This window comes from Melopsittacus undulatus, chromosome 5, assembly GCF_012275295.1.
Source record: "Melopsittacus undulatus isolate bMelUnd1 chromosome 5, bMelUnd1.mat.Z, whole genome shotgun sequence".
In the NCBI taxonomy this organism is placed as follows: domain Eukaryota; kingdom Metazoa; phylum Chordata; class Aves; order Psittaciformes; family Psittaculidae; genus Melopsittacus; species Melopsittacus undulatus.
In genome coordinates this window covers 42276027-42519819 of record NC_047531.1, presented here as the reverse complement: position 1 = coordinate 42519819, position 243793 = coordinate 42276027, and the positions used below count along the sequence as shown (strand labels likewise).

At 45.4% G+C, this 243793-nt stretch overlaps 6 protein-coding genes and 1 non-coding gene across 13 annotated transcripts; 3 read left to right on the top strand and 4 right to left on the bottom strand.

Annotated features, from left to right (window-relative positions):
• The first annotated feature begins 1469 nt into the window (after positions 1–1469).
• LOC101869548 (gamma-aminobutyric acid receptor-associated protein-like 1) lies at positions 1470–10697 on the top strand. The gene is made up of 4 exons (XM_005150252.4): positions 1470–1732; positions 5434–5512; positions 6489–6607; positions 8018–10697. Exons 1-4 carry the CDS (start codon positions 1643–1645, stop codon positions 8081–8083), a joined length of 354 nt encoding a protein of 117 aa, XP_005150309.1. The 5' UTR covers positions 1470–1642; the 3' UTR covers positions 8084–10697.
• An 11403-nt stretch (positions 10698–22100) lies between these two features.
• Positions 22101–132143, top strand: LOC101880493 (HYDIN axonemal central pair apparatus protein). The gene is made up of 83 exons (XM_034063205.1): positions 22101–22214; positions 23172–23291; positions 26835–26969; positions 28303–28502; positions 29664–29788; positions 34382–34606; positions 35491–35645; positions 39285–39384; positions 43625–43743; positions 45705–45928; positions 47107–47174; positions 49146–49381; positions 50497–50597; positions 51824–51959; positions 52411–52575; positions 57507–57659; positions 61130–61368; positions 64384–64639; positions 67095–67238; positions 68833–68976; positions 69815–70128; positions 74926–75115; positions 77054–77170; positions 77854–78063; positions 78937–79074; positions 80255–80432; positions 80916–81046; positions 81768–81901; positions 82903–83039; positions 83837–83964; positions 84052–84243; positions 84624–84773; positions 85849–86088; positions 86355–86550; positions 87517–87678; positions 88317–88484; positions 89144–89317; positions 90422–90630; positions 91073–91225; positions 91512–91695; positions 92171–92312; positions 93054–93210; positions 93952–94587; positions 95075–95284; positions 95697–95902; positions 96064–96246; positions 96492–96611; positions 97866–98025; positions 98131–98303; positions 98760–98958; positions 99591–99690; positions 99993–100092; positions 100576–100744; positions 101035–101273; positions 101606–101720; positions 102308–102512; positions 102846–103081; positions 103686–103837; positions 104769–104961; positions 105547–105655; positions 106254–106514; positions 107095–107237; positions 107574–107789; positions 108987–109147; positions 110010–110122; positions 111798–112035; positions 112566–112778; positions 113448–113586; positions 113910–114075; positions 120320–120467; positions 121728–121935; positions 122211–122432; positions 123079–123248; positions 123433–123634; positions 123804–123962; positions 124534–124814; positions 125167–125386; positions 126137–126349; positions 127729–127892; positions 128177–128327; positions 129989–130219; positions 130835–131059; positions 131536–132143. The coding sequence occupies exons 1-83, from the start codon at positions 22116–22118 to the stop codon at positions 132037–132039; spliced, it is 15201 nt and encodes a 5066-aa protein (XP_033919096.1). The 5' UTR covers positions 22101–22115; the 3' UTR covers positions 132040–132143.
• Positions 132144–133138: 995 nt separating this feature from the next.
• Positions 133139–133209, bottom strand: TRNAG-GCC (transfer RNA glycine (anticodon GCC)). Its single transcript has one exon. It is a non-coding gene; the product is annotated as a tRNA-Gly (tRNA).
• Positions 133210–136827: 3618 nt separating this feature from the next.
• LOC101880327 (killer cell lectin-like receptor subfamily G member 1) lies at positions 136828–147994 on the bottom strand. Its single transcript, XM_034063314.1, has 4 exons — positions 147949–147994; positions 138849–139000; positions 138362–138465; positions 136828–137077 (listed from the first exon to the last, which is right to left on the bottom strand). The coding sequence occupies exons 1-4, from the start codon at positions 147992–147994 to the stop codon at positions 136966–136968; spliced, it is 414 nt and encodes a 137-aa protein (XP_033919205.1). The 3' UTR covers positions 136828–136965.
• An 11947-nt stretch (positions 147995–159941) lies between these two features.
• On the bottom strand, positions 159942–181632 carry STYK1 (serine/threonine/tyrosine kinase 1). Of its 7 annotated transcripts, XM_031050157.2 has the most exons (13): positions 181438–181632; positions 175885–176460; positions 169793–169821; positions 168270–168383; positions 167648–167752; positions 166643–166786; positions 164737–164985; positions 163814–163995; positions 162147–162230; positions 161687–161895; positions 161432–161472; positions 161049–161145; positions 159942–160374 (listed from the first exon to the last, which is right to left on the bottom strand). In XM_031050157.2, the coding sequence occupies exons 5-13, from the start codon at positions 167712–167714 to the stop codon at positions 160170–160172; spliced, it is 1278 nt and encodes a 425-aa protein (XP_030906017.1). In that variant the 5' UTR covers positions 167715–167752; positions 168270–168383; positions 169793–169821; positions 175885–176460; positions 181438–181632; the 3' UTR covers positions 159942–160169. The 7 variants fall into 7 exon arrangements, with proteins under 7 accessions (XP_030906017.1, XP_030906019.1, XP_030906018.1 ...); XM_031050159.2 differs by lacking the exon at positions 168270–168383; XM_031050158.2 differs by lacking the exon at positions 181438–181632 and having other exon boundaries at positions 175885–176479.
• A 1450-nt stretch (positions 181633–183082) lies between these two features.
• SYCE3 (synaptonemal complex central element protein 3) lies at positions 183083–185124 on the top strand. The gene is made up of 3 exons (XM_005150250.3): positions 183083–183191; positions 184313–184456; positions 185102–185124. The coding sequence occupies exons 1-3, from the start codon at positions 183083–183085 to the stop codon at positions 185122–185124; spliced, it is 276 nt and encodes a 91-aa protein (XP_005150307.3).
• Positions 185125–193036: 7912 nt separating this feature from the next.
• YBX3 (Y-box binding protein 3) lies at positions 193037–214985 on the bottom strand. The gene is made up of 9 exons (XM_034063073.1): positions 214621–214985; positions 210924–210987; positions 209149–209182; positions 203734–203823; positions 202917–203039; positions 198423–198514; positions 194670–194841; positions 193980–194080; positions 193037–193571 (listed from the first exon to the last, which is right to left on the bottom strand). Exons 1-8 carry the CDS (start codon positions 214880–214882, stop codon positions 194015–194017), a joined length of 903 nt encoding a protein of 300 aa, XP_033918964.1. The 5' UTR covers positions 214883–214985; the 3' UTR covers positions 193037–193571; positions 193980–194014.
• Between the last annotated feature and the right edge of the window lie 28808 nt (positions 214986–243793).

Here is a 243793-nt window from a genome sequence, read left to right as displayed (position 1 = left end):
GGCTAGAAAAATCCCTCTCTTTTATCCTTGAGAATGGGGCTTCATTAGGGACTATAGTGACAGGACAAGGGATAACAAATTAAAACTTAAACAGGGGAAGTTTAGATTGGATATAAGGAAAAAGTTCTTTACTGTAAGGGTGGTGAGGCACTGGAATGGGTTGCCCAGGAAAGTTGTGAATGCTCCATCCCCAGTGGTGTTCAAGGCCAGGTTGGACATAGCCTTGGGTGACACGGTTTAGTGTGAGGTGTCCCTGCCCATGGCAGGGGGGGTGGAACTGCATGATCTTAGGGTCCTTTCCAACCCTAACTATTCTATGATTCTGTGATTCTATGACCCAATCACTAAAGACAAACACACTTCAGCAACTGCTATGCTGCAGGCAGTTAGGAAGCAAGGAGTTATTACAGAAAGTCACAATGCCATGAAATCAGAATTTTCCCCAGGCCTAAACGCTGGTATTCCTTCATTCTAGGCTGTTTGCTATGGTACTGCACAAAATAATTCTTTCCTTCTGACTCATCCTTCTGAGATCCTCTGACACGACCTGCAACCATGGGGAAATGTTCACATGTCCCAGGACAGACAGACACAAGCTGATGATGCTTCCTGTACAAACCTGATGCACATGAACTAGCAACAGCTATCTGCTTCTCTGGATGAGGCATTCAAAGAAAAAAATATTTGATACACTCCATTTAGCTGTCCCCCAGCAATTTATTGTTGTACTGATTTAAGCCGATTCATTTGCTAATACCTTCTCTTTTGCTGGTCAGTAAATAATTGTGAGCCCACTTATTCCTAGGGAAAAAAAAACAAAGATGTTCCAAGTACGTATCAGCTGAGTAACTGGGCTAAAATTGGCCAGCTATTTTGGCTTGTTTGCAGACAGTTCCCTTGAACTGCCTGCTGTTTGTAATGTGCATCTGGTCTGGCACATTATGTGCCAGACTTTCTGCCCCTTGTTGTTTACCTGAGCTGTCATGAACAGGGCAGTAATCCAGATCCAAACAGCAAGAGGGATGGGCATGAAAATCAGCCTTTTCTTGGTCTCACATCTCATAGCCACATTAAGAACAGGTCAGGACAAGCAGAGGCACTAAGCCTCACACGGGGGACAACAAACCCCACTCCCACGAGTCCATCCCCACAGTCACGGCTGGATTATGTGCCTACTCATGCTGTATTTATAACCGCTGACTCACGCGTGGGTGCAGCGTTGCTCAACGTATGTTTAGTTTGCGTTTATATATCTAAAATAAACGTTTATTATATATATATAAATACATATTTTTATATGCATAACTATTTATTGCCGCAAACAAAACCAGGGGACACCTCCTTTCTTGACCCCCCTTCTCGGTACGTGAATGGTCCGCACCTTCCTCCCACCCCCTTCACGGGCGGTGCGGACACGAGCCCTGCCCCGACCGCACGGTGACTGCGCGGGAGCGGTGAGTACCTCCCCGTGACGCAACAGCGCGCAGCTTGGCGTCGGCGGGTGGTGCGCTGCAGCGGCAGGGCCCGAGTTGCGCTGTTGTGCTGCGCTGCGCTTGCGGCGGGGTGGGTCGCAGAGCACCCGGCCGTAAGGGGAGGGAGCGGCTGCGGCGACCCTCGGGAGGAGCGGTGAGAGCCCGGCAGCATGAAGTTCCAGTATAAGGAAGACCACCCGTTCGAGTACAGGAAAAAAGAAGGGGAGAAAATCAGGAAGAAATATCCCGACAGAGTCCCTGTGAGTGCGGATGGCGAGGGCGGCTTTCCTGGCAGACAAATCAGCCTTTGTTGGCCTTACTGCCGGCTGCTGCTTGCTTCATATTTATTCTTTTCTGAGGCAGGGCAGATGAGCTCGGTAAAGATGGTTGCGGTCGTGACGATCCGATTTAAAATCCCAGGCTGCTTTTGTGTTCAGCGCAAAGCTAGGGATGTTTATTGTGTAAGGAAGGCCTGTGTCGGTGGGTGGCTGGATCCCGGCTTTCTTGGGATCCGCAGTAACTCGGCAGTGGGAATGCTGCTAATCTCTTTTTCTGGGAGCCTGTGTGCGTGGAGTTGGGGGATGGGGAGGGAGTTTACCATCCTTTGTGGAAATGGAGGAGAACAATGAGGTGGGTGAGCCGGGTACGTTTCATGGAAAACAAGTTCGAGATCCTTGTCATCTGATCCTTTCCCTTTATTTTTATTTTGCTTTCTTTTGGCCTTTTGTTCCGGCATGGTCTTGCTCTGTTATTTTCTTTTGCATGAGAGAAAAACATAAGGTATTTCTCAGGCTTATTGCCCTCCTGTTTAATCATCCTGTGGAAAAAAACGTGACTTGGAAAACAAGGTCATCTCCTACCTAAACTTTGCTTCCTCATCCTTTGGTCCCTTTGGAGTACCTGTGGAAAACTTCTAGCTTTATAATTACTAATAATAGTTGGGAAAAGAGATGATGGATTAATTGTGATGGGGGTTTTGGGTGGGTTTTTTGTTTGATTTTATGGTTTGGGTTTTTTTGTTGGGTTTGTGTGTGTGTGTGTTCCTTTTTAATAAACATTTTGCAAATGTTCCTTCTTTCCATCCCCACTGGAGAGGTCTGTCCTAGATTTACTGCCCAGGGGTACTGCATGCAAAATAATTTGGACTCCCTCATAAATCTAAGCACAAGGGTAACAGTTACACCACACGTTTTCCCTGCAGGCTAAGACCATTTTTTTATCTCAGGAGTGGCCCTCAACTGGACTTGCAAAAGTTCTTGGAAGTCAGCATTCAGGTGCATTTGTCCTAGGTGTTTTTGAGAACCACTCAAGCCTAGCAGGTTGAGCAAAAGTCTTGTGTGGTTTTGTGGTATATGATGAAGACCACAGAGGTCAGGAGTGAGGCAAGCAGTAAACTGGGGATTAACATGGCAGATTGCACAGCAGATCATGATAGATGGGTGCAACAGAGCTGTGTGAGGAGCACAAGACCACATCTGGCAAAGGTAAAAGAGGTCAAGGCAGATCTTTATGGAGAAAGACAGGACCGAAGTAACATGATGTGTTATAGTTCAGGATAAGTGAGAACGACACATGCTGAGGCCCAGATGTTAATTGTTGGGGGTAGCCTGCGGTCAGAGCTGTGTAAGGAGCAAATGAATGCAGCAGAGACATCACTTCTGTCTCTGCCCTTCCTAACAGCAGGATCCTTGAAGATGACGTCTGTTTGGCTGCTTACACTGCAGTGCCCTAATACATCTCAGCATTTTGCTGAGATTATACTGCTGGCATGGTCCCACCTCACCACAGTCGCCACCCAGCAACAACAGGCATACAGATAATCTGTATCTGCCCTTTGGATTTTGTTTGTAGGTTTATTTGTGTGTGTGAAGAGTTTAGTGCTTCAGAAGATCTACCTGTGTTATCAGGCAAACTGACTACAGTTGATAATCAGATTAGTAGAGCACTTCCTTCCCCTGCCTCTTTGCAAGATCTCTCTAAAGCTTAGTGGTGATCTGATTTAAATATTTCCTAGGGTTTAGAAGCCCTGAAACTCTCGCCTCTTCCTTATAGTCAGTGACTTCTTTTCCTTTATTATCTAACGACAAGCCACCATTTTGGAGTCAGGGTGGTCATATCAGTGCTGCTGATATAGCAGTTTTGTGTGTCAGTAGTTTTTAAAATTGGAGGCAAGAATTAAAGATTTCTCTCCACTGCAGTTTCGTGTGTTAGGTATTGCCTTGTTGGATGTGCAGGTGAAAAAACATGCAAAGTGCTGTTGCTGTTCAGCCTGCATCTGTTCAGTGCGATTGTGAAACTCTCCTTCCTTCATAGCATTTACCAGCAGCATCTTGTATGCAAATATGTCCTACCACAAAGCCTGAAAGAGCTTTAATGTCTTGTACTAATTGAGGTGCTTCACGTTCTTGCAGTGACAGAGACAACCCTTTTTCTATTTTAAAAACAAACTTAGAATTTTCAGGGGGTTTGGCTGTGTTGGCAGTAGCCAGATGGAGCACAGGGAAGAGACGTCCAAGATAGCATCTCTGTGGTGTGACATGCTTAGCAGATATTCACTTGGATCTAGAAAGAGTCAGGTTAGCAAGCCATTTTGGCCAGGCTAATTACACCAAGCTCATCATCATAACATTTTCTCTAGCATATTGTCTCACTGATGTGACACCACCATTTTGCTTCCAAAAGAAGGCTTAGTCCACAGCCTTTTTGGTTAGACAACAGATAGAGTTGCTGATTTGAATTGCCAAAGAGCTGTGGGAGCATGGAGCCCTTAGATATTAGTCCCACAGTGTCTCAGATGGAGTATTTACAGTTACAGGGTCTAACAGAATTACCAAGCTGAGGAGATCCAGAAAATCCAGCTTCTTGTTAGATGGTCAAAATGGCTTCTGCAGAACAGCAAGCCACACAGATGGAGTCGTGTCATATTATCTCTTACCAGTTCAAAACTGTGTATCCTTAAAAGAAAAGAAAAAAATAAACCTGCCTGCAGTTGTTTTCTGCACAAACACAGTAGTTCCAAAGGTTTCAAAGGCTTTTCATGGAAGAAGATCAGGTCATTTTGGAATATTTCCTGCTTCTGAGGTAATAAGCATTTTGCCTAGCTCTGGTAGCAAAAATGTTTCTATAGCAGAAGATCTCTTGGTCAGTTTGACTTTAAAGGTGTTGGGCTTCATATTTTTCTATGTTGTAATAACATTAAAATATAATGAGGATTAGGATTTTGTGCCAGAGGTCTCTCCAGTGACTCCAATTGCCTGGATGTTAGCCTGTATTTTAAGTATTAAATATTTATATGGATAAGAAAATACCCATAACTAGATAAAGTAGGGAGAATAGCCTTAAAGGATGCAGATTTCAGAGTAGGAAATAACTACCAACAAACTGGGGATTAAAAAATAACCCCAAATATTCCCCAGTGAGCTGTAATTTCTCTTTAATTCTTTGCTTCTTTCTAGAGCACTTTGTATTGGTGAACGTAAAAAATAGGATGTGGGACTCCTGAGAGTAGGGCTGATTTTGTGCCAATCAGTTTGGAACTGTTACCTGGAAACAGTTCAACTTGTGATGATGCTTCTTGTGTTCATGTATTAGCCTCCTGGCAGCTCCTACATAAAAAATTAACCTGCATTGGGACCATCAAGGTGACCTGATTTTTTTAATCTTTTTTTTTTTCCCTTGGCTATTATGGCTTATTTTATGCCTATTCCAGACTGGTTTTTTTTTCTCAGTGTGCTTACTGTTGCAGTCCTGGGCTCCCAGCACAGCTATTGCCAGCAATTTTAAGTCATCTTCTCACCTATCTGTGCTTTAATGTTGTGTATTTGTTATAGATAAAATACATTTCTAATGCCTAGTAGCACCATCTTTCTCAAAGGGTCATATCCTTTTTCACGGATGCTTTTTTGCTACGTTTTGTCTTACGATGCTCATGGGTTATTTCTTGCTTTCTCTCACTTTCTAGGTAATTGTGGAAAAAGCACCAAAAGCCAGAGTACCCGATCTAGACAAAAGGAAGTATCTTGTGCCTTCTGACCTCACAGGTAACAAAGTCCATTCTTCCTGATTTTTCAGTGAGAAGGTCTCAGAAGTGTTTTTTACTCCATGGTCAGCACCAAGAAAATATCCAGGCAGGCTCCACATTTTATCATCACCCCAGTTTACATGGCTGTCCTTATATTTATGTACTTTACAGCCTGGATTACAACATGGAGAATTCTTTTGAGATCTTCTAAGGTATCCCACTGACTTAGCATGCATGTGTCATGGCTGACTTCTAACCGTGATGAAAATGGCTGAATTGTGTATCATAGACAGTAGCATAATCATTAGTTAATGATGACCTAGCTGCAGATAGTTGCCAGAGGCTATATCCCTTGTTGCAGGAAGAGACAAATTCTTGAAATAGTCCCATAATTTTCCAAGATGGAGTGGTTGGAGTCATAGCTACAGAGTTTCTTTTTTGAATGGTCATAGGCATTTTGTGTGTGAATACATTTGTTTGAGAACATGAACAAGTTAAGGGAACAGTGTTTCTTTTTCTTGCAGTATATAGTGGATTGCAAAATACTTTCTTGTGCAACATGGCTCAAGCAAATAGTAAGGAATTTGTTTTAAGGAATGGTATGACCACTTATACTAAGGCTAAATTCTCTGAGGTGTGTTTGAGCTATAGGATTTAAAGGTTAAACTAGTTAGAGGTCTTCCCACCAATCCCTGCAGTAGAGCATTTCATACCATAGTAGGTGGAGTGTGGACTTAAAGGGTACATACCTGAGGCATGTACCTGAGAAAATGCCAGCTCCAAGTAGACTGGCTGCTAATGTGGTTACAATCAGTTCCTGATTTCTTTCCTACATTGTTCATTTTCCTGTACTTTTCACATACAGCCTGTGACTTCCACCACCAAAAGAAAACAACCATGGTTAGTGTAAAAAAAAAAACACAAAACAAGAAACCAAAAAACCCAAACCAAATGTTATTTCTGCACCTAAGGCATTCTTCTCTATTCCTCTTCAGTTGGCCAATTCTACTTCTTAATCCGAAAGCGGATCCACCTGAGGCCAGAAGATGCCCTATTCTTCTTTGTCAATAATACCATCCCTCCCACCAGTGCTACCATGGGCCAGCTGTATGAGGTAAGCCTGGCCCATCTCTTTTTTCCTTTGTTGGAGTACCTGGAAGAATGTGCATCTTCACTGAAGGACAACTGACCACTAGTCTACTGGCAATGGGTGCAGTTTGGTTGTAGATGCTTGAACAGGAGCCCTTTTGGCCTGGGCTGTATTCCACCATCTCTTTAGGGAAGTTCCATCCTGCAGTTATAAAGTGTAGCCTGGGGAGCCTCATCATTTTAACTGATTGTTTGCTAGGTAAAAGGATTGTTGTATCAGATGGTAGATGATTGCCTCAGCAGTGATATGTTGGTCCTGTCACTTTAACAAAGTAATGAAATAAACCTCTTTATATTTCAGTGGAAAGACTGGGGGGGGTGTAGAACACACACTATAGCTTTCCAGTTTATACAAAAGAGATTTCCTTTTAGCTAGTAAAAGAACACAGTATCACTGGGCAACCAACTGTCTATAAATACATTGTCAAGGAACACTTATTCTTTGTTTAGAATTTTTCATCACTTGCACTCTATATGTGAGGACCTTGTAGGACACTGTGAACATTGCTGCCCAGCATTTCTACTGAGTAATGTTATTTGATTGACCTTAAAGGCATTATTCTGTACCCATCAGAGGAATGTCCTCAATTAGCTGGTTTGCATCCTGGATTGATTTCTTCTTTTGCTGTGTTAGTGTGCTTTAATAGAAGAGCTCCAGTATGGTGATGGAAACCTTGGGTTAGGATTTTCTTTTTACTGTCACTTTTTGACAGTAATTGGACAATTTGCATGTGAATTGATGAAAATCATGTAAGATTAACACACACAGGGAGCTTTCCACATCTGGACATGTAGCAGGAAGGTATGCCTGACTGTCCAGAGCTGAGGTGAGGACTCTCTTTCTGGCACTCTGCAGACTTTTTGTGTCAATGTAATCATTTAACATCTCAGCTTTACTGCCCATATGTAAACCAAGACTAGAAATACAGCCACTTGCAAAAGTGTTCTGAAAAATGATGAATACAGTCACATTTACCAAATCCTGAAGTATCTAGAGATGATTTTTGACTTGTTAAAGCCTTCCAAGTCTCTCCTCTTGATCTCAAGGCTATACCAGTGCTGAGATTCTACTGCTTAGCCTGAAACAGTCAGAGCTGCTTCTGTAGCATGTTTGCAGCACACTCTGTCTGTGGATCTTCAAGTAAATTCACTGTGTCCAGAAATGTGACATGCATGAATTAAGAAGCAGAGCTGTGGCCAGAGAGGGAGTTGCTATACGCTTGCTCTGGTATGAAGAAGTGAAGCATTTGATAGGAAGGGGGAGAAACAGTGAAAAAGAGGTTATGCCCTCTTGTTACAGTGATTCCTGGGCTTTTTCACATGTAGTGCGTTACAGGGCTTTGGTGTGTTACTTTCTTCCTTTCTCCCCTTGCAGGATAACCATGAAGAGGACTATTTTCTCTATGTGGCCTACAGTGATGAGAGCGTCTATGGCAAGTGAGCACCAGCACCTCAGGCATGCAGGCGAGATGGACTGATGGAATGGATTTGGAGGGGGAGTGTTGGGAAAGGCAGAAGGAGGATGCCTGAGAAGAGGGGAAGAGAACTGGAAGTGAAACACATGCACAATGCCATCACCTACCATGCATTAATGATAACCTTTTATTTTTTAAATTGAGGGGAGGGAGGGGTGGGGGGACAGTGTATGAAAGGGTGAACTGAAAGGCTAACAACAGGTTCTGCACTGAGGAATGGGGGGACTCCACTGTTCGTAGTTACCCTCTTGCCACAGCTGGAAGTAGTTAGCCAGTATTGGAGGCTGATAGACAAGCCAGTGTGGTGGAGCTCCAGGAGAGTGACTGGGCAGAAAGGCCATTTTTGTGTAACCCTTTCATTGGATAAAGGCATGCCATATATTGTACACTGACCTTGTCACGCCTTGCTCATGGCACAGGCTTCACTCCTGTGAGCATTCAGTGAGCTGTTAAAATAATTCACTCTGCCCACACAAGGCTGTCCTGTGCTGACAGTCTGCACTCCTACAGCTACCTGTGAAGTGTTCCAAGAGTATTGTATTTCCCATCATTTCTATCAGTATTGGAAGGACTGACTCTGAAGGCTGGGAGCTCCTCAGTTGCAAGATGTGAAGGCTGGGGAAAAGAAGGATTTCCCAAACCCCAGCCCCCCCGCCCCCCCACTTTGTTGCTTTAATTGAAAGTGCTGAAGAGAAAAACTAGAGAAGACTGATAGATTTGTAAGAACAGGGCTAGAAAGGACCCCAAGAGAATGACTAGCCTACTCCAGCTCTAGACTGAGTATACCAAACATGTCCACCATAGCTGCTTGTGAAACTTGTTCTTAGTGAGCTTCACTGAGGTGGATCCTGGGAGCTGCTGAATTTGGCTGTTCAGTTCCTAGCTAGCTTACAAGTGAGAGAGCTTTTCTTGCTACTTAATTTTAGTTTCCCTTGCTCTGTATTAAGGTAACTAACTACTAATGGTCTTGTTATTGGTAAACACAGGAAATTACTACCAGTGTTGTTCTTGCACCAGTCTTGTGCAGATTTGAAGATGGCAGAAGTCTTGTGGGTTTAGCCTTCCATGTCTCATCCTTGTACAGTCCTTGCACCACATGCACAAGCAGAAGAAATCAGTCGCTTCCACAAGTGTTTTGCTGGATTTTTGTGATTGGATGACAGTGCCACTCTTTGCGACAGGAGAGGTGCTTTTAGACTTGGAAGGCGAATAGATTCTCTGTGGATTTATTTTTTTTTTAATTTTTTTATTTTAAGCCAGCGTGGTTCTTAGAAGGGTGACAGATAGATCCTGTCCTGTGCAAGCCTTATGCTGCCATGCCAAAGCATTTTCTTCCCAATGGCACAAACAGCAGATTTTCCCATAACTGCCATAACTCTGATGAAGGTGAGCTGACTTTCAGGAAAAATTGTGGGGGTTTATCTAAAAATCAGAGAACTGGATCTGAATTACTGTAATCATTCCTACAATTGAGAGGGACCAAGAGGGAGGAAAAGACAAGGATGAAGAAGACAGGCAGATTCCGAAATAAATCAAAGGTGTTTGTTCTCCTTACATGAAGTTAGATCCCAGTTCTCTGTGTTCCTCAGGAATGAGAAATCACAAAGAGTGCTCTTTGATTGTGGAAGACAGGAAATCAGGTTTCAGCCTTCTCTGTTGTTCCACAGAGGTACATGAGACAGGAGAGGAGGCTGGGAACATAAAGTAGGAGTGAACTGGCAGAACTGTGTGAAGGTCAGGAAAGGCAGCATGGTGGAGAAGGAGGGTCACTACCTGTGTGGTGTGGGAAATAGTAGAAGAATGGGAGAGAAGGGGGGACTGCAAAGGAGGAAGACAGAGTAGTCATAGTGAACAGACAGAAAGTGGGGAAATAAAGGATGAAATGGGTGGGTTAGCATTCCCAGTTTTTCCTCCTGAACTTCAGGTTTGCTGTTCCATCATCTGGAATAAATGCATTTGGATGCATTGTACCTTCTGCCAACTTGGATAACTTCGGTTTCTGCCTGCAGTACTCAGTCCTCTCTTTTTAGACCACTCTCCTCCAATTACCAGGCTCTTTTCACATCCTTTGAGTGCAAATCCAAATCAGTCTCTTGTTTTTGGAAGCTCTCACTGTTCTGAAGCAAAAAACAGACCCAGGAGGCTTTCTAGAGTAGAAAACAAGATGCAGGCAGATGGTGTGCATGTCTCTGCCGCTGTCACACTTGCTCACATGCGTGCTGCCAAGCACGTAGTTGTGTGTTGTCTCAAAGCTTAAGGGAGAAGTGTTGGCATTTGGGGTGCTTGATTTTGAGTTCATATGTCCCCTCCTGTCCTACTGCTGGGTTTATACATGACATGTGGGACTAATCTCAGCCATTTGTTACATGTAGAGTTTACAGTTTGATTTAGTTATATTACAGTTCTTCTAACTGGATTGTGGCATTTACTTCTGGTTTTGTGCTAGTCTGATATTGTACAAGGTAATGATGGTAATTCTTTTTTGTGTTGGTTAGCTGCAGGTTCTTGTAAACTAAAGTTCATACTACTTGAGCTAAGTCAACCAATCAATAAAGATGCATTTGAAAATCACGTGCTTGATCCAAAATGGGTGACTAGCCTGTCTTCCTGATGTGGGCTTGTAAAAAGGAACAGCTTTACCAGAACTTCTTGCTGCTACTTTTTCCCAGAACCCCGGATTTACTCTGTCCTGTCTACCGGCACAAGTCACGTCTTTCCTTTCTTGATTATGTTGTTACACATAGCCTGGGTTTGTCTTGCTGTGCCACCAACGTGGACTTCAGTTACACCTGGACAAATGAGAAGCTCTTAAGAAGCGTAATGGAGGCAGAGGCATTCTTTGCCATTTTAAGGCCCTGATGGGGCCCTGACTATCCTTGCCAGGCGCCTAGGATCACCAGTCAACCTGCCCATGGCCTGGGGCCCCATCTTACCCCCTCCAGTGCTGTCCGCCCTGTCTCGGTCCACAGCTCTTAACAGGCCTGCTCTGCCAAGCCATGAGCTGTGCAGAGCCAGATCCACAGTGCCCAGCTTCAGCCCATAACCATCCCAACAGCCTTGCCATCACTGAGCCTGAGCCTGATCCTGATCCTGACCCTGGCCTGCAGATGAAATTCCCATCTCAACCTGCCTCATCAGCATCATGGTTGGGGCTTGTGCCTGGACCTGGCAATCATAGAACGGTTTGGGTTTGAAAGGACATTAAGATCATCTAGTTTCAACCTCCATGCCATGGGCAGGGACACCTCACACTAGACCATGTTGCCCAAGGGTCTGTTCAGCTTCAGAACACCCTCAAGCCCTCCAAAGGGCTGCTCTGAATCACTTCTCCAGAGTGTCCTGCTCCAGGCGGGGCTTGTCTCTCCCATGCTGGTGCAGAAACTGCTGCTGTGGCTGGATTCCAGTTCAGTTAAAATGCAGGTGGCAGCTGCAGCTTTTTTTTTATGAGGTAAGGCTAACGGCTGTGGAAGGAAGGGATCACGGGGCTTTTATTGAGATACTGCTGCTTGGGAGGCCTGGTTTCATGCAAAGATCGGTGGAAAATGGGCCCCTTGAGCGGGGCAGCCATGGGAGCACCTGGCTGGGACAAGGTCCCCATGACTCTGCCTGTGTTCCAGATCCCTCAAAATAGGGGGCCCTCTGAGTGAGGGAGGAAGTAGAGAAGACCTGCGATACCTGGCTCCAGCCAACACCCAGGAGTTTATTAAAGGTCATCACTTTAATGACACCTAAGAGGGACTAGATCTTATTTTTCCCCAATGGCACCCTCATGATTGGTGAGACCACATGTGGGTGACAGCAAGGTTGGGGTCTGCCAGCTGTGGGGACACTGGAGTCATGCCAGGAGAGACCCCAGAGCAGGGATCTCCTCATGGGATCCTGGGGCTTTGTCGTGGCCTCCCACTGCCCAGGGGAATTCCCTTGCCACCCCTCCCATCACTGCATGACCACCTCTAGCTCCATCCAGGGCTAGTACAGAAAACAGCCCAGGGCAGCCCTGACCATATCACCACAGCAAGCTGTGCCCTCCCTTTGCCCATCCTGTCACACTGGGACCCTCCCTGGTACTGCCCTGTGATACAGTGGGGGTGTAACAGGAGAAAAGGGGAACATGGGCAGCTGGTAAGAACTGCCACCATCAGCCCCAGCACAGTTTGGAGTCTTCTCTTGTCACAGGCACAGTGCTGGTGTGCCTCATGCATGCCATGCTTCCTGAAGAACAGGTGTAAGAGCAGATTTAAAAGCATGTTTGGCTGTCCTGGGTTCAGTTGTAGCAGTCGTTTTTCACCTTAGTAGCTGACGCTGTGCTGTGTTTTTGACTTTAGTCTGAGAACAGTGCTGATAACTCACCAATATTTTTAGCTCTTGCTAAGCAATATTTACTCTGGTCAGGGATTTTTCAGTCTCATGCTCTGCTGGTGCGGAGGGGCACAGGAAGCTGGGACGAAGCAGAGACAGGACACCTGGCCCAAACTAACCAAAGGGGAATTCCATACCACAGCATATCATGCCCAGTGCATAAACTGGGGGCAGTGACGTTGAAGGCCCAGATCACTGCTGGGTAGGTCAGGCTGGGTATAGGTCAGCAGGTGGTGAGTAACTGTATTGTGCATCACTTTTGTTTATTGTTTTCCCTTTTTAGTTTTATATTCTCTCCTCTTGTTATTCCCCTTACCATCATTATTATTGGTGGTAGCAGTACTAGTTTTGTATTATACCTTAGTTACTGGACTGTTCTTATCTTAACCTATGGGGTTTACATTCTTTCAATTCTCCTCCACGTTCCTCCAGGAGCAGGGGGAGGAAAATGGTGGTGAGTGAGCAACCGGCTGCATGGTTTTGAGTTACCAGCTGGGCTTAAACCTCGACAGCTCTTTGTGGTGCCCAACACAGGGCTTGAAGGGTTGAGATAACAACAGGTCTGACCAGAGTGTGTCTGATCATATTTGTGATAAGCATCTATTATTTCAGATTAATAGTCACTCGTCACAATGCTGATTTATTGGCTCCCAAAGTTGTTGCTCTTGATCTCAGAGTTTCAGCATGTCGTACCTTACTTACAGCCAGTATTTGCTGGTTTAGTGTTTATCAGCTGGGGGCCCTGGGCTAAGGTTCTTGTTTCTCTGTACTTCATGGTGATGACTTGTGATACAATAGAATCATTGGTCATGAAACTGATCTGGCTTGTGTTCCCAGTGTGGTCATCACCTCTATACTTTGGGAGGCATGTAATGGAATTTTTTAGCAGTTACATTTTTATTTTTCCTGCTCGGGTGGTCAACCTATGAAGGGGATATTCCCTCACACTCCCTGCTCCCCCACCAGGCTATTTACAGCAGCATTTGAGAAGTTTTGGATGAGGTTTTGGATGGCCTTTGCATACCCTTGAAACCTGCCTGCTGCTTTTGCTTGCTATCAGCATGTTGGCACACATGCAGAGTGTGTTTTACCAACAGCCATACCACCCTGAAAATGCCCTATTTCGTCTAATCTCAAAAGTTAAGCAGGGTTGGGCTCAGGTCTTATCTAGGGTTAAACAACGATATAGGAGGACCACCATGAGATTTTCACCAAGGCTGGACAGTCATGAGTGACAGGGTGTGGGACAGTATGGGCAAGCACCTGGGCCAGGGGACCCCTCCAGTGCTTTGGAACTTCACCTCTGAACAAGTGTGAAATCTGGAAAAATTAGCAGTACACTTGAATGAGGTGTGCTGTCATCCTGGCAGTACCAGAGAGGGACAAATCACTGCAATCTGCTAGGGCTTGGCCTACGCCTACAGAGCGCCTCTGGAAAAAGATGTCTCTGGATCTGATGGCAAAGCAACAGACAACACAACTACTCAACCCCTAAGGCAGCTATGTCAACCCGAACAACAGACACTGCAACCACAGTGAAAGACACTGCAGCCATTCCAGCCACAGTGATAGACACTGCAGCTAAGCCTAAGGACCAATCCATGTCAATATCGGTTGCTCTTGTAAGCAAGGGGAAAAGCAAACAAGAGCCACAAAGGACAACTTGTGCAGTGAAGAAGATGAAGACCCAATGAACTTACTGCAGGGGACGGCATCTGAACAAGAGTTATTAATATATGAATCAGAGGAAGAGGAAGAAGGAGTGGCAGAAAACTCCAAGGGAGATCTGAGGTCAACACCCTGGCTTTTGTAGTCAGGTATACAGAGGATCCAAGGCCAGCTATACTCCAACTGAAAAAGAAATACTGGCAGCCTATGAAGGGGTTTGAGCTGCTTCAGAAGTGATTGGCACTGAAACACAGCTCCTCCTGGCACTCCAATTGCCCATGCTGGGCTAGATGTTCAAAGGCAGGGTCTCCTCTACATATCATGCAACCGATGCTACATGGAGTAAGTGGGCTGTGCTAATTACACAAGCAGCTCAACCAGGAAATCCCAGTCATCCAGGAATTCTAGAAGATATCATTAACTGGCCAGAGAGCGAAGATTTTGGAATGTCAGCAGAGGAGGAGGTGATGTGTGCTGAAGATGCCCCACTGCATAATAATCTGTCAGAAAGTGAAAAGCAATATGCCTTGTTTACTGATGGGTCCTGCCTTATTGTGGGAAAGCGTCGGAAATGGAAGGCAGCTGTATGGAGTCCTTGACAAGCTGCAGAAACTGCTGAAGGAGAGGGTGAATTGAGTCAGTTTGCAGAGGTGAAAGCCATCAAGCTGGCCTTGGACATTGCTGAATGAGAAAAATGGCCAATACTTTATACTGATTCATGGATGGTGGCAAATGCCCTGTGGGTGTGATTGAAGCAATGGAAGCAGAGTAACTGGCAACACAGGCAAATCCATCTGGGCTGCTGCACTGTGGCAAGATATCGCTGCCCGGGTGCAGAACCTGGTGGTGAAGGTACACCACGTAGATGCTCATGTACCCAAGAGTAGGGCCACTGGGGAACATCAGAACAACCAACAGGTGGATAAAGCTGCTAAGATTTAAGTGGCTCAGATGAACTTAGATTGGCAACATAAGGGTGAATTATTTTTAGCCCTGTGGGCCCATAACACCTCAGGCCATCAAGGCAGAGATGCAACATACAGATGGGCTCGTGATCAAGGGGTGGACTTAACAATAGATACTATTGCCTGGGTTATTCACAAATGTGAAACATGTGCTGCAATTAAGCAAGCCAAGCAGTTAAAGGCTCTTTGGGATGGAGGATGATGGCTGAAGTACAAATACGGGGAAGCCTGGCAGATTCACTATATCACACTCCCACCAACCCACAAAGGCAAGTGCTGTGTGCTTACCATAGTGGAAGCAACTACTGTATGGCTGGAAACATACACTGTGCCCCACGCCACTGCCCAGAACACTGTCCTGGGCCTTGAGGAACAAGTCATGCGGCGACACGGCACCCCAGAGAGAACTGAGTCAAACAATGGGACTCATTTCCAGAACAGCCTTATAGATACTTGGGCCAAAGAGCATGGCATTGAGTGGTTATATCATATCCCCTACCATGCACCAGCCTCTGGGAAAATCAAACAGTACAATGGGTTGTTAAAAGCTACACTGAGAGCAATGGGTGGTGGGACTTTCAAACATTGGGATACACATTTAGCAAAAGCCACCTGGTTGGTCAACACTAAGTGATCTGCCAACAGGGCTGGCCCAGCCCAATCAGGACTTTTATGTACTGTAGAAGGGGATAAAGCTCCTGTGGTGCACATGAAGAATTTGCTGGGGAAGACAGTCTGGATTCTTCCTGCTTCAGGTAAAGGCAAACACACTCGTGGGATTGCTTTTGCTCAGGGACCTGGCTATACTTATTGGGTAATAAGGTAATGGGTAATGCAGGAAGATGGGGAAGTCCAATATGTATCTCAAGGGGATTCGATTTTAGGGGAAAACAGCCAATGAACTCAATTGTATGCCGTTGCCTGCTACATAACACTTTTCTAGCCTATCAGCTAAATGCCCATCTTCATCATTCTGGGCTTTGAAAAGAAGATATGTGCTGCCATGATCATCAGCGGAGAATAAAGTAATGGGAAAAGCCAGCAGCAGCAGAACTGTCCTCAGGTCACCATGAACTGACCCTGACTTCCCTCCAGTCATCACCCCAACAAAGAATGAACTTTGATGAAACCAGACGAGTTCAGCGGTGTTGTCAGCAGGCAACAATCCAACACCACACACCGTTTCTCAGACCCTGAAAGACTGTTACATGAGATGGAGCCTGACACCATGGACTGAAAGAATTCAGCAAATTTTATAATGATGGGCCATAGACTAAGGAATTACATCTCTCTCTTTGTGTGTATATATGAGACAAAAGCGACGGTATCTTGAAAAATGTGCAATCTGAGCATGATGTGAATGATTTGGAAAAAGGGGTGGATATTATCCTGGGTTCAGCTGTAGCAGTCATTTTTCTTCTCCTTAGTAGCTGGTGCTGTGCTGTGTTTTTGACTTTAATCTGAGAACAGTGCTGATAATACAACAATGTTTTTAGCTGTTGCTAAGTAATGTTTACTTAGCTGGATGGAAGCAGAGACAGGATACCTGACCCAAAGTAGCCAAAGGTGTATTCCATACTGCAGCACGTAATACCCAGTATAGAAACTAGGGGGAGTTACCCAGAAGGCCCAGATTGCTGCTCGCGTCAGGTTGGGTATCTATTGGTGATTGGTGAACAACTGTGCTGCGCATCACTTGTGTTTATCGGGTTTTTTTCCCTTTTTAGTTTTATATTCTTTCCCCTTGTTATTTCTCATATCATTATTATTATTGGTGGTAGCAGTAGCAGTTTTGTGTTATACCTTAGTTACTGGACTGTTATTATCTCAACCCATGGGATTTACATTCTTTCAATTCTCCTCTCCATCCCTCCAGGAGCTGGGGAGGGGGGGGGAGGCAAAGAAAGGAGGCAGATTGAGTGAGTGGCTGCATGGCTCTGAGTTACTGGATGGGCTTAAATCACGACATTGGCCAAAAAACCTGGGTCTGTGCCAGAGTGGCCACATCTGGCTCCTTCCAGCACCATTTTTAAAACCCAGCTGTAAGCTCCACAGCCCTTCCAAAGCATTATTCATTGATGTGACCAACAGCACTGTTGATAAGGGAGAACCATCACTAACCATACACACCCCCAGTAGTATTTTTGCTGCACAGCCTCTTTGAGCACGTCTACATAGATATCGCTACCTGACAGCAGGTGATCGGCTCCTAAAAAGTATCTCAGCTTGTCTTAGCTCCTTATGCTTGTGCTGGCTGACTACCATCACCAGTCGAGACATGGACATCTTCTCTGTCACCTCTCCCACGTGAGGGCCTTCTTCCCCTTCCATGGGGAGCATGAGGTGACACGTCTTCTCTAAACATTCACATCTTGGCATTCCCACCCAGACTGACTGATCTGAAAAGCACCTAACCTGCTCCTTTGGGCCTTTTGAGATTTCTAAAGGTTCCCAAGGTGGGCAGTGGAGAGCACAGACCTTAGTTTTGATGGTGTCTGTCATCTCCTTGCTCACAGAAGCTCTCGTTCACTGTCTTCCCCAGCCCTGGCTTGAGGTTAAACTAACCATGTGACAAAGTGAGAAACTCTTGGCAGCCCATGACAGGGGAAAACTAGTTGGCCTTGTATTAAGCTAGTGAGACAATAAAGGGAAAACTACCAGGCAAAAGACAGGAAAGCAGAGCATCAGGATGAAGCAGTGAAGGAGGAAACAGAAGGTACAGCTGTAACTGAGCTGGGGATGCCTGGTGCTGCCAGTCAGAAGCCCTGTTCCTGTGCTGTGCAGCCTGCAGCAAGACAAGAAATCCACTTGTGTAACCTGAGAATTGCATTCCTTTTGGATCTGGTGACTGGTTAACTGCTCACCCTCTTGATCAAGGTCAGTCTATGCCCCAGACCGTACAGGGGCCAAACACCACCTCAGAAATGGTGATGGCATCTTTTCATTCAGGCACCAGTTGGTGATGCTATAAGAAGCGTGTAACGTATTGCAGTGCAGAGTGTGCCAATACTTCCCTAGCCTTTAAGTTTGGAGGGAAACCAGTTGGTTTCAGCACAGCTCAGAGGCTGTGCTGCTGCTTCTGCACAAGTGACATGGGGTCTCTTCTAGTAAGAGCAAGGGCACTAGCACAGCAAGAGCCACAGGATCTGTACAAACATGAAGCTTGCCTTTACATGAAACTTCCTTTTTTTTTTTCTTAATTTCCAGTAGGAAATACTGCTGTTTATTCTCCATTTTCTTTCTTCTCCAGCACAGTATCATCTGAGAGCTGTTTAGTTTTATTTTACAGGGAGAAGCTACTAGACTTAAGCACAAACAGGTTTGGATTCCTCAGGGCCATATCTAGTGCTTGCATCAACTTCTGCCTCAGCACAGCTTCTGCCAAGTTCATGGGGCCTGCAGCGCCTGTGTTTGTGCCACTCAGCCTTCCGAATTCTTCAGGATAAAGGAATGGCTTTGCCCCCCTTGGTCTGCCTGGGAAGGCAGGAGGGTTTGGGCTGGAAAAATCTTTTCTTTACTCTTTAAGCAAAGACGTTCTGATCTTGTCTTCAGTGTGTAAGTTTCTTTATCGGAAACTCATGGGACACTAACAAATGCTGCTCTAAGATGTGCTTTCTGATCCTGCTGCAGTCATCCACTGCAGATTTAGATATTTAAGAAAGAGATGGGCTGCAGCAAGGCTGTCACTTTAGCAATTTCAGTGGCACTATAACCCACCAGATTAGGGCAAGTCGGCCAGTTACAGATCCTGACAGAGCTCAAGGCACCGTGCACTCCAGCCTGGAGCTGAAGAAATCCGAGGGCCACAAATGCTTGAACACTCATCCGTGGCCTTGGTGTGGAAGTGGTTTAGGTGGTAACCCCTGCTGTGCACCGGCCTGGTGACCTTTCCTGTCGTGCCACCTACACCCGAGTTTCTGCTGCTTGGAGACGCTCCGCGCAGCCCCGAGCAGGGCCGTGTCTGCCCTCGCTAGAGCAGGAGGAGCTCCGCAGCCTTCAGCTAAGAGCAGGCCTGGGTCTCTCCCCGTCCTTGAGGCGCTAGTGAACAGCTCCTGCCCTGCCTGGGGAGGGCGGGGGTGCGGGGTGTTGGGAGGGGTGGGGGTTCTAAGCGGGGGTGAGGGTCAGCCCTCTCCCGAGGCCGTCCTCGTGCTGCCCTGGCCGTTGCAGCCCAGCGGCAGTTGTTGGGGAGCGGCCGCACCAACGGTTTCCTGGGCAACTCCTGCCTGCCCAGGCTGCCCGCAGCCACCGAGCAGCCCGTGCGGAGCCGGGGAGCGACACTGGACCCTGCACAGAGAAGATCCTGCAGGAAAAGCGTGAGTTGCCCGTGTGCGGCCACTGCCGGGCCCCTGAGGAGGGAGGAGGCGGTTCCCCTGGCAGCAGGGCCCAGGGCAGGGCTGTGGCAGTGCTCGGCAGGGTTTGAATGCTCCTGCTCTAAGAGGGAGGTTGGGGAGGTTACGAGGGGCTTTAGCGGGTTCTAAACTTGCCGTGCAACTTACAGGGATGATGGAGACTTGTAGCTTTAGCTGCAGAGCCTGGATAAAGGGATCCGGGGTGGGGGCAGAGGCTGAAGCTTGGGTGTCCTTGGTGGTGTTCAGCTTGGCACCCAGCCCTGATACGTCGGGGTTTACTGAGACGTGTCAGGAATTTTAGTCCAGCCCTGGGCATATTTCTTCATTGCTTTCCCTGGTGGTCTTTGCTGTTGTGGCCTGGCACAGCAGGTCCTTCTGCGCAGGCTAAGAGCATTCATGCTCCCAACCCAAACGGAGCTGCCTATGCCCTGAGAGGGAACAGAGGGGAAATTGCAGCCCCTCCTTCCTTTCTGCGGCAGGTAAAGGGCCGTCTGGGGTGGGGAAGGTAGCGGCAGGGGTGGTGTGCTTGGACGTGTGCTGTGTCCTGGTTGCCATCGTGTCCTACCTCTACAGAACAGTGTGGCTGCTTTCTTGGTGCTGCTCCTTTCCTCTTCCTCTGGGGTCTAGCGATGTGGAGTCGTGGAGCTGTGAAAGAGCCGTGCTCCGTGCCTAGGAGGGAGGGGAAACTGCTAGGCTGGGATGGGAGTGTGCAGAGTGGAAGCCCATTGGAGCAAGCACTGTGCACATGAGGAACAGGACTCCAAGTAAAGTGAAATTACAGTTTAGACAGCTGGGACAAATAATCCAGTTATTCTCAAGACCCAGTAATAAATCACTGAAATCCAGATGAATGTTGCATCAAAATGAGGCAGCAAAGTACCATTTCCTTCTGTTCCCACCAAAAAACTCAAAAGAGTACTAAGGGGCATTTTGGAGAAGAACAGAGATCTGTTTGTTATTTCCACTAAATAGGGTTCTGTAAGGGAAGGTGAGAAGTGCCAGCAGGGCCTGGTGTCTCTTTGTGGCTTGTGGGACTGCGCTAATAGCAAAAGGCTGGTTTTGCTCTGGGACTGTTTGTTCTGAGGTTTTACTTCTATTGATCTTAACTCAGGTACTTAAATATGACATTGTCATGAAACAGGGTGGGGAGGCCCTATGTTCTCTGCTTATGAAGGATGCCACAGCCGGAGACACAGGTGTATCCTTGGGTCTGCCGTGACTGAGATTCTGGATTGTGAAAGTCCCATTTTCACTCCTTCCAGGTGATCTCTGAGATACAGCTACTGTCAAGATGCTCCGGTCCATGAGGTCCTCCACAAAGGCTGGTAGAGTCCAGAGCAAAGTGGTAGAACCCCATGATCTTGAGCTAGTGGGAGAATCAGAGGAGTCTGAAAAGGTAAGTACATGCTACAGGCCAGGAAGGAGCTGTGCTGAGGCTGGAAACTCCCCATGTCCCTCATGTACCTGCCCCTGTGAAGCTAGACATTACCTCCCCATCTCTTTGCTGCAGTGCTTGTGGTGGAGGTGTCAATCGTGGTGCAGTAGGTGATGGACTGTGTCCTGCTTCAGGGATAGTCCAAGAGACTTGCCTGGATGTGCCACTGAAGCAAAGTTAAATGAACTTATTGGGCATTGCACTGGAGTAGCTGAAACATGAGTGAATCCTTCTGTCCATCCTCTTCCTGTGGGCATTCATACCTTCTGTCATGTAGGCATAGTTGCCAGTGCTTCTCTGGCCAAACCTGCCCTCCAGGCAGCTGGGCATGTAGTGGGCTGCCCAAGCTCTGCCTCAAAGCTTGAGACACATGGCTGGTCCCAGATGGAACAACTGTTTTGGAACCTCTTCTGTCTCCTATCCTGTGTGGAGGACAGATCCAGCCCTGCAAGCAGCAGTGGAGTCAGGGCAATTCCTCCGTCCCATTCATAAGCGTCCCTTTTGCTGACTGGAGCCCACTAGACTGTCAGTGACCTAGTGCTGAGATTCTGTCAAGGAGATACCTCTGTATAGGTCAGGGAAGAGGTCTGTGAGGCAAGAACAGAGAGAAAAGAAGTGCTAATTAAAAAGAGATCACTACGACCCATTCCTCTTCACCTCAGCCACAGAATCACAGAATCATAGAACAGTTTGAGTTGGAAAGGACCTTCAGATCACCTAGTTCCAACCCCCTGCCATTGACAGGGACACCTCACACTAGACTATGTTACCTTGTCCAGCCTAGACTTGAACACTGCCAGGGAGGGAGCAGGCCTGCCACAACACTGCTTTCTCCATGCATGTGTTGGTTGTGAGCATTGTGCAAGGATGGAGTTAGGGGATTTTTGGGAACTCCTCCCAGATCCCTGCAAAGGTCACTGGCTCAATCCATCAAAACTGAAGAGGAAACAAATGCCTGAAGAGCAACGACACATCAGGTCACGAAGAAGAGAAGCTAATGGTACAGAGCCACTTGGTGAGAGCATTTGTATTCCACTCAGAATTGTAGATTTACTGATGTTAGATGTTTCAGGAGGTAACTTCCAGGACTATCCTTTGGCTGTGATCACAAATTATTCATCAATGGCACTTTAACAAGAAAAGTCTTTCTGAGCAAAGGTGTTTCTGTAGCTTTTGCTGGTGTTTTCTGTTTCAGCTGACTCCTTCTGCCTTCCTAAAGAAGATGTCTCTCAGCACTAAGCAGAGGCTGGACAGCACTCAGAAGATGAGGCAGCCCCACATTATCCAGCTTCAGGACATGAGCGAAACCTCCCATGGAAAGGTAGCCTTTTCCTGCCCTTTTTCTTGCTGTTTGATGACATTTGAAGAAGGTGCATGCTTGTGACAGGCTTGTCCCCAGCTTATCTAAAGAGCTCAGTGACTAGGTCCTGTTGTAATTTCAAACTGGTGGTGGTGTAAGTCCTTCTGCTGGAGGAAACGTAAAACATTTTTCTCCAGTGAGAGTCTGGGACCAGTGCAGCTGGAAGAAGAGAAAAACAGCTCAAAGTAATGCATCTGCTCTGGAAGCATTTGCTGTTTGTGTATTCAGACATGCTTCTGCAGTAGTATTGAATAAAACAGCAATAAAAGAATACACTAAATCTTTCATTTAATGCTCATGAAAAAAGAAGAAACCAAGTCCAGTCTTAGTTCAGTTGTCCAATAATGCTGATAAAAGAGGTGAACTTTGTCACCATCCAGCATTTACCTCATTGGTCTTTTTCCTAACTACTGTGTTACTTTCTTTTTGGTCTTACGTCCTTTGGTACTGCTGTCTTCTTACCCGTTTCTAGGCTCTATAGAAATAAAGACATTTGGGCATGTCTGGGACTTGTTCTCACTCTCTGGGAGAAAAGTTCATCCCCAGTTGTTTCCCTGTGGCATCTCATTTAAACTCTTGGGTTTTGCTTCCTCTGTGAGGGTTCGCTCTTTCAGTAAGTCTCTGGAGCTGAATGACCCCATTAGCAGAGGGCTCTGCTGGAGGTAAGCACTGCCTTGCATTTCGCAGAAGAAAACCTAAATAAACACCTACCAAAATAGCTTCTTAGTTTAAACCTTTTCAGCATGGCCCTGAAACATCTGATCAGCTCAGAAGATGGGTGGGTGCTCTGCTATCTCCTTCATGTAAGCTGGGCACATATACTCCCCAAGAGACAGTACTTCACTGGAGATCAGTGTAGGATTCATTAACATATTTCCCAGCAGCTGAACCTCTCACTGTTGTCTCTTGCATCTCCAGTTCTCAGCAGTTGACCTGGACAAGAGCTTGTTTCAGCCTTTCCCATCAGAGGTGGTGTTTCAGAACTACCTTCCCTGCGAGGTCTGTGAAGTGCCACTGATTCTGAGGAACAGAGACAAGGTAAGTGCTGGGACATGGAGGTTTAACACTGTGGTGGAAGAGGAGAGCAGTGCAATCCACACACTGTACAGCATGGCAGGTTATCTGCTCCAGCACAGCACATCCAGAATAAAATGTCTCACCACTTTTATTTTTCAAGATGGTAGAAATCTTCCTGTGCTGCAGATTCTCCCTCTAATTTTGGCCATGCATTGGTGGTATCTAACCCAAAGGAACTTTCTAGGCAGCATGCTTTCCTGTTGAAGCCCTGGATTGATGGGAATGTTGAGGGCTGTATAGTTCTTACCTGCTTGGATGCTTTACCTATGCACCATGTCCTGCTGGCTCCTTTGTTAATCTTGGTTTTCTGGCAGAGCAGTTTTCCTCTCTCAGCCTGTCTATCTGCCTCTGTGCATCTTACTGTCCACCTTATGGTGGAATAATTTATAATCTGTGGCATTAGCACCCCAGGAAAGATGTTTTCAAACAGCATTGGAAACAGAACTATTTAGTGGATGCAGTGGGGAGGACTTCACATGTCACTTTAGGCTACTGCTAAGCTTAATTCAGTTGTGCTCAGGTTTTTCTAAGACAATGTGTCTCTCAGCTTTGCCTTTGGAGAACCACAGCACAGCCAGGGTAGTATGCATTTTGGGCAATCTTTGCTGTAGGTGTCCACTTTTCATACTAAAATGGGCCTCAGGTTCTCTTTTTCTACTGCTCTGCTTCACTCCTTCTAAGTCTTTTGGCTTCAGCTGTTCCATTATCCATGCAAAATGTTTGTCTTTGGCAAGTACCAGCTAGCAGGTGAACAGTTAATTTGCTTCCCTAAGTGGAAAAGAGCATCTTCATTAATATTCCTGCTATTCCCCATAAAAAAGTTATATATGTGTACAGCCGCACCTTGGGATTTCTGTACCCTGTAAAAGGAAGGCAATGTGTGAACTGTTGATTTTATTCGAAATTCTGAAAAAAAGAAAACAAAACCCAATCTTCTGAAGCCAGTAAGACCTCCACCATTGGACAGCACTGGTGTAAAAGTAAGATTGGCTCTAAGGAAAATTCTTGGCGTATTTAAGTACACAAAGACAGAGATGATAATCCCAAGAGAGGTTATGTTGTTCTCCCTTTGCTGGCTTTTGGTAATGTCCTGGAGAAAAACAACACTCTGCTTTGTCTCAAAGTTTTCTCTCCAGTTTCCCAGTTTCCTCTGAATCTTACTGCATGGTAACCTGAGGTTGTCTGCACCATAATAATCCAGCTAACTGCAAAGTATATTCCAAATAGAGGCTGGCTCTGCAAGCACTCCATCCCAGAAGTGCTTCATTATGTACTTGCTGCTCTTACCTATGTGCTGTAAAATTCTTTCCTGTGAAGAAAGTCCTGCAAAAGTCTTCAGGCTGCTTCTCAACACCCTCAGAGATGTTTTGTGTGGCTTTTGATAAAGATCATTGCAACCTGTGCTCATCTCTCAAGTGACTTGGTGACTAAAATGCTTGTCTGCAGTGTGAAATTGGCTCCTGGAGCTCACTGAAGAAGGGCACTGCTGGGAGCAAAGGGCCTCTGGAGAGCTCAGGACTGCCTTGGCCATGTGTTATCAGGCTCAAGTGGGTGGTGCAGAATGAGCCTCCATGTCTTCCAAGCCTCATGTGGGTTTGTTGGTTATCATAGAATCATGGAATGGTTTGAGTTGGAAGGGATCTCTAAAGGTCATCTAGTCCAAGCCCCCCTGCAATGAGCAGGGATATCTTCAGCTAGAGCAAGTTGCCTTATCAGTGAAGCTGCCTGTCAGTCAAACCTGTTTCAGACTTTCTGAGATGAGACTTGAACTCAGGGGAGCTCAGATATCTGTGTGCTAGGAAGTGCTTCTTACTGTTTCCATGAATTTGTGTCCTGGGTTCAGCTATAACAGTCATTTTTCTCCTTCTTGGTATGGTGCAGTGCTGTGTTTTTTACTTTCAGCCTGGGAACAACGCTGGTAACACCGATGTTTTAATTGTTGCTAAGTAATGTTTAGTCTGACCAAGGACTTTCTCAGTCTCATGCTTTGCCAGGGAGGAGGGGAAGCCAAAAGAAAGCAGAGACAGGACACCTGACCCAAAGTAGCCAAAGGGGTATTCCATTCTGTAGCACATAATGCCCAGTATGTAAACTGGGGGGAGTTACCTGGAAGGGCCAGATCACTGCTCAGGTCGGGCTGGGTATTGGTTGGCAGGTGGTGAGCAATTATATTCTCTTCCCTTGTTATTTCCCTTATTATTATTATTACTGGTGGTAGCAGTAGTGGTTCTTTGTTATACCTTAGTTACTGGACTGTTCTTATCTTAACCCATGGGTTTCACATTCTTTCAATTTTCTTCCCCATCCCTCCAGGAGCAGGGTTTTTTTTCTTTTTTTTTCAGAATTTTGAATAAAATCAACAGTTCACACATTGCCTCCCTTTTACAGGGTACAGAAATCCCAAGGTGCGGCTGTACACATATATAACTTTTTTATGGGGAATAGCAGGAATATTAATGAAGATGTTCTTTTCCACTTAGGGAAGCAAATTGAGGTGGTGAGTGAGCGAGAGGCTACGTGGTTCTGAGTTACCAGCTGGGCTTAAACCACGATAATGTGGTATTCCAGAGGGCAGAAACTTGCAGCAGGGTACCTGCAGAGATGCGTGGCTGTCTGGAGAAATTCCCAAGTCTGGCTTCACTGCCTGACTGCAAGCACCAGGCCACAAGAGCCTCTGGGGAGTTGAGATTGGCTCTTCGTAATGAAACCACACTGTGAGTCAGTGCTGTCACCTATCTCTAGGCAGAAAATTCCTCTGAAGCCCACAGCTGATAGGTATAGCCTGGCCAGTTGTCTGGCTTTCCATCATTTAGGCATGTTGACTGCTCTCATATTCTGCTTCAGCCTTTTCTTTTAGTGTATTGTGTTTTTCCTTTGCTTTGTTACACCCCACTTTAAATTCTCTTAGCTGTCCCCTTCTTTCTGGGGTTCTCTTTTTATCTTGCTGTGCTCCTCCTTTTGCTCTTCAGGTTTACTTTTATTCCCAGTAAGGCCACAAAGTCTGTGGTCTCCTTCTCATGCTGGTCTACTGGCATGACTAGCACAACAGCTTGACTTCCCCATTCAAATCTGGTATGTTAGAAGTGAGTTTCTTCCTTCCTTCGGTACAACACATACTGTTTTGCCTTCAGGTAAGATATTCCCCCTCTAGAGGCATGGGTGTGTACAAGCAGAAGCAAGCAGGTTCTTTGGGCTCGTTAAATATACAGATGACTTGACTCAGGTATTTCACGTCTATGTTGCTGGTGTGTTACCTGGTGTGGTTTATGTGCTGGTATGAAAGAAGCTGCTTGGTGCTTCTTTCACAGCAGTGCATTGCCCTGCTGCCTCTGGCCTAGAGTGTTTTGGCCAGGCAGAAGGGGTTCAAGTCCACCCTTGTATATTATGTGACCTAAAAGTATTTTGGAAAGGTGGTTAAGGAGGGATGTCACCAGGGCATGGCAAAGTCTCCTCTCCCCATGTTTCCACAAGTGGAAAAGTGATAGTTTCATATCTGCCCTGCAGGTTCCTCGGTTGGTGAAGCTTGTCTTGGAAAACTCCCCTTATTTCAAGTTGATCAGCCCCGATGGTGAGAGCCATAAGGTAGCACCTGGCCTGTCTTCAACCTTCCGCATTCTTTTCACCCCTGAGGAGAACAAGGTGAGCCTGGAAGTCCCAAGAGATGGTGCCTTCAGTGGAAGGTGAACTTGCAATGCTGGTTTCAGAATAGGGCATCTGGTGTGGGTTTTGAGGAACTGTCCTGATTCAGTGGAGTTGCACTGGATTGAGAACTGAGTGAAACTCTTTCCTCATGGTGAAGGTTATGCTCTCATAGGCTGGAGGCTGTTACATGTTTCAGATTATTTTTATCCTTCAGTGCTAGAGTATGTAATGTAATGTCTGTTGTCTTCACTCTCTGTGGTAAGGTGGCCTCTCAGTGTTGGTTTCTCATATCTGTCCATTGCTGCATAATGATGGGTTTGCTCCAATAATTATAAACACAGAAGTCTGTTTAAAACTGACCAGGTATTTGGAAAACCCAGAGTTGAGCCTGATCAGAGTGAGGACATGTTGGACATGTTGAACACATCAGTGAGACAGCGGCGTGTTATTTCTAAAGCCATAATTTTTCTTGTACTTTCTGGCATTTTCTGTGTGTTACAGTCCATAGTGTGCCATCAGACCTTCTCTAGGTTGTGGGCAGGCAGTCTGCAGCTAGCTTTCTCTCCCTGTGCTTTCTTGAGCCTTCGTGAGGGAGGATGCACATGTATCAGTAGGAAAATAGCAGGGAGAGGTATTGAGATGATGTTTAGCTCTCTCTCTCCTCAATGGTAGAGGTGTAATTATTATGGAAGTACTAGAGGAACAAATTGATCCAGAGATCTTTACTCTTTCCCATCTGGCAACCACTTTCCTACCTCACCCTAGGCTGGAGCAAAGCTGATGCTTTTTTATACCCTGGGGTTTCAAGCTTTGCAGGTGTGCAATCCCAGAAGATACTTATCTGCCTGCATCCAGCTGTGAGTCCAGGGGAGAGGTTGTGCCGTGCATGTGGCAAAGGCCATTTGCAAAATAGATTGGAGCATCCCCTGCCAAGCTTCAGGGTGTTGCTGCATTGCTGGGATTGGAGTTAGTGCTGTGGCACAACTGAGTTCTTAGCAGTGCCTTTAATAATCCGCAGTGGTGATCAAAGCAGTCTCTGTTACTGCTTTGATCCCTTACATGGAATTATTTTGGTAAAGAATCAAAATCAAGTACAAGCTAATTTTGTCTGCTGCCAGCTCACTGTGAAAGCAGGTGAATCAATGGGGTTGTTTCTTTGCAAGTTAACAGCCCTGTCCAAGTTATGCTACTGTAAAGAAAGGTCATTAAGGCAAAGAGTACTCCTACTTTGTTGAATGCTACTGTTAAAGTCACAGAAAACAGCATTTTTTCCTCCTGCTATGGGGGTGGTACTAAATGCACTGTGCTAAGATTGTTTCTTTCCCTGCAGGATTATTTCCACCAGCTTATCTGCATCACAGAAAGGGAGAAGTTTATTGTGCCTATTCGAGCAATAGGTGCCCGAGCCATCCTGGACTTCCCTGACCAGGTGAACTTCTCAGAGTGTCCAGTCAAGTTCAGCACTCAGAAAACTCTGCTGGTGCGCAACATTGGTAATCGGAAGGCTCACTACAGCATCAGCACTCAGAGGTAAAGGAGCTTATCTTTCTTGTACAAAACACTGTTTTGTGATAATGTAATTGGTAAACAGCAACAGAAGGGAATTGGTGCATCTGACCTGCTGTACTGCAGCTGTAGCTGGAGATGGGCAGAACACCTGGGGTTTGCTGTTGCTTATAGTGTTTTAAGCATGATGCAGCCTTTGAGAAAACTCTGCAAGATGCAGTGAAGTTTTATACTGCAGTGGTATCTCCAAGCAGCATCTTGCACAACTGATTCTGTTAGATTGAAAGAGCCAACATAGGAAGGCAGCTTGCCTGCTGATAGCAGATGACAGCTCTAGGAACACAGTTTATGTAGCCCAAACACAGTGCTGAGAAATGAGCGCACTATGAGGTGGTGAGAGAGACGTTGAAGAATTCAGTAGCAGCTGTGTCTGTATTAGCAAGTGCAAACAGAGATCATAGACCTAAGCAATTGGTATTGAGGCCCTGGCAGTAACAGTGTGTGGTCCAAGAACGTTGTTTTCCACTGGGTTTGGTCTGGTTCCTGGGATCAAATATCCTTAAGTAGAATGAGCTCTTAAATGGAGAGGAGCAGGCACTGGCTTCAAATCTGCATTACAGCCCCAAACCAGAATGGGCTGAGGGCACAGGTGAAAGATATAGTCAATATCTGGTGCATGGTTTGAGGGCCTTCTCGGGCTTTCTCCCTCCAAGGTTTCCTGGAGAGGGCTAGAATACGTTAGTAGCCATCTTGCAACCTCCTGATAATAAATAACCTTCTGAAATGGTTACATACCACTGTCAGCCAAGTACACCTATTCTCTAGGAGGCCACAAGCACACAGCATTGTGATGTGAAGTCAGTGTCAAGTTGTGTATCCAAATAGCTCTTTCCCCACCTCTGTCTTCTTCAAAACCCATTCCCTGATCGTACAGCTGGCAGTTGGACTCTGGAACCTCACTGCAGAGAACTGGATGCAGAGTATGGGGAACATGAGGTCATGTTATACCATGAGATCTTCTGAGGCCTGAGCCTCTTCAGAAGATCCTGTATGTTCTGTTTTTCTTCTACTGACTATGGTTTGCTTGCTCCTTGCTTGCACAAGTGAGCTGAAGTGAACTAGATTGCAGAAGGAATATAGTAATCAAATTTCCCACTATAGTCCTGATGTCTCTTTGTATTGCAGCCCTTTCTCTGTGGATCCCTCCATCGGGACTCTTGGAATTGGTGAAGTCATGCAAGTAACAGTGGTGTTTCACCCACTGAAGACTGGTGATTATTCCCGATCCCTGACAGTTCACTATGACACAGGTAAGAGCTGGGCACTGCATGGTGCACCCTCTCTATGTCCTTCCAAACAGAGCCCTTCCTAAACAGAATAATGTTAAACTTGTTTTGCAAGACTTTGCAGGCTACTTCTAAAACCTTTTCTTTCAAAACCTGTGCATGCTTCAGTTCTTAGAAGTGAGCAGATAAGGGGCAAAGGTTGAGTCTGTCCTTGTTCTCTGTGTCCTGTGTTGCTGTGTGCCAGCCCATCCTTGGGGAGACCCTGGTGTCCCGCACAGCATCTGCCCATGGCAGTCATCTACCCTCATTCCTGTTGTCCCAGCCATCTGAATTCCTTCTCTAGGTGCATCTTCCCTGCCCCCTTTACCTCAAAGAAAAGTGAAGCGTAGTTGGTGTTTAGGGGGTTGTTAAAGCGGATCCCCTCAAACAGGAATGAGGTTTTTGGAATCCTGTTTTGCTCAGAATTGCAGAGTGGAGGAAAGCAGAACCTCGATTCTTCATTAGTGTGCATATGCACTGTCTTAGTCCTAGACAGTGCTGTATGTGAAGTGCGGCGTGACTTGACAGACTCTTTCCAGTGTCCACTGTCTCTTTTAGACCTCTGTCCCACCTAGTGGTTCTCTGTTGTCTTGCCACAGAGCCTTTTTCTGTTTCCCTCTACCCATCTACATCCCACACTTCATAACATCAGGACTAAAGCAGCTGGGTCTAGAGGCCACTTGGGATTTGGCAGGAAGTGCTCACTGTATCCGAACATAGGTATAATATTTATACTAGGAAATGTCATTCCAGGATCAGGCCACAGAAATAATGTCAGTATTAAGTGTTGCTTCAAGAGTAAGTGGGAAAAACTCAAGAAAAAGGTATGGCGTTAAAATGCTTCTGTAGCTGTGCTTCAGCAGAGTATCCTGTGGTGCTGAACACAGCATTTGCTCATCTGTGTGAATGCATTTGGTGTGCATTTTCTCTTTCCGGAGAGAGAGGTTTGCGTTGTCTCTGTTCCTGAACTCCGGTCCTGGGAAGCAGGATGGCCTAACCTAACCTACATGACGCTGCGATGCTTTAGCCCCACAAAGACCATTTGAGTTGTTGTGAGTTCTAAAAATGTTCCTGTATCTTTCAAATGCTCTTTGTAGCCTTCTGAGTTTTCACAACTTTGTTTAATACTTTTCAGTTAGTGACGTATTCACAGAGAATGGTTCGTGCTTACACAGACAGATGCTCATTGGTTTCTTCCTTGAAAGAACTACTGAATTCTTTACATTGCTGCTGCTAAGAGCATAATGATTTACATTAAATATTTGACCCTCAGTGCTTTACATGGCCTAACTCCTCTATTTCTCCATGTACATGTGTCTGGGTTTGAAAAATCCCAGTGCACATTGAAATAAAGGTGGCTTGGGATGTTATGGGCTACAGAACATCCCTATTCATCTCCTTAATATCAGGCTGTGGCACCAGGAAGGGTTTCTGAAGCCTGCCTGCCAAGTACACATGCAGGTTTGAAAAGTGTTTATCACTTGGTGCCACTGAAAGTCCTCGGCCCTTCCCTGATGGCTTTCAGCCACCCTGTGGGAAAATGAGTTTGTGGAGTTAAGTCTAGTCTCAACCAAGTCAGGATTCAGAAAGCTTACTTATTTAAGCTTTCAAGCAGTGTTCAAGTGAGATGCCCAAGCTAGGTGCCCTGTGTGCTGCCGTTCATACATCAAACCCAGTTTGCTGGAGTCACAACTCTTATTACAGCCTGATAGTATTGCACAAGCTTGGTGTGGGAGGGTGAGCTTTGCTCAGGGATGTGTGGCTAAGGAGATATGTAACAGGTTCCCAGAGGTGTGCCAGGGGTGAAAAACAAATTCACCAGTCCCGTAGCACACAGAAATGGTAACATCTATGGCAAATGTTCCATGCAAGTGAAGGAGGCCAACAGAGACAAGACTTGCTGGAGACATGCTGGGAACTGTGGGAGGAGAATCACATCTGTGCTCAAAGCTCCCTAAATCCTGTTTTACATTAGACTCCACTCCTAGAAGTCCCTAGTATGGTATGATGGGTGGTTTCCAAGGTGTAGGACCCGCTTCTGTGCTTGTATGTAGGTATCTGTGGTACCCACTGGGCCTTGTGGCAAGATGCTACAATGTGCTTCTAGTCCAGGAGATCTATTGTTCAGTGCTAAAATTACTCTGTATAGTTTTTCCCCATTGGTTGCCACATCCCATGGGATCTCTTTGTCAGTGCAGGAAACTTTGTTAATTAATAAAGCACCCCTGAGCTTGTGAAGGGTTGACACACTATATAGTGGATGCTTTTATTGCCATCAGTAATAAGAGTGATTATGGAGAGCATTTTCCTGTTGTGGCTCTGTGGGACTAACACAGAATCAAAAGCCTCAGGGCAGATCTTGCCCTGTTTGAGGAAAGAGATCAGAGCCAGTACACACAGGAGAATTTTAGGAGACAGCATATGCAAGAAGAACCAGCTGTCAAGCAGGAGTGTCCACTCCATTACTGTCCTGTCTGTCCTTGGTGTGGAGCCCTGCAAAGCAGCTTTCCCACAAGAGAGGTAACATGAGGCTCAGGAGTAGTTCTTGGTGGTTTTAGTCCTGCTGGAAGCCTCCAGCCTTGTGCTAAAAGCCTGCTAAAGAACCAGCTGCATATTTAGCATTTGGTTGTTTTTCCTTAACTTCCTACACAGCTTACGTGAGGGCTGACAGTTCCTGAGCAGGAGCTCTCCTAATGCAAACCTCAGCTTGTTTTGCTGTGTATCACAGGCCAGGCTCAGAGCATCCTTTGTGGCTTTGCACACCAAGGAAGGGAGAGCTCAGCCTCAGCTCCTTGATTATTTCTTCAAGGGCAGGTAGAAGATGCAGGTGGTATCTGCCTCTGACTCCATAGTAGTCAATGAGTTTGAGTTTTTCTGCACAGGGTTTATTTCTTTACTTATACAAATTGGATAGAGTAATGTCTCCCCTCCTTAGCCCTGGGGAGCAACACTTGCTCTCTGCCAAATTCGGGTTATTCAAGTACAGGAGAAGAGAGCAGCTAAGCATGTTTCTCCAGTGCAGCACAGTAGGAGCTGGAGATGTGTGAGCTTGCCCTGCCCTGGGTGAGGGGAAGGCTCTGCCTTGCACACCTGCCTCTGAGTTTTTCTTGCTGGCCCTGGAAGTATGGGGTCTCCAATAGCCTTTTCTCCCCATTGCTGTTTGCTATGTATAGGACCAAATGTGATCAATCTCATGTTGAGGAACTCAAGGCTGCAACATGGTGAAGCAGGCCCTGACCTGAGACAGTGTCCCATCAGATTCCCAGAGAGCCTCCATGTCTAAATGGTTTCTGTTGGCCATTCAAAAACTTGGCAAAGGATTTTCTGTCTGCTTATTGCAGGTGGTGCCTGTTATGCTTTTCTTCCTTCTCTTGTGGGAATTCCCAGCAGCATGGCTGGGTTCTATCAGACTTTTACATTCTTATATGTTTGCTTCAAGGTAGGAAAAAAAAAAAAGGTGTAAATAGGAGTTTGTAACAGTAGCAGCACTGCAGCAGACTGAGGACTGGGAGCTGATACTTAATACATCTGATTGGTGATGGGCTTTTATAGTTCAAATCCATTAGATTGATGGGTGAATGGAGTTGTTCTCCAAAGTGTTTGTTTATGTCAACACAGCCAGTAGGTAGCAACTACTTTCTGCCTTTGTTCCCCTTTTCTAGAACTGTTTTTAATAATGTTGACAATTTTTCAATACTATTTTAGGTAAGGTTGTTCCAACTCCTTGCAATCAGAGTATGGCCTTTGTCTCTCTCTAGGGCCTCGCGTTTCAAGATGAATGATCTGTCATTAAGGGTACATGAGAGGGAATTAAGTTTGTGCTTTATTTACTTGAGGGTTTTTTTTGCAAGAGCTTTATAGCTCCACAACAGTGTAACACTCCTCCTGACAAAAGGCCTGCTAAAGCAACCCATAGAGTTGGCTGCATGAGCACAGCTCGGGGTGTGTGTCATAGGAGGGTCATCTGGAAGTTAAAAACCTCCTTTTGACTGTTTTATTTGTGCCCAGGTATGCACAAAAGCAGATTTCCCTGTGATGCCACATCAGCCATTTTTAGCACATGACAGATTTCTGGAAGAATGTGGTTTTCATCTCTTTGCAGGTCACCCTGGGCCACAGCTTGCCTACTCTATCATCAGTGGAAATCACCAATATGTTCTTAAGTCTCATTAAGTCTGGATGTGTTTCAGGGCAGAACTGACCCTACATTAGCCCCCTTTCCTTGTGGATCAATCAGCATCTGCTGAGAAGCAGAAGAGCAGCTTGAAGGCTGATTGATTTATTAAGTAGTATATTGGGCATGTCTTTGCCAGGCAATCAGAATGAATCTCACTGTAAATGTTGGCACCTTGGTGATAAATCTCTACAAACACACCCAGAAATAAGGTGCTTAAGGTGATGTCAGGAAATCCTCATGCTTTACCACATGCAGCTGTCAGGATGTGATAAATATCTGATCTGTGGAACTGCTGCAGCTAAAAGCTGTAGCTCTTTCTTCTGTTAACTGTGGTTTGCTCTGTTCCTTATACTTCCATCAGCAAATGAGATGAGCAGAGACTTCCATATGCTTTGTTCCAGGTGAAGATATTCACACAAGCCTTTATGGAGCAGCTGTAGATGTCAACATCAGGCTAGACAGGAACTCCTTGACAGTTGAGAAGACTTACCTCACGCTGTCAAACCACAGATCCATCATCATCCACAACCAGAGTGAAATCATAGCCCACTTCCAGTGGAAGCCTTTTGTCAACCAAGAAAAGGAGGATCAGCAGAAGCTGAGGTTTGTTTCAAAGATTCATTTTGGTAAGACACACTTCCCAGGCCAGAGAGAGGTGGTGGTGCTTTTGAATGGTTTAGGAAAAGTAAACCCATCCACAGCACCAGGGTACATGGCCCTGGGCTTCAAGGCAATGTAGCTTAACACTTGCCATTCCAGTTCCAGCCATACTCTATAGAGTATGATGTTTTGGGGAGGAAAGGTTGGTAGCAACCACTGGATTTCCTCAGAGAGCAAATTCACATCTGGGAGCTGCAAGCTACTGAGGTTCAGAGATCCTTGGGCTATGGAGAGTCCATGAGGCTGTGGAAGGTGTCAGCACTCATTACCTGGGACTGCACTGAGCCTGAGTTACTTGGTTTGCTTTTGAACTGCTTCAGGATCCTCTGGTGGAAAGCAGGACAAGCAACAGAGCAGATACCATTTCCTTATCCCTGTAGGTCCAAAAAGGAAGAAAAAAAGTGTGCTGCTCGTACCCTGTAGCTGAAACCCACCTGCTTCTCCCCTTCCCACTGAAGCATTGCAGTGTGTGCTCCTCAGTCTTTTTCTGACCCCTCCCAATAGCCCTATGGTAGGAAAAGCCAGTTGAGGTTGTTGGTGAAATCTCTATTTGCTGGGGCAGTGGGTTTGAATCAGGAGGCTCTCTTGAAGGCTACTAGCTTTCAGAAACCTCTTCTTAGCTTGTAAGTGTGGAGTAAAACTACCTGCTGTGCTAGCAAATGACCGGTAATAATCAGATCCATTTAGGAGCCTGTGGTTTGCAGTCAGCCCCTTGCTGAGCTGCTGCTGTTCTTCCCCAAGTGTTTTTGCTGCTCCTGCATGTATAGGACAGTCTCTGCAAGTATGTTACTTACTCAGTTTCCTGCTTGGTTTGTCTGTCCCCGTGGCTGCAGGCTGCAGAAGCTGGAAGAGGACAGGATGGATTGTGCTTGTAAGGAAGGTGGGGTGGGCCCCACTCTCCAAGAGCGCCTTTCTCTTCTCATCCACACCTTTGAGAACCAGGTGACAAAGGTTCAGGAAGACCCCATGCATTCCTCCGATGATGTTTTCACCATTGAGCCAGTGGTAAGCAATATCTGAGCACAAACCTTCACTGGCTAAGAGTGCTTGTTGCAGAAAGCATTTCTGAGCAGCAAGCTCCTGACAGTCAGCAAAAGCCTGCCCAAAGCTGAGCTCTGATACTATGACTACACATTAAGAGCACTTACTAGGTGTTCTTACAGTGTTCAGAAATATTGATTATTACATGTAAGGGCACAACCTTACGCATAGCATGTGGGAATTAACTAGGGATATTAGAGCACTGTCAGTTCACATAGTGACCTGATGAATGAAATGGCCTTTGAGGAAAGGAGGCCAAATTCAGCGCAAGTTTAATCATGAAAATACCAATCTCGTCATATAACCTGGATTTATACCATGTCTGAAGCATAGAATCCTAAAAAGGTTTGGATTGGAAGGGACCTTAAAGCTTACCCATTTCTAACCCCCTGCTATGGTCAGGGACATCTTTCATTAGACAAGGTTGCTCCAAGCCCCATTCAACTTGGCCTTGAACACTGCCAGGGATGGGGCAGCCACAGATTCACTGGGCAACCCCTGCCAGTGTCACACCACCCTCACAGTGAAGAATTTTTTTGCTGATATGTAATCTAAATATCTCCTCTGTCAGCTTAAAGCCATTCCCCCCTTGTCTTACCACTACTCATCCTCATAAAAAGTCCCTCTCTAGCTTGCTTGTAGGTCCCCTTTATGTACTGGAATCTCCCTTCCAGTGTCACCTGTGAGCCTGGACACAAGGCTGGCAGGTTTAAATAGACTTTTTGAGTTCTACTGCATATAGGCACTTTATTTTCAAAAAGGGGAAAATGCATGACCCAGGGAATTACGGACCCATCAATTTCACCTCTGTGCCTGGCAAAATCTTGGAGCAGATTCTCTTGGAAGGCATGCTAGGGCACATGAAAAACAACAAGGTGCTTGGTGACAGCCAGCATTGCTTCACTAAGGGGAAATCCTGCCTGACCAATTTAGTGGCCTTCTATGATGGGGCTACAGAAGAGATGGACAAGGGTGGAGCAGTTGATGTCATCTACCTGGACTTGTGCAAAGCATTCAACACTGTCCCACATGACATCCTTGTCTCTAAATTGGAGAGACATCAGTTTGATAAATGGACCACTCAGTGGATGAAGAACTGGCTGGATGGCCGCACGCAAAGAGTTGTGGTCAATGGTTCAATGTCCGGCTGGAGACCAGTAGTGAGTGGTGTCCCTTAGGGATCGGTGTTGGGAACGGTCTTGTTCAACTTCTTTGTCAGTGACATGGACAGTGGGATTGAGTGCGCCCTCAGCAAGTTTGCCAATGACACCAAGCTGTGTGGTTCTGTTGATACGCTGGAGGGAAGGAATGCCATCCAGAGGAACCTTGACACACTTGTGAGGTGGGTTGATGCCAACCTTGCGAAGTTTAACCAAGACAAGTGCAAGATCCTACAGCTGGGTCGGAGCAATCCCAGGCATAGCTACAGGTTAGGCAGAGATTCAGAGCAGCCCTGTGGAGAAGGACTTGGGGGTGTTGGTCAATGAGAAAATGAGCATGAGCCGGCAGTGTGAGCTCACAGCCCAGAAAGCCAACCGTATCCTGGGCTGCATCAAGAGGAGCGTGACCAGCAGGTCGAAGGAGGTGATCCTGCACCTCTACTCTGCTCTTGTGAGACCTCACTTGGAGTATTGTGTTCAATTCCGGTGTCCTCAACATAAAAGGACATGGAACTGTTGGAACAAGTCCAGAGGAGGGCCACGAGGATGATCAGGGGACTGGAGCACCTCCCAGATGAAGACAGGCTGAGTAAGTTGGGGCTGTTCAGCCTGGAGAAGGCTGCGTGGAGACCTCATAGCAGCCTTCCAGTATCTGAAGGGGGCGTATAAGGATGCCTAGGGGGGACTCTTCATTAGGGACTGTAGTGATAGAACAAGGGGCAATGGGCTCAAACTTTAACAGGGGAAGTTTAGATTGGATATAAGGAAGAAATTCTTTCCTGTTAGGGTGGTGAGGCACTGGAATGGGTTGCCCAGGGAGGCTGTGAATGCTCCATCCCTGGCAGTGTTCATGGCCAGATTGGATGAAGCCTTGGGTGACATGGCTTAGTGTGAGGTATCCCTGCCCATGGCAGGGGGATTGGAACTAGATGATCTTAACGTCCTTTTGAACTCTAACTATTCTATGATTCTATGACTTCCAGCAGGCTGTGCATTAGGGTATTATTTGCAGCTGCAGCCCAAGAACTCACCATGTTATAGCCCTTTCATTTTTGTGGGGACTGTCCTTTGAATTGTAAGTGCTCAGTTGATGGGAAGTACTGTAGTTATTTAATATTTATGCTGCAGGACTGCCGGAGTCTCCAGTCATTTTGATACTTTTGGACTAAGCACTGAGGATACCCAACAGCAAGCAGAATCGAAGCCACACTTTGCAGACAGAAAAATAACTCTGTTCTTTTCATCTTCTTCTAGAGTATTCTTACAGTTGTCAGAAGTGCATATATTTATGTCAACAGACATTTGCAATGCTAAGGGCTGAAGGAATGTAAGTGGTGACTTTGTTTAAACCAGTTGCAAGAAGTGAGAGCCTTTAGAAACATGGGATGCCTCCAAAATGTATGACAAGGCTCCCTGGGACTCAGTGCTAGGGCCAGGACTCTTTGGGAGAAGACCCTGAGGAAGCAGCAGACAGTTGCAAGCACTGGTAGCATAGCTCAGACTTAGATCCCTGAGTAAGATTATGACAAGGGAAAGAGCTGGCTGGTTGAAAGAGGTGTGGAGCTGAAAGCAAATCTCATCTCTTCTTGTTTGAGCCTGTGCTCAGGGAGACAGGAACATGTGGACCTTGCAGAGTTTTACTCTTTACAGGCCCTCTGCTCCCTCTGATATGTTCCATCCCTGGCAGTGTTCAAGACCAGGTTGGATGAAGCCTTGGGTGATATGGTTTAGTGTGAGGTGTCCCTGCCCATGGCAGGGGGGGTTGGAACTAGATGATCTTGAGGTCCTTTCCAATCCTAACTATTCTATGATTCTATGATTCTATCATCCATCAGCTGGAAGAGCCTGTGTGATGCCTGCCCACTCTGGCTGCAGGGCAGAAGCAGCCCTCAGTGGCAAGGAGTCTATTCTCCATTGGTCTTCAGCCAGGATTGCTTGTTCTGCAAGGTACTGAGCACCTTGACTCACCACAGTACACTAAATACTTATACACATGGAAAGGTGAAAAGTACAAGAGGCAGCACCTTCATAACCAAGAATGGAAAAACCCATTTGATTTGCTAAATCTCTTCTGAGTAAAAACGTTCATGTAGCCATAGTAATACAGAGATACAAAGGAGAGTCTGCAGAGGAGAGGTACCTTTTCCTTAGAGCATCTGGTACCTCTAAAGAAATCCTGCTTGATTTGCTAGACTGTGAGACAGTTTGGTTGCTTCTGTCTAGCCCTAATTTAACACAATGCCTCTACCAGGTGCCAGCAAAGGTAAGGGACTTAAGGAAAGTATTTGCAGCAGCTTCCAAGCTCTCTCACAGTTTTTGTCCATGAGTATTGCTTGCTTCTTGCTCTTCGCTGATGCTCTCAATAAGGGCTTACAGAGTTGTGCTTGAAAACAAGAAATATGACTTTTGAAGATAAATGGTTTGCTGTCTCTTTCTGTTTCAGGAGGGAGATGTCTGGCCAAATTCCTCAGCTGAAATCAAGGTGATCTTTAAACCGCAAGAAGCCAAAGTCTATCAAGAAAGAGTCTACTGTGACATCTCAGGTACAGCTCCTTTCTCCTGCTCCTGTTACCCACAGTGAAAGCACAAACACTCTTCCAGCCCACTCAGTTCTCATGTAATTGCTGGAATGGTCAGCAGGGCAGTGCTGGCATATGCCCACTGTCCTCTCCTGTCCAAAGCCAGGTTCAGGATGCCTGACTCTGGATCACTGATCCCAGAACAGTCAAAGCAGTGAAGGGATAAGCTTTCATGCCATGAGTTTTCCAGCATTTCTTCTGCTGAGATACGTCTATAAAGGCCAGAGAGCTACAAAGGAGAGCAGTTTTTAGTGAATGAGCACTAGGCCCCTGTACACCATTTCCCTCCAAGATGAGCATTCCATGGATGTGCTGTCAGACTCCTGGGGTGGCTGGAGCTGAGTTAAAATGTGCTTCCTGAGCCTGGATCCCCTCCCGCTATCCACACACTGACAGACTGAGGGTGGCTGAGCCTCATTGACTGCAGGGTGTTTGCAGAAGGACAACTCCTGGCCAGCATGTGCTTCTTTCCCTGCATGGGAGTTGCTCTACTCAGGAGGGTGAGCAATCAGACTGTTTTATGGTTGCCCTGTGCTACAGAGATGCTGTCAAGTCCTCTTCTGGGAACAGTTATCACTGACCCACCTGAGTTTGTACCACCTCTATTCTTACAGAGATAATTGCTTTGCTATGCTAGCACAGGGCAGGGGACGTTTGTGGCAGACTGCGTGGTTCAGGTTATGTTTTCCTTCCTCTCCGTCTCTGCATGTTGCTGCTTAAGGTGTTTTTCAAGAGTGGGAGATGACTGTCAAATCCATGGAACACTGGTTTTACTATCGAAGAGGAAGGGTTGCAAGGCCCGTGGTCCTCCACCGATCAGGCTCCTTTCCTGGAGGGTGCAAATGCAAAGCTGGTTTGAAGAGCTTTGAAATTTGCTCTTGCAGATATTTCAGCTCAAAATTTACTTTCTTAGTTATTCATGCAAATAAAACTGTAGGAGCTTGAAAGAAACACATGGTAGGGGCTTAAAAAACCTATTTTTTAATTATTTTCTTTTTAAGTTTTTCTGCATATGGAAATGTTTTGGGTTACATCTGATTTCTTCCAGAACCCATTTCTAAGCCACTCTTGCAGGGAGAAGCAAAATCCAAAATGATGATCACTCCTTTACCTTCTGATGTCCTGCATCATGTATATAGTGGATCTACATTTATTAACAGGGTCAGATGGGAATCGTGTTCAAAACCAGTCACATCCTGTGAACAAGGAGTGTCAGAAAGCAGAAGGAGTTCAGGAATTTGGCAATTAAGTCCTGTGCTGTTGGGCCACTTGTACCCTATTTATTTAAAATTGAGGCAGCAATGCCAAACTGTACACCCCACGTGACATGCCAAGGTATTATTCCTGCTGAGATCCAAATTCTTACTCCATGGTGCCAGGTGTGGCTTTAGGATTGAGGACGAGGAGGTATGTAGTAGTCACTGCATATCTGGTCTTTGTGCTCCAGAACATTTTACAGTGGGAGCATCACAGCTATACCCAGGCCTTGGGCAAGGACTGGATGTTCCTGAAAGTCCCAGCTCCTAGCAGAGAGGAGGATGTACACTCATTTTGTTGGTTTGGTTGTTTTTCCTCTCAGCTCTCCCGAGTGCTGCATGTATTTTTGTCTGCTCCTCCTCCTTTGGGAAAAGCACTCTCTATGGTTCACCTGAAAGGAGGAAGAGCCAGATTTCTTGGACTTCCTAGAGTTCCAGGATCAGTGAAGGTGTAGATGGTTTTCCGTGAACCTTCTGGAGAGGCTGAGGACTTAACTGCAGAATGGGGAAAAACTGCCACTGATTTTTTGATCAGCGTGACTGTGGACAAAAGCTTGTCACTTAGAAATCTTTGCCATTTCCTAAACATTTGGCAGTTTAGACCTAGAGTTTTTAATGAAAATTAAGCAACACATGATGCAAGATAGAGCAGTCTTTTGACAGTGAGCACCCAACACTGCCTATTTCTGTGAAACAAATACACAGCCCTCTAATTAATGCCTGAGCTGTGAAACAGAATCATCTCTGCTTTCAGGTGAGTTTTGCCTGGATCACTTAAATTGCTGCAATGCACGAAAGCAATGTAGCTTTTCCTTCCTGGCTTTGGACATTATCAAACATTCACATTCCAGGACTGCAAAATTGAAGTCAGCAATCATTGCAAAGTCTATTCCAGGAGAGTTGTTTTCAAGCTGTAATCTGTTCACTGTGTTATCACGTGTGGGCTGCTCTTTGCAATAAGAGACTTTACTTACTCATTTGGGACATTCTGGAATAACCATGCAACAGATTAAAAGAAAAAAAAAATCAACCTTAATTCACTGATCTTCTGTTAATGGCAAGCATTGCACAAAAGGAGGTTGAAGGATGGAGGATGTCTTTGCAGAAAAGCTACAATGAAGGTTGTATACAAATAGGCACTTTCTTCTCCTCCTTGTGCTACTTGCTTTCCATGCAGAGTAGAATGGGATGGCAGGGAGACCCAAGCCAAAATTTGAGTTTAGTACTGAGACTCTTCAGGCTTCTACAGTGATTCAGAACAGCCTTCAGACTGAAAGGTCCTGCACTATGTCATCTTAGCAGACTTAGAGAAGAAAACTAGCATCTTGGAGTTTAGCTATAAGCCTTGTGGTCTCAGTTGCCTTTCAACAAGGAATGTTCGTGTTAGCAGTACATTTATGGCTTACCTGATCTCAGCAGTGAGGAGGGTGGTTTTCCAAAACTGCTGAGCATGCTTTGAGAAAGATTTCTTTACAAAGATGAGGTCTTGGTGTCTTGATGGGATAGGTGAGTGCTTCTCCTCTCTGGAGATCATGAAGCCCTGTCTTATTTAGTCATCGCTGCAGGATGTGAGCCCTGGAGTACCCTGATACGGAGCTGTCTATTAGGCACAAGCATTGGCTAAGATGTGCGTATCGCTGTTAGCAGGGAGCTTCACCTTGTTTGGGCTCATGCTTTTTGACTCCTGTACTGTTGTCTCTGCATCAGTACAGACAGTGGATTCTTGCTTTCAGTTCTGTTTCCTGAGCTTTGTGCCTTCACTGAATGGATGTCAAAGCTCATGGAAGTCATGGAAAGAGATTCAGAGATCTTGTTTTAAACTTGACATCACATTTTCAGGGTGAAAACCAATAGCCAAATTACAATCCAGCCTAAGGGGTCAGTTAGAAATGAGAAACCAGCCCCAAGGCGTCTTTCAGCATCTTTAGCTGGCCTAGCTCTTTGGCAACCTGGAAAAAAAATGTGTAATTGCTATACACTTCTATTATATACCTCCCAAAGTATAGAGGTGGTCACCACACTGGGAACACAAGCCAGATAAGTTTCATGATCAATGATTTTATTGTATTACAAGTCATTACCATAAAGTACAACGAAACAAGAACCTTAGCCCAAGGCCCCAGCTGATAAATTCTAACACAGCAAATACAGGCTGTAAGTAAGATACAACATGCTGGAACTGTGAGATCAAGAGCAACAACATTGAGAGCCAATAAATCAGCATTGTGACGAGTGACTATTAATCCAAAACAATAAATGCTTATCACAAATACGATTAGACACACTCCAGTCAGATCTGTCTTTATCTCAACCCTTTGTGCCCCACATTGGACACCAAAAAGAACCATCAAGGATTAAGTCCAGCCGTAACTCAGAACCACGCAGCCTTTCACTCTCCACCCTGGCTTACTCCCCCCCCAGCTCCCAAAGGGGTGGGGAGGAGAATGGAAAGAATGTAACTCCCACTGGCTGATACAAGAACAGTCCAGTAACTACGGTGTAACACATACCACTACTGCTACCACCAATAATAATAATGATAAGGGAAATAACAAGGGAAGAGAATACAACCTCTCAGCACCCGCAAACTGATACCCAGCCCAGCCTGAGCATGTAACCTGTTACATGAACCTTTCATGTAACTGCCCCCAGTTTACATAGTGGGCATGACATGCTGTGGTATGGAATACCTCTTTGGTTAGTTTGGGTCCTGTCTCTGCTTCCTCCCGGCTTCCCCTCCTCCCTGGCAGAGCATGAGACTCACAAAGTCCTTGGTCAGACTAAAGATTACTAAGCAGCAATTGAAAACATCGGTGTTATCATCGCTGTTCCGAGGCCGAAAGTCAAAAACACAGCACTGCACCAGCTAGTAAGAAGGAGAAAAATGACTGCTACTGCTGAACCCAGGACACAGAGGGAATTATACTGAAAGGGTTCTCTCTCCCCAGGCCGTGAGACAAGGCTGCCTCTGTGTATCAGCGGGGAAGGCATTGGACCCCAGCTCCGCTTCAACTTTGACCTGCTGGACATCGGGCAGGTTTTTGTTGGCTCGGCCCTCAGCTATGAGGTGAGCAGTAGAGGTTTGCAGGGGTTGGGGTGGATCCTGATGTTTCCTGGGGCAGCAGTGATCCTCATAGACCTGCAGGATTTCTGGCAACTCTGGCAGTTGTGAGCAGGGAGTATTCACCTTAATAGTCAAATGTGGGGGATATTGCAGAGTCTAGATATTTTTGATGAGCTCTGAAAGTTGTGTATGTTACTCATGAAACCCTAATCCCTGCTTTTCGGTAAGCTTCCTTCGAGATCAGGTGGGAGGTTTAATGCAAAAAACCAACCAACCGAACTTGATACATGAAAGCCACACTGGGTCAAAAAGATAAGTATTTAGATGTTTTTGTTTCAGCCATAGGTGCACCTTTGTAGTCTGGCTGTTAAAAAGCTGCTGGAACAAATTTACTGTGTTTGAACTTGAGTCCATTGGAAATAGTTTTCAGTTAAATGCATCCCACCAGTTCCTGGGAGTCGAACAAAAGCTGTTCAGCTCAGAGCTGTCCCTTGCAAAGATGTTGGGAGTGCTTTCCCTTGCTGAGCAGTCTTTTGCCATGCTTCAGACTTGGTGCATTGCTGGCTCTATAAAGAGCAAAGCAATAGAAATGAAGCAAAGGAACCTTCTACGTATTTGCCCTCTCCCATCTCCAACAGCATCAAGTCCTCTGCAATAACAAATGGCATAGAGCAACTTAGAGAGGTAGAGGATAATGCAGTGCATCATGCCACATTTTCAAAAGCTTGACTGTGGCAGGGAAGAACACATTATGGTGTTTTCTTACCAAAATACTGTGTTCTCTTTGCATTTTTAATGCTGATACTTTATTGATTCTCTCTACATCAATTTATTATTTCCATTACTCGAGACAATGTGAATGAGGAGATGATATTGTTATAGCTGTACTAAGCAGTGAGACTGGAGGTAAACTTCATCCTGGCATAGGATCCCAAAGTGCAATTTGTAATTAAGGTATAAAACACATGAGAGGAGAGAGCAGTTTTCAAGTTACCATTACAGAGTTCAAATATGTAAATATTCACAAAAATTAAAAAAAAGGTCATCTCTCTGCTTCTGACTCATTTTTTCTGACAGGTTTTACAAGGACAAAAATTAGGGAAAAAAAAAAGAAAATAGGTAGGTGCAAGGAAATGTCAGGATTTCACCCTGCAGCAATCAGAACAGCTTTGCTCTGGGTAGGTTTGTTGGTGAGAGGCAGTATGCTTGTGCTGGTACTCAACAGACAGATGTGGGTGTTTCTCAGCAGATGAGTCTCAACAAACACTGTGGAATTGTGTTGCTTGTTTGAGTCAGTTGATTTCTCAATGTGGCTGGGTTCAAAGTTTGCTTTTTCTTCTACAGAACAGTGAATTTGTAAATAGGTGAAGCTGCTGTACACCTCACGGTTGTCCTCTCTTCACATGTCTGCTTAAGCAAGGACTAAGAAAATATCAGATCAAAATAAAAAACTAAAATAAACCTAAATTATATACCACAGTAGAATAGGGGAGTGCTTCTGAAGTTGGTTATAGTGTATCCTAAGATGTCTTCTGCATGCAGTGAACTTGCTTGCTGTAATGGATGCTGAATGTGGCAGGATCAGACTCATCTAGAGCAGAAGTAGTTATGTGATGATTCATTAATAATGATGCAACTGCCCTTTATGGCTCTTAGAGATGGGTCTAAACCAATTTGGTGATGCTGAACAGGTCCTCTGCACTGCAAGTCAAAAGTGGATTACTCTGTGTCAATGGAATAAACCCAGAGTGATTCTGCTTATGTGAACTTATCACTGCTTTACATGAAAAAACCCAAAGGCAGAACTTGTCATTTTGTATTTTCTTTGGCTTCTGTCAAGTAGCAGCACACAGCATCTTCTGTCTTCTACAGATATTAATTGTTTAAATAGAAAATAAATTGCTTAATTATAAAACAAATCAGCCTTCTCCTCATGTATTTCCATTGTTTTCTTGGTGCTGCAGGCAATTCTGCTTAACAAAGGAGCCATAGATGCTCCCTTCAGCTTGGTCCTTCCAGCTACAGCTCTCGGCTCCTGCTTCACTTTTACCCCACAGGAGGGCATCGTTTTGCTGGGGGGGTACCAAGTCATCCGGATCTTCTTCAGACCCAGTATCCTGGGGCAGTTCACGGAAGAATTCGTGTTTAGCGTGGACAGATCCCCTGAGCCTGTGGCCCTGACTATCAGGTGAGGAGGGTTATAAGAGCTTGGTGGTCACATTTGTAGCTATTTCTGGGTAATCATCTCCCACCTACCTCATTTTACTATGGAGCAGAGGAAAAAAAAATATATGCTAAGGTCTTAAGTCTTGTCTCTGAACCTAGCATCCCCACACTAAGGGCCAAAGCTTTTTAACCTTTACTTCAGCCTGACCTGGACTCCTTGCAACTGCAGCAGAAATGAAATGCAATTGTTTGCAAAGGGGAATCATAAAGTAGGTTGGGTTGGAAGGTCACCTAGTCCAACACCCCTGCAATGAGCAGAGGCAACTTCAACTAGAGTAGGTTGCTCAGAGCCCCGTCTAACATGACCTTGAACATTTCCAGGGATGGGGCATCTTCCACCACTCTGGGCAACCTGGACCAGTCTCTGCAGATGTGGTCCCACCAGATAAGAACTGAAATGGCAAGTCTAGATGGTGGAAATACAGATGACATTTTACATGATACAGATGTTGCTTTAGTTAATTTTTATGTTGATTGCTACCATTTCAGCCAAATGCTGCATCCTATTTTTGAGGAAGCTTCTGATGTACTTAAGTAGCAACATCCAGATAAAAATCAAGTGGCGTTTGCTAGAGTGTGATCAGCATTAGGATGTAGCTCAGAGATATGAGATAAGTAAATACCCAACTCTGAAACTCTTCTGGAATGGAATGATGGTAGAGAGAATACATGGCCAGAGATCTGTGACAGCAATAGCAGATCCTGTCAGGCAGCAGGTTATTCTTGTAACCCTATTAGGGAGGTCCAGGATTTGAAAGTAATTAGCTGTCTTGATTGCAGCAGAAGAAATATTGTTGGATACTTCGAGCAAAAGGACTGACAAATACAGAACCTTTGAATGAGCAGCAAATATTTTGCATGATGCTTGTGTATTCCTGTCTGCCTTTGAAGCTATTTCAAAAGCAGAGAGATTTAGCAGTGCCAATGTACACAGCAAGCCACAAGGGGAAAACACTTGAGGTACAGTGTATTTAGGCTCGCCAATCAATTTTGATTTGATTTATGCATGGACACAAGATAAATGTGCACTGTGCTTCTGAGACCAGCTTTTACTCATCAGAGCAGTAACAAAAGCTGAAGACTTTGCAGTTCTCTTTATAACCAAGCCAATAGCTCCTCTGCCTGTCTTTGTCCTCACAGGGGCTGTGTCATTGGACCAACATTTCATTTTGATGTACCTTTCCTCTGCTTTGGTGATGTCTCCTTTGGTGAGTGTGCCCTGGGCTTGGACCATAGATTGAGAGGGCTGAGCATTACCAGAATGGAGCATGTCAGCACAGGAACATCTGTCACTGTTCCTCTGTAGCAGCCTTTAGGATGTTAAAACCCCCATGGCAGGGGGGTTGGAACTAGATGATCTTGAGGTCCTTTCCAATCCTAGCTATTCTATGATTCTATGATTCTAAAACCAGGGCTGCTGGTTCCCTAGGCAGTGTTTTGCCATCATGAGATCATCATGTGTGGTGTCCCTCACAGTCAGTTCAGCCCCAGCCTCCCAGACCCTGGCAGCAAAATGACTGTAAAGGTCCTTGTTCCAGAAGGGTCCCGAGGATGGGTCCACAGAAGAAGGGAGTTTAAGCCGTCTACTAGCCTGTAGCTGCTCTCAGTAAATGTTTCTGTTGTAAGGCAAGAGCACTATTTACCCACCTGACCTTTAGTGTGAGAAGTTAATTAGTGCTATGAGGGCACTTTGTTATCACCTCCCGGGTAACATGCCCAAACAACAGCTCTGCATCAGGCACTGATATCCTCAGAGACTTGGCTCCTCCTTCCCCACCAAAAAAAAGACCAGCTCTGATGACAGGGCCAGTGGGTGCACACCCAGAGCATCTCTATTGAAATTCACATTCTGGTATTCCATATCAGTCTCACAAGGGGCTTTTTACTGAGATGGCCTGAAGTTTAAACATTAAATCAATTGTGGACAGATTAAAGGGCCATTATCATTCAGTACCAAGGGTGCCTCTGTTTTCATGCTGTTCATGGACTTCTAAAGAAAACTTTCCTGAGCAGCATCCCCACATCACCACTTTGTCACTTCTTTTTTTTCCTTTTGAATAGCTAAAACACAAGAAATGCACAAGGTGGAAATGTAGTCATGTAATAGGAGAGTCATCCTACTTAATCTGATTTCATTAATAAGGCCTTCTCAGCTGAAGGCACCTATTGTATTTTTTGCAACTGCTTCTGACTGTTGTCTGCATCTGGTGGCTTGGGTCTCATTCATGATTGTGGAGTCTGTGTTTCCTTTTCATGTACCTCCTGCCTCCCAGTTGCTGAAGGTAGGCAAGGGTCACTGGTGATGGGTGTGAAGGAACTATCTTGTGCCTCTGCAGTTGGCTTGCCTCCCCATCTGTATTCAAATAACATGTGGCGTGCAGGCTGTGGGAAATGTCTACTCCTTGCAGAGCTGGCCAGCCAAATCAGATGTCTACTCCCAGGCAGGTTGTGGTCCTGTCTCTGCAGAACACCCAACCAGGTGTGGTTGGATCACTGTTTTTCCATTATAGAAAGCAAGTATCAAAGCTCAAGTGTTGTAAACCTTTGAGGGCAGTAGCCAAAGCCAGTCTGCAGCATGGATGTGATATCCTCACTTCTTAGATGAAGTGGGAAATAGTTCCTGCTAATTTCTAAGCATTCTATCACATGCCCTGTCTGGTTGACCCAAAACAGGGAAAGCCTTAAGGATCCTGACTAGAGAATCTGTTTTTGAGTGTTTTGCATCTTGCTGCAGTTCTCAATTTCATCCCTCCTTTCTCTTATTGTAGCTTCTCCTCAATGACAATGTACTACTTTTATCTACTGAAAACTGTGAGTGTTTGTGGAGTTAACAGAGAGCTTTTACGGATTGAATTTTCAGAGTAAATGGTCTATCTGAAGTCACACTCATGAGTGACAAATAAATGGTGCTGGTTTGGGGGCAGGTGAGAGAGCTCCTCACAGTTAGAGAGAAACTTACGATGCTCAGCATTGCTAAGAGTGGGCATTTCCAAGGAAGCAACCTCTGTGATCAGCATAACAGGAACTTACTTGATTAATTCCTCACTGAGCTTCTCAATTAGCTGTAATTCAAATTGAAAATAACTAAACTCCAAACACAGTTTTATTATAACAGGATATTCACACCAGTAATCAAGGGGTAAGTGGGGCATAAATTCATGCTTGTGTCATTTTCCTAGGCTTTCCTCGCACCTTGTCATGTCGCCTCACTAACACTTCCTTGGTGCCCATGACCTTCAACCTTCGCATTCCTGGGGATGGACTGGGAGAGCCCAGTGTGACCAGTTTTGACCAGCTGTCAGAGAACACTTGTCCGTCCTGGAGAAAGGGAACCCAAGGTCATGTCAAGCCAACCGAATTTGCCATCAAGCCCTGCAGAGGGACTGTCTGTGCCCATGGACACCTGGATATCCAGGTATGGGGCAAGTCCAGCTGTAAGTGCTTTAGAGGTGAGCTGAAGCTTCACAGATGTGTGAACAGGCTTCAGCAATGCTAGCTTTGAGCATAATGTAAGGTACTTGCACTAGTGTTAGGCTTTTGTTAGCTGGGTTGCTCTGGGACTTAACTGAAGGAGCACCATTTTGTTTCCAAAATCATAATCTGAAGATCATGTACCATATGGTCAAGTAGAGAAGCCATTCATGTGGTTTTCAGAGCTGCTTGGAGTGATTTCTTTGATTTAAAATGGGTAGAGGAAGGATGAGAACAGAAGGCAGCTGTTAAAAAGAGAGGTGTCATTGTATAATGCAGTTGGCTTTTCTTCCCAGTCTTGTTCCTTGTCTCCTGTTGAGCAGAATGAGTTGTATTCACTGCAGTGATCTCCAGCAGGGACTGAAAAAGCTCTGGTACCCATGAACTGCACAGCAACTGCTCGGTCACATTTTGCTTTCAGGTTCTCACTGTAAAATTCAACTCATTCTGTTAAAAGTCCATAGATTTCCTCTGGATTTATGCTGTTGTAGCTGAAATTAAAAGCTGGTCCCTTAATTTTAATCTGGTGATGAGTAGAGCCTTACTCTAATTGTGCTTTAATTTAGTTTATGTGTGCCCTGATAACTGCAAGGTTTATATAACTATTCAGATATTGTCAGAAGACTTTTGTTACTCACAGAGACTGCTCTCTGCATGTGGACCAGCAGAAGAATTAAGACAAAATCATAGAATCATAGACTGGTTTGGATTAGAAGGAGCCTTTTTAGAGAGGAAGGGTTGGAAGATCATCTGATTCCACCACACCCCCCCCACCACCACCACTGCAGGCAAGGACACCTTCCGCTAGACCAGGTTGTTCTAAGTTTTGTCCAACCTGCCCCCAAATATTGCCAGTGATGATTTAGCCACGACTTCTCTGAGCAAACTTTGCTGGTGTCTCATTGCCCTCACAGGGAAGAACTTCTTGCTGATGTCTAATCTTCCTAACATCCAAGAAATCCTCCCTTTCCTTTCTGTAGAATGAGAACTGGAGGGTACCACACATGGCCTATGCCTTTTGGGAGTGATGAAATATTTGATGCTCTTGTCTTCCACCAGGTCACCCTGTGTTCCAACACCGTGAAGAGATACAGGCTGGCACTGGTGGTAGATGTGGATGGTGTTGGCAAGGAGGTGTTGGCGCTGCTCCTCACAGCCAGGTACCAGTGCTTTCCTTTCAGCTTTGCTCATCCGACTCCACACACTGCTTTGCACATGGCTTGCTGGCTTCAGCTCCAAATGAGAAGCATTGCTTAATGAGCTACTTCTGCCCAGCTAGACAGGTGAACAGTAGTGCACTGAAAGCAGCCCCTGTGCTCAGAGGGCAGATACAGCCCTAAGCCTTTCTCTGAAGGGGAATAGTGATTATATTAATTATTAGCCTGGATTTTTTGGTTTTTGAAGTGTACTATTTCCAAAGAGCCACCCCTCTTTCTTCCTTCAAATGGTGGACCTGTACTGGATTGCAATCAAAATACAATGTCAGTTTGGGCCACAGAGAGCAGCCTGCTGAAAGCTCATGTCTAGTTCAGTTAATGAAGGCACATGCAAATGGGAAAGGGGCTTACGGCAGGTCCAGTGGAGGAAAAGTAAAGGTGAGAGCTTACAAAGGGGAAAAGAGTCCTTGGTGTGGAAGGTGAACTCATGTTTCTCTGCTTCCCTCTGATTCTTTTGAGCATTAATGTTCTCGAACTTAAGCTGAAAATTGTTTTTGCTGCAGCCAGATTCAAGCCTGTTATGCTGCAGTGGGTGTCAGTTTAATTACAAGAGGGGTGAGTTCGCTGGTGCTGTTCCCTCTCCCAGGCAGAGTCATCCACTCCGTGCCTGGGCTGCAGTTCTGTAAAACAAGTGCAAATGGGAACAGACTGTATGTGGACCTGTGGGTTGAAGGGGCAAGGTAGGTATAGGGACTGGGAGAGGGTGATCACCCACTGTGTAAGACAGGTGATAACCCATGCCTTCTGACACTGGGGCAAATTGCTGGGTTTTCAGGCTGCTCAGCAGTGATGTGGGAGAGGAGTGGGTCATTTTCACTGAGACACTAGAGTCTGGTGTTGCTTGAGCCCTGGTGAGTGCTGCTCCTGGGATTGTTGGGAGTGTCCTTGCAAGCTCCTGGGGCAAAGGAGGGGCAAAGCCTATCGGGGGCAAAGCACCATGCTCTGCCTGGGCGCTTGGAAGCCTTTGCAATGCTGAGTCCCAGGTTCTGCCGTTCCTTTGCAAGAGGTTGTTGGGTAAAAAGAAGTTAAAGGCCATTTGTGGCTGTAGGGTATTAAATGTCTGTTTGACGGTGACAACTGTGTTATGCTGTATTTTGCGCTTTTCATGGGGGAAACAAATTCTACTTTCTCTCAGTATCTAATTGCCTTTTGGTTGTCTCTTTCCCTAGATGTATAGTTCCTCCACTCCGCGTGCTTGACCCTGTCATGACATTTGGACGATGCTTTCTAAAATTCCCTTATCAGCAGATGCTGACCCTTGTGAATGACAGTGACCTTCCAGGCTGCTATGGGGTTCTTCCTCAGGTTTGGCATTCCACCCACCTCCTGCCCTCAAATGTTATCAAGGGTTTATTAGGAAAAAAGGGTTGTTAAGACCTTGTTGATTTATAGTCAGACCTAAAGGTTTGCTGAGAACAGGAAACAACCTGAACATAAACTTCAGGAAGCAGTTTAAACTCTTTAGGAAGCAGTTTATATTCTAGTTTTTGAGGTGCTTTCATGCAGTAGAACTTAGAGGGTTGTGAAAAGCTGCTGCAAGGAGGCTGCCAGCACAGCAGTGTTTGTGGATGCAGCAGCTTTTGGACATGCTGAGGATGCTGAGCCCATACAAGTCTTGCATCTTGTGTTGTACCTTTCTGCTTTCTCCTAGGGATTTTTGAAAATGTGTGTGAGTTGCCATTGTGGTAGATGTTAAAGAGTTGAAAAGTTTCCTCAAATGTCGATCTGAAGTTGTATTTAATTCTGTTCCTCATAGGAACATAAGGATAATGCTGCTGTATGGTACTCCAGTTCCATGCCACGTGGAATTATCCAGCCTCACAGCTCAGTGGATATCCCATTCACACTGGAAGCCCAGATGACTGGACAGCAGGACACTGTTGCTCATGTTGTGGTGTTTGGGAGTAAAGGTGCCCCACTGGTGAGTGCTAGGGAAGACATGTGCCATTGTGCAGCTCATTGTGATGGAGCATAAAGTGTGCAGGGATTCTTCCAGGGAAAACAAGAATTTGTAATATGTGACTGATATGGACAGGGAAAGAAAGGATTCATGGCATAAGCAACAACTAATGCCTAGAGAAGAGGAAGGATGGTATCCTCTTAGGTGGTGATCTAAGTGTCTGACACAGCATTTAATTATGGATATGTGAGACAAGATAACAAGCCCAGTCTGAAACCCAGAATAATCTTTGGGTTTTATACTCTGCTGTGTTACAGCTGAACAGCAACTGCTGGTTCATTAGAACTTCTGTTCAGGAGCACACAAGGACACCCCTAAACCCTGCTACAGCAAGCTTTGTGTTAGAAACTGTGCCAAAGTGATGTTCTGTCCAAAGACGGATTTAAGCTTTCCTGAAAGTCAGGTACATCGTATCTGAGAACTATCCATCCATCATATCTCTTTACAAAAAGCCCATCAAAAGACATGGACATCGCTTGCATCTGGAGCACAGAGGCTTTGTTTTTTCCACCAAGTGTGGAAATACATGAGGCAAAGCATTTCTGGGCTGAAGCCTCCTGAAAGATGTTTGCATTCAGACATACGCAACAACAGCAATGACAACAGAATGTAGGCAAGAGAATGGTGTCTGTAGTGCCCTGGCTCCATCTAGCTGAACTGAGAACAAATCTAGTTAAACTTCAGTTTAAAATGATACTAATTTTTGAAGCAGCTGTTTTAAAATACCTTGTTGTCTCTCTGAGCATGGAAGAGGATGTCAGAGGATTCCTAGGAACGTTAAGTTTTCTATAACAGAAAAGAAGACTGACATTTTGAAAGTAGTTGCATGGATTTAAACTTTTATTAAAATGAATGGAAATGATGCTGCTAAATCCCCTGGGTGCCACTGAACATCACCCAGGCTATTGTGGATGTGCATGTAAATCAGTCAACAAGAAGGCCATGGAGGAAGGTCTGAAGTTTTACAAGAGTCGCTCATAAATATAAGGAATATTTCCCTTGGAAAGGAGGGTTTCTCCCCACTAGAATAACCATTTTTTTTAACTGTGAGCTTGCTTTTTAACTACAGATTTCATAGAATCACAGAATGGTTAGGGTTGGAAAGGACCTTAAGATCATCCAGTTCCAAGCCCCCTGCCATGGTCAGGGACACCTCACATTAGATCATGTCACCCAAGGCTCTGTCCAACCTGGCCTACAACACTGCCAGGGATGGAGCATTTACCACTTCTTTGGGCAGCCTGTTCCAGTGCCTCACCACCATCACAGTAAAGAACTTCTTCATTATATCTAACCTGAACTTCCTCTGTTTAAGTTCAAACCCATTACCCCTTTTCCTACTGCTATTTTCCCTGGTGAAGAGTTTCTCTCCAGCATCCCTTTAGGCCCCCTTCAAATACTGGAAGGCTGCTATGAGGTCTCCACGCAACCTTCTCTTCTCGAGGCTGAACAGCCCCAACTTTCTCAGCCTGTCTTCATCTGGGAGCTGCTCCAGCCCCTGATCATCCTCGTGGCCCTCCTCTGGACTTGTTCCAGCAGCTCCATGTCCTTCTTATATTGAGAACACCAGAACTGCACACAGTGCTCCAAGTGGGGTCTCATGAGAACGGAGTAGAGGGGATGAGAGCAGTGCAGAGAGACAGTAAAGAGCTTCTCACAAAGCTTTTACCCTTGGGCTAACAATTTATAGTTTTAAAGTTTATGTGTTGGTTTTTTTGGGGGGAGGGTGGAGATGAACATGCCCGAAGGGTGAGCATTTCTACTGGGGAATTTTAGCTGTCCCTAAAAAAATTACTAGTGCACGACTGAGTGTGTGCCTGTTCAGTCAATGTTCAGTGAGCACACTCACGCTTGGTTGATGCTGCTCACTGGGTAAGTTGCCTGCACAGATAGGAGTTTCTAGGTGTCAGGCTAGATAATCTGCATTTTCTATAGGTCTGTCTTACAGCTTGAGTGCAAGTAGCTGGCTAATCCAAAGCTCTCTGGCCTAGCAGAACAGCTGCCCATCTTGTTCTACATCCTGCACTGGTGACTGGTCCTAGCCATGTGGATTATCTGGTGCAGATCTGACCTCAGGGGGATGGCTGCCATTTATTCCAATAAAATATTATAGAATCCTAGAAGGGTTTGTGTTGGAAGGGACCTTAAATCTCATCCATTTCCAACCCCCCTGCCACAGGCAGAAACACCTTCCACTAGACCAGGTTGCTCCAAGTCCCATCCAACCTGGCCTCGTGCACTGCCAGGGATGGGGCAGCCACAGCTTCTCTGGGCAACCCATGCCAGTGCCTCACCATCCTCACAGGGAAAATCATATCTAATCTAAATATACCCTCTATCAGTTTAAATCCATTATGCCTTGTCCTATCACAACATACCCCTGTACAAAGCCCCTCTCCAGCTTTCTTGTCAGCCCCTTTAGGTATTGGAAGGTCTTTCCAGAGCCTTCTCTTCTTCAGGCTGAACAGCTCTAGCTTTCTTAGCCTGTCTTCATAGGAGAGGTGTTCTAGCCCTTAGAGCATCTTTGTGGCCTCCTCTGGACTCACTTGCTCTTTAATTATGCTGTCTAGCACTGATACCAAGTCTTTGCACTGTTTTAAATTAAATGTGATACAGATCTTTTATCTGGGCTGTGTAGAGTCCCTCCTTGGGTCTATTGCCTTGTATTTTGTTTGCAGGTGACTTCATGCAAGATTCGATTTGCTCTTTGTTATCTGCATTAAGGAACTGGTAAAACCCAACCCTAGCTTTACTGGTGGCAAAGCAGCCTCATGTGCCACAGACAGGGGATTTCACAGCTGGCTGCTACCAGAGTAAATGGTCACTCAAACCACAACTGTCTGCCAAGGGCAGATGCTCTTCATTCTTTAATGATCAGAAGTGGCATTACATACCAATCAACAAAGCCATCAGTGCTGTTTGGGCTTGGGGAAGTGCATATGTGGCAATATCACAGTTGGCAAAGTTGCCATCTTCTTTACACTCTTTCCTTGTGTGTCACATTGCTGTAATGCTCTTCAACATATTTTTCCTTGTCCCGTTTAAGAAGACTGTAGATGAAGGCTTGGGGTTCTTAATGCGCCCCTTCTGAGGTGAGGATACATTGTGTTAGTACATACTCTACTTGAAGCCAGCTAGCGTGGGCTTCCTCCAGACATTATCCAGCTCATCTCCAAAGCCTTCTGCCCTGCCTTTGCTCCTCCTGCTCTGCTGTTGCCTGGAAGTGAAGCTGGCTGGCAAGGCACAGCTCCTCCCTCTGGCTTCTTCTTCCCAGGAGCTTTGGGCAGCATCACAGCTCACTGTATTGGCCTTCTCATGGAGGTGTAAAAGGTTCATCCTCATGTATGGCTTCAGTTCCTTATTGCTGAGGTACCAGCCTTGATACATGATTTTTGGTCCTTACTTGCACATGTTAGTGTCCTGTCAAGAGATGAGCATTTCTGGAAGCTGCTCCTTCTGGTTGAATTGGACTAGTGGTTCTGACAGCTGTCAATGCCATTTCCTTGAGTCAGATGTCATTAAAAGTTTTACATCATGGAGGATGGCTTCTTTCATGGTTAAATCATGCCCCATGCCTCCAGTGAATCAACAGCTCTTGTCAGATGTGCTCAGATCCTGTTTAAGAGTTGGTATGTTGGGAACTGGTGAAACCAGCAAGACTGGATAAATTCTCATTGGTTTTAGTGCTGTGAGAAGGTGGTTTAGCAAAGGGATCCACATTCCTCCCCAATAGTCTGCACTAGTTCTGCAAGAACAAACTTTTGGGTCTCAGACTGTCAATAGAAAAAAAAACTGTTTAAACAGTGCAATTAATAATTAATACCTGATTTTCATATAGAATTATAGAACAGTTAGGAATGAAAAGGACCTTAAGATCATCTAGTTCCAACCCCCCTGCTATGGGCAGGGACACCTCACACTAAACCATGCAACCCAAGGCTTCGTCCAGTCTGGCCTTGAGCACCGCCAGGGATGGGGCATTCAAAACCTCCCTGGACAACCCATTCCAGTACCTCACCACCCTCACAGTAAAGAATTTCTTCCTTATATCCAATCTAAACTTCCCCTATTTAAGTTTTATCCCATTACCCCTTGTCCTATCACTACAGGCCCTAATGAAGAGTCCTTCCCCACCATTCTTATAGGCCCCCTTCAGATACTAGAAGGCTGCTATGAGGTCTCCACGCAGCCTTCTCTTCTCCAGGCTGAACAGCCCCAACTTTCTCAGCCTATCTTCATATGGGAGGTGCTCCAGTCCCCTGATCATCCTCGTGGCCCTCCTCTGGATTTGTTCCAACAGTTCCATGTCCCTTTTATGTTGAGGACACCAGAACTGCACACAATACTCCAAGTGAGGTCTCACAAGAGCAGAGTAGAGGAGCAGGATCATCTCCTTCAACCTGCTGGTCGCGTCCTTTTGATGCAGCCCAGGATACCAGGAATGGGCATAAACACAAATCAGGCAAATAACTTGCATGATCTCTACTCTGAAGAGCCAGCTTTGCTTCTGACTTGTGCTGGTTTTCACAGGTGTAGCTTTGAGAATGCTAAAGAAGTTCCTGTGCAATGTGGCTGTGCAGCAGCTGTGGTCAGGGAGTGTGGTTTGGGGCCAGACTGAGCAATATAAGGAGCAGGAGAGGGCACAATGTAGGCGAAGGAGAGCTAACAGCATGGAGGTGTGAAAAAGCGTGCATGGGAAATGAGGTTTCTTTATCCCCTAATAAGTAGGATCTTGTGGCTTTCAGATGGGACCACTCCAGATCCCACACTTGCTCCAGGCCTTCAGCAACACTGAAAACTTCGAACAGTGAGAATTGTTCCCCAGTTTATGTGTACCCTTACAGCTTTCCCTATGTTTTTTTTTTCTCTTTCCATCCTGCTTCCTGGAGCAGGAAATCCATTTAGTGAGCATTGGAGAAGGACCAGTTGTCTACGTGCATCCAAGTAAGATAAATTTGGGCACTATCCAAGTTCTACGAGATGCTTCCCAAACCCTTCACCTCTCCAATCAGTCTGTCATTCCTGCACCCTTTTCAGCAAAGATGGTAAGTGTCTATGGGAGACTATTTACCAATGAAAATGATTGGTCCATATCAGCCTGTGACCTGATTTTTTTCCTCATATGCAACTTTTCCACATCAGCGAGAGAGAAAGCAAGATATCCCATCACAGCGTGGCAAGATGAGCCTGGCTTTGGGGGCTGTTTTAGCTGTTTTACCCTCAGTAAAACAAAGAGTTTATACAGATATTTGGGCAGAAAAGATCCTGGATAATTTTTACAAGTTTTCCCTTTATTTGGAACTCTGAGATCAAGAGAGCTCTGTGGCTCTTTGCTCCTGAAAGCGCATGGTTTTCCCTATGGTTTCCCTGTTACGTCTGCATCTGCTTTGTGTTGAACTGCTGTTAGATAGAGACTGAGGTGTGAGGTCTGTCCTCAAACTGTTCACGGTGAGCTGAGTTTCACACCTACTGGAGGTCAAACCAGCTGCATTGTAGCACAAAAATAGACTTGTAGGGTTTGTGTACCTACAGAGTCTGTGTGCTCCGTAGAATTGCAGAACATCTAGCTGCAGAAATAGGCTATCTAATTCATAGAGACTGCATAGTGTGACAAGTTGCACAGCAGGAGGATGCGTTGCTCCTCTGGCAGGAGGAGCAGGGCTGATGCAGCCAGGAAGGACTCGTGCTGGGGGTGGAGGGAGTCTTCTGGAGAGGGGATCTGTGAGGGGCTCAGCACAGGGTGCAGAGGAGGTTTGGTCTTCTACCATGCTGAGTGGGTTAAACTTCTGGAGCTGGTTAACCCAGATCTGGCACTGGGGACTTGGTTGTGTCTGTGGATAAATCATCAGGTGGTGTGTAATAGTACAGGCTCAGCCTCCTGGGCCAAAGAGGAGGGGGTGGAATTTCCCTCCGCTGCTTTTCCAGCTGTTTGGTAGATAAATGTAACCTCGAAGTGGAGATTCTCAGGGCAGCTTTCTTTCACTCTGCAATTAAAATTAGCTTTCCATCTCTGCAGAGATCAAGTCACCTCAGATGGTTAGTACTGGTGTATAAATGATGGGGCTTGCATGCTCATAACCAGGTACTGACTCGCAGAGCTCTTTAAGTACTGCTGTCCTAGTGTAATGCCTTCCCTTCATCTCCTGGGCAGCCTGCAGTTATCCAGCAGAACTTGCAGGGTGCATCTGCCTCTCCATTGCCTCAGGGCCCTCATGTGTGGAATTGGCAATAAATCCTATCCTGCTTCACTGCAGTTTCTGCAAATACTGAGTCTAATCAAGAAATAGAACAAGGATATGAGGTAGTTCAGGAATGGTTTCTTTCCTTGCAGTAAGGACAGGCTCTACTGCTCCATAGTCCCTGCTTCTGATTCTGCAGGGTTGAATTACTCCATGGTGATCATCTTGGCTTCACAGGACAGCTGCTGATAACCATGGAGATGTTTAGGGTGGCAGATCCTGGGAACCTGATTGATCAGCCATTTTATCAAGGGCTCTTCAGTGCTGTTTTTCTGATGGGAGCAGCACTGTGACAGGGGAGATGTGCTAAGGCTACTCCCGTACCCATAGTAGCTGCATCCTCTGAAGCTGTTTTGCTGCCTCAGTTGAGGTCTTGCACTTTGCTGCTGCCTAAGGCTGCCTGGCAGTTTATTGAGGGGAAGAAGGGAGGACTGAATAATTTTGGAGATAAAATTTGAGATGCAGTTGGGTGTCAGGGTGAGCCAGACATGTACATCTGAGAGCAGAATTGGCTCTGGCTGTCTCTTAGCCTCACTCGTGAGTGACTTGGGCATCTTTTATTCAGCTGTGGCCCTGAACCCATGTCTTGTCTTCTCTGAGATGCCGAAGCTGCTGCTTTGATTTTCTGCTTGGAGATTGCTGCAGGATGATGAGCTGTGATTTTCTTGTCTCCCATTTGGTGGCTGATCTCCCTTGGCTGATGGCAGTGCAGCGGCTGCCTTTGCAGCTAGTGATAAGCTACACAAGGGATGCAGGGACAACAGAAGAGTGTTGTTGGGATCCTATATGGTCAGTGAGGCCCCATTGTTTACCCTGTGCTAACTATCTTTCTCTATCTCATTCTCATCTTCCTTTTTTTAAGACTTTCTTTTGCAGCTCTAGAAGGCAAATTAAATGGAGCTGAGTTTATTAACTTTGCCAGAGCCTGGAATGATCCTGCTGCCTTTGGCATGCTCCATCCTGGGGTGCAGGCGCATAGACCTGACCTGCTCTCCATGCAGAGCAGTCAGCCTAAGGAGTTTTTGTCACTGGGGCACCTACACACACTGCTGGGACCTGGAATGCTCAGCAAGTTATTGCTTCTTTAGCCTCCAGCTTGTTAGCTGAGGGCATTTTGGGGGGTTATATAAAATGCTTCCCATGAATTTGAAGTGCTTCTCGGTTTCTAATACTCTTCTCCCTTGGGCTGGCTGGTGTCCTGTTAAAGCTCTGTGCTGCCAGCCTGCTGGATGGAAGCTTGAGCTAACTTCACCTGGATCAAGCACTTGCTTGGATTGTGCCAGGCCTCCAAGAACATTGTTGATTTCCATTAAAAAAAAAAAAAGTGGAAAAGGTCTTTTTTTTTACAATACTGCAGCGTTTGGGGTGAGTAGTACCTGTCATCCCAAACACAACACTGAACTGTGGCACATGTACCACTAACACCATGATGGGCCATACATCTACATCACAGGACATTTCTTGTTGGCCAGGGAGCACTGTATGTGTATCTCTTCCGAAGCTTGCACCCTCTGAATGTGGTTTTAGATGGGCTGGGGGTCCAATACCTTTATTGCCACATCCATAGAGGGATGTCCATGAGAAACCAGAGGAAGAGAGTGCTTGGGAACCCCAGGCCATTGTCTTGCAGTTCTCTTTCTGCTTATTGCTTTACTACCCTACTCTAAACATTTCTAGCTGAATTTTCCAGAGCAGAGGGCACTGGGGCACCTCGCTGCAGCTGATGATCAGTGGAACAGAGTGCTTCAGTCCTTCAGGAGCTGTTGAGAATCACTGCCTTACTCTTGGGAAAGAAGACTTTGGTGTTGGGGTTTTGATCAACCAGTTTTGCAGTTGTTCTTCAGGCTGTCAGCAGTATCCCCCAAATCATATGGCTGCTGAGTTGGAATTTGAGCAGTTTTGGCTTCCTCTGGCCTTGAGCCCTTCTGCAAACCTGGCCACCATTGCTGGGAAAACAGGAGAGAGAAAGTTTCCATTGGCGTGCACTCCAAAAGAGAGACTGGAGGGTGAATAACTATCTCCTGAAGATAAGCATCCCTTGGGTTGGGCAAAATTAGGTTCATGAGGTGAGTATGTTAAGGGAGGGTAAAATACAGGTTGAGTAGGTTCCTGCATAGTTACTGTTTTCCTATTTCCAGACACCGTAGCTTAAGTTTAGAGAAATTAAACCTTTGTGGGTTTTACTCTCCTACCTTTAGTCCTTCCTCTTCCTGCATCATAGTACAGACCAGGGTCCATGGTTTCTATCCTAAATTAGCATTTGGCTTGTCTTACAGACTAACAAACGCTCACGCTGGAGAATTGAACCCGCTAACGGAGTGATTCCCCCTGAGACTGGGGTGTCTGTGGCTGTCATAGCAAACTTGAATGACACGGAGGAATTCAATGATGAGGTGAAGCTGTTTGTGAAGAACAGCCATACCACTGTCATCCCTGTCCAGGCTGTTGGCATTGGCACAACGATTATCACCGACAAACCCTTTGCTCCAGAGCTTAACCTGGGGCCCCACTTCAGGTAGGGTATTTCTTGGCTCCTACTTCTCCCATGGGCTCAGCAAAGAGGAGTTGTGCTGCAGTCCTTCACACTAGTTCTTCAGTGCTCAAAGTCCTGGCTCTGTTTTACTGAAGCCACAGGGGTTCCTTTAGAAACACTTTTGACCACTTGAAAGATGTTAGATACTCTCGAAAGCTACTGAAATGGAAACCAGTTGCTAAATTCTCACTGAATTGTCTTTAGTTATAATACATGGGCTGCATCAAAAGGACTGTGACCAGCATGTCGAAGGAGGTTATCCTGCCCCTCTGTTCTGCTCTTTTGAGTCCCCACTTGATGTATGGTATGCAGTTCTGGCGTCCTCAACATAAGAAGGACATGGAGCTGTTGGAGCAAGTCCAGAGGAGGCCAAAAGGGTGATCAGGGGACTGGAGCACCTCCCAGCTGAAGACAGGCTGAGAAAGTTGGGGCTGTTCAGCCTGGAGAAGAGAAGGCTGCGTGGAGACCTCATAGCAGCCTTCCAGTATCTGAAGGGGGCGTATAAGAATGGTGGGGAAGGACTCTTCATTAGGGGCTGTAGTGACAGGACAAGGGGTAATGGGTTAAAACTGAAACAGGGGAAGTTTAGATTGGATATAAGGAAGAAATTCTTTACTGTGAGGGTGGTGAGGCACTAGAACAGGCTGCCCAAATAAGTGGTAAATGCTCCATCCCTGGCAGTGTTGTAGGCCAGGTTAGACAGAGCCTTGGGTGACATTGTCTAATGTGAGGTGTCCCTGCCCATGGCTGGGTTTTGGAACCAGATATTCTTAAGTTCCTTGCCAAGCCTCACCATTCTATGATTTATTTCCTCACTTTATCAAACAAAGATCTGGAGGAAAACAGCAGGTCCTGGAAGCCTCCAAGTGAAAGATGCTGCATTACAAGTCTAAACATACTTCTCTTCAATAGTGTTGCTTGCTTTTACATTTCCTAAGGAGTATCATCTCACAATAGCGGAAAGCCTTGGCAGTAGCTTGCTAGCAGCTGCTTGACTAAATTAATGGTGCTGGTTTACCTACCCTCTGCCTGGGAGTCCCGGAGGAGCAGCAGAATTTGTCTTCACCATGTATCATCCCTCCATTCACTCATTTTCCCTGGCTACCTGGCCGGGCTGCTCTTTATTAGATATAGTGGCTCTTTCCTTGTTTCTCCTGCCTGCTTCCCTTGCCAGTGGCAGCCATAGGCATGGTCACATGAGCATGGGTACAGGACCAGCTCTGAAAGGGAGAGGAGAAGTCTGCTGTGTTTGGGCAGGATAAATTAATTGAAAGGGCTGAGCTGGAAGGAGGAAATTCACTTATCCCAATGTGTGTGTCTGAAACCACGCCCATTCTTAAAAATGGGACTAAAATAAGCTTTTTCAAATTGCTCTTTTGGAGCAATTGTGTTGGAGACCTCTTGGGACAAGAAGAATAGTTTTCTTGAGGTGCCTGATCCTTTCTCTGTCTGTACAGAGGGTTCTTAGTGCTTTGATACCTACATTTTGGGGTAGAAAGAGCAGGTTAATCCTACCATAAGCACTCAGTATAGATTTTGGGGGTTTAAATATGCACCCACATGCCCTACACGTAAGCAGGGACATTGCAGGAGGGTTGATGCTTGTCCAGCATGTCCTGTTCTCCATGCAGCCACAAACTCGCTACACAATGGAGGGGACATCAGTGTGATTTGTGTCATCATCCTCTGGCCCCCTTTCACATCTTTGCCTCCAGGTTTGGAGTTGTTGCCATTGCAACCACTGCCACCAGACAAGCTGAGATGGAATCCAGGTGAGTTGAGCTTTCCCAGAGCCACAAATCCTGCAGATACCCAAAAGTTCTGCAAGCTTTCATCTGTTGCTGTCCAAAACATAAACTATTTCACATTAAGCTTGCACACATAATGTTTTAACAATATGTTACCAAGACTAGTGTGTTCTATACTGTCACCTCAGTGTTTCTATTTAGTTGCTTGTGCCAGATGATAATTTTAGCTTTCAAGAAACAGACTATAATTATTCTAGGAACAATTGATTTTCTGGTTGTGCTCAGTATAGAGAGTAAGAGTAGCCTGCAGTTAGCGTTTCTTAATATGAGGGAACCAATTTCTATTGAATACTCATTTTTAGGTCAAACTCTAGTTACAGAGTCACAGAATCATAGAAACAACAAGGTTGGAGAAGACTTTTAAGATCAAGTCCAGCTGTTACCCCAGGACTGGCAAGACCACCTCTAAACCATATCACTGAGGGCCTCATCTAATAGTCTTTTGTTGTTCCATTCCCTCAGCAGCTAGAGCTGGCCTTGCTGCTGTCTTTGTGTTGGGGAAACTTCTCACAGGTGTTCTCACAGTGCATTTATCTTCCTAAAACTCAAAACCAGCTGTACTGTTCAGGCAAAGGGTGATATGGGGGTGATGAGAGTTGGATACTGCCTATGGGATGAGGGGATAATATGGATGCCAGGGCAAGGGTCCCACCATCAGAGGCAAGCGGTGTCCAGATCACCAGATGAGGCAATATACCCTGCAGCTCCTCTACCCTGCTCTTGCAACCCTCGGGATTCTGTGATTCTGTGAACAGCACCTTCAGAGGAGGCCATCTGAGGCAGAAGCTCACAAGGGAAAGTGAAATGTCAGCAAAGCTGTTCCCTCATCTACTTGAAGCCAGGACAGGCCAGCTTAGGCCTGATGCAGTGAGACCTGCAGGAAGCACCTTGGAGCAACACTCTGTATATTAAGCACCAAAGGCTGGTGATGCTCTGTCCACAGCAACCAAGATCATGCTCTTCAAGAAGCTTTTCCTTGCTGTATGCAAGCAGACCAGCTGCTTGATGGTGATAAACTTAGGGACACAGAAGGTATGTCTTTTGCTGAAGCTTTGAGCTACGTCAGCCTTCTGGGAGGAGGTTTTATCGCTGAGTGTGCAGTCAGATCATTCCATCAGGGTGCTGAAGCTGCGTGACTGCTAGGAAATAGCAGCTCCCATTACATTTTCTATTTCTGCTTCTCTTCTAGCCTGGATCCCTGCCGTTACAGCTTCAAGGTAACAAACAAAGGACGACGCACCCATCTACTCTATTGGAGAACAGAAGGTTTCACTGTGTTTCACCGGCATGATCGTCTCCCTCCCATCAGTAACACCAAAGGCAAGGTTTCCTCCCAGGCCCCCAGTCCTGCCTGCCCTGTGTTTAAGCTTCAACCAGTGAGGGCAGAGCTGATGCCTGGCAAGACAGTGGAGATGCTGCTGGAAGGCTCCTCTAGTACTCCGCAGGTGAGTTCCCTATGAGGGCTGAGCCTTCATTGCCAGATCACTTCTTCTGCAACCCCTTGACATTTGCCTGGGCAAATGAGCAAATGCTTTCAATAAGCTGTGGCATTTCAATAAAATGCCACAAGTTACTGTGGCAGCACCAGTTGCTTTCCTTGTTGGCACCATCAGTTGCTAAGGCTTTTTTTGTGTGCTCATAGCTTCCATAAACCCAACTTGCTGATACCAAAATGTGGCCTACAGGAACTATTGCTAAGTCAGGGGCAAACAGCAGGTTACAGTTTCTCATGTGCCAAGGCAGGAAGGAAGGGCAGAGAAAATAAGTTATGCTTAAACTAGGAGCACAAGCAAAAAGTAAATTAAAAAATGCAAAGTGCTGTTATCTGGGAAAGCAGTGAGTAAAACAAAAAACCCATGAGGGAAGAGAAGGAGTATCTGTGAGCAGCATAATTTTTCCTCTGTAGACAAACATGGGCAGAGAGGACTTGTCTAGCACTGAGTCCTGGAGAAGAGAAATTAACATAGTGTGCCAGCTCTAATGATCAGAATGACATTCATCCATGTGTGAGACTGTTCCTAGGGTTCATTGTAATTGATAGCTTGACTTGTGTCAGTATTTCCAGAACAGTTCATCCCAGTCTGTCAGCCAGCCCCGATGTCCCAAGGATCTTGCAGCACCCTTGGGGTGGCAACTCTGAGATTTCAGTAGGGTCACTGGGTATTCTCCTCTCTGGTCCTGTCTTTCCAGGAGAAATCCAACTCCGCAGAGGAGCTGCCAGCTGACTCTGGTGTACATTCCCTAGTTCCAGGAGCACTGGGCACAGATGTTTAAGCAAATATGGAAAAAAATCTGCATTAAGCTCCTGCTGCTACTAGTGTTTGAAAGGTGTTTCGAAGGGTTGCCTCAGTGGTAGCTTGAGGCGGGCTTGATTAGTCACCATGCAATGGGACTGTCCTATGCAGTTCTGAGTACAGAGGTTTTGCTGAAGAGGGAAGAAGGTACCAGAAAGTAAATAAAGTGGTTAGGGTACTGATAAGAGTGTCTTGCCTGGAAAATTAAAAAAGCATCTGTGAGCTCAGCTGTGGCTACCTGGCTCCTGCAGTCAAAGACTCTTCCCTGGTCTTGAGAACTTCAGGTTGGTCACAAGCCCAGCTCCCTGTATTGTGTGTGAAACACAGATGATTCTGAAGCCTGTAGGCTCTGAGGAGGAGTCAGGCTGTGGTGGTGTATCAGAAGGAAGAGTGAGTATCGTGGTTTAAGCCCAGGCTGTCACTCAGAAACCACGCAGCCGCTCTCTCACTCCCCCAACTTTCTCCCCACACTCCCGGAGGGATGGGGAGGAGAATCAAAAGAATATAACTCCCACAGGCTGAGATAAGAACAGTCTAGTAGCTAAGGTATAATCACTACTGCTAACACCAATAATAATAATAATGATAAGGGAAATAACAAGGGAAGAGAATACAACCTCTCACCACCCATGAACCGATACCCAGTCTGATTGAGCAGTGGTCTAACCCTTCTGGGTAACTGCCCCCAGTTTATATAGTGGGCACAACAACAGGAATACTTCTTTGGTTAGTTTTGGTCAGGTGTCCTGTCTCTGCTTCCTCCCGGCTTCCCCTCCTCCCTGGCAGAGCATGAGACTCACAAAGTCCTTGGTCAGTGTAAACATTACTGAGCGGCAGCTAAAAACATCAGTATTATCAGCACTGTTCCCAGGCCAAAATTCAAAAACACAGCACTGCACCAGCTAGTAAGGAGAAAAATGGCTGCAACTGCTGAACCCAGGACAGTGAGTAATTAAGGGAGGAAACATTGAAACCATGAGAAATCAAGTAAAAAAGTCTTGAATGTAAGAGGATCCAGCTTAAGCAGAGGGCTTTCATGCAAAATGCAAAACATCTCTTTCCTGGGGAAGTTTGTCTTAAAACCAGCTCTAGGAGGGCACATTACACCCTAGGAAGACAGGCTGGTTATTGGCATTTTTCCCATGGATCCTTTCTGCCAAACTTCCAAGAGAGGGTTTGCTGGTATTTGTTAGTCTTTCTATCAGCTGTTTCCCTTAATATAGTTTTCAGTTGGGTTTTGGGTTTTTTTCTTGTTTGTTTTTTTTGTTTTGTTTTGTTTTTTTTAATTAGTTCCTACAGCTTTCTGTAAGTATTATGTGTAGCAATGGGGCAAATGAAACCAATAAACATATGGGGTAGATATTATTACAGTTGTAGGCAGCACATGACTCATGAGTGCCTTTTGTGGCTATTGGGTTGTAGCATTAGGAACATCTGAGTGCAGAATCAATAGGATGCAGCATAGAAAGAAAAAAGATGCTATTGAGGAGACCAACGATTATAACTTTATGTCAGTAACAGGGTCCATGGGTGATGAACAAATGGAGTATTTTTTTCTGTATGCCCTGATAACACCCACTGGGTGACATGTCTCTCTTGCACACAGGTGGTGAAGGAGCGGCTGCTGTGTCATGCCATCGTGGGGAACACAGCAGGAAAAATCCTGATCATGAAAACAGATGTCATGTGTGAGTTCATTGCTCCCATTCTGCAAATGTCCACTAGAGAAATCACCTTCCGTGTAGAGAAGGTAAGTCTCTGAATTGCATCCTGGCATTTACTGGTGTGGCTGATGACTGAAAGCCCATGGGGTGTGTATGCTTTTGTGCAAAGGAAGAAGTTTCTCCAGCTTTGGCTGTTGATTTGAGCTGGACCGAGCTTTTGCCATGAACACCGAGATCATTATCTCACTCCTCTGGGGTTGTGGACAGTCTCAGTTGCTCTATTCTACCTTTCTTTGAAGAACCCACAGATGCCCTTCAGCTGCAGTGTTGATAACACCAACCCAAAACAGGTGCCCTTCAGTTTCTGTATCCCAACTCCTGCATCATATTTCCCACTTCTGTGAGGTGTCTGAAAAAAGAGAAGATATTTCATTATTTAGTTTCTGCATTTTCAAGTCTCTCCTCTGGTTCCCCAGCTTCCAGAGAAGCACAGAATCCTGTGACAATGCAGTTCAGGTCTAACTAGAATCACAGAATCATAGAATAGTTAGGGGTGGAAAGGACTTTAAGGTCATCTATTTCCAACCCACTGCCATGGGCAGGGACACCTCACACTAAACCATGTCACCGAAGGCTCTCTCTAACCTGACCTTGAACACCACCAGGGATGGTACAACTTCCTTGGGCAACCCATTCCAGTGCCTCACCACCCTCACAGTAAAAAAATTCTTCCTTATATCCAATCTAAACTTCCCCTGTTTTAAGTTTGAACCCGTTACCCCTTGTCCTATCACTACATCCCCTAATGAAGAGTCCTTCCCCAGCATCCTTATAGGCCCCCTTCAGATACTGGAAGGCTGCTATGAGGTCTCCACACAGCCTTCTCTTCTCCAAGCTGAACAGACCCAACTTTCTCAGCCTGTCAAAAGCAATTAACAGAGGATAGTTACAATCCATTGGGCCTAATTATTATGCTCTGATTTATTGAGTGCTGTGACACTGCAGCTGTTGGATAGCTATACATCCAGAACTAGTTTTCTAAATACTGTCTAGTTTATAGAAACCATGCAGGAAGCCCAGAACAATGCATAGACAGGAAGAAATAGCTTAGGCTGAGCATAACTTTGAGGCTACAGACACCATGTCACTGTAGCAGGAGCAGTAAGTTGCAACCAGACTGTTGTGGTTTCTGGCTGGCTGCGTGTACATTTCAGTGCCCAAAGCTCAGCTCAGGCTGCTGCAGATTCTCCACTATGTAGAGCAAATTCTACAAGCAAATGCTGCTTGCTCTTCTCCTCTGAGTAGCATCACTGCTTTTATGAGGCTGCTAGAGCTGATAAGGTTGTTAGAAATTACCATATGTGAGTAAAAATCATCTTGTGCCATTCTGGCCAAGAGAGGATACAAGATTGGAGACAGACTGAGTTCACTTTCTGGTTTTGATCTTGTTCAAGCAACTGCCTCCTGTACAGGTCCTACTCTCTCATCTGTAAGAAAGACTGTTTCCCTGTCCATTGGGGGATGCTCTGGTTTCTAAACATGAAAAGCTTCTGATATATTTAAAGAAAAAAACCTTCTATAAGGATAGAAACTAACTAACTTTTAGGGTGAAACATTTTAAACACATCTGAGGCTTATAGCCTGAGTTCAGTATTTTTTCCTTGTCTCCTGTTTCTGTAGCAACCCAGTGATGTCCTTACTCTGCAGTATAAGCCTCTTTCTATAAAAAACATCTCATCACTGCCCCTCAGCATGGTCCTGGCCTTAGGACAACCCTTCTCCATCTGCAGTGCAGACCAGCAGCCCCTCCCTGCAGACACACAGGTGAGCAGCTGTGGACCTTCCTGCTGGTGGGGTTTGAAGAGGAAGGAACGTGGTTATGGATCTCTGCTTGGAGGTCCTCTAGCATGGAAGTGTATTCTGTAGAGTCTGCAGTAGACTGGCTTGAGCTAAATCAGATTTGAAACAAGCTACTGATGGAAAAAAAATATCATCTATATTGGGAAGATATGTCTTGTCTCTAAAACATGAGGAGAAGGGAGCAGGCAGCTAGATCTAGGCAAGTTGTGTAGTAAAGGTGTCTCTGGGAAACCACCCCAGCTCTCCAGCAGCCATCCTCAGATAACCTAAGGAGCAGCCTGCTCTCTTTGAGGGCAGCTTTGCCTTTGGGTAGGCTGAGGATGCTCCTCCAGCTGCTGCCTGGCTCCTGCCCTGGTGTCAGTGGAAGGTGTTGGACATGGACTCTGCTAGACATGTATTGTTGTAGGTGCAGCCACCATTTCTGTGCCCTGTCAATGACTAGCCCCTGCAGGGGTGAGACTGAAGTGCTGATAAAAGAGTGCCCCTAAAGTCAGGGCAAAAAGCCCTGGCTTTCCAGAGTGCTGATTTGGTTGTGCATTTAGCACATAGTCTCTGCAGATCCATAATTCAGGAGAACAGTGTTTATTTCTCTTTTATATTGATGCAGAGCACAGGAATGTTACCCTGAGATAGATAGTTTCAGATGTAAGTGTGGTGGTTGCAGTCAGTCACTCACTGTGAAGAAAATGAAGGATGAACTGAGGAGCCCACATTGGGGTCACACATTGCACATTTACCTTTTTCATGCTATCAGACCTTGGGACTTCATCATACTGGTGATTAATACTCTATCTACTTGCAGCCAGTGAAGCTGGGCACAGAGGAGGAACTTCATCTCTGCATCAGATTTAACCCTGCTTATGGGGAAGATTTGAGTAGCCGGACAGTAGAGAAGGCTCTGAAGATACAGTTTCTCGAGCATCCTCATCAGGAGCAGGTCACGGTTCGGGGAGAAGTCTACTTCCCGAATCTCCTTATCCAGACCACAGCCCTGGACTTTGGCTGCATCTTGAATGACACTGAAGATGTGCGTTATGTCAAGATGACCAACTGCAGCCCGCTTCTTGTCCAGTACCACTGGTCATTCCTGACAGACAGCCATAGGAACCTCATTAGGTATGTGCACCTTTGCCCTCTCCTTGAAGCTCTTCTTCCTGGTGTCCTGTTTGTAGTTTGCAAACACCAAGGCCATTTGCCTGATCTGGCAAACTGTTTTCAATCTTCCCTTGTGGAAACAGCACCTGCCATCTGTGGTCAGGCTCAGGGAATAGGTGATCTCCACTAGTTTGATGCTGGAAAGGAGACACTTTTCTCCAGCCATGTTGGGAGGGTAAGGCACTGCTAACACTTTTCACATAGCCCTTCTGCTTTATCTCTGGAGCTACAAAGCCATGTATAGGCACTTGGACAAGCAGAGATAAAACATGACCTCTTTTCTTTTCCTGCCAACCCTATTTGTTGTTATCTCATACGAAGATCCTACACAGGCACGGCCACCAGAACGATATACTGCTGCCTCAGTCTCTTGCTCTGCTTTGCTGTAGCCCCTGTACTGGTTCCGGGGGGAAGGAAAGCTGGTGTGGGAGACTGCTTTCTCAAACCTCGGCCTGAGTTTTTGTCTGTTAAAATACATATCACATTCACAAAAGAGCTATATAGCAGTTTACAGTGAAATGGCAGGTTCTGCTGCGTCTTTAGGTACATCTGTAGATGCTGGTGGGGGCGCTTGTCTGGACATTCCCTGGGAAGCAGGACCATTCAGCACTAGCCTGTGGTTTCCAAGCCCAGGAACAATCTTGCAGTCATGCTGAAGCACATCTATAAACACATTTCTAGTGGTTTCTCTCACTGTGGCCTCTCTGCATAGTACAAAATCTAGTCTTGGCAGTTTTCATTATGGTGGCAAATTGTTTTTCCATAATGCCGTAGGAAACTGAGCAAAGTGTTGCTGTTACAAATAATAGAGATCATTGAGAAACAGTTTTGTTTAGGGAAGGTGACCTGTTGGGAGCTGAAAAGTAGCTATGGCTCTGAGGAGGGCCTGGGGGAGAAGACTAGGGTACTGGGGTAGTCCATTCTCAGCTAGGTCTTACCAACTCACAGGTCTTTAGTGTGGCCCTTCTTGATGCATGACAACTTCAAGAACACACCTTAAAATGCAGAGTTGAGTCTGAAAAAGCAGATAAAGTGAGCAGGACTGTAAGCTCTGCTTGGAGTCCTCTGCTATTTCCTAGTAAATTAGATGAGGGTTTAATAACAAGCAAAAGAGAAAATCTAATTCTGATGATAGAACAATGCATATATTTTTTAAAAGCAGAGAAACAAACACATTACAGTGAAACCTGTGTGGAATTAATTTCCCCTGGTGCCACTTGTTGGCCAGTTGCCTCTTTATCTTTACTCTTATTTTTTTATTAGAACCAAGTTAGAGTTTTGGAAATGTAAATGCTAATTCAATTTTCAGCTTTTATTTGCCCCTACTCTGCTTGAATTGGCTTTGCTGGACCTGAGCCTGCAGGTGCTCATTCTTTGGTAGATGCCAAGTCACCCAACTCAGCTGCATTATTGGCAGTGGAGGGTCCTGGATAGCTTACCAGGATGGCAGCCTCTGTTCCAAAGAGTTTGACGTAGCCCCTTTGCTGGTTCAATAGCAGTAAGGATTCCTCTTTCCCTGGTGTCAATCCACCTGTGCTTCCATTAAATTCCCTCTGTTAATTCCTGGAGGCATTTTGTCTTACCTGAGGGCTGTCTGTGTTGGGTAAGATGTGCCCAGAGGGCTTAGCCCCTTCAGCTTTAGGCAAGCCTGCTTATGATGAGAGGCTCCTTGTCTCAGTTATGATGGTGGATGTACTTCCAGGCCTTCTGGCCCATCTGGTTTAGGATGGGTCCTTCTCTGCTCCTTGCCTTCCTCCCTGAATTCACAACCTTGGCCTGAAAGTACTGGAGGATGCCCAGGAAGTTCCAATTTATGTCACAGAAAGAGCTACCTAAAGCCTGGGCTGATGCTGAATGTCTTATCTTTCCCTTCCTTCTCCTTTTCTGAGATACCTTTTCTTCAGTGCCAGGAAGATATCTGTTCCCATGGGGTCAGCTTTCTACTGACAACTTGGATTCTTCACTGTCTTTCTTTTCATGTTACACTTCTTGGTAATTCATTTTGACTTTTCTACCACTGGAAAAAGCCCCTTGTTCTGCTTTGTGCCTTTCCACAGCTTCTCACTAATCACATCATCTCCCAGCACTGGGTCTCAGAGGGCTTCTACTTTAGAGTGAAAAGTATTGTTGTTGTCCAGTCACCATAGTCTTGTGAAGTTGCCTCAAACCATTCTATAAAACTAAGGTAATTTAATAAATTATTATGTTTTTTTTCCATCTTGGGGGTTTACCTTTCCTCAGGGGTTGTTACTTACCCACAGTATTTATCACAAACCCCTCTAAGAGCTGTGGTTTCATCCTGGAGGATGGGTCACACTGGAAGGTTTAGGACAGCTGCTATGATGACAGCCAGACCCATGCCCTGAACTTGTCCACAGCTGGAGGCCTTTGAGGTGCTCCTGTTGGTACCCCTACACTGCAATCATTTCCTTTGTCACCAGGTAAAGGTAACATTCAGCTGCTGGTTGCCCAAAAGCACCACTGTCACAGCTGAGCTAAATTTATTTCATCCTGTGCACCTCTACGTGGTGCTTGACAAGCCACACCTGGAATCCTGTGTTCAGTTTTGGTCCCTGCTATACAAAAAAGATGTGGACAGGCTTAAGAGGCTCCAGAGAAGGGCCAGAAAGATGACAAAATGACTGGGAAACTGCGAAAAGGCTGAGAGAGCTAGGCCTGTTCAGCCTTGAGAAAAGGAGGCTCCAGGGAGACCCTACTACTGTGCCCCAGTACTTTAAGTGTGTCTTTAAGAAGATGGAGACTGCCTTTTTACAAGGAGTCACATGAAAAATACAGGGGGTAATGGGCACAAGTTATTCTTGGGGAGATTCCGACTGGACACTAGAAGAAAGTTTTTCACAATAAGAACAATCAGCCAGTGGAATAATCTCCCCAGGGAAGTGGTGGACTCCCCAACACTGGACACTCTTTAAGATTTGGCTGGACAAGGTGCTGGAACATTTAGTCTAGGTCATGTTTTGCTAAGAAAGGTTGGATCAGATGATCGTTGAGGTCTCTTCAAACCTGTGATTATGATTCTGATGCAAATACCCAAGTTAGTGGCTGCTAGAGGTGTTGAGCAGTTTGGTCACCCATCAGTGCACCCCAAGAGGTATTAAGGTACCTCAGCTGAGAGGAGCAAAGATTGCACAGGTGGGACCATAGATTGGCCACACTTTGCAGGGGCAAGTGAATGCCTTCCTCTCCTCAAGCCCTGCTTCATTCTTCCACATGGACTTGTTTCCAAGGTCTTGCTTAGGGTCCACATAAGGTCCCAGCAGCAGACAGAGGAAGGGCTGCAGAGGAGCTCATGTGGGCCAAGTCCTTGCATGTGGTTGTAGGAAGGACAAGTAAGGTGGGATCCCTTGGGGGTTAAGAAGAGCAGAGCCTCCAATCCAGAAATGAAGAACAGCCTTAGCTAATAAGCTGCAAAGTTAATGACAAGTATTCATTACGGAATATATAATTAAAGGCACAGAATTCCCATCTGGGAATGAAGAGTCCAGGTTGTTGTAAAAATTCTGCCTTGTTTGACTACAGGAGGAACACTTGCAAATGGGCACAGTGAGAAGCAGGCCTGGTTCGAGTGTGTCCCTCCATGTGGCATTAGAAATGCAAGCAGAGTTCCTGTGAGCACCTGCTGCGATTTAAAACAGGGAACATAATCCAGGTCACCTGGGAATGTTTGAAAATGTTAAACCATCTACCTTTTACTGTCAGATATTGCTCAAATGATCAGCTTGGCTCTGTTCATGAGTGAGCTGTTGAACCGCTTTGCTCAATCATTTGCCCAACTGGTCTTCCAGCAGTTTGTGTTTAGAAACTGCTAGGGGAGGTAATTGCACTATTGGTAAGTGCCACATGGGTGTCAGCCTGGTTTCAGGAGAGCTGCTGCCTTTTTAGCTTGAGGTGCAGTTAGAGCTCTTGCTTTGTAGCCAGGGAATACCTGTGGCACAGCAGGGAGCTGAACCTTGTCATGATTTGTAGTACCTTAATTAAAAATGACCAAAGCTTCTTTCTGCAGAGTATCAGTCACTGGTGCTTTGGTGCTCACCAGAGATTAAAGGGCTGTTTAATTGTGAGTCTCTGCCTGGAGCTGCTTGACATGTCTTTCTGTGTTGCCTTGCATGTATGTCCCATGCTGGGCTCCATGGTGTTCCTACATGGTGCTGGGCTCTGTTGGGATCAGGCCACAGCAGGCTGTGGGCTCTATCCCTCTTCCTGCCTGATGGCCCTTGGAAAAAGCCGTGGGCATCGCAACTTGCTTGTACTGATCTGAAGCTACGGATGATTGTCAGGGGAAATATTCAAGGTAAATACTTAGTAGAGCTGCAAACTGTTTCGCTTTCGGTCTCTGGGTATGGTCTGTGACAGTGCGTGCTTTTAGGAGGGCACTGGTGGGTCAGTACTGGCTCATCACTGTCTGGATCTGACCATTTGTGTCTTAGTCTCACCTTTTTGCACCTTTTACTTTCCTGGTGCGCTTTCTGCCTCCCCACAAGGCATTCAGCTCTGTCCTTTTTAGTGCCTTATTGCAACCAGTTGCCAGCTGCCTGCAACACTGCTATACCAGTATCATCCCCAGGCACCCCCAAGTGCTGGCCCGCTCCATCCTGGTTTTGGAGCTTCCGGGTCAGACCCATTACTTAGCTCACACCACCAGTGACCACAGGGACCACATCCTGCTGAGGGGCTGCTCATGCAAGCTTCCTTACCTCCCACTGCATGTCCATGATTGAAGTTATGTTATTTTTCCAGGTACAGCCCTCCAACATCTAAATTTTTCACTGAACCCCAACCACTGAAGAAGGAAACCTCCTCGGAGCACTCAGCACCTTCAGAGAGCAGTTCCAGGAGTGGAAGTGTAGAGGAGCCAACTGAATCCCTGGGAGCAGTGGGAGATCCTATCCAAGAGCCAGCACATGCAGATGACTACCTGGAAGCAAAGGTAGATTTCCTTGTACTCCTCTCGCTTGCACTGTATCCTTCAGCTTCCCTCCCAAGAGTTGTGCTTGTGCCAACCTCCCTTTTGCTGCCCTGAGAGCTGGCCGAGCAGCAGGGCTAGTGGTTGGGCATGGGTCTTCAAGGGAGGAGAAATTAACAGAATAGTTTTGCTTGGAGAAGCCCACTCAGATCTTACTGAGCTGTGTGGAGTTTGGGGTTGTTTGGGGTTTTTTTTTTTTGCCTTTTTTTTTTTGGCTTTTACAATATAAAACGGGCTTTTGTCTGCATTGTGATGTGAAAGCTTCCAGTTTCCTTCCTGTGTCAAGCTCTGCCAGGTATTAATCTCCATGCCTCATCTTCTCACTGCCAACGAGAGCCACCCATTTTCATGTCTTTGTGTTCACCTGAGACCCAGTATTGCAGCAACAGCCACAGAGCTGTCTTTTATAAAATAAGACTTTGTAAAGTCACTGTCTCTTCCTCCTAGCATGGCCTTTGGAAAATGGTCTTTGATCTGCTGACATTTCCTGGTGAGCCTTGGTGCTTTAGAGCTTGACCTTGATGCTAGTGGGAGCTGATGCCTTGTACATCATCTTGTAGGAAAATCTGCTTCTGGGACAATAAAAAGGGATGTAAGAAAGCATGGGAGATTCTGAAAGTGCCAGTGTTGGCATTAAGTTCGAGGAGAGGGGTTTCACCTGCTCACCTCCAAATATCAGTCATTTTAACATCATAAGTCTGCACATATTTTCTCAATCAAGAAAAAATGATACCATGTAGATGTAAAGAACAGTGTGGCTGACTGTTTTCAAATAGAAGCATGTAATCATCTTCATTTCCTGCTTTGTTGCCATGTATGCACAAATAAACCAGGGAAATTCAAGTGGATATGGCTAAGTAGGATCTGAAATTGCTTCAAAGGATACATCTGGATTGCAGCTTCATCTTCTCTTTATGTCACTGTATCAAGGCAATATGCATATAACCTCCCTGGGGAGATGGGAGACCATAGGCCTGGAAAAGATGTGAGCTAGCATCTTTGGGAATATATACATAGTAAAACTTTGCCAGGTTTGAAAACATGGAGATGACAGAAAGAGCATTGAAGCATGAGAAGACTCATCCCTCCCCAGTGCTTCATCTACTTCGGGAGATGTAGCTTTTGATTGGGTCTAAGGATGTCCTGTAAATATTCTCACAGACTCTGCTGATGTCAAGACCCCAGCACAAAGCACTTTTTTACTGAAGAAGCAAGTGTTCTTTGACTATAAGAGAATCATGAAGCCCTTGCTTATAAATAGGGGTCAGAAGCCCAGGGACAAGCTTCCCTTTGAAAGATGGCACCTCTGAGGTTAAAAACCAGCTCTCAAGGGCTGAAAGACATAGAAACATCTCTGTCTTCTTCAGGAAGGTGTCGTTTGAGAAGAATGGCCCCATTGGAGATCCTCAGCTCTCCAGCACTGAGGAGTGTATGAGATGAAACTTAAGCAACGTCTGAAATTGGATAGTTGTGCCAAGCACTTCCTGAGTCCTTATTTTCCTGGGTTTGATACTTCTCACTTGCAATTATGTTCCTGTTTTTGTCATGGAGGAACTAACCTGTCCATCCGTGGGGGTTTTGGATGTGTTCCTTGGAGGTGTGAGTGAAACCGGGCGGGCACAAGCGTGCAAAATGCCCTTGAGGCCTCTGCCAGGAATGAGCGCTGGGTACCCTAGCTTTCTCATGTGAGTCTGTGTGTAGGAAGTATAAATGGAGCCCATGTCTTATCTGTGGATGGGCTTGGACCTACACTCAACTGGTGGTATGGACATAACATACTTGATTTTCACTTAGGTCCCATCTTGGCTGTACCTGGCTTGGTGGGGTGGTGGAGCCTGCAGCAGAGTGGTCTTACTCAGACCAGCCAGCTGCTTACTTCAGCCCATGATGCTTGTTTTCCAGCTGCTGCCATCCACTGCTGAGGAACCGGAAGGTGCTGCAGATCCTCCGAGACCAGTGGAGATCAAGAAATTGGTCCAGTTCATGGAGACGGAGCCCCTTGCCATGGGAGTGGAGGAGGTAAGTGGGAATCTATCTTGCTTTCATGTTTCCAGTGTGACACAGTAATGTAGCCATCACTCACACTGGTGGCCCTCTGAAGTGCTCACAGAGTGGCCTCACATCCCTCTAGGTGCATCGCATGGCACTGCTGAGGTTTTTGGAGAGGCCATGTGGGACGTGTCATAGGGCTGACCAAGGACACTTCCTGTGTAGCACCTATGGAAGGCATTATTCATCTTGTTACTCATCAAGTGGGCAGCAAAAAATTTCTGCAGTAGCTTTTGCTGTACCACCTTGAGAGAGCAGGACGCAAATCAGAGAGAGACTGGAAAGCACCAGGAGTCAGATGAGCTGGGCTGGATCCAACCCCCAGCTCTAAGGGCTCTCACCTCCCAGTCTTGTGGTTTTCTGAAGGCAGTAAAGAGTGTTTTTAAAGGCAAGTTCTGCAACAGAAAGGATTTCTTGTGGCCAGGAGACATCACATATTATTTTAATGTAGTGTATTAATTAATGCATTCATTAGTGAGTATGCAAGAAGATTTTTTAAGTGGAATGAATGCAGGCTGAGATTAGGATGATTTTTGCCTGTGTCTGAGGAAAAGGCCACTCCAGTCATGTCTGTACTTTGCTCCACACCATGGCTACTCTTCTACATCAAAAAACCATGCTCAACATCTCAATCTCTCCTGCCCTGCCTCCAGGTTTTTGATGTCCTGCCACTGTATGGTGAGCTGCAGCCAGGTGAGAGCCAGGAGGTCACGTTCACCTTCTTTGGCCACGCAAACATCATCGCCCGTGTCACGGCACTCTGCAGGGTGGAGGGAGGCCCGACCTATGAGGTGATGCTGAGTGGGGAGGCTTCACTTATCAGCTACTTCCTAGACATCACAAAGATCGACTGCGGGCTACAGGTACCACATGCTTCTCTTGGCAGAGGGCCTTGTCTCAAAATTGTCACTGGTGGCTTCCTGCCCACATAGGCCTAGGGCTCTCTCCCCTTTTCAGCTATTTTGCTTGTTCTGCGGCTTGGAAGTCCAACTTTTGAGTGATATGCCCTGCCTCCTAGCTGTTTTTTTAATGACCATTGCTGCTCCAGTGATAAAGTTGGGAATTCTTCCTCTTCGAGGTAATTGATGCTGCTGTTTGGGACAGGCAGGATCCCAGTGGTGATCTCCAGAGGGATGTGTCCCTCAGACATCCATTTGCTGATCCACTCCTGAAGCCGGAGGTTCAAGGAGATGCTCTCTTTTAATGCTCTTGATTAATCAACAAAACAAAGGAGGGAGGAAGTTAACTTAGCTTCCACTCACTGGAGAGAATGTCCCAGACCAATCCCCACTTTACTTCTTTTCAATTGAAAACCACACAGATATTTCCAGCTGTTGGCCCTGTATGTGTTGCCCTGTCTGTGTTCGGTTTTGCTTATATTTTGTTTACAAATACTTGTGTGTAGGTGCCTTTTCTTCTGAAATTCCTTGATGCCTCCTTCTTTGTTTCAGCTAGCCACTAGATGACATCCTCAAGTGCAGAGGGGTTGTATTCCCTCGTTTATTTGTTACTGAACCTCTGCATGCTGCTATAACCATCTGGTCTTATGTAGGGCTAAGAGGTATCCTATTGCTGTGAATTCTCCAGGTTAACCCAGGAGACTTAAGTGTCCATTTCTCCTTTGCACTCCCTGCTTCTGTGCTGTGTTCATTTGCTTTGAATGCAGTGAAAGAGGGAGCAGATTCCCAGCAGCAAACCTGTGTCTGTAACTTCCTGTTCCTCTGTCCTCTTTTCAGCTGTTTAATGAAGTCATCAAAGCAGAGGTCACTCTGCACAACAGCGGGAAGCTGGGATTCACCTTTGTGGTGCTGAGCCCGAGCACAGCCACTGCAGCCAGCCCTCTGCCTGGTGTGCCCCTGGTGGTGCCCAGCACAGTGAGTACCATAACCCAGGCCCTGTGTCAGGCTGCCAGGAGAGGGTTATAGGGAAAAAAAGGGGGAAAGGAAAAACGCCAAACATAAAACAAGCCAGGAGAGATAGGGCTATGATCAGTTGCTGCTTGGGGCAGAGGTCAAGCAAGTGCAATCCTAATAGATCCCCTTAATGGCCTTGGCTGGCAGGCGGCTCTGCTGTCGTACAGCAACCACTAGCAGTAAGCATGAGGTGCTATGAGAGCTCTTCAAACACCAACCACTGAGCTGCTGGTTGTGTGGCACTGGAGCTAGACAGTGCTCATCCTTAGGAGTGTCTCCTTACCTAGGTTGTGTGATGAGAATGGACTTATTCCTTGTCCCTGCCTGTAACAAACACTGCCTGCCCATGCCAGCACTCAGCAGCACTTAAATACTCCCTTGCTTGGGCATGAAGCTCCTTTTCCATAAATTGTAACAGCCCCTGTGCTGGTCTGCCAGTCCTCCAGCTTTGCTGCTCTGCTTTTGCTGTTTTCTGCTCAGTTTTGGGCAGTGTGGGGGCCAGGGAGGAGCAAGGCTGGGATGGCAATGAGAAGAGTCTGCAGCATCACAGCTTCTCAGTCCTGACCTTTCTGTCTGAACTGAAGCAGTTTTCCTATCTTTATCCCCTTCTACAATCAAAAGAGGAAGCTAAATGGCCAAATGGCTTTCTGGATAGACTCCTGCACCCTTGGAGTAACCAAGGTGTTACTTGGAGATGTTGGGAGATGTTTGGTTGGGGTCATTAATAATGTCTCAGGCCCTTCTACACCAACCTGTGAACCACTGGTGTGCTTGACAGGAGCTGCTGGCCCTGCTGAGAGCACAGGCTCTTCACTCATCTCCCATAGTGGCTGGTAAAAGAGCTTTTGTTTATTCTGTGTGGCTCTTGATAGCAGAGGCTAAACCCCATCAGCAGAAGAGCTGTGTTCATGCTGAGCAAAGGGCAGGCTTGCACTGCAGGAGTACAGCCTTGTGAGCCCTCTGAAGGACACACTTCATCCTGTTGTAGGAGATCAGAGCTTTTGGATACATGAAAGCTAGAATGTGGTGATGTCTGACATTTATATATGAGAACCTGTCTTGTCTTCTCAGCATGTCTATCATCTGAGCCATCCCTCCACCAAACCCTCTTATGCATTTCCTCTTCTCCTGTGTCCTGCAGGGTTACATTGGACCTGGCAAGGAGCAAATGCTGAAAGTCTATTACCTGCCAGGAGTGCCTGGAGTCTTCTACAGGAATTTCCATATCCGAGTGGGTCACCTGGAACCAGAAGAAATCTCCCTGAAAGGAGAAGGTACCTTTCCTAGAATCCACCTGGACCTGCCCAGGAACATCACAGGTGAGCACTGCCTGTCTGCTCCCCAGGAAAGTCCCCTGTTTTTTCCCCCATGTCATATAACCATAGCACAGCTCTTACCCACCTCCACCAGTCCTGGAGGTTGCTTCTTTAGTCTCTGGTAAATGAGCCCATGTGGGCCTGCCCCAGGAACCACACCGCAGAAGCTTGCTGGCCTATCTGTCAGAGGCCTGGAAAGATGATGGTTAGACAGAAAAGCTTGGGAAAGATGTAATAGAGGCTGGCTGGGATTTTGACAGGGTTGGATTTGTATCACATTGCAGGAGATGAGGTGCTCCTGTGTGGGGAGGAAGATGGTGGGGGGGCGAGTATCAGGATTTGGAGCAGAGCAGCAGCATCATTTTTCATAGATTACTTGAAGAGTTTGTTTCTGGGAGAGGCCAGTGTCAGGGCAATAGGGCTTCCCAGTTTAAATGGGAATGGCATTAGGCCCATGCTCCTATTTGTGATATTTTCTTTCTTCAGGAAATGAAAAATATGAGAAGATTCTCAAAGAGGTGAAAGAGAAGATGGAAAAAGCCAGCCAGCAAGATGAGGCAGCTGTTCTGGAGGAGGCTGTGGCAGCAGAGCCAGCCACAGACAATTCAGGCATTGTGGTGAGAACAGATACTACCCCATTGCCACATGCCACCTTCTCCCTGTGTCACTAGGGCCCCTTGCACTCCACAGCAGGCTTCCTAGGGCTCTGCAGGCCCTTGGGACCTCACTGCCCACCACTGGCCATAGTCTGTGTGAGCTCAGCATTGCTCCAAGGGCTGCCCACCTCTCAGAGTTGTCCCTCCCAGAGATGCACCTGACTACTTCCTGACTGTCTCAGGGACATATCCTGAAGGGGGTGCTCAAGCGATTGAATTTATGGAACTTTGAAGGAGGTGCAGGTCATTGCTGGGGTGTTTGTTGCTCTCAACACAAGCCCTGACAGTTTAGAGAGCTTAAAAGCAGCAGCCTGACTGTGCCCTGGAGCTGTGCTGTCAGTGTTTGTCTTCATGAGATGCCAGCTTTATTGGGGTTCCCTTTTTCAAGAGAGCTTTTGTCCAAGCTGCTTTGTCATTGGCTGAGAGTAGGCAAATACTTGGAGCTCTGAAAGGTTGCTGGCTTGTCTGTCTGTTTAGCCAGATCAACTTTTATAACTGGGCAGGTGGAGATGCTGGAGTTCATTTCTCTTGAGATAAAGTGCTAAGAGAGCAAGTGTCACAGACACTGAGCAGCGACACAGGAGGACTTCCATTGTCCCTCTCAGAAGCAGGGTGGGATCCTCCAGAGACAAGCAGGGTCCTTGGGTGCAACTGTTGCTAACCAGCCACTGTCTTTCCTCAGTTGGATGCTCAGCTGCAGATGCAGATGGAGCAGATGTTGATAGAGGAACATGCTCTGGAACAGCAGAAAGCTGTCACCTCCAGTTTCCCAGAGGAGACTGCTTTTGACCGGCGTGCACGTCAGAGGCTTCTCAAGTTAGTAGGGACTCCTCTGTTCTATCTCCTGGTGCCCCGAGGGTAACACCCAGCAGTGCAGCCCTGTTCCTGAGACTTCCTTGTGTCTATGGAGCTGGGAATAGCTGGGGACTTCAGAAAGGCTCTGAGCCCCATAATTTTGACATGCTCCCTCTGAGCAGCTCAGTGTCCTCACTTCCACAGTGCCACTTCCACAGCTTCTGGGTCCTGTTCTTGGAGCTGAGGGGGTCCAGTGCAGACTGTCTAGGCAGCACAGCTACCATCCCTGCTGGCCAGCTCTCAAAGAGTCTACTCAGAGCTGGCATCTTTGTTCCAACTAACAGACTGCACTAAGCAAAAAGAGCAGGGAATTACACAGGCTGACAAACCCTTGACAAACCCTAAAATCAGGTGGCTTGAAAGCTGTGGGACTGCAGAGCTTACCAAAGTAACTTGGCCCTTCCCTTTGCTCTTTGATGGTAAGACATGAGCACGGTAAGTTCCAGTTCAGGACAAAGATGCTTTGCAAAACAGGTCATGTACGTGCTTTCCCAAGGGAGATTGCTTTGGAAAAGGACCTTCCCATGAATGTTGTAGGTGTTGATTACTGCATTCACCGATGCTGCTTTGGGGACAGATCTGGTTGCTGAGCAGTGAAAATTTCCCATGCAGGCAAATCTTACGATGAGGTCCTGGGCTGTACACCAGGCTTAGCAACTTCACTGAGACCAGTGGAGGTCCAGTGGACTTAACTACAGTGGCTTTTCATAGCAGAGGAACTGTGTCCAGTATGCATTTAAAAGTAATTTTATTATGGAGTCCCATTGGTAGCTGATAAAACCTAGGACCTTCACTCCCCATGACCTAGTCTTATTACCAGGTTGTCAGACCTTGGGTTTTATGAGCTTGAGTTGAGTTTTTACAGCACTGAATACAGAAATATCCACTGTATTTGCATCTTCCACCCTCTTGGAAATGTAGCCAGGCTGTGTTTTAAAGACTCTTTTTACTCCTCCTTTCAGAGCTGAGCTGCCAGAGTACATCCTGGACTTTGGCTACATCATTCTTGGTAACATCCGCACGTACATTGTGAAGATCACCAATACCGGGCACTTCCCTGTGTCCTTCCACTTCAATGTACATGTCCTGCGTGACACAGGTAACCTGTGCTGGAGAGACTTCATGTGGGCTTGAAGGAGACTAGCTTAAGACACTGGACATGGGGAGGGTTTTGAGTGCTTTCTTGTATAGCTTTTTCCTCCATAGTACCTCCTGCTAGGTGCTTTAGAGCCTGAATTCTGGCCAGCAGTGCTCAGAGACCTGGCCTGCCTATGGCTCTCCTAAAACTTCATTGCAGGGGCTATATGGGCTGATGACCTTGGTCATCTCTCAGCATCTTCTGCTCTTGGATGCTGTGCGCATCATCTGAGTTTCTTTGTGCACTCTGTGGGCTTGTGTTGCAAACAGATGGGACCCTTTGTGGTTTGGAAGTGCTTTGTTTAGAGTTCGTAGTGTCATATCACTTATGTTCAGCCTTAACTGAGAAAACAATCTGTGAGATCCACTGATATATCAAAACAGGCTTCCAAAACAGGTCTTCAGGTAAAGCTGCAGTTCCACTGAACAGTGACTTGCTGTCTTGGAGAGGTGGTCAGGTGTCTCCTCTAAGTTGTTGTCCAGGGAGCACCACAGCATGGAGGTATCTTAGTTGGAAATTCCTTCCCTGAGATGCCTCATAGAGGAATTGTTGGAGGTCCTCAACTGATATGTTACTATGTGAACTTTGAATTTTGGCTGTGAAAACCCTTTCTCCATGAGTGGTGACAGGGGAGAAAGAGCAGCAGGTTTCTCTGGAGATGCAGAGGGGACTTTCACAGAGCTGACGGCCAGGACACCTCTATGGCCTTAACATGTTTTCTGTTGCTTACATATCTCAGCTTTTTTCATCTGTTCAAGGATTCAGTGTGGGACTGGACCGTGTGAAGCACCTGCCCTGCTGTGAGACTGAGACATTCGAAGTGCGCTTCGACCCACAAAGTGCCAACCTGCCACTGGGAGAGGTGGACGTGCTCCTGCCCATCAAGGTACTACAACTTTGGGGACAGGCAGCAGGTTGGACACAGCAGCAGATGTCACCTGGTCTCTGAACTAGATGCTCTGTCCTTCACTAGGTCACAGGAGGCCCCACATTTCACATCCGCCTCCGTGCCAATGTGGCTGTGCCATCCATCTGTCTCTCCAGGGACAGACTGGAATTCTCCGCTGTCCAGCATGGACAGTGCCAGGAACAAACTGTCCAGCTCCATAATCCGCTCCAGATCCCCTGTAAATGGTTCATCACCATGAAACAGTCTGCTGAGAAGGTAAAGCACAGACAGTGTTTAACACATGACTTCATGGTTGGGTTTTCTTCTCTTGCCTTTTCTGCCCCTATGACTGCCTTGGGCTGCAGCTTGTTTGTGGAAGCCTTTGAGGACAGAGATCAAGGCTGATTCGCTTTGCTGTTTGTTAGCTGATGCTTCACTTCTCTGCCACCTTCACCCACTCCTTCTCTGAGGACAGTGCCTCCCCAACTGCCTGCCCTGCCTACATGTTTTCCCTCCAGTTCCAGGCTGTGATGGCCACATCTGGTTTGGGTGTGGGATGCTCTCAGCACCTTGCCATTATCTCAGAGCACGGCAGCCACAGAGGGTGTGTCCTCACAGACCAAGAAGGCCTCACACAACTGGTTTCTATGCTCCAGGTGGACAAACATTTGCCAGTAGGACTGCATCAGAAGCTGCCTCAGAAGTTGAAGGCTGAGCCCTGTGTCTTTGAGGTGACGCCGTTGGCTGGAACCCTTGCTCCAGGGCAGCGATGTAACGTGCAAGTCAGGTTTTCACCCACAGAAGAGGTGAGATTGGCAGGTGTCAGCCCCAGGAGGTCTGGCAGGGCAGCATGGTCAGTAGAGCCCAGCGCAGGGAGCAAGAGATGAGGTCTGCCTCCACAGAGATTTTGACAAACCCTGTACCCACCGTGCCTCAGTTTCCCCTGCAGCACAGTCTTCTGAGAGTCACTCTGAAATCCCCATGGGGAGTTTACACAGAGAGCATCAGGGTACTGCATGTGTCTGCCTCTGAGCAGATGGGGGAAATCTTCCCATTTCCAATCATCTTCCCTCTTATGTGGGCCTATTTGCAGGCTACAAGACTCTGGTGCAGAGCATGTGGCATGCTCACAGGTGATATCTCTGGAAGGGCCAGTCTAGGCTAATCCTGCTGCTGGTACTAGCAAACAAAGCACCCTCAGACACCTTCCTGGCTATGGCAAGACTCTCAGAATACCTACAGGAGTATTCTGCCAGCAGTCCCTGTGCCCTCTGACCCAGCTTACTGCATGTTCCCATGCAATCTGGGAGTCAGCTTAAATGATGGAGCATTCCCAAAGACGAATTTGCTTGTGGCCACTGTGACTTGGCAATTGAGTGTGTAACAGTATGGACACAAGTGCTTCCATGCCTGGTAACAGTCCCAGGGATCTTTTAATTGGCAATAGAAATGAACTGTCTTGTGTCTGACATTGACCAGAGCCAAACACTGAGCAGAGAAGACAACCAGTATTTCTAGCCAGTGAGAGCTCATCTGCCTCTTTCATATAGCTGATGTTTGCCTCATGCAGCAGTCCAGGACTACGTCTGGGCAATGTAACCCTGAGGACCTTTCTCATGAGCATTATGGTCCCTCATGATGAGGTAAAAACATCTGATAGACCATTTTGCATCCAGTTACACTTCACACTTCACACCAGGACTCATCCCAGTTACTCAGAGCCAGCATGCAGATGCTGTAGCCTGTGCTATAGGTAAATACCTGTTTTCCGTTCATCTCAGAGGTACTGGTAACACCTTCTGACCTTGGGGCAAAGGTTGAATTGGAGGCTCTGTCACCTGGGATTTCATGGAGGAGCTTTCTGCACTTCTCTCTTTGCAGAAGACCTACAAAAGTGAGATGCAGATTAACATTTGCCAAAACAGCCAGCACCTCCAGCTGCAGGTGCTGGGACATGGTCTGGAACCACGGCTGGAGTTCAGCCCTTCAGTGCTTGAGCTGGGACCGTTGCTGCCATACAGCTGTGGGGTGGAGGGGACAGTGGTGGTGAAGAACCCATGTCAGTTCCCCATCGAGTTTTACTCACTGGAGTTCGATGAGCAGTACCTTGCTGAGGAGGAGGTGAGAGTCCCCATGTGCCTGCTCCCATAGCTTCACAGGGCTCCAGCATTCTCAGGCTTCTGCCAGGGATATGGGGACAGTCCCCAGGGCAAAGTCTGGTGACATTTCAGGGTTAGCCAGCATTGCTGGCAGGCTGTAGAGGGGCTTAGATAGTCAATGTTGTTGGGAGGAAGGAATGAGAAAGGAGGCACGTTGGTTGGGGGGTCTGTTCATGTGAAGAAGGTCAAGAAATGCATCCTGTACATGGTTACTCCTTATGCACACAGATCTTGCGGATGCTGAAGAATTACAATTATCACAACACCTTGTTGCTGCCTCCACGTGCCCCGGGTGAGAGTTTACCCCCAGAGGTGCTAGAGTACTATGAGGAGCAGAAGAGGCTGCAGGAAGAGCAGGAAAAGTCCAAGACTGGGGAACCAGCAGGCCAGGACAATGGTGAGGGTTTGATATTGGCTGTCCTGAGTGTGGACACAGCAGACTTTATTATCCATAGGAAGCCCATGCTTTCATCAGCTGCTTGTTGCCCAGCTTGGTTGGGGAATTTCTGGCTGAATATCTGTGGCTTGTAACACAGCCTCTATCAGCCCCGAGTGCAGCCAAAACAAGCTTATATCTGTCTGTTGTAGACTGTCCCCCTCAACCACAAAGAACAGGATTGGATGAGTTCTTCAGCCAGTAGGACCAGGTGTAATATCACCAGCTATTTTCTACTAGCTCCTTCCCAGCAACAAAAGCACAAGCTCAAAATTCCCTGAGGGTAGAGACAGCCTGGACAGGCTTCTCAGTGCCTCAGAGTTGTCCCTCCTTGGGAAACTTTCCACCTTTGGCATGTGGCTGTGCAAAGTGGCGAAGGGCAAAGAGCAGATTGCCAGGCTGTGTTCACCCTCTTCTTTTCTCCCTGTGTTCTTCCTCAGCAAACACTGAAGATCATAGAATCATAGAATAGTTAGGATTGGAAAGGACCTCAAGATCATCTAGTTCCAACCCCCCTGCCATGGGCAGGGACACCTCACACTAAACCATATCACCCAAGGCTTCATCCAACCTGGTCTTGAACACTGCCAGGGATGGAGCATTCACTACCTCCCTGGGCAACCCATTCCAGTGCCTCACCACCCTAACAGTAAAGAATTTCTTCCTTATATCAAGTCTAAACCTCTGCTGTTTAAGTTTCAACCCATTACCCCTTGTCCTATCACTACAGTCCCTGGTGAATAGTCCCTCCCCAGCATCCCTTTAGGCCCCCTTCAGATACTGAAAGGCTGCTAAGAGGTCTCCACGCAGCCTTCTCTTCTCCAGGCTGAACAGCCCCAACTTTCTCAGCCTGTCTTCATCTGGGAGGTGCTCCAGTCCCCTGATCATCCTCGTGGCCCTCCTCTGGACTTGTTCTAACAGTACTGTGTCCTTTTTATGTACGGTTCCCATCAGATCAAGGAGGAAAACACTCTGATGGGATCATTCACACCAGCTCAACTCGTAGCTCCGTTGTTCCCTTCTCCATTTTTGATGAAAGCCAGTCCAACAAGGTGGACTCTAAATCTGTCTGTGGAGAAGAGGAGGAGGAAGGTGTTGAGAGAATACACAGGACAGGTAATAACCTTAAGCTCTTTGCCTCTTTTATGTTCTTTGTGGCAAAAGGGCCTAAGTGGAGGATTTCGGTGTCACCTGCATCCCTTCACTGCAGGCTGGTGCCATCTTTGCTCCTGTAGACCCTGAATACACTCTTGCAAATGAAGTCTGTAGGATCCTGAGAAGAGTCTGGGGCAGGGTCGAGTGAGAGGCCAGGGAGGTTTTCCCCAATTTTTTCCAAATAAACACTTTGCCCCCAGAAGCTCCTAGGATCAGGATGATGCTGTTCCCTTTCCTGGGCAGTGCACCTCACCTGTTGTCCTACATGACATTGCAAGTGGCGATGGCTTTTGTTGACCTAGGGTCAAAGGCAGAAGCTCTTTGTAAATGCTGTTACAGTGAATTCAGAGCCCAACCATATCTCCCGTGTAAGGTGTAACATTCCTAAAGCATCCAGCTTTTGGATAATTGTTTCATCCCCAAATGGAGCCTCCTTCACCAGCATCTAGGGCAGACCCTGATCTGCACAAACCTAAAGGAACCTTGGGTGTGACATTGGTGTCAGCAGTCTTCTCTCCCAGGATCTGAGGGGATTGGAAGGATGGTCAGGATCTAAGGTAGGCAGGTGACTGACTTTTCTGTCTTGTTCTGCACAGCAGAGCATTGGCAAAGTACCACCAGCAGCAAGGAGGCCACAGGAGAGCTGGACAACAACCCTGTCTTTAGGGCCATCGCCCGTCACCTCGGCATTGATACCTCTGCAGAAGGGTGTGCAGCCCGAAACCGTAGAGGGATTGTCATCATTGTCCATGGGGCACCCCTGACAGGTACTTGAGCTGCAGCCCTTGGCTGCAAGGAAGAGGAAGGGTGGAGGGACAGGACAGGAGAGATATATTCTGTTGGACCATGGTGCTCAGTTAACCATTTGAAGTGAAGTGAGGTGAGCCATAGCTCTGCTGATACGTGAAATGGTCACAGACCTTTGCTGAGCTGGTGCAGGTGGTGTGGTTTGTCTTGTGTCCATACAGTTAGGCTCTCATTCCCCCAAACAGGGGGCAATGTTGCTGTTGCTTCATGAGACCACACTGCCTAGTTGTCCATGTTGCCTTATGGGAGCAGTCCCAGCCCATGCTGACCCCTAAACCATACCTGGATGTTGCACAAGACAGTTCTGACCAGCACAGGCTAGCAAATGGTCTTGAGGGGTCGGGAATAGGGCTTGAAACAATGTCCTGGCTCAGGCCTGGGGTCACCACAAGTGACAAAGTCCTCAGCTGAACATGAGGTGGAGATGATCCACCTGGTTCTAGAATTCAATGCTTCTAACCATGCTCAAGTTGCTACCCTCACAGTCTCCCTGAAAAAAAGGGCACTTGTTTTCCAACTGTCCCTGAAATTGAAATCCTGTCTGGGGGATTTCCAAAGCCTGACCTTGAACATGCCTCACATGCAAGTGTCACCAAGCAGTCTTCCTCTCTCTCTCAAGGAAAGACAGCAGCAGCAGTTGCCCTGTCCAAGCGTTACGGTGCTGTCTGCTTGTCCATTGACGCTGTGGTAAAAGAAGCCATCTCGAGCAGGAGCAGCTTGGCAGGGCTCCGCGCCCGGGAGCTCTGCATCAGGGCTGCCATCGAGCAGAGCCAGCAGGAGACAGAGGGTGCTGGTAAGGAGAAACGTGGGACACAGAGCAGCACTTCGAAACCCACCATGACCATCTGCTTGTGCTTGCTCCATAGAAGAACTTTGAAAGCCCTTGGGTCTCTTCAGGAACATGAGTGCAGCATGTACAAATGCAAAACAATTTCTTAAAAAAAACTCTGGTTATTAAAAAAAATAATACATATTTTAAGCACTCAGACGGGCACTTTTACTGCCTTTGGCTTCTTGGCACATACTCCTTTCTGTAAGAGAGGTGAAGCACACCTGTATCTTTCTCAAAGTTCTTGTATTTCCTCAAAGCTGAATCCAGCTTGCTCCTCATGGCCACCAGACAGAACTGATGCTTACTTGGAGGAAAAAGCCCTTTGAAGTGTCTCATTAAGCACTGGATGACTGACTTAAGAGTATGGCTTCACTCATAAGAGGAAGGGAAGAATAACCTCACAGAGGAATTTCACATGGGACACATGCTGTATATAGCAGAGATTACTCCAGAGCTTTCCCTATACAGCCAGTCAGGTCACACAGCTTATATATGTTGAGCTGTTCTCCATGCAAGACTGGAGACTTTTAGGAAGCTTTTTTGGGCAGTTGGTGCTCCAGGCTCTGCAGGGTGAGGCCAGACCTTGGCTTGGGGAGTGAGGGAAGTTTTGCATTGCTCAGCTTTGAACCTGGCTGGGAGCTGGGGGAAGGTCTGGGATTAGATTATCCTGCCAGGAATTAGCTCCAGTGGAGATAAGGGGGTGCAGCTGGGATAGGACTGCATGTTACAGTCTCCATGTGAGAATACAGGATGGGTGCAGGGTAGTCACGGAGGATGAATTCTTGGTTTAGTCCATAGAGGAACTACTATGCGGTGTCACCTGCATGCACATTTGCTATAAGAGGGACACGGGGCTGTGCATTAAAAACTTTAAAATCCATTACCAGACAGTGCTCTTTTTCATGCTAATAATAGAAGCTGGACAAGAACTGCTTCTGGAAGGCAGTGCTACTGGCGCCCTGCAGGCTAAGGATGGCTGCCGTGTCTCTGGCAGGGTAGAAGGTTGTTCCCATTGAGGTGAAAGGGCTCTGCTTGCTCCCCACTGAGCCTCTGTCCTCTCCACAGGTCAAACTGCAGTGGTATCTCTCAGCCCACAGCTCCACACTGAGGTCACACACTGCCCAAGTGGAAGCCAGTCCAGCTCTGAGGGCAAATCCAGCCTGCAGCCTAATGGGCTGAGTTCCCAAGGCCAGGCAAGCACCACAGTGGGCAAGAAGATGGATAGTCACGCTTCCCAATCCCAGCAATATGTAATGGATCCCACAGTCTCCCAGGTGAAGTGTGATCAGCAGTGATTAATGCCTGTTGCTTTGAGAAGTGAAGGAGCTGCTTACAGTGGAGGCTCCATGCTACCCAGAGCCTGGTGTGGTGATACAGAACACAGAGCACCACCTGGGCATGGCTCAGGGTGGGATTGAATCCTTGTGCTCCAGCAGAAAATCTCTGCTGGATCATGACGGTTTGTTGGTAAAGTGCAGTCCTGGATAATGTGGCTGCAGGGGGTGGGCAAAGCCGTGGGATGCTGCGCCTGGGGCTTGCAGGCTTGGGTCCCTGCTGGCCAAAGGATGTGCCCTCCAGGGTTGTCCACTGGAGCCTCTGACCTACAGTATTGTTCTAGTTTCCCAATAGTGAGAAACCCAGCTCCAGGCTCAGCAGTTGGAATTGTTTTGGGGCTTCCAAAGTGGCTAATTTTTCTTGTGGTGTTCAACATTGCAGGGCTCATCCAGTTCTCATCTCACCTTTTCCCTTCCCTGCGTTGCTATGCAGCGATGGCTGAGCATTAATGGCAGCACAGCGGGAGAGCTGGGCTTCATGAGCTGCGTGCTGCCTGAGGACTTGCTGGTAGCCATCCTCTCTGAAAGGCTGCAGGTATGGCATGGGGGCAAAGGAGATGTTCCTCCTACAGAGACAGGCAGCAAGGTACAATTCAGATTGAAGGAGGTCTGTATCTGCTGTTCAAGATGTCCTGGGCTGCATGCAGGGATCCTTAGGTGAAGCTGCAGATGCTATAAGTTGGCAATGCATGGTGAAAGATCAGAGCTTGTCTGAGCTGCTGCCCTTGAACCACAATGGCTGGTGTCCTTTGACATTTGTGTTTAAATAACTAGCTGAGAGCTCAACATGTGCAGTAGCTGACTTCCTGACTTTTTCACAGTTGAGTGACTGCTACCAGGGAGTGGTGTTTGATGGCCTGGAGACCCTCTTTGCGCACAACATAGCATCTGCTCTCCTCTGCCTTCTCAAAGCTGTTAGAAATCGGCCTCATATCTATTTTGTGAACCTGTTCGAAAATTATGCTTCTTTTAAAGCCAGGGAGACAGCTGCAAAAGAGCAGGAAGGTGAGACTCTTCATCTCCATACCTCCCAAATACTCTCTCTCAAAGCCCTCAGCAGTATCCATGTGTATCTGGGCTACCAGCAGAGCTTGTAAGTAGTGTTTTTATTAACCCATGTTCTGCCTCAATGCAGCCAGTATTCAACTCACAGTTGTTTAAAATGTATCAGAGCTAAGGCTGTAATACTTACCTTAGTCTCTGACAGTGAGGCTTGGGTGCAAGTGCAAGCTGTTGTGGCTCAATAACTGTGGCTCAAAGCAGACCACGACACTGGTGCACATGAGCCAGGCAAGGCACAGAAACTCACTGACTGGCGACTGGGGGTTTATCTGCATTTTGGAGCAGGGATATGAGCTCCCCAGTATCTCCTGGCAGGATGATAGGCTGGGTCGGGCCAGAGCTGTGAATCCTCACAGCCTCCCCAGAACAGCAAAGCTCTGCTGGCAATCACTAATGGTTTCTCCTCTGGTCTGTGCAGGGCAGGAGCAGGAAGAAGCCTCCAGGAGGGAGAAAGCACATCTCTGGGAGATGGATGAGGACGAGTATGATGCCCTCACTGAGGAGCAGAAAACTCAGTTTAATAACAATATACGACAAGTCCAGCAAGAGAGGAAGAGGAGGTCTGTAAGCCTTGCATGGGTAACTCCCTAGGATAGTGTCCCTAAATGGTTTACTTGCTCTGGAGACCTTTGTTGACTCAAAGCTTCTGCTTCAGTACTTCATTCAGCCCAGGCTGAAGTTTTTTTCATCGGGAGGAGATTGCTGAACCTGCTTTCAAATCACAGTTTTCAGGACAGACAGAACAAGTTTCCCCTGGTCACAGCTGGGTTCCAGCAAGAAACCTGGTTGTTTGGAACCAGGAGGGGAGTTACTGCAGCCTTTGCTTTGTGATTGATAGGATTTTTCTCAGTAAGGAGCAGGCTATGCTTAGGGAGGAGAAGGGCTGGGTAAGCCAAGTTAAGTATTGGTGCAGGGATATATATATATATAGGTGTTAATAATTTGTGAGCTGGTTTAAACTAGGAAATCAAGAGAAGGCTTCAGGCATCAGTGCAGAGAAATGGTGGATCAGTCTTTGGCAGTGTGCTGGAGGTGTCCAGGTGGACCTTATCAGAGAAGTTGCCCAACTGAGACCTTCTGACAGCAAGGCTGAGATTTGGCTGGTCCTGGAGGTCCCCTCCTGCTTTTCCTCACTTCGGATGTTACCAGCCTCCCCAGGTTGAGGGAAGTACATGGGGATAGTCTAACAGTCCTGCCTGGCCTCAGGATCAGTGAATTAAGTGCAGGACCAGCTGGGATTGCAGTGAACACAGATTTCTGATGGTGATTCTCAAGGATGTTTTCTGTTTGCCATGTTGAAGGGAGATGGCTCAAGTGCTTGCAAAAAAGCACCGGCAGGAGCTAGAGCACTTGAAGAAAGAAGAAGAGCTGAAAAAGATGTCTAAGCGGGGGAAGAGGGGTCTTGGAAAAGACAAAGATAATGCTCTGGGGAAGAAAAGCTATTCTGGAGTCAAGCAGGTAAGTAGTTGTGTTTATAAAGATGTGTAAAAGTCCTGTGAACCTTCCTGCTGAGCTGTACCATTCCCTGAGAAGCCAGCAGCCACATGCAGTGCTGGCGACGAGTACCTGGCCCTGAGTAATGTGGGGCTGTGCTGGGAAGCAACAGCCTGTGTTGGATTGTACTGCTGCTTCAGCAGGGGTGTTTTACCATGGATTTGTTGGTAGAGTTGCTCTTCTAGGATCATGGTGCTTTTGAGTCATGGCTTCACATAACTCCATGCATTCACTGTAAAGCTCTAGATAGTTTTAGTCCAGCATTTCTTCCCACTCCACATATGACTTGCCATCTCTGAGTGATGACCTGTCTGGGATGAGGTGTCTTTTCTGACATGTCTGGCAGGAGATACACTAGGCCTTAATTCATTCGTTAGGAGACAGACTTCCAAAGAGTCAACCAGCCACAGGGATGCTCAGCATGCCAGAAACAATCTCAGAAGACCATACTGGTCTTAAGTACTCTGGGTTTGGAAGCTCTTCTGTTTCTCAGCTGGTTTGCTTGTTTGCAAGACTCAGGCTGACACTGGAGAGTTTGTTTTCATTTGAGCTAAGTTGTACAATCTGTGTGGTGAATTGGGATTTGTAGAGCACCTAGCATGGGGCTCGGGCAAGGCTTAGGGTGCTGTTGTGAAGATAATGAGTGCCCTACAGCATTTGAGTCAGTGCTTTGAAATAGTGCTTTCTCCTGCTCCTTCTGTCCAGAACATTAATGCGTCCACTGGCAACACCAATGCATCCAACAGCAACCAGTCAAATGTCACGGAGGAGCTGGACAAGAAAAGACCTGTAAAGGAGCACTCAGACTCTGTTGCAGGTGACAAGGAAGATAAGAAAAAGCAGAGCAAGTTTCCCCTTACTGATGTCTGCCCGGTGATGGCACCAGACCAGGAACAGGAAGAAACCAAAACCAAGACCCAGAGTGACAGCGAGAAGAACTTGGCCCTGAGGTTTAAGACCTACGAGGCATCGCAGAAGGATGTCACACATATTTTGTCATCTTGGGACAGGGTTCAGGGTATCCTGTTGACCCCTTTGAACAAAGAGGAGATGCAGCAACAAACAGAACAGCAGCGCCAACATTTATCCAGCTACAGGGCCCAAAAGAGCAGAGAGAAGGAGCGTCTGAAAAGGCTGGAGAAAGAGTGCCTGGAGAATGAGCGGCTGGAAAAATTGAAGGCTCTTGAGGACTCAAAGTCATCTCTGCTGGAAGGGGAAGGTGCAGAAGGGCCAGCCAGAGACCAGCATGTCGGTGTGCCCTGCTTGGACATCCAGGTGCTGCACTCAGAATGCGTGACCAGGACAATTCTGGAGAGCAGCAGGCTGCCAGCAGCAGAGCAGGTAAAGCCCTGCAAGGCTCAGATGCTGAGCCTGCCATGGCCTTGGTCCTTGGTGCATTGTGTCCCACCAAATAAGAATGGCACACACTCTTGTCCAGGCCACTGATGATGTTCCACAATGTCTCCACAGCAGCCATGTGGCTGGGGAGGCTTTCACCATCCCTCATATGGGTGGAAAGAGAGAGTGCTCTCTGTACAAGTATTCTGTTTTTCCAGAGAGTTTCCCAGTCTGGAAATCATTACAAATGGTCCCAGGGCAATGCAGCTCATGGTCATTGCTTCCTTCAACTGAGTCACTCAGGGAAGAGGTTTCTCTCTTGTAGGTCGTGGCACTGCTCTGGAGCCTGCCCACCCCACTGGCCATAAAAAAGAGTTGCACTCCATAGAAATAAAAAAAACCCCAACACTGCCAAAAACTCGGTGCCTTTAAGGAAGGAGTGTGAGGATGAAGGTGACGGGAGTATAAACAGTTTTCTCTTGTGCTTTAGATCCTGGATGACCTGGGGCTGGGTCCCTCAGGGCCTCCCATTCCCCCTACCACTTTGTACTCTGTGATCCACTACCCGGAGAAGAGGATGGCCCCCACAGCAGAAGAAGCCCTCAAGCACTTTGTCTTTGCTGTGCCAGAAGGTGCCACTTCAGAAGAAAAGAAAACTGAAAGTCTCCTCCTGGACGTTCCTGTTGTGCCCACAGTGAAGGTGCTGGGGCAGAGGCCAGGCTGGATGGGGGGCCATGAAGTAGTGCATATGGGATGGGAAAAGATAACTGTGGAAGGGCAGTGAAAATGTGATGGGGTGCCATATCTGCAGGCATCATTTCTGCTGTCCAAAAGAGACAGCTCTGCTTGAGACATAGGATGGTTCTGTAAGATGAGAAAGAAAAAATACCACCTCAGACCCTCAACTTCCTTTGAAGAGAGGGTCCTGGGCAAGGAGAATTGTCATAGGCAAAACAAAGGCTGATGAGGAAGGCCAAGTCCATGGGCAGATGCAGCTGCTGTTTATTCTCTCTCCTGTTTGTTATCCAACGTGCAGCTTTCTCGCCAGGAAGGGGATGTCTTGGGGCAGATCTCACCTCTCTCTCCCTTTTCTCTCTCCCCTTGGTGCTAAGACGTCAGAAGAGCAGATCACTCCCACCAAGAGCCAGCTGAGGAAGGAGAAAGCAGCGGGCAGCCGGGAGGCTGTGAGGGAGAGGCACAGCTCCAGCCGGGGCAGGAAAAGTGTCCAGGGGCTGGGCACAGCAGGACCTCCCCGTCCCCGCAAGGTGCGGCGAAGTGTCGTGGACATAGTCCCACCCCCAGAGACATGTATTAAGAGGTGAGCTGGGGGGGGGGGGGATCCTCTGCTTCATGGCCATCTTGCCAAAGGAGGTCAATCACCCTCAGCAACTCGGGGATGCCTCCGTGGGATGATGAGTCCATGATCCTCCTCCTTAATTGTTTGTTAGCGATATCTGAAGTCTCCTCTTTAATTGCCAGGCTAAGTAGCTGCCGGTGGATAGTGCCTGCCCGCGGTGAGGTGGAACTGAAGGTCTTCTTCAGCTCCACAGAGGTTGGCCAGTTTGATCAGGTGCTACATTTTGAGATCTTGGGGACAAACCGACTGTACCAGCTGCACTGCAGGGGCACCTGCCTGTATCCCACCATCAGCCAGGACCCACGGTAAGGATGGTCCCTGGGACCCTCCCACATTGATTCCCCCTTAATTCAGAGCCAGGACTGCCCCGTATACCTCAGTGACCTTCTCACTTGCTCAGAGCATGCTGCTTGAACCACCTAGCATCTCTTCTCATGCTTGGAACTGGGAACCAATACTGGTACCTCAGCCACCAGTAAGGGTTATGGTTTTCTGACCATGATTTCTTAGAGCATCTCATAGTTCCTCATTTGCCATTTTCTCTGTCCAGGGTGGTGTTCCCTCAACAGAGGAAGAGCAAGGCAGATGATGACATCATCTTCAAGCAATATGTCATGGACACTGGTGTATTCTACTTCGGACCACTGAGGTGTGGGAAGTCAAGAGAATGGTATGTGCTCTCTGCACCCTGTGAACATCCTGATGTACTGCTGTGCAAAGTGAGATGTTGGAATGAGATCTCCAGGGCCTTGTGCTCTCATGATCATGCTTGAGACATGTTGTCCCAGTGGCACAGTTCAGGGCAGGCCAAGGCAGAGACCCAGGAAACAGATACATGGGGTTGAAGGATCACAGATTTGTGAGCATTTGACAGGCACATTGGTCTTAGAAGAGCTGGGGAGAGATAGAGCTGATCTTCCTACCTAGTGGATGCCTTGGTGTTCCCCCTCCACGTCTTAGCTTTGTCACCTATGAAATGAACTTTATGGTGCTTGTTTTGAGTGCTTTGAGTTCTATAGATACACTGAATGAGCAATTATTCTGATGATGGCTTTGTAAACCATTCCTTAGTCTGTAATATTAGTAAGACTTTACTATTTGACCTGCCAATATGGGGGAGAGGAGGGCATGCAGCGGGCTACAGAGGTATAAAAATGGGAATTATTTTTTCCTGATCCTCACTGCTGGATGAAGTCTGCCTAAAAAGTTGGCCATTGTAGCATGTAACTTTAATTTTACTATTAGAAATGAAGCTCTTGTCTTTGTGGGAGCTCTGCAGAGCTAGATTTAATTTCCAACCTGAGGAAATAAAATCAAAACAGTTTAAAAAAGAAAATGGGATCTTTAGTCAGGCTGATGAATGCTCATGGGTTTCTGTTCATGTTCTTAGCCCTTTAACTCCAGATTCTGTTTCACACCTGAGAGCAGGGACATGGTTGAATTTAGCATTCCTCTTGGGAATGAATCCTTTCTATTTTCTTCCCTCAGGCTTTGAGCTAACCTATTAAATACAAGGCAGTTTCATGACTTGTTTGAAAGAGATAAGCTAAACTATTTTTAAAACCTTTTTCAAAAGCATTTCTTTATACCCTGCAGGGAAGGAGATCTAACAAAGAAGGGGGAAGAGCCCATGTGCCTGGTGTACTTTTTTTTTTGTCTTTGAATCGATATTTTGCAAAATGCTCCTTAAGTGGCCTGTGCATCATCAGGCTTCTGGGATGGAGGCACCAAGTATAGGGCAGACATCAAAGTAGCACAAGGATGAAGACACAGACTGTGCAACATGCCCCTGGAAGTAATCCTTAGACAGCTTGTTAGACTGTGGTCTTCCAGTGAGGGCTCCTGCTGCCAGGACATGGTGCTTTCCTCAGTGTGTTTCAAGGGCAGTGGTCTCCTCAACAGCCTTTTCCCCTCTTGTGGACAGGTACAAGGCATTGCCCCATCCTAGCAACTGTGAGAAGATCACCATCCTCAACATCACTGCCTTGGAAGCAGAGGTGCATTTCTGCTTTGAGCATGATCTCAAAGCGGACACATTCCTTTTAGACCCTCCCAGCATGAAGCTGAAACCAAATGAGAAGCAGGTAGGAGATGGGTAGGTAGGGCAGGCATAGGTAGAAGTGCCCAGGACCTGTTCTTCCTGTTCACTGAATGCTCTTCTGTGTTTCTTTTTGTGGGGATGGAACCAGGAGCTCAGCATTTGGGCATACCCCACTTCAGCTGGCCTCGTGGAAGACAATCTCATCTGCTCCATTAACAGCAACCCAGAGCCGGTGGTGTTCCACCTGTGCTGCCAGGGGGTGCAGGTGGAGCTGGGGGTCAGCCCCAGGCAGTTGCATTTCGACAGGCTGCTGTTGCACAGGTCGGTCATCCTACCCCGCAGGCTCTGCTGGGGACACAAGCTGTTAGCCGGCTCCCTTCCACCTTCCTTTGCTGACTCTGTGACCACTCAGATGGGAGGCTGGATTCTTCCAGCAGATCCAGTCTCTTGCTCACCATTCCTTGGTGGCTTGGATATCTCATTACTTCCACAAGCTCTGTAGCCCCCAGCAGTACTGTGCAATGGGCATCCTGATGCATTTGTATATTGGCTGCTGGTTCAGTGAGCAGTTCAGTTGCTCCTCTTTATCTCTCTTATGCTGGATACACTTTCAGCACCCAGGTCTCCCCAAGGACCTCATCTGTGAGACTTGTGGCAAAGGGAAAATGTTTAACTATGGTTTTGGATGTGGGGATGAGGCTGCTTTAAGCTGCATTCAATTGCAAGGTTGGCATGCCAGTCAAGCAGCCAGTGCTGAGTGTTGTCTGGTCTCTGCAGGAGGGACAGCAAGACCCTGTTCCTGCAAAACCACACCCCACTGCCTGTGGCCTGGCGACTCAGTGGGCTGGAGAACCTCGGCAAGGACTTCTCTGTGTCTCAAGCTGAGGGCATCGTTGGTCCCTGCACGGAGTTTGGTGTGCATCTATATTTTAAGCCTATGAAGGCTCTCAGCATTAAGAAGACAATCCGACTAGAGGTGAGGGGGACTGTGGCCTCCCTGCCAAAGTAGGGTGGGAGTGATCAGCTCCGTGCTCTTAGGGATGGATACTGTGCTTGAAGGGTACTCTGCAGAGAGAGCAAAATGATGAGCCTTCGTGAGATTTTTTTTCTACCTGCACTGCTGGTTAACCAGGCCCTGGTTGTGCAGACTTTGGCATGCTCCATGAACCCTTCTTGGAGTCTGTCTGGGGTTCTTAACATAGAGCAGCAAATTTTCACCTTGGAATGTTGCTCCACATGGTTTAGAAGCTACATTTTGGTGAGGATGCTTAGTGATTGAAGAGGAGAGGGTTGATGGGATCAATGCCACCTGCTCTGGGACAACTTACACTTCTCATGGTTGTTTTTACATGCCTGCCGTGGTGCTTTAGCAACAGGATTTCCTGCTGTAGGAAAGCAGAGTTGGGCTGATAGTGTTTGTTACTGCAGCCAAATCCCACTGGGTCAGCCCATGAGATTAACAGGTTAGGAAAACCTGGGAGTCCACAAACGCTTGGCAAGCAGGGGAGGCCACAGTGGAAGCAGCTGGTAGAGACAAGGACTCATATGTTTTCTAGCAAAAGAACTGGGGAAAATAGTTTAATCAGTGTTTGTTTTTTGCTGTCTTAGGTTTCAGACACCGAAAACGACCTTGGAGTTGCTCACACTGAAAATATCCAAGTCTCTGCAGAGGCCTATGATGTTGCTCTGAACATCAGCATTTCTAAAGGTCAGTGGATGTCCCCAAAGTACTCCTGTTGCATTGCCTTGTGTTGGCACATAGGCAAGCTAAGTGCTTGATGTGTAGGATGAGATGGCATGCAAGTGTGGCATGGATCTGTAAAGCACATATCCTGCAAGCTGCTTGGAGAAAAACACTGCCAAGGCACAGACAGCCTTGAGTCTCTCACCTCTGAGCTTCGAAGTGTGCAGCTTCATGTGCAGATTGATATATCTCCTGTCACTCGGTATACTCTGCAGCAGATCACAAATATCTCTCATTTCTTATCTCACTCTGTGGGTTTTCTGCAGGTACAGATGGCAGTGTGGATTTTGGAATCCTTAAAGTCTTGGAGGATGCAAAGGAAGTGCTGACTCTGAGGAATAAAGCGAAGTACGAGATTGTGTACAGGTGGGTCCAGCTACCTGCTCTGTGAATGCATGGTGCCACCATCTGCCTTCTCCTCTTGCCCATGGCTAGAACCTGTTCCTATGTTTGGCTATGTCATGGTCTGAATAAATACAAAACCTGGGCTCTCTGATCTCAAATATTTTAACAGACAAGCCAGCCAAACACAATTCACAGCTCAGCAAGAACCAGAAGGAGAGACCCCAAAATATAAACCACTCATTGCTGAGGTTCATTGCCTTCTGTTATGGGTCAGCTCATCTCTCTTAATGAGACTCTTTAAAGGAGGGAATGAAAAAATGCAGTGTCAGGGTTAACTTACAACACTCATGATTGTCTTCACTCTGTGTCAAGATTTGGGAATCCCCAAGCAGAGCTGGACTCTTTCCCCTTGATATTTTTTATGGTGCTATGCAGTGTCCTTGCTGTGGTGGTGGCCCCTGGACTTTCAGCTGCAGCAGTTTTGTTCCTTCTCTTTCTCCCCAGTTTCAAGCTGGAAACCACACATACCAGCATACCTGACTTGGCATCCCACTTCACTGTCCAGCCGCAGAGGGGCGTGTTGGCTAGCTCCAAGCGCCCTGCACAGGTCCAGTTGCTCTTCCACCCTAAGACAGAACTTAGCATTGAGAACAAACCCATCCTGCAGTGCCAGGTGAGCTGCCTGGGCCAGGTAGTGGTAGCACACAACTACAGGTGGTAGCTGGGGAGTGGGAGCAGGATATGTGTTTCTGGAAGGAGAGCTTTAGCTGGGGAATCCTCTCTCACATTTATATGACAAGGTCTTTCAGAAACCGTTTGTGATGCTTCCTAAGCAGAGCTGAAAATCTGGCTCTGGAGGAGGCACTTAAATTGGGATGGTGAGCTGATGGGGATCTGGGATCAGGGGACAGAGGTAGAGGCTGGCCTTTTTGCTGTAATTACCAAGCTATTCTCTGGTTGCAGGTGATTGATCCCCACATCTGTGAAGAAGGTGAGATCATCGCCATCATCCCAGTGAGGGTATCAGCAAAAGCTGTGTTCAGCAAGTACAGCATTCGCCCTACCTCACTCATCAGCTTCGGTGCCATGGTGAGTGGCACCAGGAAAACATGCAGCTTCATGCTGGAAAACAAAGGCATCCTTGACTTTAAATTCTTCATCTACCAAGAAGAACAGGCTGCACCTCTGTTGCCAAAGAAAAGGTGAGAGGGGACCTGCACCATCCTTCCTGCCTGACAAGGCACCATGGCATGGCTAGGGTGTGACAGGCAGCCAGGACACCTGGGTTATTGTCCTTCAGCATCACAGGCTTGTGAACAGGGAGCAGAAAAATGCTTCAGTATCCCCATGTGTAGGATGAAGCTGGTGATACAGCTGACCTATCCTTAAGCTTCAGCACTATGTGCTGCAGGCAGCCCTCCGGGAGTAGCCAGGAGCCTGAAAGCTTTTCTCCATGGCAAGGAAGGCCAGCTTCAGCCTCTGAGAAAGGCAGGGGGAGCTATGAATGATGGATGTTTCTGTTTTCTCCTCTTAGTGCCCATCAAAGGAAATCTGCTCACTCCCAAGAGAGTGAAAATGAAAAGCCAGTGGTTCTGTCAGCCAAGCCAAGCAAGCGCTTGTTGCAAAAGGATCCAAACCCTGTCCCACAGGTGAGTTATCCCTGCTCCCCAACACATGCTGTTTCAGGCAGGGGGCTCATCACCACAGGATGGGGCATGGTCCACATAATGGAGGGTCATCATCTCCCACCCACAAGCAGAGGCAGGAGCTGCTCAGTCTCACTGACAGTCCCATGCTCAGCTCAGACCTGGAGCTTGAAGGGCAAAAGAGGGGAACAGGTCTTGTGTTTGGTAGCTGCTAGCCAAAATAAGTGTGTGAATACCACAGATGCAGAATGTTCCTGCTTGAACTCCCAGTCCACAGATATCAGATGAGCTTGGTTTTTCTTCTTCCCATCATTCTTCCCATTTCCCATCATTTCTCACAGTTTTCTACTTTACTGTTTTACCCCAGGGATCCCTGCTGCCATCTTCACCCTTTACATTCAAATTCCTTTCTTCTCACTCAGTAAAAGCCTGCAGCTCCTCCTGGCTTGTTCATTTCATCCTGGGGCTGCCTTTAAGCCGTGGAGTGAGCCTTCCCTGCCCTGGGGCTGGGCTTGACTGGAAGCGAAGGAGCAGCATGCTCCTTTCTGGGGATGCTCAAGGTAAGGCTGTTGGTTTGCCTCTTTCTTCAGGCTTGTCTCACCATGGGCATGTTCACAGTGTACCCAGTCTTTGGCACCATCCCTCCTGGGGGCCAGCAGATGATCACGGTGGAGTGCTGTGCAGAGCCACTGGGAACATGCAAGGAGTTCCTGTTCATCGATGTCAGTGACAGAGACCCCAGGGATAATCCTTTTGGCATCCCGTATACCCTGCTTGCTGAGTCCTGCCTTCCAGGTACACCCTGTCCACTGGTGCTGATCAGCACTTAAACTTACTACTTGAATAAAGAGGCACCCTGACTTTGAAGTCCCATCTTAAAATCCTCAGTTTCCAGCCTTTTTCAAGTGCACCAGTGAGGAGAGGCTGGGAGGATAAAATGAAATCAATACCCTTTAAGACTGAGGGTGACTGAGCTCTATCCTCACAGCCAGCTCTCCCAGCCAAGGTTGGGTTTTGCAGTGACCTGGGCAGAAGGGGCTCATCAAGCCTTCTGAGAGGCCAACAGGGTCCAGATAAATTCAGGAGGATGGCTTTTCCATCCTCAGCACTCCTCTGATCTGCTTGCAGCATTTGTGATTGATGACATAGAGGCCATCTTTGAGGAACATCGAATCTGCAGCAACAAGAACCTCTGTCACATCCTACGGACAGTGCAAGACAAGGGCATCTTCATCACAGATGAGAACAAGTTTATCTTCACCGATGTTCTGGTTGGGCACCAGGCCACAGCTCGCTTCAAGATCTGCAATGTGGGCAAAGTCCCCTGTAATGTCGTCCTGTCCGTCAGACCTGTCTCCAGTAAGGTAAGGACAAGAGGCCAAAGTCACTGTTGCTGTTTAAAGGCTGTGTGGTAGCCTGCCTCATTCTCTAGATTCATTGCTTCCTCTTGCTCAGACTAGTTCAGCACTGTGCAGGTCAGACTACAGGGGAGGGCTGCACTGCTGGGGTGATGGGTTGAATTCAGCATCTCTCAAGCAAGGTTTTGGCTCACCCCTCTGGGTCTTTGGTAGGAGACCTGAACCCTTCTGAACATCTCTTGGAAGCATGCTCAGATGGGAGCTTTTACTGGACTGTGTCTTGGCTCAAAGCAGACCATTTCCTCAGGCTCCCTGTTATTTTCCTTCTCATTTAAGGTCAATTTTGACTATTTGCAGAGTTTTCCATGCAGTCCCCACCTCCCATATGTGTTGGGATGACTGCCCAGAGCGCAAAGCAAGCTTTTGCAGTTCTGGCCCTTATGGCAGCTCCCCATGCAAGATCATCACCACTCTGAGATGAAGGAGCCTGTCCAAGGACAGAGAGAGGAATACATGCTGTGTGGGGCTGTTTCTAGTGATGCATATATGAATAACACTGCATCACATTGAACAATGTTTCCTCCTAACCCCATTCTGTGGTGTTCCCAAGCTTAACAGCCCTGTTAGTGACGTTTTCGAGGTGGATCCTGTTCAGATGTGTATTCCCAGCTGCTCCCATGCCTTTGCTACAGTGACGTTCACTCCCCAATCAATGGAGACCTACCAGTGCACTTTTGAGGCTTCCCTTGATGTCCTGGCAAGGTAACTAACCCTGTTGGGGGAGCCTTTCTGACAGCTGCCTCTCCTATGTGAGGACATAGTTCTCCTGTTAATCCTAAGGCTTTCAGTCACCTTAGGTAAATTTAGCTGTATAGAAGACATTAACTACTAGATATAGCAGAGCAGAAAAATAAGGGTGACAGTTTAGCTGATAAGAGTGATTATATAGGAGTGCAACATGAAGTAGCCACCTGGAAATGACTGAATCAGAAAAAAATTGAGATGTGCAACAGCTGAGCTGGGGCTTTCCGAAGAGAAGGGACTAGATGAAGATTAGATGCTGGGAAGCCAGCATGCATTATTTCTTCCCTCTTTATAGTAAAATCATATGATCTATGTAGTTACCTGGGGTATATTCAATTATTTTATGTTGAAGGAACATTTGGACCCCTTATAAGAGCAGAGGCAAGTTTCTCTGTCCCAGGACCTATGTACTGGGACCCTGATGTGCTCTTCCCAGACTGTTGGTCACTGAAGTGGGACAAGATAAATCAGCTTTCTGCTCTAATAAGCAATTTTTTAGTGTCCTTGGAAATAACCTGTACTGATAGTGTTATTTATTCATTTTTCCCTTCTTGTTTTCATACTATTTTCATGCTCTGCATATGTTTTTTTGCATATGTCTCCTGTCACCACAGCCAGTGCATTTGCCACATCTCATCTGTTTACTTCTTAATTTGTCTGTTGTACTACATGAGTGAAATTGTTATGTGTTATGCTGAAAGGCTCTGGCTCTTCAGCCATTCCTCTTGTGAATGGCCCTGATCAGATGGGGAGAAGGGTGAGGGCGAATTGTGTCATGCAGAAAAGCACTAGCCAAAGCAAACATAGTGGATGGACTTCCTTCATGGCTTGCTCAGTGAGAAAAGGGTTAGTGCCTGCTGTGGTGATTCCACCTCTGCCTCTTCTGCAGCCATACAACAATGAAAGCACAAAGCCTGATCTTTGATATCAGTGGAGATGGGAATTTGCCTCGGGTGACAGTCCTGTGCCCAGTCCTTCACAATAAGAGAGGGAACCCTCTGTTGCTTTTCAAGAAGTTGTTGCTGGGTGATTCAGAAAAACTCCCTCTAGTCCTTCATAACAGTGGCGTCATACCTGTCCAGGTGAGTACCTGCCATGGGGCTGCTCTGGTCTGGGAACAAGTGCTTGTTCCATGAAGGAAAGGTCCCAGAAAACATGGAAGATGTGGAAGCAGGTCTTGGGAATTCTTTTTAAGCAACTGACGGATGTCTGTTTCCAGGATGGGAGTTTCGTAAAGACGATATTCTCATCAGCCTGTCCTTTTCAGTTAAACACAACATCAGAAAGTTGGTGGGGTACTTTTCTCCCATCTGTCTTCTCATGTTTTGTTTCTCATGTGGGCACATGTGATATCCTAGTTATATTAGATTGTATTTGATCCTTTTTTACTACAATTTAATTAATCTCAGTTGTAGTTTAATAAAATTCTGCTCATTACTTTTAGTACTTTCTGTCCTTTTTTGGTTGTATTTTAATTATATCCCAATGCCTCTGAACGTTTTTTCCCCCCTTCCTGTCTGATTTTACTTAAACTTCGTGCTAAGAGCTGTGTGTGAAGGGAGAGGCAGCTGGGCTCCCCATGCTAGACCAGCAGCAGTACAATGTTAATCCACATGCCATCCTGTACCCATACCAATGTGGTTGTACTCTATGTTCCCTTTCCTCAGCTGATGATTGACCTGTTGGATGAATGGGGAGTTTTCTTCCTGAAAGCCAGGCCCACCACACACTGTATCTACCAAGCTGCAGACATGAAGGAGGACTCGCCTGAAGAAGGTAAATTCATAACCATGAAGTGTGATCATCCACACCGGGAAAATGTGTATCCTACTCTTGGCTTGTCCAAACAACAGCCAGATGTTAGAGATAGTTTCTTTCCTGGGGTGCTTTGTACCCCTAGTTTTTCATGTGGGCTCTTTGCAGGGTTTCCTCCTATCAAGCTTTAGGAAGTTTTTCTGTTCCAGACATGGTGGATTGAGCTATGGGGGACTATCACTGAATCAATGCACCGAGGTCTTTGCTGCGTGTGAGAAGTTAACAGGAAGTGAACAGTCTGAATGGAGGCAGCCCTTGAGCCCACAGCCAGCCAAGAAAAGTCAAAGTCACTCTTTGACTCAGCTTTATGTATGGCAGAAGTTGGCTGGATGCAGTTTGAGTGAGAGTTGGGTGTTAACCTGAAATTAAGACACTTAAGCAGTGATATGCATCGTGGTGTTATAGTCTTGTGACTATAGGAGAAGAACATTGTGAACACTGTGGAAGAGCCTGCAGTTAGAGGCAGCTGATTTTCAACCTCTTACTCCTGTTCATACCCCATGAAGCTAGTTCCCCTGTATAGCTTTACCACTTGTCTCTGATTTCCATTGTCATGTAGACAGGAAGCCTCACACCGCTGCCCTGGTCCTGCATCAAGGGGAAACAGCAGAGTTTGATGTGCTTTTCAAACCCACCCTGGCACAATGTGTGAAAGGGAAGATCTGTCTGTCAGTGGTGGACAACCCATATGAAGAGACCAGCATTCAGCTGTTAGGTGAAGGCTATGAGGATGACTTCACACTGGATAACATCCATGGACTAGTGTCAGACAACAAGAAGGAGAGCACTGAGGGCAATCTGGAGGAAGACATAATTGAGGGTAAGAGAGGAAAGGCTGCCAGGATGAAGCAAGGAACAGGAAACTACACATCTGACCACCCTGTGACAGCACAGGTCTGGTCCAGCCTTTGGGAACAGCTCCTGTTGCCTTTTGTAGTGTGCAGGGTAGCCACGCATAAGAACACACGGGAAGATTCTCTTTCAAGGGAGAATCTTGCAGGTTAGCAGGGAAGGGTCAGAGATGCCAGCATTCAGCTTCTATCTCTGAACGGAGGTCTGCTGGCCCATACTCAATTATTGAGATGAAGACCATGTGTGGTACTTTGTGCCCTTTGTGTAACCAGGCCTGTGCTGTTGCCCATTGGACGAGGTAGCCTGTGAGAATGCCAGCTGCATGCACAGACACAGTGCATACTGTACAGCTATCTCTCTGCACAGCATAGCCACGGGTTTAGGGATGTGCTGGGGCATGTTCCTGAAAGTGGCAGGATGGAGAACTGCATCTCCCAGCAGAAGGAAGGCTTGAAGCAAGGAAGAGTGGGACATACATATGTCTGTGCATGTGAGGAGTCAGATGGACCTCACTGCATGCTGAGACCTCTTGTTCTTATTCTTAGCAGCTGCCAGAGTGGAACACATCCAGTTTGGGGACTGTCACATCGGGACACCCTACACTGTGACCTTCACAATCAGCAACCGCAGCAAGGTGGAGGTGCTGCGGTTTGAGTGGCTGGTAGACCCGCCATTCGTGTTCTCCCCCCAGGTGAGCTAGGACATCTCTGCCTTTCCCTTCTTCTCAAGCCTTACCCAGTGGTTTCCTGGGAGCTAGCAGGGAGTCACCGTAGACTGGTAAAAGGAAGTTCCAGTGCCATGTAGGAGATACAATCCTGGCTTTACTGGGGCAGAGCCATCAGCCCTACAGTAAAGACTCTGTGTTACAGGATGTATTTTTGTTTGTACTTTCCTCTGTCAGACCTCAGATAAAGACACAGTAGGATGCAGGTTTCTGGCACAGCTGCTCACCATATCAATCCCTTTGCTGTCAGTCCTACCCTTGCCAACAATTCCTGTTTGGTCTTGGCTCTCTGGTTCTCCATAGGTGGGACACCTCCATGCTGGCTGTGCTAAGGACATCACAGTGACCCTGAAATCAGATGTCGCAGTTGCCTTCAAAATGCACCCTGTGAAGTGTAAGATTGTGAGGATCACCTTCCAGCTGCCACCAGAAGCAGTGGTGGACTGGGATGACTGCCTGCACACCATCGAGTGGATGGATGCCAGCAGGGACTCAGCAGCCACGTGGCCTGTGAGAAAGGTAAGAAACACAACAGCAAAAACTACTGAGCTTCTACAAAAAGAGCTGCCAATGGCAGCAGACTGATATCTCTGCTGGCTAAGCAGCTCCTGCTTCCTCCTTTATTTAATCTATCCCATGAAGTTAAACAGCAGTGCATTTTTGAGGAGAGGTGGATGTACAGTGGCCTGACATGCTCACACAAGGTGGCAGGTCTTTCAGAAAGAGATGTTTAGCCACATGCAAACTATCAGTCTCTGCCAAAGGCTGAAGTGTTGCAGCCTATGTTTAATGGGAGGTCACACTTTCTGATTTCATTGCATTTTATGGTGTTAAAATGTCTTACCTGATTCAGTGCCTTTTCACCAAGGGGTTAAATTCACTGTGTTCTGTCTCTTGGAGAGCAACATTAGTGCTCTTCTGTGCATGCTGGGTAACCTACCAGCATGTTGTGTGTGTGTGCTCTGAGCTCTGTCTTCACTGACACCAGATATTTTGATTGTGGTCGCTGTATCATGTGGGATATCTCATTATGGAGCAGCCCAGGCACTGTAGGACAGTCATGCAAGAGTCTGGGTGTCATCTTCAGAAACTCTTGCTTCTACTATCTATAGTATTATATTACACTAGTAATGTCAAACACACCCAGTGATGGTTCTTCCCTAGTTTCTGAAGCACTGTAAAAACTGAAAACTAAACTTCTTCCTCATCAGAGCTTCAGCAGTCAGAGACTTTCCTAAGGAATTCATTCTCATCCCAAAAATACCTGTCACCAGCCCCTACCACTGTACCTGTTGCCTAACATGACATCTGGAAGGCACTTTCTCCTAAGACAAGAAGGAATAGGTGCTTTCTAGGTTTGTTCAATCTTGGAGGTCTCCATCCACAGAGCTCCTGCAGGGGAACTTATTTCTAATTTAGAGGCCTTCTGGTATTTATAGGGGCCAGGAAAAAATGTCAGACACTCTACAGGGATGAAACACATGGACTGATACTCGGTCGTAGTCCCCATGGGTGTACACAGTCATGGTGGTGATTGCTTTGAGCAATAGGTAGAAACAAATAGGCAACAGAAGGGTCAAATTTTGTCATCTTTCAGGCAAAATAAATGGGGATGGTCCTTTCTAGCCTCTATATGTGATTTTAAGGCCAAAAGACTCCCTACTCTGCCTGGCTTTCTGGGTTTTGCTTAATGATTCTTCCCTTTCCTCTGTGGAGGTGATCAAGACAACCCCAGAACCAGCTCACACTGTCCTGGAGAAGAGCAGCCGTGAGGTGGAGCTTCACCTCAGTGCTGTTGTTGACTATGCCAAGTTCCAGCTGGATGCGGACATGATTCAGTTCAAGGAGACCTTGCTCTTCCAGACAAGGACAGTCACGTGAGTGCTGGAGGCCAGACAAAGACCTGCAAGTGGGAGCTGCCTTTCCCAGGGTTGATACAGCATCTGCTTCCCCAGACTTGTGCTGTACTCTCTGGTGGCCTCTGCTTTTCCTTCTACTCATGGTCTTGTGCCAACAAAAGTTACACTGGCATATTTATTGCTCAGCCACTTCTTCTATTTCTTCTAATTCTTCTAAAACCTCTTCTAATTTCTGAGAGGCTGACCGGCCTTGGAGGAAGGTGCTGCTGCCTTCTGGTTCTTGAGGTTTCAGTTTCTACATATCCTGGGGTCCTGGAGATCTCCCACATGTGGATCTGAGTACCTTCCTAGAACTTTTTGTGCAGTCTCACTTGCTGTTTTTCCCTTTAAACAAGTTATTTATTGTTTCATCCTTTCTGGGTCCTGGCTAAGTGCTGAAGCCACATATCTGCATACAAAACCAGGCAGCAGATGGTAGACACCATGCTGCCAAGACATGCCAGGAGAGGTTCTGCTGAGAACAACCATGGTCTTGCTTTCTTTGCATGTTGCCTGTCCTCATCTGCTTAAGAATGAGTATGCAGTTAAAATAATGTCAAACTGAGATATAAAGACCAGAATAAGACCCTTGAATTAACCTCCTGGGCACCATGTCTGCCTTTTCCTCTCTAACATCCAAACTTTTAAATACTTTATCTTGGGGCAACCCAGGGCAGCAATCTAGACCAAACAGAGATGCTTGAGGAAGAAGATGCTACTCAGCATAAAGAAAGGGATACCAGGAGTCCACTATAAAGCATTACTTTTCTACTTGCTTTGTACTTACTGGATGTTTTCTTTTTATTTCTTTTTATTCATTTATTCTCTTGCTGAAAAGCAGTTTCCAGCTGTCTAATACAGGGAATGTAGCCCTGGGATACACCTGGATAGCAACTGTGAAGGATGAAAGGGCAGTGAACCATACCGGGGAGCTGCTCCTGCCCAATCTGAATGGTAAGGCACTGGCTTTAGGTGGGAGGTGGGCATGCCCAGGGTGTTTCAGTTGGTAGCTGATGGCTTGCAGAGAAGATTGTGGCACTTCACCCCAAAACATGAATTACCTTTTCATCCCTGTCCAGTCATCTGATTTCATCAGCTGCAGCTGGAGACTTTCTCCTTGTCCCCCTCCTGCCTTTCATACTCTCATATGCTTGCTCTGACACTTGTGGTCTGCATGGGAGCTGAGTCTGGGTCAGAACTGGCAACAGGGACATGATGGCAGCTCTTTGGGAAGTCTCTGAGACTGGGAAAACTGAAGGTGTAACACTAAGTTAGCTGATCTGTATCACTGTCTGTGTGTGATCCCCCAGTCCAAAGCAAATGCAGTGTTACAGTCTAAAACTGACTCTCCTAACTTAGACACAGAAGTATTGCTGCCATCAGAGACCCTGATCCCAGCATGCTGGAACTCAATGGTGAGACTGTGACTCATTAACCCATAGCAATGTGCTTGTGTCTGAGTGCTTGTTTTCCTTCGGTGGCTTCAAGGAAACAGGACTGTGTGTCCAAGAGGTCTCATCATCGAATCATAGAATAGTTAGGGGTGGAAAGGACCTTCAGATCATCTAGTTCAACCCCCCTGCCATGGACAGGGACACCTCACACTAAACCATGTTACCCAAGGCTCTGTCCAGCCCTGCCTTGAACACCACCAGGGATGGAGAATTCACAGCTTGGGTGACCCATTCTAGTGCCTCACCACCCTCATAGTAAAGAACTTCTTCTTTATATCTAACCTGAACTTCTCTGTTTAAGTTTTAACCCATTACCCCTTGTCCTACCACTACAGTCCCTAATGAAGAGTCCATCCCCAGCATCCCTGTAGCCCCCTTTCAGATACTGGAAGGCTGCTATGAGGTCTTCACGCAGCCTTCTCTTCTCCAAGCTGCACAGCCCCAACTTTCTCAGCCTGTCTTCATACAGGAGGTGCTCCAGCCCCCGATCATCCTTGTGGCCTCCTCTGGACTTGTTCCAACAGTTCCATGTCCTTTTTATGTTGAGGGCACCAGAACTGCACACCAGAAATAGGATATAGGAGAGCAGTCAACCCTTGTGTTTCCTAGCATGGACAGCTTTTCTGCCCAGAAATTCCCCCAGATGCTGCAATGCAGGTATCTGTTAGATCCTGGACATGGTTTGGGAATGAATTCTAGCCAAAAGTGGTCCTGCAGGAGACATTTGCATCTAGCTCCCCAATCTAGCATGGAGTGAAGCAGCAGGCTTCTGTCCTGGGCCCTTTTGATTTGCTAAAGTAGACAGAGCCTTTCTGTTCACCATCTGAGTGTCTCTACAGAGGGATGCTTAGTGGTCTGTTTTGATTCAAGCAGTTCTCTGAGTCTCTTCATGGCCATTTCACTGTATTTGCTGCCCCCAACCCTGTTGTCCCACCTGTTTTCCCACCTCCCCTCAGGACTTTCTGGGATTATGATTTAGCAAGCAGTATCACAGAAATAAAACACAAACTGGCCACTCTGCCTGTTCTTTAGTGGGAGCTCTCCTGCTGAAAGCACTTAGCCAGAGACACTCCAAATGCATCCCAGCTCCGTTCTGTCCACTGCAGCAGGAGGCAGAGTTGCTGGGAGCAAAGAATTTTCTCCTTGAGAGATGTCGTGCTTCTTCCTTACCACAGGGGATTCCCTCTCCTCCACTTGTGGTACCTCTGGGAAGCTCCATTGTTCGAGTCAGCTGGACCATGCACTGGAGCACGTCTCTCCCTCCCTGAGCTCATCTCTAAATGCCATCAGTGGCATATCACCATTCTCTGTCGAGCCCTGCAGTGGCACCATCCCTGTTGGCCAGGAACAGCTCTTCCAGATGAAGTTCTCTCCAGTTTACGTGGGGAACTTTGAGAGCCGTATGCTCTGCAGGTAGGAAATGTCCTGGCACTTTTCAACTCATGCTGCTGATATATAGTCATAGTTGTGCCTCTGGGATGGGTGAGGTGAGAACCTGTGGACAACCAGCCACAGAGAGAAAGCAGAACCAATCAATATGCAGGAGTGAAGATGATCATCCAGCTTTGGTAGAAGTAGGAATGGAGGCACTGGGAAAAGATATCACATGAAATATTAAGCTCCTGTAGGGATCTCTCTGCAATGAGAGGACAAGAAAGGCTGCCTAGGGGCCAGCCAGTCCCTAGCTATGCTCCCTTACCAGTCAAGCATGACCTCCTTATCTGCAGAGAAACCTGTGCACTGCAATTGGTCTTCAGACACATCACTGGTTATGTTTGTGCCGTTTCTTCTGTCTCTGTGGCAGGGAATGCAGTTCTGTTTTATTTTCTGCACAGTACTTGCGTGGAGAAGGGGTGCAACAGTACATGCTGTACAAGGAGATAGGCAAGCTGCTGGCTGTCTGGTAATGTTTACCTGGCTAATCTCAGTCCCTTTCTTCCTAGTATTCCTAACCTGACACCAAACCAAAAGTGTCCGGAGGTGGTTGTGAAGGGGAAAAGTCTGATGACAAACTGCCACTTTGAACTAGAAGACTCTGATTACCTCACATCAAACAGGCGCAACGCAAAGTTGCCGTACCCAAAGGAGACAATGTTAGATCTCAACACAAGAGTGATTGAGTTTGTGGCAATTGGGGTGTGCAGCAGAAGCAGCAGGTAGGTGTGGGCATGGCTTCTCTGGCTGATGGTCTCCCAGTCATGCCCCTTGTCTAGAGAACCTCTCCAGCTCCTATTCCAGGCCTCAGCATACGTCTGTACCTTGTCTGCAGTCTGCGGATCCTTGGTCACCAGTCTGTCTTGGGGCTGGAAGAAACTGGTCAGTGAAGACCAACTAGCCAATTTTTGGTTCTCTTTGTTCTTTTCCTCAATAGTGTGAATCAGTCTGGGAGGACCATGTATCCCAAACTTCTGCTTTGTGGCCAATACAACCTTTGTCCCTCCAAAGAACATTCTTGCTCCTTTGAGATTACCAATTGGACAGGGTCAGCAAAGGCTGCAGCCACAATAGAGAGCACCATTCTTCCAAGAGACTCTTACTGGACTTGATGTTACTGTTTTCATTTGATCTTACCATTTCAACATGGAAGAGTTTGGATAATTTCTTTGCTAATTTCTCTGTGGATAGGTATTAATTTTTAGTCACCTGAGACACAAACAAGGTCCCTAGAAAGCAGGTGAAATGTTTGTGCTCCCAGCCTGGTTCCCAGTACTGAATAACTCCTTCTAGATGGTGTCCAGGACTGGCAGTTCTGATGCCTGCTACAGGACAAGAGTTGTTCAAATCCCAGCACCACCTTAGTAGTCCATTTTGTTTTGTGTTCCCAGGACCTTCACAGTTACAAACCCAACCAGTTCTGCATACTCCTTCCAGTGGACTTGTCAAGACCCTGAAGCTCCACGAGGACAGGAGGCTTTCTTCTGCTTCACAGAGAGAGGTCAGATCCAGCCAGGGAAGAAAGCAGAGGTGGGTGCAGAAAATTAAGGTAGATCTATAGCTCCACTACACATGTATGCCACTTTAGCACTGGATATGTCTACACTACTGGGCATCCCCTCTCACTATGAGCCTGCCAAGAGCATGCAGAAACTGTAGTGTAGATGAGCTGGCAGATGAACCTGTTCTCACCCTCTACCCACATCTGCCAAGCTTAGGCACAGCTGCCTATCTCTGAGCTCACATCAGCATAAGGTAGAGGTTCCTTGGGTTTCTTGGTGGTGTAAACTGCACACACACACACTCCTTGCCCTGCCAAGGGCAGCACCTTCATTTGCCTTTTTCTTCCACAGATGAAGTTCCAGTTCATTCCCCAGCACCTGGATGTTACAGAATCATTCTGGATCTTTACAGTTCCTGAGCAGAACATTTCAGTCCCAGTTCTGTTAGTGGGCAATGCCAGTGACCCACTCGTGACTCTGGACAGATCTCACCTGAACTTCCAGTTGCTGTTAATCGGTGAGCAACATGGTTCTACCTTGCATGCTCAGATGTGGACTGCTCCAGGGGCTCAGGACTCCTATTGTTCCAGCGGGCTCCAAAAGGGAAGCTGGAAATGGAAACAGGCACTTTTAAACAGATCATCCAGCTTCTGGCACCCAAATGTATGAGGGGGAGGAAGTCATGTGTCAAGGACAAGGCATGTGGTTGAGGCTATTCTCAAGAGGGGATTTAATCATATAATCATAGAATAGTTAGGGTTGGAAAGGACCTCAAGATCATCTAGTTCCAACCCCTTTGCCATGGGCAGGGACACCTCACACTAAACCATGCCACCCAAGGGTTCGTCCAACCTGGTCTTGAACACCGCCAGGGATGGAGCATTCACTACCTCCCTGGGCAACCCATTCCAGTACCTCACCACCCTAACAGTAAAGAATTTCTTCCTTATATCCAGTCTAAACCTCTGCTGTTTAAGTTTCAACCCGTTACCCCTTGTCCTGTCACTACAGTTCCTAATGAAGAGTCCCTCCCCAGCATCCCTGTAGGCCTCCTTCAGATACTAGAAGGCTGCTATGAGGTCTCCACGCAACCTTATCTTCTCCAGGCTGAACAGCCCCAACTTTCTCAGCCTGTCTTCATATGAGAGGTGCTTCAGTCCCCTGATCATCCTCGTGGCCCTCCTCTGGACTTGTTCTAACAGTTCCATGTCCTTTTTATGTTGAGGACACCAGAACTGCACACAATACTCCAAGTGAGGTCTCACGAGAGCAGAGTAGAGGGGCAGGATCACCTCCTTCGACCTGCTGGTCACGCTCCTCTTGATGCAGCCCAGGATACAGTTGGCTTTCTGGGCTGTGAGTGCACACTGCTGGCTCATGTTCATTTTCTCATTGACCAACACCCCCAAGTCCTTCTCCGCAGGACTACCATGAATTTCCTTTTTGCCCAACCTGTAGCTGTGCCTGGGATTGCTCCAACCCAGGTGTAAGACCTTGCACTTGGCATGATTAAACTTCATAAGGTTGGCATCAGCCCACCTCACAAGTGTGTCAAGGTCCTTCTGAATGGCATTCCTTCCCTCTAGTGTATCAACAGAGCCACACAGCTTGGTGTCATCGGCAAACTTGCTGAGGGCACACTCAATCCCACTGTCCATGTCAGCGACAAAGATGTTAAACAAGACCGGTCCCAACACCGATCCCTGAGGGACATCACTTGTTACTGGTCTCCAGCTGGACATTGAGCCGTTGACTACAACTCTTTGAGTGCAACCATCCAGCCAGTTCTTTATCCACCGAGTGCTCCACCTATCAAATGATGACACTCCAATTTAGAGACAAGGATGTCATGTGGGACAGTGTCGAACGCTTTGCACAAGTCCAGGTAGATGACATCAACTGCTCCACCCCTGTCCATCACTTTTGTAGCCCCATCATAGAAGGCCACCAAATTGGTCAGGCAGGATTTTCCCCTCGTAAAGCCATGTTGGCTGTCACCAAGCACCTTGTTTTTTTTTTATGTGCCCTAGCATGCCTTCCAAGAGAATCTGCTCCCAGATTTTGCCAGGCACAGAGGTGAGACTGACTGGTCTGTAATTCCTCGGGTCATCCATTTTCCCCTTCTTGAAAATGGGGGTTACATTTCCCTTTTTCCAGTCATCAGGAACTTCACCTGTCTGCCATGATTTTTCAAATATGATGGCCAGTGGCTTTGCAACTTCATTCGCCAGCTCCTTCAGGAAACGCAGATGGATTTCATCAGGTCCCATGGACTTGTGTACATTCAGGTTCTTAAGATGGTCTCAAACCAGATCCTCTCGTACAGTGGGCCCAAGGTCTAGGTTTTCACATTCCCTGCGTCCACGCTCCAAGACTTGGGTGCTGCGGTCAGAGCCTTTGCCAGTGAAGACCAAGGCAAAGAAGCCATTCAGAACCTCAGCCTTCTCCAAGTCCTGTGTAGCCACTTCTCCTGAAAGTTTCCGGAGGGAGCCTACATTGTCCTTAGTCTGTTTTTTAGCCGCTACATACCTATAAAATCCCTTCCTATTATCTTTAACATCCCTTGCCAAGTTTAGCTCCAATTGGGCCTTAGCTTTCCTAACTTGGTCCCTAACTACCCTGACAACATCCCTGTATTCATCCCAGGCCACCTGTCCTTGTTTCCACCTTTTATAATCCTCTTTTTTCCTGTGAATTTTTCTCAGCAGCTCCTTATTCATCCAAGGAGGTCTCCTGGCCTTCCTGCTGCACTTCCTTCTGGTCGGGATGCAACACTCCTGAGCTTGTAGCAGGTGATCCTTGAATGTTAACCAAGAGTCTTGGGCCCCCTTGCCCTCTAGGGCTATATCCCATGGAACCTTGCTAAGCAGGTTCCTGAAGAGTCCAAAGTCTGCTCTCTTGAAGTCCAGGGCAGTGAGCTTGCTGCAAGCTCTTCTCACTGTCTTGAGGACCTCAAATTCAACCATCTCGTGATCACTGCATCCAAGACTTCCCTGGAGAGTCACATTTCCAATGAGCCCTTCCTTGTTGGTGAGCACAAGGTCAAGCAGGGCACATCTCCTCGTCAGCTCCTTTATTGCTTGCAGAAGGAAGTTGTCTTCCACACAATCGAGAAACCTCCTGGATTGCTTGTGCCGGGCCGTACCGTCGCCCCAACAGATATCAGGGTGGTTGAAGTCCCCCATGAGAACAAGGGCCTGTGAGTGTGAGGCTTTTCCTATTTGTCTGTAGAATTCTTCATCCACAGGTTCCTCTTGATCAGGCAGTTTGTAACATATCCCCACAGTAATGTGTCCCATCACCAATTTCCCATTAACCCTGACCCACAAACTTTCTGTTAACTGATCACCTGTCCCCAGACAGAGTTCCGTACTCTCCAGCCTATCCGTAACATAAAGGGCAACTCCCCCTCCCCTCCTACCGGGCCTGTCTTTTCTAAAAAGTCTATAACCCTCCATTCCAACACTCCAGTCAAAGGAGCCATCCCACCATGTTTCGGTGATGCCTATTATATCATAGCCCCGTAGATGTGCCCACATCTCTAATTCCTCTTGTTTATTCCCCATGCTACTGGCATTTGTATAGAGGCATCTGATCCGAGCTCCAAATGAAGCTGGCTCAGTGGCTGGAGCATTTAGAATATAACCTGAGTGACAGGGCCTTGGGATGGTAAAGAGGTTCATTAACCTATAAAGGAAATAAGATACTACAGATGGAAATCAGGGATACTTTTGGATTCTTCTGCAGCAGTGGACTTTCAGGATGCCCCAGGAGAGTTTTTCAGGGTGTGTGTGCATGTAGAGGTCCATCCTAAAACATCTATAAGAGCCTGCCCCAGATTTCTAGAGCATCTGGCCTCCTGCACATGTCTAAGTAAGCATACTGAATGCTGGTGGCCTGTGACTTTAAAGTCACCTAAGCAGCTTCAGTCTTCTTTTTCAACAGATTGGTATTTTTTTGTTTGTTTTGTCTTCCAAAATCTCAGTCTCTGAAAGTGAAGAATGTATCTTATCCCTCTCCCTGTCTTCCATCTCTACCTACGTCAGTATTTTTAAGATATTCTACTACTATCTGAGCTGGCATAAGCTATACAGAGCATCCCACCAATATTTAATCAGAGTTAATCCAAAAAATTAGACCATATTACTGCAGAGACGTGGTCTGTATTAAGCTGTGTTCTAAAATAGTATTTTTTTGGCATAATATCAAAAGTGACAGTTAGTTTGAGCATGAACAGCTCATCTGACTTCCTATTCAAAGCTGTGTGTTAAGGTGGAGTCATGTTGGTTGCTGTCAGACTTTTATTTCTGTTTCTGCCTATGTAAGTGTATATGCCAAAAAGTAATTTACCTTACAGTAGTTGTAGTTTTCTGAGGCACCATGTGTACGTAGTTTGTGATCTGTTCTCCTTCTCTGAAACTGAAAATTCTCATAATTAATGGAGTTTGTGTGGTGAAGGAATTGGGATGGTCACAGTGGTACCACCTTGTATTCTCTCTTGAGGGGTGCAACAGTCTGTAGTGGACATTGCTGGCTAAAACCACCCAGAACAATTAAAAGGGGCGTATCTCTGTTGGATTTTATTTACAGAAACTGTACTTTAAAGAATCACGGTTTCTGTAAGGCAAGTAATCCCTTTCCTCACATCTGTATTTAACCTTCAGGTTTTAAATCTGTATCTTAGCTGTTCAAAGTGTATTTGGAACATCTTTTTAGTTGGAAATATAGTAGGTTTGCTGTTCCCTTCTCTCCAAAGTATGATTAAATACTCTTTCTGCTATGTCTCTGCAGTTTGAGCATTTGAATTGCATGTGCCACCTGGCAAGCATCTATGCAAATTATTTGCACAAAAATCAGCTGAAGTTGCATGGTGAAACACATCTATTACTCCACCATATGTGTTCATGCAGCTTGTATAGGTCTATCAAGCTCTCAGAAAAGGTGACACTGGTTATAGATGTAACTTCATATAGACTGTAAACAACATTTATGTATTAAATTTAATTCTAGCTACTTTCTAGGTATTTTTGTGCTTTTGGAGGGGGTGGATGTGCATAGTTTGCTGAAAACTAGAAAGATGCCATCTAATACTTTGGGTACTGGTGTATGCCATATTTGCCTTAAAAAATGTGTTGGACTGATAAAGCATCTAATATGAAATGCTTTGAAATTATGCAGATTAGAGGTAAACTACAGTTTTCCGCTTGTTTTGCTTTTAAGTATGCATATGTAAACTATGAAAATACTCCAGAAAAAGACCTTGTCTATTTATGTCTGTTATTCTTTAGTCTGGTGACTTTGAAAACTGGGGTTGTAATTCATGTGCAAATATTTTTGAAGATGTAGTCTGGCATAACTTGATTTGTCCCTTCTCACATCTACAGAAGGTCTTTCCTGAGTAGGAGGAGGTGATTTTTGAGGATTCAGGCTGTACATAATTTATCTCAAGTCGATGTCTCAGTCACTCAGGAAAGACATTTCTCTAGGTTTTCTGTCCTATGATTTCACTTAGGAGCTCATTTTCTCACCATTCTTGGTGGATCTTGCTAGATTTTTAAAACACCTGTGAGTAAAACCAGCAGCTGGTAATTTTAAAGTAGTTTGGTTTGTTTCTATCTGATCTAAAGAACAGTACCAGAAAAGTTCTTAGGGGTAGGGAAAAAGGTCTTAGTTAAAATAGTACTCCTAGTTGGAGGTCTGTGTAGGAATCAGTCCAAAAAAAGGTACTCTAAGAGATACAGCAAGTTACTCTGGTGTTGTGCCAGTTGCACAGCTACTGTGTATAATAATGCACTGGCTGGCACAAAAGAATGATGCTCTTACATTTACTATCCCTGGTTCATAGATGTCAAAAAATGTGCTTCTTTTGGGTATAGCAGTAAATGTGGCAGTCCTGTCTACAGATCTGTTGCAGCAGAAAATGTTGCTTGGTTGCCCAGGGAGATAGTGAATGCTCCATCCCTGGCAGTGTTCAAGATCAGGTTGGATGAAGCCTTGGGTGATATGGTTTAGTGTGAGGTGTCCCTGCCCATGGCAGGGGGGTTGGAACTAGATGATCTTGAGGTCCTTTCCAATCCTAACTATTCTATGATTCTATGGTTACTACATTGCTCAGAGTATTTATTACAGGTGCTGGCAACTGACTGGGTGTGTTGGGATGGAATGATGCTCCCCTCCCCCAACACAACTAGTTTAAAGCATCCTTGACAAGTCTGGCAAGCCTCCCAGCAAAGCCACTCTTCCCTTTCTTTATTAGAGCAGTTCCACCAGCCCCCAGTGGGCCTGGCCTACAAATGTGGGCCCCATGTCCAAGACACCCAAACCCTTGACTATGACACCACCCTTTTAACCATTTATTAACCTGTCCAATCCTCCTTGCCTTTGGAAGGTCCTCCCCTGTGTCTTGGAGAATTGTCGAAAAGACTATCTGAGCTCCAGAACCCCTGACCACCTCTCCCAGAGCTCTGTAGTTCTTCTTTATACTCCTCAGGCTACTACTATCTATATCCCTAGCACCCACATGTATTTGGGGGAAGCAGGATAGTTCAGGGGATCTCCTTGCATGGAGAGAGGGTGCAACAGTGCATGCTGTACAAGAAATGTTTCCATATTGGCATTCTGGGTGTGCCATGCTGCAAGCAATGGTCCTCACCGCAAACTGCATGCTGTGCTCAGCTGGCAGGCAGGAGTCGAGGGGGCAATGGTGGCCCAGTCGCCAGAGGAACAAATGGTTTTCAGCAGCTACTTTGTCCTCTCCCCAGGGCACGAAGTACGCCAGACCATGTATATGATCAACAGTGAGAAGGAAGCCTTCAGCTTTGCTTTCAGGGAAAGCTCTCTCTTCTCAGAGGCATGCCAGGCCTCCGTGAAGGTAGAGCCCCTGAAAGGCTCCATCGCTCCTCTTTCAAGGTAAAAGAGCTCACAGGCCACATTCCCTCTCCTGCATGCCAAACATTGCACTGTCATTTTGCTTTTGGGATTTTTTCCCTTGGTAGTCACCGGCTGCCTCTCAGCAGTAGCAGACATCTGCCTTGTTTTGTTCCTTTCCAATTGGGACACTGTGAAACTGCAGGTTTCTTGGTAAAGTGGTTGTGCCCAGTTTACCCTAGTCTTCTAGGTTTCCTTCCTGGAGAAATTCATGCTATACAACTTCTAGTTTTGATGACAAAAGCATGTTTTGGGGTTTTAAGCCTGTGATCCCCTAAGCCAGTAGCCTTAAGTGTGCAAAGTCTACTCTGTTCTCTCCGTTCCTTTAGTGACAGAGCCCACGATGCATGGTCTGTGCAAGACTGCCAAGAGGAGCAAAGCATGCAAGCAGCACTACAAGCACCATATAAGCCCATTGAGGGAGTACAGCAACAGACTTACACAGCTAGCTGTGTTTCGTAGAATCCCCTGTTAGAAAATGGATGTTCTTTTCTTGTAAACTGCAGCCATGGCTTGCAATCAGACACAATCATGAGTTCAGGCAGTGTTAACAGCTCACTAGCTCATCTGCTGATCCACCATGGATGTCCCTGTGCCCATTCATAGCCTGCTCTGGGGTACAGAGAACATGTTAGCTCCAGGCAGCTTTGCTATGGCTTAAAAGATGCTGAATGTTTGCTTGCCATGGGGTACAAGAGAGTGTCCTATATCAGTTACTGTGGCTCAGTTGAGAAGCGGTAGTTCCACAGGTCTTTGTAGTTTGGTTGTGTTTGATCACCTATCCAGAGATTACTCACAGAAATTACAAAGAGGCAGTTTGGTGGAACTCACATTGTACTGCTGTCATAGGAACTGGATGATTCTTCCTTGGAAAGAGGGTGTTACTCTTGTCATACAGATCAGAGAGACTGGAAGTCTCTGAGTACCTTCTTATGTGTTTGGGATAGAAGCAGGCTCTCAAGGCAATGCTACCCTCCAGCACATGGACAGGACAGTAAAGGTAGTGTTAGCTGCTTTGTTGTTGTATCTTCTGCTGTTTCATTGCATGGAACCATCATACTCTAAACAGCTGTCAGCACGGAGAGTGGAAGGCCCTGGAAGGTCAGAATGCCATTCCTGATTTCTTCTAGGCCCGGGGTCTCACCACAGCCATTGCACAGCTGCTCTGCCATAGGGAAGGCAATGTGGGGCCAAGAAAACTAAAAGACAGTGAATGGAGCAAAAAGGGTCTTTTCTTCTCAGGCTTCCCATTACAGTCTTCTTCATACCAACAATAGAAGGAGAGGTGGTCTTCAACCTCAAGTGCGATGTCAAGAGAAAAACCCAGCCTCTCTCCTTGAACATCAAGGCCACCAGCTACAGCATGAATGTCTCTGTCAGGTGCCAGGACAGCGATGGCCATGTCACTGAGCTCAGTGCACACAAAGTCAACACCATTGATCTCAAGGAAGTGAGTAGCACTGGTTCTCTGAACCATTTGCTCCACAAAGCCCTGCAAGATTGCACCTTAACCAGAAGCTTTACAGGCAGATTTCAACAAGAGGGAAAGTTTTTCTTCATTTATGGGTACAGTCAGGTCTCGAGAGGGAGGGAGATGGATCTTTCACACAAGTCATTAGCTGAATGGGAGAGATGCCAGAGCACATGAGGGAGGAGCACTTAGTGGGCTGGCCAGCAATTGATGTGTACTCCAACCCATCATCTTCACCACCTTCTCCCCCACAGGTACAGCTAAATGAGAGCATCAAGTGCATCTTCAGCATCCGCAACAATGGCAGATTCAGCTTCACCTTCACATGGGAGCTGTGTGGTCCAGCAGCCTGTCAGCAGGTCCTCACCATCACCCCTTGGACAGGCATCCTGCAGGCAGAGGAGAAAGCAGAGACCCAGCTGACATTTCACCCACAAAAGATGTGCTCTTTAAAGGATGTTAAGCTGGCACTGCAGGTGAGGGACCAACAGTTAATAAGGGACCTTTGCCTTCCCTACACAGCAGCTTGGCAGCAGGAACCCAAAGCCAGGGGTGAGCTCCACCACTAAAGAGCCTAAAGGAGGCAAAAGAGGCTCCTGCTGCTGAGATAAAGAGTCTGACAGCTTCTGAATGGAGAATTTTACTGTTTGTTTGGGAGCCCTTTGGGAAGCACGTTTGTTCCAGAACATATCCACTAGGCTCACTCTGTCCCTAATTTAGGAGTGGGAGGAGGGGGGGCTACCTAGATGTGCATGGGGATGGAGCTGTTTCTCCTTACCAGGCCCTTCCTGAGCCAGGTCCCACAGCTCAGATAGGTCTTGCCATTGCGTGGCTGCACAAAGTAGGGATGTGGCTCTCTAAAAACCTTTTCCTGGATGTGGCTCTAGAAACCTTTCTCTGAGAGGGAAGCAAGCCTTCTACCTTCAATTTGCATTCTGGGAACTGAAATCCTTTCAGTGTTTGCTGAAATTCCTTCAGCATTTGCTGGAATTCCTTCAGCATTTGCTTTTCCTTACTGACACTGCAGCCAGCTGTCCCCATCCTCTTCCTCAAATGTCTCTGGTGTTTGTGGATGGAATTTCCATATTTTCAGCTGGTTCATGCTGTCTTTCACTCCACCAGATCAGCAAGGGTCCCACATTTACCTGCGTGTTTCTGGCCACTGTGGTAGCACCTGCTGTTCACTTCTCCACCACTAGACTCAACTTTGGAACCTGCTTCATCTACCATGCTGGGATGACACCTGTCCAGCAGACCCTTGTCATCACAAACAAGGCAAACAAGGATATGAGGTAGGACTTCTTCACACACTCCTTTGACCCTTGCTTAGCACGTGCGTACTGTGTCTTTATGACCACAGTGGGTGAAATCCTGAAGATGCAGGGAAAGGAGGTGGAAGAAACTCAAGTAGCCCTGTTGTTTGAGCACACACAGCCTTGTGACACCTCTGTTCCCCTTTGCTGTGCTTTCTGCCAGTTTGAACTGCTTGTTCAGCAACACTGTGCACCTCAAGGTGGACTTCCCAGTGTGGAATATCCTATGCCCAGGAGGGACAGTGGAGGTCCCCATCACTTTCTATCCCAGAGAGGTTGCATCTTACCGTGAACTCATCCCTATTGAAATCAATGGTGTGTACCAACAGACCATTGAGGTCCGAGGAAGAGGCGTGGAAATGAAGGTGAGATTAAATCCAAATCCTAAAACTGCAGGTAGCAGGCAGCCAGCATCGCTTTCTAATTTTCCTTATCTCTTCCCCAGCCTACCATGTTTTGGTTTTCTGCCATAAGGGTGGCAGAAAGCCTTTTTTCCTTCTTTACTTTCACTTGCATTAACCCCTCCTGTCTCAGGTTGATGTTGTGGAACCACAAGGAAAGGTGGTGAACCTGGGAGCCCTCTCCATTGGACAGATGGTGAAGAAGATTGTCACCATAGCAAACAACAGTGCTGCCCCTCTCACTTTTAAGCTTAGTCTCACGTCCACCCTGCCAGAGCTGCAAGAAGCTGGGGTAAGGCCCCTTCATTCACTGGAGAGCACTTTGGTGTGCCTGCAGGTAGCTATGAACTGCTCTGGGCAGGAGCTAGTAGCTAATTACGACCATGTCCTGTCCCGGCTGCCTATGTGCTGTCCTGTCCTCTGCTTGGACTGCTTTGCCAGCAGATACTTGCAGTGTGAATGCCTCAGCTGAGCTGGATGTCAGGACTCCCCTAAGAGCCAGAAGTGAGGTGGTACAATTCCCCTGTTCTGTTTTAGACACATACATTAGGATGCAGCCATGTATTTTAGATCTGGAAAGGTAAGGGAGATAAATGAATTTTTAAAGATTAAGAGTTAAAGCTCTCTTGAAGCTCACATGAAATTACTTCAGAAGACATAGTTCAGTTCACCATGGCCAGATGAACACATCACAGAAAAACACCTTTGGTGTTACCTAGGAATTCATATGTGGGAATGAGTGGGACTGGGGCAGTGTTGGTGGGGACAGAACAGGAATTGGAAGACTCTTATCTGACTCTAATGAGGGAGGATCCACAGCTCAGTTGCCAGGTGAAGCAGTCTCCACTCATTTTGTTGGGCAGGTTCTCTGCTTGAAGCCTACTAAGGAGCTAAACCTGAAGCCCAGAGGAGACACCTGCAAAGTGGAGGTGACCTTCTCTCCAAAGCACCGCATCCAGCCATTCACTGAAGAAGTGATGTTGGAGTGCAGTGGGCTGGTGCACTCCCTTTTTGTGGTGCGGGGCTCCTGCCAGGGCAGCCAAGTGAGCTTGGACCAGGACCACCTCAGCTTTGGAGCCGTGATGCAGCAAAGCTACACAAGCCAGCGCATTGTCATGAGGAACACAGGCGACATAGGAGTCAAGTAATGCAGAACCCTATCCCCTCTGAGGGCTGACAGCTTGGATAAGGGTTGCATGGAGCTGTAGCTTGCCCAGATAGTTCCCCTCTGCTTTTCCATCACAGTGAATAGTCATGCAGCCAAGGCTATGCAGTCAGGCCCTGGCAGTTAGCAAAGGGGTACACCCAAAGGGGATGCAACCAGAAGCTTCTTTACAGATGGGCTCAGCTAAGTCCTGCCCAGCCTAAAGCCTGGTTGCCAGGTGCCTCAGCATCATGCCCAAGATGTGGAAAATACTGCAAGAGACTTACAAACAGCACACAAGCCTCCCAAGTTGCTAATCCTTCTTTCCTCTTCTTGTGCTTTCCTTGGCAAGGTTTAAGTGGGACATAAAGAGCTTCAAGCCAGATTTCTGCATCAGGCCCACAGAGGGTTACATCTCCCCAGGAATGGTTGTCCCTTTCGTTGTGACCTTCCGCCCCTCAAAGCTGGGTCAGGCCGTCCAGTATGATGGGCTGCAGTGCTTCATCCAGGGCAGTGAGCCACTCCAGCTTACTCTGGCAGGATGCTGTGTGGAAGCCCCTGTGATCAAAGAGGTAACTGGAGCAGAAACAGGATGGATCCCATCCCACCTGTACCCCACCATTCGCACCCCATCTCTCCCAGGGCAGGGACTGGAGGACACTTAATGTGCATGGACTCTCTCCTGCCTGGGTATTCTAGAGAGCTGAGAAATCCACAAGGCAGGATTCTCAAAATTCCTGAGCCCTGTTAAAGGTGCTGTTCCTCCAGTGCTCTATGCTGCAGTACCCTTGCCACAGGGACACTGCAGGGCTTTTCTGGGACCCTCCCCACAAAGCCACTTTGCTATACTCCCAAAATTGTACACCCACAGCAGCTCTTCTCCATGTTGGGGCAGGGGAGGACACCCAGCCCTAGGAGTGAGCAGGGCGCCTGCATCAGGCCCCTGGGGCATAGGGATGCAGTGGGGAGGACTCCTGGCCCTCACAGGCGTTGCAGGACAGGGTAACTTGGGAAGTGTTGGCTCCTAATCCCAAAAGAATGTCCAGAACTGCTTTTCAGCCTGCCTACAAAGGGGCTGTGCATCTATAGGTCTTCTCCTTGCACAGGATCTAGGACACCCCTTTTTCTTTCACTCAGCATGTGAAAGGATTGTTCTCCCTTCTTTAAGAACAAATAACTTGATTTACTACAAAAGCTGTGGCCCAACTGGAAATTTTGCATGTGACAAGGAAGAGCTGCTCTCTGTGCTTCAAGTCCTGGTGTAGAGCCAGTGAGAGAAGTTCCTTGCTGTACCAAGCAACCTCTGTGCTCCTCTGTTGCAGACTCTGATTTTCACATGCAGCGTGCGTGAGAAGCAGAGCCAGACCATCCTCTTGTCGAACCCAAGCAATGAGGCCTGGACTGTGCAACCCATCATTGAGGGGGAACACTGGAAGGGGCCTGAACTTTTCCATTTAGAAGCCAATGAACAAAAAAAGCCATACAAGGTCACCTACGCACCTCAAACCATGAGCTCTGAGAATATGAATCATCAGGTACGTGAGCTGTACCAGCATGCCAACCTTCATGGGGTGACCCTCATAGCTCACCCAGCTTTGGGCAGGAGGTTGGACAACATGACATTCAGAGGCCCTGTCCAAGCTGAAGGTGTCCTGTGATCTCTGTTGGAAGCTGCTGTTTTGGTGGCTAGAGGCCAGGCACAAGGAAAGGCGGGTGGGAAGTCTGGGTTGACTACTAACTGTGTTGGAGCAGCTCACCTAAAAAGCCAGGCTTTCTGAAGGTCCAGGAAATTAAGTTTGTTCGGTGCAGCTGCTGGTCCCTGCCTGTGCAGTGTGTGGGGTCTCAGTCCCTATGGACTGAACAGACTCCCCAAGCACAACCACTTCTGCCAGCACCGCTGTGCTGGTGTCCTTTTCCCCTTCACAGGGAGCAAGAAGGGCAAAACTACCCTGCAGTTTCTCACTGAGCCCGTGGCCATGAGCAGTTAGGTGGGAAACGACACCAAGAGCTCTCCTGTTATCCCCTTCAGTAGTATAAGAGCTTTGGAAAGAGCCATCCCTGCAGAACTCAGGCTGTGCACATGGGGATGACTGACCCCTTTGTTTCCATGGGCAGTATTTTTTGTGACAGACCAGGGATAACCCATAAATCAAAGGGGCCAGTTCAGAAGGAATTTGGGGTGCTGGAGCTGCTGGGGTCCTTGCCCTACTCCTGCTGACCTTACCCTAGGCCAGAATTTAGGCCAGAGTGGAGGCCACAGACTTCTGGGCTCAATATCCAGGGTGCTCAGCAGAGCTGGGCCCTGTAGGATTGCACGTGCTCAGTACCTCTTTAACGTACAGTCTTGCGTGAAGAGTGTTGCCATTTTCAGCTGTTCTGAAGGCAGAGGAGATGCTGCTCCAGAGGCAGGTGACTGTGACCCATTGCCACTCAAAATGAGTATGGATACAAGCTTTTCGTGGCCCACCTGGCTGTAAGCTAGCACCCTGTTGTGCCAGTTACAGGCTGCTCCCTTGACAGTAATATTGGGGCTAATCCCAGCAGGGACTGCCATCCCCCTCACTATGGTTGTCCCTGCATGAGCACAGGGCTGGCAGTGGATGTACCCTGGTTAGTCAGGCAAGTAAGAGAGTGTTGGGATAGGCAGAACAGTTCTGCTGCAGGGCCACTGCATCTTTGTTTTGCCCAGAGATGCTGCCTCTTGTCTCCTGTGGCTGTGCCAGCGCAAGTGGGTGCAACGCTGCCATCTCTCCTGTGCAGGACAGGGCTGCAGTTACAGCTCTGCCAGCGGGACTTGCTCAAAGCTGCTCAAGTGACAGCCTGAGACATGGGACTGACCAGAGATACTCCACAGCCAGGAACTGGTCCAGACAGAGCACAGGAGAGCTCACTTATTCTCCATCTTGTCTTCTAGGGTTCCATCTTCTTCCCATTGCCAGATGGGATGGGCTTGTACTACTGCCTGCAAGGAACTGCTAAAGACCCAGAGTGTTCAGGGATGATTTCCCGGCAGGTGCCGTGTAGAACGTCCCACACTGAGCTCATCCCCGTCTGCAACTGGCTACACAGGCCACAGAGGTGAGTTCAGCCCAAGAAGTCTTGCCCCGTCAGCAATCCCTGCAGCAGCACAAGGAGGGAACCTTCCACGGCATGGAATATCCTTCCTGAGAGCTTTTTACTCCCTTGGCCATTTTTGGCAATAGGTGCCTGCACACAACCCATGTTCTGCCTACACAGACCCATCCTGCAGGCCTTGCTTCCAAGGTGGATAAAAGCTGGCTCTCTCTTCCTGAGGGAGAGGGGCAGTATTGTACCTGTGTTTGTCCTTCCCATTGACCTTCACTCTGTCCTCTCACCCACAGGTTCCTTGTGGTGATAGACATACTCAAACCAGAAAAGCCGGAAAGCAGTTTTGTGCTTCAGGGGCTGGAACACATTGATGTGCCAGGCTCCGCCAAGAAGGACTACCAGCTCACGTTCCTGTCCTATAAAGAAGTAGTCATTAACGCAGTGGTAAGTGTGGACTTCAGGCTGTGGGGCCGTTCAAGGAGCTGTTGGCTCACCGAGAAGGTACACACCTGTTTTCATACCTTGAAATGCACACTGGTGGGATTGTTGGTGTCCTGGGTGGGTACTAAAAAGCAAGCATCTCTTCACACACCCCCTAACACAATAGTTTCTGTGTGGGTCCCACTGCTGAGTACAGGTGGGTCAGGACATTGGTGAGCTGGAAGCAATGCATAATCAGGAGCCTCTAAAGGAGAAAGTGGAAGAACTTAGGGATGTTGGCTGACAAGAAGCTCAACATGAGGCAGCAGTGTGCACTTGAGGCTAGAACCACACCCCCCACCATGTGCTGGGCTGCATCGCCAGAGTGTGAGCAGCAGGTCAATGGAAGTGATTCTCCCACTCTTCTCTGATGAGATCCCACCTGGAATACTGCATCCAGCTTTGGGGTCAGCATAAGGAGGACATGGAGCTGCTTGAACGAGTCCAGAGGAGGCCATGAAAGATGATCAGAGGGCTGGAGCACCCACTTGTGAGGAAAAGCTGAGGGAGCTGGGCTTGTTTTGCTGGGAGAAGGCTCTGGGGAGACCTTAGAGAAGACTTCCAGTACCTGATGAGGCCAGAAAAACCGCTGTGGAGCATCTTTGTACAAGAGTATGTAGGGATAGGACAAGGGAGAGTGGCTTTAAACTGACAGATGAGAGATTTATATTGGGAAGAAGTTCTTCACTGTAATGGTGTTGAGACATTGAAGCACATGGCCCAGAGAAGTTATGGATGCCCATCCCTGGAAGTGTTTAATGCCAGGTTAGACGAGGCTTTGAGCAGCCTGATCTAGTGGAAGGTTCCATGCAAGAGGGATGAAAACTAGATGATCTTTAAGGTCCCTTCCAACTGATACCATCTAGGGTTCTGTGAAATACCACACATGCTTTCCCCCAGTCTTGCACTTTTCCTCTGTGGCTGCTCACAGCTGTTCTTGAAATCAGGACATTGTGCTTGGCAGGCTCTTTGAGCTGGCTTAGCACAGCTGCTATATTTTTTTATCTGCAGAATCATAGAATCATAGAATAGTTAGGGTTGGAAAGGACCTCAAGATCATCTAGTTCCAACCCACTGCCATGGGCAGGGACACCTCACACTAAACCATGCCACCCAAGGCTTCGTCCAACCTGGCCTTGAACACTGCCAGGGATGGAGAATTCACAGCTTGGGTGACCCATTCTAGTGCCTCACCACCTTCATATCTATTCCTTATATCTAACCTGAACTTCCTCTGTTTAAGTTTCAACCCATTACCCCTTGTCCTACCACAACAGTCCCTAATGAAGAGTCCCTCACCAGCATCCCTGTAGCCCCCCTTCAAGTACTGGAAGGCTGCTATGAGGTCTCCATGCAGCCTTCTCTTCTCCAAGCTGCACAGCCCCAACTTTCTCAGCCTGTCTTCATATGGGAGGTGCTCCAGCCCCCTGATTATCCTCATGGCCTCCTCTGGACTTGTTCCAACAGTTCCATGTCCTTTTTATGTTGAGGACACCAGAAATGTACACAATATTCCAAAGGGAGGTCTCACAAGAGTAGAGTAGAGGGGCAGGATCACTTCGTTTGACCTGCAAAGGTCCTTCTTGGCAGAGAATGACCAGCACTTCCCTTTTTCTCTGATTCAGGTGACCTTCCTCAATGAGGAGACGGGGGAATACTTGTTCTACATGGTGACTTACAACGCTACCGCTTCGGAACCCATCAGCACTGTTGAAATTACCACTGCTGTTCGACAGAGAGTATCCTCCACCGTCAAGGTGGACAACCCTCTGTCCGTCCCAGTGACGTTTGCCATAGACTGCAAAGTGCCTGACATCAGTGTTCCCCCACAGTTCACTGTTCCTGCACAGTCAGAGGTAGGAGCAAAGCTCCCCCAGTACACTCTCACTTCAGCCTTTCTGGGAGGGGGTGCTCTTGATGGGTGATGCCCTGAACAAACCATCTGGGGCTTCTTTCCAAGGGTGGTAGCTCCCATCTGCTGATAGTTTAGAGGGGAAGTGGTGTGTGAGAATATCCCTAGTGGGAATCATCATGTGCTAGTGGAGTCTGCTCTGCTACCCCTTGTGATATGCTGCCATCAGGCCTCACGTGGCAGGTCCTTGTGCCACATGCTCTTTATTTAATGTGGTTTTTCAGTTCAGAGTGGCTGCAACACATGCCTCAGCCCACCGCAGGGTGCCTGCAGCCTGGATTGATAGGACATGGTGTGTGCCCTGGGGCATTATAGGGGCATTTTAGGGTGGGAAGTTTCTGGGATAGTGCTGGAGGACTCTCAGCTCTTGGGGACTGTCCCACAAGTGAACTGTCCCCCTCGATGTAGCAAGGCTGTGCCCCAGAAAGGAGCTGGAACAAGGAAGGTAGCCCAGGCTTCCAGCACTCTGTGAGTACACAAGGGAACAATTTCTTCCATCCTAGGCCCTGAATTCACTGTCTCTGCCTAACTCAGTGGCTTTTCCCCTCATTCCTCTTAGGCTGATCTTGTACTTGAGTACCAGCCCCTCAAAGTGGGTGAGAGCACCGGGTGCCTGGTGCTCCAGAGCAGTGACTTGGGCTCTTTCTACTACAACCTGCAATTGAAAGCCATCGTGAGCAGGCCGGAGAAGCCCCTCTACTTCTGCATCACACTGGGCTCTAGTCAGACCATCACTGCAAAAATAATGAATTATGCCCGGCAGAAGACTGAGTACTTCCTCCAGGTGAGCCCGAGCTGACACGGCTGTGGCTGGGAGGCAGCTCCTCTGGCCAGCACCAGCCCTCTCTGCCAAGGGGTCCAGCCCCTCTGGCTTGGTCTGGCATAGCCAGGATGGCCATGCGAATCCGGGGGTCTGTCTGTCAGCGCTGGGCTTGTCCCCAGCTGGACTGGTCTCCCTTGCAGCATGCTCTCTGCTGCCCTTGTTGGAGGTGCTTTTGCAGGCTCCATGGTGTCTGGACTTCCACCTTATAGCCCAGTAAGGTCTCTTGGGGTTTGGGTGCAGGATTGTCCCTGCTTGGCACACTTGGACAATTCTCATGCCCATTCTGCAGGGGAATGCTGTGGGTTGTACATACAGTGACAGGATGGGGACAGGAACCACAACCAGTGTGATGGCAGGGGACCATCAGTTTCTTCCTGAGGTATTGACTCAGCTTTTGTGACCCACCTCCTCCATGGTCTCTTTTCTCCCCTGTGCAGACCAATTGTGCTGACTTCCAAACAGAGAAAACCATCAGTGCGGCCCCTGCCAGCCCCAGGGGCTCAGAGCTGAGCATGGAGGTGACCTTCGAGCCCTGCCAGCTGGGTGAAGCCAGGGCCACACTGCAGCTCTCCTCCCCGCTTGGCGGCGATTACAGCATCCCACTTATTGGCCTCGCCCTCCCACCCAAGCCCCAGGGCCCCTTCCCCATCAAGAGTGGCACCACCATCTCCATCCCCTTCAAGAACATCTTTCTCCAAACCATGGCCTTTCAGTGCATGGTGGAGCACCCGGCCTTTACTGTCAGGGCCCCCAAGAGCTTGCGTGCCAAAAAGACCATGACCATCACCATCTCCTTTGCGGGCAGCCCGGCTGCCGGCGGGGCTGCCGTCCCCAGCAGGATGGTGGTCTCCTGCCCCGGGGGCGCCGGTGTCTCCTGGGTGTACTACCTTCGCGGCCTTCCCGCTACCAAAGGACCGGTGTCCCCGCTGAGCCCCAGCTAAGCTGCTTCTGATAGCGGGCACTCCGTAATTAACTGAGAGTCCATTTATTCTGCGGCGCTCGGTGTGCAATAAACCAGCCGCGCTCCTCCGGAGCAGCGGGTACTTTGAAAGCAGCCTCTGCGTCGCCTGGGGTGGCTCTGGAGCACGGCGGTGCCGGGGGCGTGCAGGGGCCGTGGCAGCCAGCGCGGTGCGGGAAGAGGGAGAGAGCGGCCTCCGGCACCCGGAAGTGAGGGACGGGGGGAGCAGCAACCGGGACGAGCTGTTGGCGACCCAAGCGCACCGGTGCCGAGGGGATGGAGGACGGAGCGGAACAGGGGGGAGGGACTGGGAGCAGAGCGGGGCTATCTGCGGATCGCGGGAGGGCAGCAGCCAGCGTGTGGTGCTTGGATGGATCCCGCCGTGCTCCGTGGAGCTGCCCGCGGTACAGAACCAGATCTGACCGGCTCCCTGGGTGACGGGACCACCCCGGGGCAGCGGCCTGGGGGTGTGCGGGCCCGGAGCCCCAGCAAGGGCTCGGGTGACGGTGGCTGTTCAGGGTCAGTGCCCGGGCAGGAGGGGCGCAGTCGCCCCCGAGCTGCTCCGTGTGTCCCATCCCCATACATCTGTCACTGAAGTTTATCTTCGAGCCTGTCAGCTTCTGGGCGCGAGCGGGTCAGGGTGTGCGTCCGACACCGGCGTTCTGCCTGCGAGCCCCGGCTTGAGCAGCACAGCTGCAGCTCCCGCGATGCTCCTGGGGGTGGCCGGCTCCGGGCCAGCCCTGACTGAGGCTCGGGACGCGGGGGTCTCGCTGGGCAGCAGACAGGAACTGGCGCTGGGGTGGCCGTGCCCGTCTCACATCAGCCTGCTTTGCTCAGAGCAGGCTGAGAACAGAGCTGGTGTCAGCCGTTTTGGGAGGAAAAGTTAATGAACATCTGTAACGACTTTCCTGGATTTCAAAGTGGATGACAGGCCAATGGCAAACCCCTCTACCGAGTTAGGCACTGGAAGCTTTTGTACCTTCATTGAAGCCTGAGGTAAAGATGCTATTTAGGTTGTGATTTTGGGAAGAGTGGGTCCATGTAATGGGTAGAAATCAAAGCAAAAAGGGAAAAGATACCGTTGCATTGGCCGGGAATCGAACCCGGGCCTCCCGCGTGGCAGGCGAGAATTCTACCACTGAACCACCAATGCTCCAGCTGTTAGAAATGTTGATTGAGCCGCAGCCTACACCACTACCTGCACCTCTACTGGCACAGCTGCCTGCGCCTCCAGTGGCTCTGCTGCAGTGGGGCTGGGGCTGAAGGGCCATTGGACGACCCGGGATCTTGAAGCGGTTGCATGGGCTGGAGCAGGGTTACAGGTCTCTTCATGAGTTAAATATCTCTGAGCTCCTGGGGAGGAACAGGTATGGCTTATGGAAACCTTGTTTGCTTGGAATATCAGCTGAAGCTGTGGATGGGTGGCTGGGAAGGTCCAAAATCATGGTGCTGGGCATGGGTCTGGTGGGCTGAAACTCCACACCGGACAGTTCTCTGCTGCTGTCTTATGCTGTGTCGTGGGTACATCACCCTCATAACCCACCATGTTGGAGAGGGTGTTTGAAGACCTGGCGACTTCTCTGCAAGCACGCAGCCATGGTGAGTGGCCCTTGAGTCTATCCTGGGCTGAGAGTTCACGAATGGTGTAAGGGGCTGCAGGGTGGGAGCAGCTGAAGAGCAGTGAGCTGCTGTTGGACCTCAGCAGGGAGGAGAAGAGAGCTCTGGTTGCACTACTGGGTTCCTTCATCGTTCCCCATTTCGGTACCATTTTCTCTGGCATTTGTTGTGGCCAAAAATATGTTTCTGGCAGTTTACTGAAGATGAGTTGAGGGAAAGAAGAGGAAAGGTGTTTCTCTAAATGCTTGTTCAATTATGTACTTTTTTTTTCCCTCTTAATACCTAAATCAGTAATCCAAATTTTTCACAATTTGGCAATAAAATGCACCAAATGAATACTGCTTTGGCCCTGACAAGTATGCTTATTCCAGCTGGTAAAAGTGTCCAATACCTGTCTGATGGCCCAGCTTGTACATATAGCAGCTCCAGCTTGAGCCTAGCCTTCTTTATGATGCTGTACATCTGAGGAAGCAGTTCCTTCCCTCAGTGACATTTGTTTTTGTTCTTTATTGTTGCCTAACTGACATGGCCAGTAAGTCACAGATTGTCTCATTTTCAGGTCAGCCCAGCCCAACTTTAGCTTTCTCCATATGTTAAGCCAATTAATGGTCTTCTCTCGGGTCACCAGTATGTTACAAGCTTATAAGGTTGTTAAGATTTCCTCTGCGCTTCTTGTTTCTTTCTGTTGCATACCCAAATCCTTTAGAACAGGGCAGATGTAGTTCAGAGCTTTAGGCACACTTTCCCTGCAGCATCTATTTGTGCTTTTCCTGGTTTTCCCCATAGATACCAACATCATCAGAAGTGTAAAAGCTGGCAAAGCAGTTCAGGTTTCATTTTGTCTGAGTGATAGTTTTGGGCAGATTTCACCACACGGCAAGCCTAGCCTCCATTTCCAGAGGATCTCAAAGCAATCTACAGAGATTGATACTAAAATTGATACGATCATCCTCCCTAAGGAAAGGCAGCTGTTCTTTGAGATGCAGAAAACAACCCGAGATCAGCTAGATACAGAGTAGAAAAGGCAAAGTAACATCAGATCTCTGAAGGGGAAGGTGGGGAGAATCTTCTGCTAGAACTAGGTCAACACTTTCACAGACTCATCCACTTCCAGAAATGCTGAAGGTGATTAACTATGATTTATAAGCTTAGTTTGAAAATTACTTTCTGTCTCCAAATAGCATGATTTTTGTTTGGCAATTTGAAAGATGTAAGCCCTGCATAGTGTGGGAGTTTCAAAAGCAGAAATGGAAAGCTAAGTTATAAAATAACAGAGGAAAAGGTATATACGCTGACTGTGAATTGGGGGTAGTGTGTTTTCTGGGAAGTTTTGTGCTGCCTCTTAAAAAGTACAGGAGAAGAAACAGAATGGGATGTCCCTGCCCTAGGCAGAGGGCTTGGAAGTAGATGATCTCAAAGTCCTTTCCAACCCTAACCATTCTAGGATTTGATGATTCTATGAACTAATCGAACTCAGTGTAGGACAGAAACCTGCCAGCTATTCCAGATCTCCACTTTGAGACAAGGGTTATCATAGGCATTTTCTACTAAAAACTCTTGTTTCAACAAGTCAAACAACTCAAATATCCACTGTTTATGTAGATGGGTATAGGCATTGTGAACCTCCAAATGGTGGAACAGAGATTATAAGGTCACCCAGTGGGACAGATTTAGTAATGTCAGTGCAGGACCTAAGACCACAACATAAAGTAGGATTCACTCTTAGGAATTTTGTAACGAAAACTTGACTCTCCTGGGATTACACTGTAAAGGAGAATAGCTTTATCTTTTTTCGCAATACATGATTTTGTCAAGTGTATCAACCTTCAGGAAAAATGCCTTGATGAAAGGCGATCTGTGCAAGCAAACAGGAAGATTTATTTACTTGATGATGCTTTCAGTGGAAATCATCACTACTAATACTAGAAGATCTACCAAAATCCAGGCTGCTCACTATGTCAAAGGTATCATCTCAGAATAAATCTGTCTGGATTAGGCTGGAGTCACAGGTTAAACCTGTGCACGTTAACTATGCATGTTGACTACAAATACTCAACTGCTGAGGGGAGCTGATGACCCTGTCTGTGAAACAGAGCACAGTCCAAACAGATGCTAACACTGTGAAAAATGAGGCAAGATTTCTTAGGCTACATTCTGTGTTAGTCAGTCAAACAATTCTGGGACAAACTGGCTTTATATTCTTACCTTACATCTGTATTGTGTGCCACAGTGCTGGTGTCTCTATTCCCCACATTTTCTGCATAGGAAGAAAAAGAAAGCCTGTTTCTGCGGCTGACAAGGCATCACCTAAGCCACAGCATCCACCATGCTTGGTGGGAAAAACTGGAGCTTCCCTCCAATGAATCAGAAACTTGTCCTGCAGTTACCAAAAGAGAGAAGAGGTGGCAGGGACATGGGCCATCACCTCTGCCAGCCGTGTTACTGCTCTCAGCTCCCAGTAAGCCCTCCACTCACTACAGAGCACTAGCCCTTGCTGCTCCCCCAGACCTGGTCTCAAACCATCCTGCTTACAATTTGGGCAAAGCCCTGTTTTGAGGAAATTCATGAGGTTGGCATTGGCCACCTCTCAAGCATATCAAGGTGCTTCTGGATGGTATCCCTTCCCTCCAGCATATCAACCAAACCACACAGCTTGGAGTCAATGGCAAACTTGCTGAGGGTGCCCGAGTTCCACTGTCCATGTCCTCAGTCCCACTGTCCATGTCACCAACAAAGATGTTGACCATGGCTGAGGGCACCTTTACTGGTGGGCCTCAGGACAAAGGAGCTGCGTTTATTTGGCTGCTGACAAAAGTAGTTGTGTCAGTCAGCAATCTGTCAGGCAGAGCTGGGGCAGGAACCTGTTTAAGAGCTGTAGTGGTATCTTGTTCCCTGCAACAGGAGGCACTGCTATTCTGCAGTGCTAGTGCAAAGAAAATATTTCACTCCCTGCCCTCCTGACTCTGTTCCTGCCACCAGCTTCCTTTCTGCCCATTTATCAATCACCTAATGCACTAAATATGATATCGGGGAGGAAAACAGAAAGTAACCACTGAAGAAATTGTTAGAAGCAACCTATGTTTATTTTCATCTCAGCAGGGTAATGGGTTTACCCTGTCACAGTGGGTTACGCAGCAGTGTAACACTGGCAGCCATGCTGCGGTTCTTTCCATTTACAGACAGTAGCAAGGAGCACAGCTTCTCTCTAAGAAGCTTCCTGAGACACCTTCACGGGGACCAAGCCTTAGTACAACTCTCCAAAGGACACTTCTTCACACAAGATCCACTGAGGTCACTGAAGAGATTTCTCACAGATCCATGGAGCAAGGATTTCACAGCTGGAAGCATGAATGGCACCATCCAGCAGAACAGCACAGTTCTGCACGGGGCTGTTGAACAGGACACTGTGGGAGACAAGGGCAGAGTACAGAAGTGGGAGGTCATTAGAGAGAGATCATCACTTTGGCAGGGGGAAGAACCTCACACATCTTTGGAGGTAGGAGACTCACTGAAGCTGGACTTTATGACCTTGTGTCAGGAAAGACTCCCTGGAACATGGGAGGTCTGGCAGTGGGGCTTGCTATGCCCACAGCTCACCCTGAGACTTAAGAGGTAATCTCTCTTGTTTTGGGCTCTCCATTTCCCATCACTGAGAGAAAAGTCCTGTCCATGGGGGGATTTTTGCTGCTCTACTTTAAAGCATTTGGAGACTTGGGACAGAAAGTATCAAGTATTCCAGTTTGAATGTGTCGTATGGGCACGTGGAAGATGAAAGCCTCTGTTTCATTCAGGTTTTCCAATAGAAAACCTTTTCAATGCAAAGGGGAATTAATGGTCATCAGAAATCCACAGAGATACAAATCTGGTGCAAAAGAGGTAACAGAGGCAGCAGTAAAGACTAAAAGTGTTTGGCCACTACTTAATGGGCCATCAAGAAACTCCAGGTACAGCTTTGGAGAGGGACACCCCAAGCTTTATAACTGATAAAAGAGGGGAGAGGAGGAGGATGATTTGGGATGTTCCAGGTGGGCCTGTGCAAAACCTGTCGGGGAACATTTATGAGAAGGGGAGTGACAGAGGAGGGGACAAGCCATGTGTGAGCAGAGAGACTGTCCGTGTGCAGTTCTAATTCCATGGCAGCTCCAAGCTGCAATAGCCAGGGGATTGGAGGCCCTTGGAACCTAGGGAGTGTTGTGTGTGTGTGTTCACTAGTGAACTTCCATCCTGAGCAGCCAAAGAGGAAGAAGGGGACTTATCTGCCTATAGCTGTGCTTTATGTGAGTCCTATTAGCATTACATGTGGCTGCTGCTGAACGAAGTGCCTTGTTTGTTGGCAGTGTGTGCAGCCAGCTGTGTGAGTCCTTTGCCTGCACATGTGTCTGTGTTTCTGGGACACATGCTCAGATTTCCTAGTGAGTGATCCTACAAATGGAAATGTAGCAGCTGTGCCCATCATCCTGGGATAGAGACTCCCACCTCTCTGGTGCACCAGACTGGGTCCAGCAGCCAGGCAGGAAGAACCCATAAGTTCTGGAGCTGCTGGAGCACCCTGAACATCCCTTAGCAGCTGTATTCATTGCTGATTCCACAGACTACAGATGGAACATCTCATTTAAAAGTTTAAGGGCTTGGGAAGGTTCTCAAGCCCTTTACTTTACAGAAAAATACAGAGGAAATACCATACTCACTTTTTGCCGTTTAGTTTTGAGCCATCTTCCCAGACCCAGTCATAACCAGTGTTATTCTGCAAACCAATCCAGTAGGATTTGGTGTGCATCATCTGGAAGAAGTCCTAGGAGGGACAGAGAGGTAGGGCGATCAGTAGTCTCAGAGAAACCCAGTCAAGTCCTGGATTCTGGGGGAAACAATGGGGTGCTGTGTGAGAGAGGGAGGGTTGCAGCTACTTCTCAATGTCCTTTGGGAACCCACACCATTCCTTACTGTGGGAACCTACTTTGTGAGGGACAGCATTTCAGAGTGACAAGCAGCTCCCCCAGCCCATGACAAGCTCAGCAAGGGCAGGCAGAGAGAAGCAAGCCCTTCTTGCAAAGGCATTTTACACTTCCTCACAGAGGGGAAGAGCTGGACAGTACAGTGCCTTCGACCTGCTCCCCTGTAATCCCATTATCCTGTATGTCAAAGGCCCTCTGTCCTGGCCACTGCAAAGCCACCTACCATTTCGCTGGTATCACTGATCACTAGGAGATGAGCTCCCTGTGCCCCGCAGGACAGCCGGCTGGAATGCCAGTCCTTCTTCTGCTTGGAGAAAGAGTAGCAGCTCCCTCTGTAGGCCACCCACTGATCAGGGCAGCGAGGACATGGATAGCCTGCAAAAGAATCGCACAGCTCTCTTCTCGTTCGTACTCAGAGCCTGCTCCATTGCAAACACATTTCTCACACACACTCTCTCTAGAAAACAATTCTCCAGGATTATAGTAATGCCATCGCTGGAGCTGTTCTGAGACTGGCAAAGACAATGTCATTAACTGCACAGAGCCTCTGGAGGGCTCTGTGAAAAGCATCCATTTACCAGATGGGAATAGGTGTGAGATTATGGAGGCATCTCTTGTGGCCTTCCTTTTCCTTTTCCTTTCTAGTGTTTTTGCTCTTTCGTTTTTCCCTTCCCTTTTCATTCTGTCTTCCCCATATAAATTTCATCTTTGCCCCATATTTTCTTCTGCCCAGTGGGATAGGCAAAGCTCTGGCACCTGACAGGACTGTGGCAGGTCACCCACTTCCATACAGCCCCCACCGCTAAGCCCTGGCTGCTGCTAGGACCAGGAATCATTTTGTAACAGCTGCTAGTCATGGAGGTCTTGCAGTTTGAAGCACCCTCCTTTTCCTCTCTGACAGGATTGCAGCTAGTGCCACTGGCCCATGGATGGTCACTGAACACCTCAGGGTTCGTTCTTTCACTGTACAGCACCGATCTCCAGATACACATGAACAAATGGGCTTTCTGGTTGTGTCCTCTAGCCCAGAGCTGCATTCATCAGGATGTAAACAGTCACGAGTGATTGTGCACCCAACAAAGTGTGCTTGCTACACACTGAAGTCTACCCAGTTGCCCCTCTCAAAGGCATCTTTGATACTCTCTATGCCTTACTTTCTTGTTCCTGCTGAGGACAGGTCTAACTAGGCCAAACTTAATATTTAAAAACCTCAGAAAACAGATTCAAGTTTTTTTTACAGAGAAATGATACTTCCATGCTCTTCTTGGAGCCCTGAGCAGATTTCAAAAGCTCTGGTTTGCTTCCTGACAAAGCTTTAACTTTGAATAAAATATTTTCAATGGCAGGTATTTATTTACCCTTGATAATAAAACCCAGTGCTGTTCCTAGCGATGCCAAGATGAGGATCCCTAGAATCACTGCAGTAATACGGCAGCTGGTGCATAAACCAGGAAAATCTAACAGGAAGGAAAAGAACATAAATATGATAAAGGTGAGGTTTTCTCAATGGGATCAACTCTAGAAATACAATATATGTGAAACTGCAGTGTTTGTTTACTTCACCCTGCACTCATGTCAGAGTGCAATACTATCTGACTAGTTCTTTTTGTTATTCCACACATGGATAATTCAATGTTTAATATCAGTTTATTTTTGCTAAAGAATTGTGATGTTGCATGAGGGTCTGATTTAGCAGGGTGATACAGCTATGTGTTGAAAGCCACACATAAGGGCAAATTACATTTAGCAGAATATAGCATTTCAATACACAGCTGAATCACAAAACAAATGTGATTCTCATTGCCAGGCTCTATAATCTGCTCACCATCACAACAGTGGGTTCCACCAGCAAGGAATATGTGGGTTTAAGCAGCTCAAGCCTGTTGCTGTCTTCAAAGCTCTTTTTGTCAGCTGTTCAGTGGTTGTACTCTTGTCTTAGGCTGTGACATACACACACCCCCCATGCTGGTCTGGCTAACTGAGGAAGACATTCACACTCTTTTAATCAACTCACGGGCAATTTTACACAAATTTACACCAGCTGATCACTCAAATGGTACAACTGTTGATCTAAAACCAAGGTACCTCTGTGGTACCCTTAAGTTCAGCTTTCTTTCTGCAGCTACGTTCAACCCTGCATACTTTATGCTTATATGGCACTTGTATATTTCCCTTCTCTCATTGTAAGGGCTTATTGATCAGTCACAACTCAGGATTATGTCTGAAGAGAAGTCCAACTACAGTGGCTTTTTTGATACAGCATCAACAGAAATTATTAGATCACAACTCCTTTGGAGCTGCAAGTCTCCACCTTTAACCTGCCTCGAACTCTCTATCCTTCCCAACTACAAATAGCAGGCTAGAAAAGAAAATTTATTAGCATACAAATGCAAATAATTAATTCATAGAATCACAGAATGATTAGGGTTGGAAAGGACCTCAAGATTATATAGTTCCAACCCCCCTGCCATGAGTAGGGAAACCTCACACTAGACTGTATTGCCCAAGGCTCTGTCCAACCTGGCCTTGAACACTGCCAGGGATGGAGCATTACCCCGGGGTAATTGTTTTAACCTTCCCTTGTTTCAGTTTAGACCCATCATCCCTTGTCCTGTTGCTACAGTCCCTGACAAAGAGTTGCTCTCTGGCATCTGTGTAGGCCCCCTTCAGGCATGAAATCTGTTAGACTGTTTATTCAGTAATGCATACATCTCTCCCATTCACAGACTTTACCTTTGTTTGTGGTGTTCTCCTCTGTTCTTTGTCTTCTCATCATCTGTTTCTTGGAAGAAAGGCTGTGTTTCACATTCAGATAGATGTGTTCCTTTTTACTCCTGTCATATGCTTTTAAGTGTTGCTTTTTTTTACTTTGCTTTACTTGGAATTTAGAAGCCCAACTAGCTACAAAGTCCAGGTCTGGATCTGAATTTTCCTGAAGGTCAAAAGAGCTTTCCTTCCAGCAGTTCGGAATCATTTCTAATGATAGCATATATTATTAGCAGAAGAGTAATACATAGAACAAATCACAGAATCATAGAATGGCTAGGGTTGAAAGGGAACTTACATACAATCTAGCTCAAATCAACTTTCTGGAATACAAAGTCATTTAAGCAATGACAATAGCTCTCAAAGAGCTCTATCATTTATGATTAAACTGCTCATATGATGAATGCTAGGTAGGCCAGAGTTAGACAGGGGATCTTACTTTCACAGAGAGGTGAAGTTACCTAACATTCTCCACATTAACTAATATAAGTAAGCAACTTAAGCTTGACCAAAATGACAAAGGTGAGGAATTATATTTCCTTTTGTAGCAAATAGATAGACATGGGTAATTCTAGTGGGACAATTTGCAGAATGGATTTCTCTCTTCCACTGCAGGCACCATCAATAAAAGCAATACAGATGCATTTGACCTATACTAATGACATGTTGATTGAAAAACAAAAATCCTTTGAGAATTTTGACAAGAAAATTGAGGGGATTTACCTTATTTCCACAGGAGGAAGCTGAAATGTGATAACAGAACAGGTGGTGCATTTGTCCTGGTCTCCATATATGACTGCAGGATGACAAATTGACTGTTACTATCAGACTGAAACAGGGCAACTGAGAGATGGGAAGTAAGTATCGTGGTGACCCACACAGGAAACTTGTGTTCTTTTATCTCAGCACAAAGCTCTACTTCTTCAGAGTTAGAGTGAAAAGAAAATGTGCTCCTGCCATGGTTGCACCAAACTCTGTTTGAGCTAATTGCAATGTTACATTCACTGAGCAACAGAATACACTGAACAAACTGTATCTGTAGACTCCATTATTAAAAGCATAGGCTTGTACTGCCAGTCTTCAAACAGAAAGCAAATCATAGTATTTTCTGAACAGAAGAGAACTGCATGATTCACTCATTTTATTAATTCTGAGGTTTAGTCAAAATCTGGAAACATAATTTTATTAACTTTTCATAATAATTTTTACTTTATAGGCTACCAGGAATATATATATGTTTAATGTTGAAACACAAAATTATTTTCCATCCCTTTTCTTCATGCCCTTTCCCTTCTTTTTCTTCTTACTCCATTTATTTTTAAGGACATGAACAAGAACTGGTTGGGGATGTAAAGGTTGGGGGAAGGTGTGGCTGCAGTAACCTAAGGTGATGGAGTTCAGGATCCTGAAAAGAAGGAAAAACCTGCAAAAAAGCAGAATCACAACCCAGGGCTTGAAGAAAGCAAACTTTGGGCTGCTTAGGAATTTGCTTTCAGGTGTCCTATGGCAAACAGTCCTAGAGAGAAGAGGTTCAGGATAGCTGGATGGTTTTCAAGCATCAGTTCCTTTAAACTCAAGAATGGCCCACCCAATGAGCAGGTTACAAATGATGACAGTGGATCTGCATGAATCCCTTAGCTTGCAGGGATGGGATTAGGAAAGCCAAAGCCTGCCTGGATTGGAATCTGGTGTGAAAGGCCACAAGAAGGGTTTAATTGGGTACATCAGGAAGCAAAAAAAAAACCTAGCGAAAAATGTGGGCCTGCAGTGGGGCTGGTCACAGAGACATTTCTATGGGGTGATACACTCTGTGACTCAGTGCTTCCTTTGTCTTAGTCTTTGCTAAGGTGACATGCCTTCAGCAATCTCAGATCTATGAAAACTATGAGGAAGTCCAGTGCAAAGCAGACTTAACTTTGGTGGAGGAGCTATTGTGTTAGGGAGCATTGAAGCTAAATGCACATACACAAGTTCATGGACCCTGATGGGACATACCACGAGTGCTGTGGGAGCTGGCTTCATTGCAAGGCCACTCTCAACAACCTCTAAAAGGTCACGGTAATCAGGAAAGGTCCCTGAAGACAAAGATAGGAGATGACTCCTGCCTTCAAGAAGAAGGATCCAGGGAACTACAGGCCAGTCAGCCTGACATCAGCCCCTGGAAAGCTAATAGAGAAACTCATTCTAGAAACCATTTCCAGACACACAAAGGATAAGAATCACTGAATCACAGAACGGTTTGGATTGGAAGGGTCCTCTGGAGATCATCTAGTCCAATCCCCCTGCCAAGGAAGGGCAACCACCTTGTCAGCACAGATTTGCAAAGGGGAAGACATGCCTGACTGACCTCATAACTTCTACAATGAGGTGACTCATCACATGGAGAGCTGCGGATGTTATTTTGACATTGTCTCCTGCAGCATCCTCACAGACAAGTACTGATGAACTATAAGGATAAGCAGATAGTGAGATAGACTGAAAACTTGCTATAGGCCTGGGTCCAGAGGGTTGTGACCAGTGTCATGCAGTCCAGCTGCAGGTTGGTGACCAGACATGCCCCAGGGCTCAACACTGGATGCAGTAGTGTGTCTGTGACCTGTGACCTTCACAGTAGAGCAGAGTAAGTTCTCTTACCCTCAGTAAGTTCTCAGATGATACAAAACTGAGAGGAATGACTGATACACCAGGTGGTTGTCCCAGCATTCAGAGAGACCTGGACATGGTTGGAGAAATGGCCAGAAAGAAACCTCATGAAATTCAGTAAAGGTAAATGCAAGCTCCTGCACATGGTGGGAAATCAGCACACACTGGGGTCAGCTGTCTGGGAAGCAGCTTTGCAGAAAAGGATCTGAGAATTCCTGGCAAATGACAAACTGAACATGAGGCAGCAACGTGCCCTCACGCCCTCATGGCAAAGGTGGCCAGCAGCCTCCTTGGTTGCATTAGGCAGAAAGCTGCCAGTAGGCCAAGGGAAGTGATCATTCCCCTCTCCTCTGCACTGATCAGGTTGTGTATCCAGTCTGGGCTGCCCTGCACAAGAAGCATGTGGATTTACTGGAGCAAATAGGAAAGAGCCAGTAAGGTGATTAAGGAACTGAAGCATCTTTTGTACAGGAGAGGCTGTGAGCAGTGGGGCTGTTCAGCCTGATGAAGAAAAGGTTCAGGGGGATCTTGTCTTTCTTTTTTTCCTATATTTTTCCTTTTTATTTTTTTTAATGTACAGTGAATGTGGTCAAAAACTAGAACATGTGGTCAAAAACTAGAACAGGTTTCCCAGAGGTGGCAAAGCCTCTCTTTTTGGGAGATATTCAAAGGACAACTGTACAGTGTCCTTAGTAACTTGCTGTAGTTGACCCTGCTTTGAGTAGGGCACTGATGATCACCAGAGCTGCCTCCCAGTCTCCACTATTCTGTGACTCTGTGACAAGTGGTGAAATTTCAGTATGAAAGAAGAAGATGGAGGCTGAATGTTACCGCTGATTCTCCTATAGCAGCTTCTGAGAGGTAGGTAGGTTCTATCCTGCCTTGCAGTACAATAAATACTTTGCTCCTGGAAGGGACTCCTTGGCCTTAGAAAGTTAAAAGACTTCAGGTTGCTCTGCCTTGTGCTGTTGATAAGGTCTAAAGGCATCCACATCCAAAGATCTCCTTCTCCTCCCTCATCCCAGTTTGTGGGGTGTGTGGTTCAAGGAGCTGGCAGCTTCAGGGCCAGCTCTGCAGGAGTGAGCTGCAGGATGCTGCTGACCCATTTTCACAGAAAAGCTTTAGAGTCTGTTGCTTTTGATATTTCAAACTGATCCAGACAGTGCTTGAGCAGCTGTGGTGTAAAACATCTCTCGGGGGCAAAACAAGCTAGTACAGTTCTTCCTAGCAATTATACCATGCACCGTAACTCACAAGATCAAAATCAGTTGTGCACACAGCAGAAATCACATAAAGGATTAATGCTGACTGGACAAAGATCTTCAGCACTGTTTTACAAGTCTGTGATTCCTTGTGGGCAGATCTGTGACACAGACATCAGACTTGCCACACTCCCCAGCAAGCTGGATCTAAATTCTGCCCCCATGCCCGGAGTTCTTTGTTGTGCTGCTGCATCTGACTGCACATTCTAGGGCAGGATGTTCCTCCTTTAAAACACAGATGTCTCAAATGGGTTTCCATACTGAATGCAGGATTAAATGTAATAAAAGGCTTCTTTTTTATAATTCAGTATAAGAAATTAAGCAATTAAACTTATTAAAACATAATATTTTTATATGGCAGGGGGGCTGGAACTGTATGATCTTTAAGGTCCCAAGGGTTCACCATTCTGTGATTCTGTAACAAATCAAACTAAACGCTGTCCTCCATCTTGGAGCTGGAGATGTGCAGAAAGTACACATTCTTGAATTCTTTAAACCTAATGCTTAAAAACTTAGGTTCCAGAGAATTCAGCTTTTATCTGGCTCCTCTTTCTTGTCATGAACAATAAACCACAGTAAATCCACAACTTGAAAAGCTGACACCAGCTCACAGGAAATGCTGCTTTTGAAGTCGTCAGCTTTGACCAGACAGGAAGCATTTGCTTCACAAAATGCTTTGTTAAATAGCTCGTATGTAATGGTTAATCAAAAAGACAGTGAGAAAGCTCTGAGTGCTTCTTTTCCACAACACCATATACATGTCATAGTGCCATTTCTTTGCATGCCTCATCAGATAGGCCTGGTTTGCAACATGCCCAAACATGCAAAACATCCATTTCTGGTTTGCATTTTTGTTTATTGTGGGAGTAGGGGGATGGGGATGGTGGTGTTTGCTGCTGTGTCAGGCCCAAGACTTCTCATGAAAATACAGAAATACAATTAACAGCAAATAAACTCATCTGATCAGAACAGCATATGTACTTTTTATTGTATACATTTCCACACGGTACTGTACTGCTCCTGTCTCTTCACCTCATCTTGAAAACGGGTTGTGGTGAAGAGAGCTGCAGCGCACCCGTGTACATGCAAGATGCTATTGGTATAACAAAGAAAGGAACAGCTGGTCATAAGCTAAGTCTGCTACAAATATTTAATAGCTTTCATACTTGTTACAGTGATTCAGGTGAAAAGAAATGCAATACTTCTCCAGTGGAGCTCTGCTGCAGCCTTTCCACATTAAAACATTCATTTCCTACCAACCCAGCCCCATGCATTGCCAAGTACTGAATTTTGCAGTACTAGTCATAGGAAACTGTTCAAACTATTGCTGCTCACGCTGACACTGAATTGCTTCTGTAAAGTTATGTGGAAGGTGAGAGCATCCACTTCATTACAGTCACCCATTCAAGTACTCTTTAAATGCAAAAGAGGATAAAACTGACAGAGACACAGATCTGCTGCACATAAGAGCAGTAGAAATGGCAATGACTGAAAGTCTCCAGCCACTACTTAACAGGCCAACAAGAGGCTCCAGACACAGTTTTGGAGAGAGACACCCGGGGCTTTGTAACTGATAAAAGGGGGGGAACGAGGAGGATGATTTGGTATGTTCCAGGTGGGGCTGTGCAAAACCTGTCAAGAAACATTTATGGGAAGGGGATGGGAGAGGAGGGGATGGGCCACATGTGAGCAGGTGCTGATGGTGTATAAGCCCTTTTCTGACCCAGGCCTGCCCTTATCACCACAGTCGGTCCTGGCTCCTTATTAAACCCTTTCTTTGCTCTCTCCCTGCTACCTCAGTCTCTGCCCCATGTGTACCAGTGCTGTAAGGACGAGGTGCTAGCACCCAGGGGCACCCTGCAAGGGGATGTGGAGCCAGCTCTGGAGCCAGAGGGGGGCAGGACCTCAGTGTGGTGCCAGGTTCTGGGATGGGTGAGGGACTCAGCCCAGTGCCTAGGTTGGGGCTGTGTCTGTGTGTCCTGACCACAGCTGCTGGTGCATCAGGGCAAGGGAGTGATGAATGATGGGTGATGAGTGGGGGCTCAGCAGCTGGAGCAGGACTGGGGGTCACAGTCCATGTGTTGGGGCTGGCGGGAGAGTGCTCGTGTCTTCCCCAGCCCATGCGTGTGTAGTTCCAATTCCATGGCAAGCTCCAAGCTGCACTAACCGGGGAGGAGGAGGCCCTGGGGCTGGGCAGGGGATCAGGTGGGCACAGGATCCATACTGATGTTTGGAGGAAGTCCCGTAAGTGTGGGGTTCCTGTGAGATGAGTGTCTGTGTGGCTGGTGAGCACTGAGCTGGACCCACTGGTGAGTAGAGGGCCTGTGGGGTGGGATCTGGGCAGAGGAGCCAGATGGAGAGGTGCTGTGCTGGCACTCAGGATATTGATGACTCTGTGTGTGTCACAAATAGAAATAGCTGTACACCCAAGCAAAGCAAAAAGCTTTTTCAGAACTTCCCACCAGGCAGCAGATGTCTGGCAAATAGCAGGAAAGATGGGCTAAGCACAGGGGTGGTTGCTTGGCAAGACAAATGCCATAGCCACAAAGGCCCCTCCTTCCTCCTCCTTTCCCTGATAGTTGTGATGTTCCCTCTATTGCTTCTCACCCTTTTTATCCCTGCCCTTTCTTTAATACATGTCCCCAGAGGCACCGCTAGCCTGGCTGAGGGGCTCAGCCGTGTCCTGCAGTGGGTCCATTGCGGATCAAGCAGCCTCTAGTCCCTTCCCACAGAAACCATCCCTGCAGCCCCCCACAGCCCACAGGCTGCCACAGGCACCCAGCACTGTTACACACTGTACCCAGTTCATTCCCAGGGGGTGCAGAAGGGGCACATGCAGCTGCAGACACCAGCTTTCATCACTGCAGCAGCTGGGTTTGCACCACAGGCACTGCCTGCCTTGCCCTGTGCATTGCAGCAATGTAGCTTCCTACTCCTAAGAGCTCCATTTGGAAAGATGGTGTTATTTCTTTTCTCTATGCATTCTGCCAGAGGGTTGCAGGAGAAGGTTTTGGGTTTTCTCTGGTCCTGTTGGTATTTCACTGCGATTTCTACTTTCTAAGGTTCTCTTTTTACCTCCCATCACCACCTTTAGTTGGCTGCTTAACACCTGACATTTAAACTGGCACTCTTTCAACTTCTTTCTTTTCTTTTTTAAATAAATTGGTGTCATCTGTAACCACATTGTGTGGGTCATGTCTTTTAAAGCCATACCATTGGCTGTTTGGTTTCTTGTTCCGATGTCCCCTCCCCATTCAGGACTGCAGCCATGTTACTTCCTGAGGCAGTGGACCTGTATGCAAGTGTGTTGGGCAAGGGACATGGAGAAACAGGGAGAAATACCATTGTGAGGCTTGGAATGAATAATAATCAAGACACCTCTGCCTGGTAGTGAAGTTTTCACCTGCAGTGCTATAGACAGGAAGAGACTTTTATGAATGTGAAATCCTGTGCTGTTTTCTCTGATACTGTCATGCACCAAGGATGAGGGGTGATGGCTTTAAACTAAAAGAGGGGAGATTCAGGCTGGATGTGAGGGAGAAACTCTTTACAATGACGGTGGTAAAATACTGGAACAGGTTTTCCAAAGAGGTTCTTCCAAGTAGGAAACATAAACTCAATTTAAAAATGGTAAAAAGGAAGAGCTGTGGAACTACAGGACAGTCAGATGTAAGGGAAAAGTTCTTCCCTGTGATGGTGGTGAGGTGCTGGCAAAGGTTGCCCAGAGAAGCTGTGGCTGCCCCATCCCTGGCAGTGTTCAGGGACAGGCTCAACGGAGCTTGGAGCAATTTGGTCTAGTGGAAGACATCCCTGCCCATGGCAGGGGGGTGGAACTGGATGAGCTTTAAGGTCTCTTCCAACCCAAATCATGCTGTGATTCTGATTCTATTTCAGGTTACTACAAACTTATCACTAGTAAAGCAAACTTATTGATAATAGAACAGCATATACTCTTATGGCAGTTTACTTATATGCATTAAAAGGCATGTTCATATTACCACTACCAAGCTCAGCAAAACGATCCCACACGTGGGAGGCCAAATGCATCCCACAAGTGGGACCAAATCAAAGCAATCCCACAAGTAGGACAAATAAAATGACAGAGGCTCACTTCAGAGATGATCCATGGCACAAACGGGAGCCAACGAGGCATCCCTGGCAGTGGCCCAGTGACTTGTCAGGAGGTCACATAGAAAAGCTCCTGCAGGGAGGTTGGCCTGCTCAGGACAAGAAGGAGTACATGCGGCATGGGAAGCTTGCAGAGGCTCCAGTTTGGATCAAAAATAAGTCAGTTTTGTATCACAGAGACATACATGGGTGCAGGACACCACCACCTGGAGCAGTCAATAGAGGCAGCTAGTTTCTATTTTCACTTGGAGCAGCCCATAGATGAGGATGTTTTCTGTTCTCTCAAAACAGTTTTTGTTTTTCTAGACTGCTTCCCTGTTCTTGCAGCTAGAGCAGCCACGGGCAGTTACCAGTTCTCACTTTCCCAGGATGTTTTCTCCTTTTGCCAGACTATTTTTCAGCTTTCCAGATGATAAGTTTCTGTTACGATCCCTTGTTGTTACCCTTGTTGACGGTATCTCAGGCTGTCTCAGTCCCTCAGTGCCCACCTGCACTTCAAAGGTGCCAGCTGTGCTTCTCAAGGATGCTTCTTATTTCCAGGCCTTGTTCCCAGGCTGGCAGGCATTGTCTCTGCGGGTATTTCAGCAGACATCTTCTGTTTAGTATTTCCCGCCTTATAAACAGGTTGTCATTATGGCTGCTCACATTGAGACAGAAATGTGTATTTTTGAGAGAAGTCCTAAACTTACAGTGTGACTTGATGCAGCCAGCTCTGAACCTTGAAGCTGGCTGTGAAACTTCTCTAAGAAATTTTTATCTCTGTTATAACAGAACTTGAAATGCAAATTTTGCCAGGTTCAGAGCTGAGCTGGAACAGAGGAGGAGGGAGAGTGACCAGTTCCTAAAGTTGTACTCTGGTACACCAGCTCCTATGCTGGGACACTCAACACCTAGGTTTTCTTCTTTGTTTTTGAAACAATGGTTATGGATTAAGAACCAGGACCCAGATGTGGCTGCCCTTGCCCTGTAAAATCATTTTAATGTTTTTATATATAAGTCAAAAAAGCTGGTAAGTGCTTGTTTTGCATTACCTGTCTTATACACAGTGTGCTTCAGGCTGGGCAGAAAACAACAGGGGCACTAAGCTATCATCACATAGGAACATTCTTTGGCACCCAGCAGCTTAAATAAATACTAATGTGTACTACAGTGAATAAACATTGTTCTGACCACAGCTGTTCTCAGAATTATGATGCCTCCTTTCTTCAAGCCTCAGAGATATTGTTACCAATTCCAAAATCTTGCTGAGAAGCTTTTGTACAACTACACTTCAGTTTTTAACATCTGCATGTTGCATGTTGCATAAATCATTATGATCTTCAAGTAATTGCAAGAGTTTTCAAGGCTGCGTACACATATATGGGATGGAAAACCATCTGGAAGTCGTGGATTTTCAAACTGTGCTCACAACACAGCTGGCAGCAGAAGCCATGTAAATACTGACCTCAATGTGATGTTCTGTGCCTGTCTTCCCACGGTTTTCTCTTTCTAGTTTTAAAATTTTCCTTTCTCTCATGTTGGTTTTGGTGATGAACAGCAGTACCCACAGGCATTCTCTGGTTATTATTAACATAAGCATTAAGATTTTGAGTTCCTGTGTCCACAGAAGGACACAAATGATGATGTCATGTATTCTTGCCTGGTCACAGAACATACCTTTGATAGCATGCCACAGAACGACAAGTCTTGAGTGAAGCAAAATAACCCTCTCACTATTTTCATCCTTTACATTTTCCTATGTAAAATAGGAAAAAAAAAAAAGGAAGATATAATTAAAGGCCTGAGATGGGCAGCTGCTGCTGCAAGAAGACCATAGTCATGGTAAGCACACCTGGGGACATGCACCACAATTACCTTGCAGGTAGGACATAATAACAGGACTATCAGCAATGGATCTTGCTGCTGTCAGGTACCAGACGAGCACTGAGCAATCTCACTTCAAAATACCACCATAGAGGCATTTTCAATACACAAACCAACAGATGCTTACAGGCCACAGCCCATCTGGCGTATCCCAACATTCATGCTCACACTTTGCCAGCCTGAATGACAAGCATGCATAGGAAGCAATCACCAGGTATCACAACCCCCTTCTTGTCACAGATAGTCCTTAATTTCAGGTCCCATCTTCTGCCAAAATGAAGCCAACCATGACTGAAAAGACAAATTTGGGCACTGGTTACATCATTATCTATAACCACAATCCAGACCTGCTTCCAGTGTGCCTGTCCTTCTGCAATCCTCCTTGGCACCATCACCAGGAACCCTAGTTACAGGGCAAGATCCCCGTGCAGGCAAGTACTTTGGCCAATGAAGTGAAACAAGTACCTCCGGAGTGAAAAGCAGGCTCTGTAACAGGCAGCAAGATAACCTACTCTGGAATTACTGAGTGGTGCCTGGCAAAAAATAAACTATCAGCAAGGGGATTATTTTTCTAATTTAAATTCTTCTGACTTAGTTCCCAGATTTTCACAGAAGAGAGCTCTTTCAAACACTTTTTTCCTCACCTTTGCCATGTAAAGTAGATCACTGAGTAATCGCAAGGCTGTACTGTAGCCACAGAACTCTGTATGTGCCACGAGTCAGGAGAAACATACAGCTCCTCTCACTGCAGAGATAATTCCCATGTTTGCATTCAGCAGCTCTTGCAAACAAAACTTGTTTTAGTTAACATGAATCACACTAGCACCTCTCCCTACTTAAAATACTCCTGGAGGACTTAGTCGTATCATAGCAAAAGCTGTCCTGAAGACAAAATATCCTAACATGTGCTTGAACAAGCAGATGGAGAAGCCAACCATTTAGCAACTGAGAGAGAGCATTTTCCATATAACGTCCTGCTTTAAGTTTAGCACAAAGAACAATTCCATTGCAGGTACTGCTCTACAATCTTAAACCAGGCAACTGTGCTCAAAATCTCTGATTTTTGAACAAATCCAATACGAACTTGACTACCTCAACATTACTACAGCGCAAGCTCTTCCAGGTCCTATTTTGATGTACCAGATGTGACTGGGCACTGCACTGAAGGGCTATAGATACCATTCCAGCAGGGAAAGTATCCCACAGAGCAAACATGCATTGTGTTATTAATGAAGAAATAGGGAAATGATTAAGTCTGCAGTGCCTGGCAGCAAGCAGGAAGAAAGGGGCTGTATGGGTCTCATGACAGGGCTTGGTTTTCTGCTGCCATCTTAATACCACCCCATATGGGAATAACAAGCTTCCTCATAAGCAGATCCAGCACCTTTGGAAGCAGATCCAGTATCCAGATAAGCAGATTCAGTACCTTTGGAAGGTACTGGATGTAGGCAAGGGTCATCCGGTTGCAGCAAGAAGACACAGTAATTTCTTCCTCTGCCACAGTATCTCTTCAACTTCTTTAATCATAACTGTGCTCTCCACTTTCTATTTTAACAGTTGTTTTGCTCTTAAACCCTGGGTGCTACTAAAAACTGCTTCAAGAAGGAAAACTTGAAATTTAGTATGGACAGAAATCACTCCTTAACTCATGTGTAACAATTTACATTCTAATCTAAACAGGATGATAAATATTTCATAACATGCCTTGTTGGTAGTGTTGTGGCTCAAGCCTAGCACTACTGAACACTGCTTCCTTACATCACAGGTCTGCTGTAAGTTTCTCAAAATCAGTAGTTACTGTAAGTGAAGCAGAGGGTAAAGAATGGAAGGAGAGGGTGAAGCGAGTTGCTTTGGTTGTAAGTGATGTTTGTATTGAACAAGTTAATCAATATATGACAAAATTACATGTTTCCTATTTACTCTTTTTTTTTTTACACTTCAGGATGGAAATTCACACTCAAGGTTGAACAGAGATATTTGTAAAGGAGCAATTTCTGTGAATACAGTGTCCTGGGTGATAAAGGAGGATGTGCTCAGAAAGCTGGCCAGCTGCCTGGAACCTGGAGAGACACAAAGCTGCCTCACTCCCCCTGCATGCTTCTATATCTGACAAGATAGCAGCTGTAAATACCACCATAGAGGCATTTTCAGTACACAGAAAGAAATCTCTAACACAGGACACCTGAAAAAAAGCCAACCAAACAAAAAAAAAACCCAAACCCTCCCCAAAAAACCCACAAAACAAAGAAAAAAACCAAACCAACAACAACGAAAAAACAAACAAAAATCCCACCAGAACCCCAGCATTCTCCATAAAACTGCAGCAGGAAGAAGAGGTTTGAAATAACAACCAGCCACTCACTTGCCAGTGAAGGCAAAGCCTCACCACTCACACTTCATGATCTGCAAGTTCACCTCAGTCTTAAGACCTCAGAAACAAGCTCAGGATGATCTTTAAATCTATGGCCTCTAACAGGAACAGGAAAAAAAAGCAGTGCTGGGTAAGAAATACTTATCAAACCCAAGAAGTAAGAAGGAAGATCCATAAGTTGTGACACTCTTGGGAGTCCAGCAATTTTTGCTTTAGCTTTAAATGAGACTCTACGGAATGCAGGCTCTACAGATACATCACCTTTACTAAGATCCAACAATTCAAGGCCTTGTTGTTTTACCTGATATGGTATCGTATTTCACATGCCAATTTCATCCACATCAAATTTGCTGTAAACATACAGAAGCACTCAGGAGAAAATAGCATGGTTGTGCTTTCTACACTGCATTTCTTCATCTACTGCTTACTGGCTGTTTACATAAAGCTCAGCCACAAGGCCGGGCACTTACAACAAACCAGCAAGCACCATACTCGGATTTAAAGATGCTGTAAAAGCAGCTATACAGCACAGCAAGATATCAGTAATGATTTTTGGAACAAATGATTCATAACTGAGGTGTATCTCACCACTTACAGCAACAGACTAGGTCAGATGCCATTCCAACACTAGCCCATCAAGAAGGGTGACTAATTTGCAATGGAGGATCATACTAGATTACCAACACTTCTAACATGAGCTGCAAAGCCACTGTGGATAAGACATGACAGGTATTCAAGAAGCATTCTCTAAGTGTATATCACTTGGCCTGAAAAAATAGGTACTTGTCAGTCTCAAATGATTTAATGACACCTTGGCAGTGTTTTCCAAGTGTTTTTTTTTTACCTGGTATCTCTCTGTCCTGAGTCAGACTCCAAACTGTGCTGCCATTATGGCTCTGAAAAGTCACCTATAGTCACACACACCTTCCATGTTGTGTGCACATCTTAAAGACAAGACTATGATCTTTTCTCTTGGTTTCACAAGGCTACATTGGCCAAAGTCAGCTATTTCTCTCCAGCCATTAACTGTATCTAGCAGCTTTTATAACCTTTGAACAGAAAAAGCTACTGACACACAGAACGAGGCAAGCACACATTTTGTCTCCAGTATTTAAAAAATACAAGTTACAGCTACCCTGATAACCTTTTCAAGCTTTCCTGCACAACTCTGCCTCTGATGTGTTTATTTCAACCACCTCTCCACAGGCTTCTGCCTTCACTACTTCTTTTGGAACAAATTGCAGAAATGTGATTATTTTAATATGCAGAAGTCCAGCCATGGACTATACCAAACATGTTTCCTGGACACTTTTGCCTTCCTGGTATGTTTTGTACATAAATCCCAGGATTACCAAAAAGCTCTGTGAAATCCAGCTATTTTGCTGAGTATTTAATAACTCCATTACATTCACAGGATTGCTGATGCCATGCAAAATAAGAGTTACTGTATTTTTGTGTGTAATATTAAACGAAGAAAAGTTTTGGTATAGTACTTAAGTCACTGTTGCTAAAAGTTAGTGATGGCAGCTCAGGCTGGTTTGCTGCATACTCCTATGGGACTCCTGGGAGCAAGATCTGTAGGGGAAAACCGTAAGAAAAAGAGAAATGAAAATATGCTTCCAAGGGCAAAATGGGACATTTCTACATCCCTCACACCCACAAAGGGAAATACAACATCCTGCAGCGGATGGGATTTGAGATAAAATTATTATAATCCAAATAAGAAAACCAAAACAGCGTTCATTAGCATCTGGGAAAAAAATCACTGGGTAGCAAGCTCTAAGCACAAAAGACTCAAACATTTTTATGATCATCACCAAACTAGAAATGTTTTGCATATGAACTATCAGTTTTACACACTGAGTAGAAACCTACCAATGGCCTAAAGGGTTGGTTATAAAGACTCCACCAAATCAGTATACATGTGGGATAACCCAGAAACAGGAATATCTCAATTCTTACAGCAGTTTAAATGTGGCAGGCTTCATCTGAATGCTCAAAGCATATTAGAAGACTCCAGATACTACTGTTATCTGAAACGTATGACTCACTACGCATGTTGTTTTAATGCTGTTCAGATTCACAGTTGCATCAAAATAAAATCAAATGTACGGGTAAGTCCTCCTCTAGCGTCACAACATTAATCCTTAATTTTAAGGTAGATGACCAGAGGGCAGATATGATAAGACCAGTCAGTCCTGGCACACAGCTGACTGCAGCAACTATAGGGAAACAGGGCAAACACTAGCCTGTGGGCAGGACTTCATTGATCAGTTGCCACATTGCTGCCTGTTTCTTGGATCAGAAGCCATGCTGGCATTCTTCCTGAATCTGTGTGAAGTAAAGGCACCTGTAACCCTGCAACAAGGGTTATTTTGACATCCCTTTGTTCTGACATGTGAAAAACTTCACCTGCCTTAATGAGAGCGACTACTGCAATTGAAGCATAGCTGATCCTTGTTATTAAGATGCCACCTCAGAGCAGCTCTGACAGCAAGGGCTGCTCCAGCAATGACAAATAAAGAGCAAAATATGCAGGGTGATGGCAGCAGGGGAAAGTAAACCAGATCCAAATTACTGGTGAAAAATCAGAAATAAGCTAGCAAGGTAAATTAGCTTCTAACTTCTAACCTACAGCTCTAACATGTTTTGCGTGAAGCTATGCTGACACAGCAACAGAACAGCAACACCTCTACTGTAAAACACAATGTAAAATGCATCTTGGAGAAGTGGATGATCGTGAGGGCTGTTTAAATACAGGGCAAGAGGAAAACCCCAAGCCACTTCCTTTGTCATAGGCAGAAAGACCTGTTAAAGCATTCTATAAATACATATCCTGGTTTCTGATGGATCGCTGCAATACAAGACTAATTAATGTGAAGAAAATGAGCACTTTTTGTGTCTTAGGAGAGTTGGGGGGTGGTGGTGTGTTTGTGAATTATTGCTATTTCTTGGTGGTGCAGCACCTGCTATATATAAAACCACAAACTGTTGGAGGGAGCATAAACAAAGGCACTGTCAGTCCCATGACTGAACTGCAGCCCTCACAAAAAAGCAATTCTGTGATCACACAGAGCAAGTAAGAGCAATCTTTCTTCTGTGTGTTTAAATGGGAATCCTTTGCTATATGGCCACTGAAGCAGGAAAAAAGATTTATGGATGCTTAGAGAGTTCAAAAAGACTTAAAAAGGTAATGGTTTACCTGTGGTTTCAGGAAGATTCCAAGCACGGTGAAGCCAAACTGCAGCACATAGTTAGTGTATGTTCATCCTGCCTGTTGTCGCCTTTTCAACCACAATGTTTTTTTCTCTCTGCCTGCATTAGACAGAACTTCCTTATCCCTAGGAGAGCTGCTGGTGTTAATTCACTTAATCTTATTTAGACTGGGTCATTTCCAAACCTATATAAGCTAACCTGGGGAAAAGGCTATCAAAGATAAGAATGCTCGCATTGAGAATCAAGCCACGTAATTGAAAGGAAATTAAATCTGGACTTTATCATACAGCAGGAGAATGTCTCTCTGTGGGTAAATTCATAAGCAGGGTATTGGCACAGGTTTGTTCACTGGGCAAACTAAAGCAGATGTTTTGTTGGAGGCTGTGAAGTGCTCAGCATCCTGAGTTCCCACATATTCCCTTGATCAGAGCTTTGATAACGGAAACAAAATATAAGGATCTGTGTAAAGCAGAAAATCACTTTCTGTGATGCAAAAAGATAGGGAGTTCTGAGAACAGTGATGCATTTGTCACATGTATCTCTCCGTTTAACAAAGCTCCCTGTGAACCATTGTGCATTATTCATCAGGTCTGCAGCAGCACTATGGCTTCAAGTACCTCTGATATTTTACAAAGTTTGGATGATCATGAAAATCTATGACCAAATATTTTCAGATAAGGCTTGTGCAGCTTATATTATAAAATATAAATAGTGAACAAGCAAAACTCACACTCTTTTTGGTTAAAGACACTGGTCCCTCTCCCAGGTAAACACTGAAGACATACAGGTGTATTTCCACTGGGATTTCAACCATCAGCTGTCCTAGGGCAAGTCTTATCATAGGCACTACTAACTTTTTTGCAGTAGCACTGTCACAGCCACAGCCTGCTCATAACCTGAATAGTCAAATCATGTGCACTCACATAAATCACCAGTGCAACAAACCCAGTCATTGAAATCTCTAGTGGAATCAAGTCTGGGACTCACATTGAAGTGTATACACTGATCAGTGCATGGCATACAAAAAGCCTACAAGAAAACTGCATACACGAATTTCTCATGCTATTATTTTAAGCTTAATCTTGAGTTTATATTCAGCAGCTCACTAGGCACAGATTTATATCCTCCATATGATTACCAAAGTTACCTGTGCTGTTTATACATGAGACCCTGAAGTACCTTTGATATCATCAGTCTTCACAAAATGCTGCATACTGTCATCCTTGTCATAGAGCAGCTAAGAAGGTAATGTGTACTATCCAGATCATCAATGCAGGAGTCATACAGCAAAAGTGTCACCACAGAAATAAATGCAGTCTATGGCATACTCTTACCATAAAGCACACAACAGTGTCATTGTGAATGCTTATTGTCATCATATGTTATTTTTACTATACACAAACCTTTCTTATGTGGTCTACTCTTAACATTTCCATACTGTTTTACAGTAGCTATTGTAAACTTGGAGAGATGTCCCCAAAATACCAAAGTAATTAACCCATGAATTAGCAACTCAAAAGAGGAGCACAGGAACAAATGACCTGCTCTGCTCAAAGGAATCATTGGTTAAAGGCCATCCCTGAAAAATTCAGATCTGTAAGGACTTTATCCTGAGACAAGCATATACTTTTTGTCTTGGAGCAGTACTCACTTGATGCCACAATTACTACAGGGAAGGTACACCCTACACGAAGACGTATTACATCAGTGTAACAAATTCAGCATCCACAGATAACCAGGTTTCTGGTGTTTGTTTGTTTAATAAAATACCCATTCTCCCATAGGAAGCTTGAGTATAAAGCATTGGAGAAATCCCAGACATTTACTGAACTCTTAAAAAGCATAAACATAACTGTCTTGGATAGGTCTTTAGTGAATGGACAGGAAAATACCCATTTGTACCACCTACTCTGTGCACTTTTTCCTATACTTTATCTATAGCATATTCCCCAGGACATCTCCTCTTTTGAATACCCATCTGATGCAATTTCCTGGGACAGAAAAAACTGAGAGAGATATCCAGAAACCCCCTTGTGGTGGGTTGACCCTGGCTGGACACCAAGTTCCCACTAAAGCTGCTCTATCACTGCCCCTCCTCAACTGGTCAGGGAAAGAAAATGTAACAACAGCCTCATGGGTTGAGATACCTACAGGGAGAGATGACTCACCAGTTACCATCATGGGCAAAATAGACTCAACTTGGGAAATCAGTTTAATTTATTGTCAATCAAAATCAGAGTACGATGATGAGAAATAAAACCTAAGTCTTAAAACTCCTGCTCCCCACTTCTTTCTTCTTGAGTTCAGCTTCACTCCTGATTTTCTCTGCCTTCTCCAGGGCTGCAGGGGCACAAGGAATGGGGGTTGTGGAATAGTCCTTTATGAACTTCTGCATTGATCCTTCCCACAATTCTTCACAAACTGCTCCAGCATGGGTCCCTTCCATGGGGTGCAGCCCTTCCAGAACAGACTGCTCCAGCATGGGTCCCTTCCACGGGGTGCAGCAGCCGTGCCAGCATGGGTTCCCTAATGCAGGTCACAAGTCCTGCAGCAAACCTGCTCCAGTGTGGGCTTCCCAAGGGGTCACAGCCTCCTGCGGACATCTGCCTGCTCTGGCATGGGGTCCTCCACAGGCTGCAGGTGGAATCTGCTCCACCGTAGAACTCCACGGGCTGCAGGGGGCAGCCTGTCTCACTATGGTCGGCACCACGGCCTGCAGGGGAATCTCTGCCCTAGAGGCTGGCGCACCTCCTGTCCTCCTTGGGGCACTGACCTTTGTGTCTAGGGCTGTTTCTTTCTTCCAGTTAATGTTATACAGGGGTTTTTTACCCTTTCTTAAACACGTTATCCCAGAGGTGCTACCACTGTCACTGATGGACTCGGCTTTGGCCAGTGGCAGGTCCATCTTGGAGCTGGCTGGAACTGGTTCTGTTGAGCATGGGGGCAGCTTCTGGTGTCTTCGCACAGAAGCCACCCCTTAAGTCCTCTTGCTACCAAAACCTTGCTACACAAACCCAATACACTCTAACTCAAGATTCTCATTACGTCTTCTATAGCTACCTAAAAAAAAAAAAAAAAAAAAAAGACCACTGGCAGACTGATATCAACAGGTTACATTTCATAATAGTATGATAACAGATTGTTGTTTCTGGAATGGAGGAGAGATTGCATATATATAACATGTTCAAAAAACAAAGGGATCCCTCCCAACATATACACTTTATCCTGAGCTTGCAAAGTATCTAGGAAGGGCAAACTCAGAGAATTCTCTTATACCAACATGTATCAAGGTCCTTCAGAGTATAGTGTATTCCCTGACTGGATTGAGTACATCAACACCAGCAACATTAGCATAGAGTTCAGGCACCACCAGCTCAGGCACCTGCAGTACTGCATGACTGTTGCTGTTCTTCATTGCTGTTTGTAGGGACCACATCAGGTCTGCTGGAGAAGGCCGGTTAGATGCATTCCATTGCCAGCAGGACTTCATGATGCTGTATCTGTAAGATGGAGAAGTACAGAAGCACTGGGAATGAGAAGCACCAACACTAAGTTTTACTACAGTCGTATCTGAAATGTTTAGAGACCTCCTCTTTTTCTGCTTCATGTAAAGTTCTTTCAGTGACCCTCTGAAATATGCAACCACAGAATATTGTGTGGGTACACATGCATACAGTTGCTAGCCAGGATGTCAACTGTGAGTAAGGAAAAAGGGAAAAAGATTGCTTGGTATTACCTTCTGAAACAGCATTATAAAAGAAAAAGCCTCTAAAATTAGAATAAATTATGCATTCATAAAAGGAAATATAATGCCTTAGACCTTGCTCATGGATGTTTTGTTTACTTCAGGGAGAATCCCACAACTCAGAAGAGAAAGATTACTCCAGAACAGTCCTATACCTTGCAGTGAAGCAGTGGAACAACAAAATGCAAGGGCAGACAAGGGAACAGAAAGAGTAACTTTCAAAAGCAGGAAAGAAAGGGTTTGGCAATCAAGGTTCCATGCAGCAGTATCTAGTAAAGAGATGTGGTAGACATGTGAGAAAAAGTCTCCTCAGCTAATAGATGACTGTTTTGGCTGTAGAGATTCTCTGTAAGATATAGTTTTGTATGTCTCACTGCCATTTAGCTCTGCAGATCTCAAGTTCTATTGTCCATGAAGTAAGTGGCTTACATGGCTTGCTGGCACCTTGGGGGCTGCTTCATCATGTTCTCTCTTTGAAGGTATGGTAAAATGTCAGAAGGTGGCACCTCAGGATATGGTGGAGCACCTGGAAGGGCAAAAGGAGTAACAGTAGGAAAACTATAATAAGAAAACCATTGCCAATGGCAGCTTCTTTGTGAAAATGCCTTCTTTCCCTACCAAAATCCATCTTTTTTATCCTGCCACAGTTCACACTGAAACAAAGTCTAAAAGGAATTGTCAAGGCTTTCCAAGTTCGAAAAAAGAGAATGCTTATTAAAATGGCACAACTTTACATTCTAAAATTTGAGAATGGGGTCTTCCTAATTTGCTGCTTCCTTACATATTTTTTTATCATCATTATATCTTCTTACCTAATGTAATCATTTCATACAGCAGAATTCCAAAAGACCATCTGCAAGAAAAGAAAACAATGTTAAGTTTCCATTCTAGCTAAATTCTAGCTTAAATGCATACAAACAAACCTGCAGAAATGAGACGAGAAGGTATGAGATATAAAGTGGAGCATTATGCTTAGAGTAGATATGACTTACTGTGAACTTTAGGACATGAAATGATACATAAAAGAGTGAAAGAGATTAACTTCTAGTTCAAAAATTAAATTGTACATGTCCGCCTTGATGCTGGGGGGTTTCTTCAGGAGTCGCTCTGGTGCCTGCCACTTGACTGGCACAATCTTTGTGACTGAGTTGGCACCATATGTGTGAGTTTCATAGGCCAGACCGAAACCACAGAGCTTAGCAGTGAAGTTGTAATGCAGGAGGACATTCCTGGCAGCAATGTCACCATGGAACAATTTCTTCTTTTCAAGATAAGCCTGGAAATTGGGAAAACAATGAGACCGTGATAATTTTAAAAGGAATTTTAATTGATATAAATTTTCACTTAATTTATGCCTGTCTTCCATGCTGTGGAAAGACATGTATGCTCACAAAAATAAAGCAAGCATATATGGCTCAGTTTTAACAAAGCACATCCTCACTGATTAGGCCGAGAAGACTTAGGCCAGCATGCAGACTTCTGTTGCAATCAGGAAGGCAAAAATGCAGTGAATATGAGCAGACTTACCAGAGCTGCTGCAACCTGTTGTCCAACTTCATATACTTGCCTCTCAGTGAAGTCATAAGGAACACCATCCATTGTCATTACATCCTAGAGACAAAAGAGCAGATCTTGGTTCAAACAAATGCCATAGCTGTAGCATACTGGGGAATGTTTTCTTCTAATCTAATAAAATGAGTACTATCAAATCTTATGCTACCCCAAGTAATTTCTCAACTGATTATAAATTGACTGAAATATAAGGGTATGTGGATGGGTGATGTTGATGGATGGTGTGCTGGGGAAGACAAGTACATTAGAGACAACTAGTGGGTAATTTGAAAAGTGAAGAAGAGTTAATAGAAATGGGTAGAATGACACTGGAGAATGACAATATATACAGAAGAATGAAAGATACATAAAAAATTACAATGATGAGTAGAAAAGTACATTTATAACATACAAACGGTTATCTGGTATGAGACTAACAGTCCATCTCTCTTGCTATCCTGCCTCTAACAGTGATCCTACCTGGATGCCAGATGAAAGAAAGAAAACAAGGTAAGCACACAATGTTTTTTCCGTGTCATTTTCCAGCCTCCCAACTATTTTCAATTTAATGATTTCCTGAGATGGTTACAGTTTCAACATATGTTGTAGCCTCTGAAAAGCTATCTGCCATAAATGTATTCAGTCTTTTCTTGAGCCCATGTAAAGTTTCCATATCCACAGCAGTCAGTGCCAAGGAATTCCATTAGTCAACTCCCCACTTCATGAAGAACCACTTCTTTTGTTTGTTTTGAACATGACACTTGGTAGCTTTATTTGCTACCACCTTGACCTGCTGAACAGGACAATAAGCAATCTCTCTGTATTTTGTGTTCCAGATGTAGGTAAATTATTCATGCAGTGACTTGGCAGAGTTTTGTTCCTATGCCCTTCTTAATAATGCTTAATACTTAGCTTCTTTTCCAGCCTGAGTTAACATTTTTATACAATCAGATCCATTATTTTATTCCTCATCAGCAATCGGCAGATATGAGGCCATCATTACATATGTGAAGCTAAGGTTGCTTTTCTACATGGCCATAATTTCATTTGTAACTATGCTGAATTTCACCTGTTCATTTTATTGGCCAGTCTCTCAATCTTGTAAAATCTTGCAGTTCCACAGGGTCACCACTTGCCTTTACTGGCTGGAATCATCATCTCACTGTCATTCCATTTTCTAGGTTACTGATACATGTAACAAACAGTACCAGGTCCCATATGAGTGACATCCCTCCAGTGCAAGTATCAACCTTTCACTCATATGCTCTGTTTCCTGGTGTTGTAACTGTTCTGCTTTCTTAAAACCATTTGGACTGAGACATTATTTAAAACTGATTAGAAATTCAGATAACTGTCTCAACTGTTGCTCTATTCCAGTGCCTGCTGTACCCTTCAAGAAGCTCCAGTTACCTGTAGGACTATGTCAACTTCTCCAAACTGTATCATATCAATCAAGATATCCACTAATTCCATTCCAGTTCAGACTTGTGCAGAACTTCTTTTGGGGGTGGAAATAGTTTAGATTGATATAGAGGGATGCATGGAGAGATGAAAAAATAATCTGTGACTTATGGACTATGACTTATGGGTAAATGTTTACCTAAGGAATTTAAGATATTCTATCATCACTTCTTTTGACTCACCTTCCGACACGTCCATAGAAATGTCAACAGGTCACCAAGAGAGACATCTTCCATGATCATATAAAGTGGGAGCTGACCTACACAGCATCCAACCAATTCAACCAGGTTCTCATGATGGCCAAGATTTTGATGGAATTTAATCCTTCCCAGGAAATCCTTTACTTTCTGGGGACTAGTCAGGTCTGAAAGAACAAAAACCCAAAACCAAACCAATCAAACAAACAAGGCCAACCTCCTCCCCCCCCCCAAAAAGAAAAACCCACACTAAATTACTAAATGGAGGCAGCAAAGAACAGTGTCATGGTTTGAGCATGTTTTGAGGGTGTTTTTGTTCAAGGTTTTTTCCAGCCAGGTGGAGGAGGGGAGTCCGGGAGGAAGGACAGACAGGACACCTGACCCAGGCTAGTCAATGAGGTATTCCATACCATAGCACGTGATGCCCAGGATGCATACTGGGAAAGAGAAAGCTGGAGGGGTAGAGCTCTGGAGGAAAATGTAGGAGGGAGCACGCGGTGCTCAGCCGGGCAGGGTGGAGTGAGTTATGGGTTGGTGGCTGGTGGGGTGTTTTATTCTCTTCACTTGCTGTTTGCTGTATCATTATTATTTGTAGCAGTAAATGGCAGTAGGGGTTTTGTGTTATGCCTTAGCAATTAAACCGTTCTTATCTCAATCCGTGGGGGCTACATTCTTTGGATTCTCCTTCCTAACTCTCCGGGAGTTGGGGGACTTGGTTTAAACCACGACAAACAGCTAAAAATCAACAGAAACAGCAATCTTCTTTAGTCCTACCAAGACACTCCTACCAAAACAGCCACTCAGATTAGCTAACATGATACTCAACACAGCTTGTTCTTGCCAGCAGTGACTGCAAGTTCTGTCCAATATCATGCCTTCGATACAGAGATCCTGGCCATGTGCCTTACCTTGTAAGGCTTTCAGTACTACAGTCTTAGTCTTTCCGGGGTTCCCAGTTTCCAGCTGTGCTCTGTAGAAGCTCCCATAGTGACCATGTTTTATCAGCAGCCAAGTGCCTGGCAAGAGTTTCTCTCTTGGTATCTCCAGTTCTTTCAGAGTCAAGGATGCAGAATTTAGCAGGCTTTCCACAGACATCTCACTCAGCTGGATATAGCGGCTCTCTGTTGAGCTGTATTCCTGCTGATTCATGTCATTCACTGACAAAAGCAAATACACATGATGCATAAAACCAGACAGAAGAACTCTCGTAGTAGGTGGCAATGCTTGTCCTTCTAGCCTCTTTAATTTTTACCCCATAGTGTTTTGGAAATCAGGACAAAGTAAAGAACTGTTATTGTATCCTGGCCCTTGAAGAGAAGAGGGAATTTATCTCCAACTCTTTATGATTAAAGGGCAGAATGAGTCTGGAGATCTTTCCTATATTTAACTATGTAAACTTTCTAGGTAAGACACATTTGTGCTTGATTCTCTTGTGTTGAAGCAATGACCATTTTATTACCAGCTACCAGTTGTTATAGAAGTGACCTGCACAGGCTGTTCCACAGGGTGTTATCTTTGTTCTCAATTATTGCCCTTAATATAGGCTGAAAAGGCTTTTTTCTCTACAAACCCAAAATCAATTCAGTACTGGATTTTCATTTCCACATTCAGTTCCACAGAATTTCATTTCTGCAACATGTGTTCTTTGGTATCTACAAACCTTTCCCTACCCCCTCTCCTTCCCAGTCCCTGTTCCATTTCTTGTCTCCACAGGAAGTGGGAGACAACAGCTTGAAATTTTTCTTAAATGACAGGATAGAAAATGGATTAGCTAGGTGTGATCTACACCAAAACAACTGTCATTCATAATTACTCCAGTGAAACTCTCTTTGCAGTAGCATCTACAAGGCTATTACATAAACACACTTTGCAGGTCTCAAGGTATGTTAGTTACCACAGTGTGTTAACTATATGATATGTTGTTTTAAGTTTTCTCAGATCCATCTATACTACAGATTCCACTACTACTACTGCAAGTGGTGTAAATCAGTGTTCTCAGTTTTTGTACTTTTTATTCAATTGCTGAACACCACTTAGGCTCTTCAGGCCAGACTGACAGGCAGTTGTACCTGAGTCAGGTTGTGCCCAGGCAGCCAACAAGGCCAACAGCATCCTGGCCTGTATCAGCAATAGTACAACCAGTAGGGCCAGGACAGTGACCATTCACCTGTATTGGGCACTGGTGAGGCCACAATTCAAATCCTGTGTTCAGTTCTGTGCCTCTCACTACAAGAGAGACAATGAGGTGCTGGAGTGGGTCCAGAGAAGGGCAACAGAGCTGGTGAAGGGTCTGGAGCACGAGTGTAATGAGGAATGGCTGAGGAACTGCGGTGTGTGTGTGTTTAGTCTGGAGAAGAGAAGGCTCAGGGGGGGGCCTTATCACTCTCTACAACTACCTGAAAGGAGGTTGTAGTGAGGTGGGGATCAGTCTCTTCTTCCAGATAACAAGTGACAGGACAAGAGGAAATGGCCTCAAGCTGTGCCAAGGGGAGGTTTAAACTGGATATTAGGAAAAAATTCTTCACAGAGAGGGGGCTCAGGCATTGGAACAGGCTGCTCAGGGCAGTGGTGGAGTCACCATCTCTGGAAGTGTTCACAAACTGCGTGGACAAACACCCTAGTGATATGGTTTAGTGGTGCCCTTGGCAGTGCTGGAGAATGGCTGAAGTGATGAACTTAAAGGTCTTTCCTACTTAGTTGATTCTATGATTCTATAAATGCTATTGCCTAATGGCTCAAGCAATAAAGAGATGGGATTGCCTTCTGGCCACTGAAAGGAATACTCGCTTGTGTGGTTGAAAAGAAGTTTTTTACCCTGGTGTCCAGATGCTGATGATTGCTCCTGCTTTGCTCGCAAACCTCGGCAGTGGAGCCAAAGGATCACAGTTAGCATGATGACAAAAACACCCACAAGGAGAACTGGGACAACAATAACTTCAGTCTGGTATTCACGCACAACTATCAAAAGAAAAAGAAAATAGGAAAATGAGGACTAAGCAGCATTTCCTGATGCACATTGGTTCTGTGTAACAGAACAGTAACAACATATTTCAGTAACTTTCAATCCCCAAAGTTTATCTATCCTCTGCCTCTTGGAACAGCAACTGAACACTGTTAGTGCTGCCACCGTGTTCTTCAAAGGTGATGAGTATCTAAACTGCATGAATTCACTGGGACTCCCACACCTGAGGCCTTTTATGTAGATGCTGTAATAGGCTGAAAATTGTAGCCATGTGTATCATCCACTAGTGCAACAGAATTGCCTCTGGCAAAGGGAAAGCAGGGAGATGGGAAGGGCTGGATATTGCTATGCCATCACAAATACATGTGCAATTACAGCTTCAGCTCCTTCCATTAAAATTACAGGAAAGATTTTAAAGAAAACAAGGTGTGGACATTACAGCTAACAAGGATGTTGCAAGTAAGTAACTCTCTTATGCCCCAGATTTTGAGATTATGCTATTTTTGCATAGGCCAAGACCATGTTTCAGTTCCCAAAGATGACAGAAAGTAATGAAATAAAAATCTCACATGACTGGTCCTTAGGGAAGCTGCAGGGAATCTTTAATTACTATGTCTTATTCAAAGCAGAAATACTCTAAAATGGCTAAAATTACGTGAGATGAATCCCACCACAAAGGCTGCATCCCTTTAAAAGTTTCTCCCCTGAGATACAATGCAAGGAAAGCTCAGTGAAATCTTTCTCTATGGGCTGGGATGCAGGTGGAGGAGTGGAAAGGGCCTGGCCCACTTTCTAGTAAAGCTGGACTTCCTGCTCAGCATGTGAAAGTTACTACTGAAGGAATCTGGGAATCTTACCACACAGCTTGTCATTGCTGTTGCATTCCAGCAGCATGCGTGTGAATCTTTTTACATCCCCTGCCATGTTCAATTACGAGCAAGCGGGTCTCTAACTTCTGTCTTCTGCACAGACACAAAGAATATTAACTAAATTTATTGCAAGAAAGGATGATATATGAAGCAACAAGTAAGCTGAACATGGAGCTTTCTACTCCTTATGACCAGTGCTTGTGTCAAGAAGCACCACTGGGACTTTGAGGCTTAGAGAATAATACAGGACATCCAGTATCAAATCCTATGAACGGTAGACTCTATGACCAGAGAGAATTTAAGATTAAGCTTTTTCTAGAGTGCTTCACAAGCAAACAGGTATGCCTAGACCTAAAGGCTGACATATGTACAAAAATTCATAGGGCTCCTTTAACACTGCCAGGCCCACAACTAATCTGAAGCATAACATGTGGAATTCTTCTGCATTTGAACTTAGAAAGGTGTGTGCTTGCACAGGCACTGGATTTTTAACTGTAAATTCTGCTATTACTAATCCCTTAGCATGTGCAATCATACACCTACAAACCCTTCTGATTGTGTAAGTGCATTTGCCATTTGTGTAACCCCACTCAGACAGTACTAGACTCACCAGAGTATGCTGGTGTCTCCGAGTTGCTACAGGACTGCAGGTAGCTGCAGACCTCTCAAAACACATCTCTGTTGTAGAATTTTAGTTGTTCTGCATTACAGGTGAAGATTATCCCTGTAGAAAATTGTATTTCAGTTCAAATTGGTGTGTGTTTATTTATTCTCTGGAAAACACACAAGCATTTCGGATGATGTCCTACTGCTACACTAAGTATACTGTCTTTACTGAGGACTGAAGTAATAAGATTGGAAGAGGCTCTATGGTGCTGCACTGACTTACACCAGCAGAGGATCTGGACTACTAGTTTTAAACTAAAAAAAAAAAAAATCAATCAAAATGTGGTGAATAGTGATGACTGACAGAAAGGCAACGCACATACACTTAGTCACTGCTACTTATAAATGTTACCAAAAAATAAGTTTAACAGCTTCACAAACGGTATAATCTAGAATGTTTTATAAGTATTGGGACTCTTATCCTTTTAAGTACTTTATTTTCAGCTATGAGTTCAAGGCAATTAACCTCAATAGCAAATGTTAATAATAATATATGGCATTCTTACTGGTATGAATATGGCTTTACAGAAGTCAGTGATGGATGAAATATTAAACAGTTTGTTCTCATGCTAAATTGATGGGTGAAATTATGCTTGATCAATTGCACAACAGAGGCAGCAGAAAGAGGGAAATGGAACATATCTGCACTTCAAGGTATTACAAAAGGTCTATTTCATTCTTATTTCCTTTGATTCTTTTTATGCTAGCAAATTGACATGGACTCACAGTGTGGCTACAACATGAATCCAGTCAAAGCAGCAATAACACAGCAATAACATCAAGCTTTGCAGGTGCACTCTGAAAGTAAGCACACTAAATCAACCTAACTTAGCTATGACACATACATATGCTCACACAAAAATACGCAGGATTAACCATAAAACCATAAATCCTAGCTTCTTTCACTCTCAGATTACACTCAGATACAAAATACACATACGAACAGACATGACAGCAGCACAGGAAAGCAGACTTCAGGACCATTAGCCAGTAATCACATTGTAAAATCTGAGTCATAAACAGTCCAAGCTCCACCTTAACAGTAGCTAATGGCTTTGCTTTCTGCATATGTTCACTAGAAAAGCACACTTACACTTAAATGATGTGCATGCCCAAGGCAGATATAAGCACACACGTAGCAACTTGTAGTTACACAGAAACATGCTCATACAATAATGAAGATCCATGGAAGAAAGCTTTGATGCAGCAACAACACCTACATTGGTCCCATGTTCATAAAAAATTATTCCTACCTCCTCCCTTATGTACCTCCCACCAGTGATGCCAGTGGGTGGCACCCCATGTTTCCTAACCATGCTCAGGGCAGAACTATGGGATCCAGGAATAAAAACATTGGCAACCCCTGGTGCTTTATTTGCACTGGCACTCCCATTTGTTGCTGTTGCTTATGGAGCTGCAGAGGAGTCTAATCAAACTGGAAAAGTTTGATTAGACAAGTATATTTACCTTCTATGCCTCTATCCTCTTGCAGAACTCTGGAAGCAGGAAAAGAAGTTGCAATTAAAAAAATAATTCTGAAGTGCCTTTCAGTGCTACTTTACAGGCTGAGGACAATTTCAGACAAAATTCTCATACTTAGCTCCTGCATCTTACTTGTCTAAGAGTAACTTTATTGCAATTCCTACATTTCCCACCCCACAACCAGAGTGGTAACTCAGAAATCCACATTATATATTTAATATTTTATTTATTTATTTATTTATTTTTAATTTACCAGTAGGGGACACATGGAGGTTATGTGGAAGTAACATCTTCAGTGTATAGATGCATACTCACCACATCCCAGAAAGCATATTGGGAGTACTCAACTACTTATTTTATTATATGAAGACAGTTTTTCCAGTACCAAGACAGGATAAGGGGACAAAAATACCTTACAAGGTTCAGAATCTATACCTCATTGTTATGATTTTCCTTGTCTGTGTGTCACGTTGTGCCAAGACCAGTGCTGTCTGTTATCATGAGCACATGAGAACATATCCTGTATGACTTTAACTTAGAATTTGCATTGAACAATTTGTGCAATCACAAGTAAATCTCAGCTTAGTTATTCTACTGGGTTTTTTTATTCCTCTTTTACACACACTGAAATCCACTCACTGGAATTCATTTATCTTATTGTTTACTTTCAAAATCATACCTGCTTCAATAGTCTGCTCTTCCTGCCTGAGCCTATCTAATCTTTTCAGATCTATCCTGATTTACTCCTCCTTCAGTTGAAATTCATAATTTTTGTTGTTTACACAAACCTGGAACTTTCCTTCCACTTGGACATGCATCTTTTTTAGCACATTCTCTATTGTGCAGCACAACAGTGTGACTTAGTACCTTATTTAAGAAAACCAGCTGGCAGTACAATACAAAAATCAAACACGATACACAATGACCATAGTACTAGGCCTTTCTCTGTTCAGAATGCCCAGGCTCAAGGTAAGGATGGTATGTTTCCACTCAGTTTTGGACTACAAAGCCTTCCTGAAAGACAACTTCCCTTTGACAACAGTGACCAGAAAGCAAATGAGTTTTTCTATAACAAAAGTCCTCAATAAAAATGACTGAATCATAGAATCCTAGAATGGTTTGGGTTGGAAAGGACCTTAAGATTATCTAGTTCTAACCTCCTGCCATGGGTAGGAACACCTCACACTAGACCATGTCACCCAAGGCCCTGTCCAACCTGGCCTTGAAAACTACCAGGGATGGAACATTTACCAGTGGTTTGGGCAACCTGTTCCAGTGCCTCACCACCCTCACAGTAAAGAACTTATTTACATCTAACCTGAACCTCCCCTGTTTAAGTTTAAACCCATTACCCCATGTCCTGTAAGTCCCTGATGAATGGGAGCAACGAGGGGCTGTGAAGGTCTTCGCAAATGAGTTTTGAAAAGGTGTTTGTTTTTTCTGGCCAATACTCAGGAAGCAACAGGGTTTCCACTAAACAGATTTTGAGAGATTTGGGAGCTTTTGCTGGGGCAGAGGGAAATAAATGAGAATCAATGCCGATACAGTGCCCTAGATGGCAATGCTCAATGTTATGCTTAATTAACAATGCTCAGATACTACATAGTTCCAAGCAGACTGCAACAGCCATGGCAGTCAAGGCTTTCTTTGACTAATACCTGAATCCAAAGCCCCTTGTCCAAGTTAAATATACATTGAAGGCCATGGTATCTAGAAAGGGCAGAAGCAGCTGCTCTTTGACAATGAGAGGCAAAACCTGAGCAGAAGCTAACCTACAGTCAGCAGCATTTGCAAACTGCCGCTAGCAGACTACTTGGTGAACCGCATGTGGTGTAGCAGTTCCACAGCATGGGGACAGTCACCCGTATTTGCCCTACACAGACAATTACTGCCTCTCTGTGCACATTTGCCAGCAGGATGAACACTGGGGGAAAAGGTGGTGTTTGTTTCCTAAGCTGTTCTGCTGCCCTGGCAATTTAGACAAAGCACAGAGGTCAACACAGGGACAGCAATAAGCATCTGAAAGATGGCAGTTGTGGGGGCTGCTTAAACCAGTTCAGCAAGCCCCAGTACTGAATATGAATATGGTCTTGTGAATGCAACTGAGCTGAATTAAGTGCTCACTAATGCCAAAAGAAAGGAGTACCTCTTCTCTCTGCTCTCTCCCCACTCCTTGTTTTCATCCCAGCTATGCAACTGATAACATGGTAAACTGATTCAAACCACTAACCTAGCAGGAAAAACTCATCATTCTTTTGTCATGGTGATTTCCTGTCATTTTAGTGAGTGGTATTAGTTCACCAAGCAATTCAACATGTGCTAGGCAGGCTCAGTGAAGTGGCAGGAGCACACATCCAGGAAAAGGAACAGGGAAAACGGGTCTCCCAGCACCCAGGGTGGTGAATGGCTAATTCTTCTAAAGCCGTATTGTGAAACCATTCCTTGTGTCAGCACAGATGCACAGTTACTGTGTGTCAGTAGAAGCCCTACTATGATTTTTCCAGTCCTTACCATTCTTTCCCACATATATACTGTCCCCTTAGCACTAGCACAGGCATTCACACAGCAACATGGCAAACTGGATCGGGAAGGTGATCTGCCTAAATCATCAATCATCTCTCACATCTTATGGATTTATATTTCTTATCAGGCTCAATTTACGCTATCTAAAGTGTCAGGACACTTGACCAGAGTCAAGAAGCCTAAGTGGCAAACATTGTGGGGAAGACTGAAAAGAAATATAGTCTTATATGTCCATGGAAGATATGGGAACAGACAGCTTGAGAACTGCACAAACAGAAACTGCCTTCTGCTTGCTCCTGCCATGTTCAGGAAAATAAAATGTTGTACATATTCATAGTAAATACACAATTTCGCCAGTGAATATGTCTGACTTGGGAACTAATATTAGTTCCTATCAACAGTACAAGTAGGTAAATCCTTGAGTACCAACTAGCTATTCTGTCTATAGAAACTGCTGATTAAATGACTTAAATATGTCAAAAATAAAGGCTAAGTTTCACTTGGATCTTCACTAGACCTTTTAAACTGTGCTGTGAGCTCGTATGGAATTAACACAGCTATTTCTCCAGACTTACTGGCCTGCATTAACTTCACACCACTTTATTATAAAAATATTCTTACGAGTGTTTTTCATGCAGTAATTGTGAAGACCAACGGTAATATGACTACAGGCATGCAAAGAACAGCTAAGGAATTACTCACTTCAGTCCTGCATACTGCCTGGATGATAAAAGACAAAATAAATCCTATAACCATGACGCCTTCTATTTCATTTCTTACAGTGTCAGAACCATACTCTCAAGCTTTTCCTGTGACCATTTCTGTACTGCTTTTATTATTTACGTTGTATTTTATATGACCTTTGAACATGGCCACCAGTCAAGGCTTAGGCAGCTGTTATGCACAAACGCCCTGCCCTGGTTGCGAAGCTGAAAGGGAGGACAGCTACAAGAGAATTGCTGGAATGGAAACAGTAGTGAAATCAGCCAAGCAGTTGTGGATACTGAGAAACAAGAGGGAGAAGAAAAGCACCATGGAAAAGCAAATAGCAAAACAGACATTTTTTCTTCTGTAATGCCCACCATTTTACTAAAAGCAGCATCCAAAACAAGTAAGAAACAACTCCCACAGGTTTCAAGCCTAACAACTTGATGCCATAAGAACTTATTTCTGCAAAAGCTATGTATTTGTTAGACTATATATCATAGAATCATGGAATGGTGTGGGTTGAAAAGGAACATGCCATAGGAAGGGATGCCTCACCCTAGACTATGTCACCCAAGGCTCTCTCCAACCTGGCCTTGAATACTGTCAGGTATGGAGCATTTACCACTTCTTTGGGCAGTCTGTTCCAGTGCCTCACCACCCTCACAGTAAAAAACAGCTTCCCTATATATAACCTGAACTTCCCATTTTAGTTTAAACCCATCACCCCTTGTCCTATTGCTACAGTCCCTGATGAAGAGTCCTTCTCCAGCATCCTTGTAGACCCCCTTCAGATACTGGAAAGCTGCTATCCTGTCTCTTCTGCCTTCAGAAGACTTTATTAACTATTTCCAATGGACCGGCAGATCATGACATCTTTGCAAGGTTTCCCTGGCCCACTGGGTCATATCATCTCTCACCTGGGGGTTACCAAGCAGCACCTCCAACTGCATAGAATGAGAAATTCTGACTGGCCAACGCAAGTTGTAACATACCAGGCCATCTCGCTTCTGTTCTGAACAAGGATTACTGATAATATCCTGTGGCTTGCTGTACTGGCTGTAATAATGTCTCAGCTATAAAGATGTGGTACTCTAACTCACTTTTGCAAGAGCTGGTAGATGTAACACCGTGTAAGAAAATAGTATTTCAAAAAATAACGTACAGTGACTCAAGATTTCCTTTTGGCCAAAATCAGAAGCTGTACTGGAACATAAAACCTAGGCTAGCTGCTACTGAAGCATATTAAAGAAGTGAAACAAAATTAGGCTGATGCCTTCTGAAGAGCTAGACCCTGGAAAAAACAGCAAGTAATGAGGTCCTTGCTGCTATTTGAGCAGGTGAATTACTTAGGGCAAACTTGGCTCCTTTTCAAGGGAGCAGAAAAAACAGGCCAAGTCAGCACTCACTGCTGCATTGAGAAATACGAGTCAGGAGGACTCTGCACTGCTGCGCTTTCATCCTAACAAGGTTAGTCTAAACTGGCATGGTATCAGTGGAGATAGGGAGGCTCTCATGGTACCAAGTTCTGCTTAGACACAGATCATCTAATAAAAATTAATTTATCTGTCCAGCATGAGGAAGTATGAGTACAGAAGTGTGGAATGGTGCAGGAACTGAATGATGATGAAGACAAAAACATGTTTTTCTAATGCAGACATGGACTACTATAGTTTCCAAAAAATTAACATGTACCATGATCATGCTCCCCCTGAATTAAGGCCATGGAAAGTAATTAATCACAAATAATCTGCCAAATAAAAGTTAAAATTATAAAAAATTGTGAGGAACATAGTAACCTGAAGCCCACAGTAAGCAGGCTCTTGACAATATGAAAAGTCTAGAGGCCAGACTCTCAACAGCCCACTCTTACCTATGACTGCCTTTTTTGTTTTCAAAATCACACAGTGCTTTGGAAAACACAGGCTGTTCTCTTTCTTACTAACTGACTTCTAATTTTGGTGGTAAATGCCAGTTCTAAGCCTGGATCAAACCCTAGCACAAACTCAATGCAGATATTCTGAAAAACTGTGACAGCAAAAGCTGGGACAGGACGTTAACAAAAATGAAGGATTTTTTCAAAGGACCATGCAAACATACAGATCTTGCTGTAAAAAAACACTGTGTGATAAAAATACTGCATGATATCACATTGCTGCATAATGGCTAAGGAAACAGAACACGAATCTGCTTTCAGAAATGCATAGCCATAGGGGAACTGAGCACAAAACTTTAGCTTCACGATTTACCAACTTTTGGAGGCTTGTGCATTTAACATAGATTTTGTTTGTGTACACACACACACAGATATATGCAAACAGGTAAACACATGGAAAAAATCTAGATATCTGCACTGCTTTGGATTACATTTAGCTTCCTTACAGTCAAGAAACAGCAATGGAAGTCAAATGCTAATTACTTCTGAAACCAGCCTTAGGCATGTATTACTTAACCAAACACTGGTAGATATTTATACTTAAATGCATAGTATCACTCTGCATTGTTTCACTGAACTGAGACTAATTTTATATGAAACTTATTTCCTTTGTTATTCTTTTCTTGTTTAAAATGTGCCTAAAAGTTATTTTGTTTAAATCAACCTGTGTGTAGAGAACATACTTTTTTTTCCTCAAACCCAAATACCATTATGATCACAGAAATTTATTACTGTAAGTAACTTCAGTGTGATCAGTCAGTACATGCACAGATGTATATACATACATACACAGACATAGAAACTTTACAGTACAGCTATATCCTAGTTCAGGTCACATTTATGTTAATAGAAGTTTTTTTAAAAAACTAAATATTGATTGGCTGATCTTCCAGCAGTGTTTTCCTTCACTTACCTGAATTACACCACTTCTCTTGCCCTGTGGTAGCCTCTTCCTGGAGCTCACCTGCTGCCAGTTCCGTTTGTCTGAGGCCACTCCTGATAATGCTGCTGGTTACCTCTTTGGGTTGTTATTCGTACGACTAAGTTCCTTCCCACTGATTTGTCTACCCCAGACCTGCCCAGCTTCAATTGTTTACTCCTCAGAAGGTCTTCTCAGCTGTCTCCCCAGGGAGAGGAGATGGCTGGAGTGTACGTCCAACATGCTAGCGGGCAGATAGGCACACACTTGTCAAACGGGTCTGCCTGGCTTCCAGGCACCTGCTGCTCACCTGCTGCTGACAGAGACAGGCAAATCAGAGTCCTAAGGCAGGGATCTGGAGCGTCATTTGAAAGGCAAGCAACCACAGAGCAGGAAGGATAGGCTAACATAATAAATAAAAACCATACACTTCACATTACAGGGTCACATTCAGAAAAAGAAAAAAAAGGCTCTCGGAACAAAAAATGTGTACAAAAATGTGTACAAAAAATGTGTACAAATCCAGATGCTGGAAGAGCTTTCAGTGTCCTGTGTTATCAGGAACACAATCTGCAGATGATGAAAAAGAGAAAATATTAATAATACAAATCATGCTACAACAGACAGCAGCAACACAGGCTTGATTCACATTCTGCCTTGCTCATTCAATTCCTCCATCTTGGCCTTTCCATGCATTCTGTAAGCCCTGTCATGAGCTCTCCCCTGCCCTTTCCTCCCACCAGTTCAGCCTGGGGCTTCCGCCCTGGTAATGATCCTCACTTACAAAACCCCTCCTGAGCTCACAAACCACACTGGATAATATTTTTGAAGTTGCCCTCTTCCCTTTTCTGCTATGATGTCACTGGAGTGACCACTGTGCTCTGCTGGTGCCCTCAGTTCTTAACAGCTCTGAGGTGTAGTCTTCATTGCACCTCAGTTCCTCAACATTTTATTTCTCGGGACCCTCTTTCCAAACAAGCTGTGAATGCAAGCCCCAGCTGCTGGTCTGCCTTCCCCTATCACTGAATTAAGTTTCAGATTCCTGACTCCTGATTATATGAGTCTGTACAAGATTTTTTACTTACCTACTTCATACAAGTGAGAGGCAGCTGTATTACAATAGGAAACAATGAGACCCATTGTTGAGAGACAAACTTTGCACAGTCAACAATACAATGCAGATGGCTTTGGGAAGACGAAGAAGACAATATATTCTCTGCCAAGATTTTGAGCAAAACTTACCTACTTCCGTTAACACTTTGGTAGTGCATACATTATGTTGTGGGAAAATTTTAGTTTCAGTAGGGGCACTAGATTTAGATACTGAAACATAACTTGTCCATAAAAGCGACCATGTGAATGTATTTGTACATCAACATGTCCTTAACTTCTCTCTGGGATTATTCTTTCGGATTGCATTTACAGTCCATATGCACAAAATGGTGAAAACTAGGAGTGACTTTATTCGTTGCTTGATCTTCTTACAGCAACTGGCAGAAGTAGGCAAAATAGCATTAGTGAAACAGCTCTGTACTGTGGACTTTCATCTCCTGAGAATCCAGGAGAGACATCTTCTAGATAGAGAATTTACTTGTGTTAGATCACAACAGTTGCAGAGTTTAGGCTCAGACTCTGGTTTAAGCTTTTCCTCTCATTCTGGTACTAAACTGCATTGACTTTCACCAGAATTTTCTCCATGAAGGAGCAGAGGATCTGTCCTATACATCATTCCCCATTAAAACATGGCTAAAATGCAAAGGACAGTTCCTCATTCAAATGAGTTCTTTACTGAAATGCATTACTTTCCACAGGCACCTTCCCCAAGGGTACCAGGGGAACCTATCTGGATTCCTATTTAAAAATATTATAATTGAAAATATTCCTCCTTTTGTGCCTTCCTTCGCGCTTTCTACAGCCCTCAAACTGTAGAAGAGGGGGAGGCAAAGGGTTAATATTCAAGGTCTGCATATGCAAAAGTAGCAGCCACTGCTGCTTTTAGTTCCTCCAGTCAGTCTCTGCTGTGCTCCCAGTCTGACTGGTTGGAGAAGATATTTTATCAGTTCAGAGTTCAGCCCTCAGACTGTATAATCTTCCTCACTGATCCACATGCCCCTCCTCCAGCAGTCATTTAGTGACACATTTTGTCTTGTGAAAAATAAACTTTTCCTGTTCTAAGTCTTGTATTGCGTGCACATCCACAAAGAAAACACTGCCTGTTTAAATGCCTCTCTCCTTTCTGTTTCTTCCTCAGGCAAGTATGATCAGGCACACGGAAAAGCATTAACTGGCAATCTTACTAACAAAAACATCCTCTCTGTCTCCAAGACAGATATAGCATATTGAGCAATCACTCAAACCACACATGGCTACTCAGTAGCCTCAAGATCTGTTTTTGGGATTAAGCATCAATTCAACCACAAACCATTCAGTCTTTGTCCTATGTGCTGGAACTGTTGACAAGGGTGCTGCTTCCAGTAGGAAAGCATACCCCAAATAACTGCTGCTGGACTAGAAAAAGATCCCCTTCTTAAATGTCACTGCAGTATTCACTTTTTCTGTAGTAATTTCGAGGTCTCTGACTTACTTTCACATCCTAATGTAAGGTTTAAGCCTGTGGCTTATAGTTGGTTACTATAACTGATTGCTATAACTATAGCTGGTAACTCTAACTAATAACTGTAACTGATCTTTGGGTCAACTTGAGCCCATACAGGTTGAAAGCCTCAGAAACATTTCTTTTGTTTCTGCAAGCCAGCTATAAACCCCCAAATCAGAACAGATAATCTAGAAGTAAAAGGAGATTTCCTATAACTATTCCAAGTCCCTGTTCTGCCTCACAAGCTTTGCCTCTCAAGATGGCAGGTCTCCTGGCTTGAGAACTACTTATTTGCCTATTTAAATTTAATTTTTCTTTAAAATGGTGGTTCTAGTGTGATTTTCAGTTCACCCCTTCAGTTTCCTCCCTTAAAATTTCCAAAGGAATAAAGGCTAGGAGAAGGGAGCATTATATGAAAAGAAATAAAAAATAAAAAAAAAACCCTAACGAAAGAGCTTTTCCTTAGAAAAAATAAATGACTGAAGGATTATGCATCAATCTTCAGCCAGTTGAAGGTCAAGTACTTTACTAGGACCTCCTCTATTTAGGGTTAGGCACTTCTAATAACAGTATTTTCCCTGCACTTTCCTGCCAAATTAGACTTTATGATTCCTAACTCTTAGATCTAAATGGGAATTTCATTTGCACAATTTCATGCTATCATTGATCTGGACATCCCTCCCTTTCCAAACCAGATGCTCAGGAAAGCTCCTAAAGGTTGGTTACATGCTGTAAGTAGGCTACAGTACTGTTTTCCCCTTTGGTTTCTTCAGAAAATTTTCCAGGCCCAGAAGCTGGGATTCATCCAACACAGGTGAAAACTAAGTTGGGTCACAGCTGCCCTAGATTCTCTGTATTGTTAATACAAGATCATAAAAACTTCTGTAAAGCATTTCAAGTACTAAAATCCTCTCTCCCCAGAGTAATGTCACAGATACAAATGGTACAAAGCTCCTGATTTACAAGTCTTGGACAAATATCAGAAGTTAGATGCCATATTTTTGTGCAAAATTCCATTGTCTTCCTCTTCTCCAAAGAAGTAACTTCCCTAAACAGGAGCTCTTGGGGCAGCATGACTCGGTAGCTTGGCCACAGCCTCTCCCATATCTCCAGGGCTGATAGATGAACTGCTAGACTTTAAGTGCAGCATGTATCACATACATTTAGTTCTATTCTGTCTAGTTTCTAAGTTCCTAGTGTCCTGAGCAACCAACATCCCGAGGACATATTATTCTGTTACATTTACCTTTTCTCTTTTAGTTTCTTATATTCATTTTGTCCAAGTTACACATTTTCCTTTTAAATTCCTGCTCTTTGGCACCACGTTTTTACAATGTTCACATTTTCCTGTGAGAACTCCACAGCTCCTCTTGGCAAACCCTAGAATTTGGTGAACAGACCTTTAGTGACCCAAACATCCAGTCTCAGGATGGAATAAATTGCAGGGCTCCACACATAAAGAAGCTGAGGACCACATGTCCTCTGGAAAGGATGCCCCCAGAGACTTCAGAACTACAAAGTACATACCACCAAGAGTCACACTGTAACATAAAAATACATTTAAGAACTATTCAATTTAATAATTTTTACATCTGTAATTCACCCTCTAAAACATTGCTATGTCCTAATTATAGTAGAAAACAATCACAAATAAATCAAGGTATGTTGAAGCAAAATATCTTTCTGTGTGCAGTGTCACTGGAAATGGATTCTAGCATATTTATTATTATGCAGTTGCAAGGTGGCTGCTCAGCTATTGGAGTTACATGCATAAACACATGATATTTTGCTGCCCAGATTTTTGCAGAATAATGAAGCTGTATTAAAAAGCAACACCACTAGATCAAAAATCAGCCTCCTAACCACATTTACACATGTACAGCAGGGAGGCAGCATCTGGGAGGTGGCTTAAAGGCACAGAATTCAGGAGCTGGGGTTACCTACGAAATGACTGTGCCACCTCAAACCAAGGGTCCATCAGCCTAGTAGTATGCCTCAGACAGCTGGCAGTGAGTACTCTGGGAAACTATATATATATATATATATATATGAAATACTGTAACAACATGATATTCCCTTAACAATTTCCTCACCCTCCAGTAATCTGTGTGGTTCATGTATATATCTAGCCAAATATAACTTTTTCTTTTTTATGCCTTGAAGTATTCAGCCCAACTGCTTTTGAACCCCTGCAGAACTTCAGCAACACAAATCACACTGCTCTGTGACAAATTCTGCAGCATTCATACAACTTGGGTGAACAAATACTTCAGTGTGTTTTGCAGATGGATTGCCATCTTCAAACCAGCTTCTCGGTTGGCAGTGAAATTAGTGGTGGTAGTAAAACATTAATAACTCTCATGCATGATGAGAATGCTAATACACTCAATCACTTAAAAACAAGACTTAAGTTCTTGTTTGTGTGGATGAAAAGGAGAACAACACGCCAACCTATTTAAAGTGTGGATATTGATCTGGTATGAGGCAAGATTTGGGGCATGAACAATTTGACCAATTCCAGAGATGGGGCATCCATGGCTTCTCTGGGCAGCCTGTTCCAATGCCTCACCACCCTCACAGTAAATAATTCCTTCCTAACATTTAATCTAAACCCCTAATAGCCTCTGTCAGTTTAAAGCCATTCCCCCTTGTCCTGTCACTACAGGCCCCGGGCTGAAGTTTCTTTCCATCCTGAAGGTGAGGAGATGGACCCCCAGAGGAAATAATCAGAGGCACCAACACATTTTCAAGCTTTCGGCTCAAAACGTTAACTTTTGGGTTACTTTTAGCAAAACTCCCCAAACGACAGGCCATCTGGTTACACCACCCTTGTCACAGCTTCAGTTGCCGGCTGCTGGCCGTGACTTGGGGCGGGCAGTGAAGGAGGGTGAGAGCAGGCCCTGCTAATATCAGTACATGCCGATGGGGCCGCAAGGAGGGGTAGCGGTTACCTCCTGTGGTCCAGACTCCGGGGAAGGGTAACTACAGCACCGCAACAAGCAGGGGGAAGAGGAGCTGCGCAGCAGGCCCCAGCAGCCCCAGGGGTCAGCGGACTGGCCAGGCTGACGGGCCGCCGTGCTGAGGGCCGGTTGCTTGTGCGCTGGAAGGAGGGTGGGTGCAGGACAAGGAGCCACCTCCCCGCTGAGGCGCTGAGGGGCAAACCCTTGCTTTTTCCTTCCTGTCCCTCGGCCGCCTAACTCTTCACCCAAGTGCTTATTTTCGTGAAACACAGAATTAATCGAGTTCCTGAGCTTGCCGAGCTCGCGGGCTGGAGAAGACGGAAAGGGCAGAGTGAGAGATTTTTTTGGTGTCCCGTTTCCGCCCGCTCCTGTTGCCGCCCCTGCTGGCGACGGGACCTCGCGGCCGGGAGGCGGAAGGCGGGGCCCGCTGGGCTCTCAAGCCCGGGAGCTACTTAGGGGGGGAGAAACTGAGGGTGGGGGCGGGCTGAAGGGCGCCCTCTGGCGGTGCGGTGGGCTGAGGTGCCCTCTGACAGAAGGCCGGCTCTTGGAGCGGGCCTCTGGCTCGGCCGGGCCACCGATCCACACCGTGTTCCCGGTGGGAGACTACAGCTTGCCCGCTCCGTGGTACAGCAAACGGCCTGGGGCTTCCTAAGGTCTCTGGGGTGAAGGGTTTGCGGGCACACAGTTACCTCGTGAAACTGGTTGTGTGAAGAGACCCTTGAAAGCCCAGAGCATTTATAGGGCTTGGTGTTGCTGTAGAACACCATAGCACTGTTACAAACTTGCATTTCTTCTATATTTACCGTCAATAAAAACAACAGAAACAGGACACTCATTAATGCGAGTTTGATAATCCACATGTAAAAAAAGAAATTTGACAAAAGCCATGCCTGCTGCGTGAGGCGTCCAGCGACTACAGTGACGCTCTTCTGGCTTCGTCATAGCTTCATCCCATCCACCAGTGGTTTTCAGGAAAGGAAATTCAAGGCAAGACTGTGTGTCACATTTTCAGTTACTATTATAGAATCATAGAATGGTTTGGATTGTTAAAGACCTTAAGATCATCCAGTTCCAACCCCCTGCTGTGGGCAGGGGCACCTCACAGTAGACCATGTCACTCAAGGCCCTGTCCAACCTGGCTTTGGACACTGCCAGGATGCTTATATGTTGACAGAACTTAGTGTATGTAGTTACCCAGCTGTAGCATGCAAGTGTGAAATACTGTATGCAAATGGAGATTTTGCAACTAACTTTGAATTCAGGAATTACCCTGCTTCAAGAGTATTTGGGAGAGAAGCCTGAAGACCAGGGTAACACATAAAATTTTCTGATGAAGTATTTGACACTGTGATCTTTGTCATTATTCATATCAAAAGTCTTTATCTGGTGCAAACACAGCATATTTGAATGTAATTCTTTCTACTTAAATTCACTTCAAAATGGAGTGAAAGTAGAATGTAGCATACAGGTGATAACTGGTAACTCCAAAGGTAGATTCTTAATGAATTCACATGTAAATTGAATATTTATATACATCTTGGATTTTATTTTTAATTTATTGCAATGTTACTTTCAACTGTGAAAATCAATTCATTTAAAAGTAAAATAAAGAATGAAATTCCTGGTTTCCTTGTAGATGGCTGAATCAGAAGTTCAGGAAGGAAACTATGATAACATGGTAAAGATGGTGGAGGAACTGAAAAGAGATTTAGAAAAACTTCTGGATGAAATGGAAAAACTAACAGGTATGGGTCTTCATTAAGAATGATAAGGATTTGTTTACTAGAGGAAAGATGTTGAAGACATATTATTTATATTTATTGCTGTAAACTTCCATGTGATAGAAATTTAAGTGGAAACAATCACCATCAACTAATACCTTCAAGTTCTCAACTGGAAGAAAGCATGCAAATAATCTAGAAGTTTCAGGTGGCTCAGAACTGAAAAATTATAGGTCATTAAATGTGATGCTCAGTTCAGAGTTGTGGTTGAAAACAGAAAGAATATTAAGATATTTAATGTACAGTTATTAAATCATAGTATGTAAGATGAAATTGAAGCCTGAAAAATGGTGGGATATATAGTGATCTTGGGTCAGCACATGACATGTTTAATTCCTTAGCTAGAATAAAGACTCCTCTGTAGATTTAATCTTAGTCCTCTATGTATGGAAAGGACTGAATATTCTTCTGCATGTTCTGCAACCATTCTATCACACACTGTGCAACTAAAAAGAATAGATGGAAACTGTTCATTAAACTATTTTGCACTACATGAAGCACAATTCATGAGTGCCAGTGAGAAAACTACATACAATTTATAGTACAGCAAAAGGGAAAGTATGAAATAAGTGCTAAAACTATTTGCTCTGCTTCATGAGATACTTGTTATTTAAAAATCAATTCCATTATTTAGGTTGGTTTTAAAACCTTTTATCTCTGTGCTGCAGCCTCCTTATTCTTACTCCTTCTCACCTAACGTGAGCCTCCTGACTATAACTGGTCTGGAGATCGAAAGAGAGCATTCTTTGGTTCATTTATTTTAAAACAGTCTGTTGAACATTTCTTTTTGATTGCCTGTTTTGTTGTAACTTTTAGGTAAAATGTCTCTCTCCCTTCTGTAATTTACATCAGTATTACTTCCATTCTGAAGCATTTTGAGACATTTATAAAGCAGTAATACTGAGCAGTCTTTTATTTAATCTTGAGCATTTCTGTGGGTAATTTCCACCTTATTATACAGCAAGCCTTCTCTGACATAGGGTCTGAACTAATAAAAATTCATGTTCTTTATTCATTTATTGAATCAGCTATTGCTTTTATTTAGCCAAAAATTCCTGGCTTAGCTTTATCTGTTGTGTTTGCAGTGGGGGCAACCTGGATGGCATTTGACATGGTGGTCATGCGTACCAACCTTGACCTTGCCAACTCCATGAAGCGTTTGGAAGATGCCTTCTTGAGTTGCAAAGAAGAGATAAAGAAATGGCAAGAAGTGCTAATGGAATTTAAAGGTGAAGAGCAAAAAAAAGAGTAAATTGAATTCAGTCACGCTCACAGAACTCCAACCCTTGGAAAATCACTCCAGTCTTATTTGTGGAGGCTTCACAGATACTGTAGAAAATGGACTGGCTTTCACTTTCCTAAGAATACTTATGTGTATACATCTATGGAAGTATTTTAATAAGATTATACATACATATATTTATAATTGTTGAAGGTAAAAGATAACAATGCTTCTATTTTTATCATGCTCATCAGTAATCCTTGTGGTGTGTACACATACACAACTTGTGTGCCTTCTCTGTCTTTCTCCCTGGAAGATCATACTCATCAATATCCATGGAATTCCTTGATACCTGAACAAATGACAGGGTGTGTTGTGTGTATGCAGACAGGGTGCAGTGAACCATTACAGCGATATTGCACCAGCACATGCCTTCCAAGGAAAACCAAAGAATTACTTGTATTTCCCAATGAAAAACAGGTGAAATTCTAGATTTGCACATAGATTAATTCGATGTGGGAATTAGGCAGGAATGTAGGAAGTAGGTATTCAGTTAAAGAGGTGTATTTTTTTATATATAGCTCATCTGTGGTTGTTTCATTTTGCTTCCTTGGATTTTTAACCATTTCTTTGGACTGGCTTTCCCATCAAGATTGTTCTTCTCAAACCCTCTGAAGGTAGGTAGCATATCTCATTTAGGATAAAATTGTTCACCATTATAAACTGCCCTGTGTGTGGTATAGTTCGTGGGATTGCTGCCGAAACCAAACTAACCACATTATATAACATGCTTGTGTGTTCCTACTGCCCAATATTAAAAAAGGAAGAAAAATAGAAGTTATTTCCTTTTGCAGACAAGGCGTGGATTGAGAGCAGCAGCTTGTGACTTGCATTTAATGCATTAACAGAGTATCTGAAATGGAAGTCAGTTCAAGCTTTAAGAAGGATCTTCCTTATTAAAATCAGTCTCTTTTAACTAGAAAATAAGCACCATGTAAGCAAGTGAGAGCACCTTCACCCCCTTTGAAGAGGCATTTCATTATCTAAATCACATCTAAATTACCTGTCAAAAGATTTTTAGGCTGTATTCGATTCACAAACCAAATGTCTATCTCATTGAAGCGAAAAATAAGTAATTTCACTTTTTCCCCCAAAGCTACTGTTTTTTTTCTAGAGGTGCAAATGGTAAAGAACATGAACCTCTACTCTTGGCTTTTTAGTGGACAGGTCTTCATTCCAGCCAAGCTAGGGCAAAATGGCAGAGCAGCATGAGGTAACGTAGATTTCAATTTATCTCTGGAGGACTTTTAATGCCATGTTGTCGCTTCAGTACCTCTGACTACATTGTCTTCTCTCTTCAATTCTATATTAAAACCAAAGTATTTGAAAATGCACTGTCTTTAACAGCTTGTGTAGGAATCTACTGAATTTTGTGATTTTTGTGTGACTTTTCAGCCATGAAGTGCTACACTTGGATTGACTTGAGATTTTTCAGAAAGCTGTTTTCATTCAGACATTCAAAGCAATTAGCCAGTGTTTTAAAAAAACACACACCAAATTGTTTGAATCCAGAAACCCCATTTTGATTCAAGAATAGTGCTCAAAACCAACACTTCTATAAAATATCTCTTAATTGTGACAGTAGTGATGTTGATTCCCATTTCCCATGGTTGGAAGGCTGCAGTAAGTCTGTCAGAACACTGTTTCTCCAGAGCAAATGGTCAGAGTGTAGCTGGTAAGGAAAGGAGACATCTGGTAACATTCTTTACAGTCCTCAAGTCTCATCACATCACAGTATTTCCTTTCTGAGGAAAATGCTTAAAAATGGATATTGTTTTGAAGTATAACTGTAAGGCATTACAGCACTAACAACAGATGGCATTAAGAGCACCTTAACTTTCTCCTCAGAAAAAAAAGCAGACAAATTATAGGTTCCTAACCATCGAGCACCAACTCAGTCTCAAGGAAAGGTGTTTACTGAAGTACCATGCTACCCTGCTGTGAAGGAACAGTGAGTTAGCAGCATGGGTGTTGCGTTCACCTGTGAAGACAGGCTAAGAAAGTTGGGTCTGATCAGCCTGGAGAACAGAAGCTGCGTGGAGAGCAGCCTTCCAGTATCTTAAGGGGGCCTATAAGGATAAGTCCTTCATCAAAGACTGTAGCAACAGGACAAGGGGTAATGTGTTCAACAGGGAAGTTCAGGTTAGATATAAGGAAGTTCTTTACTGTGAGAGTGGTGAGGCATTGGAACAGGCTGCCCAAAGAAGTGGTAAATGCCCCATACCTAGAAGTGCTCAAGGCCAGGTTGGAGAGACATGATCTAGTGTGAGGTGTCCCTGCCCATAGGAAGGGAGTTGTAACAGGATAATCTTAAGGTCCCTTCCAACCCAAACCAGTCTATGATTCTATGATAATATGGCTGGCTGAGAGTAGGCTAGGTCTGCCTCTTTCTCCCCAACAGCTCCTTTCCATCTGTATGATGATAAGCAGAGGAGAGTTTGGGATATGCACCAGCATAGGAACAGTGCATATTCCTTGAGAAACTATACACCAAGATGATTATACTTTTCCGTTACTACTGAAATAATTTGTGCATATTTTTGGTTGCTTTTTTCTTTTTTCCTTTTTCTTGAGAATCTGATTGTGGGAATTGTGAGTTTTGTTTCACACATCTCACCATCTACTACATTTCAGCCCAGCTAGATGCTTTAGAGGCAGGAGAAAACAGCCCACAAAGGAAATAGGGATGTTTCAGTCACAGGGTTTTATATTAATTTTCAGTAAAAACTATGTGGAGCAACAGCCCCATCTGGTGCTCATACAACTACAGCAGTAATCCGGATTGCTGGGTTGACATCTCTTAATCCCCTATCATCAAAGCTTTCTGTAATGAAAAGCATCAGCAGCAGTTTGGCTTTAGGTTCACTCTAAGTGAACTCCACTTTTGTGACCTGAGCCTGAGCCTGCACAGCAGTTACTCACAGATGCTTCCTGTACTGTATTTAAGGCAAAGCATTCTACAAAACTGCTACAGAAGCAAAAGAAGTTGGTACCAGTGCACTGCCAATTTGGATGCCAAATACAGCAGTAAAGGGCTCTGTTTCCCTAGTAATTAATTCCTTAGCCTCTGCTAAGTAACACTTAAGAAGCATGTCACAAATCAGCTAAAATGTACTGTTGCTTGACTGGTTAGTTTTTCCTCTTGTTACGCAGACCCCTGGACAGGTTCTGGAATCTGTAGGCACCCTGCTTCATTTTGCATGAGTTGATAGGCCAAGTCATGTTTCTGTCACGGAGTGTGTGAAGCTTAGCAAAGAAGTTATAGATTCGACTCTTAGAAACCTACTAAGGGTAGCAGATGCTCTGGTGTTAAACACTGCAACGCTTTTACTGTCCTTATCACAACAAAGTTTACTGATCTTAGTTGTGAACTTAACCTGTGGGCAAGATGAGAGGGTCTACACCTAAGAGCAAACTGTCGGAAAGCCATCAAACTGAGCCACCACCAAACTGAGCTGTCTGGTCTGAACAGCATGCGATTGCACAGCTCAAAGCACATTCCTCTTCTATATGTGAACAGCTATCTTCCATCTAAGACAGAAGCATACAAGGTGTCCTACAACCCCTTTTTTTTCTAGCAGCTCAGGTGCTACTGCAGAGGTATGTGGATTCTCAGCACTTTTTAGAGTTTAGCAAGAAACAGATAAGAAATGGCTAAAAGCCTCCCAAAAATTCTGATGGGTGAAACTGCTCTTCTCTCCAGCATAAAACTGAGATGGGGCTGTAGACATTTCACATTTTCACTTTGGCAGCTCAGCCCTTGCCAGATTGTGACCTACACCTTTGGTTAGATTATGAATATCATTTAGTACTAGTGCTTTCCTATTCTTTACTATTATAGCCCCAATTCAGGTTACATCACACAGGCTCAAGAAGAGAATCTGTACTAGCTGTTCTACTTGGCATTGTTTAAAAATCTCACGCCAGATCCTTGCAGCAAGTCTTCCATGACACACGTATGAAGAGACAATTGAACCTGTAACAGCCTATTTATACATGCTAGTTTCAACATAATGTTCTCTTTGCTGGCATCCTTAGCAGAGAAGCAAAGAGCTTATTGAGAACAAAGGGGGTGAACAACATCCCTTCAGTCAGTCTTTTCCTCCAGAACAAGGACCTTGTTACCTAGGCTCTATCAGCAGGAAAATTGTCAGGGTCTTTTCTATGTTCATTCTACTAATATTGACTTTTTTAGAGCTCTGCCTCCTCCCTGCTTCTGCATTTACAGTTTTTTTCAACAGAAACATTATTTTCTCATTTTCTTGTTTCTGATAAACTATTGATTGCTTGCCTGGTTTTCTGTAGGTGCTTTGGATCTGAATCACTGAAATAGGCACACTGGCAGTAAGACTACAGGAGTCTGAAATGCCATATGATTTCGCACATGGATAGAGTTCTGCTAACTGGAAAACTATCGGTGACTCCTCAGAAAGTCAAATGGTGAATAATAAAGGGACACATGGTATCTTCCCCTTTACAGGAAGCCAGACTAAATAAAAGCATATAGAGGCACTAGTTAGAGCAGGTACATTTAGTGACTCTTAAAGCTTTTGTGCCACATTTGGGATGCCATCCCAAGATTATGAAATTGCTGGGATTTTACACACAGCTAGTTACATACACCAGCACCACATTGCACAGAGGATTTTAAGATGAAGAAAGGCAAGATTTAGAGGCCATTAAAGACCATTAACAGCATTCTGCAAGCCATGGACAAAGTTATGAATATTGTGTGATGCAAGTGAAAATAATTAGCTAGAGCAACACTGAGCAGTAACCACATAACACAGACTTTCTAAGACTCTTGAAAAAAAACAAGCCTATTACAGGTACACTACACAAAGCATATTTTAACTCTTACCACCTAGCTACTGCTACCTAATACATTAAAACAGTAGAAGGTGGATTTTAACTTGAGGTGCATCTAAAGTTGGGTTCTAGGCTGCTGCTAGCTGCTTATCTGACTGCATGGATCAACACACATTTAACCCATACTTTGATTTTTTTTTGAGAGCAGAACTGTCTGTACTATAGACACATACTCTACAGCAAATCATCCTTGAGTAGATCTAAGGACCTGTGTGGTCCCACAAAAAACATAATTTACAAGTCAAAATTCAAGACTGACAGTCAAGCACTGATTCATTTTGATAATCAGAAACAGGATGAAGCTCTGAAGTCAGTGACAACATTCTGTGGATCTTTCCTATCGTATTTTAAAACTTTGAGATATTAGAAGTAATTATTTATCTCACCATGGTGGTAATAAGTTATCAGGATCGATTTTCTGCCCTGTGCATTGCAGTCTAGCTCTAACACTCCAAAGGACAGCTGCATCACTCCACTATTCTCAACAGCACAAACTAAGAGTGCAAGCTGCCACTTGTTTGCCATGACCTCCAAAGCTTTCTTAGCTCCTCTATGCTTGAGCAAGGATCCCACTGCTGCTTGGCTTGTGTAGCCATTCCCACCCTCCAAGTTTTGTTTGACAACCTCAGAATGTAGTTTCTCTAGAATCCCAGCAATGAAGACTGGCTGGTTCTCCAAAAAGCCAAACTAGCAGAAAAGTTAATGTCTAAAGCAGTGACTTTGAACTCAGGACCTACAAGCAGCCTTTTTAAAAAGCAGTAAGAAATGAGTGTCAAACTTGCAGTTGTCCACTTTCATTGGAAGTTTCCATAGATCTACAAAATGAACAGTTAGAAAATTACTGTTCTAGAGTTATTTGGGTCATTGCAACTCTCACTACCCGTATCACATGAAAATTCATGATAGCATTCTATGGGGGAGTCTCAAGCATGTGCCCCAGCAGGAAACAAGTATACACGTAGCTTTGCCAAAAGGGCTGTGAAATCAAGTTCTATGAAGCACAGACTTAATTTCCAAAGCTTTTCCAGCTGCAGCAGAAAGTCTGTTCCATTTCCAAAGCATCTGTTGAATGGCTTGAAAGCAAAACACAGTACCCGTGGACTGTTCTCCCATGGAAGCAGGTGGGAAGGGCTACACACAGATATATTGTTCTTCAATGCAGAAGTTTAAAATATACATATTTCTCTGAATCAGTGTCACATCACTGCAAGACTTATGCTTAAGTGAAAATGCACAACGGCCTACAGCACTGTCTTCTTCCCTACCTTATCCTCCTCAAAAGATCACAAGCCATAAGGAATATTTTCACAGCTACACAACCGCAGAGAGCAGCCTTCACAAAAGCAAAAAGCCTGGGTGCAGTCAAACAGGCAGAGTATTATGAAAACACCGTAAAATGGTGACACTATGAAAGTATAACCCACTCCAAGTATAAGCCATTACAAGTGTGCCTAGGAAAGGGAAGAATGCTGGAACAAAAGAATGAACATAGTACAAAAAGCAGTGGCTCCAAGTAGGTATTAACTATTCTGCAAATTCAAAATCCTTGTAGCTAAAAGACTTTAAAACAAACCAAACCTACAAACTAAGCACTCATCTACAGTCAAGCTTGAGGTAAATAACCACAGCTTTATTCACCCAGAGAACCCTTCACCACTGAGCACCAGTTTTAGATTCCTTCAGGCAAAGCTCAGCTAACAAGAGAACAAGTGGCCTGGTAAGGGAACAATTTATGTCCAGCCTGAGACAGCCAAAATGTAATTTCAGTGACTATTTTAGACTTGCTCAAGCTGAGCCTGTGTTTTCATAACCAGGAATTCAAGGATCAAGGAGGCAGTATCAGTCACATGCTTCTGTTTTATGCAAAGATTCTTCTTATCATAAAGGCAGGACTGAAAGAACTAGACACTAGGGCACTACTTGCATCTCTTCCTTACTTTCTCCTTTCATAAAGTAAAGGCTGCTAGTTATCTGCTTCTGTTCCATTGGCTTGATAATGACTACATTTTTACAGAGATTAAGAAAAATTTCTTTTGCCTGTCAAATCTCACTTTAAGAAAAAGCACTGAACAATTGAAGGCAGCTCAAGTAGTTTATGACAAAGTCTGCAGTAATGTTTTAGTATTTATGACTGTTATACGTCTGTTTATATTAGGATGAAACTGCCAAGCTCACTGCAGTCTGCCTGAAATAGATTTAGTACTGAACAAAACTGATGCCTACTAAGGATTGTCCTGCTTAAGAAATTTTAAAAGGTATATTACTTATGTTTTCCTCACCTTATTAAACTTTGTCAGAACACCCATATTCTTAATTTTCCAGGGGAAGACATTAGAATACCACTGTGCCTACCTCCACATCTTTCCCAGCCTACAGATTGGCAGACTCAGTGCAGCAACTCAGGTCTCACAGCAGCTCTTGTATCAATGTCCTTTCAGAACTGCTGCACAAGTGCTGCAATGGCAGGTTGCACTACATAAGCTTGTAGCATATACAACTATGCATATGTACTCAAGGGAGTCAGAAGCATTCTCTTTCGTGAAGCAAGCCTGCAGCTTTCAACTCACACCTCAAAAGGTTTCTAATTCGTTGCAAAACCAGTCCCTCATGCATCATTAAACCTTCCCCTAAGACTCCCAAGGCAAATGCAACAGGGTGCAAGAGCCATTCCTCACCTTCCCAGTAACTGGAAACTCAATTATGCCCTAAGCCCCCCTACTTCTCACTTCTTGAGGAGTAACATGAAAAAGTGTGTCTCCAGGGAACCTCTGTATAATCTGTCATTATCAAGACTGTGTAAGAACAGGCAAACTAGGAGACAAGGACAGCAAGTACCTGTCTACATGTACACAGAGTGTGGTTCCAGCCCAAGGGGTTTTACATGAAGTGTTATTCAGTAAAGCTAAAAAATGATGTTTTTTTAAAAAATATATACTATCTAAGGTTTGGATAAAAGCAACTGCAAGATGGGAACGTGAGAAATGGTGGACTAGAGAATGAAGAACACAAGATAGCTGAATTACACACACCCATATTCAACAGCTGGAAGCTGACTGATAACACTTGCAAGACACCCAAGCTTTCAGGAGGGACATTAGAAAACCACACACATTGTTGAAGTACCTTGCTCCTTAACACAGAGGATTTTACTAGTTGCAAACAAGGAGAAGTGGAGAGGCTAGTAAAATGTTATTATCTGGAACAGAAGCTTGAATAGAGTGGCAGTTACTAAGCCTACTTTGTCTTTCTGAGCAGGAGTCTCAAAGCTTGTATTCCACTGTTTAAAGAACACAAAAAACCCAGAAAACAGATAGGGAACAACAGCATCCCAGCAACCCACTCCAAAGCCCCCAAACTCCTGCCACAAGATGGTAACAGAAAACCTCAACCATTAACACCATTTAAGCCAGAAAAGCAGAGAGGACAGCATAGGGTATTAGCTCTGTTGTGTAAATTCTCTGCAGAAGTTGTTTGGGCTTGAGGCAGATCTACCCAGCCTAGCCATGTCCTTGTACACGTATCCTTCACCATGGTTTAAGACAAAAATTCATCACACACTTAACAGGCAGCTCTTATTTTCACATATAAATGCTGAAGCAGCAAGATTAAAATCATTAACTATTTTAAACGTAAATGTGAAAAACATACTAAACCCAGATTGTCTTGTAGTTGTCACTTTTATTTGTGAGGAACGTCACCCATGTTGCACAGTTTCAAATAGATCTTACAAAGGAAAGCGCAAGCTTCTCCTCCCCCTGTCCTGCAGCCATCAGGACTGGCACAGAAAAAAGAAAGACCTCATCACACCTGGGAGGTTCAGCACCAGCATCCAATAAAAAAAAAAAAAAAAAAAAAAAAAGCTTTTCTTTCAATTTCAGTTTTTTGGTTGGGGTTTTTTTTCTTCCCCTTTTCACTTTGATACCAAAAGAATAATTGAAAATTCAATACTAGCAAAACAACGAAATTTAAAACAAAACCACCAAAACCCAGGGTTGCTACTGAAACTGGGGAGGGTGCTCTGGATGGATCTTGCTCTCTTGTCCTTCCTTCATGCATCTCTTGCAGGCATTCCCTGGGTCTCAGCTGCTGGTACAAGTTCCAATAGGTCAAATCTTTGCTTTTGTCATCACTGTTGACAATTTATTGCTTTGTGTGTTTCTTTGGTGTAACTTTTGAGTTGTATTTTAGGACACCTGTTGAAGAGCCAAATTGAAAATAGTGCAGTTTAAGTTTCATTTTCCTGGTGAACAGACAGGATGTCAGGTGGAAAAGGAATCATCACAGAAAGAAAGGATAAGCATGACTAGGATATCCTGTCTGTAAGCTAAGAGTACAGTATCCTCCTAAAACAAAACACTACTAACTAATCAGCAGAGGCTGTTGCTGTATGGACCAGACAGATCTTCCTTGTACTTTGTGACAACTACAGTGGCAGAGGAAAGAAAGGAGAGAAAAGCAGCAACTGTTTTTGGTTTGCCTATACAGCATTCTCAGAAGTTATCACAAATATCATACGTAAAGGGATGTAGCCAGAGGCCAAGTCCTACAAGTATATACTATGCTGCTTCAGCTGGAGAACATAAACCATCTTTATCCCTTACCTGAGGAATGGTAAAGGTGCCTGGGGAGCTGGACTTTAATCAGCACCACTCTGCTCGGTCACTGGACCAGGTTTTTCAGCAGGTGTTTCAGTTACCTTTGTCTGAGACACAATAAACCTTTGTTATAGACACAGACTGACCTCCCAATGCTTCCTCTGTTCAGCGGTAGCATAACCCTTGTTTGAAAATAATCAGGGAAGATAAATCCTCTGAAAATATTAAGTATTATAAAGCAGGTTCTGTCAGGGGACTACCTCAAGCAGGTACAGAATGAGAAAGTCACTTGTCATTAAGGCAAAATTTGCAGTCGCAAACAGTTCCCTTAACTAATCTGGTTCAAGCTGTTCAGGAAATGGATCTGGACCTGTCAAATCTATCTTGCGCTACATACAGAATGAAGGTTTGAGGGAGCTGGAAAACACAACTGTTTCTCTCCACTTCAAAAACATTTATTGCAGTCTGACCTAAGTTAAGAACTGTCCAGAAGCAACCCCTATCCCACTGCTGGCTCCATTTAAGGTAAGCTACTCATTCTCCAAGATCACAAGGAACAGGCCAGATATCTTCAGTTACCAACACTTTAGACTTGACCAGGCTCCTTTAGCACACCAGCTCCCACAGGACAGGTCTTGAGCACTCACCCCGTTAAAACCTCAGTCTCTACCACAGTTGTGCCAGGAGTGTATTTACCTCCTTCCCATCCTGAGCTGGAGCGTTGGGTGGACGAGGTCGACGCCTGTAGTTGTATGGGCGTCTAAATCCACGACGAAGTGGCTGCTGACTCATAGCATTGGCTTCATGATGGTTCTCTTTGTTCTCAGTCTCTCCAGCCACTGGGGCAGGGCGTGGACGCGAGGGCCCTCTGAACAGGGGGAGAAATAGGTGTCAAGTGTGAGAGAAGCCCAAGGTTAAACTCATGATTTTAACCTGGAAAAAAAAAAAAACCAAACCTCTAACCAAGTACTATCTTTAACAGTCTTGAATGATAGCAAAACAATCATCTGGAGTTTGCTTGTGTTTCCCTTCCAACTCAATGCCAGCCAAACTGGGTGTTTCTTCACTGTTGGCACTATATCTGCATATTCTGTCTATCCTACAATAAGGATGTAGTTTTCCCATTTGAACTGCTGGCTAGGAGAAGAAACAAGCCAGTAGTGGCCACACAGACTGATTCTGCTAAATTAGCCTTGGCATAGCCATACACCAGTCCAGCCCTATTCATGGTGCAATCCCCAGGAATCCCAATTGCTCCTGTAAACTGTTCCTAGATCTTTGCTCTTTGCCCTAAGTTGCTCCTCTTGATCACGTAAGGAAGTGTAGCGTGTATTTCAGTCAGGTGAAATGCAAGAACATTCAATCCCATTTCCAGTATACACAAGCTATGTCCATAAACTGTTAAAACACAGCCAAGAATGACAACAAAGTCACTGCCTACTGGCTAGTAGTACAAGATGAAGAGGAGCAAGTGAGTGAATGGCAGACTAATACAAACCAGCTTCTCGACAGCAGTAAAGATTGAGTTCAAAGGCACCTTCAAAGCTCATCTAGTCCAATTCCCCTGCAATGAGCAGGAACAACTTCAACTGGACCATATTGCTCAGTCACACCCAACCTGACCTTGAATGTTACCACCTCTTTGGGCAACCCAGTGTTTCACTACCCTCATTGTAAAAAAAATATTTTTCTTAAAACTAGTTTAAGTCTATCCCCTTTAACTACAAAACCATCTCCCCTTGGGTCCTATCACTTACAGACCCTACCACACAAACATACCCCCACCTTTCTTATAAGCCCCTTTTAAGTACTGAAAGGCAACAGTAAGGCCTGACCTCATAAGGAGGGGCACTCCATCCATCTGATCACTTTTGTGGCCCATGTCTTTCCTGTACTAAGGACTCCATAACTGTACACAGTGCTCCAGACAAGGTCTCACCACAGTGGGCACTCCATCCATCTGATCACTTTTGTGGCCTATATCTTTCCTGTACTAAGGACTCCATAACTGTACAGTGCTCCAGACAAGGTCTCACCACAGTGGAATAGAGGGGCACAATCACTTCCCTCAACCTGATGGCTACACTTCTTTTGATGTGTCCCAGGATACATTTGGTTTTCTGGGCTGCAAGTGCACATTGCTGGGTCATACCTAGCTTTTCATTCATCGGCACTCCAAAGCCCTTTGTGGCAGGGTTGCTTTCAACCTGCTCATCCCCTAGCATGTACTGATACCAGGGGTTGACTCAAATCAGAAGCAGGATCTTGTACTTGACCTTGTCAAACATCATGAGGTTCACATGGGTCCAATACTTGAGCTTATCCAAATCCCTCTGGGTGGCATGCCATACCTCAGGCATGTCAGCTCCATCACTCAGCTTGGTGTCATCTGCAAACTTACTGAGGGTGCATCAATCCCACTGTCCATGTCATTGATGAAGATACTAAATAGTTCTAGTATCAGTACTGATATCACTCAATCTCCATCTGGACATTGCATTGTTGACCACTACACTCTGGACGTGAGCATCCAACCAATTCCTCATCCACTGAAGAGTTTATCCACCAAATCCATAGATGAGGATGTTGTGGGGGCCCCTGTTACAATGTTTCATAAACAACACCAGTGAAAGTAACCTAGTGTTTTATCTGACTTGTTTTATCATGGAGAATGATTGACAACTCACAAGAAGAAAGTGAATAAGCTTTTTCACTTACAGGAATTCAGTAAACAAAAAAAACCCCAAAAACGACAACAAAAAAATCCCAACAAAAACCCACCACCTAAAAAAAATACCAACCCAAAAAAAACACACAAAACACACCAACACAAAACCAGACAAATAAAACCACCAAGAAGAAAACCCATAAGTGAGGCAACATCTCAAAAAGCTATGACAGTCAGAGTTTGACTATTTCACACTGATATCACTGGTATTTTTAACTGCACAGAACTCCTCAACTGTGGAATTGTTCCCTCAGTGTAGAGGCTGAAAGCTGGAGTGGTCATGTCAGAACTAAGGCTGGAAAACAAAGAAAACAATTTTACACTGGCCAGTGTAAGGTATGACTAACAGATGACTTCACAACTTCCTTTGTGTTTCCCACTGGAAAACATCAGTGTTCATGTGAACTCCGAGATCTTAACTAAGAACTTAAGAATGGCCTAGTGGGTCTTTAAGTGCCCAGTTATGCCAGTTCTATGGATCCCCAGGCAAAAATAAGGACAAGGAAACCTACTTCCCAAAATAGCCTCCAAATCTCCAATTAATTTCCATGCTGGAGCCTTCCCGAGCCAGATGGAGTTTATATTCTTTACAATGGCATCCTTCTCTGGTATTTGACCAGTCTCCCCAAATTCATGCAAGTTTTCATCATCCCCAACATCCCCTGGCAAAAGTCTCCCGCTATCTGCTGTATGGGCCTAACAACCGAACTCAGCAAAACTCAAACATGAGTCAAAGACAAAACAGAGCCTGGGCTGCATCCGCAGAGGTATTAGCAGCAGAGGGAGATGCAAGCATACCACTCTAATGAGTGCTTATCAGGCCACACCTGGGGAGTACTGTGTCCAGTGCTGGTCCCCACAATTCAACGAGTATGCAGACAGACTAGATGTGGTCCAAAGGAGGGCCAAGATAATGATCAAAGCACTGGACAAACTGGCCTATGAGGAAAGGCTGAGGAAGTCAGGTCTTTCCTCTTTGAAGAAAAGGCATCTGGGGGGAACTCATCACAGGCTTTCAGTACTTAAAGGGCAGCTACAAAGAGGACAGAATCTCTCTTCACAAGAAAACACACTGCGAAGACACGTACAAGTTGGGAATGAAGTAACTATAACTTTACCATATAATCTAATGGCCTGGAGTCCATTATAGAGAGAATATAACTTCAGTATTTACAACAGTTGGCTATGCTCTATAGCTACAAGCAGCACCAGTGCATAAAACCAAGCCTGCATGACACATAGGGCTAAGCTGGATACACAAAAGCTGTAGTCCAGTGCTGAACTTCAAACTACTGTCTGCAGTCCTCAGGAGCAGTTATAAAGCACACCTTGACCCTGCAGGTACTGGGCCTAGCTGTCCCAGGCCAAGTGGGATTTAGATACATTACTTGTCCGAGAAAGCATAAGAGCTCAGCTGGGCAGGCATGGACCTGCAACTCATTTCACAATTGAGCAATATATTGAAAAGTAACAGGATACAAGGAATTCTTCACCGATTCTTGACCTCTTCTTGACCACAAGCACTATATAAGCACTTTAACCAAAACCTAGTTGTTTCCTTATTCTGGTAGCTCTCCTTTCTCCTGGTAATTAAAACCTTCTTACTGTCCCCAAGATTTGCATAGACAGTAACAGCAGGGAAGACAGCTTCCTGCTCTTAATGAAGCCTGTGTGGATCACAAAGCATTCAAGGAATGAGGAGCAAAGGAAACCATACAAACCTGCGATAGCGGGGACGATAAGTAGGATTCCTATGGACTTGTTGATAAAGCTGTCCTTCTGTGACCCCATCCTTGATTTCTCCCTCACCACCCTATAACCAGAAGAAAACAGAAAACACTCAACAGCGAAGCTTTATCTTACTTCATGGACAGTATATTAACCATAAAGCTCAGAGATATGAATCTGAACACAAAACCAGTTTCAGTACAGAAGCACCAACAGGTCAAGTAAAAAGAAGCAGCTGATACTCAAAAGGCTTAAATTTGGACAAAGGTAAGAGTAAGATAACTGAATATCCACAGGCACTCCCACCAACTAAGTAGGTAGTAGTAACAGGCAGCACCTAACAGAAGTTGAAAAGTCCTTGAGACATTCAGAACCTGAAACAAAAGTCACACTTCTAAGCTTACAACATTATACTACTATCTACTTTGGAATACCAATCTGTCCTATCAACACTCTTTGTACTAAATAACTTTACAATTTAATAGACCTGTGATGGCTGGTTAGAAGTGTCACAAACAGCAAGATGAGAAATAGCACCACCAGTACTGTATGTGACAACCATGGTTCAGATGTCTTGGGATTTGTCTTTTGTGAAGCAAGAAACTAATGCTGCTCCTGCTTTCACTCTCTTAGTCATGTGAGAACTGTCAAAGCACAGAAACAGGAAAAGAGAACAGCAAGATATAAAGGGAAGAGAGGGCACAAGATGAAAACAATCCTGAATGTGTTCCAGCATAGTTGTCACTTCTCCAGAATTTCTGAGCAAGCACAAGACATCAGGACTCAGTTCTAGCTCTGCAATGCGAGAAATACAGAACTAAAGACCTAGTAGGTCTCCTCTGAGGGTCAATGTGCCAGGAGCTAGTAAAGCAGCAACCAACCTAATTGTAGGGAGGGGCATGCAACAGTGGCTTTTTACCAGTCAAAGCTCTCCTGTAGCACTGGACACTCAGCATCACATGCAGAGCTCTTTAAAAGGCAGTATTGGGCTGTGCTATTAAAAGTATGTAGAAGTTCAAGTCCACTCCTCCCTACAAAGGGCCACACTGGAATTTCAGATAAAAAGAACTATTTCTAGACCTGGTGAAACATTAACAAAAACAAAACACAAGCTTTTTTTTTTTAACCTTGAACCAAATGTTGCTATGTCAATATTTTAAATTGGTTTGAACAATCAGTTGAAAACAGAATAGTAAAGCAATTGAATTGCTTAGCCTGTAAGTCCTGACAATTTTCCACATCTTCTATAATAGCACAAAAAGTCACTTGACACATTACATTACACTGTCAATTGACTTAGGTCTATTGTTCAGACATGAAGTATGGCTCCAGGATAAAACTATGCTATCAGAAGTCACCAGAATGGATGCAGAACAGAACCTGAGCATTGAGGTTTTATGCTTACTATCAGTCAACATTGGATTTATTTATTAGGAAAGCTACATCTGTACTCCTAAAAGCATCACACATCACATCTATCACACACATAATCCCATTCACTCAATCTCCTTCACAGGAACCTTCCAACTCAGTGAAACACCTTCTAACAAAGCAACCCTAAAAAGGTTAGGGAACACCTAAAAAGGTACAAAATTTTATTGCTGTTCCCCAAATACAAGTTTCTTTAAGCATTAACTGTTTAAAGCACATTGAGCTTTTTACCCATCTGCTTCCCCAGATTTCTTTATTTGTTCTTGCATCTCTTCAGATCAGTCTAGTTTTGTATAATACTATTTATCTTTTTGGGTCTCCTCTCTACAAGAAACAGCATCAGCCTATAAAACAACTTTTAAACTATTTAGCTTGTTTTCTGACTCACTGATATAGAGGCTCCTTCTATTAGTCATACACACAACATGTACATGAGAGTACTATTAGTTCTCAAGGTTATTCCATGATTCATTCTCTGTTCTAACATTCTGACTACAACTCCACAGAATGCCTATGTTGTTAGTGAAGAGCACAGCCTCTTTTCTGTAGTGGATACAATTAAGAAGTTTCTGATATGAACAAGTACTTCACTCCACAAAGAACTTCCCAAGCAATCCAGAAGCAGTTCCCACTAGAGCCAATTGAATACCTCAGATTCCCCAGGGTTCTCTTCATTCTTGAGAAAAATCACACAGTATGGTCAAAACCAGACTCAGTAAGTTACAAAGTACAGGCACATGTGGACTAGCATGGCATACAAAGGACAGCATCATTAGTTTATCTAAAACCATGCCAGTAAGGAAGGAAGGAAGAAGCCAACTCTTACTGCTTACACAAGGTTGGACTGAATTTGCCAGCTGACATCAATTAGAAGTTCTCGAAATCTAGAAGGCCACCATGTCAAAAAGTCTCCTCAATAAATTCAACTTTTTTTGTTAATAAGCACAGGATTGATGACGTGGGCAGCGGAGCTCTAGAAAACCTTTACATCTCTGCAGCCTAGAAGATCTTTAAGCATAGCAGGCTTGGGTACATGGAAACCTTTTCCTTCAGATATGCAGCAAGAGCTGCCTGTAGCTAAGTAAATATCCTTTCGAACACAGCCAAGAATACCATACCATCAGCAGCTCAAAGTTGCCTCAGAAGTATCCAGCAGGACAGTTAGCCACAAAAACCTCCTCAAACAGAGGGGCACAACGTTTAATGCATGTACTAATGTGACCATACAGAACAGTGTACACATACAGCTATGGCTCACAGACAAGGGGGAAGAGAAGACCTTGTTAAAAAGTTATCAGAAAGAAACATCTTTTTAGATGCAGTAGATGCAGCAGATGCAACTTCAATGTGAAGAATATTTTAACTGGTGTAAATGAAAGCCCTCCAAAAGGAAGTACTGCTAGCCTGAGATGACGATTCATTCTATTCTCAGCTGATCTACCAAAGTAAGCACACAGGGGATAACAATATCTACACAAGTTTGAGTGATCTCACCTACACTAGGACAATTTCAGGGACAGCCCCTGTCCAGCCCTTCACAGTCCCTGCTTTAGTCCCTCAATAAAGACAGCTGAGGGAAATTTTAATCTTAGTAGAGCAAAAGGAAACAGAAAGTGTACCCAGCAGGACCAGCAAAGCAATCATTCCCCTGTACTCAGAAGTGAGACCACACCTTGAATCCTGTGTTGAGGTCTGGACCCCTCACTACAAGAGAGACACTGAGGTGCTCGAGTGGGTCCAGAGAAGGGCAACAGAGCTGGTGAAGAGTCTGGAGCACAAGTGTGATGAGGAACAGCTGAGGGAACTCAGATTATTTAAGTCTGGAGAAGAGAAGGCTTGGGGAGACCTTATCACACTCTACAACTACCTGAAAGGAGGCTGTAGTGAGGTGAGGATCAGTATCTTCTCCCAGATAACAAGCAATAAGACAAGAACAAATGGCCTCAAGCTGCACTAGAGGAGGTTTAGACTGGATATGAGGAAAAATTTCTTCACTGAGAACATGCTCAGGCATTGCAACAGGCTGTCCAGGGCAGTGGTGGAGTCACCATCTCCGGAAGTGTTCACTAACTGTGCAGATAAGGCTCTCCGAGGTATGGTTTAGTGGTGGCCTTGCCAGTGCTGGGGAACAGTTGGACTTGATGATCTTAAAGGTCTTTTCCAACCAAGCTGATTCTATTCTCTGATTCTACGACAGCACTTGTTCCATTTGCTCCCTTACTGTCAACTCTGTAGAGCAAGATGAGAAGAGGGTTGTGTTGCTTGGACAGACTTCCACCAGGGCTTTCCTATTGAATCAATCACCTATTTCTGCAAGTGATGATCACAGACTCAACTAAAGAACAAATAATCAAGCCTGGGGTATGTTCCAGTTTGTTGGATTGTTCCAGACAAATTTAGCATAAGCATAATGTGTATGAGAGTAGTAACTGCTAGAACTACAGCTGTGTAGCTCATACTTACTTCTCCCTCTCCAAAAACCTGAAGGGAAGCTGCTTCTGGGAGAGTTGCAGATGTTATGAACAGTGGTGTAGCTAGTTTGAAGAAAAAAATAAAAGGCTTTATCTTTACACTGAACTGCTGTAGGCAGAGGTTTATAAAGGAGGTTTCAACTCGCCGGTCAAACATTATACAAAAGTGACAAGCTTTTAAACAAATCCCATTTTCCAAGTAGCCCTTTCCAAGTTATGGTTTTACTACTTAGAGTAATATGAATACTTTTCCTTGCCACAGGTGAAGGGCATGATGAACCACTTCTGTGTCTTACTCCTTTGTGTTTATTCTTCAACACAGATACTGTGACATGCAAAGGAATGCTTTTAGCACATTTTACAACAAAATGCCACAGAAAGGCCTACAGGACACCCAAAACCAGAAAACATCAGTATCAGCATCAACAAAGGAGGAACCCAGATTACCACCACAGAAAACTCACAACTTTGTTAAACATCAACTGTTTACTGTATGGCAGTGCAGAACCTGTAGCTCCCTTTCAGGAGAGGACTGCAAGACTGCTGAGGAGGTGGGATGACCACCACTGCAGAAATTAGACTTACACTTCGAGGTGGTCCACGGCGCCGGCCAAAATAGCCACGGCGATAGCGGCGCCGGTCTGCAGCATAGCGGCTGCCTTCTACAGGGACTCCATCTGGACCAGTGACATTAGCTGCCTCTGCACCCTGAAAGGCCAAAAGAAAAATCAATCAAGATGGTGTGAGAAAAGAATAACTGGCTACAGGAAGAAGATGAAACAGTTCCAAGCATCAGAGATTCCTTCCTTCCACATTGGGCAAAAGCAAGTTTGTTATTCTCAACCCACAACCAAGAGTTATCAGAATTAAGACCTTATCAGGCAGGCTGAGTCAAGAGGAAAAAGAAAGAACTTAAAAGCCAACAAGCAAAAAGGAAAACCAACCACACACACAAAAAAAACCCAGCCAAAACCAACCAGCCAAACAAAAAAAAAAATCTGAAAACTCAAAAAGCATTTGTAGAAACACAAAAACCTTTAAGGTTCTTACAGTTATTAAGCTACCAAACACCAAGACAAATTCTTCAGGGTAATATATTTTTTTTAGTTAATGTTTACTGGGCAGGCTGCAAGCTTCAAATGTTCTGTGAAATAAAAATTACAGATTCTAGAAGCCCTAGGACATAATAAAGAATTTTTGATATATATCTAAAAATATTTCTTAATGAAGCCTTTAAATACAGATCTGCCACAGAAAAGCTATATGAATGCCACCCACCCCAGGGATTAACACATTAGACAAAAAAAAAACACCAGATACACAGAACCATAACTGTGTAACTCTTTACTACAGCGATGTTACCTCTGCTGGACTACAGCACAAAGTCCCCATTATCTCTTACCTTCTCTCCTTCAACCACATCAAATTCTACAGTCTCTCCATCCCCAACACTACGCAGGTATTTCCGTGGGTTGTTTTTCTTTATCGCCGTCTTTAAAGAAAGAAGATAGAGAAAAATGCACTATTTCATCTTATCCTACACATATTCGTAGCCCTCTAAATGAGGGAAGGGCAGTATTCTTTTGCTACAGTCACAACTCATCACATCAGTCACCACACCAAGATATTTTAAACATGTAAGTGCTACTGATATTTTTACAGAAGCTTCACTACACAGATTTAATGAGAAACATGAAACTTATGAAATTATTAGATACAGTCTGCTAGTTGAGTATGATCAAAGATGATCAGAGGACTAGAGCACCTCTTCTGTGAAGATAGGCTGAGATAGTTGGGTCTGTTCAGCCTGAGGAAGAGAAGGCTCAGGACACAGACCTTAGAGCAGCTTTCAGTACTTAAGGAGGCCTACAAGAAATCTCGAGAGGGGCTTTTTGCAAAGGTATGTAGGCACAGGACAAGGGGAAATGGCTTTAAAATGACAGAGGATAGATTTAGATTAGACCTTCGGAAGTTCCTCCCTGTGATGGTGGTGAGCCATTGACACAAGTTGCCCAGAAAAGCTGTGGCTGCCCCATCCCTGGCAGTGTTCAAGACCAGGCTGGATGGGGCTTGGAGCAACCTGATCTAGTGGAAGGTGTCCCTGCCCATGGCAGGGGTTTGGAACTGAATGAGCTTTAAGGTCCCTTCCAACCTAAACCATTCTATGAGTCTGAGAGATGTCTCCTTTACTCCACAGGCCTTGTGATATGCAGTTAAGGTTTACTCCTTTCTCAACATATACAAGTTTACAAACTGGCTGTTGCCTGAAGATCCCCTCTGTCAACCCCACTAAAGATCCAGATCAGCCCATATTTTTGTATGAACAGTGTTCACACTCAGTGTCTGATATCCAACAAGCTGTAACAAGGCAGCTCCAGCAGCAAGTGTGCCCCATGCCTTCATTATCACTAGGAGACCTCTACGCTATCTACAGAAAACTTAAGAAGCAGGAGCATTTTTGTAGAAGATGGCATTAACTATAAGGTATCACGGCAACTCATAGTAACTAGAGTAGAATTACTGTAACTGTAGTGTAACATAAATAAGCATTTTACCTAAGCACTGCAAGGAGACCCCCAAAAAATTAGTCAAGTCCCTGAAGAACACAGGAACAGTACAAGAAGACAGAGTCACCAAGACAGAAACCCCAAAATAATACAAAGCCAATGTTGCTAATAGTAAAATGGATGATAACCTCCTCAGACTCCCAGGAACAATCAAACCTCCTGAAGTAATTTTCAGTCTGTCAACTACAGATGCTTTTCACTCTGGGGAGTATTTCCAGGATTCCACAGAAGTCAGAAGTACAAGCCTACTGTCTGTTTGATAAGGGTACACAAACTGGAAGAAGCCAGGGGAAAAGAAACCCAAACAAAAAAACAAACTACACACACATGTAAGCTAATCTAGCAGCCTGCTTTTTACTAAAGCAAGCTGGTCTTTAATAACCTAAGTATCCTTTGTCAGCATAAAGAAGGCAGGTGCAGATCTAGAACCTAGAAGCACATGACAATACATTTCCTCTTTTTAAGAAACTGGATGCAGAGCAGAAACAGAAGAGAATTGTCACATCTGTTCACAGTTCAACAAAAACAGGCAGAATGAAGACCAGCCGAATTGTTGCCTGTGCATGGCAACTGTATGCATTAAGTCAACAATAGCCCAAAAATATTTCTCACTGAAGGAAAAAAAGTTCTAATCAGTTCGAAGTTGAGCTTGACCAGTTTAGGAAAAGTATTCTCATTGTTGCTGACCAGTCCCCTTTGCCCAACTCTTCCAGCATGCTCTTCCAGCCCTACATCCAGCCACACCTCCCCCTGTATCCCAAAATGTTTCTAAAAGGCTTAAGGAAGAATGCAAAAGTATACATATTATTGCTATCAGAGCAAGAATAACCCATGAGATTGTTGGTCTGGGATGGGGATGAGGGTGTGTTGACACAAGAAGAGAATGAACCGCTCAAGTGAGTTCTTTTGGGAACTACTTTAGCAAGCAGAGACTTCCACCATCAGCTGAGACAGCCTGGTCTGCTTTCTGCTGACTTATCAGTGTAACTGCCCCATGTCTAAAAATCAGCTGGAATTGATGGCTTTTCCATAACTGCTGTATAATAATAGCGATTATTTTTACTGCAAAGTAAGGGTTCAGTTCTTTCACTGCCACTTGTACTGAGAAACTGGCTCAAACTCTTTGAGACTTGTGCTCTACATATGACAGATGTCAACAACCTGTATTTTAGAACTCCTTCGCCTTCCAAGTGCAGAGGAAAAATCAACTACCAGATTATTCAATAGAGGGTGTACTTCAGACTAATGAAGCTTCTCAAACATCCTCCAAGAAGGGTAACAGAAGATGAATTCAATAGGATTTCACATGTTCCATTCCAAGTTTATGGACAGAAACTTCAGAAATTCAGGTTTGCAACTGACTAACCTGTCAGCTGGAGACAGAGGCTGCCACACAGTAGGCTGTGGTTTGTTTCATAAAGGCAAACAAGAACAATTTTGAGTAAATCCTAGACTTCACAACAGAAACTATATAGCTTTACTACTTACTACTTCAGCTGCAGGTAAATACTGCTCAAATAAGCTTCTATTAAGCCCAAGCTCTAAGCCTGATGAGACTTTTACTGTGTATATCCAGAAGGGAGCGACCTCTATTCTCCTCATTACTGTTTCCTGCAGGCTCCTAGTTCTTCGATTCAAAAGACAGATGTTTTGTGTTAACACAGACAGACGTCAACAATTAAGACAAATCCTTTCCTTTCCCAAGGGAACACTGATGAACAGCCATGACAGTCTTCAGAGCTAGTTCAGTATTTTGCTTAGAAGAGTTCTTTCCATATCCTCCTACCACCCCATCATGTGCACATCCAGTATTGCCACAGCAATAGCTAACATTTGTTACACCAGTTACTGTGCATGACAAATACTATCCAGTGAATTCTGTGCAGCAGAAAACATTATTCCTCTTCACTGCTTGTTGATTCAAACTATGACTAATTAAGTTGGACTTTTCTGACTACTGACACTTTTAATGGTGTTAAACTGCAAGATCCCCCTCTCCCTTAGATACACTCCACCCCAACAGGTGAATCAATCCCTACTGCTCAGAGTACCTCTAGCTGAGAGAATGCCCTGCACAGCACCTTGCACAAACCAGCTGGACAAGGGTGCAAGCAGGACAGAGAAGGTGAAGAACTGCCCTTCCTCAAAACACTGCTTGGGTCCCCCTGCAAGACAAAGGGTTAATTCAAAGCAATCCATGCATGCTCTAAAGAGAAAAGCATTTTAATCTGTACTAGGTTTATAAATAGCATCCAATAGCCAGACACTGAGTGTTAACCCCCCATTCCAATCATGAGATCAGCCTGTTCTCTGCCACTGCGGATGTGCGCAGGGGAGGCAGGGAGAAGGCTGGATCCATTCAACTAGGTCAGCCTTATTCTGAAGGGATTAGGCATGTAATCCAGCTCCTCCTGGAAAGGGTGAGGGAAGGAGGGGCAAAACCAGCACTAACCCTGGCAAGGGAGCTTGAAGCAGCAGGAGCTTTAGTGAGGGAGGCAAATCCATGACATAAGCAAACAGTCACAATCAGGAGCTCTGGCTATGAGCACATCCACATAAAGGAACAGCTCAAGATGGAAGAGCTGAGGAAAATCCCACTGCAGCCAATCCAGGCCAGAGCTAGAAGCATCTACTTTGCCATACACAGCCCACCAAGAGAGTTAATCAGATGCAGGCTTGCACGTAATGTATTTCCAAAACGTCAAGCCAGTTTTGCTCAGCTCCCACTCCAAGAGCATTTTGTCCACAGGAGATGGGGAAACAAGTCATCATCCCTCCTTTCCCCACACAGTCCAGTTTACATATAGGTGGATAATTTCCACTGCTGAAGGAGAAGGCAGTACAGGTAGTACTAGCCTGCTGCTGACCTTCACTGTTTGGGTCTCTGCAGGCTGCCTTCCCAAGCAGAATAACACTGATCCATGTTGCTTCTGTTATCAGCACAACAGCCAGTTTCCAGGATCTTTTCACAAGTCTGAAGGAGACCTAATTTGCCTTCAAGTTAGTTTCATAATGCTGCCTACCCAGAACATGTTTCTGTTACTAGAACTTTCCTCAACCTCCTCTTGACATACTCCCATCAGGGCACAGATGCAGCAGCAGTACTGCCATGCACACAGCCATCAAGGATGTAGAGAGCCCATTAGAGATCAGTGCATACATTGAGAACTCTTGATCCTAAGTCCACCAACTGAACCAGGAATATGTAAATGCACATATTTTCCAATACTATCTTTATTCATTAAGGCACTAGACTTACTCCCTTCCAGCTTCATCTGGTCTTGGATAATACATAATATATATTATATACTACACAGTCCCTGACCCAGAGAAAGTTATCACAGGCTACTTAGTCATGATCCCACAGGAACTAAACTAACTCTCAGTGCTGACCAGCATATGCGTCAAACATATCCTCATGCTTTGTGACCAACTATGAGTGCAAGTTTCCTAGTTACACCTGATGGAAATACTGCCACATGTGCCTAAAAAGAAAGCTAATTCTTTTAAGGATCACATGGGTCTGCATATATTTCATATGGGACAAAGTCTCAGATGTAAAACTAGATCTAAGCCAACTAGCCAGTTTAAATTAGCAGAGAAACAGCATCCTCTGTCTTTTCACTAGTCGCTGCAAGCTGCCAGTATAAATATAGAACAGCCTACTGACAGCTCAAGGGAAGTTAACCAATGACAAGCTGCTGGGCAACCTCCCTCTAAATTGACACACTTTGGCACACAGCCTTCCTCCTCCTCTTCCCAAGAGCAGCTGCCTTGTGCAGCAACAGCTGACGGCAACCCAGGCTGGTCAAGAGCCAGACTAGATCACTTTCTCTCCAATACCACAGAGGGCAGACAACAGACCTGCAGACTAAGGGTAGGAAGAAATAGAAGACAGGGAACATGAGGAAACTGAGAGGGAGCCATGGGACACAGACAACAAGTAACAAGGTACTTACAAAACAGGAGTCATTTCCCCAGGGGAGGGACAACTAAACCAAACCACACCAAAACAAAAACCTTACAAAAACCAAACACGAAACCAAACCCTCTAGTGTTCAAATCAGCGCAGACAAAAAACATGAAGAGTTATAATACCTACTCCTTCAATTATAACTCAAGAGAGAAGAAAACATACCCTAATATTCCCCCCTGAAAACATCAAAACGCCACTGGGCAGCTGTTCCAGGAAGTTGTCTGAAAAACCTATCACAGCACACATCTGAATACAACTACTGCTGCTGTCTTACCTGATGAACAAACACATCTTCTTTGGTATCATTTCTGTGAACAGAAAGTGAGAAGTTGTAAGAGTTTAGACTGAGAGACTTAAATAGAAATCCCTGACTCCACAAGTGAAGCCCTCCTGCCCCCACCCTGTAGTACATCTCCTGGATGCCATGAGTTCAGTAAAGTCTACGATACCAAGACCCTGCTCTGATTTTTCAGGGTCATACACTTGACAGCAGAAAGGACTCCCCACCCTTTGGAAGGGTGAGGGGACAGGGAGGTTCTCTAATCTTCTGGCAAGCACTCAGTATTTTGTTTTGACACTGGATGGAGTTAATGACTGGACTGCTCACCTTTAACGATATTCCACCCCCCCAAAAAAAATCTTCCACAGGGGCTGCAACCTGAGCTGTTATCCCAGAGGTCAAACAAGATTATCAACAGGACTGGCCACAGCTGTCAACAGCACTCTCTTTTCAGTGAAACTCAAAGCAACCACACACAAGAGATGTCAGGAGAGTCCATCGAAGGGAGACCCAGACATGAATGTGAGGTTGTCAAGATTAGGCCAGCCAGTTCAAGTTTCCACATGCAAAACATGAAGACAGGTCTAAGACCTCAATTCTGTGCTCCCATACAACAGAAAGACCCCAACACTTGTTCTCTCAACTCCTTCTCTGCAGAGGGCACAAGAGGGTTAAAGAGTTTTTGAAAATAATGCATAATCCAAAACTTGTTGCACTGGACTGAACTAACAGCAGACTTCAGTTTAGGAAGAAAGCTAAGAAATTATTACACCATATCTTGCTGAAGACTCTCACATCAACTGCTACAAAAGACTTAAAAGTACTTTGCCATTCAAGCTTTTCTTTAAGGTTACATAACACTGGAGAGTACTCTCCAGAGACTGGCATTAATACTGCACCAGAACTGTCTTCAAATACATGAAACGGGCTCTTCTGCCACCTTCTACACTGTCCAACTCACCAAAACCTACCTGCTGTGTAAGCAGGTTCAAGAACTTCTAGGATAAAATTACTCGCCAGGTATGTCTTTTGCAAGACAAGCGTTCCCTATACAGTAGCTTGATTTTTCATAAAGCACACAAGTTATTTTAATGCTTCTCAAAACCCACAGAGATTTCAGCCTTAAAAGCCAAAGTTTCCTCCAGTAACTTGGAAGTATGGGTCTTGTGCACCTAAGGATGGAGTGTGGTCAGTATCACTAACAGCTATTTAATGACGCCAGAGTTTCATTTGTGATCAGGACAAGGAAGGACAACTTCTGTGAACCCACGCATGGAACATCTTCAGTTAGATGGTATCAGAGAAACTCAATGTGTATTTACATTTTTACAATTTTACATACTTACATTTTTACAATTTACATTTACAATATTTACATTTTAACCATTCAGTTAACACTTGAATTTTTATCCAAAAAGTATTTCCCTCATTCTACAACTTTTCTTGCACCTTTAAAAAAAGGCAGGCAGTCATGAAAAGCATATAGCCATTAAAGGTGTAGTACAATTAATCATGATAAACAAGTAACAGACCAAATCTGTAATGGATTTGACCCTTTGTTTTCTCCCCAGACACACAACATTTGATGGGGAAGGGGAGGTGGTTCCTGAGATAAGAGCTGGCTGAATGCCTGGCTGAACCTGGCTACCAACAGCATAAACCTGTAGTCAGGTCTTCAGGTCTCTGCTACAATTACTAAAAGTATGGCATATTATCTGTACCATAACTCTTAGTACAGTACAAATATGACTATCATAATCTAAACATACCTGTTGATAAAGCCATATCCATTTCTGACATTGAACCACTTGACTGTGCCAAGAACTTTGGTGGCTGGAAAGAAGAAGTTAAAGAAATTACTCTAGAACATAAGAATGTACAAGAATGTTACAAAAAATACCTTTATCTATACTCCTGAAGTCAAAACCAGACCTTAACACTCAAAGCCTACCTTTATCTCCCACTTCAGCTTATACTAACACAGGATTGTTTTAATATGCCGTTCTTCAGCCCAGAGCTTACCACACTGCATCTAGAATGAAGTCCAGCTCCATTTTCAGAATTGGGCATCCATCTCCTCTTTTTTCATTTCTTATGCCAGAGATGTGCACTGATACTGAAAATCATCAGCTCTTTAGCTCAGTAACTAGACATTAAATAGAAGCTGTTTAAGAGTCCTCTCTTTCACTGTTACGTTTTCTTTCTTCCTTGAAAACCAGGACTGGCCAAGATCACTAGTTAACCCCACAAGAAGTTTCTGGAGTGAGTTTGTTTTTGTTTGTGATGTTTTGGGGGCTTTTTGTGTGTGTGTGGTGGTTTTTGTTGGGTTTTTTTTCTAATATTCCTACTTCTAGAGATCTTCTGTGATTTACCAGTTACAAACTGACCAACTTTATGTTCCAAGGCTTCTAGGATCAAGACAAGCTCCAGTCTCAACACCAAAACAGCATCTTGCTTAGAAACCAGACTGCAGTCTTATAGGATCTGGCGAAACCTGTTCCTCCAACATATGGGAGCATGTGGGAGGAACTCAGCAGCAATGGAGGTGGTTTAACCTCTCCTTCCCTCTCAGCAACTGGGTGGAGGCTACAAACTTGTACTTTTCAAACCTGTAGGAAAGTGAGAATTTTGGGTCCTAGACTTAATAGATATTACTTATCACACAGCATGATCACTACTAAGTAACTTACATAGTACTTATTTGAAAGGGTCTAGTCACCTACAGATGACTGCTTGTCTGGTTAAAAAGCTCAAACATACTACAAATAGGCACCATCATCTGCTCTACACCTGTATTACTCCCTACACATCCACTAGGAGATGCCACAGCTAGACAAGACCTTTGGTCTCATGCATACTCAGCATTCATATGTAGCCCTCTGACAGACAAGAAAAGCAACCTCTTCCTCCTTCCCCAAATACAGAACTAAAGCAGGAATGTTTACTGATAGCAGTCCATTGTAGTACTGTTGCAGTTATTGAAGATAATAACAAGCCATTACTCATTGCACTTTTAGAAGTGAAGGTTCTGATCTTCTTTAACACATTTTCAGTAGAAAATGTTTGTATTTAGAATCAGCAAAACCATGTTAGACTGAAACAGTTACTAAAGGGCTCTACCTAGTATAGCATCCATTCCCAAGACTGCTTGTTCACAGAGATTCATGCCTAGCACTGATTTTTCACACAACAGTCTTGAGCATCAACAGATATAGTTGTGCTTCCAGGTTTAGTTTAATGGGGACATCACTACATACACTTACTGCTACCACAAAGGCACTGGCTACATGCAAGAGCTCACTGCACTAAACTCAACAGTGGAAGAAGGACAGAGGGGGAAGACCCAGAAACAGGTGCCAATGGCACATGCAGGTTTTAGCCTGCTTTAAGAAACAAGGCTAATACCAATGATTCCCCCACCACTATCCTTTCCGTCCCCCACAGAATAGCTATTGAATCTGTTGGCCTATTTCAATCAGATGAGGAAGAGGGTGAGAAGCCTAGGAAAACTGACAAAAACCCTCAGAGAAGTAAGAAAGCTGGCAGAAAGGAAAATGAAACTCACACTATGTGGCCAGATGGCTGCTAAGTGGATGTCCATGCACACAGCTTCAAAGCAACACTGCTCCTTCTGCACAGTCTGGCAGAGATTAGGAGAGTCTCCAACAGATTCCCTAGAACAGTGTTCTGGAGAGATACCATTCCCTACCCACACCAGTCTTAGTCTCCCTCAAACATCACCTTAAGGGATAAAAGAACCTCAGACACAATAGCATGACACCAAACATCCACGTGGCCATGGCGTAGCCATAGTTAACATTGTTAAACCTGAGCTGTCATATCAGGGAGAGGAGGCAAGGAGGAGGGCAAGCCCACAGGAAGCCATAACCAGTTTTACATACAAGTCAGAGAAGGTAGTTGATGTGATTGCTCCTACCCCACCGGCAAGTGAAAGCCCATATATTTCTACAAAATGCTGTACTCTGATGCTATCAGGGGAAACAACCTACCCATGACAAAATATCCTTTTCATTAGTTTTAACAGAGAAAGCCAAAGCTTCCTGTGATCAATAGAGGAGAAAGTTGACTAACCTTTATCCTTATTCCTCAGTCAGACATTTGGATGCCCTGGGCAAGCATTAGAGCTTGTGTCTAATGGAATCTTTGTAATTATATTCACTTCAGTCTCTTCTTACAAGACCATTAACATGGACATTTGAGGTGGACTTGAATGTAAGTTTATTTTCAATTAGCATTATCAGTGACCATTTTCCTTAGAGCTCCCGATAGAAAGCTTGCCTAGCAATAACACCAGTCTGCAAAACCAACACCATGGCAGTTTTCTGTTCCCTGCCAGACCAGGAAAAGCATTTGTGCCTCCACTTCCCCCCAGTGCCAAGCAACAGGTGAACAAGATAAAAACATTACCAAGACTGACACAAGCCATGTTAAGGCTAGAGGCAGACAGACACACTAACAGATATGATGGGATGTGCCATGACTGATTACCGACAAATATGATAACAGAGCAGGGAAAAAACATAAACTGTACCTCCAATTTCTCTTTTGCTTTAATTCCTCCTACCTGAGCTGCAAAGAAATCCTTTACCTGGCTCCTCTGTCTGCGGCAGTAAGACCTCAGTCTTTCAGAAGTGAAGATGCTGTCTTTATGAAGCTCAGGACTCTGCACTAGTAGTCAGCCCCAACTTTGCTCTTACTAACATCTTACACAGTTATCAACACTAAATCCCCGTTTCCACTGCAGATTGAAGTATTGCTCTTTTCAACAGGTTGATCCTATTTCATCACAATGGAGAAAAATCACTGAATTAGCTATGCACTAGGCTTGAGCACAGAGACGGCAACTTGACATTATGGCTTACCCTTTACGGATGAAGTAAAAACTGAGAGAAAACAAAAAAAAGAGCCCCATCAACACCTTCCCCCCAGACTAACCACTAAACCTACGAGCATTACTATAGCAGGGCTCTTGACACACACAGAAGTTGTGCAAAGCCAGAAAGGGGGATGGGGTGTGTCACACAGTGCGTGCCAGCAGCCCCTTCCAAAGAAAGATGCCCTAGCAGGACACGGGGACGGCAGCAGGTGCCGGGGAGGCCATCAGCATGGCTGCACTTCACTCACTATCCCCTCGCGGCACCGGAGCACCGGCGGGGAGACGGACCCCGGCTCTTCTCCGGGGCCGGGACCGCCGCCGCCGCACACAGGTGCTACCGCCCAACTCGGAGCTGGCGTCCCGGACAGGCGCCGCTCGCCCCCCCCGGCAGGCGGGAAGAGGAGGAGGCACGGCCGCCTCCCCCGAGCGCTGCCTGACTCACAGCTGCGGGGGGAGCCGGCGGGGGAAGTCGGGCTGGGCCCCGGGCGGCGGCCATGTGCCGTGGCGTGTGTCCCCCCCGCTCCTGCCGCAGGTGCCCCGGCAAGTTGGGAGCAGGGCCCGCCACTCACCCAGCACTTTCTTCTCCGTCTCGGTTGCGGCGGTTTTGGTGGTAGCAGCGGCTGCAGCAACAGCGCCGGGGGCCGCCTCACCAACAGCCGCGCCCGGCGCGGCGGTGCTGACGGGGCTCTTGGGCTTGACGTCCTGGGCGGCGGGCGACGGCGGTGTAGGGGCTCCGGCCGGGGGAGCGGGAGCGGCGGCGGCAGCTGCGGTCGTGGTGGTGGCCGTGGCGGGTGCCGTGCTGGCGGTGCTGGTCTCCGTCGCCTCGCTCATGGTGGCTGACGGGCGGGCGGTGCGCGGCGGGCGGCTCGGCGTCCCTCGGGCCCGCGCTGGGTCTTACTGCCCCCAAAATGGCCCCGCCGAAGTTTTAACACAGTCAGCGGGGGCCGGCGCCGGCACTCGCACCGCCTCATTAGCATTTAAAGGGACCGCGCCGACAGCGAGCGGGAGGCGAGGCATAGGCTTCTGCATGGCATGGCATGGCAATGGGTGAGTGTCTATGCGGGTATGTACGTGGCCGCGTGTGTACACAAGAGTGGGTGGACGTGCATGGGGCCGGAGTGGAACCGAGCTCCGCGCTCGCCAGCCGGTGGGCACACGCCGGAGTGTCCCTGCCGCCGTGCCCCTGCCGCCGTGCGCACAGGGGGCTCGGAGGGGCTGAGCTGTCGGTAGGGCCCGCACAGGCGTGGAGCGGCGGGGCGGGGTGGAGGTGTTGGTGCGCGGGGGCGCGCAGGCAGGTGGGGTAGGTGCAGGAGTGAGCTGTTGTGGGGGAGAGACGCGTGCTGATGAGCGGGGATGCATTGGTAGCGTCACTGCTGCGCAGGGCAGTGATTATGCTCCTATACTGGGCACTGGTGAGGCCGCACCTCGAATCCTGTGTTCAGTTCTGTGCCCCTCACTACAAGAGAGACATGGAGGTGCTGGAGCAGGTCCAGAGAAGGGCAACAGAGCTGGTGAAGGGTCTGGAGCACAAGTGTGATGAGGAACTGCGGGGTGTGTGTGTTTAGTCTGGAGAAGATAAGGCTCTGGGGGGGACCTTGTCACTCTCTACAACTACCTGGAAGGAGGATGGAGGCAGGAGGTGGCTGGTCTCTGCTCCCAAGCAACAAGGGATAGGACAAGAGGAAACAGCCTCAGGCTGAACCGGGGAGGTTCGGGCTGAATAGGGTGGTCAGGCATGAGAACACACCCAGGGCAGGGATAGAGTCACCGTCCCTGGAAATGTTCACAAACCATGCAGAGGAGGCCACTAGTGATATGGTTTAGTGGTGGTCTTGCAGTCCTGGGGTAACAGTTCCACTTGATCTTACAGATCTTTTCTAGCCTCGTTGGTTCTGTGATTCTTTCCTTGTCACCTTTCCATGTTCACACTTTCTCCCCTGTAGTGCCATCCGGTTTGTATCCCTTCCACAACACCTGGTTTTCACTCCTGCCATACCACTGCTGCCTCATTTCCTTGACACTGCCATAATGTCTCCCTAACCTGCCTTCCTAACTCTTCTTGCTTTTTCCCGTCCTTTCCCCAGTTTTTGTACAGCCTCCCTGGGTGTTCTTTTTGGCAGTTTCTGCACCCTTTTCCAGTCTGCACACTAGCACCCATCCTTCTGCACTACCACCATGTCACTTTTCCTAATTGCCTCTGCCTTGCATCCATATTTCCATATGAGGTGGATGCCTAAACTGAAGGTCCATGCACCCAATTTTCTCTCCTTCCTCTAAGTTTTGCTTTGCTTCTCTGTATACCTGAACACTCCAGGAGCATGATTCTGTTTGGTTTTCACTTTGTACTCCCTCCTAATCTCCTTGTCTTGGTAATTCCTCAGTAGTTCTCACAAGAAGAATAAAGGTCTTTGGAGGGCATCTCTTCCTGAACATTGCTCAGGTAGCAATGCCAACATCAGCTCCAAAGCGGCCCCAATGAAGTGTTCAATGGGAAAGCACTCCTTAGGGTATGGTTTAAACTACATAAGGTCTTACCTGCTGGAGCTCCTCAAGAACCTTGAACCTGGGGTTGATAACTCATAGCATCACAGAATGGTTTAGGTTGGAAGAAACCGTAAAGATCATCTAGTTCCAACACCCCTGCCATGGATTGGAACTAGATCAGGTTGCTCAATATCAGAGTGGAAAGAAAAAGATGCTACAAAGCTGTAATGTGAACCCACACACAACTGTGCACAAGCTATGGCTTAGCTACTTTCCAGACTGATAATGAACCAGAAATTCTGAAATTCAAAATGCTTTCAGAGCATTCAGAAGTATTTTTACCCACACAGGCATCACTGTAAATAAAAAAATACTTTTGTCCTACAGTTTTTAATCCTCCACTGTTAATTTCACTATTAAAGATTATTTATATTACTGTTAGTAATATGAATACTATGCTAATTTTCTTATTTTAAGATTTTGTCACTTTGTGTTCTCTTACATTTTCAGGGTATGTGAACATTTCTAAGAGGATGATGATTTGAATGAATTTTGAGATGAAGATTTATTATGCTGAGTCAAATGTGTTATCGAAATTCAGACACTGGCATGCAGTTGGGACATCAAATTTATTTTCAATGATATTGTTAATTATTTTTTCTTCCTCAAGCTAATTTTAGACTTTCACTGAAAAGCCCCTTCAACAAAACCCTACAGTGTACAAGACATTGAAATGTACTGTGTTTGATTCCATTCCTTTGTAGAAAATTGGCAATGTTCTCCTCTTGGGTTTTGTTGGGTGCTTTTTCCAATTATTTTACTAATGAGAAAATGTAAGAATTAGAAAGTAGTTTCATTTTTTCCTTTTCTTGCTGACAATTGGTAATACATTTCCTTTCAAACTCTTTTCAAAAATCATGCTGGAAGAAATGAAGCTACCAACTTGGGTAATAAAAACAGGTAAATGTTGCATGTGAAGATTGATTTCTGTATGTCTACATTTGCTGAATACTTCCTAGCAACTACTTGTAAACAGCTATCTTATGCAGTTTAAAACAGCACAGAATCACAGATTGGTTGAGATTGGACGGGACCTCTTGAGGCCATCTGGGTCCAACCCACCTGCTCAAGCAGGCCCACCTACAGCTGGTTGCCCAGGAACATGTCCAGACAGCTTTTGCGTATCTCTAAGGATGGAGACTCCAAACCCTCTCTTTACTGTGAGTTTGCCTCACTGTAAGAAAAGTGTTTCCTGATGTTCATAGTGAACGTTTTGTATTCCAGTTTGCATCCATTGCCTCTCGTCTCATATTCCCTGACCTAATCCTGTTCCAGCAAGGGTACATTTTCCTTGCTCCAGACTTTCCAGAGACCTGGGATTCCTGTAGGCTGGTATTGCTAGTAAAAACTGAAGCAAAGGTGGATTCAGCACCTCAGCCTTTTCCACATCCCATCCTACCATGTCCAGATCTCTGGTTTCATTCAGCAGGAGGCCCACATTTTCCCTAGTCTTCCTTTTGTCATTTATTACTTGTAGAAACTCTCCTTGTTGCCTTTGACACCCCTGACCAGATTCAATTCCACTTGGGCTTTGGCTTTTCTAACCTCATCTGTGTGTGCTTGGACAGGGTGTTTGCATTCTTCTCAAGTTAGGCATTCTTGCTTTCATCCTCTCTATGCTTCCTTCTTACCTTTGAATGGGCTTTCCTTTTTGTGGGCCAGGAGCTGCTTTTGTCTGATTTCCTGCTCATCAGCATGGGCAACACTTGAGCTTGGAGGAGGTGATTGCTTAATATTGGCCAGCTTTCTTGGGCCCATCTTCCCTCTTACAGAGCCATATCCCATGGGTCTCTCTTGAGCAGACCTTTGAAGAGGCCAAAGTCTCTTCTCTGGAGTTGGGAGCTTGCATTTTGTCCTGCTCCCTCCTGTCAGGATCTCGTGGTCACTGCAGCACAGGCTGCTTTCAACCTTCACGTTCCCAGTGAGTCCTTCCTGGTGGCTGCTGATGGCTCTCCTTCCCACATCATTCTTACTATAAAGCCCTTCTTTACCTGGTCAGCCATCCTGCTGGCAAGGCTGCCCTTGTCCCACTTAAATGAAGTGGATTCCATCCCTCCCAAGCAGGTGCTGATCCTCAAATGAGGTCCCCTGTCATAGAAACCAAAACCCTGTTGCCAACACCAGCTCCTCAAACAGTTGACACACAGTTTGTCATCTCTTTCTTCTCACCTCCTTCCCCCTCATCAGCAGGGTTGAGGGGAAACCACATCCTTCTGACATTGCAGGAATACAGGAAATAGCAATCATTGTTGCTCGTAACTTGGCCAAAGTGATAGCTTGGACTGAAATTTGTACTTGTTTGAAAAGTTCAGCTAAAGATGCTCAGTCCTGACAGTGACACTTCCCTCATTTGAAGTTGGTTAGGACTTGTCTTTATGAGTTACAGTGACGCTGGGCTATTGAGTGGAAAGCTGAAATTTAGCTGTGATAGAGGTACATGTTTTACAGTTCCTATTGGTAGGTGCACAAAGAAGCACCCCTCAAGACTACAAGAAATCAAATTTCACCAAGTAACAAACTTCTTAAAAGACATCTTTAGTACATGGTCAATAGAGAAATGATCTGAAGGTGCCATCTGGAGGTGTGTCAAGCATGCTTCAGTTCTTCCTTGCTGCTTGAACCCCATGTCTGTCACTCCTGCACAAGCACCATGGGACACTCCAGCTGGGGACAGGCAAGCAGGTCAGCCGTGCAACTGAAATTCCTCTGTGTGACTGTGGTATCAGTCACCAGTGTTTGGAGAGGGCTATCTTGTTGGTGCTCTTCTGTGTGCTTCCTGCTGCCCAAGTTGTAACAAGGGCAGGAAGCAGAGTACGGCTGAGGAGCATGGGCTACACCGAATGCAAGACCAGGAACTGAAACATCCAGGGTGAAGACACTTGTCGGAAGCAGAGAGGCATTGGAACAGGCTGCACAGGGAAGCAGTCCACCATCCCTAGAAGTGTTCAAAATCCATGTAGATGAGGCTTTTAGTGATATGGTTTAGTGGGTAACAGTTGGACTTGATGATCTTGAAGATTTTTTCCAAGCTAGTTGATTCTATGATTCTAAATACTGAAGGCAGAAGCCAGGAGAAAACGGTGGCTGAGAGAGAGCAGGAAGGCCTGGTGATGGGTGCTTATACTCCTCTGATATGTACTCCATGTGCTTTGCCTTTTGCTGCTTCCACCCAAGTGGAAGATATTCAAGCTGAAGCCCTGGAGAGCTAGACCTGCTTCCCTTGGGTTAGAGTGGCTGCATGGGTCAACAGTGATATTCTCCAGAATGGGGTTTGTTGCTGTTCTGCTTTTGGAAGAGAGCTGAAACCTAACAGCAAAAGACAGTAAATGTGCAAAGCTGTCAATGCAGGAGTCACGGACAATGCGGAGACGATCAATATGATCAAGCGATTGCCAAACTTTATTCAGATACAGTGCTCCTTTTATACCCTTACACCCTTAGGTTTCTCATCTGACAGCCTTGGATACTGAGCTCTAATTGGTTAGTCTAGAGGTTACTACTGTTTACAAAGCTAATGTTTATAACTTGGTTATAATTGCGATTAAATACCTTACTCTAAAAATACAGTGGGAAACTACAACCTTGGCAGAGATCATTCTCTGCACGTTTTCAGTGGAAAATTACAGAGGCCTAACAAGACAATTGACCTTGCTTATGCATGCCAAAAATCTTCTTACTTTACAGTAATAAGGCTCAGGGTACTGGGATCGCTCACTACATGGCCTTGGCTCTTTAAGAATTCCCACACAAAGCTAGTCAAGGATTAAGAGCCACTAGGAATGAGGTTACTTGTAGTCTTGAAGTTCAGCTCCCTTAAGCATAGGGACAATTATGTATTTCTTAATTAGATGATCATGTATTGCTCTTCCCACAGGATCCTGCCATTTTTCAGCAAATGAGCTGGTTTTCAATAGTCCCTTTCATCATCCTCACTTGATGTGCAGCTCAAGCTATTATTTATTAATGCATGTTACATTAACCCTCAGACTAGATGCATAATTATTAATTCCCTTCTTTCTTCAGGATCCTATGAGGCTTTACCTCTATGTGCCCATGGATCACAAATATCGATGAATGTGTTTTTATCCAGCATCATGTGCAAAGAGCTGGGATTATCATCTGCATTCTGGGAATGGGGAACAAAGGCAGAAAAAGAGCTACTCCTTTCAAGTATCTGCTCGTTCTGGGTAGCTGCCTTGAACACACATGCACTTCTTTTCCAGAGAACCTGCTGTTTTTACAAGTTGGGTAGGATATGGAACATTTGCATGAGGTTGGGACATGTGGCACAGGAGCTGTTTTATGGGGCTATTTTATGTTCCTGGCTTCTGGGGATTCCCAAGAAGGACTTTTCATCAGGGACTGTAGCAATAGGACAACAGGTGGTGGGTTCCTTAAACAGGGGAAGTTTAGGTTAGATATAAGGAAGAAGTTCTTTACTGTGAAGGTGGTGAGGCACTGAAACAGGCTGCCCAAACAAGTGGTAAATGCTCCATCCCTGGCAGTGTTCAAAGCCACGTTGGACAGAGCCTTGGGTGACATGGTTTAGTGTGAGGTGTCCCTGCCCATGGCAGGGGGGTTGGAACTGGGTGATCTGAAGGTCTTTTCCAACCCAAACCATTCTATGAATTTCTATTGGTGAACTGACATCTATGAAGTTTTCATAAGATCCCAAGTGTGTCAAAAACTGGGTAGCTGACTAGGCTTAGATGTATTACTGTACTACTGTGCAAATATGACTTTTAATGTAGAAACTGAGGAAGGAGTTAAGCATGTGCTTGCCAGAGCTGTTCTTGGGCTCAGTGTCCTGCTGCACGTTATGTGGCAGAAGTGAGTCAGCCCTCTTCATTCCTGTTTTCTGGATGTTCCTTCATATTGTTGCCCCAGCCAAGTCTGATTGTGGTGTCTTAGGGGTTAAGGTGACATAAGACACGTGCACAATAGGTGGTGTTATTCTAACGGAGTATGAAGTATAGCTGGAAGGACCTTATCAAGATAAGGAATTAGCTCACTGAGGCACTGAATTGTGTAGTGACAGTTACACTGGCTTGCTTCCTGATCTTTGTTTATTAACCATAAAAAGACTGGATGACAGCCAGCTGTTGGCTCTGTGAGAAGGCAAAAGAACAAGATGTCTACATTGGCAAAGGAACAAGATGTCTACATTTGCAAAGGACATTACAAGTTGTAATTTGTGTTATAGTTGCAAACAAGTATACAACACGGGACCTAAATTTCAATGCAGAAATCCATGCCTCAGCCACAAGCACCACAGTACAAACCACACATGCAGAAATTCAACTGTACATATAACACAGAGACTACACACAGAGAGAATTATGCAGCACATCCTTTCTTAGGTCACAGGTGAAGGTGCATTTGCCTGCATTCCAAAACAACTCAGATTGGCAGAACACCTCCTCACCTCCCTCCTTGGTCAAGTAAGACAAGAGAGCAGCCACAAGATACCCCTTGGAGCCTTGATCATACTAAAGTGGGGAGCTGCTTTCAAACCCCAGGCAGGGGCTCAGTGTAAGCAGCTCAGCTCAGTACAGCAGTGAGAAGGTTTGAGGTGAGAATGTAATGGAGAGGTGCAGAACACACTGCACTCCCTAGGGGCCATGAGAACAATCTTGTGTTCTCCAGCATCTCTCTTGGAAATGGTCTTTCCCTTGCATTTCAGGGTTATTTCTGAAGTCATGATCATTGGCTGCCATAGTAATCTCTTCTAAAGTGATAGCCTTCCTATCACTATGGAAAGTACAACTGCAGTAAGGTTTGTGGGAGTAAGAGAGGAAAAGTGTAAAAGGAATGTAAACTAGCCTCTGACACAGGGTAAATAACACACTCAGAGATGCATGTTGCTGAGGAGTATCTTCTACTTTATAGAAAGAGAGTTATGTAAGTACTATACCAAGATTAAGAATAATTAGAAAATAATGGATACAGAGGAGTAAGTCTGCCCATATGAGGAATATCTTCTACCCATTCACTTTTAGAAAGTGCATTATATGTAAGTGTTATACCAAGATATGTAAGTGCTATACCAAGACGAAGAGTGCTGTGACATCCACCTGTAGCACTGGGTTCTCCTTTTGCCTCTCAAGGCAAAGGAAGATTGCAGAATTAATAAATTCTTTCTCTGCTCCCAAGTATGCTGTCAGGTTTTTTTGTTTCTTGTCCACAGGGTGTTTCATGGGAAAAAAAATATGTGTCAAAGCAGACTTGGACACTGATACAATTCTGAAGTCCTGGCCTTCCTCTTCTGAAACAAGCTTTCTTCTTTTTCTAGAAGCCTACTCCCACTAGCTGTAATGTAGCATATGACGGCACAAGCCTACAAGGAAACTGGGCTGTGAGACACAGTGAAGATAGTCAGTTCAAGGTTTTACCTCATGTAATTAAAGATTTTAAAAAGTTAAAAGTGGTAAGTGAAGAGGGGAATTGACTGAGCCAATGCAAAAGGTTTATAATTAGGAAAGAAAGCACTGGAATAAAGAAAAATTATCCTGGCCTGTGGGATGGGTATCTGCAGGCAGGTGGTAACTTTGCTTGCCAGAAGGAATCATGCTGCTAGCTAAGTGGTTCAATACTTTGTTCATAGAAGCAAGTGTCAGACTCTGTGGGGTGGCAAAAATCCCATTTAATTTAAAGCTAAATTGCATTAAAGTAAACCAGAGCTTCAAATAATAGATTGTAGAGAAGAATCCTGCTCTCCCAGGAAGGGAAGTGTCTAAGGTGTAATCTGCTACAGTGCCTTTTCAGTAGGCATTTATGGGACCCTGTGAAATGCATATGTTGCAGCCTGAGCTAAAGGTTGTTGGACTCACAACAGCTCCCAGTGGGCAGACAGCCCAAGACAGCAAAATTGCTTTTCCTCGGAGGTTGTTTGCATCAACATGAAAGAGGCTGGATTTGAAACCTGCTTGCCTTTTCGTTCTGACACTGGGAGCACCAGTGTGTTCAGGTGGGCTTACCTAGTAGTTGCAGGTAAGAGAGGAGAAGAAGAAATCCATCAAAGGCCAACCATAATAAAAGTCCATCCAATCTTACCTCCCTTTATGATTAGCAAAAATCAAAGCATTAACCTTTTCCGAATTATTTCTGCCTGACTTAATGCCTATCTGATAATTTACAAGACACTGCAGAGCTTGAACATTATCTGCAGTTTCCTGGAGCAATGAAAACAGCCAATACGAGACACACTGCAGGATGCTGTTGTCCAACAAAGCAGTTGCTTTCCGTCATCTGAGAAGGTGTCAAGGTGCTTCTTGGAGCCATTTTGCTGGTCTTGGCTGCAGGTAACAAAACTGTTACGTTCTGAGACTGACACTCAAGAGGTATTCTGGCCCCTTTTATAAAGCCCTGTTTTAAATTAGACTTTGGGAGGGTTGTGAGGTTTTTGTTTGTTTGTCTGTTTTTAAACAAAAGCCTTGCTTCAAACTAAAATAATCAACTCCCTTTGTTTTCAAGATGCTGAAAAGCAATACTTGGCTTTTGCGAATTATCTTCTAATTTGTTTAGCCATGACTTCTTCAATATGGCCCAAGCTTGCTATTACACAAGTGCTATGTTTCTCAGTTAATCCATCCCAAAAGCCCTCTCTGCAGCACTGCTGTTACACCCCATATGAAGTGCTACATGTCTCATGAGGGACCCTGCCAACAGAAGCAACTCAGATCTCCTGCCCTAACCTCTGATGGTTTGTGATTATAACCTTTTGGAGGTGAATGCAGCCATCCTCATGAACATGAGGGACATACCGCTTCACTCCACCCCACTGCTGCAAAAGGATATGAGGCAGTGATGGATTTACCTTCCTCTGAAAACATGATGTATTCAGCCTTGTCTGAGGTAGTAAAATGCTAACCAATTCCAATTAAAACAAATCCCGTTTCCCTGCTCTAAACCCTTTTCCTTGCTTCCTCCCAGTAATATCCAAACTCAGACAAGAACCCCGAGAGGAGCATTATCACATGCAGAAAGGCTGCAACATTGCCTGCACCTCCACCTTTTGATCCAAAAAACTAGTGGTAACTCAGTATGATTTGTCTGTGCTGAAGTGCTAACAGGGAGTCAAAGAGATTTAAAACGGAAAGGAAGACAAACCTTCCAAGACCAGCAGAAATACTGGTTTTATCAAAACTCGGAGCTTTTAACTAAGTAGGGTAAAACAGATATTTATTCAAGGTCCAACAATGAAGCCATTCAGTCAGAGACAGTAGATGGCAGTAAAAGATGGGGAATACGGAAGATTAAATGTGGAATTTGGGAATAGCAGGCAGGTTCTCATTTCGGTGTAGAGACTTCACTAACCTGGTACCATACTTTGTTTGCAGGTAGGAAGGCATGGTTTCTTGGAGAGCCTTTCTTTTGTTATGCCTCATGCTTTCCTCCGTAGGTTCTGTGGACACACAGGAAATGCCAATGTATCTGTACAGTAAATTTATGTTTTCAGGCTTTAACCTCTCAAATAAGTTTCCCTGGAGAAGACTTGCAAGCAAAATGTCTGGTTTGTAGGTAGGATGAAGTATGACTATCATTTTGCATTCAGCACCCAAGCTGCTGAAAGTCAGCTCCCTCTCACTGAAGGACCAGTAACGGGTGGGTATGATCCACACCAGCTCATGAAGAAAGGGAAGACTACAGCCAGCTGACATGCAGATAGGCAGCTGAAGGAACCAAGAGCTCATTTGTCCACAGTAACGTCTGGTCAGCATCTGGATTAGCAAATTGAATATGGCAAAGAAAAACCATCCCAGGACCTTCACTGAGTGTAGTGATCAAAGCTCAGACAGTGCACTTTCATACAAAGCAAAACCTTGTACAGCAGAATGCTGTGCAGTCCTGCATTATGTGAGCTGAATGAAACACTCAGCACTGTGGTCTGTATTAGTTGTGATGCCACCCTGCAACAACTGAGCACTTGGAAAGAGATGATCTTTAAGGTCCCTTCCAGCCCAAACCATTCTATGATTCCCACCTGGGCATTAAGGAACATCTGTCACGCTGAGAGGGGTGCAACATGGGAGCACAAGTCTGCAGGGAGTCCTAGGCTCTGCATCATCACCCTGGCTCTGCATCATCATAACATTATATCCTTAGGAAATGTATTAAGCCCCATCACAAAACTAGTTTGTTCTCCTTTTCCCTCCCATAAATGTCCTCTGATTATCTCCTGTAGTATTCCATAGGCTACACTGTGCTCTAGCGATGACACATACCGTAGTTCTATATATTCAATGAACAGAATCATACTTTTATTATATAATATGTAAAATATAGAACTGATGTAATTATTCCAATTAAAATTCCTTAATAAGTCTAAATAAAATAATAAAAAGTCCAGTTCACACTGGGAGTGGATTGACACTTCTCATGGAAAATGGCTTCCAAGAAGTGAAAGATGAATTCACAGTTCTCAAAACCTAAAACTTTTTCAGCAGATAAAACTTTTCAAAGAAACCTTTGCAATAAAAACAGAAGCATGAATTCCACTGAAAAGTTTTCCCAGGGGGCAGCTGCTTAATCAGAAGCTGTATGTAACACCTAGAGGAAATAGCATCCTTCGCTGGGTCACCAGCAGCCACAGAGACTCCTGGACTTTGTATTCTGGGCCTGTCCCTGCTGAGAGTGTGGAGTCCCTCATGTCATGGCTCTAGGAGGGTTTAACTAACCTCTCACACATGGTGTGAGGCTCAACATAGTTCAGTGGCTTCTGCCCGATACCCTAGAGGGATATGTGTTCTCTGAAGACTCTTCAACAAGGCCCTCTGGTAAATCCCAATTTGTTTGGATTTGCCCTTGAAATGTACTGTTGTTCCTTTTGTTCTGCTTTTCACAGCCGTCACCGTTTTAGAATCACGGAAAACTTCATGTGGGAAGGAGGTCATCTAGTCCTGCTCTCTGCTTAGAGCAGGGCGGACTTCTAAGTCTGATAAAGTCACTCAGATGTTCTTGTAGAGCTGGGAAATCTAATAAAATCCTGTAACTAGAACAACAGAAAAGCACATGGAATGGCAAGGAAACTCTTTGTCATGGCAATTTTTTAAGTGAGAGCTGAAGGCATTCACTGACACAGTGCTATTAACAGAGTTGTGTGGCCCCTGTTACAGACTCGGTAAAGAACTAGTGTCAGCTGCACGTGTGGTATGTATAAAGTATGACTATCATTTTGCATCATGCTTATGTAAAATATAGATTGCATTGTATAAAGCAGTAATGTACTGAGACACCCAGACAGGTATTTAATGCCAGTAGTGACTTGTCTGCTGCTTACTGACATGATGGCTGTTACCAGGTTCTGTTTGCTGTCTGATGGGAAGGTGACTTTACCTTGCCAGGTGCTTTCTGAAGTTAACTTTGGGGATCTGCAGCCCTCTGGAGGAATGTCAAAAGTGAATACCAGATTAAGGTATGAATCACAGGAATCTCTTCTGGCGCTGGGCTGCAAGGTTTGCATTTGAATTGGATCTGCCTGAGGATAACTTGACAGTGCTGGGACAAGGATTTTAATTCCGTGGGGAACTGTAGCCTCAAGGTTGTATAAGTGGCTGGACAGCTGCTGGAAGAGGGTATCAAAACCTTCTGGTTTGATCTGCGTTTATATGTAAGCTGAATAAACACTTCTTCAATTTCTGTACACACAGAGCCATTCAAGTCTTCTGAGCTCTGCAGCTAGTATTTTTTGTGGTCCCATGGTAAGTGGAATGGGGAAGACAAGGAGCAGAGCTGGAATGGAGAGGTGGAGGACAGAGCGCAGCAGGGTTGGATGTTCTCATCCTGCTGTTCCCTGAAGATGGTGGCATCTGCTTCCCACTGGCACAGTCCTCCAGGAGCAGCTACCAAGCCGACCCTTAAGTACAGCAGCAGCAGCAAGCCATGCTGCAGCAGGCAAAGGGCCTTGGCTATTGCTGCTCCAGTGCACACAGTAAATGTGTTGTTAGCATCTGAATACAGTAAATGCTTACTTTCCTTGGTTTTACTTTAGTGCTTGTCTGCATTGAGCAGCAAGGCATTGCATTGTTATGGGTGAGGGAAATCTTCACCTAGGGGTACAGCACCATCTTACAGCATCCAGCATTGCCAGGGCACAATTCATGGGTAGCAAGGCTGTTCCTCCAGCGAGCTCCAGCAGGCAGGGTGTGAGCTGGTGAAACTGCCTTTGACGACCAGCTTTAGCCAGATGTTCCTTGGCTTTCCTTCACAAATCCTACAGAACTTTGGGAAGGATTTTACTCCCCTGAGGGTGCAAGTCTCCATATGAATTTGTTACATCATGATATTTTCACCAAGATTTAGGCTTTCATTTAGAAAATGTTATCTAGAAAAAGTGGTTTCTAAATGTTCTCTCTGAAAAGACAACATGCGAATCCCATGAAGAACTGTACGGATAAGTTCAATTGCTTGAACAGAGGTGTGTTCTTTCATCTGAGATGACTTGTTTTATCTGTTTCTGACACAACTCTAAGGGATTGGCAGACATTACATAGGATTTACAGGAGACCTTCTCCCTTCTGGGGGTGCACCTGGAGCCTAGAAGGAAGATCTAAGTGATACAAGATGGCTCTAGATGTTCATGTTTAGGCATCTTACCAGTAAACTCTGTACTGGATGGTTTTCTGCATCATCAGGAGAAGGTATTCAGGAACAAGTTAGCTTATTTCAGAAATGAACAATTTGGCAGTAATCCAGTCCCCAGAAGACTTTGTGCCAGGCTCTATTGCTGCTTCTAGCCTCTGGCTTCAACCAGGCAGTACACTGCAGACAGCCACCCAACTATTGCTCTGTCTCTGGCCACCATGGGGTTCAGATGTCCACCTAGAAGTCTGGGAGCTGGGCTATGACACTGGGCATTTATTGCTCCAGAGCTGAGGTATCTACAGGAACCCCAGTAACTGCTCTGGGGTGTCAGATCCTTTGCTGCAGCCACAACCCAGACCCGTGTATGTGACTGAAGCAGTTAAGCTCGCAGTGACCTAGGCAGGTAGGAGGTAGAGGGAAAATGAAATGTCTGGAAACCAGAGGGGAAGGGAAAAGTAGAAATGGCAGAAGAACTTTCCTGCATGTGAGTGCTGTGCAATGATCTGTTTGGTAGCTACCACACCCTGCTATGTCCTAGAGCTTTTTTTGTCTGATGACACTTCTGTGCTGATTCATCCTAGTACTCAGCTTCTGACACACGCTTATGAACCACCAGGCAAAATATCCACCCATACTCATGCTTTATCTCCAGACCCACTGTTCTGCCTATAATGCAACAGTGCTTTAAAGCATTGAAAGGAACATAACAAGCTTTCCTCTTAACAAGACCCAATGACATGCATGTACCTTGTCATCACAGCGCAGTGTTATTATCCTCCAGCTCCTTAGATAATTAGGGCATGCTCAAATGTTCTTAAAAATACAACAGTCAGTGTGAATGATACTGTTATTATCTGGAAGAGGTGGACTTCTGTGGCTCAAGTAATACAGCCTTAAACCAGAGCAGCAGTAAAAGGTCACAGCAGTAAATTCAGGTTCAGGTACTGAAAGTCTGTCCTGGCCGTGCCAAAGTACTAGGAACAGCAATTGGGCTGAGAGGAAATAGAATATATCTCACAGAGCTTGAAAGTGGTTTAGCAAAAGTATCTCACATTCAGTAAAATTATGTTCAAACTGTCTTCCCTCTACTACGTCTGACAGGGCAGAGTTGCTTCATTCTGATTCATTCACATTTAAAGAAACCAAGGGTGGTGGGTTTCCTACCACAGTCTATACACTGTAAATTGCTCAGTCTGATGTTCCCAAGTGTCAGAATGAGCAAAGTTGGTTCAATGGAATCATATTCCCTGAGATACCATTTTGCTTGTTAGTTCTGTTTGGTTTCTTCGGCTGATGGCATCCTCTTTGTCACCAAAGAAACTGCTACAGAATATCTTCCAGTGATAAATCCTTTAGACTCTGATTTCTTTCTGCCACTGTTAGCTGCTAGTATCTGCTATCACTGTTATATAGCTTGTTTTACGTGGTCACTCAAAATATTCTCTTTGAGCAACTACAGCCTCCATGTATACACAGGAGATTATAGAATCATAGAGTCATAGAATGGTTTGGGTTGGAAGAGATCTTAGGATCACCCAGTTCCAATCTCCCTGCCATGGGCAGGGATGCCTCATGCTAGACCATGTTGCCCAAGGCTCTGTCCAACCTGGCCTTGAACACTGTCAGGGATGGAGCATTCACAGCTTCCTTGGGCAACCCGTTCCAGTGCCTCACCACCCTCACAGTAAAGAAGTTCTTCCTTATATCCAATCTAAACCTCTGCTGTTTAAGTTTGAACCTGTTACCCCTTGTCCTATCACTACAGTCCCTAATGAAGAGTCACTCACCAGCATCCCTAGAGGCCCCCTTCAGATACTGGAAGGCTGCTATGAGGTCTCCATGCAGCTTCTCTTCTCCAGGCTGAACAGCCCCAACTTTCTCAGCCTGTCTTCATATGGGAGGTGCTCCAGTCCCCTGATCATCCTCACAGCTTCCCTGAGACTTGTTCCAATAGTTCCATGTCCTTTTTATGTTGAGGACACCAGAACTGTACACAGTGTTCCAAGTGAGGTCTCCAAGAGCAGAGAGGCAGAATCACCTCCTTCGACCTGCTGGTCACACTCCTTTTGATGCAGCCTGGCTGGTTTCTGTGCTGTGAGCACACACTGAAGCCGGCACATGTTCAGTTTGTCATTGATCAATACCCACAAGTCCTTCTCCGCAGGGCTGCTCTGAATCAATTCTCTACCCAACCTGTAGCTGTGCCTGGGATTGCTCCAACCCAGGTGTAGGACCTTGCACTTGGCATGGTTAAACTTCATGAGGTTGGCATCAGCCCACCTCACAAGCATGTCAAGGTTCCTCTGGATGGCACTCCTTCCCTCTAGTGTATCAACAGAACCACGCAGCTTGGTGTCATCAGCAAATACCTATAAAAAATAATTGACTGGTTTGCTCCCTGGTCATCTTTTTTTGTGACAGATCACCTTTTTCAGTGGTCTCTGAACATCCCAGCCTTGCACTAAATCCCATTTCATATACTTTCTAGCAACTACAATCTCTCTCTATTGAGCCATACGTCTATTGAGCCATACTTCTACTATCTAGCTAGGATTTTTGATGACATAAGATTTTTTTTCTCTTAGGTAAAGGAAGAAACAAGCAAAAACAGTTAGATCCTTCTGCAACAGGCAGGTTACACTAAGAGGTGAAATTAAGAAGTTGTGAGTCTGCAATGTGTTAAGTGATGCACCCAGAAGAGAAGGAGTTACTTGTATCACTTGTCATCCTGCTGATCCCACTTGTCATCCAGCTGATCCACTTTCCTAGCTACCAAACCGTCCACATCCTAGATTAAACCTTCCCAGCTGCTCCAACCCTACAATCTAGTCTGTCCAAGCTTCTGGTCTTGGATGAGTCCTGGGAGTCTTAGGAAAATTTTCTCTTTACACAGGTCCTTCACCCTCAGTTCACAAATTCTTTGCCTGGGAATACTTCGAAGATAATCCAGTGAGATTAATACTTAATTCCTGTAGGGCTTCAGAGCAAACTAATAAATTTAATTATGGGCTAAGTAAAACCCTACTCCCAGTTTTTCTCATGACTCGTGTTTGATATGTTTAGAGGTCACCACTGACTACACCACTGTGCCAATGAAGATCAAGTGCAATTGGTCTTTTCCTCTTCCATTTTTAACCTTAATTTATTACTGCTCAGCTTCTTTCTTTTGTCTTCACTGACTCCACTTCTTAGAACCTATGAGAAATGTAGAAACTAGAGTCAGGTCAAACATACTGCTTACCACCCTTCTCATTTCACATGCCACCACCCTGACACATACAAAAGTGCCACTGGCTTAAGCAGGGTCAGACCTGCCCTGTAAAATGGCACTTCTCAGACAGAAGACTGCTGAGTATCAATTCCATCTGGTGGTCCAAATTAGAGTAACAAATTGAAATGAGAAGGGTTGCTCTTATGAGAAGATCCCATTAGAACTCATTTCCTTGGGAATTATTCCCTGTATTATTTTCAGTTTTAACACCTTTTTGCCTGGAAATGAAGAGACTCAGTGGATGCAGCATACCTCTTATCACTGAGAAGCCACCCAGACATTTCACTGTTAATGCCAGCTAGAAGTAGTCTACTTAAGACTTCAAGCAATCAGACAATTTTTTTGCTTCACATGTGCTTTCTTTCATGAGATAACAACAGCATAAAAGAATAGATGCAAAACCAGCCAGCAAGAATCTGTTTCATTTACCCTTATTCTGAAATAATAAACTTTTGGGAATCATAGAATCATAGAATAGTTAAGATTGGAAAGGACCTCAAGATCATCTAGTTTCAACCCCCCTGCAGGGGGGGGGCAGAAGGCAGGGACACCTCACACTAAACCATATCACCCAAGGCTTCATCTAACCTGACCTTGAACACTGCCAGGGATAGAGCATTCACTACCTCCCTGGGCAACCCATTCCAGTACCTCACCACCTAACAGTAAAGAATTTCTTCCTTATATCCAGTCTAAACCTCTGCTGATTAAGTTTCAACCCGTTACCCCTTGTCCTGTCACTACAGTCCCTAATGAAGAGTCCCTCCCCACCATCCCTGTAGGCCCCCTTCAGATACTGGAAGGCTGCTATGAGGTCTCCACGCAGCCTTCTCTTCTCCAGGCTGAACAGTCCCAACTTTCTCAGCCTGTCTTCATACAGGAGGTGCTCCAGTCCCGTGATCATCCTCGTGGCCCTCCTCTGGACTTGTTCTAACAGTACCATGTCCTTTTTATGTTCAGGACACCAGAACAGCACACAATACTCCAAGTGAGGTCTCACGAGAGCAGAGTAGAGGGGCAGGATCACCTCCTTCGACCTGTTGGTCACTCTCCTTTTGTTGTAGCCCAGGATACAGTTGGCTTTCTGGGCTGTGAGTGCACACTGCTGGCTCATGTTCATTTTCTCACTGACTAACATCCCCAAGTCCTTCTCCGCAGGACTACCATGAATTTCCTTTTTGCCCAACCTGTAGCTGTGCCTGGGATTGCTCAGACCCAGGTGTAGGACCTTGCACTTGGCATCAGCCTACCTCACAAGTGAGTCAAGGTCCCTCTGAATGGCATTCCTTCCCTCTAGTGTATCAACAGAACCACACAGCTTTGTGTCATCGGCAAACTTGCTGAGGGCACACTCAATCCCACTGTCCATGTCACTGACAAAGATGTTAAATAAGACCGGTCCCAGCACTGATCCCTGAGGGACACCACTCGTTACTTATCTCCAGCCGGACATTGAGCTATTGACCACAACTCTTTGAGTGCACCCATCCAGCCAGTTCTTTATCCACCGAGTGGTTCACCTATCAAATTGATGACACTCCAATTTAGAGACAAGGATGTCTGCTGCGGCCAGGTGGAGGGGAGAAAACACCGATACGATGTAGATTCACAAAATGCTCCGTTTATTGATTACAAGGCTGCTCTTAATATACTGTCTTACATGCGATCACGCATTACTTGATTGGCTGCTTCACTTTGCCCACGAGGGGTACACGCTCCACTTTGCCTCTCCTGATTGGTTTCACACCTTCGCTTCAGCTTAGCGTTACATCATGCTTCTGGCATCTTGTTATTGTGTTCCTGTTTTGCTGATCTTGACGCTTCTTCTTTTAGCCTGGGGTCAGAGGTTCACTTTCTCACAGCTTGCTGTAGGCCTGTTCAAGCGCCCATGCTCGACCCCCAACATCTCCCCCTCTTTTTTCAAATAAAGCGTTCGTCATCTGCTGCATGCGTTGCATAATACATTGTAACAAACAAGGTCCAAAAAACAAAATTAACAACATAATTGTTATTGGTCCGCTAAACATCATGATTAAACTCCTTAACCAACTACTTATTCCTAACGATTTTAACCAAGAGTCTATAGGATTTGTTTCTACAGTAAGTTCTTTCATATTTTCTTTAAGTTCAAACAATTTCTTGTGAATAGATTCAGAATGATCAGAAAGATTCATACAACACATGCCCAGAAGCATTCTAATGCAAAGGGGATGTGAAGCAGCTGCAGAAGTAAACTGTACAGTGTTAACAGTCAAGGAGTTACACTTCCCCCCCTTTTTTTTTTTTTTTTTTTTTTTATCAGACAAAAAGCCATTTATTGCAAAGCATTAACTCCTTATATACTATTGCTTACACACACCTACAGCAATTTGGCATATCATGATTGGATACTTGTCTTGAAGACCCTTAGTGACTAACATAGAATTGGTTAAGCACAGGTGTGAGAACTTGACCTCGAACGCTTGCCAACAGTCCACAGTTCTCATAACTCAGTGAATCCCAGCTTCTTCTTATCTTGCTTGCTTAGGCTTCCTCGGGCCTCTCACGGCCTTGCTGTATCCCTCGGAGTTATTCAGACCTCATGTACCAAATATTCATTTTCCTGTGAGAACACTGTCTCCACATCTTCCCCTTTTTAGTTTTACTAAAAGTTTTTGACAATTTCGTATGTCTGCTCTATCACTGCTGGACTTGTGTAACATAACAACCCACTACTCTAGGTAGCATTATTTCAGTAAGATTAGTCTGATTTGAAGTCACTTGAACCTTTATAACATGTGGCATACCAGTGAATCCTACACAGTATGTAACAGGATGGAACAATTGGGATTACAAAGATTTTACACAGATTTCTATCATTGCTGTTTCTTTATGTTGTTCTGCGGCTTTATACTTTTCGCTGGCAGTCAGTATGGTCCTGTTGATAGCTGTACACAGCTGGGCCTACCCTTTTTCTCCTGGATGGCTCTCTGATAACAGCGGAGGCCATCCCTCACATCAAGGTCTGGCATGGCATGTGTCCCCACCGCTCTACACCTGCTGGTTGCAGCCAGCAGCGGAGCTAAAGGTTCTTCTTGGTGGCAAACACAGAGGCCAACCCAGTCTTGCCCTTGACTGTAGTAGCAGGCATTTGGTCAATCTCTGTCCTTGCACCTTGTTGTCAATGCAGAGTTTCACCTGCTTCATCCAGTAACAAGTCACTACTACAGCAAAGCGCACACACAGATTTACATTAGCAGAGTAACTATTACAGAGTGCATCAGCATGTTGAAGATGCTGATGACAGCGAGGGACTAACCAAAGAAACTTCTTACCAGTGGAGTTCTCCCACCCTCTTAATTTGTTCAATTACCTGCTTTATAACACTACCATCATATTAGAATCTTTCTAGCTTTTACCTTAGCATTTTCTAGCAGCTACTGCAAATCTGCATGCTCTAACATCTCTTTCACAAGTGATAAATCCATACAATACAAGGTATAGTTTCTTGTTAGCAACTGGCTAGTAAATACAGGTGGTTTTATACACAAAATCACAACCTCTAATAATAGCTACTTTACAAGCATGCATATCCAAGCTGTTACTTTTCAGTTGCCCTCAAGTGATTTTTTTTTTTTTTTGTTTGGATTACACATGCATATTGTCTGGAAAACAAGCTTGAAGCAATATACATCAAAACTACAGTCATTAATAACAACTAGAATGTGTTTTCATTACCCTTTTTTTTCTATTTTTTTTTTCTATTTTTTTCTATATTTTTTATTTTTTTTCTATTTTTTCTTTTTTTTTCTATTTTTGTTTTGTTTTGTTTTTTGTTTGTTTTTTTTTTTAAAGTCGCTCACCCTGCTTTGCACAGCTAAAACCACTGGCCTATCGGCAACTGCACTTTTGCATTAACATTTTCTTGCCTGAAAGGTTAAACTGCTACCTGTTAAAACTTTTACATGAACCTGACAACAAAAAATACACAGAACACTGTCTGCCCTCATTACAAACATACACAGACACAGACACGCATGCACATATGCACACATGGGATCCCACAAGCACACTCCACACAACTACAGTATTTGAAACACAAAATCCAGATGATCATTGTTCCCACTACACAGTCCCACATACAGGACGTGGCACAAGGACCCTGTAAAGACTATCAGGAAACCAACTCTGAGAAGCATCATTGCTGTGCGAGGTGGCAGGCTCAACCTTAGCGGGCGTCCCCGCAGAGGCTCTACCTCCCTCACATCGCATGAGGCTTAGGTTTTTTTACTGACCAAAATGCACACTCGTTCCGACACAGGTGGCCAGCCTATGTTGGAAGAAGTTGCCAGCAATATCTATAAAGGTCTGCAAGGGTCGATAGAAACATGGACATACTTATATTTACCAACTTCTAGTACATGAGTATCACAGAGAGACTGTATCAAAGGAATTGTATACGGGGTCCCAACTCCACGGTCTGACACATTCTTCCCGACCACCCCTGATAAGAGCATACAAGAGACCTTCCCATCTCAGGTGGGAAGCACACACACCACGGGAAACCGTGCAATACATCCACATCCCCCACCCATCTCACTTCTCCCTTTACAGCTACCCATTTATCATGAGGATCTGGGGGATATAAATCAGGCTTCTTTTCCGGATGAATAGGCTCCAGGTCAAAAGCACCATCCAGGTCATCATCGGCATTATCAGGCGTCAGAATCTCAGGAGCAGCAACAGCAAACTGATGAACGTGCACAGGCTCCTTCTCGGGGTCAATAGGGCCTGAGTCGAAAGAATCGTCTTCATCCTCATCTTCAGTCTTCACAGCCATGGCAGCAACCAGCGGAGGTTTGGGGGGGAGGGCGGGGGGGCGAGGGGGGGCATGCTGGTCTCCATGATCTCATTTTTTTGACTTTAACGTCTCTAAAACAGTTCTCCAAATGACTAACAAACTTTTCACAGCATCATTGCCTTTCGTGGCTGCATTCCACAGCTTAACTCCTTTCACAGCTTCATTGCCTTTCGTGGCTGCATTCCACAGCTTAACTCTTGCCCCATTCCACAAGGATATCTCAAATCCGGTAGACTCATAAATCTCTGGGTAACGTGTCTTCGACCATTTCAACATTAACTTTAGGTCTGTCTCTTTAACGGTTGCTCCCTTCACCTTAGGAAGGACTGAAAACATCCATAAATCAGGGGCTTCTTCCTTGGTAATTTTCTCCCAAGTCTCGAGATTAAAAGCTTCACTGACTCCCACAATTCTTCCCCTATCTTACGCCATTGATCTTTGGAGAATAACTGTCCCGTATTTTCTAACAACCCCCTTCGTCAGCACCAAAATAAAAAGTCCACAAGTTCCTGTCGGGGTATCGAGTACCCTGTTTTCTTCGCTACGCATAGCAGTCCCTCTATCGTAGCATTTTCTATCACTGATACAGCGAAACCCATCCCGAACCAGACCGCAGTCTGCCTGACTCACCGGTCAGCCGTGGCCACGTAATTTGAGCTCTTTTCCTGCCTCTCTCGGACAGCCTGCCTCTCTCGGGCAGCCGGGATCTCCACCTTCTCTCGTCAGCGGTCTCTCTCTCTCCTGGTATCACGTCGGGGTCACCAGAATGCCGCGGCCAGGTGGAGGGGAGAAAACACCGATACGATGTAGATTCACAAAATGCTCCGTTTATTGATTACAAGGCTGCTCTTAATATACTGTCTTACATGCGATCACGCATTACTTGATTGGCTGCTTCACTTTGCCCACGAGGGGTACACGCTCCACTTTGCCTCTCCTGATTGGTTTCACACCTTCGCTTCAGCTTAGCGTTACATCATGCTTCTGGCATCTTGTTATTGCGCTCCTGTTTTGCTGATCTTGACGCTTCTTCTTTTAGCCTGGGGTCAGAGGTTCACTTTCTCACAGCTTGCTGTAGGCCTGTTCAAGCGCCCATGCTCGACCCCCAACAGATGTCATGTGGGACAGTGTTGAACGCTTTGCACAAGTCCAGGTAGATGACGTCAGCTGCTCCACCCCTGTCCATCACTTTTGTAGCCCCATCATAGAAGGCCACCAAATTGGTCAGGCAGGATTTTCCCCTAGTGAAGCCAGGCTGGCTGTCACCAAGCACCTTGTTGTTTTTCATGTGCCCTAGCATGCCTTCCAGGAGAATCTGCTCCCAGATTTTGCCAGGCACAGAGGTGAGACTGACTGGTCTGTAATTTCACGGGTCATCCATTTTCCCCTTCTTGAAAATGGGGGTTATATTTCCCTTTTTCCAGTCATCAGGACCTTCACCTGACTGCCATAATTTTTCAAATATGATGGCCAGTGGCTTTGCAACTTCATTCGCCAGCTCCTTCGGGACACGCGGATGGATTTCATCAGGTCCCATGGACTTGTGTACATTCAGGTTCTTAAGATGGTCTCAAACCAGATCCTCTCGTACAGTGGGCCCAAGGTCTAGGTTTTCACAGTCCCTGCGTCTGCCTTCCAAGACTCGGGTGCTGCAGTCAGAGCCTTTGCCAGTGAAGACCGAGGCAAAGAAGCCATTCAGAACCTCAGCCTTCTCCAAGTCCTGTGTAGCCACTTCTCCTGAAAGTTTCCAGAGGGAGCCTACATTGTCCTTAGTCTGTTTTTTAGCTGCTACATACCTATAAAATCCCTTCCTATTATCTTTAACATCCCTTGCCAAGTTTAGCTCCAATTGGGCCTTAGCTTTCCTAACTTGGTCCCTAACTACCCTGACAACATCCCTGTATTCATCCCAGGCCACCCGTCCTTGCTTCCATCTTTTATAAGCCTCTTTTTTCCTGTGAATTTTTCTCAGCAGCTCCTTATTCATCCAAGGAGGTCTCCTGGCCCTCCTGCTGCACTTCCCTCTGGTCGGGATGCAACACTCCTGAGCTTGTAGCAGGTGATCCTTGAATGTTAACCAAAAGTGTTGGGCCCCCCTGCCCTCTAGGGCTATATCCCATGGAACCTTGCTAAGCAGGTTCCTGAAGAGTCCAAAGTCTGCTCTCTTGAAGTCCAGGGCAGTGAGCTTGCTGCAAGCTCTTCTCACTGTCTTGAGGACCTCGAATTCGACCATCTCGTGATCACTGCATCCAAGACTTCCCTGGAGAGTCACATTTCCAACGAGCCCTTCCCTGTTGGTGAGCACAAGGTCAAGCAGGGCACATCTCCTCGTCAGCTCCTTTATTGCTTGCAGAAGGAAGTTGTCTTCCACACAATCGAGAAACCTCCTGGATTGCTTGTGCCGGGCCGTACCGTCGCCCCAACAGATGTCAGGGTGGTTGAAGTCCCCCATGAGAACAAGGGCCTGTGAGTGTGAGGCTTTTCCTATTTGTCTGTAGAATTCTTCATCCACAGGTTCCTCTTGATCAGGCAGTTTGTAACATATCCCCACAGTAATGTGTCCCATCACCAATTTCCCATTAACCCTGACCCACAAACTTTCTGTTAACTGATCACCTGTCCCCAGACAGAGTTCCGTACTCTCCAGCCTATCCCTAACACAAAGGGCAACTCCCCCTCCCCTCCTACCAGGCCTGTCTTTTCTAAAAAGCCTATAACCTTCCATTCCAACACTCCAGTCAAAGGAGCCATCCCACCATGTTTTGGTGATGCCTATTATGTCATAGCCCCGTAGATGTGCCCACATCTCTAATTCTTCTTGTTTATTCCCCATGCTACTGGCATTTGTATAGAGGCATCTGATCTGAGCTCCAAATGAAGCCGGCTCAGTGGCTGGAGTTGCTAGAATATTACTACATTGCTCAGAGTATTTATTACAGGTGCTGGCAACTGACTGGGTGTGTTGGGATGGAATGATGCTCCCCTCCCCCAACACAACTAGTTTAAAGCATCCTTGACAAGTCTGGCAAGCCTCCCAGCAAAGCCACTCTTCCCTTTCTTTATTAGAGCAGTTCCACCAGCCCCCAGTGGGCCTGGCCTACAAATGTGGGCCCCATGTCCAAGACACCCAAACCCTTGACTATGACACCACCCTTTTAACCATTTATTAACCTGTCCAATCCTCCTTGCCTTTGGAAGGTCCTCCCCTGTGTCTTGGAGAATTGTCGAAAAGACTATCTGAGCTCCAGACCCCCTGACCACCTCTCGCAGAGCTCTGTAGTTCTTCTTTATACTCCTCAGGCTACTACTATCTATATCCCTAGCACCCACATGTATCACTAGAAGCAGGTAATAGTCCATGGGACTTACTAGAGCAGGCAGCCTCTCCACAACATCCCTGATCCGTGCCCCAGGTAGGCAACACACCTCCCTTGCGACCGGGTCAGGCCGACAGATGAGCGCTTCTGTCCCTTTCAAGGCAGAGTCCTCTACTACTACAACCCACCGCTTTTTCCTGGCGGCACCTGTAGAGATCTTCTGTACCAGTGCACCAGCCAACTGTTTCTGATGCAAGTGCATTTCCTCATCAGCCCCCTGCAGGACAGCAAAGCGGTTCTGGGTGGGTACAGCAGATTTAGGAGGAAGCCCCTTGCTTTTAATTGCTCTCTTCCTCCTTTTGTTGTTTTTTTTTTTGTTACTAATTCCCAGCTTCCCTGATCAACAGCCTTCTTCTTTCCTCCATGAGTTAAAGGGGAATCTTGAGGCCCCTGTGCTGTTTGGTCCTGGAGCAAGCAGTCCTGCTTCCTCTCAGCTTCCCTGACATCTTGCAGCTTACTGACAATATCCCGTAGCTCAGCCACCTGCTGGAGGAGGACCTCCATCAGGGAGCAGCGAGCACAGCCCTGCCCATTCTGCACCTTTCCCTCACATGACCAGTGCAGGCACTCTCTACACTCCAAGCTCTGCATTGCAGTCTCCCCACTTACCGGCTCTGTCTGGGTGCCTACGCTGACCACCACCGGGGCAGCCAGGGCAGAGCTCCCAGACTGGGCCCTGGTCATACGGCGAGTGCTCACCATCCCGCTCGCCTGCCCGCACGAACTGCCGCTCAGACTGCCTCGACCTGCTCTGTTTGCCTGCTCTGTTCACCGCGCTCCTGGTCACCGCGCTCCCTGGGTAGATTTTTAACCACTCACAGTTGGTGCCACTCCTCCTGTCTCCACCCCCGCTGAGTCACCTCCTCGTGGTAGCTGAGCTCTTGGGCAAGTCAAGTCCTGTCGAGGACTTGAGGCTCCCTCCTCAGTGGCTCTTGTCACTCTGTGGTGAGGCTTCTGGACACTGATCTCCCCTGGCTCTGCTCCGGTGTTACAGGCATCCTTTCTCAAGCTACTCCCCTCAGCAAGTGACTAACAATGGGAAGCAAACCTATGAATTGCTGGTTAAAGAGGTTCAGTCCAGGTCACCAGCATTTCTGGATATTCTTCACCTTGTGATCACTTTAACAAACCTCCTGGCTTTGACACCAAAGCCTGTGTTTTGCCCTTCTTTATAGCCCCACAGAGGACACCCACGTGGCCTTCCTCACAGGTCTCCCAGATGAATCCCTCTAGGTGGCAAAACTACATGTGGCATCTGAAAGGCTTCTCACCTCAGGACTCTGTCCACCTTTCCATTCTTCCATAGCCTTCCTACTGCCTCTCTGAAAAGTTCAACCATGTTCTGTGGAGATGGTGGAGCATGAGGAGGAGACCACAAGTGCTGTGGTGTGTTCACTCACACTCTACACAGTGTGAGTGAAACCTTATTTGCAATGCATAGCTGCACGGTCCGGAAGGAGCTATATGAGCTATATGAGAATGCTCTGGAAATCAGTTCGTCCTCTTAAGATTCACAGGAGATTAAGATGCTAATTTGAAATATAGCTATAGATAGAAAAAACAAAAAAACAAAAAAAAAGGACCCACCCCATAACCAAAACCAAAGCAAGACAACTCCCAAACTATTAAAAACCTCTGAATTTAAAGAACGTTTTCCAAATTGTTTGTTTACATGATGTTGTGAATGAACTCACACAATACCAGCAAACAAGATGACAGCTTTATAGTCACTACAAACTCTCTTTTGCTCCGAATGATTATAGAACCCTTTGCTACTCAGCCACTTCTCCTAGGAGTTGAGGGGAATTTGACCTGGTTTTTTGTACCTGTTTTTTTTGTTGTTGGTTTTTTTTTTTGACAAAAACACAGTATATTGTGTTTTTCTTCTGTACATTAGATACTTGTTTAATCAAGCATAAAGTGAGGGTTACTGCTTCCCTGCCAAAGGAATGACAGAGAGGAATTGAAAACCGAGAGCTGAAAACAGTCTAAATTTCTTTAAAATAACTTCAAGCCATTACTGTCCTGTACTAAAAAGTCTTTTGTGGTCTTACAACTCAAATGCATCTTTACTAACCTTAACTATACTTCTCACATGCTCACATTAGCAATGAGGAAAAGGGTTTGCCATACCTAAAAGCACTTTTTTCAGGTTATGCTTTCAAACACTCAGCTGGACAACAGACAAGAAGAGCTAAGGTCTGTCTCTGAAAAACATCCTCCCTTCTGTTCTTGTACTGAAAGCGGTACCTTCAGTTTCTTCGCAAGCACAGTAAGGAGCCTGAGTATTTATGAGAGGTTTCAGCCAGTGGAGGGCAGCAGCAGCTGGATCTTAGCACAGCAGCAGTTGCTGAAAAATCTTCAGTTTGCAGTTCAGCCGCAGGAAGAGCCTCTGGAATAATGACCATGGTGTACTCAAACTCGGCCTCTCCCCAAAACCTTGCTACGTTGGTGTTCACTTTCACGAAAAACTGCATAAAAAGAGCTACAGTGAAATCAATACTATCAACTAAAATGATTAAATACTTCAAAAGCAGCATGACCATTGTTACAAAGCAATCAGGGCAAGGCTTAAGGAATGTATTTCAATAAGGTTGTCATCTAATTTTTCCTTCTTAGACTATGGGAGGCCAAGCATCAAGTAAAGTAGAAATAAGTAACAATACTGCTTAGAGTAATAAGCAATCCTGAAAACAGTTAAAAAGATGTCCAAGCAAACAAAGTAAAAGAAGAATTTATACTTTGGCAAATAGGTTAGAAAGCCACAAATAAAATATGGAGGGGGGAAAACTCACCAAAACCTTCCCCATGGGGTAACGGGTTTAAACTTCAACAGGTTAGATATAAGGAAGAAGTTCTTTACTGTAAGGGTGGCACAGGCTGCCCGAAGAAGTGGTGAATGCTCCATCCCTGGCAGTGTTCAAGTTTTGGATAGGATTTTGAGCAACCTGGTCTAGGGTGAGGTGTCCCTGCTCATGGCAGGGGGTTGTAACAGGATGGTCTTAAGGTCCTTTCCAACCCAAACCACTCCATGATTCTATGAAATTACCTGAAGATATTCTTTCAGGTTGAAGAGTAAGGAATCCTCCCTGAGAGCCTGTAGGGCCAATGAATAACGCTTCTTTAAAGCAACATAAAAAAAAGGCAAAAACGTGGCAAAAATAAAAAAAAAGGAACTCCAAGCCTGCATTGTGAAGGTTGGAACAGCACAACTGGGGTACAACAGAAGACTTGTCTCAAACTGAAGTATTAGTTCATGAGATTTTGGTATAAGGAGAAGAGCAAACACAGCTTTTAAAAAGGACAATCATGGTTTATCAATGTGCTGGAACTCTCTGTACAGGGAAGGGTGATTTGATTCACATAGTACTTCTGGATGTTGTCAAATGTTTACAAGGAAACCCCTTGGAGTGTCCCAAAGAAAAAAGAAATTACATAAAATAGTAGTTATCTGTATTTGTCTAGTTGAGAATGAGAAATAAAGAGGAGAAAAAAATTGTTCACTTTTACAAAGGATGAAGGTAACTATTTATGTCCTAAAAGGAACTTGGCTATAGCCTGTTGTGTTTTATGTGTTTGTGAATGCTCTTGAAAAGTGGGTACAAGGAAGGGTGAAAAATCTACTGATATTGAATTGCTTACGACCATAAAACCAAAAGCAGGTGTGAAGAGTTGAGAAACAGCAAGTAAGACAATCAACCAGCAGGTATTCTTTCTTTATTTAAAAATGCAGAGATGCACATCAAGAAAAACAATCATACACATACAGACTGATCAGCTCTGAACTAGCAGTGGCCAACTAGTTTAAACCAGCAAGATACTGGTCTAAACACACATGTCTTACAGGAAAAGTAAGGGACATTTCTGGTTAGCAGTTCTAGCATACATGAATTCAGAAGGTGGCAAGGCCAAAATAAACAAAAGCAGGTGATGTTTCGGTGTTGTTAAACTAAATTGTCAAACACATGGTCACAGGATGTTGTACTACCACAAAACTTGTATTTACACAAGAGAATTCAGTAAACTGAAATTCCTTGGAGGATCAGTAGACAGATATATGCAAATCTTGATATGAAAAGTCACCAATTAATAGATTGCCAAGAGGTGGGTGGTAGGACCACAGGTAG

Excerpts from the sequence above, each read along its gene's own strand:
- STYK1 (XM_031050157.2), bottom strand. The coding sequence starts at position 167,714 with ATGGCAGGGGATGTAAAAAGATTCACACGCATGCTGCTGGAATGCAAC. Across the intron at positions 162,231-163,813 it reads TTCTATGGACGTGTCGGAAG|GATGTAATGACAATGGATGG; the intron begins GTGAGTCAAAAG and ends TTTTGTCTCTAG. Across the intron at positions 161,473-161,686 it reads CCCAGCATCAAGGCGGACAT|ATGGTCTTTTGGAATTCTGC; the intron begins GTACAATTTAAT and ends CTTTTCTTGCAG.
- LOC101869548 (XM_005150252.4), top strand. The coding sequence starts at position 1,643 with ATGAAGTTCCAGTATAAGGAAGACCACCCGTTCGAGTACAGGAAAAAA. Across the intron at positions 1,733-5,433 it reads AATATCCCGACAGAGTCCCT|GTAATTGTGGAAAAAGCACC; the intron begins GTGAGTGCGGAT and ends CTCACTTTCTAG. Across the intron at positions 6,608-8,017 it reads CCATGGGCCAGCTGTATGAG|GATAACCATGAAGAGGACTA; the intron begins GTAAGCCTGGCC and ends CTCCCCTTGCAG.
- SYCE3 (XM_005150250.3), top strand. The coding sequence starts at position 183,083 with ATGGCTGAATCAGAAGTTCAGGAAGGAAACTATGATAACATGGTAAAG. Across the intron at positions 183,192-184,312 it reads TGAAATGGAAAAACTAACAG|TGGGGGCAACCTGGATGGCA; the intron begins GTATGGGTCTTC and ends TTGTGTTTGCAG. Across the intron at positions 184,457-185,101 it reads AGTGCTAATGGAATTTAAAG|ATTGTTCTTCTCAAACCCTC; the intron begins GTGAAGAGCAAA and ends TTTCCCATCAAG.
- YBX3 (XM_034063073.1), bottom strand. The coding sequence starts at position 214,882 with ATGAGCGAGGCGACGGAGACCAGCACCGCCAGCACGGCACCCGCCACG. Across the intron at positions 210,988-214,620 it reads GACGGAGAAGAAAGTGCTGG|CCACCAAAGTTCTTGGCACA; the intron begins GTGAGTGGCGGG and ends TCTTCTTTCCAG. Across the intron at positions 194,842-198,422 it reads TATCGTCCCCGCTATCGCAG|AGGGCCCTCGCGTCCACGCC; the intron begins GTTTGTATGGTT and ends CCCCCTGTTCAG.
- LOC101880327 (XM_034063314.1), bottom strand. The coding sequence starts at position 147,994 with ATGGACCCACTGCAGGACACGGCTGAGCCCCTCAGCCAGGCTAGCG. Across the intron at positions 139,001-147,948 it reads GCCCCTCAGCCAGGCTAGCG|GCTATCCATGTCCTCGCTGC; the intron begins GTGCCTCTGGGG and ends ATTCTTTTGCAG. Across the intron at positions 138,466-138,848 it reads TCAGTGATACCAGCGAAATG|GACTTCTTCCAGATGATGCA; the intron begins GTAGGTGGCTTT and ends TGTCCCTCCTAG.
- LOC101880493 (XM_034063205.1), top strand. The coding sequence starts at position 22,116 with ATGTCTCTCAGCACTAAGCAGAGGCTGGACAGCACTCAGAAGATGAGG. Across the intron at positions 77,171-77,853 it reads TTGCCATGGGAGTGGAGGAG|GTTTTTGATGTCCTGCCACT; the intron begins GTAAGTGGGAAT and ends CCCTGCCTCCAG. Across the intron at positions 93,211-93,951 it reads GCTATTCTGGAGTCAAGCAG|AACATTAATGCGTCCACTGG; the intron begins GTAAGTAGTTGT and ends CCTTCTGTCCAG.